Source organism: Zalophus californianus, chromosome 14, assembly GCF_009762305.2.
Source record: "Zalophus californianus isolate mZalCal1 chromosome 14, mZalCal1.pri.v2, whole genome shotgun sequence".
In the NCBI taxonomy this organism is placed as follows: Eukaryota; Metazoa; Chordata; class Mammalia; order Carnivora; family Otariidae; genus Zalophus; species Zalophus californianus.
The window spans coordinates 41,106,681-41,341,729 of NC_045608.1; the positions used below are offsets into that span (position 1 = coordinate 41,106,681).

The 235,049-nt window shown below is 39.2% G+C and overlaps 4 protein-coding genes and 2 pseudogenes across 10 annotated transcripts; 2 read left to right on the forward strand and 4 right to left on the reverse strand.

Annotated features, from left to right (window-relative positions):
• Positions 1 to 4,351: 4,351 nt before the first annotated feature.
• Positions 4,352 to 54,033, reverse strand: EMILIN2 (elastin microfibril interfacer 2). 2 transcript variants are annotated; one of them, XM_027577323.2, is made up of 8 exons: positions 53,542 to 54,033; positions 52,881 to 53,003; positions 26,777 to 26,952; positions 20,354 to 22,282; positions 10,300 to 10,713; positions 9,000 to 9,032; positions 8,358 to 8,486; positions 4,352 to 5,353 (listed from the first exon to the last, which is right to left on the reverse strand). In XM_027577323.2, exons 1-8 carry the CDS (start codon positions 53,673 to 53,675, stop codon positions 5,016 to 5,018), a joined length of 3,276 nt encoding a protein of 1,091 aa, XP_027433124.2. In that variant the 5' UTR covers positions 53,676 to 54,033; the 3' UTR covers positions 4,352 to 5,015. The 2 variants fall into 2 exon arrangements, with proteins under 2 accessions (XP_027433124.2, XP_027433125.1); XM_027577324.2 differs by lacking the exon at positions 53,542 to 54,033 and adding an exon at positions 53,228 to 53,358.
• A 13,490-nt stretch (positions 54,034 to 67,523) lies between these two features.
• On the forward strand, positions 67,524 to 68,115 carry LOC113912355 (annotated as a pseudogene).
• Positions 68,116 to 71,851: 3,736 nt separating this feature from the next.
• SMCHD1 (structural maintenance of chromosomes flexible hinge domain containing 1) lies at positions 71,852 to 211,671 on the reverse strand. 6 transcript variants are annotated; one of them, XM_027576125.2, is made up of 48 exons: positions 211,364 to 211,671; positions 203,566 to 203,641; positions 202,565 to 202,726; positions 197,828 to 197,910; positions 197,059 to 197,189; positions 177,419 to 177,533; positions 177,179 to 177,298; positions 172,753 to 172,919; positions 170,101 to 170,191; positions 169,191 to 169,401; positions 167,004 to 167,124; positions 166,737 to 166,920; positions 164,995 to 165,189; positions 163,337 to 163,450; positions 162,655 to 162,761; positions 161,677 to 161,759; positions 161,396 to 161,509; positions 157,589 to 157,666; positions 157,390 to 157,509; positions 154,114 to 154,258; positions 150,140 to 150,236; positions 148,432 to 148,504; positions 146,189 to 146,328; positions 145,443 to 145,577; positions 142,999 to 143,226; positions 138,210 to 138,358; positions 137,038 to 137,126; positions 136,117 to 136,235; positions 133,107 to 133,274; positions 129,817 to 129,942; positions 127,777 to 127,856; positions 127,399 to 127,556; positions 125,948 to 126,063; positions 124,787 to 124,851; positions 114,629 to 114,716; positions 113,594 to 113,725; positions 112,554 to 112,706; positions 107,176 to 107,302; positions 106,893 to 107,012; positions 105,634 to 105,719; positions 104,942 to 105,064; positions 100,572 to 100,774; positions 97,951 to 98,060; positions 97,624 to 97,694; positions 90,440 to 90,611; positions 82,297 to 82,455; positions 81,900 to 82,014; positions 71,852 to 73,318 (listed from the first exon to the last, which is right to left on the reverse strand). In XM_027576125.2, exons 1-48 carry the CDS (start codon positions 211,538 to 211,540, stop codon positions 73,294 to 73,296), a joined length of 6,021 nt encoding a protein of 2,006 aa, XP_027431926.1. In that variant the 5' UTR covers positions 211,541 to 211,671; the 3' UTR covers positions 71,852 to 73,293. The 6 variants fall into 6 exon arrangements, with proteins under 6 accessions (XP_027431926.1, XP_027431927.1, XP_027431928.1 ...); XM_027576126.2 differs by having other exon boundaries at positions 100,584 to 100,774; positions 211,364 to 211,670; XM_027576127.2 differs by lacking the exon at positions 71,852 to 73,318 and adding an exon at positions 76,324 to 77,045 and having other exon boundaries at positions 107,176 to 107,233.
• A 3,101-nt stretch (positions 211,672 to 214,772) lies between these two features.
• Positions 214,773 to 215,530, forward strand: LOC113913156 (annotated as a pseudogene).
• A 1,879-nt stretch (positions 215,531 to 217,409) lies between these two features.
• Positions 217,410 to 217,933, reverse strand: LOC113912766 (40S ribosomal protein S25-like). The gene has a single exon (XM_035723933.1). The coding sequence runs from the start codon at positions 217,844 to 217,846 to the stop codon at positions 217,469 to 217,471; it is 378 nt and encodes a 125-aa protein (XP_035579826.1). The 5' UTR covers positions 217,847 to 217,933; the 3' UTR covers positions 217,410 to 217,468.
• A 4,152-nt stretch (positions 217,934 to 222,085) lies between these two features.
• LOC113912357 (UPF0184 protein C9orf16-like) lies at positions 222,086 to 222,337 on the reverse strand. The gene has a single exon (XM_035723867.1). It carries the CDS (start codon positions 222,335 to 222,337, stop codon positions 222,086 to 222,088), a length of 252 nt encoding a protein of 83 aa, XP_035579760.1.
• Positions 222,338 to 235,049: the final 12,712 nt, after the last annotated feature.

A 235,049-nucleotide genomic window follows, 5' to 3' on the forward strand; every position in this document is an offset into this window, starting at 1 on the left:
GCCATTTCTCCGCGTGCTGTTGGGTGCGGAGACTGTGGTAGAGCCCCCCAAAGGCAGCTCTCAGTGGCAGAACATGGAGGTGCATGCTCCCAGAGGACCAACATGTGCTTCTTCCAGTGCAAACCTTCCCCCCTCTCAATAGTGCAAGGACTAATCGTGTGAAGAGTTTATTTATGTACAGTAGGTTAAGCAAACTAGGTTATGTTTCTGGGAGATTTTGCCCAGTTAGTGACTTACAATCCTGGTAGAGCAGCGGTGCAGCTGGTGGCCTCTGAGACGCCGCCCATGTGTCCTCTCCACGCTTGTTTTCCAGGAGGGACATGAGCTTTCTGCACTGAACCTGAGCTTATTAGGGCTTCTCTGCACACGTGCGGTACCGGAAATCTTCTCAACCTTCTGTAGTCCTCTTTAGGTTGTCTTTAAAGAGTTTTTTGATTAGACAGTTCCTTTTCCTTGATAAGCTCTTCTCTGTGGACACATGGGCCTCGTGAAGGTCCAACCCAGGAGCCCGGGTGTCCCAGCCCTGTGCCGACAGTGGCTGGCCCCTCTGTCCCAGTGTCCGTAAGCACTAGACTTTGTCATTCTGTTGCTGCAGATCCAGTGGGTACTACATTCGCTAATTAACGTGAATCTTTTTCCTTATTTGAAGGAGTCCCTCTTGCTGAAAGTGGATGATTATTCTCACTATAGTGTTATGAAAGTATTAAGTTTGTGCTGAAACCCATTGCCATTTGGTACAAATGACATTTGTTCTTTCTGTGAAAGAGTTACCCTCGAGTGTGTGTGTACACAGACCCTTCTAATGGTGAGCTAATGAAGAAGCGTTAGCCCCGTGTTGCTTTCGGTGATGGGCGAGGTCACGGGGTGATCGCAAGCAGATTGGGCTTTTTGAAGTCATTCTCTCGGATGTTCCACTGGTGAAATGGCCTTGGCCCCTTTCCCTCTCTCCAGTTCAATCTGACTTGAGTATTTGCCTTGCTCCCCACGTGCTGAAGCTTGTCTGGCTGTGGTGTCAGCATCTGCGTCCCTGGCAGGCGTGAGGAAGGGCACGTGTGGGCCCGGAGCATGCACACTTAGCCCCCGTGTGTGAGGACTGTGTTTGCTGTGCTTAAAACCATCTGCATAGTTTTCAACTGGAAAAAGAAAAAACTTACTGATGTGATGTACTAAAATGAAAGCTGCTAACGGTCACAGAATAGCTGAGGAACAACAACTAGCTAAATGCCCAGAAAGTGCCTGTGCCCTGTAGGAGTGCATGCGGCCCTTCGGGACGATGTTCTTGAAGGTGCAGGCAAGACCTTTAAAGATAAGTAGAAAGTAAATGCTTTCTCCTTTTGCTAGTTGGTGAAAACAAACTCTTCCAGGGAATTTTAGCATCATTTTATGTATCCTGTTTACTCTGGGAAGCCTTGTTTTCCTGTTTTAGAACATGCTGTGTTTAATGAAACCAGTTAAAAATTGAGTTTTTGTTTAAGTGCTCTTTCCAGGTGAAAACTACTTTTTTGGTTTGTTTTGAAGGTAAGAAAGGGAGGGGGAAACTTCGTTGTTTTAATTTAATAATTACATTTAGTCTGATGAAGTATTTGATTATTAGCAATGCCACTAATAAGTTTTAAGTTGTCAGAAATTAATTGTAAACATCAGTACAGTACTCTCAGTCATGGCAAAGACAGTTATCCTAAGATAAATGGCTCCTATTTTGGTGCAGTGTCTGATGTTCAAAACAAGATGTTACAACAATAAACAAACGTAAACTGAATGCATTTGACTCCTTCCTTCAGAGGACATTTAAACCATATTCTCTGTACTCTTGCCAGAAACTGATAATTTCCATAAATTAGCATTTTGATCTTTGCTGACACTTAAATTCATCTACAGAAAGGACTTCTTTTTGGTGCTTATTTTTATAAAACCTGACTCCAAAAGTGAGGCTACACCCACAGGAACCAACCTCTCTTGCTTTGTAGGTTCTGCCAGATAATGATTCATTCATACATATGTAATTCCGGGTGTGTTCTCACTGGCATCCTCTAGGCTGGGTTCCCCGCAGCCCATGAGGGGTCCCCCCGGGAGGCCTGCTCAGAGCCTTTGCCACCCCACCTTTCATTAAACCCTCCCTCCGGGTGAGTACCACTTAGCAGTTCTGATGTTTTCATCAGCCTAGGAGAGTCAAAGTGGTGTTGGATCAAAAATCACACCCCACATACTATTTGAGTATCTTATCCCCTCAGATTGCTGGGCTCTACCAGATGCAGCATGTGCTGGACATGAATCCCAAAGCCCTCCTTGAGAGCCTGCCTTCAAGTATGGGAAAGCGTGTCATGTCCTCCTGCTTCGCCTTGACGTGAGCACAGGGTGAGGGGACCGGGGGTCTTCGGGGGGTATGTAGGGAATAGAAAGGACACACTTAGACGTTGACTGGAAGGAGCTGGCTTCCAGCGCTTGGGGGTGGAGCAGTAAGGGCTCATCCCTGCAGCTCATAAGAGTGGAGTCTGCCTTTTTCCTTTCCTTGACAGGACAGTGTAGGGGAAGAAGGAAACGTGTTCAGGAACTGGGTTCATGTGTATGTGAAGGCATGTTGTAGATCTTCAAGTGTGGATTGGGTCTGTCCCTCTGATCACAAACACTCCTTTCAAACCAGTCGTGAGAAACCACAGGAAAGATGATAGGGCCACCGAGGAAAGCTCTATTAATGCGCTACCATGGAAATAATTGCCAATGCGGTGTGCATTGATTTGCATTCTTTAGTGCTGGTATTGTTTTGTTGTTCATCATTTAAATGAGGCCTTTTGCTAATGTTACATGTGGGGGAGAAAAAAAATGTCCCAGGCCTGTCTGTGCATTAGTGCCCTGACCTTTTTCTCAGCAACAGCGTCTTTGAGAAGTCGTGTCCTGGGCGGGGTCCATACGCCTGACTCACAGGCACATAGCTTAAGGCCTGGAAGGGACTGCTCCAGAGCTCCTGGAGTCCTGAGCTCAGCTGACCTTGCATTTTCTCTCTGTACCAAAGGATGGCCTTTCCCTTTTGAAAGATGCCATCTTCTGAAGGAGCCCTGATCTAGCTTTCATTCTGTCTTATCTTGAAGTAAACGCAGGACTGCTGTAATTAGACTTAGTTTACCTTGCCGATCTTGGATACACAGAGCTGAAATTCACCTTTTTCAGTAAAGGAGGGTGCACTGAGAGAGGAGGACCAAGCTTTACTCAGTGCTCTAGAGAACCATCCAGAGAGCAGAAAGAATAGTCACTGTCTCCCTTCTGTCTGGCCCCTGCTTTTCTGGCTGTTGAGCATTTGTCCCCTTTGGCACTGAGTAAGGTCTTTATAGGGGGTGTGAGGGCGAAAGTAGGTACATGTGCCAACTGGGTTTTCCTGAAAATGTTCCACTGCATTGGGGTTTTTCCCATAAGTCATTTCTAGGACAGACAGACTCTTAACAGCCACCTTTAGCCAGTTCCCCAGCTGTTGAAACGGGAAGAGAATGCCTCCCCCCCCCCCCCAACTCCTGGACAGAGAGATCCAGATTTTAAAGTCCTAAAACCACAGACTGGCGGTTCTTGGTCACTTCTCCCTACCTGGGTCAAGGGAATGAGAAAGAAGGCTCCTGTCTGAAGTGTCCAGTGGCCACTCTGTTACCTCATTTGCGAGCCGTCCTGGAAAATCAGCATTTTTTTTATAGCATAAGAGTATCCAGTGGCTTGATTTCAGGCCCAGGAAACTTGCTTCTCTGATCCGCATCTTTCCCTGGGGCTCTAGGGGGACTTGCCTCCCCAGGGGCACTTGCTTGGCCAACAGATTTTACCAACCTGATGAGCAGGGACCATCTGAAGCTAAGGGTCTTGTGTCGTAGAGGTTTCTTTGGCTGCTGATAAAGGAGCAACATGCCTGGGCTTCCCTGGAACAGAACGTGCTCTCCATGGGAAGATTCCTGCTTTTCTCCGATGATCTCAGCTTTCAGTGTGATCAGTTTTATGTTGGGCCTGTTGTTGCCTGGGAACCTGAGAGTCCTTAAAGCCGCATCTGCTGTGAGCTGTGCAGCGAGCAAGCTCATTAGCTCGGGCAGCTGCTGATGAGATGAGAATTTTAAGCATCCCCTGGAGGAGCCCCTCTTTAGCTGTGGGGATCATAGGGGGGCCTTGACCTCCAAGCACATCTGGTTTTTTATAAGCAAAAAAAGAAACCCAAGTGTGTAGCTTGCATAGTGAGGGGTAACAATTAATTAATGGTTGAGATTGATTTATACAAGCTTGCTTTCTACAGCCATTTAAAAAAAGTCAATTACCTTTCTGCAGTTTGTTTTTAGCAACACCTCTCAATCTAGAAGGCACCAGACTTCAGTAACTTGAAGTGGTTTTACATCTTTATTGACACTCCCTGTCTTTGCACTTCACATGTACACGTCATTCAAGGAGCCCCACAGGCCGCACAGTCTCCCGGCCCGCCTGTACCGCTGGGCCAGGGCCCGGAGCACGAGGCAGAGCCAGCCCAGGCCAGCCTGCACCTTGCCCCCAGGTCTCTGTGGTGGCACGTGCGGCTTCAGCCCTTGAGTTTTTAACCTTCTCCTGCAGGCGCTGTGAATAAAGAAAGACTGTGGCCACCGGCACCACCTGGCCTGCCCTCATCCCCTCCGCCTTGTACCCCAGCAGCTCTCCCTCCTCCAGCAGCAGGTCGTGCTCCGCAGTGGGCACCCAATCGGCCCCATGCAGGCCCCTGGAGCAGAGCTCCTGCCGATGCGGCACCAGCACCGGAGGCCGCAGGGGAGGGAGGATGCTGCTCCTCAGGTAGCTGGGCGCAGCGACAGCAGGCCGTGGCCCTGTCAGGCACGTGTCCTCGCCACCTGCTGGGGAACACTCAGGTGTGTGGCCTCAGCAGCCACGGCAGGCCTGAATCTCAGGGGAGGGGTTGGGATGTTCACAGAAAACTAGATCAGTGCTCCAGTTACATACATCAGAAACTGCATATATTAAAGCTTCCCAGTTCTTACGACTATCTTTCCCAGTACCTTTCCCCAGCCACCCTAGAGGTGAGAAAGGAAAGGATATAAGAAAACCCCACTAAATGTGGAGTACATTTCATCAAAGTCCGTGTGAGCCAACCGGCCCCCAGTCACCACGATGTTGACACCATCTCCTGCCTTCAAGTGCACGACGAGGTGGAACGCCCCCGGGCCCCCACAAGTGTGCAGAGCCCCCTGGGGCCGGTGGTACTCCAGGAACTCCCTCTTGTAGCCGGCCGTATGCAGCTGGGCCACACTGGCATTGGAGACCGACAGGACAGCTTCCACGTACGTGTCCCTCTCAGGAGTGAGGGTGGCCGTGATCAGGTAGCGCCCATCATACGGAGCCGTGAAGATGCCTGGGAGGAGGAAGGCAGACACTCGTGTCCCGGGACACCATCCCAGCACCTTTGGGACAGGTTGTCCGTTAACCCAGATTTGGGAGACTAACGATCTGTTTTTCCAGGACTGTCCCAGGAGACAAACTGGGAGAGTTGGTCACCCGACCCATAGAAGGCAGGCTGATCTGAAGGGAGGTAGCCCCTTTCTGTACTTGAACCTGCCCTATGCCCACCCAGTGACAGACCCCCTTAGCTGGTACTGCCCTTTGCAACAAACCCAATCCTCACGGTGAGACCCTGTCTTCTGCTTGTAACCTCCAGAAGAGGACAAATACTGCCAAACCCCCAGCATGTGGTACGATCACCGTTAACTCACCTCCACCCAGAGCAGCCTTCAGGAGAACTTGCCCCCTGCGGTTGTGCAGGGAGAGAACTAGCCAGCCTTGCTGGAAGAGAGCTCAGTCCCTCTAACATTCCTGGCAGCATGGCATACCTGCCTTCACCGTGCTGTGTGTGCAGCACAGGCATCAAGACTCAGGGCCGGGGCCCAGCCCGGGGCCTGCTCCTACCTCCCCTAAGGTTTAGTGGGGTGGCACCAGCTGCCCAGATTCTGGTTGCCATTTGGGAGTTTTCTCCAGCATGGAAAGCACCCCAAGACCCACTGAGAATAAGCCTCACAATGTGTGTGCTGGGCACAGAATCTACGAAATGTATGAGTTGCTTCCTGAGGAGATGGGGCCAAAAAGAAGCCACAAAGCTTGTGGGAGAGACCACAGCCAGCCCTCATGCGGAAGAGCCAGGCTCCTTGTCTTGGACCAGTATACAGGTGGCATCCATTTATGGCCAGAAATAAGCTGGCATTCATTGAACCAATGACCCACAGGTTCTGGGCCTGGGGAAGCAGTGCTCGGAGGTAAGAGGCATGAGAAAGAAGAGATGGATTTGTAGATGGACCATTTGCAAAGCGACAACTGGCCCCAAAGACAGACGAGGTCGGAGACCCCACCAAACGCTTGCAGCAGCCACTTCCCCTGGGCTGTGGGGAGGGGGCTAGACATGGACGCTGACCACAGGCCAAGAGCCACAGAATGGAGGGCCCAGGAGCTGAGAAGGAATCTCGGGGGCTGGGTCTTCATCTGCCCTGAAAAATAGAAAATGCCAGGCCACCCTGCTCTCTTCCCCAGCTTGTAACGGTGAGTAATCTGAAGCTCCACAGTCTTCCTGAGGGGCACCTGGACCCTGAAAACAGACCTGGTCCCAGCATTCCAGGCCCATGGCCTCTTTCCTCGCTTAGAGACTGCCTGTGCTGAGTCCACATTCAGGGTCTCCCAGAATTTCCTTTACTGAGGACCTGCTCAATGAGAGAATACAGTTCTGGGCTGGGCATCCTGGAATGTGCCAGAAATGTGCCACCATCCCTGCTTGCAAAGACCACCTGACCTGTCAGGGTGGACAAGCTACCCCACCATCAAAGACAGCATGGAGTGAGGGCCCAGGAGGAGGCTGTATTTGTGTAGAAAAAAAGGTCTCTGAAAGCAAAGGCCCTTCTTGCACCCCGGCCTGCCTCTGTGCCTCAAGAGCAGGTTAAAAAGAATTATTCACAAAAAAGAGCAGGTTAAAACTGCAGAGTCCTGGGGCGCCTGGGTGGCTCAGTTGGTTAAAGGTCTGCCTTTGGCTCAGGTCATGATCTCGGGGTCCTGGGATCGAGCCTCATGTTGGGCTCCCTGTTCAGCAGGGAATCTGCTTCTCCCTCTGTGCCTCCCCTCATACTCGCTCGCTTGCTCAAAATCTTAAAAAAAAAAAAAAAGTCCTGCGCTTGACTTCAACGGGCCTGGAGGATACCTGAGTTCCGTTTTTTTTCAAGTTCTGCAGGTAATTTTTATGCTCACTAAAACTTAAGAACCACTGTAGGATTTATTAGACGGCCACGCAGGGCAGACATGAGGGTGAGGGCTAAAAACTCTGCTGAGAAGGAATCCCGTTTCATCTGCCTCCTCATAACCTCCCTCAACTCCCACTTGCCATCACACCCATGTAGCTCCTCGGCAAGGACCCGTGTGGGCACCTCAGCACGCTGGCGCTTGATGGGCCCAGAGACCGGCTTCTCAGAGTCTGTGGGCTACTCGGGAAAGGCCGCCCAGCTGCGTGGGCCCTCAGCACCTGCAGCGGGGCTCTGCCCTGACCTGCCCTGGGCCCACCTGGAGCTGTACTTCCCTCCATGCTGCCCATGGGCTTGGCGGGGAAGGGGGGCCCTGACCTGCCTCCCCTTCATATAGGGGACAAGATGCCCGTGTCTGGCCTCTCAGGAAGGCTCTGACTCCAATCTCTGGGGACAAAGATGGACAGAAGCCCAGGCTCAGGTGTGATGGAAAGGAGGAAGCCTACACCACAGGAACCTGAGGTGACCTTGGTCCTCACTCTTGTCAGGGGCTGGGGAACAACACACATGCCCCAGGCAGAACCCAGGCCCACAACTGAAGTGATTCTGTTCCAGAGCGGGAGACCCCACAAGCAGGGTCTGGCCCCTTCTGGAAGGAATGCTGTCCCCTTCCTTGGCTCTGTTCATCAACAAGCTTCTGAAGGAGACAGGGCAGGGGGTTGGTCTCCCGTCTGTCCTGTCTCGGTGTGAGGACAACAGGACACTGAAAAAGGCCTCTCGCTGGCATGGAGCGACAGTGGGGAGGGGCCAGGGCACAGTAACTGTGGCGGGCAGAGCTCCACGGCCTCCACAAACAAGTGGGACGGCGCTTCCCGTGGCAAGTGCCGAGGGCTGGTATGCTGATCTCATGACTAGAAAATGTCACTGCACACCCACCCACCCTGCAGCCTGTGAGCTGGAAACCTCCATCCAACCCCACAAAGCGGGGAAGAGTACCAGGGGCCAGGTGGTCCCCTCACACGCCCGCAGCTGCCCAGGCACCTCCTCCAGCGTGGCGCCCCCACCCCACCCACACGCCCTGGGGAAGCAGACGGGACGGGGCCCCACTGGCGTTGGGAGACAGTGCACAGTCTCCGAGCTTACCAGTGTTGGGGTTGTACACATCTCCATCGTTCACCAGCACTTTGTTAAAGAGGACGACGCCCCCATCGCTGGGGAAAGGCTTCTGAGTGAGACCCGCAGAGAAAGACACCAGAGAAGGCACTGGAACCCCTGGAGCCAAGAGGGCATGGAACATTCGCAGGGGTTAGAGGTCAGGGTCTGGAGCACTGAGGCCCGTGTGCCAGGACAGGCAGCCTCGCCCGTACTCTTCTGCCTTAAGGTGGTAAAGCACCGTGGGACGCGCAGGGGGACGGCACTGGCGGGGGGCGGACACGCGAGGCCGCATGCCCGTGTGACACCGTGGCCACCCTGAGCCCCCGACACCCACACACGCGCAGAGTGGGGAACTGGGAGGCTGGGTGCGGCACCAGGCAGAGACCCGGCCAGTGAGCCTCTCGGCCGACTCCATCGCTTGTTGATTTATGAGGGCAAGTCCTTGTCTCAGGCATGACTCTGACCCTCTCGAGGAGCAAATCTTGGGGGGGGGGGGGGCGTCAATCCAGTCAGCAGCGGTTTCCCCCTCAGTTGGTGGACCCCGGCTTCCACCCACACTAACAGCCCAGAGGGAGCAGGCAGGACACGCCGGGGAGGGGCAGAGGCGGCCTGGTCCCCCAGCACACGTACCTGGGGAGGTTACCGGAGGGGAGTTGGGGTATCCTGAAAAAAAAAATGGGGTCGAACGTCAAACAGGAGCCCCTCTTTTTCTCCCTGCTCCTCACGCTACTTCTTTAAATAGACAAAACAAGCACCCCCCCTTCCCCTGCCCCCAACAAGCTGCCTTCCCAGAAGGAGAGGCACAGTTGTGCCCCCACTGTGCCTGCTTCCTCCCTGGCCCACTTCTCCCGACCAGAGAAGAGCCCTGAGGGCAAGCTGGCTGGTGGAGGAAGAGAAAGAGGAGGCTGGACTGTGCTGCATGAATGCATGAATGGGTGGCGGGGGTGGAAGCGCTGATGGACAAAGGGCCAAACGGCAGGAGATGCGGTATAGACAGCCGTAATGCATGGCGTGACCAGGAGAGGAAGTGTCCTTTCTGGAGAGGCACAGTCGCCTGGGGGAGAGCTGTGATGGCTGCAGCTTGGGGTGGCTGAGCAGGAACCAAGCACCCGTGCCTCCTTGTGTTCCCGGCACGGACCCCGCCTGCCTGGCAGCCATGGCACTTCAGGGCCCCCGGGTGCGCCAGCCCCTCCCAGCTGGGGTCAGCCTGCTCCGGTGTGCACTGTCCTACGCAGCACCATCCGCTTACCTGTCCTCGCCCCGAGCCTCCGTTCCCTCATGTGTTAAACGGGACTACCCTGGACTGCACAGTGCCGTCAGGACAGCTACAGCAGCCCCAGCACCTGATTCAGTCCCTGGCACGCAGCAGGGGTCACACACCTGCTCGCTCCCTTTTTCTTCTCCCTCCTGCCTTGCCCTGCACAGCTCGCAAGTAGTCCTTCCTGGCCAAGCACTGAACGGGGGTTTTCTCCATCACCCTCAGAGCTGCCCCCAAAGCTCCCACTATTACCCCCACTTTGCCTGTGAAGGAGCTGAGCCTTCCAGGGGTTATGAAGCCGTCCCAGGCCCCAAAGCCTGTGTTCACATGGCTGAGATTTGAGCCAGAACCTTCTGGCCCACCCACTCTGAGGGGCGGCATTCTCTGCTGTTGCGGAGGCTCCCAGTCCACACTGGTCTCCTAGGTACACTTTCCTACTGGAAGTGGGACGAGATGTTTACTGCACTAACCCTGGGGGTGCCCCAGCCTCTGGGGGTTCGATTAGCATGAACTCATCCCTCAGCACCTCTGAAGAGCTCTTTTTTGGAACTTGCACCTGGAAAGACCCTGCAGCAGACCCCCTAAGGCTCAGGCTGACCCTCCATATATTCTCACAATGCCCCCCCCCCCCGCCCCCACCGACTCAGATGTGCCCAGCCGCAAGGGCCTTACCTGGTGCTCCCGCGAAGCCTTCAGCGCTGGGGATGGGCCCCTGCCCCGTCTGGCCGTCCACTCCTTGGGGCAGGCCCCTCCCCGACACGCCCATCCTCCCCGGAGGCCCGGCCTCTCCAGTCTCCATAATGACCCCGGTGGAGCCAGGCAAGTAGGGCATCCCTGTCCAGCCCGGCCATGTTGGCGGGGGCAGCGGGTGTGGGGGTCTCTTGGGCAGGACAGGCCGCTGGCCTGTGTGTGGCCGTCTTCTGGGGTCCTCAGGTAGTGGGGGAGCGCTCGGTGTCGGCAGAGGGGTCGGCTCGGGATGAGAGGCCTCCGTGGGGGCCTCCTCCAGAGCCGGGTGGGAGGGCCTTCCAGGCACCTGCGGGGTCTTTCCTCGGGGCGGGGGCGGCGGCGCTTCTGAGGGCTCCTCGGCTGATCATTTGGAAAGTGGAGAGAAAAACGCAGGGTTAAGAACCTCAGACTCGACTGCTCAGCCCCAGGCCCCTCGGTGAGACCTGATGGGCTCGGCTCCCGGGGAAGGTATGTGCTTGTGCATCAGCAGCGTCCTGGGCACGGGCCCCGGCGAGCCCAGCGCAGCCACTAGAGCGTGGGCACAGCATGCCTCACAGCTTCAGGAGGTGGGCCACGGGGTAGGCTGCCCTCAGGTCACCCAGGAGCTGGTGAGGTCACTGGGGACCCCTGCACAGCAGCCAGGGGGAGGTGGGAGGATTTTCAGCCTTTCTACACAATGGCTGCCTCCCCAGAACAGCACCATTCTTGGCCTCAGCACTAAAACTTCGGATTTCACCACATGATGATACCACAGGTCTATCAGGAATTACTGAACAGGACCTGCTGCCCCCAGCCACCTTATGTTCTCTCAAACCGGCAAGTCTGAGGGTCACTGGATGGTTCCGCAAGCCGAAGCCCTGCCGAACGCAGATGCCGCAGTGACCCCAGCAGGCGTCAGGGAGCTTAAGGCCCCTCTGCAGCAGGCACAGGCCCCAAAGGAGCAGAAACACCCCACGCCTCTTGCCACAGCCTTAAGCTCACCAGCTAAGGGGAAGTCCACGGGAAGAAACTTCTGATTCACATTTCCCTGCCCTTAGGGGATGGCGCTGTGACACACCAGGAAGCAGCGAGCCCTTCCTTCTATGAATACATTCCTGGAACAAGGCAGGCTTCCAGGAAGGCTTCCAAGGGTCCACAAGGCATCTAAAAATAACCAGGAATGGCAGATACCAGCCTCCAACCCCACCCACCTCTGCAGTCTGTATGGTACCTGCAGTGCCCAAGTCCCGAAGCTATACAGTGATGTCCCGGCAAAATCAGTGATTGCATTTTGACCCCCTGTCTCGTTTTCAAACTCACTAAGGTAACTATGGCGATCAAACATGTGCTCCCCTTCCACCAAAGAGCCACGTAGCTCACCCACCTCCAGCCCCAAAGGGACCGACCAGTGCTCCATGAGAGAATTAAGCCCTATGGAGAATGATTCACCACTTTCTCAGTCATCCCAAGGATAATACAGAACTAATACTTAGATACAGAGAAGAGAATTCTCATCATTCAATGGAACAGCAATCAGGCCTCAATTCTCTTTCAGAATCCTGATTGAGAAGGGTTGGGTTAGACAAACTGAGGCAGAGGGACTGCAGACATGGGGACATCAGCCACAATGGAGGACAGGAGTGAGAGAACAGTCTGGAAACACAAAGTCTGCCCACTGAATTAGGAAGCTCCCAACCCCCTTTCCTACTTAGCTCCCAGGACACTTATTATAGCTTAGGTTGGAGAAAGGGAGAATCTTCAAACTGTCCCCATAATGAAGCCCGCCAGCATGAAATCTTGCCCAATGCCTCACCTTTACACATGAACCATGGTCAAGATCACATGTCTGCAAGGAAAGCCTCCAATAAGAAAGAAGGCTCTTTTAAGGGTTTTACATGTTTGTTCTCTTACATTGTGTGTTTCTTCAGAGTTCTTTTCATTCGTTAGATGACTTGTTTTAGTCTTTCAATTTGTTTATAGTGTTCCTGTCATGCTGGATAATGAGCCTTTGAGGACACATTTTAATAATCTTTTATCCTCAGCATTTGGCACAGGGCCTGGCACCTGACATTGAGACATTTAAGTGTTTGGTGAATGAATGAAGGCTAGAAGGTACTATGGGACACACTCTAATTCCTGCCAGCCATTGCATTAGGTACCTGAATTTTGCCCAAAAGTCATTGTCACCAAGGGCAATTCTGGTCCTCAGAGACAGTGACAGCTCTTTTATATCCATCACTCCAACACCCAGGCTTGCCATACTGCACAGAAGGCAAAGAATGCACAAGTATACCCCTTGGAACAAATATCCTCCACTAATTTCCTTGGGGGAGCACACCCAGGCCTGCTGTGGGCAACTGACTGCTCCGAGGCATCTCAGCCAGGACAGTAAGGAGAAAGCTGCCCTGGGTCCAGTCATTTCCCCAACAACACCCCCCACCCCCGTGCCCTGGCTCATGCCGGCTCTCCAGCATCACGGTTATCACGTGTTTCCAATGCATATACATTTATTACAAAGTTGTAACAAAGACTGGACAGCATTTTGCTCATTCTGGAGAGATCACTCCTGGCAGTGGATGTCTTTCTGAGCTCAACATGTGTTTCTAATTCAGAGTGACCACTTGAACTGAGTTGTCCTGAAGAGCCCGGTGTTGCTGCCCCGGGCATCTAACCCAACTGTGGCGTAGGAAGGGCCGCTGCAGGCCCCATGTGCGCCGCCACGGGCCAGGGAACCGCCCCAGGCTCCAGTCCTGATCTGCCCTCGTGACCCCAGGTCAACCCCAGCCGGCTGGCAGCACCCCACCTTCTGTGGACGGGCCTGGTACCCGACTACCAAAGGCCACTCCCGCTCCTCTAGAATTCTGACTTCATGAAAGAGAAGTCCTATGGAAGCAAATCCCTAGGAACCCGTGAGCTGATGTGCTAAGAACCGGTGTCCTGCAGCCGCTTTGCGCCCCGGCTGGGAGGACAGGAGTCCAGGCTGTGTCTGCGTCCTGCGGCCACCAGAGAACCCCGAAGGGAGGCCGGCTGCATGGTGGGGGGAGACTGCAGGAAGGAGGGCCCTTAGGTGGTGTCTGTTACAGAAGCAGAGGCCGTGGGGGATGGACGCTGGCCTCCGGTGCCAGAGTCGGGGCCCCGGCTGCGGGAAGGCCATGGACCCCTCCTGCCTCATCTGCCCAGTCTGTTAGCGGGCCAGCCCTGCGGCCCCCTCCTGCCAACCAGACCAAACCAGGTGCCCATGGGAGCGGGGCACTGTGCAGGGCGCCCAGCAGAGGGGGCAGCAGGCCTGCCGGGAAGCCCGCAACCCCGCAAGCACCTTACAGCTGGCCATCGGGCCTCCAAACGCCCACAGGACGCCCACCAAGTCTTCGCCGCTAACCGCCACCGTGGGCCGCAGGAAGGGGCTGCTCAGGCTCCCTGCAGCAGCTCAGCTGGCGGACGAGGTCCAAAGGGACCCCCCCACAGTGGAGCACCGCAGGCCTGCTGGAGGCTGCCGGGGCGGCGAGACCCCCACAGAACACCTGACCTGGTCTCCTGCGGACACTGGAAGGGAGACCAGGTCTCCTGGGCAATGGTTCTACTCTGAGCTCACGGTGACCTAGATGCGGCTGGCGGCTCTGGCTGGAAGGACGAGAAGCCCTCAGTGCCGCCCAGGAGTGCAGTGTCGCCTCCTGCAGAGGGCGACACAGTGAGTCCCGACGCGACCACACGGGAAGCCCTGGAATCGGGCTCCAGGGCGAAAACGGGTCCACATGTCCGACCAGCACAACCTAGAGAACAACTGAGAGGCACACACAGCCATACTCGCGGTGGCAGCACATTTGAAATGGGAAGGAATTTGCAATCACAGAATCCCGGGGTTGGGGGGGAGTCTTACCTAGCTGAGCCTCAACATCACCTGGGAATTTTTTTTTTTCTTTTTTGGTAGAACTTCACAAGCTGCTTCTAAAATCCCTATGGAAATGCACAGGATCTACACTCCCTGGTCTTAAGACTTACTATAAAGCTGCAGAAATCAAGATGTAAATAAAGCATGTCCTATCAACAACTACAGGAGTCTGCAAGTGGACTGGTTCACACCAAGTCCCCTTTTATTGCCCGCCCAGTGTCAAAGTCGGCCTTTTCATTCTCTCTCCTCTCCCTTCCTCCCTGTTTCTCCCCTTCCTTTGGGCACAGTTCACCCTGGGTGGTGATATCCTGCTGCCTTTGAAGTAGCCTTCCTTCTGCTTCTGGGACCAGAGCTAGGGGTTTTTGTTTTAATTACAAATTTGATTACAAATTCCTAGGTCTCATTTCATCCCTATTGAGCAGGAATCTCCTGATGGAGCCCAGGAGTTCTTACTTTTCTAAAGCTCCCTGAGGATTCTTGCATGCAGCTATGGGGGAGAGCTCAGGCCTGAGAACACCACACAGCAGCTACTTACGTCCACCAAAGGGCATTACCAGCACCGGGCGCCCACAGGGCAAAAGGGTGCGTATTGCTGGAGTCAGGCTGGTCCGAGTGTATGCAGTCTGTTTTAGCCTTTATATATTTATAAAACGCTGACTTGGTCCATCATGCTATCTTGGACCTAAACTGGCTCCTGATTCAGCCAATTTCACATTGAGGGCCCAGGCCAGCATTGTGACATCAGGCCACTCTTTCCCTGGCCAGGTTTTATGGTTAAATCTTTGGAAAATCCATGCTTTTTCATTCTTGTGGCACAGACTGCATTAAGCCACTTGATAACGATGGGATTCCTAAATCTCTAACACTCCCAAATTCAAGTGCTAGGAGAAACAGCCCTCTGACGTGAGCAGAAGAAACAGATGGGGGGATTCGAAAAAGGAAGTGATGCTGCTGTCACCAGGGTCGGTTGAAACAACATCCTGGTATCTAGGTGGGCATGTCTCTTCTTGGAACTGTGACGTAGGGTAAGAGAGCTTCCCTGCTGCACAGAAGTCTTCCTCCGCCTGCCATCCCCACCCAGCGGGAGCCCCAGGTTTCTCAATCCCAGGAACTCCCCTCTCTCCCACCGTAAGAGGCACAGCCAAAACACCGGCGTCCAACCAGGCCTCAGCGTCTAGGTCACACCGGGAGGCTGGGATGCCCCGGCTGTCAAAGGGGGCAGCCAGCCATGGCCTCGCTGACAATGCTTGAGTTACAGGCCAGGGCAGTCCTTGGGACCCAGGCAGGAAAAGATGCCTTTTACCCACACCACAGAGCAACTCCTGCCCCACAAGATGCTGACCAAGTGAAAGGCAGAGGGTCCCAGCCAGAAGCGCAGGGCCCCACGCGTCTCCAACAGTGTGAGTGAGCGTGTGCGGGCAGCGGGCCAAACCCCTCCGGCCAAATCGGACAGAAGGACAAAGGACTTAGCAGCCTAACTTAGTCCCAAGTTCTGAGCCTCTCATCAACAGAAGTATTTGAACGTGAATCTTGAACGCTAGGGAGGGGAGATTTCTGGGCTTTTTACACTTCCCACCTGACCCCCAATTTAAAAAAGAAAAAGAAAGGGAAAGAGAGAAGACCCCCACTGGGTTTCCGGAGCCTTCCACGGAGCAGCCAGGAGCCGGACATGCAGGGCTCTCGTCCCATGTCTGCTTTGTGGACAGGCTCTTCTGGCTCCCCTGAGGCTGGATGCCTGGGGGTTTGTAGGAAGAGAAAGGGAGAAAAGTTCAGCCAGGAGCAGAGTAAACATCTATTATAGGGGACAGAGGGTTAAAATAATAGGTAATACTGATTGAGTGATTACCAGGGACCAGGCACTGTTTAATACTCCACTCCTTATGAGTATTAATCCTCTTTAAACCAACTTTTTGAGGTAAGTGTCATTATTTCCAATTAGTAGATGCAGAAAGTGAGGTAACTAGGTAGATAAATGACTTGCCCAAAGCCCCAGAGAAAGCATGAAGATAGCTGGATTGCAAACCTGGGAAATAATAAACACTGGCTGGCTCAAAATCCTCTGATAGTTTCTCATCATACTTAAAACTCAAATCTTTTACCATAGCCTATAAAATCCTACATGATCTGGTTCCTACCCCCTCTCTGACCTTAGTGCTTAGGACTTACCCCCTTTGTTCATATACTTGATAAAACTAGCATTCTAAGTTTTTCAAACAGGGCAAACCCATTACTGCCCCAGGGCCTTTGCACGTGCTGTTCTGTCTGCGGGGGACACTTCCCACAGATCCCTGCAGGGCTCCGCAAAGATGTCCTCTCCACTGAGCAACCCTCCCTGCCCACTCACCTAAAACATATTGCTGTCTCCTCTTCTCCATGAATTTACTCTGTTGTTTTTCCTTGCAGACTGATCACTGGCTGAAATCAGATCATTGTTTGCTTGGCTGTGCATTGTCTGTCTTCCCTACGAGAGTGTAACATTCGTGAGGACAGGCACTGCAGCGCCAGGACGCGGCTAAGATTGTGTCAGTTGAATAAATGAATATGGGAATGACTGGGTGGGATGGAGGGGGCCAGGAGAGAGGCATCACACCCACTTTACTGAGCTTAAGGTGAGATACTGGTTCTTCACTTTTTGGAAGTTAGGCACCTCTTCTGCCTCCTAGATGAAAGCCATGGACCTTTGGTCCAAAAAAACCAGCCAACATTTGCAAATAATTTCAAGAGTCCCTTTTAAACCCCAGGGAAGAACATCTGCACTAATGGGAGGGAGACAAAATAGACTTGGAGCTATATGATGCCCCTAGCCCCCACACTGCCTGCCTTCTGGAAAATTCAGGCCCCCTTAGGGATGCTTCTGAAGAAAAGAACGGCATGGGAGAACAGGGCAGTGCCCTGGGTGGAAAGGCCGGACTTTGCCTCCGCAGGCAGTCCAGCCACCTGGTTACTGGTCCAAACCTACATCAGGCACCCTCATCCCTGGGCCTTTGCTCCCTGAGGGAGACATGATGACTACCATTAAGGTTCCTTCCCTCCCAACGCATACAAACCACGTCCCCCTTCAGGAGCTGACTTGCTTTGACTAACAGAATGTGGCAGACAGGCTGCCATGCCCGGAAGGGGCCCGGCAGCTTCCACTTTCCTTTAGGAGCCAGTCACCATGTAGTGAGTCTGACTTCCCCTGAGACCGCCATGCTGTGAGGCAGCCCAAGTTAGCCACATGGAGAGAGAGACAGAGAATGGCGACAGGGCGGACCCCCGACCTCCCAGCGCAGCCAGGCCAGCTGCCAGCTGATTACAGCTGAGTGACTGACCCAGGCTGATGCCAAATGGAGAACCACCCCCGAGCCAAGCCAAGGCAAGCCCCCCTCGAGTTCCTGATGCCCAGAATAATGGAAAACAATGCATCTTTGTTGCTTTAAGCCCCCAAGATTTGGGGTAGGTTGTTACACAGCAATAACTAACTGACCCATTCATAGCAACTCCTCAGCAGGTATGCCTTCCCCTCCTCCTTTTCTGGACCCTACCCATCCCTTCGTTATCAGTTCCAGTAACACCCCCTGCCAGCAGCTTCTCTTATCACTCCACCTCACTCTTCACCCCTCCAACCTCTAAGCTCTCAACCTACTCAACCCTGAAGGCTTGACTCAGGGGCTCTCTCCTCTGAGGAGCCCCCCCGACTTCCACAGTGGCCACAGGTGCCTCTCCACACAGCCAGTGTGCCTATGCACACCCCGTTCCCATGACCATCCCTTGGTCAGCTTGCTGGCCCTCAGACTGTCACTGTCATGTGCGTCATCATCCACATATTCCACACACATAGCTCATTAACTACCCCATAATAGAGGCTCAGTGAGACTTTATGAACTGAAAGGATAAACCCTACACCACCGGCTGGGCCTTACCTGCTATCACATTCATTCTCTCTGCAGACCTATGTGGCTTTCCCACTCTGACTGAAAATGCCTTGAGGGTCAGGATCTTGCTACTCATTCTCTCCATGTCTCTCACAGAGCCCTGCACACAGCAGGTGTTCAATAAACGTTCTGTTGACTTTTAACTGGCCGACGTGTGACTTTCACTGTGACCTTAACTCCAGATTTGCCCCTGGACCTCTGCTACTCAGGCTCCAGACCTCCCGGACTGGGGTGCTATATACAAGACAAGGAGAGAGCCCTGCTTGTTAATTTTTGGTTCTTTTCAATCAGTGGAATTCTCGAGAGTCCACACATTCTACATTCACAGCAATGAATTCATTCCAGAAGGATAATCTTTTAGAAGCTACATTCTCTTTAAAGACGTCCACCTCTGACTCCTCCTTCAACAGACAAGTGTGAAGGAGTTAACACAGCTTCCCACACCGCCTGGGAGTTGCAAATCAACTGGAAATATCTGGTTTAATCTGTTATTATAAAGCACCGTCCAGACAGCCCTGTCACCCCAAGGACAATCGTTCTATGAACACACACAGTGTTGTGACCTTTACTCAACATTCCAGAGATAGAGGAGCTGTGTGGGCCTGGGAAGAGGGAAGGGTTATAAATAGCGTAGTGTCGTGGGCCCAGCACTGGGGTGGAGTCCAGCTTCCTGGTCCTAGCTGGCCTGGGTACCTCCTTATCTACAAACGTCTTATCTCTGGGAACATCCAAAACATTTTCCCACCTGACTACCTCAGACCCTCCAGCTTCCTGGGGACCTACCAGGGACTCGCCATGGCTCATCTGCCTCTCATGCTCCAGCCCTCCCCTCCTTGGGTTTTATGTCTCAGCTTGGACATAAAATCCTAGAGGCTTCACTCCATCCAGGCTATAAAAATCTCAGCTCAGCGTGTGAGGGCCTTTGTCACCTGGAGCTGAGCAAGGTGAAAAAGGTGATAAAGGCCCAAAAAGCAAGAGAGGAGGAAACAGGGAGAGGGCGAATCAGGAAGTGGGGTCCTTCCAGGCCTACAGTTGGCTCTCAACAAGTCCTTTTGGACCCAGTAAATCTGTGTTCAACTCTGGGACACACAAAGGAGATGTGCTCTGGACTGGAAGACAATTCTTGGATGCAGCCCACCCAGGGTTCCCATCCCGGCTCCGCCACTTTCTGGCTGTATGCCCTTGGATACACTTCCCCTTGGGAAAGTAGTGTGCCTTCCCCATGAGGCGATTGGGGGGCTCTAAGACATGTCCCCTGAGGGAACCAACCCCGTGCTGGTACACAGAAAGTGCTCAATAAATGTGAACTCATTTTCCCTCCCTGCCTCCAATTAGAAAAGGCTGTCTCATTATTGAGACTACCTAAATGAAAGAATCCAGGTATAAGAGAAGCTCTGTCCTTCAGGGAGGATGGGCTGAACCCTCAAGTAAGAAAAGAAACGAACTTTGTTGAATATATTACTTCATGTTTTTAAGGAACCATTCATTCATTCATTCATTCAACAAATATTTGCTGAGCATCTAATGTGCAGCAAGCATTGTCCCACGCACAGCTGATGTGCTTCCTTGTTCTAAGCACTACACGGCCTTCAACAGTTACTGCCCCTAAAATGCTTTTCGTCCAGGGTCTTGTCTCTGTCTCTGGAAAGGAAGAGGGCAGTATTCCACTTGCCATCATCTAGGCCTTAGAGTTCAGGGAATAGGAGGTAGCCCGAAGCTGATGAGGACAGATTATAATGACACCCGCAAACAAAAAGCGAGGTTGGTAGACAAGTGAGCCAATAAGCATACAGGAGACTCCCTAAAAGATGGGACAACAATATCCACTCCTCCAAGCTGTCATGCCAGAAACCTGACCCCAACTCTAAGCTCACCAACATGACGGTCTACACAGATCAACATTCTGCCATCTTCCCTGTGGTGAAGGAGTATTCCTTTTTCATTTTCAATCTGTTGTCCTGGTACTTCTGTAAAATGCACAGACAGTGTGCTTGAATGCTACAGTGAAGTCCAACCGTTTTCAATAGAAGTTTCTAAATACTCTCAATGTGGGTATTTATCTCACTGCCAGTGAGCACCAGTGATTCACAAACTGGCACCAATCTATGAACCACACTTTGGGGAGGACTGATGTAGTTAATCCCATGGGCCATCCAAAATATAGCATGATAAACGTTGCAAACAAATGCAAGAAATGGAATTGTAAAGGTCAACTTACTTGCTGATGGCTGAAATTTGATCAGATCTTGCAAGTCGGTAGAAATCTGGAATACGTGGCTATAGAACTGCTGGACTGAATTCTTCAGGCCAGATATGTCTCTGGAATGTGACCGGAGTGTCCCATTCATCTGCCTGACACAACTCCAGAGGCTGTTGACATGCTTGTTGAGCCCATCCTTGATCCTCTGAAGACTTCCTGAGATGGAGTCCAGCTTGCTGCAGGTTTTCTCCATTTGAGATACCCTGCTCTCAACCACAGAGACATCCCTCCGGACCCCGTGCGTGTTTTCCCTACAAGTGTTCAGCTCAGAGAGGACCCGGTTCTGCAGGTGCTGCCACCTCTCCTCCAGCTGGCTGCAGCAATGAGCCTTGGGGTCCCAGGGAGATGGGAGGGGCTCCACTGTCCTTCCTTGCTCGCCCCCCTTAGGAAACCCACCCAATGCAGCACTTTTACCTTCTCTACAGCTGCTCAGCTCATTCTGCAGATGATTCACATCGTCCTCTGTGTGGTTTAGTTGAGAATAAAGAAAATTAAAATCCTGTTGAAGTTTCTGGATGCTACGTTCAGTTTCTTGAAACTTCCTATGCATCGTGTCATTCAGAGATTTCAAAAGGTTCAAACTATCACCCGTTATGTGGTCTTCTCCATTTGACAAAGTATCTTCTATGCCATGAGGCTCTCTCTGAAAGTTCTGCCGGCAAATATCCTCAACAACTTGAACTTTGTTCTTCAGGTGACTTAACTCTATCATGACCTGTTTGTTCCCAGCCCCTGACACACCCGGTAAGGCTGAGGCTGGGGGGCTGAGTTCTGCCTCAGTGCTGTTGGCCACCTCCAGGAGAACACTCCCCAGGCGCTCTTCCAAAGACTGTATTTTCTGATCAAGAAGTTGCTTCAGGTCATCTACCTCACCATTAATGGTCCCCCGAAGGGTTTCTTCAATGTAAAAGCAATGTTCTTCCGCGTTCTTCTCTGTCACATTGATCCTTGCATCTAGTTCATTCCATCTGGCATCAAAGTCCACATCTGGCTCTGGAACTACAAGGCGGTCAAATTCATTGTCCAGTCGTGCATTCAGCATTCTGGTGGCTTCAGCAACTCTTTCAATTTTCTGGTCTAACATCTTGATCTGTTGCCCAAAGTCACCATTCTTTTCACCACCACAGCAATTTGACTGAGCTGAAGGATCTTGTACCCGGGCTCGAAGATCATTTATTTCTTTTTTCAGGTTTGTTTCCTTCTCTCCTATAAGCTCAATCACTCCTAGGTAGCTGCTCCCATAGTCATCACACTGCTGTTGGAGACCAATCAGCTTGTACTCACATGAGTTCTTCAGATCGGCCAGCTTTCTGTCCATTCCCTCCATGAGCTCCTCTCTCAGGGCATCAATCTTACTATCGACATAGGCTTGGTAGAGCTCATTGGTCGTCATGGTCACTGTAGGGCCCTGGGCAGCCTCCTGGAGCTGTTTGAGCTGTCCTTCATACCCCTTTACCTTCCCATCCAGCTCTTCCAGCTTGTCACTCTTGTTCTTCAGAGCATCCTTGACCTCAGCCAATTCAGACTTGATGTCCTTCATGCCAGATCCCTTATTGTTGAGGACATCAGGAAGCTGGATGGTCTCTGTGTCTCCACCAACGGCACTGTCAGGCACCGGCTGGGGGTGCAGATTACTGAGCCACGATGCCAGCATTTTGCTAGCATCGTCCTGAATGGCATGCTTGAGGTTTTCATTCACTCCAGCAATGGAAGACTGGAGATCAAGAACTGTTCTTGTGAGTCGGAGAACCTTCTCTTCAAGCACCTGGATTTTCTGTTCCTGAAGTTCCTGTGGCTCCTGTTTGGGATCTACCGTTTGGCTTGGTTCCGCTGCACGAGTTGGTGACAAAGTCTTCTTGGGCTCTGAGACTTGGCTTGGTTCATTATCTGTTACAAAGGAAGAGTTGGATATGACTTAACACGTTCTACCATTTCCCATTTTCTGCAAAGCCAATAAACAGGGTACTTGAGGAATACACTTAAGCCTTCACTTATAGATCCCCTCTAACCACAGGCAATCGTGGTAGAGCGAAAAAGACAGTGGGCTTTGAGTTAAAGAGACCTCCCCTTGCAGTCTGGCTCTGCTGTTTACTGTCTGCCCTTGAGCAAGTTAATTAACTTCTGTGAACTATAATCCCCTCATCTCTGAAGCAGAGGTACTATCTTCCCTCCTAGGGTTAAGAGAATATGTACATGGCACATAATAGACGGTCAGTGGTTTCTTGCACCCTAAAGGGAAATATTCTTAATCTACTCTGTCATATGGACACATTGTTCCCACATTAGTGAGCAGCAGCTACACCCCAATGATTGGCTCTGTTCTATAAAACCACAAGAAGCCACTTTAGCAAGATCCACCCATTAGCTGTTGGGTGGTATGATATCATACAAGCAGTAAGTTATCCCCCAAGCAACTCCTAAATGTTCTTTTACTTTTATTAGCATCGCTAGGCTAAAGGAGTCTCATAGACATTGTTTACCACCATTATGCAGTTCGGGAAACTAAAAGCAAAAGAGAAATACAGCAGTGATTCTGTTGGCATCTCCTAACAATAAAGCCACATGGTCATATAGACTAAGATTCACTAAATCAAAGAATATAAACATTGAATTTTTGATAATCTGAGAAATATACCTCCAAGGAAATAGTCTAAAAGAAAGAAAAAAAGTTATAAGGATGATTGTGATGAGTCATAAAAATGAAAATAAAGTGACAGATAGATTGTTGAACTCGACAAAAAGAAAATTACTGAAACCTGAGGCAATAGGAGATTAGAAGCAAACCATGCCCCCTGAACACACAGTAGGATACAAGGAATACTAGAAAGAGCTAACAGGGGCACCTGGGTGGCTCAGTCAGTTAAACCTCTGACTCTTGATTTCAGCCCAGGTCATGATCTCAGGGTCCTGGGATTGAGACCCACGTTGGGCTCCCTGCTCCGTGAAGAGTCTGCTTATCTCCCTCTCCCCTTGCCCCTCCCACTGCTCGCTCGCTCTCTCTCTGAAAGGAATAAATCTTAAAAAAAAAAAAAAAAAAAGGAGGGGCTAACATTGACAAGCCTACACAGATGATATGGAGACTATCTTGACAGGTGGAAAAAGTCAAACACAATATAGATGAAAATGAAGTAAAATGCATTAAGGTACACTGAACAAACACTAGAAGTAAATGTAGAACGTTGCAGATATTTGAGTTTACTGTTGTTTTTTCCTCCCTTAAACTTTTGTACACAATCATAACCACAGCTATTATTCATTAAAATCAACTTAGTGTTAAAACCAAGACTGGAATTCAGATGGCCAAACTCCCAAGCAGAGAACTATAAAGAATACTTTATTTTCCACACTGAAAAATTTGTTCTACCTCAAGCCACTAGGAGAAAAAAACAAACTGTTGAATCACATACAGATGAAATGCCATTCTGAGCAAAGGAAATAAAAGGAAAGGGCAGGAGACGGGGGGAGAATCAGAATGTAAGGAAATGCTTCTTTTCCATACTCCTGGTGACTATGGAAACTGCTACAACTTTTTGGAAGGATAATTTGGCAGTATGTATCAAAATCTCAGAATCCTTTTGCCCCTGACATTACACTTCTAGTAAATAATCAAGGATGAATCTAAAATATTAAGAGGAAAAAATGTTTATTCAAATAGTATCTATAATACTGAAAAACTGCAAACGACCTAAGTGACCAGTAGTAGGGGATTGTGTTCAAATAATCACACTCTCAAAAGCCATTAAATGATATTGTAAATTATTTAATGAGCTGTTGTTCATTATAGATTAAGTTAAAAAATAAGTTCTAAAAATAGCATGTCCTTGGGGCACCTGGGTAGCTCAGTCGGTTAAGCTTCTGACTTCCTCTCAGGTCACTATTTCAGGGTCCTGGGAAAGAGCCCCATGAACCCCACGTCAAGCTCTGTGCTCAGCGGGGAGTCCGCTTCTCCCTCTCCCCCCTCCCCCTCCCTCTGCTTGTGCTCACTCTCGAGTGCGCACACGCACTCTCTCTCTCAAGTAAATAAAATCTTTAAAAAAATAGTGTGTTCTTTATAATGACAGTGGATTAAGGATAAGCATTTCCTTTTCATTCCCTTTTGAAATCCCACTAAAACGACAAAACAAAACAAAAAACAGAACAACCATGTCACGTATAAAAAATTAGGAATCAGAATGGTTTTGGACATTTTAACAACTGTATTGAAAGCTAGAAGAAAATTGAGTGATGCTTTCAAAATTCTGAAGGAAAATTATTTCAAATCTAGAATTCTAAAGGTAGAATTAAAATATTTTCAGATTATAAAATAATAGAAAGTGTACCTCCCATACAATCTTCTCATAAAACTACTGGAGGATGTGCTTTACCAAAACAAGGGAGTAAGTTGAGAACAAGCAGGGGGTACAGGAAAGAGGGGATCAATGGGAGAGAGACAAGTGAAGATCACAGGCTGGCAGCTGTGAACAAGGAAAAGAAGCTGACCAGGTGGGGCAGGTGAGAAAGCTCTAGGAGGATGCTTCAGGAAGATGACACTGATGTGTCTGAACATAATGAAATGACATCTAGATAATCACCCAGAGGAGAGTTTGGGTTGAAATAAGGACAAAGACATAAAAAACAAAACAAAGGAAAATATAAGACAAATACAAACTCTAAAGAAACCATAAAGCTGTATAGGAAAGGCAACAGATTCATAGTATACTACATGGCTCAGCTGTAAACATTATCTATACAGTTACTACAATGTAAACAATATGTATTAAATAAATTAAAAACCTGGTATAAACTGTACAGAAAGGATGAGGGTATGGGAGCCATGTGCTGGAAAGCAGACGAAAAGGAGTCAAACCCTCACCTTCCATAATGAGAGGTCAATAGATATGGAGGTGAGTTCCAACAGACAATCTAAACAGTTTAAAGGAATTACCTCCGAGAAGGGAAAACAGGGGAGAAGGAGGGTCACTGTTCTCCTAATAGTCCTTTTAAGCTATTCGACTCAGTAAACTACATACAGGCTTAAGCTTTTATAAAGTAAAAATGAAACAAAAGTAAACTATTATGATCCAACAGACCCCTTTGTGTGTCCCCATCATATTATCTATGATGACTTATTGTAATTACTTGTCTGATGTTTGCCTTCTCTGAGTTCAGGGACTGTCTGCCCTATTTTTCACTTTTCCCAAGTATCTAGGATAGAGCCTGCCAGATATAGAAGCTCAATAAATATTTGTGGGATGAATAAATGAATTTTTCTTTAACAAAATGTATGTGCAGACATAGGAAAGAGAGTAATGTGTGATAACAAAATGTTAGCAGTAGTTATCATATGGCAGTGAGATTATGTGTAACTAAGTATTTCCCTATAACTTTATAAACACTCTTTAATTGATATGCATTACTTTTTTCATAAAAATTATTTTAAAATTTTACAGACAATATTGGGAAACACTACAAGTTTCAAAATTGACAATACTTCATGGGAAAATACAATAATTTATTTTATTTTATTTATTTATTTCAGAGAGAGAGAGAATGAGAGATAGAAAGCACAAGAGGGTAGAGGGTCAGAGGGAGAAGCAGACTCCCTGCCGAGCAGGGAGCCCGATGTGGGACTCGATCCCAGGACTCCAGGATCATGACCTGAGCCGAAGGCAGTCGCTTAACCAACTGAGCCACCCAGGTGCCCGAAAATAAAATCATTTAAAGACAACCATCAAATTAATGAGAAAACCTAGGTTACGTTTATTCTCACTCAACCTAAGAAAGAGGAAAGATAAAAGGACAATTTTTATCCATAGAAGTCAGTCACTTAATGTTAAACTTAAAAGCAAAGGTGAAAATTATCACTGCTTTCTGAGTTATTCACTGAATTTGTGCTACTTCAAAAAAATTTAGAAACAAATTTAAGAACAACTTCACTGGATGCCTCTCTGTCTTAGCTTTGCAAATATCTCACCCCAAACAGAATGACAATGATTCTAATTTACCTATTTAAAAAAACAACAATTTAGTTCCTTCAAATTCAGATTTATGGGAGCTTGTAGATGAAAAGCAGGAACAAACAAATCATCACTACATCTGAATCTCTTTTCAAATGTTCTGCACACTACACCAGTCTGAAACCATCCCCTACACTGATTGCTAAGTCCTTGGCTTTCACAAGTTGGCCCTAACAAAGCAATTTACTTGCAAAAGAAAAGATCTGTACTCTAATTGCTGCTGCTTTTGCAAATAACTTTGCATGCCACATGTGTCTACTGCAGGCATATATGCGTGTTACTTGAACCTTGGAGAGATCGCCGTTGAAAATCATAAATCCTACTGTCTGCAGGAGCACTGGAAAGATCAGAGGTGGTCACCCACAGCAAAGTACAAAGAAGTTACCTGTGGCTTTCTTCATGCTATTTCGAGGCCGGGCGGGCGTGGGGCGGGGAGTCTTCACAGGGTCCCTGGGACCTTCCTGGCAGTCTCCCCCTCTAAAGCCGGGGCAGCACCTCCATTCCAACTGTGTCACTGTCTTGTACTTGGTGACGTATCTGGGTCTGAAGTTCACACGATACCTGCCAAAGAAAAGCGTGGCATCTCTCTTCACTGGTGGCTGCAGTCGCCAGAGCCCCTGGCCCTCCCTGACTTGGACCCGAATGAACAGGATCCAAGCCCCTGTCTACTTTCTCCAAGCTGACCCAGAGGGGACGACTGGTCTCTTCAGTCCAGCCCTGACCCCCTGGGGTTCACCCCAAATCAGACTGGCCTCCTTCCATCTCTTAGACCCTCCCACACCCAGCTCCCCTCCCACGGACGGTCGTGAGATCAAACCCCCTGTTGCGCTCCACGCTGGGCATGGAGCCTGCTTAAGATTCTCTCCCTCTTCCTCTGCCCCTCCCTGTCCTCTCTCTAAAAAAAAAAAAAAAAAAAAAGTACATGTTCCCCCCATACATGCGCATATCACACTGAGACTCGTGATAAGCTATAAAGTCCTCCAGACCCAGGGCTGGGCCTGGAGCAGAGAGTGGCAATCCAGCAGCCCCTGGACACTCAGAGGGATGGATGCAGGAATCCAACACCCCCGGGTGCCCCTGCTCACAGCACAGAGGCAAGCTGCTCCTTAACTTATCCGAACTTCTACTTCCAGCTTGGAATCATGGCTCTCTAGAACATCTTCCCTCTCTCTTCATTGTGAACACCAGCACTAGCAGCTGCCCTTCTCTTTGAGGGCCAATTTCCAGAAAGGAATCAGCTCTCTATCACTTCCCTAGCACTGCTGTGTGCTGCTCAGGGGAGAGTTGGGGGGCCCATGGGGCCTGGGGCCAGCCAGGTGACTCCATCGCAGGCACCCACCTTGTAGTGGGTGGAGTTCAAAGTCACATTCCTGAGAAAATTGCAAATTACTAAATGTAACGGGTTTTTGGCCCCTGAGGGTCAAAACCATGACCCCTAAAACCTCATGTATAAGGAACTCTCCCACCAACAGGACCCCAGGTGACCCTCTGGGCCCTGGGGACAGTACTGTCCCAAGCATTACTGTCCCAACACCTATCGCTGTCCCAGTTCCACTGACCCTTCTAGGGCAGTGGTTCGCAACACTGGCCAGGCATCAGAATCACCAGCAACTGTAAAGAACTGCCAACCCAATGCCCCTGTCTCACTCTCAGAGGTTCTGATTTAATTGGTCTGCAGTGGGACCTGGATGCACAGATTTTGAGAAGCTCCAGAGAGAGATTTTTTTCAAGGAAAACAGAAGAGAAAGCCCAATGAATGAAACAGAAAAGAAGGGTGGGGCAAGACCTCCCTTCTAGGCTCTTAGTTCCCTGGTATTGCCACCACACCCCCCATTAAGACCCAACTATTTAGTTTCCCCTTTTCACAAATGGGAAAACAGAGGCTCACTCAGGTCAAGTGACCTGTCCAAGTTCCAACGGTCAATAAGGGCCAGGGCTGGGATTTAAACCCAAGTGTTCTCTCCTGCACCCCAGACGGCCCTCCCAGCACACAGAAGCAGTGACTCCAGAGATTGCCTTAAATTTGAAGCAACCGCACCCACCCAGAGATGTTCCACAAGCCCTACAAGTTTGGGTCAGCGGGTAGCTGCCATCCCCATTCAGCAAACACTTGTCCGAGCATCTGACCGGGGCCAGGTGCACACCAGCCCCCAGACCCCGAGCACCCCACCTACCAAAAGAATTCCCTGTGTGGTCCTAGAAGCGATAAAAAAGAAAGAAAGAAAGAAGATTCCACTTCATTGTTTTGCATGCTCAAGTATAGCATAATGCTGCAAAAATGTGTAATCTCAGAAAACCTTGGTTCCTCTGAGCATTTAAGACTGAATGTGAAAATGTGTTTGCGCTTGGGTGTTGTACGTGAGCCAGCAGATGACAGCCCACAGCAAACCCTTCTGGATGTTGGCTGAGTGGGACCAGGAGAGCAAAACCTGAGGCTGGAGTCCGACTCCCTCCCCACCCGGAGGCCCTGGCTCCAACTGCTGAGCTGAGTGTAAGAAAGTGTTCGCTCTTTCAACACACCTCATTATTTTCTTTAAAGGCAGTTAGCAGTTTGGAGCCAGCTCATAACTTAGGAAAGTTCCCTGGAGTTCCTGTCTTCCTCTCCAGCCCCACACACATCCCCCACCTCCACCCTCCACCCTAATCGGCTGCCTGTAGGCTTTTAGGCTGGCGGCGCCGAGTTCAGGTGGGCAGCATTTCTGACAGAATGGTGAGTCCAGCATGTGGAAGAGGCCTCCCTGGCTAGCGGTGACAGCTGGAAGCCATCAGGCGGCCACCTCCAGCCGTGGGAAAGCTCACATTCCGGCTGCTCCGTGCACCAGGACAGGGGTCCCAGAGGCGACTACGGGTCCTCAGGCCTCGATGGCGGGGTGGGGCGGGGGGAGAGGTAGGGTTGTGCATGCGGCCCCCCCAGCTTTCCCGGGATTTTCCCTGCAGAAATGGGGCTCCCGCCTCCACGAGAGCCAGCCAAGAGGTTTTCCAGAGGATGGGAGGAACGCAGCAGGATTCCTGGGCCCTCCTTCCAACCCTCGGTGCTCTGCAGGACAATATCCTGGCCAGGGAGCTTTAAAAAAAAAAATGCCCAGGTCTTTATGTTCAAAATTCTAATTTAGCTGGCCTGGGGCCAGGGATGCCCAGGCATCTGTACCTTTCAAAAACTCCCCCAGTAATTGTCAAGTGCAGCCAGAGTTGAGACGTGCAGCCCAAAACTCAGGGCACCCATCAGCCTTCCTTCCTCATAGGAGCCGGGAGCCTCTGAGGCAACCAAGGGCTAGACAGCCAGGCAGGGGGAGTGAACTGACCCAAAGCAGCCCAAGTGTTACCCTAAGAACCCCTGGGTTGTAAGCGCACAGGAGGCGCCCCATGGACACTTACTGAATCAGCTAACTGCACCCCGCTGGGGGTGGCCAAGCAGAAGGACCAACAGCCCAAGGGACAGAGTCAAGGCGGTGCTGGGCTGGAGCTGGAAGGCTGACTCGGCTGCAGCCTTGGCTTCCATCCCAGTCTTGGGTAGAGACTGTAACAAAATCCTGTCCCTCAAGGGAGCCCTGTCCACAGCTGCCTCCACAGCTGCCTCGGGCACTCCCGGGGGTCCCTGGGGGCTGCAGCAGCACACTGCCCCACCGCCCCAGCCCACCCCAATCTCTGCCAGTGCTCTTCGTCCCATCCTCTCAACTCTCCTCCCCTTCCTCGCCCTCTAAAACCCTTTTGGGGTGGGGGGTGGTGAAACAAGGGTTCACCATTTTTATGAGTTCAACCACCATTCAAGACATCAGGTCAACCCAGAAGATTCTACTGAGAAGGAAGGCGGCAAGGAGGACTAGAAAAGTTGAATCAGAGTTCAGGGACCATAGGACTTGAAATGTCCCTATTAAAACAAAATGTGACAAAATGACTGCCTCCATCTGACATCACCCCCTTCCCCCACAGAAAGACTCCTTCCCACTGACAGGAGGTGAGGCTTCTTTCATAACATGCCTCTATTCACACTTGTTCAGTGTCCTCATTTTTAAACACAGCGTCTGTCCTAGTGCAGGTGCTCAACAAACAATGAACATCAGTCAATAATTGATTAATCAAACAGTAATTTAATGATACTAAGTCTACTTTTGATGAGGTTTGGGGGAATCCAATGTCCATATTAAAAGCCCCAAGTGCTCCTCAGTTCTAACCCCAGCAGATGTGAATTCCAGAGCCTCCCCAGAACCAAATCAAGCTCCAGAGTCCTTGGGTCACCAGAAGGTGACCTCGAGTTGTGTTGTCCAAGAAGATAGCCATTAATCAGGTGGGGCTTTTTAAATCTAAACTAATTACAAGTAAACAAAATTGAACATTCAGTTCCTCAGTCACCCTGACCACGTTTCAGGAGCCACCTGCAGATTAGTGTGAGCATGTCTGTCATCACAGGTGTCTCCTGGACAGGGACTCACGAGGCCACCGTGGGAGGAGCAACTGATACACCTCTGTTCATCTCCTCATTCCTACCCCACCCCCCCCTGTCTTCTTTCTCCTCCCACATCCCTCCCGCGATGCCAGTAGAAGGCTTTTCAGAAATAACCACACATCACTGGCCGAGGATCATTTCTACAAGGTAAGGACCTACAAGGTAAGGATCATTTCCCTGAATTTTGTGTTCACCTGTAACTTCTTTTTTGAATACATGCCACTAAAAGTGCACAAATCTAAACCCCTGTGCCCCTGCTGGGACAACTGCTTGACCAGGATTTCTCCCAAAAAGAGACTTTCTAGTAAATTCCTCTCTTTCTCCAAGCATTGGCTTGTCCCCAAAACCCCAGAACTAACTCTTCTTGCTTCATTCTTGTGTGTGGTCCCATACAGTATCCACTGGAATTGACTGTTAGGATGGAGAAGGAAGCCAGAAAGAAGAGGTGCCTCCCTCTCTCTGGTAGGAAGCGCCCTGGGCCTGAAGAGATAACCACCGATCTGGGACAACACCAGCACGTGCATACAAGCAAGAAGGCATTTCAGCGGGCGTCAGGACACACATCCAGGCAGATGCAGTTGGCCCACGTTCAGGAAATACTCCGAATTTTCCACCTCCAGGCACGGAATTCACTTTTCATTTTTCACTGCGGTAAATATGTATAACATATGTGTGGAATACACATAACATCAAACAAACAAGTGGGACTCCATTAGACTGAAAACTTCTGCACAGCACAGTTTCATCAATACAATGAAAGGATGAAATCACAACCGGTCCAGGGCAGACTCCTAGAGCAAAATCAGGATGGGGATGGGTGGAAAATGGGTCCAGGGGCAAGCAGAGAATGGCCAGTGCATGCTGCTGGAGAGAGAGAGAAGGAAAATCACACTCTCTTAGAAGCAAAGGGAAAGAAGTATTCCCAGTGCTGCTGAGACGGTCGAGGAACAGAAGCACTGAGAGATATTGTTTTTGAGACAAGGAGATGCTCAGTGACCTGAGCCAGTGCTGCTCAGATCAACAGAGAGAGAGGACACTGGGTTGGAATAAAGAATGAAATTAGCAAGAGGAGGTACAGTGCAGCCCCTGAAACTTCTCCCATGAAGTTTGCTTGTGATGGGAAATGAGAAATAGGGTGCTAACCAGGAGATAACAGGGGGCTGAAGAAGCATATTTCCCCCCCCCCCCCCAAGTTCAGAAAATCCTAACCAGGGAAGAGTGTTGAGAGGAAGGATAAAGCTGAGAGGGTGGTGTGGAGCCGTGGAGAAGCATTCCTGGTCCTCATCCAGGGGAGACTGCTCTGATGAATTAGCGCTGTCTGCCACGGAACAGGGTGGGTGGCGAGTGGAGCGGGATGCAAAGGGGTAACTGATTCAAACCTGGCCCCTAAAGAAAGGAAATTACCATCTTAACCATTTTTACAAGTACCGTTCAGTGGCTTTAGGTCCAATCACACTATCGTATAACCATCACCCCCAGAACTCTTTTCATCTTCCCAAACTGTAGCTCTGTACCCGTTACACACTAACTCCCTACTCCCCGCCCTCCCAACCCCTGCAACCGCCATTCCACTTCCATCCCTGTGAATCTGACCTCTCTAGGGACTTAACAGAAGTGGAATCATACAGCATCTGTCCTTTCATGACTGGCTTATTTCCCTTAGCATAATGTCCTTGTAGGAGAGAAAAACACTTTTCCTCTACCCTCTTAGGTTTGTTCCGGGTCCTGTGAATTAAATTGACAAAAGACAGGAGAAAAGATATCCAAACTGTTAATATTTTTTACATGCCTGGAGGCTTTACAGAAAAAAAGTGAAAACAAGCAGTTAGACTCAGGGGCCTATCCACCATTTTAACACAGGGTGATAAATTGTGAAGTGACTAGACCAAGGAAAAGGGGTTTAGGCTTCTAGGGGCAATAAATTATGGGAATGTTGCTAGGAAGTATATGGGGGGAACTGAGGGAAGGTAAGGGCTGTTTTAGTAAGGTTTGCTTATGCAGACTCATCTATCTAAAGTGATACGGTCATTCTCCTCATCCTGGTACAGGGGAGACAGGAACTTATAAACCTGGTTTTAGAAAGAGGGAAGACAGAGAGCTCTTCTTGTCTCTGTGTTTCCTCAACTGCCTTCAGGTCAAAATAATCAATATGCCAACGTGGCACGTTTTGGGATGGCCTGTTCTGAACTCCTTCACCCTCAAGTTTCGCCCATGTTGTAGCACAGGTCAAAGTTTCCCTGCTTTTTACACAGTAATTCACTTTTACAAAGTTTAGTCTCATGTGCTAATTTAGAGATTGATAAGACAGTAAACTAATTTTTCTAGAAACTACTTGTGACAAATGGGTTTCTTCTGGCTTCCACTGTTATTGTTTTTCTATCAGTCAGGGAGTAAATAGATGTGCTTTTTATGAAAGTAGCAACAGAAAATCAGTCAGGCAATGGAGGCTACAAAGTTTGAAACTGAAAGTGATTCCAGAACTACGTTGAAGAGAAAGAGACACTTTGCCATTTGATTTGAATCCACTCTCTCTTACTGACAATCAAACCTTGGCCATTGGAAACCATATGCATCTACAATGACAATCTCTGCAATCTGAGGAGGTGACTCTATCAAGCCAAGGTCCCTTCCAAGGCTAACTTTCCACAGGATGAAAAAGTCTCCCACATAGGACAAAGTGAAGGAACCAAAGGGCCTTCTTCCAGGTTAAAGCACATCAGACACACAAACCAAAATTCTCATCTTATCTTTTTCTGCTCAAGGACACAATTTTAATTAGATCTCTGCATGGAGACATTAATGGAAGGAAAGAAAGAGAAAATATTTTCCTTGGCTTTTAGGAAAATCCAACAAAGTGTTAAAAGCCAGAATGCTTGGGCAAATATATTTCTGAAATACAAAATGCATCTAATGAAACCAAAAGATGGATGAGCCCTGATTGAAATCAGAATATAAGATAGCTTTGTTCACTTTAAAAAAAAAATGGCACATCCTAAGACCAAAGCAAGGTGTTCAAAATGAAAACGTATACACAGGAGACTCTCCGCTTCCCCGGATGAAGGGGTTGTATTTGCCAGAGACCTTGCAATCCTAAACTGCTTATTTTTTGTTTCCTCTTGAATTAATTTCCTTATGTACTTAGAGCAGCAAGTTAGATTTTAAAACCTAGACTCCTCTTCACCCCTCAGTGGTTTGCTCCGACCACACAGCATAAGGAGTTTTCCCGCTCCATCCTGTACAATGATCCCCCCTTCACCCTGGGGACACAGTGACTCTGCCGTCCTGAAGGAAGGTGACTTGGGAGCACCGTCGCAGCTCGGTGGAGGCTGGGTCCCGACTCAGCCACAGTAGACGATGCCCACGAGAGCAGTGGGCACCTTCCTTCAGAGAAAGCGTGCGTTGCTAGAAAGGACCAGGGCTCCAAGTGCAGGGCGTGTCCAGCACCGTGAAATACAGCTTATGCATGCGCTCCTAGGAGTCCACATTCTTAGTTTTCACTTCCTGACTTTGGGAAATCCATTACAAAAGTCAAGCCACAGTGAGGAGGAGGGCCGGCCAGTGCAGGCTCACGGAGATGGCTTTCTGGAAGGCTCAGTAATCCACAATTAATGAAGGCCTGCATTCTCCCGCAGGATTCCTTCCGGGATGGTCACTGCGGCTGCAGGATGATGATTCCCCCCCACCCCACCCCCCGACACACACACAAATTCTATACCGTTCCATTCCTCACACTGACATCATGCTTCCTCGTTCCCGGAGCCAGAATCACAGGATGCTCCTCCCGCTCACTCCCCAGTGCCCTCATCCCCTGGGTTCCCACAGAGCGAGCCATGAGAACATCTGCCGGCCTCAGCCCTTCCCAGGATGCTCACCACACATATGACTTTCCATGGTTTGGGGATCCAAACCTTTCTTTCCAGAACTACCCGATAACTCTATTTTCATTATTTCCTCTTTTTTTTTTTTAAGAGGAGAAATCATTTCCTCAAATTCTCCTACGAAAGTCACAGTCATTTCAAAATCCTTTTTCCTGTGTTTCCTTTGACTTGGTTTGCACCATCCATTCCTCCCCTATAGGGATCTCCGTCCTTTGGATGAAGACCATGGATGCTGGCAAGCTTTAGACTACACCCGCGACTTGGTGAGGTCCCTGAGATGCTTAGAAAACACCCAGAGAGTAGGAATTTCTCAGCAGATACAAAACAACACCTCTTTCCTTTGGGTCAATTAATTCTCAGTAAAAGTAATAATCTGGGCATACTGCAAATACAGGAACACTTCCATTTCTTTTCTAATTTATGACCACACTGGGGAGAAAAAGGACCACAATGTTATAGTCTAGTCTCACATTGTCCAGGATAACCCAATATTCCTTTAGATTTTCTTCTTAATGCACATTTAACATAGTGAGGTGGAGAGATTTTTATTCACCTGCACTCCACTCAGAAAGAACGTGGTTTTTCTTTGGAAGGTGCTGCCACAACCCACCCCAGCTCTGGTGTGAAGGTGTGGATGAACAGGGGGTGGGGGTGCTTAGCCAGATGTTAAGAAGGAATTGTCTTATTTGCTCTCAGATGGGTATGGTGACAGAGCAGGAGGCCACCAGAGGTGAAAGAAGTGAGGAGGAGCTACTCTCCAAAATGCCTTAGGGTGGCCAGAGGATGTTTAAGGTTGATGCCCTATGGCATAGGGTCATAGCCACAGTCTTCAGTAAAGTCCTCAGTACTCATGCAGGCTTGTCGGGTTGGATTTTCTCAGGGCACTGGAGGGTATGGTGTTCCCTACATTGGCCAGCTCCCTGTGGTTCTGAGAGAGCCACACAGAACCCAGGTACAAGGGGCTGTTGGACAGTATGCCTTGGACACTATCCCAGTTTGGAGGGAAACCTCTGGGCATCTACAATTCTTGCAAATTGAGAAGGGAGACAAATATATAGACTTTGAGGTGAAGGGGGCCCAACTAACATCAGTTAACTAGTTTTAAAGATAGTAGCTTGCTTCCATTTCCTTGAAATCATGCTTATTTTTTAAGAAAAATTACATAGATTGCATTATTGTGTTGTTCAATTTAACTAAAACAATTAAATATGTGGTTTAAGTAGTAGTTCTTGTCCTCCCAATAAGGAGGTGCCTAAGCTGGCCCACCACCCAAAGGTTTCTCTGAAACTGGCTTCAATTTTTAGGAATAAAATATATAAGCCAGCACGATATTTTCAAAGCCACAAAATTAATCTTTGAAATACTTCCCTATATTTTTATAATTTAGCTTTCTCAAAATGCAGTTCTGTCTTTGGTCACTGTAACTTCCCAGCACCACCAAACCATTCTTTATACTTGTGTTAAAAAAGAGATAACGGGGCACGTGGATGGCTCAGTCGGTTACATGGCTAATTCTTGGTTTTGGCTCAGGTCATGATCTCAGGGTGGTGATATCGAGCCCTGCCCGGGGCTCTGTGCTCAGCGTGGAGTCTGCTTGAGATTCTCTCTTCCTCTGCCCCTCCTGCTTATCCTTTCTCTCTCAAATAAATAATCTTTTAAAAAAAAAAAGAGGGGTGCCAGGGTGGCTCAGTCATTAAGCATCTGCCTTTGGCTCAGGTCATGATCCCAGGGTCCTGGGATCGAGCCCCATGGCGGGGTCCCTGCTCAGTGGGGAGCCTGCTTCTTCCTCTCCCACTTCCCCTGCTTGTGTTCCCTCTCTGTCACTCTCTGTCAAATAAATAAATAAAACCTTAAAAAAAAAAAGAGAGTAAACAGTCTCCAAATGGAGTCTCTTGTGCTAAGCCCCATGTCAGCAAACCAAGACTCAATATCTAACCCAACTGCAGTTTCAGCCTCTCTTAGGAATGTAAGAGAGGCTGAAACCAGTTAATCTGGAATTACCTGGTCAGCAGGCATGACGTAATCCACCAGCAGACCCCTTCCGACCCCATTCAAAGGCAACTTTGTCTGCAACAATCCACTCTTTGCTAGAAACTTCCTTTTCCCACCATTTTCTGCCTATAAAAGCTGTTCATTTTGAACAGCTCTTTGGAGCTCCTTCTCTCTCTCTCTCTACTAAATGGGATGCTGCCTAATTCGTGAATTGCTGAATAACGACACTACAGTCTTTAAAATTTACTCAGTTGAATTTTGATTTACAATTGTGTAACATGAACTCTTACAGAACGAAAACTGTATCAGGGATCAGAGAGATAGTCAAAGTACACTTACATCTTGGCAAAAACTTTTAAAGGTTACATTGAGACTGCCAGTTCAAGAAGCTAAATTATATCATTACTTTGATTTAACTGGAATCCACCACATCTCAATTCCTCATTTTAGCTGCAAGCCACTGCATTCTCATTCAGTATTAACAACCACTTTCAAGACTATATGTGTGTCACAATCTCCATTTTAAAAACACAAACCAGGGGCGCCTGGGTGGCTCAGACGGTTAAGCGTCTGCCTTCAGCTCAGGTCGTGATCCCGGGGTCCTGGAATCGAGCCCCACATAGGGCTCCCTGCTGAGCAGGGAGCCTTCTTCTCACTCTTCCTCTGCCTGCCGCTCCCCCTGCTTGTGCTCTCTCCCTGTCTAATAAAAAAATAAAAAATCTTTAAAAATAAATAAATAAAAATAAAAACACAAACCGAAGACAGTTGTTCAAACTGATTGTCTCCATGACTAAAAACTGAAAACTGAACTCAACAGATATGATTCTTAACAATGGGAGGAAAGACAAGCTAAAATCACATGCCCTCCCCCAAATAAAGCCTAGTGTAAACTGTAGACTTTCGGGTGATTATCATTGTGTCAATGTAGGTTCATCGACTGTAACAAATGTACCATTCTGGTGGGGGATGGTGAGAACGGGGGAGGCTGTGCATGTGTGGAGGAAGTGGGAATTTGAGAAATCTATGCACCTCCCCTTCAATTTTGCTGTGAACATTAACTGTTCTAAAAAAAAATAGTCTTAATAGAAAAATTAAAAACCCACATGCTCTCTTTCACCCATGCGTTCAGCAAACATCTTCTGAAGACGTCCCAGGTGGTACCCAGCCACACCACCTTATGGCTTTCCTTGCATCTCCAGGATCCTATAATACTGAGCAATCATATTTCTGTGGAGACAGTATGGAGAACAACATCCAATTCTATTATCCATGACAACATTGGCTGTTCCAGTCCCAACTCAGCCAAAGACCAGTTGTGTCAGACAGGACCTGAAAACTTCTCTAATCCTCAGTTACCTCAAATATAAATTGGCATTTATAAGTACATAGTAATGCAGGCCTACCTCAAGAAGCAAGAAGTCTCAAATATACAACCTAACCTTACATCTAAAGGAGCTAGAAAAAGAAAAGCAAATAAAGCCTAAAGCCAGCAGAAGAAGGGAAATAATAAAGATCCGAGCAGATATAAATGATATAGGAAAAAAAAATCCACAAAAAAACAGAACAGATCAATGAAACTAGGAGCTGGTTCTTTGAAAGAGTAAGATTGATAAATCTAGCCAGACTTATCAAAAAGAAAAGAGAAAGGAGAGGTGCCTGGGTGGCTCAGTCAGTTGGGCGTCTGCCTTCAGCTCAGGTCATGATCCCAGGGTCCTGGGATCGAGTCCCACGTCAGGCTCTCTGCTCAGCAGGGAGCCTGCTTCTCCATCTCCCTCTGTCTGCCACTCTCTCTGTCAAATAAATAAATAAAATCTTTAAAAAGAGAAGAGAAAGTACTCAAATAAATAAAATCACAAATGAAAGAGGAAAGATCATAACCAACACCACAGAAATGCAAACAATTATGAGAGTATTATGACAAATTATATGCCAACAAATTGCACAATCTGGAAGAAATAGATAAATTCTTAGAAACATATAAACTACCAAAACTGAAACAGGAAGAAATAGAAAATTTGAACAGACCTATAACCAGCAAAGAAATTGAATCAGTAATCAAAAATCTCCCAACAAACAAAAGTTCAGGGCTGGATAGCTTCCCAGGGGAATTTTTTTTTTTTTAAAGATTTTATTTATTTATTTGAAAGAGAGAGAACGAGAGATAGAGAGCATGAGAGGGAAGAGGGTCAGAGGGAGAAGCAGACTCCCTGCCAAGCAGGGAGCCCGATGTGGGACTCGATCCCGGGACTCCAGGATCATGACCTGAGCCGAAGGCAGTCGCTTAATCAACTGAGCCACCCAGGCGCCCCTTCCCAGGGGAATTCTACCAGACATTTAAAGAAGAGTTAATACCTATTCTTCTCAAACTATTCCAAAAAATAGAAATGGAAGGAAAACTTCCAAAGTCATTCCATGAGGCCAGCATTACCTTGATTCCAAAACCAGAGAAAGACCCCAAAAAAGGAGAATTACAGGCCAAGATACCTGATGAACATGGATGCAAAAATTTGAATCCAACAGTACATTAAAAGGATTATTCACCACAACCAAGTGGGATTTATTGCTGGGCTGCAAGGGTGGTTTGGTATTTGCAAATCAATGTGATACACCACATTAATAAAAGAAAGGAAAAGAATCATATGATCCTCTCAATAGATGCAGAAGAAGCCTTGGTAAAGTACAGCATCCATTCTTGATAAAAACCCTCAACAAAATAGGGATAGAGGGAACATACCTCAACATCATAAAGGCCATACACAAAAGACCCACAGCTAATATCATCCTCAATGGGGAAAAACTGAGAGCTTTTCCTCCAAGGTTAGGAATAAGACAGGGATGTCCACTCTCACCACTTTTATTTAACATGGTACTAAAAGCTGTAGCCACAGCAATCAGACAACAAAAAGAAATAAAAGGCATCCAAATTGGCAAGGAAGAAGTCAAACTTTTACTATTTACAGATGACATGGTACGCTATGCAGAAAACCTGAAAGACTACACCAAAAAATTTCTAGAACTGATACATAAATTGAGCAAAGTCGCAGAATGATCAACATACAGAAATGTCTTGCATTTCTTTTCTTTTTTTAAGATTTATTTATTTATTTTAGAGAGAGAGTTCACACACACAAGTTGGGGGAGGAGCAGAGGGAGAGAATCTTCAAGTACACTCCCCACTGATCACAGAGCCCGACATGGGGCTCAATCTCAAAACCCAGGAGATCCTGACCTGAGCCGAAACCAAGAATCAGATGTTTAACCGACTGAGCTACCCAGATGCCCCATGTCTTGCATTTCCATACACCAGTAATGAAGCAGCAGAAAGAAAACTCAAGGAATTGATCCCATTCACAACTGCACCAAAAACCATTAGATACCTAGGAATATACTTAACCAAAGGGGTAAAAGACCTGTACTCCAAAAACTATAGAACACTTATGAAAGAAATTGAAGATAACACAAAGAAATGGAACAACATTCCATGCTCATGGATTGGAAGAATATTGTTAAAATGTCCATACAACCCAAAGTAATCTATACATTTAAAGCAATCCCTATCAAAATACCACCAGCATTTTTCACAGAGCTAGAACAAACAATCCTAAAATTTGTATGGAATCACAAAAGACCCTGAATAGTCAAAACAATCTTGAAAAAGAAAAGCAAAGCTGGAGGCATCACAATTCCAGATTTTAAGCTGTATTACAAAGCTATAATCATCAAGATAGTATATTGCTGGCACAAAAATTGACACATAGATCAATGGAACAGAATAGAAACCCCAGAAATGGACCCACAACTTGATGGTCAACTAATCTTCAACAAAGCAGGAAAGCATATCCAATGGAAAAAAGTCTCTTCAACAAATGTGTCGGGAAAATGGGACAGCAACATACAAAAGAAAGAAACTGGATCACTTTCTTACACCATACACAAAAATAAACTCCAAATGGATTAAAGACCTAAATGTGAGACAGGAAATTCTAGAAGAGAACACAGGCAGTAACATCTTTGACATCAGCCATAGCACCTTTTTTATAGATATGTCTCCTGAAGCAAGGGAAATGAAAGCAAAAATGAACTAATCATTGTTCAGTGAATGAAATAATCAACAGTGAAGGAAATAATCAACAAAGCTAAAAGGCAACCCACTGAATGGGAGAATATTTGCAAAGGACCTAAAGGGTTAGTATCCAAAATCTATAAAGAACTTACCAAACTCAACACCCAAAAAACAAATAATCCAGTTAAGAAATAGGAAGAAGACATGAATAGACATTTTTCCAAAGAAGACTTCCAGATGGCCAACAGACACATGAAAAGATGCTCAAAATCAAAACTACAATGAGATACCACCTCACACCTGTCAGTCTAAAATTAACAACACAGGACACAACAGATGTTGGCAAGGATATGGAGAAAGGGGAACCCTCTTACACTACTGGTGGGAACGCAAGCTGGTAAGACTGCTCTGAAAAACAGTATGGAGGTTCCTCGAAAGTTAAATATAGAGCTACCCTATGACCCAGCAATTGCACTACTAAGTATTTACTGAGAGGATACAAAAATACTGATTTGAAGGGGCACATGCACCCCAATGTTTATAGCAGCACTATCAACAATAGCCAAACTATGGAAGGAGCCCAGATGTCCATGGACAGATGAATGGATAAAGAAGATATGGTATATATATACAATGGAATATTACTCAGCCATCAAAAGAATGAAATCTTGCTATTAGCAACAACATGGATGAAACTAGAGTATATTATACTAAGTGAAATAAGCCAGTCAGAGACAAATACCATATGATTTCACTCATATGTGGAATTTAAGGAACAAAACAGAGGAAGATAGGGGAAGGGAAAAAAAAGAGAGAGAGGGAGGCAAACCATAAGAGACTCTTAACTATTGAGAACAAACTGAGGGTTGATGGAGGGAGGTGGGTGGGGGTTGGGCTAGATGGGTGATGGGTATTAAGTAGGGCGCTTGTTGTGATGAGCACTGGGTGTTGTATGTAAGTGATGAATCAATAAATTCTATCCCTGAAACCAATACTACACTATATGTGAACTAACTAGAATCTAAATGAAAATTTAAATAAACAAATTGGCATTTTAATATTTGCCCCCCCCCTTTTACCTCTCAGGTATTGGAAAAATAAAATTTCTGTGAAAACTGTGAAACTATAAAGCTTTATATAAATGATATGCATGCACTCCGTGTGTCGTGTGCATGCAGGCATACAAAAATTTACCGTAACGCACAAGTTTGCAATAAGGCTAAAACTATGGGTTCCTTCCATAATAATGGTCTCGATTGCCCATGTGAAGAACTATAGTTGGTTCCTGACCAAAGGTGAGGAATAATGAGGTGATTGTCCCGTGGATAAAGGCAATCCTGCCATAACCTTCAAATGACAGTCCTTGAACTGATGTGTCTTCCTTCACACACGTGGTCCTTTATATCAATACCCTTGACAACACACTACACAGATCACCCCATGACAGTTCTTCATGCATCCTCAATCTGCGCAGAGGAGAGGCCACCTGGCCATTCGACTGGGCTGCTGCTTCCCATCCTCTTCATGGCCAGGTCTGCTTCCCCCACCACAGGTTCTGCATGGACTGCAGTCAGTCTCCCCACAGGGCCCCTCCCACCAGCCCTCACCCCCACCCCACGCTCCCCCTCTCAGATCTGTTTTGCAAAATTGCCTGATCAGCATTAGCAAGGTTCCGATGGTGTCCCAAATCAAAAGCCTTCCCTGATTCCCCTTTGCCTAAATGATAAAGCTCAACCTCCCAAAACTGGTTGTTATGGGTTGAATTGTGTCCCCCCAGAAAGATATGTTGGAGTCCTCACCCCTACCCAGTACCTCAGAATGTGACCTGATTTAAAGATAGGGTCTTTATGGAGGTAATCAAGTTAAAATGAGGCCATTGGGATGGGCCCTAATCCAATGGGACACAGAGACACACAGAGGGAAAGGATGAGATAGACACAGAGGAAGGTGGCCATCTACATGCAGGGAGAGCAGCCCGGAGCAGAGCCTTCCCTCAGCCCTCAGGAGGATGCAGCCCTGCAAACACAGTACTTCCCCACAGATGCCCCTTCGCTTCCCACCTCCAGGCCCTAGCCCACGTTCTCTTGTTTTTTGCTGGTGTCCTCTCGAAACTGCACATACTCAACGGGAACCATCTTTCAAAGCCCTGCTAAGACATCACCACCACCTGCAAACAGGTTCTCAGAGTCCTCCTGGCCGAAGTAATTCCTTCCATCTCGGAACATCCTTGGCTACTTGTACTTCTGTACTGCAACCCTCATTTCTACCTTTCATATTGTAATTATTTCTGTCTATGTCTCATTCACTGACTGGATGTGAACTTCTTGAGGGCAAGAGAGGGGTCGGGTTCCTTGCTCTGTCCCCACGGGGCCTAGTCCTGGGCCAGACGGAGGCCTTCCTCAAAAATATTTGTTTAATGAAACGGAGTAACCAACATTTTCCAAATGAACCTCCTTTAACCCTTACTGAGCTTTCTGCCAACTTAAATGGCTTAAGCTAATTATGTAGCCTCAATCCAACATTTTCTAGGGCTCTAAACATGAAATGTGTTTTTCTTACTCCATCCACTATGGTTTTATCTAGTGCCCTACATCTGTTATACATCTGTTAGCATCTAATTTGTCTTCAGAAAAATCAGAGAAGTAACCTTACTATCAATACAAATGATTTTCCACACCATTTTGCCACAAGTCCTCAGCTATAAAACAACTATATACAAATAGTGGTCCACACATACAAAGGACTACTACTCAACAATACAAAGTCATGAACTATTGATACATAGTATGACATGGATGTACATCCAAATGATTATGCTGGATGAAAAAAGGCTAACATAAGAGTATATACTATATGAGTACTTACACATAAAACTCTAGAAAATGCAAACATCTATGGTGATAGAAAGTAGATCAGCAGCTGCCTGAGGAGTATGTGGGGAGAAACCAGATGAAAGGATTGCCAAGGGGTGTGAGGAAAGTTTTGGGGGTGATGGATATGTTCAATATCTTGACGGTGATGTTGGCTTCATGGGTCCATACACATCAAAGCACTTAATTATACAACTTTAAATACGTATGGTTTATTTATGTAGATTATACCTCAATAAAGCTGTTTTAGATAATATATATTACACACACACATGCGCGCATTTCTGCATTAGGGTGTTTAAAATCTCTTCAGGGCCATGAAATCGAGCACCAGATAGTCTTATCTTGTCGTGTCTTGACAATGCAATAATAGAACTCAGTTAAATAGAAACCCAAACCACATCATTAGAGTTTTTTAAAATGAGGATTTAACTAAAGTTTTGGGTTTTCTTTTTAAAATGTATCAGATTACTCTTTACACAACCATTTGCTGTATCTGTTGGGATTTTAGACCTAATATTTGTTTTTGTACTTTTCAAGGTATGGATCATTGACTAAGGAAGACAGTCAAAACAGAATTTTTTCTGTCTTCAAATTGCCATTGTGTAAAAACAAATAAAATTGCCATTTTGTGCAAAATAACACACAAAACATCAAAGACATAAATTAGCATTTTGAAAATATGACAAGGGGCACCTGGGTGGCTCAATCAGTAAAGTGCCTACCTTCGGCTCAGGTCATGATCCAAGGGTCTTGGGATTAAGCCCCACATAGAGCTCCCTGCTCAATGAGGAGTCTGCTTCTCTTTCTCCCTCTGCCCCTTCTCCCGCTCATGGTTTCTCTCTCACTCACTCTCTCTCAAATAAAATCTTTAAAAAAAAAAAGAAAGAAAGAAAATATGACAGAGTGCCTACTCGTTGGGATTATTTTCCCAGTGACAATTCTGACAAAGAGTGTTTAGAAGCTGCTGTGCTATTTAGTTCAGGAAACAAGCCATAGATGGTGTTTCTGCCTTCCCTCCTGCACCATCAGTGAGCAAGGAATCTGTGTTCTTTTTGCTGTTTTTGCAATCATGCAACAGAATGACTCCCAAATATCTTGTGAGTTGCCAAAAGATGATGCAGCGTATTGGGATGGGAAAAGGGTGCCTCGTTGATCATGACTGAGCCAGACCCCCTGACCTGGCACTGTGGTCCTGGAAAGCTGCTGTCCCGGCCGAAAGCAGCTGAGGAATCTCCAACGCACTCCCCCTGATGCATGAACCAGGCCCGAACCCTGTCAGGATGGCCGGCCAGACCCGAGATTCTGGAATGTTCAAAATATTCAGAAAGGCTCAACTCTGCCTCCCTGCCCAAGGCCCCATTCCCCCGGCACGGGAGAGCTCTTGGCGTTGACACCAACACAAGCCAGAGAAACGCTTTTAATGGTGAAAAGATCTCCCGCAAATGGCTGGATTGTGAAACTCACCCCGCCCTGGGTTCTGTTGCAATCACAACCACAGCTTTGGGGCTCTGTTTTCAGAGAGGGAGACAAACCATAAGAGACTTAACCAAAGGAAACAAACTGAGGGTTGCTGAGGGGAGGCGGTAACCGGGTGCTGGACATTACGGGGGGCACATGATGTGATGAGCACCGGGTGTTATACGCAACTGGTAAATTACTGAACTCTACCTCTGAAACTAATGATATACTATATATTGGCTAATTGCATTTAAATAAAAAATTCAAGATACATGGAAAACCTCAGCAGAAAAACAAGTAGCATTTCTATAGTTCAGAAAAAAAAAATCTACGTCCCTGTCCCATGATCCTTCAATAGCATCCCTGTTGAGTAGCTGTAGAGAAACAACTTGAAGCAAAAAGGAAATCTCTAGAACCTTGTTTTATAATGGACTGTGAGCAAAGCTCTGGAAAAGATAACTGAATAAAGCCCATTCAGCAGACCCCATACAATCACAAATGTCTATGAAGCCAGAGAATGTGAGGAAAAAATTGAGAGGTCTCATAGTGAATTCCCTTTCATCGAAATGGCCAGTGTGAGAAGGCTTCACCTAAGCCATTGGTCTCTTAAGCAAATGCCTAGTAAAATACACTGTCCTGAAAGGCTGACGCTGCAGAGAATAATGTTTAGGCGTATTCCCTAATCTAATATTTTCTTAGTGGAAAGTGGTGGGGAGGGGTGGGGGGAAAGAACAGCTGGGTCCTAACACACCCAGAAAAGTTTGCTTCTACAGCATTTTCAAACGAGGGATTTGGTTGGTTTGAACCACCCCTCCTTTTGTCCAGCCACACATCACCACTTTAAAACAGGAAAGATAGAAGAAAACTTCTTGGTGAGTTTCATTTTAATCATTTCATTATTTTCCTCCAATGGGAACTACTGTCACGTTGACAGCTATGATGTTCCTTTCTCAAGCTGTCCAGGAAAACTTTTCTTCGGGAGAAGTCAGGCTCGCATCATTTAATCAAGTGGTTTTTTGTTATTTTTAAGTCCAGAAAACAGCAGTATCAAGGACAGAAGCAGTTAATTCTGAGTTGTTAAAAAAAAAAAAAAACCAAGTCAGTGTTTGTTTGGACCAACAAGAAGTCAGAACATTTGGGTGACAGTCTGTACGTCGTCTGAACACTGGTACAGTCTGTCAGCTTTAGGTTTTAAAAACCAGTATGTAAAACACTGGGTAACTGTGCTGTGCAGTACTTACTGTATTATTCCCACTTGGTACACGTTAGTAACATCCTGCTGTTATCAACCGGAGGAAGAGGACTTTCTTCCTCAAGGCAAAGGTTTAGAGCCAGCTGTGGCTGGCTGAAAGGTGGCCGGAGGATGGGCAGAGTTCACTGCCACCCACGCAACCTGGAACGACCGCGGGCTCTCTACTCAGCTCCCACGGGCACGCACACACCCGCAGAACCAGCAGCCAGTGCCCACCACCCCTGGAACATTTCCTTTAAATCGACCATAATCATTGACTTGCATTCCCCAAAGAAACCATTGCTGGCTCTGCTTCCAAAACAATCTCTAAGTTAACTTCATGTTTGGAAGCGGATTTTATTCATTTCATTTACTTAATTATTATCTTCGTGTATGGAGTTTATTTCATTTTTTAGCACTTCCATCTTTTTCTAACATGTCCAAAAGCATTAACTTCAAATTCAAAGCCTTCAACCATAAGCCCACCTTTGAGGCAACAACACTCCAAATGATGAGAATAAGGAATGTTCATGAGGCATTCCTGCTAAGTGTACCCGACACTTAGTGCACTTTTCTTTTTACCAAGTTGAGTTATTTTTTAATTTATTTTATTTAAATTCAATTAATTAACATATAATGTATTATTGGTTTCCTAGGTGGAGGTCAGTGATTCATCAGTTGCATATAACACCCAGTGCTCATTCCATCACGTGCCCTCCTTAATGTCCATCACCCAGTTACACCATCCCCTGTGATAGCGCACTTTTAAAAGTTCTCTCAGCTATGGTACCTCACCAGTAATGCAGAGATGAGGAAAATGTGCCTCAGAGAGGCTGAGGGACTTACCTGAAGTCACACAGCTCGGTGGCGGAGGTAGACCTCAGGCCAGAAGCCAAGATTTCTATTTCCTCTTCCAGAACACATTGGCCACATCAGTCTGCCCAGAGGTACTACCTCAGGGGACGCTGGCTCCCATTTACCTCCCCTTTCCTGGCTACCTCAGAATTTTAGTTCATTTACCAAGTGCCAACAGAGAAGAATAGATCAGTGGAGAAAGACCAAATAGTGGGACCAAAAGGAGGCTTAACGAAAAGCAATTGTTTTTCCTGAGACCATAAGCTCTATTTGAATCCCATTAGTTTTTCTCCAAGATAAGAAAGGTGGAAAATGTAGCCCATAACCATAAACTTCTTCTAAGAACCCCCACCCCCGTCTCTGTCCGTAATCTGGCTGAGCCTGTGATGAGAAAAACATAATGACTGTGGAAGGGCTCTACAAACCTAGCATCTGATCTACCAGGAGCCTAAGAAGAGGGGAAAAAACAAAATACAAAGAAGCTTGAAAGGAAGATCAGAAGACGCTAGGGCAGCAACACAGATGTAGCCCCAAACACCTGATAAGGAAGGCCAACGAAGGAGGGAGGAAAGTGCATGCGGCTCTCCGGGTCTGGGTACCGCCACTCAAGGCCCTGGTTCTCCCCTTCTGCAGACGCTAGCTGATTTAAATTACCCTCAAAGCCAAGGAGCAAAGCTGTTAACAGCCAACTGATTGCAAGATGTGTAAAAGCTGAAGGAAAAAGAATTCCCCCAAAGCTATACCCACAAGAGGCACGTTTTCCAGTTGAATGGAATTCTGTTCCTGGAGACGGAGAAACTGTAGAATTTACTCTAGAAGATGTAAGTCCTCATTATTTTCGCTGCCTTAAGTGTTCTTTGTTTAAAAGGAAAAAGAAAAAAAGCTTCCCCTGGCTGAGATTGCTCTCTAACAAGCAACTTTTCCTCCAACTGAATGACCATCATCTGTTCCCCCTTGGAATAGGAGAATTAGAAGAGTTCTGGAATTCAGCACTTAGAGCTCACACCTGCTACAAATTCACAAATTCTTCCGTTTCATCACAGCACCACAGGCCCCCCTCGTCGGTCCCACCCAGTTCCTCCCCCAACTGAGGAGATTCTTTCAAAGAGCTCACAGGAAAAATTCCACCCAGACGCAACACACCCAAGAGGGGGCAGGAGCAGGGTTGGGTAGATGCTGATAAACCCAAGTCAGTTTGTGGGCGCAGAGTAGGAAACCCCGCCCTACGGAGCCTCGGCCCCGGAGCCCAGCAAAGCGAATACCGGAAATAAGCCTGCCTTCCATCTGGGAACCCCCGGACGTCCTCACCTACAGAGCAGCTGCTCCGCACACAGGACGCCCCCAAATGCCTCAAATACTAACAGCAGTCAGCTGGACCGCTGCAGCGGAGTGGGAGGTCGTGGACTCTCCGGAGTCACTGCCACGAAGCGTGAATGATGCCTCAAAGGAAGCCATGCCTAGTCCAAGAAGGAGAAGGTAGCGCTGTCTCCTGCTGGCAGTCCACCCAAACACCACCAATCCGTGTAGCGGGGGACCTAGCAAACCTCAGGCCATCGCCGCTCCCTGCCATCTCACCAGAGGTGCCAATGTCCCAGCATGCGCTGTGGTAGGAATCACGCTCACACACCCTCGAGAGTGGGTCCAGACGGCAAGGGACCATGCGGTGTGGAGGGGAAGTCTAAGACCAGGAAATGTGACTGGATTTGGATCCAGGTCGGCTCCTTCCTAACGACATGACCTTCTGTAGAATGGGGCTGATGGCCCTCATGGAGTTGCTCTAAAGACGTGAGGTGATGAAGTGGCCCCTCCCATTACAGTAATGTGCTCCCGGGGGAGGTACTCTCACCCAAGTCAGGCCGTGAGTACTTGATTAAAATAAGACATCAAAAGGACAAGACACAAATGCTGCTGAGGATGTGGAGAAAAGAGAACCCTCCTGCACTGGTGGTGGGAATGCAAGCTGGTGCAGCCACTCTGGAAAACAGGATGGAGGTTCCTCAAAAAATTAAAAATAGAACTACCATATGATCCAGCAATTTCACTTCTTGGTATATATGCAAAGGAAACAAAAACCCTATGTTAGACAGATCTCTGCACCCCATGTTCACAGCAGCATTATCTACAATAGTCAAGACATGGAAATAACCTAAGTGCTGACTGAAGAATGGATAAAGAAGTTGTGGTATATACATACAATGGAATGCTATTCTGCCATTAAAAAGAAAGAAAAATCCTACCATGTGACATGGATGCTAAGTGAAGTCAGAAAAAGACAAGTTTTATAGGCATACATACATAGTATGTAGGTATATATTCTCACTTATACATGGAATCTAAGAAAAAAACCAAACTCAGAAAAAGAAACCAGATTTGTGGTTAACAGAGGCAAGGGTGGGGTAAGAGGGAACTGGATGAAGGCAGTCAAAGGTGCAAACTTCCAGTTGTAACATAAGGTCCTGAGGATGTAATGTACACCATGATGAGTGCAGTTAACACTGTTGTATGGTAGATTTGAAATCTGTTAAGAAAGTAGATCCTAAGAGTTGCATTGCAAGGAAAAGACTTTTCCTCTTTTTTTTTGTTTCTATGAGATGGTGGATGTTAACTTACTATGGCAATCATTTCACAACATATGTAAGTCCTTATGCTGTACCACCTTAAATTTATGCAGTGCTGTATGTCAATTAAATCTCAATAAAACTGGGGGAAATTTTTTAAAAACAAACTGTATAGCATAGTGGACAGTATGAAAAATGATACAGTCCAATGCATCATAGCAAATCCACAATAAAGATTTATGTGCACACGCATACACACAGTTCTCAATCACTTTTACATGGGAATTGCCTTCCATGAAATAAGAAAGAAGGTGTAATTGTTCTTAATAGTTGAGTACTGTGCAATGCACCAAAGACACACACTAAAACGTTAACAAATGCATTCTCCATCGCTATGGGGCCAAAGGCCCAGTAGCCCTGGGTTTGCGGGCAGCTCAGCCACTTACCGTCACGTGACCGTAGATAAGTTAGGGAACATCTAGCCTCTCTTTCCTCATTGGCAAAATGGGGACCATGGTTTTCATCTTGAAGGGTTGTTGCAAGAATTAAATAACCTCATATATGGAATAAAAAGCCCTAAAGCAGCACTTGACACACTAAAATCTCTTTACAGTTTCAGAAAAGTAATGACTCAAAATGCCCACATATACAAAAACCCTCTCTGCTCCTAGTTTCACATAATGATGCCCAAATTCACAATCTGGAATCGAAGGTTCTTCATATATGCAAGTGGAGCAAGGTCTATCCCTTTTGGAAATGCACATGGTCCCTAAGATGAAGTTTCCTCCTCTAACGTTTGCTTTGCTCTCTCCCCTTCCTGGTTCCTCTTCCTCCTTTCCCTCCACCATCCCTCGGAAGGCCTTGCTGGCACACACCTGCCACTCCCAGGCATTCAGCTGGACACAGCTGCCAAACTGCATTCTAGCTCCAGCATCTCGGCCAACCTCCAGCCCTGCACTTCTACCACCAGAGAAGGATCCCTCAGTAACTGCAGGATGAGTTTCCAAAGGACTTTCACTTCCACACGGCTCAGGTTCTAGGGATCAAATCATGAAGACCTCACCTGACAACGAGCCCATGAATTGAGAGAAGTGACTGGGGCTTCTGGATTCATCAGAAACACCTGGGAAATCCCGTGTTAAACAGCCATTCATTCTCTTTAAGTATAAAGAGGCTTTGACTTCCATCATCCACCAATCATCAAAATTTAGGAATCATTTAGTAGTTGAAAAATAAGATAAAGCTTTCCTTTCCTAGCTCTAAAGAAACAGAAAGAAAAAAGTCAAGACTGAATTAACTACCTAATTTCAAAATTTCCAGCTTGATCAGCTAAAACAGTCTGTCTTATTTTTTAAATTTCACACAATGCAGTATCTAAAATGTAAAAACACACTTGAATTGTTTAGGTGACTATTATTGAAGAAAAACACCCAGGTCACTTATTTTGTTCTATTTAAGAAAACAACAGAAACATCTGTCATTTCTTATAGCAATTTTTGTCCTTCCCACTGGGTGGCAAAAATATGCTCCAACTGCCTTTCATTAACCTGCTGATCTGGAGGTGATTTGCTCCTCACTGACGACAAAGGATCTGTTCCACTGAGTTTTGGTCAAATACAACAATTAAATCATCATTTAATTTTGCAAGCACTAAAAGAATTTCAGAAAATTTAAAAGAAACATCTTTTAAATGAAAAGCAAGACCTCCCCAAATGAAAAATTCATTTATCTGAGTTGCCACAAGTCTTCAGGTTATAGCAAACCACAAAATGCAGTTCTTGAGTGAAACAAATGATATATTCCTGACTAATAATTCTAAGTTTAAGCACATCCATTCAAATCGTGTTGAATACTTAGTTCGTGTCTCTGCCACCCTGTAAAAATCTTACTCGGTTCTCTTTTCACTGACTGCCGGCCATGGACTGTGAGGTCTACAGATTACCACACAGAGATAACAGGCACTATGACAGTATGCATCCCCTCTGACAAATCCAACGTAGGGAGCCAGAAATCCATGTCTGCCTGTTTCTCTGTTTATTCGAAAATGGGGGGGGGGGTCTCTTCTAGGTGGTGGTGGTGGTGGTTGCTGTTGGCCTAACAGGAATTATCCCTTCCCTGTTTGCAGTTCCCACAAGAGCCCAAGTGGAATGATCCAGAGACCACTTCCACCCCACAAAGCCTGAAGGCTCATCTACTGCCTTCTGGAATAAGGTTTCCTGGAGTACAGTTTCAGTCTGTCCCTTTGCTTTGCCAAAGACAGATCCGCCTACTGGCTATTCTTTGCTGTAATGACAACAGTGCCCTAAGACAAACAATGCATTCTTAGAGGAAAACAATTAATTTCAACCATCCCATGTGTTCCCCAACAGCCATTGATTCACATCCCTCATCCTCTGATAACTGACTTACACAAAAACACAAAGGCTTGCCAGAAGAGAACTGAATGTGTGTGATGTACTTAACGGAATTTGTATTCTATTGCATTGCTTCCTCTTTTTCTTTTAAGATGATGAAATCTTTATAAGCAAAAAGATGATTAATTCTCTTCAAAAAGTTGACCATTTTCTCCTGACAATCTCTTAGCTGAATCCCCAAATCTAACATTATAAAAAAAAAAAGACTCACTTTAAGCAAGTTACTGCTGGGACTTCAGTTTAGGGAGCTACAACACTGGAAGAGGTCCGTTTTATGGGGACATTTGGACAAAACTCGCCTGTTTTAGGACACGGGCTACAACAAACCTCTCAGCTAATCCTACATTTCAATGTTTTTAGCAGTATACATTTTGGAATCTTCTGTGTGCCCCAGCACACACAATATGGATCTAATTAGGTCCAGCTGCCTTATGTTAGTAATAAAATCGAAAGAAAAAAAGAGGTGGGGGTGGGGGCTTCGTTCACCCCTCCAGTGCCCGGGTGATCACAAGCTCGCAAGTCGTGCGCATCGTCCATGCTCACTCAGGGCAACCCACGCTCCTAAAACACGCCAGCGCGCCTGGGACTGCGCTCAGTGCTCAGACTTTTCAGCTGCTGAGTTTTCTCACCCTGGAAGAGATTTACGCTGGAGCCCAGCGCTCCGACGCCACCCACCGCCCAGGCCCCAGCGCACCCCGCCCGCTGCTGGGCTCAAGGACTTACACCAGCGCGGACGGACAGGGCATCTGGTTCCAGGCACAGTTGTACTGAGCCTGAATAAAACTCTCACTTCCCTCCAGCACAGAGCAGCTCACATTCTTGTTCACGATGTAGGCGCACCAGTTCCTGGGGTGAAGGAGAGAGAGCGAGAAGCCACAGTGTAAATCCCGAGAACAATGAGGCTGGGGGAGAGCGAGGCGAGCCAACAGAGCAGCGGACCTAGCGAGGGTCAGGGAGCCCGCCGTCTCTGCGGAGACGGGAGCCCCACAAAGCAGCCATCCGGAGGGTACGCGGCTGCGCCTTCGGGGAACCGGCATCTTTAGCCGACAAAAGACGCAAAAGAAAAGTACCTACGGTCCCAGGGGCTTCAGTAATTCCTGGGAGTATTTTCTTGATCGTCCTGCTCTGCGGGACACTCCCTACGCCCCACAGCCCCGGAGGCAGCATTGCTCGAAGGGCTGGCGAGATAACCCGGAACGCCTCGCGCCGGCCGGAGAGCGCGCGGCCCCCCGGGAGGAGGCGCCGCCCGGGCAGCCCAAGGGGGACCCCCCGGCTGCTGCTCATCGTCTTTGGCAGGGCAGCTGAGGACCCGGCAGCGGGTCGGGGAGGGAGGCGGGGGACCAGGGCTCCGTGCCGGGAACGAGGAGAGGGACCGCGCACTTACTTGTTCCTGGCTCCCGGTCGCGAGGGGTGCATGGGCTGCGGGCCGGCGTGGCACAGCCCCGCGCCGCCCAGAGTCAGCAGCGCCAGCGCCCAGCGCCAGGACGCGCGGGGCCGGAGCCGTGTCGGCTGCCACATTCTGCGCGCGACGGGCGCGCCCCTCCTGCCGGATCCGGAGCGCTGAGGATCGAGCCTGGCGCCGCAGGGCTGCGGGCGGACGGGGCGCGGCCGGAGAAGGCAGGAGAGGCTCAGGCGCTTCGCGACGCCCCCACCCGCACTCCGCGGCCGCCCCCTCCGGCTTCTCGCTCCCACTTCTCCTTTTCCACCCCGTGAGCCCGCGCTTCTCCTCGGTCCCTCAATGACGCACAGGTTCCCCCGGGTGCCGCCCTCTTTATTTCACTTCCCTCTCCGAAACGTGACTCTCCCTCCACCACGACCCCCTGTCTCCGGTGCCCTTGCCTCTCGGCAGGGGGTTTGGGGTGAAAGGGCTAAAGAGTTTAGGAGAAGGGTCTAAGTTACAGAATTTCCAATTACTCATTCCTTTGGTCTCTTCCCAGAAGCGGAGCAACTCCGCCTCCCACCTTCCAGCAGGCGCGCCCCGGCCCCTTGGGGATGTGGCCGCAGTCGGCGAGTCTGGCAGTCCTCACGTCGTGCCTGTTGGTGCCTGGGTGCCGGCTCCCCGGAGGGCGTGAGGGACATCTTTATCAGTCCCTCGGAGGGACCCGACTCGGGTTTCCTCCTCTGGCAGGACGTCGCCATTCCCCCACATTAGGACTTCAGAGTTAGCGGGAAATGAACGCGGGTCCTCTTCTCTGAACTCTGCCTAATGCATCCATTTCAGTTGCCAAGTGAACGTGCAGGGCAGCGGGGGGGACAGCCCCACACTTCACAACAGCTACCGAAGCACAGCATCAGATTCTAATAAATGCTACACTACATTTTGAAAGATAATCTCACAGCCTCTGGTTCTGATGTCCTACTCTGAACTTTTTCTGTCAACATTAAAGGCCACAATGGTTGCATTTGCTCCTAACAGTTCAAACACTGCTAGGCGTTTGTCTTTTCACTCGCTTGTGTATTTTCTGCCTATTTCTTGAGTTACACTAATCTCTACCAGTTTCTTTTGGGGATCAAACAACTCCAACTTCCACCGAAGAATGTTACATAAAATCCCTACCAAAATGCTGTATGCTGGGGGGTGTATTTGAATCAACCTGCTTTTTTAATGAACACTAAAGTGAGGTTATTTGCAGACTGCATAAACTACAGTATCTGTGAGTGAACAGGTTTCTGTTGGCTGTGGATTGTTATATGGACAGTAAACATTTGCTATGTTCCCTAAATGAAGCCATTGGTCCATTTTATTTCTAATATGATTTGATGTTGTTGGACCTTTTGATTTGCAAATGGAAGAAAGGATATTCCTTAAGTAGAAACTTCACAGGAGCCAAGCAGAAAATTACACCATGTAAGGAAATAGTCTGTCCATGAACTTTCTTAATGGAAGATCATGCACATAATGCGCTGAAGTCATCCCAGCCTTAAGAAGAGCCACCTGGCTAAAAAGTGGTCTTGTGTAACCCAATCTTGTTTTTGTGACTTCCTATCATCCCCATCCTAACACCATTTTTGTTCAAGAAGTGTCATAGGGAAGAAACAAAGCACAGAAATGAAGGAAACACAAATGATGCATGTCTACACCCAGCAGCTAACCACAATGTCTCTTCAGTACAGGTAACTCTCAAACTTGAGAGTGAGTTGAACTGCTGAGGTCAAATCTGCCTTTTCCATTGAATTAAAGTTATACTAGGAAACTATTCTAGTCCAAGAGTTTGAGGACCAATGACCACACTATATTTAATCAGTTATAAATGGCACTTATCAGTAGATAAATTTTATTCTGAGCATCTGTTATAAGCTAAGCATTGTGTAAAAATACTCTGGATTCACAAGTGAGCCAAAACTGACCTGGGCTCTGTGTTCATAGAGCTTCCAGGCATTCCTGTGCAGTTAAAGGTGGAAAATTTCTGATGTACAGTCAATGAAGTGAGACAATATTTGTTTCACGTGTGTTTCTCGAGACCCATGCCCATGTGTACCTGGTGTGGGGCTGCTCTGGGAAGATGGGAGAAGACTTTTGGCTCTCAGAAAGACTTGAGGCCAAGATCCCAAGGGACCCTCTTCCCTTTCTCTTCTCTAGCTACAGGAAGGGACACATCAAACTTGGGAACCAGAAAGCCCTCTCCAGAAAGCAGAGGGAAGAATCCTGAGGATAGAGAGTTTAAGCACATTAGGAAACAGACTCATTAGGCAGGTCATGTGGCCCCAGCCATAAGGAATAATGTGGGAGTTGTTGGCAAAATGCTATTAAGCGTGAATTCTTTATAAGCTGCCAACTACTCTAAACAACCACTTGAAAACGGTCAGTTTCTTATCACAATCTGAAGGCATTTCTTCTGCTTTTAAAATCAAAGTGCCCCATAGTAACTCCCACTCTCAACTGCGTGACCAACTTAGCTAAAGCAAAAACGCAAAGTTTGACCTACTTCCTAAAACCCATTCCCTCACTGTTGGTCATGATAACAATGCCCATCAGGCTCTGTACTTGGGGGCACATCTGAAACAGTGAGCCTGCTGGGCCCCCAGGACCCCCAAATTCCCCTTCAGTTACCTGGTGGAGGAGAGTGGGTGACTATTACAGAGGCAGCAGGTGGGTACTTTTCCCCAGTCCTCACATTCAGGCATCAGCACATGACGCTTGATCAAGATGAACTGATTTGCATCTAGGATGTATGTGGTCAAGAGTCATAAGACTAGCCTGGGTGTCCCATCCTTCTCATTTCTTGTCTTTGCTTTCTAGAACTCAAAAAAACTTCCCCCCTGATGTCTAGGTGTACTTTTAGGTGTCTTTACTGCTTCTCTGTGCTGCTTATCTAATGATGGGGGAAAAAAGTCCTTGAAGACTGGATATATGGAATAAATTTTGATTTCAAAGCATTCCTAACATAATACACCCTACAAAAATGTCTTACACATTCATAAGTTAATGATAAGATGCCCTTCATTAAAAAGAAATGCAGCTTGGTAGGGAAAGAGAAATATCTGAGAAAAATTAACTGCACCATCTAGCTTGGTCTGTTTTGGAATGCTATGGTTTGGTTGATACAATTTCGTTCAGCTACATTTGATATAGGCATCACATTGGGCACCTTCAGAATGAATTCAGTGAGTCCCTAGACTTCAAAATTTACAAACAGCTACTTTCCTGTCTTGTCAAAGATTTTGCTCAAATAGACCAAACAGAACAAAGAACAATTGCTTTCTTCAATTTTTTCTTAATATACTTATTTGTGACTATCCCATTTGCTGTACATAGCTAAAGATTCAAAATCTCAGTATCTTCTGAACCCAAGACTGATCTTATTTATTAATTGATGGATTCAATGACATTATTAAGATTATGGCCATTATTTTAATCCTCTTTATTGAGAGATACCAGGAACAAATCCCTCTCTATTGATCAGTGGTGTGTGACTTAATATATTTAATTTTTAATTTTTTATTGTTATGTTAATCACCATATATTACATAATTTGTTTTGGTGTAGTGTTCCATGATTCATTGTTTGTTCATAACACCCAGTGCTCCATGCAGAATGTGCCCTCTTTAATACCCATCACCAGGCTAACCCATCCCCCTACCCGCCTCCCCTCTAGAAACCTCAGTTTGTTTTTTTTTTAATTTTTTTATTGTTATGTTAATCACCATATATTACATCATTAGTTTTTGGTGCAGTGTTCCATGATTCATTGTTTGTTCATAACACCCAGTGCTCCATGCAGAACGTGCCCTTCTCAATACCCATCACCAGGCTAACCCATCCCCCTACCCCTCTCCCCTCTAGAACCCTCAGTTTGTTTTTCAGAGTCCATCATCTCTCATGGTTCGTCTCCCCCTCTGACTTACTCCCCTTCATTCTTCCTCTCCTGCTATCTTCTTTTCTTTTTTCTTAAAATATGTTGTGTTATTTGTTTCAGAAGTACAGATCTGTGATTCAACAGTCTTCCAGTAAGTGGTCACTTCTCTGTTCAGATAGTTGTTGCTACTCTCCTCTTCGATCTCCTGTTGAGTTCGTAGGTGTTCAGAATGGTTTGGTCCCTATTCAGCTGAATTCCTGAGACCAGACGAAATCTAGGTCTCCTACTCCTCTGCCATCTTGCTCCGCCCCCCAATATATTTTAAACTATCACATGAGAACTTCAAAACTGTGACAAGTTAAAATCATGCCTGAAATCACACACGACAATGAATAGTGGTTAAGAGCTCATGCAATGGAGTTAATGTACTATTCAAAATGGGGTACCCTCCCCTCTTAGCAGAACGATCTCAGACAAGTTGGTAGGCCTCTCTATCCTCTATTTTCTGCTCTGAAAATGGGAATGCCTTGTGTGGCTCTTGGGAGGATTAGTTGGGTTACCACATGTAAACCACCTGGCACAGTGCCTGGCATTATTGACAAGTGCCTGGCAAGTGGAGGATAAATATTCACAATTGTTACTGTTACCATGTCAGCACTGCAACAAATCTGCAGTCAGGTTCAGGAGCTTTGTCATTCTTTTTTTGTGCCAACTGATGTGGGCATCTGACCACCTACTATAGTTCTTCTTTCTAAGTAAGAAATATACAAAGAAATGGCTGTCATGAAAGCACATGCATGACTCATTCAGAATGACTAAATGTGATAGTCAGGAATGGAATACTGGGCTCTTGACTTCCAGCCCAGTTTTCTTTTTTATTGCCCCCCAGGAGGAAACATATAGCTCAGTTTATTGTTCAGGAGATTTCATCCTCTAGAAAGAAATTTATTTTAGGACAATTCAATGAGATCTTTGGAAGGATCAATAACTCTACAAAAATAAACTCAGATCATCAGGCAACTCAACTGTGAACATCTTTCTCAAAAAGATGAAATTAGTTTCTAATTCCATATTGCTTAATTTTTTTCAGATGTTTTTTAGTTCTAAGAATGCTTCCTATAGCCAAATAATATGTTTGAGAATTCTTTGCTGTTACACTTATGGTGTGGTTTTGAACACATTTTTTTCTTCATAAGAAATAACTGACAAAAATAGGCTCTTAGAATTCAATTTGTTTCCAAGAGAGCTATAATAGCTTAGGCAGTAGTGTCTTCGTATATGAGCCACATCAAACTATGTTGTAGTTCGTCATTTATTTATGGAATAAGAGTTGATTATTCTGGAATCAACAAAATGTTTTAAATAGGCAGAATATGTTTGATGATTATAAAATACATCATTAAATTTTAGCACAATCTTGGTCTATGCTCATTCAAATAGTATTCATGAGCAAATTCATTCTTTCTAGTATTTTAGGTTATACAGTTCTAAACAATGTTGTAAGTATTTAAGTAGGGCCAATTCTCATTATTTGATGTAGTGTGGTGTATAAAGTTGCCGCCAACACCGAATTAGCAAATACTGGACAATTGCTCCTAGGGATGTACAGGGTTAGGTTCCTACAAGCCTCTGGTCACAATGTTTTTTGTCAACTAGTCAATAGATAATCTTGTTTTATGTGTTGTTTCTATTTAAAGATACCTTATTCAATACATATTATTATTATTTTTTTCCTAACCAAAAAATATTTTAATGTAGGTAGCAACATGTGAACATTACATTTAGGTGGTAAAATTCAGGTTACAATAATATGATAAATATCAAATGATATCCCACTGGCCTAATGGAAAACATAACAGTTGTGACAGTCACGCTTAACACCTTGGTTAAATACAGAGAGAAACGGGCAGGGGTGGCACAGACATATGTGAAGATTTAACAATCTTTAGCCCTCCTGAGAAAAGACAGAGGGGAAATCTGTGGCAAATACCTGTGTAATATGGTGGCCTCAGGCCACTAGTGATCATTCTGTTCATGCACTTAAAGTAACCGCAGCTGGTTTCTGAGCACTGAAAACGAGATTCAAAGCAAGTCTCTGCTCAACAAGCTAATGATACTACAAATCCCTTACATTCAAAAATAGTTTAAATTTGGAAAGTTTTAGGTAAAGTAAAGCATACTTGTTTCCATGATTACTTTTAGAAATAACTGAGACTACACTACTATATTATACACAGTCAGGCACACTGCTGTGCACAGGCAATTCCAGTTACCATATTTTATGTTTGTTGGTCAGCAACAGCACAAATTTTATGCTCCAAAAGAAATATATCAATCTGGCAAAATGGTTACATCCAATTTTCTTTTAAAGACAGATTAACTAAATTTAAGGAAGAATTGCCTTTTTCAAATTACTCATACAAACTTACTATAGAATAATTACATATTTTGCCCCATATCAACCTGCAAAAGGTTTCCCAACATAGATGCATTTGTTCAATTTTCAAAAATAAAGGTTTTCTACCTGAAAGCATTTACATTCCTAGCTCTTTAAAGTAAACATTAAAACACAAAGTACAAAAAATGATCTCCCCCCTTCTGGAGAGCCCACTTAGTTACATAAACTATTTTCTTTCTTCAATACATATTATTGATTCTGTAACACTGAACTCATGGCCAACATCACTGTAACTCATGCCTGAACAGAGCTTAACTAAGTTAACACGTATTTTCTCCCATAAGGCACATGACAGCCATGTTGTGCTTAGGAACACTAGCTAGCCCTTCAGCACTATGCTTGGGGGTCATTTTAAACAGCAAAATCACCAACAAAGAGCATAAAATGCAAAAAAAAAAAAAAGTGGCACTAAATTTACCATGAAAAGGACACTTATTTGCAGTATGAGAGGGAAAAAAGAGAAGGCAGAGCACTGTCTTGCTGGATCTCAGCAGGGAATGCGCATGTCAGGCAAGGAAGTGTTTGCTTCTCTGCGCAAGTCACAGATGACCATGAAAATGCTACAAGTATGGCTTTTGGATTTAAAAATAAATTTAGCAAGTAGGCCAGTTTACAAATACAGAATCTATGAATAACGAGGATGAATGTATTTCAACTCAAGTCCAGGAACAGTAAGAAAATGTTACATTTGGGAGGAAAAGGGAAAGTTCTTAGAATTTTGTGGCCATCAAAAGATTTGTTTGGTCAGTAAGCATATTGAGGAACTTGTGCATATTCAACACTGTACCGGGCAATGTGGGAGCCAGAGAAAAACAGATTTGGTTCTTTCTCATCTTAATTGACTGAAATGATTTAACATAGCATTACATTCAGTACATAGACTATAACATAGTAAAAACTACACAGCTAGGTGATGAAGAAGCAGAGCCTGCTTCTCCCTCTCCCACTCCCCCTGCTTGTGTTCCTTCTCTCGCTGTGTCTCTTTCTGTCAGATAAATAAATAAAATCTTTAAAAAAAAATGAATGTGATTGCTAGCGAGGAAGGGGCAATTAATGAGACCTTGTACCTGGTATGTTTCTAATGTGGTCAGCTGGTAGAGTAGCCAGACTAAGGTATGTGGTCTTAGATGTAGCCAGGGGGTAGGTGAGGCAGAGAGGCCAGGTAGGACTGAGGAGTACTCAACAGGAAGGAGAGAAGTAGAGGCTGGTGGAAAACAAAACAAAATGACTCTGGTTGTCTTTTTCCCTTATCTAACAATAGGTAGAATAACCAGATGTCCTGATTTGCCCCAGGTCAGTCCCAGGTTACTCCTGTTGTGGATCAGTTAACACTATTAATTACTTTTAGTGTCTCCTTTCATCTTCAAGAGTGCCTGGGTTTGGACAATAAATTATATGGTTACTCTAAGAGGCCTAAAATGAACTGAAAGCCACGCTATGTTTGTTTAGCCTTTATAAAGGCTAAAACATTAGTAAATGTCAATGTAAATAATAAAATCCGAAAATGAGAAAGAACTGGTCTTCTGTAAGTCAAAACTACGGATCAAGTTCTTCGGTGATTACCTCATGCACATTTTGGTAACTTTTTGAAGTTTGTATTATTAAAAAAAAAAAGTTGATTAAGCACCAAAGACTTGGATCTTTGGTTGGTTGATGAAGGTGGATATTTGCATGAGCTTTCCTTGGCTCTGTCTTCTTGCACTTAATCACTTAAACTCATCCTTAGGAGCTAAGTAAGAACACAGCACTGTGGTGCTGCATTCTATTTAAATGCTCTGGCTTGGTTCTAGCGCATTTAAATAGTGCAGAGCAGGGAAGGGTCTGTTCAAATGCCACTCTCTTTCTAGGCCCCATTGACATCTTTGAACATTCATTGGTTAAAAAACCTAAAACAACATAAATAGTAAGCCATGGGCAGATGAAAGTTACTAATATCTTTTGACTAATGGAAAATACAGGTGAGACAAGAGTTTCATATTCAGAGAAGGTTGAGGGGTCAAGCAGGGAAGTGTCTTAGTTTTCTAGTGCACCCTTACATGTTTTCCCCTAGCTTTTAAAAATACAAAAGCCAAAATATTTTATTCCCTGACTATTCTGAGGATATGCTTTCCAAAGGGCTGTTTGAGGGCAAAGTGGTGCCAGGATTCCTGGGAGAAATAGGAAGAATATTAGAAAAAAAAACTATCAGAACTCAGTTCCAATGTGTTTCAACCCAAAAAGAATCTTCCCTTTTAGTACTAGGGATTCCAGTTTCATGAAGGATTTTAAAAAATAAATATTTGTATGGGGGCACCTGTTGGCTCAGTCGGTTAAGTGTCTGCCTTCAGCTCAGGTCATGATCCCAGGGTCCTGGGATCGAGTCCTGCATCGGGCTCCCTGCTCGGTGGGGACCTGCTTCTCCCTCTCCCACTGCCCCTCCCCCTGCTTGTGCTCATGCTCTGTCAAATAAATAAATAAAATTCTTAAAAATAAATAAATATTTGTAGATTATGGTTTTCTCCTGTGAATTTTATCAAAGTATAGCATTCTTTATTTTTTTTAAAGATTTATTATTTATTTATTTATTTGACAGAGAGAGTGACAGAGCACAAGCAGGGGAAGCATTAGAGGGATCATGACCTGAGCTGAAGGCAGACACTTAACCGACTGAGCCACCCAGGTGCCCCAAAGTATAGCATTCTTATAAAAAGGTGCCTAAGTCATAGTGACTCAATGAATTTTCATGAAGTGAACAGAGCTATGTAACCAGCACCCAGATCATGAAGCAAAACATGAGCAGCACCCCAGGGCCCCTCATGGCTCCTTCCAATCATTAATCCTTCCCAAAAGTCACACTGATTTTGACTTCCAGCATCATCAATTAGTTTTGAATAGATGTTTGTTGAAAAATCTTTCTAATTCATCTTATATTTTATCCCTATAGTTGGCACAGTGTCTGACACATAGCACTTTATTTTATAACATTTGTTGTATAAGTGAAAGAAAGCAGACGATGTCTGACTTTCATGAGTTGAACGAATTAACATACGTTTTATACATAGGGAGGAAAGTGGCATTAAATTTGGGAGAGAACTGGGATCTGGGGATGCTAACTTGAAAACAAGTTGAAAACTCAAACTTAGAACAGAAGCATACACTTCAGTTTTATCTCTGAACAAATGTAAATAAATAAATCTAAACCTCTGTAAAGTTTTCCTTGGGCCTTAACCAACTCTGATCACATCATATCCACCGTAGCTGGTGAGGCCAACCTCCGGAGACCTTGTTTCTCTTTCTCACTTGTAAATGGACCCATGTGAGACAGGCCCTCCCTCCTGACTCCTGACCAGTGCAGCCAAGAAATGACTATTTTCAGTCCTTCTCCACCCCGCTCTGAGGCCCAGTCAGTCGGAGAACAAAATAAGAGTCACCCTCTCCCTGGGCCACAGCATGTGATCTCCAGCCAGATTGCTTCTTGCTCTGATGAATGAGGTAATAGGGGCCAAATAAGGTTTCAAACGTATGTCACCTCAGAATTACAATTTTCCTTAACTGTACTTTGAAAAAGCTGGAATCAAGAACCCAACATTGCCAAATCCCTGCTTAGCCAAAAAGATCTGTCAACTGTAGAAATAACAAATAAGAGGAAAATCCATCTCAGGCTTTGAACTGCCTCCTGTTCCTAAATGATGCCCAGGGAAATACGAATAAATTTTGTTCTCTGAAGGATGGATTCATTATGAATAATCTAATAATCTCTTTAGGTTGGAGTTTTAAACACTTCTTTAGGGTACTTCAAAAATCTTAAGGGAGCAAGTCTGGATGACAAAAACAACTTTTTTTTTTTTTTAAGAGGATGGTTTCCCTAAATTTCCCGCCTCCCTCTTGCCCAGAAATGTATTTTATCAGAGATGAGGCTTCAAAGAGCATAGTGAAAGCCCAAACTGGAGAAACACACAAATCTGTTTCATCCACATTAAAACTAAGAATGTTAAATCCAGAAGCAAATCTAATTTGCCTGGGGAGAGCTGAGAAGGGAAAGTGGTTCTTTCTCCTTTTTACCTTTTCCAATTATGCTGATTGGAGGTCCTTCAACAAATACAATTGTTGCATAAACTGTTCCCTCTCTGTGGAATTTTCTCCATGTCTGGAGAACTTAAACTCCACCTGAAATACCCTGGAGTCTTCACCTGTTCTTGAAGCTCTCCTGGGTTCCTCCAGGTCTTCTCACATGTTGGCAACATGTAACTGATAAAGAATGGATACAGGAACTTAACAAATCAAGAACAACAAATTAACAAGAAAAAGACAATCCAACAGAAAAATGGACAAAAGACTAGAATCTGCACTTCACAAAAGACAAAACTCAAGTGGCCAATAAAAAAATATGCTCAATCTCATTAATATCATGGAAGTGCAAATAAATACCGAATATTTAAGATGGGTATTAAGGAGGGCACGTGTTGTAATGAGCACTGGGTGTTATATGCAAATGATGAATCATGGAACACTACATCAAAAACTAATGATGTAATGTATGGTGACTAAAATAATAAAAAAATATATCTAAGATGTAGATACCATTACTTACTACAAGATTGACAAAAATTTTTAAATCTGACAACAATCACTATTTAGGGTGAATGCAGACAGAAACTCTCATATACTGCTGCTGGGAGAATAGACTGGAACAGCTGCTTTGGAAAACAATTCTGTATTACTTTTTACATTTGAACAGTCCACATACCCTCAAACCTGTCAATCACACCCCTAGATATAGAACATAGACAAGATCTTGTACACGTACACTGGGAGACTTATATTAAAATGTTCTAAGGAATATTGTTTCTAACAGTCAGAAACAGGATGCAACTCAAATGTTCATTAAAGTAAAATGAATAAATTTGGTACATATACAATATGGTATGATAGAATACCATACAGCAATGAACATGGATGAACTACTGATAGGCACATCAGTGTGGATGAATTTCACAAACATGTTAAGTGAAATAAGCAAGTTAGAGAAGACTATTCCATTAAAGTATGATTTTTAAAATTTTTTAATTTTTTTAATTGACATAAAATGTATAATTTGCTTCAGGGGTATAGGTCTGTGATTCATCAGTCTTACACAACACCCACTGCTCACCACAACACATACCCTCCCCAATGTCCATTACTTAGCCACCCCATCCCCCCACCCCCCCTCCCCTCCAGTAACCCTCACTTTTTTCCTGAGATTAAGAGTCTCTTATGGTTTATCTCCCTCTCTGGTTTCATCTTGTTTCATTTTTTCCTCTTTTCCCCTATGATCCTCTGCCTTGTTTCTTAAATTTGGCATATCAGTGAGATCATATGACAATTGTCTTTCTCTAATTGGCTTATTTTGCTTAGCATAATACCCTCTAGTTCTTTGCAAATGGCAAGATTTCATTTTTTGATGGCCCTGTAATATTCCAGTGTGTGTGTGTGTGTGTGTGTATATATATATATATATATACACACCACATGTGTGTATATATATATATATATACACACCACATCTTCTTTATCCATTCATCTGTTGATGAACATTTGGGGTCTTTCCATAGTTTGGCTATTGTGGACATTGCTGTTATAAACATTGGGGTGCAGGTGCCCCATCGGATCACTACATTTGTATCTTTGGGGTAAATACCCAGTAGTGTAATTGCTGGGTCATAGGGTAGCTCTATTTTCAACTTTTTGAAGAACCTCCATCCTGTTTTCCAGAGTGGCTGCACAAGCTTGCATTCCCACCAACAGTGTAGGAGGGTTCTTTCTCCACATCCTCGCCAACATCTGTTGTTTCCTGACTTGTTAATTTTAGCCATTCTGACTGGTGTGAGGGGGTATCTCATTGTGGTTTTGATTTGTATTTCCCGGATGCCGAGTGATGTTGAGCAATTTTTCATGTGTCTGTTGGCCATCTGGATGTCTTTGCAGAAATGTCTGTTCATGTCTTCTGCCCATTTCTTGATTGAATTATTTGTTCTTTGGGTGTTGAGTTTGATAAGTTCTTTATAGATTTTTGATACTAGCCCTTTATCTGATATGTTATTTGCAAATACCTTTTCCCATTCTGTCAGTTGTGTTTTGGTTTTGTCGACTGTTTCCTTGCTGTGCAAAAGCTTTTTATCTTGATGAAGTCCCAAAAGTTCATTTTTGCCCTTGCTTCCCTTGCCTTTGGTGATGTATCTAGGAAGAAGTTGCTGTGGCTGAGGTCAAAGAGGTTGCTGCTTGTGTTCTCCTCTGGGATTTTGATGGATTCCTGTCTCACATTTAGGTCTTTCATCCATTTTGAGTCTGTTTTTGTGTGTGGTGTAAGGAAATGGGCCAGTTTCATTCTTCTGCCTGTGGCTGTCCAATTTTCCCAATACCATTTGTTGAAGAGACTGTTTTCCATTGGATATGCTTTCCACCTAGTTGACCATAAGAGTTGAGGGTCCTTTTCTGGGTTCTCTATTCTGTTCCATTGATCCATGTGTCTGTTTTTGTGCCAGTACCATACCGTCTTGATGATTACAGTTTTGTAATAGAGCTTGAAGTCTGGAATTGTGATGCCACCAGCTTTGGTTTTCTTTTTCAACATTCCTTTGGCTAATTGGGGTCTTTCCTGGTTCCATACAAATTTTAGTATTATTTGTTCCAGCTCTGTGAAAAAGTAAGTGGTATTTTGATAGGGATTGCTTTGAATGTATAGATTGCTCTGCGTAGCACAGACGTTTTAACAATATTTGTTCTTCCAACCCATGAGTATGGAATGTTTTTCCATTTGTGTCTTCCTCAATTTCTTTCATGAGTGTTCTATAGTTTTCAGAGTACAGAACCTTTTCATCTTTGGTAAGGTTTATTTCTAAGTATCCTATGGTTTTAGGTGCAATTGTAAATGGAATCAACTCCTTTAATTTCTCTTTCTTCTGTCTCATTTTTGTATATAGAAATGCGACTGATTTCTGTGCGTTGATTTTATATCCTGCCACTTTGCTGAATTCCTCTGGAGGTGGAGTCTTTTGGGTTTTCCACATAGAGTATCATGTCATATGTGAAGAGTAAGAGTTTCACTTCTTTGCAGATTCGAATGCCTTTTCTTTTTGTTGTCTGATTGCTGAGGCTCAGACTTCTAGTACTATGTTGAACAACAGTGGTGAGAGTGGACATCCTGTCGTGTTCCTGACCTTAGGGTAAAAGCTCTCAGTTTTTCCCCATTGAGAATGATATTTGCTGTGGGATTTTCGTATATGGCTTTTATGATACTGAGGTATGTTCTTTCTATCCCTACACTGTGAAGAGTTTTAATCAAGAAAGGATGCTGTAGGGGTGCCTGGGTGGCTCAGTTGGTTAAGCATCCTTCTCCCTCTCCTCCTTGCACATGCTATCTGTCTTGCTCAAATAAATAAAATCTTAAAAAAAAAAAAAGGATGCTGTACTATGTCAAATGCTTTTTCTGCATCTATTGAGAGGATATGATTCTTGTCCTTTCTTTTATTAATGTAGTGTATCACATTGATTTGCGGATGTTGAACCATCCTTGCAGCCCAAGAATAAATCCTACTTGGTCACGGTGAATAACCCTTTTAATGGCTCCTATTGTCTGGATGCTATTGTCTGCTAAACATTCCTGAAAACCAGCTAGTACAACCTGTTGTTCTCCAGCAAAAGGGAAGCAAAGGCAGGAAGAAGCTCCACCTGTTTGAATACCTTCATGAATCTGTATAATCCTGAGATGGCATTTTATATTTCAGTGGGTAGATAAAACCAAAGGCGTCTTTCTGTTTGTATCAAAAAACAAAGGAAAGGGGACACCTGGCTGGATCAGTCAGAAGAGCATGCGACGCTTCATCTCAGGGTCATGAGTTTGAGCTTTATATTGGGGGTAGAGATTACTTAAAAAACAAAACCAAAACAAAGAAAAACTTGCCCAACTTTGGTGGAAAAGACAACCAGAAGACCATGACTTACCAGATGATGGCTAGAGCACTGAGACATTATGGAAGAACTGGGGAAATCACCAAAATTTGGAGATAGCTAACTTAACAATTCAGTGAGGCCATTATCCAAAGATTCCATCTTCTTTCTTAGAAAAAGAGATCTTATACTCACAGTATGTTCAACCTGAGCAAGGATATCTCAGCATAAGTGGAATGCAAATCATAGTTGGACATATGCTGATTGCCATGAGCTAAGCCAACCTGATTGCTAAATATTCTACATTTTACGATTTCCTGGCATCAGAAATCCCTACAAATTTCAAGATTTTTCTCTTTAGGCAAATACTAAAAAGGAAAAGAGAATTAACTTATTTCTGTCTTTTATTAAATAGCATATGACCTACAAAAAAGTGTTGGTAATACTCTTTTAAATGTTCAGCAGAATTCTGTGGTAAAGCCACTTGGGCCTTGGCTTTTGTGAGTTTTTTATTACTGATCCAATCTTGTCACTTGTATAGGTCTATTCAGTTGTCTATTTTTTGAGTCCGTTCCAGTAGCTTGTATCTTTCTAGGAATTTATTTCATCTATCTCATTTGTTCACATATAATTGTTCATTGTATTCCTTTATAATCCTTTTTATTTATGTAAAGTTAGTAGTAATGTCACTCTTTAATTTCTGATTCTACTATAAAGTTGACCCTTGACCAATACAAATTTGAGCTGCATGGGTCCACTTATATGCAAATTTTTTTTCAGTATAGTACAGTACCATAAACATATTTTCTCTTCCTTATGACCTTAACATTCTCTTTCTAGCTTACCTTATGGTAAGAATACAGTATGTAATTCATAACACACAAAATGTGTCAACTGTTATCAGTAAGGTTTCTGGTCAACAATAGGTGATTACGTTTTTGGAGAGTCAAAGTTTTATGATTTTTGAAAGTGTGTGTGGTGGGGGGGGCAGGGTTTGGTGCTCCTAATCCCCATGTTGTTCAAGAGTCAACTGTAGTCTCCATTCAGTATATTCTTTTTTTCTTGGTCAAAACTACAATTCTTGGTCAAAATTTTATCAACTTTGTTGATCTTTTCAAAAAAACTTCTGGTTTCATTACCTTTTTTTCTCGTATTTCTAGTCTTTATTTCATTCTATTCACTTCCGCCCTAACCTCTATTTTCTTCCTGCTTAAATTTAGTTTTCTCTTTAAGGTAAAAGATTAGGTTATTGAGATCTTTTTTCTGTATCATTTACAGCTCCAAGTTACCCTCTAAGCACTGCTTTAGCTGCAACCCATAAATTCTGATGTTATGTGTTTTCACTCATCTCAAAATATTTCATAATTAAAAAAATTTTTTTGATCCATTGGTTACCTAGGAGTAGTCTTGTTTAATTTCCATATATTGTGAGTTTCCCAGTTTTCCGTTATGTTTCAAATTTTTTTTTTTTTTAGATTTTATTTGACAGAGAAAGACACAGTGAGAGAGGGAACACAAGCAGGGGGAGTGGGAGAGGGAGAAGCAGGCTTCCCGCCAAGCAGGGACCCCGATGTGGGGCTCGAGCCCAGGACCCTGGGATCATGACCTGAGCTGAAGGCAGATACTTAACGACTGAGCCACCCAGGCAACCGTTTCAAATTTGACTGCATTGTGATCAGAGAACATATTTTTTGTCCTTTTAAATTTTTAAAGGTTTTATGCTCTAGTCTATGGTCATCATGAGAAATATTCTTGTGTGCTTGAGAATACATATTGTTATTGGCTGCTATGTTCTAGATGTCTGTTAAGTCTAGTTGGTTTATAGTGTCCACGTCTTCTATTGTGTTTGGTATAGTTGTTTTAACCATAATTGAAAACAGGGCATATGGTCTCCAACTATTATTGCTGAATTGTCTTTCTTCATTTCTGTCAGTTTGTGCTTCATGTATTTTGGTACTCTGTCATTAGAAGCATGTATATTTATAATTGTTATATCTTCCTAATGGATTCACCCTTTTATCATTATAAAATGTCCCTTTTTAATAACATGTTTTAATTTTGTCTATTAGCATCACTCCAAATTTGCTGTGATTGCTGTTTGCATGATGTATCCTTTTCCATCTTTTTAATGTTTTTAATCTTATGTATCATCTGTAAATAACATGTAAATGTTTTATTCAGCATGTTACTCATTAATTGGTAGCTATTATCTTCTGCCATAAGTTAGACACACTGGTTTGCAAAATAGCAGATGTAAGTATTTGCTAAATTAATGAATTTATAAATGTTGCAATAAAAATCATTCTGTATTTCAAACAACTAAGGCCAACTTTTTGGTTTTACATTTTGAATCATCTCAGAATTCTTATTTATAAATATGCAATTCACATTCCATTCTAAATTCTATATTATCTAATAATCTAAATTCTACTATATAAAACATTAGGCAGTTAGCACCTGAATATTTAATACAAACGTAGCCAAAGCTCAATATATTACTTTTAAACAGATCTGATTGGTTTATGATTCTTTTGACTTTTCATTAGTATTTGACAAAAGGATCCACGATTGACTTGTCAGTTCTTCAAAGAAGTAATTCACTCTGCAAAACTACTGAAGAGAGGAAATACGTAACAAGTTTAACAAATCAAAACATACTTCTGGTCTATAAAAGCACGGAAATAAATTTTTTTACTAAATTTGCTGTTTATCACTAAATATATCACAGAACTCATATCTAAATGATATAAGAATACAAAGATTCCCCTGGCTTTTAAATATTGTCCTTAATTTCTAGCACAAAAGTAATGGTCTCATTCTATATTGGTATTATTCCCGCTATTTTAAAGTATAAAACTGAATTCCAATTATATTTAAGTACACCAACGGACTATCAAGTAGTCAAGGTATATAATTCTTCTTAAAATAAAACTTACCAAAATAAACACAGAAAAATGAGATCCAATGTTCTATTTCTCTCAAGAATTAAAAAATAGAGTTAAGAGTAACTGTGGGGGACAGGGACGCCTGGGTGGCTCAGTCAGTTAAGCGTCTGCTTTCGGCTCAGGTCATGATCCCAGGGTCCTGGGATCAAGTCCTGCAGTGGGTTCCTTGCTCAGCAGGGAGACTGCATCTCCCTCTGCCTGCCACTGCCCCTGCTTTTGCCTGCTCTCTCTCTCCGACAAATAAAATCTTTTTTTTTTTTTTTTAAGATTTTACTTATTTATTTGACAGAGAGACACAGTGAGAGAGGGAACACAAGCAGGGGGAGTGGGAGAGGGAGAAGCAGGCTTCCCGCTGCGCAGGGAGCCCGATGTGGGGCTCGATCCCAGGACCCTGGGACCATGACCTGGGCCGAAGGCAGACGCTTAATGACTGAGCCACCCAGGCGCCCCCCAAATAAATAAAACCTTAAAAAAAAAAAAACTGTGGGGGAGAAACACAGGTGAGAAAAGTAAATGTATGCAAATGCTATTTGCAAGGATTTAAATACAGTACTTTATGGAGATATAATTACTAATATTTTCTATTCCACATTTGTTTATTGGAGCATGGCCTAAAGAATCAGAATACTGGGAATCTATTTGATACTATCAGACATTATTTTATCTTGAATTTAGGCTTCCTAACATAAAATATATTAAGAATGTCTGTCTATACTATGAATTGTTTGTTGCTGGGATAGGTGATTCTGTAACACCAATTTGATCACTCTCCAAAAGGGAATTAATTTCAAACAGTAAAATATCTTCACACTCAGGTTACTGATGAATCTGTAAATGAAATAATTGCTTGTACAAAGCCAGATTTGGAGAAACATCACTTTATATTTAATATAATATTTTAAGGCCAAATGTCCTACAATGAATTTTAATGTTGCTACTGATCTATTCCTAAATTTAAACCTGTATGTGATAATGAAAAGTAGCAACCTCTTTTTGAAGTCAAAAGAAATACTAGGTGTTCAACAGACTTCAAAAAAATATCTTAAATTAACATGTATAATTTTACAAATAAAATTACATAGTCATGAAGAGGAAGAGATGATCCCATGAAAATATTTAGCTGATATAACTGAAGATATTCTGACAGTATAAAAAAGACACAAATGCAAACTTTTTACTAACAAGTATTATTTGAAAATTACATACTAAAAAACAATCTCACCCATTTCATAGTGCTTGCAAATAAGTCATACAGTCAAAAGTATACACAATTTGGAAGATGGAACTCTTTTTTAGCACTATCATTTAACTAGTAAGAACTAGTATCATTTAAAAGGAATCCAATCTTTCCTTTAGCTAAATTTTTGCCAATTTGTTTCCTTCTTCAACAAAACAGTTAAATGACTTCCAATTATAAAGATAGATCAATATTGTAATAGTTTTTACCAAGGTAATCTTTTATAGAGCTTTCAACGTTAAAAAAGGAAAACACATTCAATAGGGAAGAAACAATCCTCTTTATTAACCTCACTGTATATTCAGAAAGGATTAAAAAACACACACATTTCCTGGGACACAAAACTGTACCAAAAGCATTTCCTTACAAAATAACTTCACAAACCAATAGTCCTGGACTTACACAAAGACATATATATTGACATACATTAGCTTGAATTAATACACAATTCGAACGTTTTTGCAGCAACTTTCTAGCAGACTATTATTACATTAATGTGGGAGTGTACGACTTCTTTAACTCTTTAAAAATAGTAATAAAAATTACAAAATAATGAAAATGTAGAATTAAGGCTGAGACTATATCATCTAGTATTAAAGTCAAACAATACTTATAAAAATCGGTGCTGCTTTTTTTATATATATATACACACACAGGATAAGTCTTTAGAAATTTAAAATGCTACTGCTGTCACAAGTTCACTCATCAATTTAACATTTTCTCATGTATCTTAACATTTGAATTCCCAGATACCTGTGCTTTTTCTGTTTTTATTCTGAATTCTTCATTAAGGGTTTCCTCACATATTTACAATTAAATATCTAACCTCTAGAACTTTCCTTAGACACAACAGACAAAACAGTTTTGTTAAATAAATTCACATAGAAGTAATAAAAAGGTTTGTTTTCAAGAAATATTTCTAGCATATCCATGATAATCATACTGAAAAATAGTACATATGCTTTTCCTCAGGATTAATAAATGCCATGTGCCAGTTTTACAGTCACTGCCATATTTGCACATTTTCCTCTGACACATTTGCAAGATAATGACAACCAAAGGGCATGATGACTGGAATAATTCCAGTAAATCCACAATGTCCAGTGAGATTCATAAAATTGAATAGCTGTTTCCAGTCCCATCTGGATTGACATGGAAATGCATGCCCAGATAGTTGTATCGTCCCCAGAAATATCAGTCTGGTAAGTCACCCTCTCGGTCTTCTGAAACAGAGCTGCAGAAGGCAGGGCATTCTTCATGAGACCAATGGCCCCCTCTTCTCAGTAACTGTTCACACATCTGATTTGGTTATAATCCTGGTCAATGTGGAAAAAATAAATTTTTGTGTACCACAGTTTTCCTAAACTCCCTCAGCAGACCTAGTTGGTTAAATATCCAATGGAACTATGTTCCATTAATTATGATAATTCTTGGTATAAACATGTAACTAAAGCCCTTACTTGCCACATGTATGCCAAAAGAGAGAGAGAGAGAGAGAGAGAGAGAGAAATCCTCAAAATAAAAGCGGTACTTAACATATAAAGATTAAGCGATTTGTACCACAGTTCTTTGGAATGGTGTACTCAGATCCCCAAACTGAAGATTTTCATTTTTCTTTTCCCCTCTCCTTAAATGAAATTACTATTTTAAAAATAAACAAGAATTATAATGCTTATCTCAGAAAAGTCACAAAACAAGGACAAGCAAAAGGAAAAACATTTAAAAATACCCATAATTCCATTCATATAGAGATGAACACAGTGAACATGAGATCATGACCTGAGCTGAAATCAAGAGTCGGATGCTTAACGGACTGAGCCACCCAGGCACCCCAAGATACTTTTGTTTCAGATGCTCTACAGTTTTTGAGATTGTGCAAGAATTATTAGTTCAAGATCTTTGGAGAACTGGCAGAGATTAGGATTGAGAATTACCAATTAAAAAGTAATTTATGGGGTGCCTGCATGGCTAAGTCAGTTAAGCGACTACCTTCGGCTCAGGTCATGATCAGGAGGGAGCCTGCTTTTCCCTCTCCCTCTGCCCCTGCCCCCTGCTTGTGCTTGCTCTAACTCAAATAAATAAATAAAATCTTAAAAAAAAAAAAAACACCTGTAATTTAAATTTTAGCGGCACCTCGGTGGTTCAGTTGGTTAAGTCACTGACTCTTGGTTTCTGCTCAGGTTATGATCTCAGGGTTGTGAGATTGAGCCCCACCTCTGGCTCAGCAGGGGGTGTGCTTGAGAGTCTCTCCCTCTGCCCCTCCCCTGCTTGCACTCTCTCTAAAATAAAGAAAAATAAATCTTAAAAAGATATTTTTAAATGGAAATTTAAACTGATTTTAAATCTCCCAAAGATAAACAGGATGCGAGGGGGAGAAAGCCATGCAATAGAATATACCTAATTTTCAATCTAAAACTTCTCTTTTTAAACATTTATTTGAGAGAGAGAGAGAGAGAATGAGTGGAGAGAGAGGCAAAGGGAGAGAATCCTCAAGCAGACTCCTCGCTGAGTGTGGAGCCCAATGCGGGGTTTGATCCCGCAACCCATAAGATCATGACTTGAGAAACCAAAAGTTGGCTGCTTAACCAACTGAGCCACGCAGGCACCCCCAACCTAAAACTTCTAAGACTGCCATCAAAAAGCTAAACAAAAATGGCTAACTTTTTGTGTTTATTTTCTGTGTGTCAAATCTGGGTAGGCAATATGGTTCTGTTTTGCTCTCTGGAAACATTTATGCTCCTCCCCCTTTCCTTGATATTCTAAAATTTTACTATGAAATATGTTTTGGTACATCTTTTGTCAGTCATTGTGCTGGGCCTTCAGTGGGCCCTTTTATTTATCCCTAGGAAGTTCTCGTCAACGTATTTTTCTTCTCCATTTTCTACTTTCTAGGATTCGTAACAGAATTGGTTCTCTAGGTCTCCTTCTTCGTTTTCACGTATTTTTTCTATTTTTCTGGGAAGTCTGACTTTAGTCTTTGAAATTTTTATTTCAGCCACAGTATCTGTAATCTGTTATCTTATCCTGGCTGTATGTTTCTCCTAATAATATACTGAGTTTTGTGATTATAATTCCTGAAAACCTAATTAGTAATTTAAAATTTTTTAAAAGTTCAGTTGAATCATCTCCAGGGTTGGTTTTACTATTTATCTTGGACTTTCTCTCAAATGTTGCAAACTCCCCTCGTATGCATGATGATTCTTAGTTGTACAATTATATTTAAGAAAAAGAATTATGCTTCTGGCCTGGATTTCCTCTTTTACAAAAACCAGAACTACTTTCCCATCAAGTCCCTCTGAGTAGAAATTTTAGGTGGGACAGGGCAGAGCAGGGTCCATGGGCCAGCAGGCTCTGCTTTACAGTACACAGCCGGAGAGCCGACTCTCAGGCTGCTTGCTCCCTGAGTGCCAGCATGAGATAAGCCTCGAGGGCGCCATCAACTACACCTGAAGCCAATATGCCAAGTTAATTAATTACCATCGTTATCTAACTTTGTGGTGGCATCTTTAATGCTTGGGAACAAGGAAATAAAGCTTTCAGAGTTTTGGGTTGAAAATTTGGCATATTCTAGGCTGTGGTTTCCTCTCCTTTTCCATTTTGCTCCCATCCTCTCCTATGTTCCTGAGTCCAGAGCCTCTCTGGGTCCCATCAGGCAGACTGTTTCCCATTGTCTCTAGACTATTTCCCAGTCCTTCCTCCTTTGGTATACTCTAGTCTTGTTTCTATCACATTATCCCCAGAAAACTTCAATCAAATGCGAAGGCAGGGGGCACCTATGTGGCTCAGTCAGTTAAAAGTCCAACTCTTGGATTTTGGCTCAGGTCATGATCTCAGGGTTGTGAGATCGAGCCCAAAGTTAGGCTCCACGCACAGGGTGGAGTCTGCTTGGGATTCTCTCCCTTTCTCCTCTCATGTGTTCTAATAAATAAATGAAATCTTAAAAAAAAAAAAAGGTGAAGGCAGAATGAAGGCATTGTCAGATACACAAGGGCTCCAAGTTTCTTTGTACACACTTTTTCTAAGAAAGTTACAGGAGAGAAACTTAAGGAATCCAAGAAATAGTGGATTCAACCCAAGAGTAGCCAAAGAAGATCCATGAGACCTATGCATAGTTACTGGTCACCATAGTAGGAGGAAGACTATGTGATCAAGGAAAACAGTGAAATGGGGTGCGAGCGTCAACTCTTGATTTTGGCTTAGGTCATGATCTCAGGGTTTTAAGATTAAGCCCACTGTGCTCAGTGCAGAGTCTGCTTGAGAGATTCTTTCTCTCCCTCTCTTTCCCCCTCTACCCCTCCTCCCACTCATGCTTGCTCTCTCAAATAAATAAATTCTTTAAAAAAGAAAAAAAGGTAAACAGTGAAAGAAAAAAAAGGAAATTAGAAAGTGCAGAAAAATTAACAACATCCAAGAAATAGTCTAAATAGGGACTGGGTTAAAATTTAACCTGTTTTAAACAACTGATACAGTACACAAAACTTATTTGATCCTGACATTTGGAATACTAATTGGTGGCCTAGAACCTTATAGAGAAGTCAATGTAATCCTAGCACACAACTTTGCCTAGTACTAAATATTTACATAGCCAAAATAATATATGTGTGGTTTATAGCTTCCTACCTTTGAAAAAAGCATGGAGGACTTGCTTGTGGTTGTAGGATAAGCTATAACGAAATAATATGATAGAGGGCAAGTTCTAAAACATTTTCAAACAATTCAGTCCAAAAGTCATTAGGTGCATCAGGCAATATGGACGTCCACACCAAGGGGTTGAGTGAACCGTACTGTCTTAAAGCTGATACGACGGGCAGAGTTATGTAAAAAAGAGGGAGGCAACAATAGAATAACTGAAACTAAACAGTTAAAGCAAAGGTTGCTTCTGGGGAATGGGATGGGTGAGGATGCACTGGATATAAGATTTCATCATCACAAGCTTTCATACCTGTGCTCTCCAATTTGGGTTAACCGTTAGCCATGTGTAGCTCCAGAGTACTTGCCATGTAACTAGTTCTTAGAGATTTGCTGTCTTCTGAATTTCTAAGACTTTGTATGAAAAAAGAATTTAAAGTATCTCAAGAAATGTTTTACAGTGTTTACATGTTGCAATGATAATATTTTATGTACTAGGTTCAAAAAATCAATTATTAAATCTCAGGGTTTTTTTTTCTTTTTAATCTAGCTCCCAGAAAACTTTATTTTTTATTTTTTAAAGATTTTATTTATTTGTGAGAGAGAGAGAGCACAAGCAGGGGGAGCGGCAGGCAGAGCAGGTAGAGGGAGAAGCAGGCTCCCTGCTCAGCAAGGAGCCTGATGCGGGACTCAATCCCAGGACCCTGGGATCATGACCTAAGCTGAAGGCAGAAGCTTAACTAAGCCATCCAGGCGTCCCCTCCCAGAAAACTTTAAATTACACATGTGGCTCACATTACAGTACAATACTAAATCTTATAAACTACTTGATTTATTTACATGTATGACTTCAATGAAAAGATACTACCACTACTAACAACAAAACGATAAACTAAAAAGTCAACTCTAGCCCATACCATCTCTGAATTGCTACAAGATCTTAATTAACAAGATTCAAATCAGTGACATGTGTAGTTGTACTGTAGTAATGGCAAGGTCTGGGGCTAATTCAGTGCGGAGGCTATAGCGCAGCTTCAAGAATATGTAACTTTAGTCTGGAACTGCTTGGCAGGAATTTCCTCCCTGGTCTCTTAGAAAACCGGAAATATGGGGTGCCTGGTACTTAATATTGTACCTAAGTCGGAAAAGCATGTGACGCTTGATCTTGGGGTCATGAGTTTGAGCAAGTAAATAAATAAACTGCAAAAAAAATTACAGTAAACCCACATGAAAATAAAAGGAATAATATAATGAATTCCTATTTCAAGCTGCAGTAATTTTATATTTTGCCCAATCTTGTTTTGATATCCTGTCACTTTTCTACCTCTCTAGCAGTATTTCAGAGTATACCCCAGACATCATGTTATTTAACCAATACCTCAGTACACATTTCTAAGGATGTATTTATTTTAATGTAAATACTATGATGTTGTTATACACAAAATAATTCCTTTATATGTAAAATTTCTGAGTTTTTTCAAAGTTGTCATCTTAAAAGATTCAAATGTGAATCCAGACAAGGACTTCACGTTGCATTTGATTCTTATACCTTTCAATCACTTTTATTCTATATCAAACAGTTCATTCTTCTTATCCTTCTTTTATGGCACCAATTTATTAATAAAATCAGTCATTTGCCCTGTACTATGTCCCATTCTTGACATTCTGGATTTGGCTGATATTTCCTGGTGGTATCATTTCCCCTATAAACTTCCCTTTATTTCCTGTACACTTGTAGTTAAATCAAACTGTTCGAGATTTAACCTCTTATGTCTTACAGTATCTATTCTTTGCAATGAATTAACGTCCTCCCAAGCATCGAGGAGGTTACCATTTACATACCATAGGGAAAATAGTTTTCTGGAGTGCTTACTTCTTCCACAGAACCTCAGCTGGGAAACACCTAGAAGCTTCATTGGATTCAGGTTACTTCCTACTCAATCACATAATAGCAAATGTCCTGCTTTTAGTGTTGCTAAGATCAATCAGTGGATTCAGGTATATCAATCTGATCTTTCCATTATTTAGTTTCCCCAACAACTTTTTACCTAATCATTTGAGTATCTATTGATTATTATTGCCTAGACCTATTAATTTTATTAGGGGTGGCAAAATCATGTTGCAATTTTATGCCTTTGTTCTTTATATGAATTTTTTTAAAGATTTTATTTATGTGACAGTGAGCACAAGTAGGGGGGGTTACAGGCAGAGAGGGAGAGGGAGAAGCAGACTCCCTGCTGAGCAAGGAGCCTGCTTGTCCCTCTGCCTGCCACTTCTCCCTGCTTGTGCACTCTCTGACAAATGAATAAATAAAATCTTAATTAAAAAAAAAGAACTTTCTTCAAGGAAGAATATGATAAAAACAGCGAGAGGGAGGCAAACCATAAGAGAGTCTTAACCACAGGGAACAGGGGTGCCTGAGTGGCTCTGTCAGTTAAGCGGCTGCCTTTGGCTCAGGTCATGATCCCAGGGTCCTGGGGTTGAGTCCCACATTGGCTCCTTGCTCAGAAGGAGTCTGCTTCTCCCTCTCCCTCTGTGCTCGCTCTTGTAAATAAGTAAAATCTTAAAAACTAAACAAAACTACAGGGAACAACACGAGGTTGCTGGAGGGGAGGTAGGTGGGGGCATGGGGTAACTGGGTGATTGGCATTAAAGAGGGCACTTGATGTAATAAGTACTGGGTGTTATATGCAACTGATGAATCACTAAATACTACCTTATGCTTCGCCACATGCACAAAAAAAGAACTTTCTTCAATTATCTGGTTACCCTGAAAAACAGTTCATTTAAGTAAGAACACATCTTAAAAAAAAAACAAAAACAAAAAGAAAGGGGGTGCTTGGCTGGTGCAGTTACGGGCCTGACTCCTGGTTTCAGGTCAGGTCATGATCTCAGGGTGTTGAGACTGAGCCCTCCATCAGGCTCCCCGCTAGTGCGGAGTCTACTTAAGACTGTTTCTCTCCTTCTTCCTACCGCCCCCCCTTACCCCGATGTACTCTCTCTAAAATAATACATCTTAAAAAACAAACAAAAAAAAGAACATGTCTTTACTATATGGATATATCAATTTTTATAATGAGTTGGTGCTCTAGCAATTGCCAATGATCATCAGTGAGGATTCTTTTGCATCACTTTGAACTCATGATTTGTAAAAATTACGTGTTTAAATCCATTGCAAATATTCTTTCTGATGCTGTACTGCCCCAACACACTTTCAGTGGTCAGCTTAATAATTTCTATATATTGTGTACTCATAATAAATACACATCATTCATATACCCACGTGTGGAAACACCTCTTTCATGTTGATGACTACCGTATTCTTATAATCTCATTATCATTTCAGTAGCTCTCTTCCTTAATTTACTTTAAAGGCAGCTATTCCAAGACACTCACACCCTCCACTTGCACACAATATAAGGTACTCAAGAGAGATCAATGAGATAAAGAATCTTACCTCACAATTTTGTGCAACACAGATTTCTCTTTTGGGAGTGCAGATAATCTGGCTTCTGCCTACCTCTCCAAACACTCTTGCTTCTCCCCCCTCCCATGCCTCAGCCACACAAGCATCTTTTCTGTTCCTCAAACATGCCATACTTGCATCTTTCTCAGAACTTTCATATCTATTTTTTTCCCTCTGACTGAAACCAATCCCTACTTGGCTGGTAGCTACTCATCCTTCAGTTCTCTCCTAAAATGAATCTTTCCTGACAACCAATATAGTTTCCCCACCATTTTATATCATTTCATCCTTTTTTCTTTCATAGAACTTAACATTATTTTGTACATAGGAAAATGCTTACTTTTTCAAATTGTCCTTCTGCACAGGACTGTAGAGATCCATGGGGGAGCAAGAACCATGCTACTTTTACTTACCCAGCAATGTATAACCCAAAATGAGCATTCAAGTAATTATTGAATAAATATAGAATATGTAGATGGATAGGGCATGGAATACCAATTCCAAACACCACAGTCTCAAAGAAACTCCCCTAAGGTCAATAGGAGACACTTTCAGGCAGAGTTCATATTTAAACCTTTTGAAATAACGTACAAGAAACCCCAGTACCATGGTATCTTCTTATAGGATGGCCTTACCTACATCTAATCTAAAAAGGACAGTTTTTTTTTTTAAAGATTTTATTTGAGAGAGAGAGAGAGAGAGAGAGAGAGAGAGAGAGAGCGCGCGCGCATGAGAGGGGGGACGGTCAGAGGGAGAAGCAGACTCCCCGCTGAACGGGGAGCCTGATGCAAGGTTTGATCCCAGGAATCCTGGGACTCCAGGATCGTGACCTGAGCCGAAGGCAGATGCTTAACTGATTGAGCACCCAGGCACCCCAAAAGGACAGTTTTCTTACCACTGAGTTAGGCTGCAGATAACTTTGCTGGGATTTTAGTGTGCTATGTAAATGATATCTGATTTTCCAAACCAACTATTATAAGCGATTTTTAAATAAATAACATACAAATGGCTTTGTATATTCTAATTTAGCAAGCTGCTGATCTTATGAAGCAGAATGTAGTGTATTTGCAAGGTAAGCCAAACAACAGAAAAGCAATTTCAATCTTAACAGTGATTTTAAACAAAACATAAATGATAAACATTTCCAAATAATTAGAAAAAATGATTTAGAAAACTGGAATATCCTAGGAGAATATGTCTTTTTTTTTTTTTTTTTTTTTAAGATTTTATTTGACAGAGCGAGAGAGCACAAGTAGGGGGAACAGTAGAGGGAGAGGGAGAAGCAGGCTCCCTGCTTGGCAGGGAGCCCAATGGGGGGCTCGATCCCAAGACCCTAGGATCATGACCTGAGCCAAAGGCAGATGCGTAACCATCTGAGCCACCCAGGTGCCCCTAGGAGAATATGTCTTATCTTCATTATTCATCACTTAGTTTTTTCAAACAAAATAAAATAAAACAAAACCCCTAATTCTGGCTGAAGGGGGAAATCAGAAATAAATTCATGCTGGCTTTTATTTTTATTTTTTTAAGAAGTTTATTATTTTTTTTTTTTTAGAGAAAGAGAGAGTGTGAATGGGGAGGGGCCAAGAAGAGAGAGAATCCCAAACAGGCTCCACATTCAGCGCAGAGCCTGACGTGGGGCTCAGTCCCACAAACCTGAGATCACAACCTGAGCAGAAATCAAGAGTGAGACGCTCAACTGACTGAGCCACCCGAACACCCCCATGCTGGTTTTTAAGTATGTTGACTCAAGAGCTTTGATAAACTACCCAGTGATAACTCTCAGGTCACAATAAACTCACCTATTTTGTCTTGAAGCTTCCCTTCTCATTCTTTTAGGAGGAACTGGACAATCTGTCATTTCAACCTTTGCTGGATGGCGCAATGAGTCATTACACTTACGTGTGGGAGTCATACCTATAAAGAGAGAAAATGTAGAAAATGAACTTTTAGAAGACTGGGATTATAAGAAAAGCAAATCTATCTTAATTTATAGAAAACGAATTAATAATACTGAGAATGCTTCCTACTATTCCTGCTAAGAGAAGACTTTACAACAACTTATCAGGTGACTTGGAGGACAAGAGTGTCGACTTAAGTCATGGATCATTCACCTTCTTTCTTCTTGGAGTTGAACTCTAATCATAAATACCTGTCTTCATGCAGAGAAAGTAGAAGTAACAAAAAGAAGGCACAAACCTAGTTTTTGCTCAATTAGTTTCAGATTTTTCTCCTGTTCATCAAGTTCTTGTTTTTTCTTCTTCATATCAGGAGTGTGAAGGTACTCTAACTGACGGTTAAGGTCCTCGATCACACTGTTCAACTTGTTCACAGCAGTACGATACTGTTGAAGAAGATCTTCAAAGAAACCAAAAATGTCTGATTAAAACCACTGATACGTATCAAGTCAGTGTTTGAGGAAAGAAGAATTAGCAACACTAGGTATTATATTATAGTAACATGTGGGATCTACTTCTAAAGCCACAAGACTTTGTTCAGTGTAAACAGACAAAATAAAAATGCAGTTTAGACCCCAGCACAAAACCGGTGCTTGCTAAATTTTAATTTTCTTCAACTGCTTGACTTCAATAAATTTCTGTTTTCTATGTAAAAGTGCTCTGTGAATTGGATCACTCTCTCAATGTTTACATTCTGATATTCATTATTCAATTTAATTCCATACAGATAAGTTGAGGGGGGTGGCAAATCCATTAAATATAGTACTGCTAGAGGCGCCTGGTTCAGTTCAGTTGGAGCATGCGACTCTTGATCTCGGGGTCATGTTGTGGAGGAGGCTGCACAAGGCCCCCGCAAGGAAGAAGGACCCATCTGCATCGTGGTCAGGGTCCTGGCAGAGGGTTGGCCCCAGCCTTGGGTGCAGATGGGCTGGAGCATGGCCCCCTTGCTGATGGCAGACTGCCCTGGGATGGGAGCGTATGGGGCCTGAGCACCTCCTGTGTCCCTTCACATTTTCTGCTCCCAAGAAGCCTGGAGAGCGGGGATCACTAGCCCCATTTTACACATGGGGGTAAGAGGAGGTTTAGAGCCATGAAGCCAGTTGCTCCAGGCCACACCGTGCTTGCCCAAACAGGATTTGAACCCTGTCTGTCCAGACTGAGCCTGGCTCCTGCCCTCCTAGCAAGCCCTTCCAGAGCTCCTGTTCGGATCAGCTCCGGCTCCTAGTTGACCACTGCTCACTTCGGGTGTCGTCTAACACCCACGGTCTGTGCACAGATCACTGACAGCATTCACAACCCCCTTCATCTCTATATTAGCTGTGGCAGGGTGGGACCTCAGTTGGTCTCCCTGTGGCTCAGTATACCCATCGGCAAAACAACTGTACTAAGACCTGCATCCTGGACGTGCACACGGAATGGAAGCAGAGGGGCAAGGACCCCAGCCCTGGGCCTGAGACCCAGGAGGTGCTCCCTCAATGCCAACTGCTGTCATGAGGATTGTTGATGGGGTGCTCTGGCATCACCAAGATGCATCCCCTCATGTCCTATCAGCTGGGTCAGAGCTTCCCGTCAACCACACTCGAGCCCCCCCAGGCTGCTTCAGCAATAGCTGTTTGCTTACCCCCCAGATTCCTCCCTGGGAGCTCTTGAACTACTTCATTGGGAAGAAAAAAAAATTAAAAACAAAAGCCCTGATGAACACAGGATCCCCTTCATAGCGGGTCATAAAGGCACGCTGAGCCCCGGACCATGGGTCACAGGGCCGGTTTTGCTGGAACTGTCACCCATGAGGGCCTGGCAGGGCCCCTCTGTGCTCCCTCCTCTTGTTGGGAGGAACTGGGGCCTGATTAATAGCTTAACTGCACTTAATTCCCTGTGGAATCATTAAACACAGTCTGTTTCATTAAACAGATCCAGGACAAAAAAAAAAAAAAAGCTGCTACTGTCTATCTCGTGCATAAAATATGAACCTACTGTTAGTGCTACATTTAATGGGAAATATTTAACATTCCATCTTTCTGCTTATAAATAACAGGACCACTGTCTATTAAAAGTGCTTGAATATACTAATTTCTTGAGTATTTAAAGGTGGAAGAACCTAACTTATTAAGAAATAGGACATCAGACTCATCACTATAGAGAATAAACTGATGGTTACCAGAGGGGAAGGGAGTGGGCGGATGGGTTAAATAGTGATGGGGATTAAGGAAGGCACTTGGAATGAGCACTGGTGTTGTCTGTAAGTGTTGGATTACTGTACACCCAAAACTAGTATTACACTGTATGTTAACTGGAATTTAAATAAAAACTTGAAAAAAAATAGGATATCAAGCCCTAATGGCCTGAAGTTCTGTGTGTTATCTTCTGAAGAAGTACAGCATCATTGATATATGGGTCTGGACATAATTTTGTAACTCATTCACATACAAAATAAGTATTGTTTTGCAGTATTTTACTGTGTAAAGAATGCACTTCCCTATGTAAAGAATAAACTATGTAAAGTAACAAAACATTACATTACTATGAAATTAGAAGTACCACATCAGACTAGAAAACTATTATTTTTTCTAGATACCTTTAAAAGTTCTCAAAAAGTCATAAAGAATTAAGGATCATAAGGACCTTGTCATCGCTCAGTTATATACAGAATTTGTATTTAAATACATGAATATATTCATGAGCATACACAGATGTACATGAGTATTTGCTCGCTCATCAGAATGCTAGTTCTTTTCCAAACTGTTCTTGACCATTAAAAAGTGTAGATTTCATCTTATACTTCATGTTATATCTAATATACTCAGACTCTTAATTTCTTCCATAGTTTTATATGTAAACTAGTGTGTACGTTGAATATTTGGTGTTTGTATGTCCTTTCCCATGCATATTGATCATCTTTGTGTGTGACCAGAGTGTCAAAGGGCCAGATAGCAAAATTTGAGGCCTTTGTGAGCCAAGAGACAAAATTGAGGGTATGAGGGTATTTATACATTTAGAATGTAACCATTTAAAACTCTATAAAGCATTCTTGTCCACTGACTAATTTGCTGACCCCTGATTTAGAGTACAGTCATTGCATTTAATATTTAGTGTCTAATAAATCAAACAGACAAAAAAAATAGTCTCAAACCTGAATACTATAATACATTTTTAGACCTAGTAATTTACAGAAAGTTAAGCTTTTTGAAAATTAAGTATTTTATCAAGGGTGCGTTTTTGAAAGCTTTAAGGTAATGGTCATATCTGTTGGAAGTAGTGATTTCTAGCAGTACTATATTTTTAAATTTTTTAAGTAATCTCTGTGCCCAACATGGGGCTCAAACTCACAACCCTGAGATCAAGACTTGCATCCACCAACTGAGCCAGCCAGGCACCCTTTAGCAGCTTAACTTAATATGCCCTATTAACCCCCAATTTTTTGTACATGAAATGTAACTTCTATTTACCATGGTGTCTATAAAAGTCTTTCCTAACTCATTTAGTAGAATCTTGCCAAAGAGGAAAAAAATTTCAAAATTAATTCACAATTAATTTTGTTTGTGAATGATTTTGGATCATTTCAGACATTTATATGTTGTCTGAAAATTTCAATTACCTGGGCAAAAAACATGAAGCTTTACTGTGAAAACAGAAAATACTTTAAAAAATTAATTCATACAAAGGAAAGAAAGCTCAAAATACAATGCATTAATTTCTCTATGATACATATTAAAGAAAGAGAGTATTTCAATGTATCCTGACAAATGACCATGTAAGCAAAGCTACTAAAAATAATATAAGGGAATTGAAAGTGTATCTGAAGGGCTGGTTTTAGGCAGTATTTAAAGTTTGCTTAGAGGGCAGGAGCAGCTTTTTTACTACTAGAAGATTCAAGCAGTTAGATGGGTATGCAGACTTTACTAAATATTTAGGTCTCTTCAAACTTTTATGTTCTACATGATTCTAAGAACTTTATTAGGCAAAAACCTGATAAGCACTTATGACTAGGAGGAGGAAAAAAGGGAAAATATACTAGAACCCCTGATTTATTCCAAAATAATCCACCTGGGGAGAAGAGGCTAGAGGCAAGTTGTGAGACAAGAGGATTATGAATGAAGTAGCAGTGGTTAGATGATAGGTCCATGGGAGTTCATTGTTACTGCTTTATTTCCATAATAGAGCAAAACAAAATATCATTGCCCTGAAAACTACAGCACTTAACTAATCTTGGTCACCACTTCTAAAGACACTAAGAATGGTTTTTACTTAATATACAACAACAAAATAAATCGATAGTAATAACTGAGAGGTTAAGTAGAATGAATTAAGCATGGTATAATAATCTCTAAGCTGGCCACACATATAATACATATTTGGAATACATGGATATAATAAAAGTGTTAAAGAGTTTCATGATATCACAGTAATAAGCTATATATTAACTAATTATCGGTTATTTTAAAAGGATTTTCCTTTCTTCAGTTGCTATTAACAACTTTCTTTCATATCTTGGCTTCTACAATGTTCAGAGTTAATACTTTTTGTTAAGAAGTATTTCTACCTATACTATCTCTATAAAAAACTTGGAATAATATAGAAAAGGAAGATTGGGGGAAAAATCAGTAGGTCTATCATCTTCTTGTTTTTCATTCCACAAAGTTTGCAGGTTTAATTTTTAACATATATGATATTTGCATTTATATGTTCTAACTACTTTCAACATTGTAATAGGCATTTCCCAGATTCTAAATTCAATTAAAGCATTTAACATTTTTTTTTTTAAGATTTTATTTATTTGACAGAGAGAGACACAGAGAGAGAGGGAACACAAGCAGGGGGAGTGGGAGAGGGAGAAGCAGGCTTCCCGCGGAGCAGGGAGCCTGATGAGGGGCTCAATCCCAGGACCCTGGGATCATGACCTGAGCCGAAGGCAGATGCTTAACGACTGAGCCACCCAGGCGCCCCTCTTCATTTCATTTTATATTTTGTTTAGGAGATTCCTTGTAAAGAACATAAAGGAGTGTCATAGACACAACCTTTACATAGGAGATTCCTGTTTTATAGTTTACTGATCATGTGGCACTGTGCATGTCATTTAAATTCCCATAGTTTCTCGTTACAAATCACGTCATCTAATTTTTTTATACTTTCTGACATACATTAAGCACCCAACAAATGACAAATGACAAAATTTTTATATGTCCTAGGAGATCTTTTAAATATAAGTCTTTGCTTTCTAGTGAAAAAATTTCATATATTTACATGTTATTCAAGATCTTTTTAATCACCTTATTTTATAACACGTACATACTCATTTTTTCATCTTATGCTCTGATTTTTTGCTGGTATCCCATATCAAATACTGTAATGCAAAACACTGTAGGAATAATTACTTAGAAGACACTATGCTTTTAATTGTGTTAGTAGTAGACAATTTTTGTGGTGATAGTCTAGTTTAAAATTGCTTTTTCTCTGCAACCAATCCCATGATATACAAGAAAGGTTTCTCAAAGCTCTCTTCTATCTGATCTTTACTATGGTCAGCTGACTAAGGAGGGAATTTCCCTCTCCTAGGAGTTGTAGAGTCTGAGCATGTTAAAAAATGCAAACTGAAGTCTTGGTGCAAGGAATTCAAGGTTGCTGAATGTCACAGAATCATCCTTGGTTTTGTCTTGGCTGTTTCCAGTCTTTGAATCTGTGATTTCTTCCAATTTCCTGCCAGTACATTCCTGTTTTGCTTAAAGTGGTCAGGGCTGGTTGCTACTGCTTACAACCAAAAGTATTTTATACATTTCAATAATCTTGAATGATCTCATTTAATTTTTTAAATTGTTTAATATTTGAGGTTTGCCTTTTTTTTTTTTTTTTAAAGATTTTTATTTACTTGACAGAGAGAGACACAGCGAGAGGGGGAACATAAGCAGGGGAAGTGGGAGAGGGAGAAGCAGGCTTCCCGCTGAGCAGGGAGCCCAATGCGGGGCTCGATCCCAGGACCCTGGATCATGACCTAAGCCAAAGGGAGACCTTAATGATTGAGCCACCCAGGTGCCCCAATATTTGAGGTTTTTAAAAAAGATCTGAGAGAAAGAAAGAAACTGTGCATGCACTGGGGGAGGGTCAGAGGGAAAGAATCCCAAGCGGACTCCCTGCTGAGTACAGAGCCTAACCTAGGGGTTCAATCTCAGGACCCTAAGATCATGACCTGAGCAGATATCAAGAGTTGGATGCTCCACCGACTGAGCCACCCAGGTGCCCCTAATAAATGAGTTCTTAATGCTGAATCATTAGTCTGCAAGTATAGAGTATATTTTTGAAGATGTTTACCAGGAAGGATATGTAACTGTTTTATTTTTGAAATCCTTGCATTATTTCTTAACTTTACATATTTGATAACCCAACAAGGGCACAAAAATCTTTTATTAAATGTTTTCTTCCCAAAGGTCTATAGATATTACTTCACACTGTTATACTAACATTCAGATGCCCAGGGAAATTGCAAATTGTCAGTATGATAGCTGTGCATTTTTAAAGTTCCACAGGTAATTCCTTTTGGCTTGGGAACCACTGCCATAAACTCAGTGTTAGACTGATATGGGCTGAGGGTTTTTATGTTGATTCACTAGCCCTAAATGAATTGTTTTTTCTGATTTTTTATAATCAGTTTGTTTAGATGTTCACTTATTGTCTACAGAGATTTTTGTATGCATTCACTGCCATCATAAGCAGAAGTATGAGCCTTTATATCATATACAGTTTTAATTTTCTGTATATTATGATGTTCTGACATCTTAAAACCTTTCTGGCTGGGTAAAGGCTGCCCCTTATGGGACTAGCCAATCAGACAGCATGCAAACTAACCAATCCAGAGCTAAACGTCTTCTATCTGGCTTGTGCACCCCAAGAAGCAGTATTCCTTTGCCTTAAACACCATCCTTTGCCTAGAGCCCATACCTATAAGCCCAAAGCCCAATGAAATTATTCAAACTAGTCAATCCTAAGCTGTTTGCCTGTCATGCCTTGCCTTTCCTATGGAAACCTCAATAAAGCCTATGGCCTAAGCACTCTCCTTGCTCTTATCTTCTGCCTCCTCACCACATCTGTGTTTTTTTCCATGTGGCCCTGAGTGGTATGGTATGCCTCCTATCTCTAAGACCTGTAAGTATACTACACTTTGTTTTTCTGAGCCTCTCTCTTGGGTCTCCTCTTATAGCTGCACCTGACTGACCATATCATAAAAGAACACAAAACAACCTTCTTCCCACATCTTTCCCAACTATTACTTTAAATACTGCTGGTGGCTGAAGTAATAATCCCAAGCTGAGCACAATCCAAGTTCCTTAAACAGCAGAATAAAGAAATATAAACTACAGTATATTTATACGATGGAGTATTATCCTGCCATGAAAACGAACAACTATATACACAGTGTTGCATGAACAAAGTCAGATACACAAAAAGTATGCATTGCATGATTCCATTTACATAAGGTATGAAAACAGACATGCTGTTTTAAGTCAAGGAAGTTGTTATGCTTTCAAGAGGGGACTGGGCAGGGACTGGAAGAGTGCATGAGAGACTTTCTGCAGGGTCAATCATGTTCTATTCCTTAATACAGGGGCAGTGCTCATTTTGTGAAAATCTACCAAGCTGTTTATGAACCGTACTCTTTGTGTATATTATACTTTAATAAAAGTTAAGAAAATATGATATACAGATACAAGAGAATATTATTCAGCCTAAAAAGAAAGGAAATTGACATATGCCATTGAATATAGTGAAATAAGCCAGTCACAAAAGGACAAATAGTGGATAATTCTACTTTTAAGAGGTGCTTAAAGTAGTCAATTTTTTTTTTAAGTTAACAATGACAACAAACTACTTTCTTGCTACAAAAGTAGATACCCAAGTGTATTAGAACTATATAAGAGCAAACAGACTCTAAGTTATAGCCTGTAGGGGACCTACTGTAACGTATATGCACTTCAGAGCACAGATGGAGAGGCCATCATACTGGCTGCCTAGAAACAAGGGGACAGGCCTGCAGAAGGGAAAATGGGCGAGGGAGGTCACGTCATGCACTCTAAAATTAAAGTTCTTAGTTGTAATCTAGATAGTTACAATTTTAACATAAAAAGAATATGATGATGTGATGAAATACTAATCTACTCAATAGGGACAGTTTTTTTCTTTATTTCAAGATAAGAAGAATGAAAAAGAAGGAAAACCTACCTTCTATGTAATTCAAAACTACCTGATATAAGAAAGTTGAAAGTACTGGACAAAAACATTGTATTCATATTTTTACTGGTTAATTTTTCATGTTAGAGTATCAATACACAAGCTCCAGACAAAGGACTGAAATCAAATGAGAAATTGTTATTTAATTAATTAGTTATTCAACCTACCTATTTGTTCCCCTAAGACCAGGCACTGTTTTGGTATTGGAGCTCCAAATACCATTCCCCGAAGTTTATCCATTGGAGGAGCTTTATTCTGAAGGCCCCCAAACTTTCCGTTACTTCGAATGCGATCTCCATCTCTGGTGAGCAGTGTAGGACAGTGTGTAATTTTAACAACCTATTGTAAGCAAATGAATATTGATTAGTGAGCCTATAAAATGTATCTCAGTTGTTCTAAGAAAGGGGAAATCACTTAAGGGTTCTGAGATTAGAAATGACACGATCATGCTAGTATTTTCACAAAATAAGCTAGTGAAATATAAGATGAACTGGGGTAAAAACCCAGAGGCAGCGAGATGAATTAGATTACTTAAGTGTCAGCCTAAACTGGAATAGTGACGATGCAAAAGGAAACAGTCAAACTGATGGCTTAGTTGATAAAAGGAAGGAAGAGAGAAGCCGGAGAGCTCCGTGCTCTGAAAACCATGGCAGTATCAACGCAGCATCACTATCTCAGTTTCCTTCTATTAGATACAAGTTTTCCAGATGACCAAAGGAAAGCAAAAAGAGAATACGAGGCTGAAGAATACAGATGGAAAAGCACAGGGCTGAATCTTTAGAGGATAATACTATAATTTCAACTATGGGAAGAAAAAGAGCTAGTAATGTCAGATTTGGGAGGACTAGAATTACGTAGTAAAGCCTAAGTCATGGAATGGGAAGTAGGAAGGGTTAGTGAAGAATTAGACGCTTCAGAAAAGTTAGAGAATAAAAGCAAGACATTGGATTTAGTATTTCATGATCTTTAAGAATGGTCTTTCAAAAAAAGTCTAGGAAATAGACAAAAATAAAATGTAAAATGAGAGAACTGGAATTCAAGTAAGATATTTTCACTACTCAAAATGTTAACACACACCACACTGAAAGTTGGGAGAGCTAGGGAGAAAGGTCTTCTTGTACTAATCTATTCTAGGACAGCACATCTCAAAGGAAATGTAGTAAGTATTAAAAAGCTTAACGTTTTGCATGGCCCAGCAATTCACTTCTAAGAATTTATTCTGAAGAAAAATCACAGATGTGAACAATGTGCACTAAAACATTGTTTTAATAAAAGCTATGAATGTTGCAGGTCTCAACAAGTTACATAAATTAGGATACATCCACACAATGAAATAGAACACATACATTAAAAAATGATTGAAGAACATAATTTAATATGTAAAAATATCTAATTGATCTAATATTGGGGTTAGTCTGAATTATAAAAAATATTAAATTTGATTTTTAAAAATGAAAAAGTAACAGTACTAAATGAAAAAATGTAATAAAACCATGACTAGTATTTATTCTTTTATTCTTTTAATACAATTTCAGAGGTACTTTTACAAATGGTTTCCTATTGAAGTGGATACTTTTTAAAAAAATGTAAATGCAGGGGGTCCTGGCTGGCTCAGTCAGTAAAGCCTGGGACTCCTGATCTTGCAGTTCTAAGTTTGAGCCCCATGTTGGGTATAGAGATTACTTAAAAATAAAAAAAAAAATCTTAAAAAGAAAATTTAAATGCAGTAAGATGCCCATTTGAAGAAAATCTGTAGTGAACTCTTTGGTGAAATCAATCTTTTTGTTTTACAATAATTTTGTTTTACTACAATCACATCTTTACTTTTTTAGTTTGGATTTACATGTTTTCTAAAAGTGAACATTAAAAATACAAAGCGGAGTCATGTACTATCCATTTATCAGGACTCAGGCAATGTTTTTAAGGATTTAATACCATCTTAAATAACATACATACTCAAATTAATTTACAGACTTGTCCATTCTCTTGTTAACAGACTGACAATATGAGTCACATGCCTCCAATAAAAAGGAGAGTTTGGCTCCCTTCTACAACAATTCGGCAAATATTACTTTAATGGACAGTTTCAATTCTCAAAGTATCCTTCAATCTTATGGTTCTCACCCTCTAAGCGCACTCAATTAGGACAAAAAAGGTAATGACAGCTTTTGCAAATTCGGTGAGTGAGCAACAGTTCTACAGTTCTAGCAATACCTATTCAAAACTGCTGTGGGAACTAGAAGGGAGTAAAATAAACTGAGGAGTTGACAGGTTGAAGCAGTATAAACATGAAGTATTTAGGAAGAGAAAACACTAACAAACACTACCAAAAACAATGTTACAAGGGGATACCATAAAAGCCTTTTCTCAGAAAAGCTTTAGAAGAGTACTTAACTGGTGGAATTACAAAACTTGATTCAAAACTTAGGAAGCAAAGCAATCAGTATTTGCAACACTAACTATGAGGAACAAATACTGTACCAGCCTTTTGTCACATATACTCTATTACATTCTTATTTATTTTTAAAAAAGATTTATTCATTTATTTTAGAGAGAGAGAGAGAGAGTGAAAGTGAGTGAGGGCGGGGAGGAACCAAGGGAGAGAATCCTCAAGCAGACTCCATGCTCTGTGGAGCCCAATGTGGGGCTCGATCCCATGAGCCCTGAGATCGTGACCTGAGCTGAAATCAAGAGTTGGCAACTTAACTGACTAAGCCATCCAGGTGCTCCTACATTTCTTTTTTCAAGCTATGGATTGGTGTCTTTTCATCAATTCTAAAAAGTTTTCGCCCATTAGATTCTTCAGATACTGCCTTATGATCCTTTTCTCCCTCCACTCTGGCACTCTGATTAGACTTTTATTTTCTATTTGAGATTTTCACATTCTGTCTCAGGACTCTTAACCTCCTCCTTCTCTTACTTTCCCTCTCTCTGGGCTGCAGTCTGGACAATTTTTCTGATCTACCTTCCAATTCACAAATTCTCTCTTAAGCTGTTTAACCTTCCCAGAGAGCATCTTATTTTTTTAATGTATATTTTCTAGTTTTAGAAGCTCTATTTATCAAGTAAACTTGCTCTTTTTTTAAAAGATTTTATTTATTCATTCATGAGAGACAGAGAGAGAGAGAGAGAAGCAGAGTGAGAAGCAGGCTCCCCGCTGAGCAGGGAGCCCGATGCGGGACTCGATCCCAGGAGGCTGGGATCATGACCTGAGCTGAAGGCAGACGCTTAGCCATCTGAGCCACCCAGGCGCCCAAACTTGCTCTTTTCTAATTTTCAACACTTTTCTTGAATTACATAAACATACTTAAAAATATTTGCTCTTATGTTCAATATGGAAATTATTTTAGGTCTAAGAGATAAAGGTGAATTCTTCCAGAGATAATGTGTGTCCTTAGATAATCAGGTATCTAAGGACACTACCAATCTAGCACCATGTGAAACCAAATGTTTACCTTGAAATTTTTCAGACCACCCAAGTAATATGAATGCAGGTTGCAAACAAAAGCCAATTTATTGATACTGATGAATGCTCTAGGAAAAGAGTTTGATTTTTTTTTTTCCTTTTCCACCTAGTGCCAACATTCAAGAGAGGTAATTTTCTTGCAGTCTCCAGAGGCACTTGGGAGTTGAAATGGAAATGGTAGGTTTTTCATTCAACTTACACTAAAGTTTAGCCCTTTGGGGGATCCACTTTATTGGGAAAGGGATCTTTTATCCGATTCCCCACTCTGGTTAAAGCCCTGGGTTTTGTCTCCTACCTTCTGAGCCCTCAAAGGAATGGAAACTGATGATCAATTTCAATTAGTTTGACAACTGTTCTCTAAGCAAAACCTGGCTTTTGTGTTCTACTTACCTGAGTTCTACCATCACTTAGAAACCTTACCCTTTTGCCAGTTCAAATATTAAGATACATATCATAATGATATATAGCCAGAAATAGCCTTTTAGTTCATCTCTGCATGAATTTCCTCTGCGTTGTCTAGTCCATCTCTGTATAACCCTCAGAGCCTAGTACTGTGCCTGGTAGTGTGCTGGAGCTAGCATTTCCTGGGTCATGAGAGCCAACTCTCCTGAACACCTCATTCAATGGCTGCACATAGGCACTGGAAATCAGCCATGATGAGGACTTACACCATGGGCAAAAGCTACAAATCAAGGTCCCATCACCCCACTCACCAGAGAGCCAGTTGTTCAACATGTAACAGCATCCACTGTGTCTCAATCAAGTGTCCAAATATTGACCGAACTAAGTAGAATCTTCTAGTTATTATCCAATTTGTTAATTCTATCCTCAATAGTAAGTTTTTCATTTTCTCCTAATAGATTCCATGTTGTCACGACATTTAATGGGTATGGTTTCTACTCCATAATTCAGGATATATAAATATGCCAATCACTACCAGAATACAATAGCTTCTCCATTGACAACTCTTTTCTGGTATAGTATATTATAGCCATTATAGGTTCCCACGGAAACATTCATGAACATGCCAAATACTATTCCTCAATTAGTTGTATAATTTTCAATATCTCACTAATTAAGCTCTCCTAAATCAGGGCACATTTATTTCTTCTTAAGTGGCTCCAAAGAAAAACTTCTCTGACAGTTCTAGTTCTACCATAAGTTGGTGTGATTTAGTACAGATCCATTATTTGTTTTGAGCTTAAAGTTTCTCATTTAGAAAGTGAGAATATATTATTTCTAAGGTATCCATGAGTCTAGAATACACTATTTATAGATACTGGCTCATATTTTAAACTGGCCTCTGTCTTCTCTTACATAACCGCAAACATTCTTACTCATTTTCAGTTACAGTAATTTGCAAGCCTAAAATGTTTTTCATACATGTTTATCACCTGGTAATTCTAAGCTCCTAACACTATACTTACTAAATGTAATACTTCTTGTGTATTAAAGAATTCAAGACCCCTGGATCTCAGATACAAAGAGAAATTTCCTTTACTGAAATTTTACCATATTCCAAGCTCTTTGCTTAATGCTTTATATGTATTATTTTATTCAATCTCTAGAACAGCCCTTTGAAAGGCCCTCCTTCAGAGATTTTTTTTATAATACAGAAGTGATAACCCTTAGTATATCCAACAGTATACAACATATTCTTCCAGTTTGTTTAAAGTACATAAACTCATATATTTTTAAATTAAAAATTTTATAGGTGACACACAGTGTTACATTCGTTTCTGGTATACAACATAGTGATTCCACATCTCTATAGGTTATGCTATACTCACCACAAGTGTAGCTACTATCTGTCACCATACATCGCTATCGTAGTATAATTGACTATATTTCCTATGCTGTGTCTTTTATTCCCATGATTTATTCATTCCACAACTGCAAGTGTGTATCTCCCACTCTTCTTCACCCATTTTGCCCATCCCCTCCCCACCATAAGCTTATATTTTTTTAAAAGGCATCATCTTATACATAATTTTTCAACTTTTCAACAAAATATATTTTGTACACCTTCCTTGTTAGGACACGGAAATTTATTATACTCTTTTTAACAGAAACATATACTCTACTGTATAAACTACTATAATGGAGTTGTCCAATCCTAAGTGATGGACATTTAAGACTGTTTCCAAAGTTTCCCATTATAAATTCTTTTAATACTCTGATATTCTTACAATATATCTTCACATACTTATGGCAGTGTGTCTGTCACATAAATTATTTCAATACATGGTGATGGTATAGAGATGGCTGCAATTTCTTTGCTCCTTCTCCCATGGGGAAGAGAGAGTCTATTCCCACCTTTCCACGTACTCCTCGGATCTGGGGTGGCCAGACTGACCTATGAAATGTACTTCCCGCGGCTGGAACTTGAGAGACCTGCAGCTTCTGTCTTAACTGCTTGGAACACCCCTTCTTAAAACCCAGATGCCATTTGAAAAAGCCTGAGCAGTTACAAGTAGAGACTCACATGGAGAGATCCAAGTCTGCCAGCTTACAGCTCCAACTTAGTGCCTAGCCAGCAGCCATTATCAACTGTCAGTATGAATGGGAGATAAAGAGTAGGAACTGATTTCAAGGAAATTAATAATAATAAAGGAAATAAGAAAATAAAAATAATTTTGAGGAAATATTTCTAATCCAGGATGTGTGGGGTGATTTTCATCTCCAGCCTGTTCAGTGACCAACGTTCTTGAAAATGAAATGGAGAGCCTCAGAACTAAGATAAAACCCACTGCCCAGCCAGTAAAATGATCCTAAGAGTCAAAATGAAGTCAAGGATATCTCTTTGTTAAGACCTCAGATTTAAGGCACTGCTTCCTAGATTCTCTTAGGCATTATACCACAGCACCCTGGGAAGAGGATGTGTGTGAGAACAGTAACCTCAGAAGACAGTGCCAGATGAGCCTCTGGCCAGACCCAGCTGAATTCCCAAAAAGTAACCAGCACCAACTGCCAGCTGTGTGAGTTAGGCACTTTGGAGCTCCCACCATCCCAAGTGTAACCAGTCAACACTGCAACTAGCTAACATTACTTGGAGACACCCACAGAGACCTGAGAACTAGTATGTTGTTATTGTTTAATGCCAGTAACTTTTGCAGTGTTTGCCAGGTAGCAATAGATAACTGAAACATTTATATTGCAAACTGCCCTTCAAAGGTGTTATGGGTTGAATTTTGTCCCTCAAAATTCCTATGTTGAAGTCCTAACCTCTCAGTTCCTCCGAATGTGACCTTACTTAAAGACAGGGTCTTTACAGAAGTAATCAAGTTAAAATGAGGTCATAAAGTTAGGCCCTAATCTAACGAGTGGTATCTTTATAAGAAGGGGACACAAACAGGCCTAGATGTAAACAGACACAGGGAGAAGATGACCATCCACAAACCAAGGAGAGAGGCCTGGGATAAATCCTTGCCTCACAGCCCTCACAAAGACTCAACCCTGCCCACACCTTGAATTTGGCTTTCAAGCCTCTGGAACTGGGAGGCCATCGATTTCTATTGTTTAAGCTGTCTCTGGTACTTTGTCACAGCAGCCCTAACAACTAATAAATAAGAATTATACCAAATTACATTTCCACATTATCTGAGAATACTCTTTTTCCAATACCATCGTCAAGAGTAGATACTGGCCTTGAGTTTTAGACAATTTCAAATCCCAAAAACATGTCTCATTTGAATTTGTTTCTTGGCCCATTCATTCACATATTGTGCCCAATTTAGGATTTAAATTGGTTTTGACAAGGTTAGTCATCTGAACATTATCATAAAATTACTTCTACATAGGGCTTTTAAACTTTAAAAATATGTTAAACTTTAAAAATACACATTAAAATTAGAGCTACAAATTAAAAAAATTTCAAATACATACCTCTTTTCTATAATGATTGGCAGCATCCAAATTATCCAAAATAATGGTGTCTCCTAACAGCATACCAAATACTAAAAAACCCAATAAATTTTAAAAATTATGACATCATCTTTGGTCATATTAAAATATTAACACATTACAAAATTTTCTTAGAATGGTAACATTAGAATTTTATTTCAACACTTTTCTCTAACAAGAAAAAAAGATTAAAATATCAATAAAACTATAACTTATAAAATAAGAACATAAATTTCCATAACCAGTAATTTGTATATCTGGATGGTAAGTGTAGCATCTGTATTAAAAAGCCACCATAATTTCCTTTACCTGTTTCACAATGTTCTACATTATCTGGAAATGTTAACAAATCTCGGGCAAAGACTGGATCTCCAATGGGTTTAAAATACAATCTTCCATTTCGGTAATGAGGTAGAGGTCTGAATGAAAAGAAATTTAAAAAATATATTAAAACAAATATGTATTTTTAATTAAAAATGTATATATTGCTTATCATTATTGTGATCATTTAAATCAATTCCCCATCCATAAGTGACACTCCTAAATTTCCTTAGAACTGAGAATATTTACTATATAAGAATACCTACTTGGTTTTATCTGTTCTACTAAAATCAATATAAACTAACTTCTGTTGAGTTTGACAAGGGAAAAAGAAAAGCAGCCTCTAAAGCTGGCCCTAAATGGGGATGCCAATAAAATGACTATCTCATGTGGAGAGTGACCCTAGCATGGACAGGGGAAGAGGCAAGGCCCAAGACAGAGATCCATGTGAGGAAGGTAGATCAGGTACTCTGGCTCCATGTCCCTTCCCACAGGGTACAGAATGACAACTGAAGCCAGAGAAAACAATGGGATTCAAGAGGTGGAGGCTGACTAGTGTGTCAGGACCTCTCCCTTCCACGTGGCAGAGCTTTTCGCACATCTTGAAAGCAGGAGTGCTGGAGGGTAGGGGTGGCTCTAGGAGCTAGGTAACTCAATCCCAATAAGAGCCACAATACCAGGAACAGAGAGGATAACTAGTTTCCAGTGCAAACATTAGCACTAAATACCAAATCCATACTTTCCCTAAATCAAAGATCTTTAACTTGGTTTTAATGGATTCTGCTGATAAAAGCAGCCCTCCTAAAGGGAAAAATTATTCACACCAAAAGTATTACCCTTAATGAACACAGGAATTATGATCTGACTGGTTTTCCCATGTTGTTTTAAAATTGGTACTGGGCAGTAGCAGAGTGGGAGATTTTAGAAGCAGATTCGAGTTCAAATTCTGGTTGTTTCTTCAAACTATTTTTAGATTACAAAATGAAATACATGTTAGTTTAATAACACAGTAGACTCTTTTAGAGTTCTTATTCTCCTTAAGTCCCTATTCCTACTCAACTGTAAAGCTCTATTTAGGAATCTGAGAAAATTATCAGTACTGTTCTACATTTTATCTTTTTTGTTTTGTTACCATTTCCTTTCAGTCTTTTAAGGTCAAAATCAGACTACACATAAAATATTTCTAAATTTAGATAAAAAAACGCCTAATTGGTTTGCATGGTTATTCCCTAAAGAACATTTTAAAAAGTAAATGAAGAAATAAAGAAACCAGATTTGTATTAAAATAATAAAACATTCTAACTAGATAGTCTCTTATATTTCAACTTTGCTACTGGCAGTTACAATAGAGACTTTCTCTACCTAAATGATGACTGCTTATCTTCACAGGACATAAACAGGACAAAACACATGCATCTATACACTTACTCCAAATAAAAGAGTTTCATATTTCGTGATATTGACATCCTTCCTATTGTAAAAGCCAAAAATTTGCTTTGGGTTTGCCTGTGTAACTTATATACAAATAACATTTACTTGGCAAATTAAACATGGCCAGCATATATGAGTAAATACACTGCAATACACACCTTAATGAAGTATACACATCTGTAATGAAAATAAAAATAATCTAGATAATTTGAGTCACTGCTCAGTTTGTTTTAGGCATCTTTTATAGAAACCATTTTAAAATTAAGCACTTCGTTAATAGAAGACATACAAATTTCATGTGTCTGTCTTGACACATGAAAAAATGCTCAACATCACTAGTCATCAGGGAAATACAAACCAAAACCACAATGAGATACCACCTTACAACAGTTAGAATGGCAAAAATTAACAAAACAGGGAACAACAAATGTCGGCGGGGATGCGGAGAAAGGGGAAGCCTCCTACACTGTTGGTGGGAATGCCAACTGGTACAGCCACTCTGGAAAACAGTATGGAGGTTCCTCAAGATGTTTAAAATAGAATTACCCTATGACCCAGCAATTGTACTACTGGGTATTTATCCCAAAGATACAGATGTAGTGAAAAGAAGGGCCATATGCACCCCAATGTTCATAGGAGCAATGTCCACAATAGCCAAACCATGGAAGGGCCTACATGCCCTTCAACAGATGAATGGATAAAGAAGATGTGGTACATATATACAATGGAATATTATTCAGCCATCAGAAAGGATGAATACCCACCATTTTCATCGACATGGATGGAACTGGAGGGAATTATGCCAAATGAAATAAGTCAAGCAGATAAAAACAATTATCATACGGTTTCACTCAAATGTGGAACATAAGCAATAGAATGGAAGAGAGGGAAAACAGAATGGGAAGAAATCAGAGAGGGAGACAAACCATGAGACTCTGGACTCCGGGAAACAAACTGAGGGTTACAGAAGGGAGGGGGGTAGGCAGACGGAGTAACCAGGTGATGGGTATTAAGAAGGGCATGCACTGTGATGAGCACTGGGTGTTATATGCAACTAATGAATTACTGAACATTACCTCAAAAACTAACGACGTACTATATAGTGGCTAACTGAATGTAATAAAAAATAATTTTTTTCAAAAAGAAAAAGATATTTCAGAAAAAATCATTACTCCTACTTTTTTTCTAACCTTTTCCAATCTGGAAGAGTCTTCTTATAAATAGAATCCAGGGGCAACACCTGCTGACGACCTTGGGTTTCATCATAGATACGACGTGCAGCATCAGTGGTCAGGGTGACAACACAGTCCATGTCACTTGCCAGATGCCAAGAAATAACCATGGCAGCTCTATCATCTTCAATTTGTGCCAGGTGTGCAATCTATAAGCCATTTTTAAAAATCAAGTAAAAAACTTTTAAATGTATAAAAATTTGCTATTAAGTATTTTAAAAGCCCACATCTAAACAGCAAAACCTTTTCTGAAATACTTACATGAATTAACAAGAAATTCTCAAGCTACAAAAACTTACTGGTTTGAATATTAAATATCTATTCTGCTATCAAATTTTGGAAAAACTCATCTACAAATTAAACTCCTATAAATTTTGGAAATGAGCAGGTAAAAATACTTAGAATGTTATCAGCTAATTGATGATGTACATTTTTCACAGTTGATAGCTCTACTATTGAGATATGTCTTAATTGATAAAGTAATCATAAAATACATTTATATAATATACACATACAATAGATGGAAGATTAAGATTCAATTAAAAATAGTTATATATCATACCTTTCTAAGTAGATATCTTACTCCAATATTATAGTATTTCTTTCAAAAACAAATCTAAACATCACAAATAATCATTTCTTCTGCTTGTAAGAACACACTGGAACTTAGGGTAAGTAGCCCCTCTCCTATTTACAAATATTTTAGTCATAAGCATTCTTGCTCAAAGTCTAACAAGATTGAAATTTTGAGGCCAATTTCAAAACCTCATTCACTACACTGGTATAGTCACATCTATCCTTTATTCTTTTTTTTCCCCTCATCTTTTTTTTCCCCTCATCAAACTTTTGTTTTAATGGGTCTCAAAATTCTGTGACAGACTGTTGGTCAAGTTGTTTCCATTAAAAAGTACTGATTTTAAAAACTAGTAACTTAAAACTGCCACACACACACACACGGTCCACAAAACATTCTCCTTTCCTCCTGACACACACACACACACACACACACACACACACACACACACACGGTCCACAAAACATTCTCCTTTCCTCCTGACACACACACACACACACACACACACACGGTCCACAAAACATTCTCCTTTCCTCCTGACACACACACACACACACACACACACACACACACACACACACACACACACACACACACACACACACACACACACACACACACACACACACACACACACACACACACACACACACACACACACACACACACACACACACACACACACACACACACACACACACACACGGTCCACAAAACATTCTCCTTTCCTCCTGAACTGTCTATCCTTTATTCTTAACTGACCAGGCTGCAAAAACCTGCCCTAGTGATGAAAATGTCACTGTTGGAAACATCACAATGTCTACTCTTGTATTCCAATGCTCTGTTAGTGGAATAAAGATAAGAAGAGAGACAAGCAAAGAAACTAGTACATGTAAACAAAGATGAAAAAAATGTTCCAGCAAACAGAGGAAGTATTAGAAGAGGCAAATCAAAGTGAGTGATCTCACTCTACGTGTGACCACAAGTGCTAGGACAGGGGTCCCTTTTGTGGTTGTTCACAAGTACTCTAATCTTATAAATGGGGTAATTTTTTAAAAAAATATTTATTTATTTTGAGAGAGCAAGCGAGTGAGCATGGGGGGAATTTATTTATTTTGAGAGAGCGAGCAAGTGAGCATGGGGGGAGGGGGTAGAAGGAGAGAGAGAATCCCAAGCAGACTTCCCACTGAGCCCGACATGGGCTCTATCTCACAACCCCCAGATCAAGATCTGAGCTGAAATCAAGAGTCGGATGCTTAACCAACTGAGCCATCCAGGCAGCCCACGGGGTAATTATATCTAAGTAAAGCTATGAGTGGAAGGCTCAACATTACACTTTCTCCTTAAACTTTCAGGTGATACAAAGTATATACACAATATTTTCTTTTCCTAAAGGAGACATGAGCTCAATATTTTTACTTGTGTACCATATACAATGTTCTGTTCATTCAAGCTTTAACTACTTTTTCAGCTTTTTTGAGCCTACCCTAGCCATTTTTCATGGATGTTATGAATTTTTCTTCAGGGATAGGAGATGAATGGCACTTAAACGAAAGAACTACAGATGGAATATCAAGGTATTTGGAATTAAGGAGGGCAAGACTAAAACATCCAAGTTAACTGAGGTATTCACAATTATAAAAATAAACACAAAACACATTATAAAGTCTAGATGAAAATCTCTTGTCCCCTACATTCCACAATTATTTATTCTAGTTTTAGAATAAATACCAGGAAGAATTTTTTTAAAGAAGAATCATGAAGATTAAGCATGATTTGAAGGGAGTGGAAAACTTTCTCTTGATGGTTAGGAGAGGGCTCATACTCTGAGAGGACAGAGGAGAGCCTACATAAAATGAGACTTCAAAGGTTTCCCCCAGAATTTTAAGATATGAGAAATATTAAAATGAAAGATTTTAAAATATGTTTCTGCTAAAATTTATTTTATGCTTTGGTAAAATCTTACCTATTAAGAATTTTGTATCAAATAACCATTGAATGTGGAATGTCAGTCCCTAAAAGCAGGCTAACTATAGATATCTATATGCTTAAATCATAGGACTGCTTCTTCTATAAAGATAGCTTCTTTCTGTAAATTCTTTAAATTGGTTCTGAGGAATAACAATTTTAAAAATTATAAATCAGAATCTTGTTTTCCAACTTATAAATTTACATCTTAATTTTTCAATTTTCATATTCGGGGTTTAAATAATAATGCAACATGGTTTCACTATTAAACATAGTTACACACTTTTGGAGAAACCATTACCCTCTATTTTCACTGTGTAGTTGGCTTGTGATGTTAAGGAACCACTTATAAAGAAATTACAATGGACTTTGGAGTCAGGGAAACCTTGGTTTACGTCTAAGTTCTGCCCCTTACTAAGTATATATTGACAAGTTCTCTGAATTTCAATATCCTCATGCAAAAACTAGAAACACTATAAAAAACTCATATAGTGGTTGTAAAAGTAGTATGTACATAGGCATAAAGAAAAGTGATTTAACAATCAGATTTCATAATCAGACTGCCTGGGCTTGAGTCTGTGCTTTGCCATTTACCTGCTTGTTACATAACCTTGAACAAGTTTTTTTAAATCTTTCTGTACCTCAGTTTCAGTTTCCTCAATTTTAAAACAGAGGTAAAAGCAGAGAGGGGAGATGCAGATTAAATGGAAAAGTTTAACAAGTAAAACACACATACATATAATACCACAAATCTTAATACCAACAAAAACTGAAGGTGCTGAGGACACCTATAAGAAACACTTTCTGGGGTGGCTCAGTTGGTTAAGCGTCTGCCTTCGGCTCAGGTCATGATCCCAGGACCCTGGGATCGAGCCCTGCCGTGGGCTCCCTGATCAGCGGGGAGCCTGCTTCTCCCTCTCCCTCTGCCCCTCCCTCTGCTCATGCTTGCTTTCTCGATGTCAAGTAGGTAAATAAAATCTTTAAAAAAAAAAAAAAAATAGAGGGGCGCCCGGGTGGCTCAGCCAATTAAGCGTCTGCCTTCAGTTCAGGTCATGATCCCTGGATCCTGGGATCAAGCCCCGCATCAGGCTCCCTGCTCTGCGGGAAGCCTGCTTCTCCCTCTCCCACTCCACCTGCTTGTGTTCCCTCTCTAGCTGTCTCTCTGTCAAATAAATAAAATCTTTAAAAAATATAAAAGAAACACTTTCTATAAAATAGAATGTTCAAGACTGAATAATCGTAAGATAAAAATGAAAATACAATTCATTTGACAAAAGGGAAAACCAAAGAGGCAAAGAATTAAAGAAAGAATGGCACTCTTTTGGCAGTAAATATGAAGTTTTTTGTTTATTGTTGTTTTTTTCTTAAGTTCTAGGAGCTTAAGTCCCAGAATTCACTTTCTAACAATATTAGACTCAATAAAATTCTAATCTTTTTCTTTTGTTGTCTCACTGAAGTCTGAGTCACATGGAAAGGTCTTGGCTACCTATTAAGTCATATAACATGAAAGCATCTGTAAGTAGATAACAAGCCTTGGACTGAAACATGCTAATTTCTGGGAGAGCCCTCAACAGTAAATAAGAATTATGGAATTATGCATTTCAGTTTTAAATTCTGCCAAATCCCTATTATGGTAACAAGAACAAATAATTTATGGGAAAAAATGAAAAAGTACAAAGAAACTGACACTATTATTATAATGTCACTTTAAAACACATTTTAGACAAAACAACATAATAAAATGTACTGCCACTTAATAGGCTTAAACACAAACCTTTCCCAAAACATCTCCACTGCCTTTAGTATAGTTTGGAAGAGTACATGATCTTCTAGGTTTTTTCCTTAGTTCTTCCTGTTCTGATAACTTTCTTTTCAAAAGTGCTTCAATGTGTGGCATCTGTAATTTGTAAAGAAAAATTAACTACAAAGCCAATTACTCCTGTACTAGACAGCCATAATGATAGAGAAAAATCAACAATTTGGACAACTCAAGAACATAAAGTTATTAAACAGGCATTACGTTATAGTAATGTAAAGCTTTCACCTCACTGACTTTATCTTGATAGTTAGGAAATAACAACCCACAATAGGACTTCTCTTTGCAACTGAGCTATACACATAAAAAAAAACATAAGTTTAAAAAAACTACTGTCACTTTCTCTCATTTTCTTTGCCACCACATATACTGGTTATAACTTATGAAGCCCCTTCAGTACAGTTCTCAAATTGACGTATTATAAATTTCACTTATATTGGGGTTATTACATTAGAAACACAAACTGTAATTTCTTTGAAAAAAGTATTCTATCATTTTGTTAGCCCCTTCTAATGTCTAGTAAGTGGCTAGACTATAATCCACATGTCTTGGAACCCCCCAAGAGTGCCCATAACAATGTAAATAAAAAAAGATAAAAAAATTATAGAATTTAATTAAAAAAATTTTTCACATATACAAGGAAACTGTACCTGTTGTGTTGTAGGAATGTCAATATTATGTGTTTTTAGTTCATTTTGCAACTGGGCCTCTTTTAATTTTGCTTCTTCGACTTGGCCTAAAATTAAAAACAAAAACAAACAAACCTGCATCAATCTGTAATAATCCCCAAAATATAGTTTTTGAAAAATATTTTCAATCTCTTGTTTTTTATCTCTTGTAATGAGTAATGCTAAAGTGAAAAAATCTAGGTGACTATTTTAGAAATTCAAAATGAAACTAAAAGTCTAAAATTAAGATTTGGATCTAAGACACAAAAATGAGAAACAAAATTTGGTTTTAAAGGTGGTATTAAGGTTGGTTTTAAAAAAACTGAAATTTGGTTGTAAGGCGGTTAAGGAAGATATCATATATATTAATACTGCAAACTCTAAGTAATCTTGTTTAATCCTAATCCACATGACTATACATTACATAATTGCAAAAGTTGTGACAAGAACCAAATAAGACTTTATAAAAAGAATCTTTAGTGCTACTACTGATGTATTAGCTCATCATCCTACTTAGCTTCCATTATCCTCTAAGAATCACTGACCTTGGATAAACAAAAGTGAGTACTATGAGGCAGGCAGTACATTTGCCGGTTAATGGATCAAAATTTTAACTATATAATTAGCACAAAGACAAAAACCATAGCAAAAAAATCTGACAAATAGAAAAATATAAACCACAACTGAGCAAATGCCTTATTTTAATGGTCTACAAAATTTATTAAAAATCGCAGCAAACATTGTGCAATGACTTAAAAATAAGTTACATATTTCTATACAATGTGTGCTGCCCTGTGCACCTCCATAGTGTGACATACTGCAGATGTTTTACGTAAAATACACATAGTCCCATGACTCAAACTAAAAATTAAATTACATGTTACTTCCCCAGTAATACTGTCTCTTTCAATATCTTCTGCCAGAACCTGGAGCTAGATATAAACATTATTATCATGTCAAAAGCCTTAAATTTCCACAGACTGATTTCTAATAAAAAAAAAATCAAATTTTTATTGGTAAGCAGAATATAAATTTATTTAAAGTGCTGGAATACATAAGAAGGTCAAATAACAAAGAATATAAGCAATCATTACCTTACTTCCTTACACATTACTGCAGTGTTCTGCAGTTTATTTGTAGTCCAAGAAAGACAATTCTTATGTCTCATGGTCTCAACCTTCTGCCTTACCATTCCCCAAAGCCTAATTTTTTTTTTTACCTTTGAATACAAAATGACTTACACTTCATTTCATCAAGAAGCTGATTACTGGCTTCAAATAAACTTCTATACATTATAATATTCTTAGATAACTGGTCCTTTTCTTTTGTAAGTGCTGCCATTTGTTGCTGCTTCTTAACATCTAAGAAAAAACATTCAGATAATTCAAGCAATTCTAAAATTGTGACTTTTCTAAAACATGTCATAACATGACTAGGTAACTAATAAATACCATGTTAATGGAAAGCAAAATAAAAAAAAAAACACTAACATAAGAAAAATCCTCTATTTTCCTAAAAACTTACCATTGTAAAACATAAATGGTAGGATATATGGTTCTAACGTTCTTGACAGAGCTGGTAGCTGAGGGTCAAATATAATAAAATATTCAGTACTATCCCTTCCAGGACTATTTTCTGCCAGCACTAGATTCTGTAAAAAGAAAAGAGCAGTTAGGAAAAACAAGATTTAAAATAGTATTTGTCAATGTATAAATGTTATATACCTCATTCTGTGTTTCCAAGTAAGTGGTAAATTTTAAAGGCAACAGGCATTGACTGATCCTTAAGATTCATTAACATTCATTAAAACATCAGCACCACCCTTCTGGTACTGGTCTGAAAGCCAAATGATCTTATCAATGAATAGATTACACAAAAATTACAAGTTATAGGCAATTACCAAAAAAAAAAAAAGTACTTATTCTTTTGGAGAAGTATCAATGACCACTTACTATCTTGACCTGCAAAGTCTTTTTGATGCCAATCTTAAGAAGCTGAGGTAGTGTGAAACAGCTGATGGCATAAAAGTTATAAAAAACAATCACAAAGACATGCCCAAAGCCCAATGCTGAGTTTAAGTTACAGCTGTTACCATGGAAGTAGACCCACTAGTCCCAGGTGACCAAACAAGAGGTCCTAAAAAGCTCGCAAGATTTTTTTAAATTGTATTTTCTTCATTAATGAACATACAAAACACTTTTACTAAAGTTTGGCTTAAGATCATAGCATGTAACAAGTAAATAATGCAAATATATTTACATCCTAAATTACTTTTTTTTTTTTTTACATTCTTTACAGGAAACAATAGATACTAGCTGTTTTATTTTTTAGACTAGTACAATTCACAGATAAAGAATTTTTAAAAATCAGGCGCCTGGGTGGCTCAGTAGGTTAAGCGACTGCCTTCGGCTCAGGTCATGATCCTGGAGTCCCGGGATCGAGTCCCACATCGGGCTCCCTGCTCAGCGAGGAACATGCTTCTCCCTCTAACCCTCCCCCCTCTCATGTACTCTCTCTCTCATTCTCACTCTCTCAAAATAAATAAATATTTTTTTAAAAAGAATTTTTAAAAATCTAAATCCATAAAACACTGTAGAACAATTCATGAAATGAAATTATAAATTACAGGCAACAAATTATTTTCTTTCCAAGAAATACAGACTATAAGCCCACCATTAAACCAAACTACAATCACACTTAGTTTCTGAAAGCTATTTTCAATGTATTTACATGAATATAAACACATAAAAATAAAACACTGTTCACAATTTTAAAACATACACTTTATAGTTCAGCAGTTTGCTTTCAGAAATCAATCCAATTTGTTGATCAATGCGAGTGAATGTCTAGATACCAATTTGTAAAATTTATGCACAGTATTAAGTATACGGTACTATATTCTTTCCTTGCTTAAAATTGCTTAAAATTTTTAAACTACTATTTATAATATAGCAAAGAAAATATTTCAGTATTTCTCTGGGTATTCTCTACAATAATGAGAAATAGGACTCATTAAAAAGTTTATTTTAATAGGTAATATCAAATTTCCCTTCAAAAAGCCTGTCGATTTATCTTCTCATCATTAGTGTGTAAGAATATCTAGTTTCCCCGATGCTGGCCAACACTTCATTATCAAGTTTTTTAATTCCATAATGGATTAAAAGAACCAGTCATTGTTTAAATTAGCATTTCCCTGATTGCTACTGAGGTCATACTTGTTTATTGGTCCTTTATACTTTCTCTTCCATTAACTGCCTGCTCATATTTTTTTATTTTATGTTTTACTTTAAAAATTATTTTTTTTACATTTATTTTTCTACTAGATTGTCTTTTTTCTTACTGATTTGTGGATAGTTCTTTAGGAGATTTAAAAAGTATGTTTAATGTACTTAACCCAATACATTTTATTGGTGTGTGTGCATAACAATATTTCTACACAATTTAATTAAGCATTTTTTTATTGTATGGTCAGATAATTACTCTCTCTATATATCCACCACTGAGGGTTAATAATTATCAATATATTGCCATTATTCTTTTAATTCTGTTTAAGATATGATTATAAGAACCTTTTCCTCTATGTCTTGTTTAAGAAGGCCTTTCCTATTTTGAAATTTTTCTGATGTATAGCTTATCAAGGAGAAACATAAAAGAAATGAAGAGAACTGAAGAAGTCCATAACTAGATCTAAGCACAAATGGGAATTTGGAATATAATGAACAAATACATAGCAGAATAAAACTGAGACACCTCTTTCAGAAACGTCCAGATCTAAGTGAGCAAATAATATAGAGAATCTGAAAATAGTCAACAAACTTGAACAATAAGCTTAGATTATGACTTCAAGAAAACAGTACATTCTTTTCAAGCAAACATGGAACATTTACAAATAACTGGTTATGTTCTGAGCCAATATTTCCTAAATGTTCATATTGATGAGAATTACCTGCTCGTTAAATTAGAGTCCAGAGCCCTACCCTAGACTTACTAAATCAATGTACAAGTCAGAAGCCAAGGAGGACTCGGCAGTTTTCTGCTTATTCAGTGTGGTATTAGGAACCTCTAGTGGAAATTCTATGTATAACACGAACATGCAGGTGCAAGGAAACAGCTTAAGCCACCATCTTAACCTCACAAATATGTATAGCTGGGATAGCAATTTCAAATGCCTACAAGGGGCTGGGGGTGGGGGAGTATCAAAGAAACAGGACAAAGGTAGGGTGGGCTAGATGTATTCTTCCAACACAAACTTACTTTGCACGTTCAACATGTCTTCCCCCTGTCTTTCAACATGTGGCTTTCATTACCTAATTTTTGTTAGGGTACAAGAAAATTTCACTTTACTCTCTACTGTAATAAAAATGAAAGAACAAGTGTGAATACAAGTAACAAATGACACTTGCCCTCAATGTCAAGAGATGAAAAGAAGTGACATGAATACAAATGACTGGAAAATCCTTCTACCCTAAGAGAATCATGGCCCAGTACTGCCAGGTCTTTAGAATTCTCCAAATAAATCAGAAATGCAGATTGTTATGTAAAAACTCTAGAACTTTAAATATTGGAAACTAAGTGAGATAAAAATGCTGTGGGATGGAGGGATGGGGTAACCGGGTGATGGACACTGGGGAGAGAATGTGTTGTAATGAGCACTGGGCATAAGACTGATGAATCACAGACCTGTACCCCTGAAAAAAATAATACATTAATTAATTGAATTTAAATTAAAAAAAAAAAAGAAAATGCTGTAAGGGTGCCTGGGTGGCTCACTCAGTAGGGCGTCTGACTCTTGGGTTTCAGCTCAGGTTATGATTTCCAGGTCCTGGGATCGAGCACCTTGTGGGGCTCTATACTAAGAGGGGAGTCTGAGGATTCTCTCTCTCCCTCTCCCCCTTGCCTCTGCCCCTCCCCATGCTCTCTCTCTCTCTCTCTCTCTAGAATAAAGAAATCTTTAAAAAGGCAGGGGGCACCTGGGTGGCTCAGTTGGTTAAGCATCTGCCTTCGGCTCACGTCATGATCCCAGGGTCCTGTGATCAAGCCCCATGTCTGGCTCTGTGCTCAGTGGGGAGCCTGCTTCTCCCTCTCCCTCTGCCTGCTGCTCCCCCTGCTTGTGCTCGCTCTCTCGCTCTACCAAATAAATAAATAAAATCTTAAAAAAAAATGATAGAAATGCTGTAACAGTCTGTCACTGACAGACCAACCAATACATCTACTGTAAGCCAGGTGCAAGCTGCCAGGCTCCCCAAGTGTAAGCCTAATGTTATTAAAACAATGCAGTATTAGCACTGGTTTAGATATAAAGATGAACAATAACAACAATAAAAAAATACAAGAAAGGTGACATTTCAAATTTTTGGGTATAGGAAGAATTATTCAATAAATGATATCAAGAAATTAAGTTAATGAATTTGAAAAAAATGCAAAAATAAAATACAGACAAATGAAAGATTAAAGGCATAAGAATACTAGGGCAAGTACTGTGAATATAATCCTTCCTCCACTCCAGTATAAACAAAGCTAAAATCTAAAAGACAACTCAGGAAAATGTACTTATATACAAAAAAGCATGAATATCTCTAATATAAAATTAAGAAAATGATGAATATTCCAGAAGAAAAAGCATCAAGGAACAATCCTAAAAAGATCGAGAATGAGAAAAATGTTCAACTTTACTAGTAACAAAGTATTTTCTGAAATACAGGCAACTTGGGTTAGAATTCCAAAAACCACTCATGTTTAGGGTTGGTAATATTATGATAGACACACACACATTTCTGATGGGAATATAAACTGGACAGCAATTGGCAAGAGCTAACTACCAGAAGGCTTAAAATGAACATACCCTGCCACCAATTCTACGTCTAGTAATTTCTTAAGGAAACAATCAGACATATGCAAAAGGATACACACAGAAGAAACCTGATCAAAAGCACTGTTGATAACAAGCTTTGGAAAGAAACTAAATTTCCACTTAGGATTGATCAAATAAATTATGATCATCAACACAATGATGTAGGTTATACATACTGATGAAGATATCAAAGTGTACTAAATAAAATTTTTATAAAAGCAGAGTTCTACTATATTTTTATTATTTTTTTAAAAGATTTTATTTATTTATTTGAGAGAGAGAGAATGAGAGAGAGAGAAAGCACATGAGGGGGGAAAGGGTCAGAGGAAGAAGCAGACTCCCTGCTGAGCAGGGAGCCCGATGCGGGACTCAATCCAGGGACTCCAGGATCATGACCTGAGCCGAAGGCAGTCGCTTAACCAACTGAGCCACCCAGGCGCCCGAGTTCTACTATATTAATGAAATTTTATACACCACCCATGTATATAAACCATACACATAGAGGGTATCTGTGCAGTATTTGTGTATATAGAGAAAAGTCTGGGGGATAAGTAACTAAATTGCTAATCATCATCATCTCTGAACGGTGATAAACTATTGTTTTTTAAGTGTTTGTACTGTGTATTTTTTATATAAGTAAAAATATTTCCATTTTGGAAAAAAAAGAGTAACAAAGATAAGCTGCTTTGTTACATTTTTCTATTTATGTATACATTTTACCTGGGCTATGTTATATTCTGTTTCTATCCACAGAATGGTAACTTTTAAATATATGAATACATGAATATATTATCACTGAAGCTAAAAATCATTACAGAGTGAACAGTCATCCACAAGGAAAAAGTAGTTCTTGCTCAGAGTAATAATAATTCCGGGGGTTTAATCTGTAATAGCTTACAGCAAAATCACAAAATGTTTCCACTCACTTTCTAATTTAATGTTATACTTAGAACATTTTCATAGTTATACATACAAAAGAACAGGTATTATAACACTGTGGTTTATACTATTAAATACAGTAATACTATCTACCAGAAGACATAAAAATTACCGTAATTTCAGCTGAACCTTTCAGAAAGGGAAATTCGAGTGTTCTCACTTTCCCAATAAAGAGTGGTGTATCCGTATCTTCCTCATTAGAACCTTTAATGGTAGCTACAACAGTGCCAACCAAATCAACTCCAGTATGATTGTTGTAGTCATCCTTCAAGTAAACAATAAAAAAACTAATTAGAAGAACTGGTAAGAAGAATAAGCCCAGAAAAGGACATGATCGTATCAGAAAATATGAGGTAAGCCCTAAATATTAAATTATCCTGATCCTTCTTACTCCCAAGCACAGAATTCAGTTCTCAGATTAAGAGCTCCACAGGCAGGAAATAATTCCAGAAACTATAAAAGAACCAGAGACTTCCATCTAATACCATGGCTTATAACTTTCTATATCAATAGGACTCCCATTTTAAAATTTCACCTTGTTATGTACTTTTAGCATCTATTGATCTGGGGGAGGAGAAGAATGAGTCACTTGTCTAAAACAGAAAATAAAAAAACAAAAAACAGAAAACTGAAAGAAGTATCCCACAGGAAAATTTTCCATAAAGGTGAAGTCTCACTACTGTGTTTACATGTTTTTGTTAATATTCTTGGCAGCTTTATTGCTGCTTACTCTCCCAGTAATCAGAAGCTTTGAGGAGCTCACTATGATCAATCATCAGAGCAGTCCTCTTAAAAATAATTACTTCCTTCTTTCTCATAAGTGAAATGGACACTGAAGAATCAATTTACTTCACACAAATTCATAATACATACTGGATACAGGGCATTAAAAAAAGGTATGTAATAAGAAAGGCAAATTTCTGCATTTTTTAGTCAGTTCTACTTGGTATACCTGGATATACTGTATGTATACATTCTCTATTTGTATTAAAGTACAAAGGTGTTTATGAGTATTTCATTCATCCACACAAATTTTCCCTATAACCTTAAACTGAATAATTAAGATCTGACTCTATAAGTAACTATTTTGCACACTAAAACTAGAAATAATTTTTGTTACTCTTTACAATTTTGGAAGTAAATAAACATTACCGTAATAGTAAGATGTAAATCTTTGACCAAGGTCCTACTGGCAACTGAGCGAACATTTGAAACAGCTGGTGTAGCTGGCTGAATTTTAGGAACCAACTTCACAGGTTGATTAGGTAGAACATCAACTATAACCTTACAAAACAAAAACAGCTTTGTGATTAACAATATATTGATAGTTCAGTATTTAAGAGTAAGACAAAAAATAATGCTAGCATATACTAAATAAAATGCAATCTTACTTTCTAAAATAGATTTCCATTAATCCCCTAAAACTAATCAACTTACTTTTTAAAATAAAAAAACAAAGGTTTATCAGAGATAAATTTTTGGAATGTTAACAACCATCTAAGAACAAATTTAAGGGCTTTAAAAATACAGGTAATTTCTGGGGCACCTGGGTGGCTCAGTCAGTTAAGCATCTGCCTTTGGCTCAGGTCATGATCCCAGGGTCCTGGGATCGAGCCCCACATCGGGCTCCCTGCTCAGCCTGCCTTCGGCTCAGGTCATGATCCCAGGATCCTGGGATCGAGCCCCACATCAGTCTCCCTGCTCAGCGGGAAGCCTGCTTTTCCCTCTCCTGCTCCCCCTACTTGTGTTCCCCTTCTTGCTGTCTCTCTGTCAAATAAATAAAATCTTAAAAATACAGGTAATTTTTAAAAATTTAGTACACTAATCTATCGAATGGCGATGATGTTTATCAAAACTACCTTAAACTTCATTATCCAGAATTCTAGTACACAAAATGTTATTAACTGAAAAATTTTCGTGTATGGTTGATAGGAGCAACCTTACCATGATATACACTAAAATGCTTACTGGATTCTTCGAAATAAAGAGAAATGGAAAAGTAACTTCTGCATTGGGTCATATTAATCAACGTATTTTAAAAATATTCTAATATTCCCGAAAATTACATTATTTATATTTTTATTATCAATTGCATCCAAAAATCCACTTTTAAACAAAACCATTTCATTCCTATACTAAGCAAGAAAATGTAACGCTAACTTTGGTATATAAAAAGAATAAGCAAACCTGTTCACTGTTAAGAATATTTGCTTTATCCATCATAAACCCAAACTGGATACAATATGTTCCCACTTTGTTAGGAATTGCTTTATCCCTATGTTAAAAAGAAAGAGATAAGATTACTGACAACTTTTAAATAAAGGAGGAAGGAATTCAAATCATCAACATTTCTGTTCTTTCCACAAAAAGTAAACAAATAAATAATTACTATTACTACATTTGCCTTCATTCAACAAATATTTCCTGTAATACCAGGCTTTAATCTAACCAGGTCCCAAGGGAGAAACAACTTAGCTTTGAATCATCCCAATATGAATTTGGACTGAAATGAAAACAGACTGCTATTGGCCCAGATAAGAGAAACAAATGTAAACCTGACCTGAAGAATATACCTTAGACTTCAAATTATTTCCAAATTCATAAATAAAAAGTATGGTAAACAACAAGAAACAGGTACATAAAGAGACAACAGAACTAAAATGAAAACCAACAGAAACAAGAGCCCATTGAAACAGACCAGGAGGGACTTGAGAGAGTCTGGTTACTGCTTCTTAGGATAAAAACAAGATTGAGAATTCCAACAGAACTGGACCTTAAAAAAGAAAACAACACTAAAAATACCAAACAGAACTTGATAATTGGAAGATGGATTTAAAAGCAAATTGGGTACACTGAATAGATATTAGTTAATGAAGGAAGTTTAGAAGAAAATTTCTAGAATGAAGACAAAAAAGAATGGCAAACAGAGAAAAAGAGGATGAGAGACAGAATATTTTAAGGACTAGTGTGCCAGAAAAAGAAGAGCGAAAGAATAAGCAGAAGCCATATTTGATGAAATAATGGTTGATAATTTTTCAAACCCAAAGACCATAAAATCAAAGCCTATGAAAACCAAGAAGAAAAAATAAAAAGAAATCCATGAACAGGCACGTCACAGTAAAACTGTTGAAAACAAAACTCAAAACAACCAAAGAAGAGTGGAAATAATGACTTCTCATGGTAACAATAAGGCTGGGGTGCCTCAGTGGTACAGTTGGTTAAGGGTCCAACTAACGGTTTTGGCTCAGGTTGTGATCTCAGGGTCTTAAGATCAAGCCCCGCATCTGCTTAAGACTCTTTCTCCCTCTCCCTCTACCCCTTCCTGGACCAACGCACGAGCACTCCCTCTGTCCCCGCCCCCCCCCCAAAAAAACCCCACAAAGCTGGCAGCTAACTTCTCAACATAAATGATAGGATAGTGAAGGTTGGCTTAAAAGTACTGCATGAAAGAAACTGCCAATATAAAATATCATTTTTGGGCGCCTGGGTGGCTCAGTTGGTTAAGCGACTGCCTTCGGCTCAGGTCATGATCCTGGAGTCCCAGGATCGAGTCCCGCATCAGGCTCCCTGCTCAGCAGGGAGTCTGCTTCTCCCTCTGACCCTCCCCCCTCTCATGTGCTCTCTCTCTCGCTCTCTCTCAAATAAAAATAAAAAAATAAAGTATCATTTTCAAGAAAAATACTCTTCTAGTATGAAGGTGGAATAAATATATTTTCAGGTAAAAATTAGATAATTCATCACCAGATGTACACTAGAGGAAATACTAAAGGAACTTCCTCAGATGGAAAATGATACCAGATGGAAAACCTGAGTTGAAGATTAACAGAAAGAATGAGTTAGTAAACCTAAATGGAACACTAATTATATGAAATAATGTATTAATAGGTTTAACATACACAACAAAGGTATCTAAGTTGCAGGAGAGAAAGTGATGTTTAAGTTGTCCTAAGATTCATGCACTGACCAAAGGGAGAGTAAAAAAATGCAGAGTGTCGGGAGCCTGGGTGGCTCAGTTGGTTAAGCAACTGCCTTCGGCTCGGGTCATGATCCTGGAGTCCTGGGATCGAGTCCGGCATCGGGCTCCCTGCTCAGCAGGGAGTCTGCTCCTCCCTCTGACTCCCCCCTCTCGTGCTCTATCTATCTCATTCTCTCTCTCAAAATAAATAAATAAAATCTTTAAAGAAAAAAAATGCAGTGTCATCACACATTGGTATAGTATGTCAACTACGCATGTAATCTCTCAAAAAACCACGTAGAGAGTAAGATTGTATTAACTACCAAGTTAATGAGTAAAACATAACCAAAAACAATAAATTCAAAAGAAAAAGGAACAAAGAATAGTAGGATCAAATAAAAAACTGGAAGAGTAAAAAACAAGTGCTTTGGTAATTATTTGTATGATCTAAATTTTTCAACTAAAAGATTATTTAAAAAACAATTATAGGGACACCTGGGTGGCTCAGTCGGTTGAGCATCTGCCTTTGGCTCGGGTCGTGATCCCAGGACCCTGGGATCAAGTCCTGGGTCAGGCTCCCTGCTCAGCAGGGAGTCTGCTTCTCCCTCTGCATGCAGCTTCCCCTGCTTGTGAGCCTCATGCTCTCTGACAAATAAATAAAACCTTTAAAAAAAGGCCACTATATGCAGCCATCAAAAAGAATGAAATCTTGCCATTTGCAACAACGTGAATGGAACTGGAGGGTATTATGCTGAGCAAAATAAGTCAATCAGAGAAAGACATGTATCATATGACCTCACTGATATGAGGAATTCTTAATATCAGGAAACAAACTGAGGGTTGCTGGAGTGGTGGGGGGGTGGGAGGGATGGAGGGCCTGGGTGATAGACATTGGGGAGGGTATGTGCTATGGTGAGCGCTGTGAAGTGTGCAAGACTGTTGAATTACAGATCTGTACCTCTGAAGCAAATAATACATATGTTAAAAAAAAAAAAAGATGATAGCAGGAGGGGAAGAATGAAGCGGGGGGAAGTGGAGGGGGAGACGAACCATGAGAAACTATGGACTCTGAAAAATGAACTGAGGGTTCCAGAGGGGAGCAGGGTGGGGGGATGGGTTAGCCTGGTGATGGGTATTAAAGAGGGCACGTTCTGCATGGAGCACTGGGTGTTATATGCAAACAATGAATCATGGAACACTACATCAAAAACTAATGATGTAATGTATGGTGATTAACATAATAAAAAAAGAAAAAGAAAAAAAGCCACTATAATGCCATCTGTAAATGATCACTTAAAATATAAATATACAGAAGTAATGAAAAAAAGGTAACTTATACAGGGGCGCCTGGGTGGCTCAGTCACTTAAGCGTCTGCCTTCAGCTCAGGTCACGATCCCGGGGTCCTGGGATCGAGCCCTGCATCAGGCTCCCTGCTGGGCCAGGAGCCTGCTTCTCCCTCTCCCTCTGCCCCCCACCCCCACTTGTGATCTCGCTCTCTGTGTCAAATAAATAAATAAAAAAAATCTAAAAAAAAAAAAAAGATACTTATACAAATACTAACTCTCATGATCCCTAAGGTGGCTTCTGCATCTCACTCATACAGAAAGTTGGTATACTGTTATCAAAGTAGATTTCCAAGCAAAAAACATTACTGGAGAAAAAGGTGAATACTTCATAATGATAGCCAATTCAATTTGTCAGAAAAATATAATAATTTAAAAAGGTGAATACTTCATAATGATAGCCAATTCAATTTGTCAGAAAAATATAATAATTTAAGTCTTATGTAAATAAAATATAGCCTTAAAGTAACACTAACATAACTAAGAGGAAAATAAATCCACACCAAATATGGGAGATTTACTACACGCTTTAAAAACAAAATAGAGAAAAATATATTTAAAATATATAGAAAAAAATTTAAATATAGAAAAATGAAACAATTATCAAATTTTGAATTAATGAACACTGTACTTTACATGCAGTTTATATAATTTTCAAGTATACATAAAATATTTACAAAAATTGACCATATGCACATACTGTTTTCCACAAAGGGAAAAACAATTATCCATTAGTTTCAAGGGAATGAAATTATACAAGGCAGGCTCTCTGACCACAGCGTAATTAATCTAGAAATCAGTAAGAGAAAAAGAATAAGAAAATCCCACAATTTAGAAATTAAACAATATACTTCTGAAAAATAGCCATAGGTAGAAGATAAAATTACAATGGAAATTATAAAATACTCTGATCCAAATAATAATGAAAATACAATGGAAAAATACTTGGGAAATTTATAGCTCAACATACATATATATGTATACACAAACATATGCATTTATGTATGTATGTATATGTTTATATACACATATAGTATACACAGGCTGAAAATAAATGTATTAAGCAACAATCTCAAGAAGTTTTAAAAAGACAGAAGTTGGTTCTTTGAAAAGACCTACAAAGTTTAAATCTCCTGGTAAGATTAATCAAGTAACAAAAAGTACAAATAGGGTGCCTGGGTGGCTCAGTCCGTTAAGTGACTGCCTTCAGCTCAAGTCATGAACCTGGAGTCCCAGGATTGAGTCCCACATCAGGCTCCCCACTCAGCAGGGAGTCTGCTTCTCCCTCTGACCCTCCCCCCTCCCGTGCTCTCTCTCTCTCTCTCTCAAATAAATAAATCTTTAAAAAAAGTACAAATAATGTTAACAATGAGAGATCACTCTAGATTCTACAAAATAAATTGTGAACAACTTTTAAAATTTAGGTAAGACTGACAAATTGAAAATTTTAAGTTACTAAAACTGACCAAAGATGACACAGGAAATACAAATACTCATATAACTATTGAATTTGAAGGAACTGAATCAGTAAGTACAACCTTCCTCCCCTAAACTCCAGGCACAGATGGCTTCACTGATGAAATCCATCAAACATTTAAGGAAGAAATTATGACAAACTCTCACACAAAATCCAGAAAATAAACCAAGACTTCGGGACCACTTCTCCTAGTTATTGTAGTAAGGAATATATGACTTGATACCAAACCTAAAAAGAATATATAAGAAAGTGCAGGCAACCCTGACCCATTAATGTAGATGGAAAAATTCCAAACAATTAGCAAAACCAATCCACCAATACATAAAATAGGTTATGCATCATGATAAAACTGGGTTTACTCCAGTAATGCAAGACTGACTGAACATCCAGAAAATTAATGTTCTGTAGAACTCAGCACATTAAAATAGGAAAAAATATCACATATTACCTCAATAGATGATTAAATCTACTGTCAATTCATAACAAATAGAAATTCTCTTACAAGTAACAGTCTGATAAAGGTACCTACCAATGAAATTAGGGATTGGGAATGAAATTAGGATCATCACTCTCATCATGTCTATTTTACATTTTACTATAAGTCCAAGCCAATGTAGTATGGCAAGAAAGAGAAAATGTACAATGACTAGAAAGTAATCAACCTATCATTATTCACAGACATGAATGTGATATATTTGAAATCCCAAAGAATCTATAAATAAAATTGGAAATTAAGGAGGTTAGGAGAGATGCTGGCTACGTACGATGTTAATATACACAAATCAACTAGATTTCTGTAACCAACGACAAATGTAAAATAAAAAACTTTAAAGGATGTTGTTTACAACAGCATCCAAAATATTATCTAGGCATTATGCTAAGTGAAATAAGTGAGACAAATACAAAAATACTCATTATTTCACTTATGTGTAGAATCTAAAAAACTCAAATTCACAGATACAAAGAAAAGAGTGATCCTTGCCAGAGGTAGGGACTGGGAGATGGACAAGGTGGGGAAAATGAGGAAAGAAAGTCAAGAGGTACAAAGTTTCAGTTAAAAGACAAATCCTGGGGAAGTAATGTGCAGCATGGTGACTATAGTTAATAATACTGTAGTGTTTATTTGAAAGTTACTAAGAGAGTAAATCTTAAAAGTTTCCACTACAAGAAAAAAAAATGTAGCTATGTAGGGTGATGGATGGTAACCAAACTACTACAAAAGGAAGCAGGTAATGATTGGGAGGGACACAAGGTGGGGCTTCCCCTTACTGGCAATATTTTATTTTTTGACTTCCATAATGGTTGCACAGAAATTTGCTGTGGAAGAAGTCACAAAACTGTGTTATCTTTTTAACTTTATGAATTTTCTGTTTTTAAAAGGTTAAAAAATTGAGATTATACGCAGAACACCAAACACAGTGACTGACACACATTAGGAACGCAAATATTTTCATGCATTCAAATATATCCAATGTATGGAAATGTATTTTATTATATTACATGTATAACTGACAGTGTACATGATTTTTAAAAATCTTTCCTTCTGACTTACCATTTTTAAAATTTTATTTTTTTAATTGAAATACAGTTGACATACAATATTATATTCATTTCAGGGGTACAACATAGTAACTCAACATTCATATACATTAGGAAGTAACCACCGCCACAATAAATCTTGCTACTTTCAGTCACCATAAAAAGTTGTTACATAGTAACTATATGCCCTAAAGTGTAGATTGTATCTTCTTCATGTTTTATTTATAACTTCAAGTTTGCACCTTTTAATCCCCTTCCCCTATTTTGCCCATCCCCCTACACAGCTTTTTTTAAATTTTATTTATTTATCGAGAGTGAGAGAGGGAGAGAGAAAGAGCAAGTGGATGGAGGGGAATAAGGTGAGGGAGATGGGAGAGAGAATTTCAAGCAGACTCCCCATTGAGCATGAAGCTGGATGTAGGGCTCAGTATCACAACCCTGAGAACATGACCTGAGCCGAAATCAAAACCAACTGAGCCACCCAGGCACCCTAACATTTCTTTTTATTGAGATGAAATTCACATAAAATAAAATTAACCATTTTAAGTGTCTAATTCATTGGCATTTGGTAAATTCACATGGTGTGCAACTGCTTTTTTATAGTTTTAAAATGTATGCCTATTTTTAAAAGATTTCCTGTTCCTTCTGATACCCTGGAATGCTAAAGTAAGATTCCATTAAAACAAATATTTGAAATACAATAGCACAATTATCATACATTTTAATAGATTTATACACTAAAAGATAATTTAATAGACTGAAAAGAAGGCAGTATATGCTTTCTTGGATGTCTAAATCAGTGCCATGCAATAACATGAGTATACCTTAAAGACCTAAGGTAATGTTATCATAGTGTAAAATAAGGACAGTGATGGTATATTTTGTTACTTGTCTGTCATAACATAATAAAACTCAGAGTATTTAGAAACACATAGCTATCTGACATTGCCTTAACAAAAAGTGCACACTGAATTTTTTTTTTTAATGAAAAGAGCATCTGTTAATGAAAGATTAAAGAGGTTTTAAAAAATTAGTCCTTTGGTACAGTTATTCTGAATATATTAATATAACAATATTATATTAATATAATCATGTTGACCCTACTGAGGATGACTAAAGAATTTTAAAAAGAGACCTTTGAAAGGATTTTGGGAAGACCAGGGGGCAGGACGCACCAGGTATCTGTCTCCCTGTATGGATAATAACTGAACTGGCAGAATCTGTCTGATGTAATTATTCTGGAACTCTGAAAGTTACTAAAAACTTGGATAGTAAGTTGCACTTAATTCTGATCAATTTCAGCGCTTAGCACAGTAGTAGCTACTCATTCCCCACCTCCCAGACACATGGCAGGCAGATGTATGTCCCTGGAGCAGTGTTCACTATAGGAACCAGGTAGAGGGTGAGGGACCCTCCAAATACTGGGGATCCAAGCTCTGATTGCTGCTTCTGTCACAGAGGAGCAAACACAAAATGCAGATAGCCATTGTTCCTGCACCAGTCCCCACTGTTGCAAGCCCCTCATCCTCCAGCTGAAGTAACTGGGGACTAATAGGGCCAGCATTCTTTCCTTCCCCTCTTCCTTTCTAGGAAGACTAAACCAGACTTTAGGGGTTCCTGGGTGGCTCAGTCCATTAAGCGTCTGCCTTCGGCTCAGGTCATGATCCCGGGGTCCTGGGATCAAGCCCCGCATCGGGCTCCCTGCTTGGCAGGAAGCCTGCTTCTCCCTTTCCCACTCCCCTCTGCTTGTGCTCCCTCTCTTGCTGTTGTCTCTGCCAAATAAATAAATAAAATCTTAAAAAAAAAAAAAAACCCAGACATTAAAGGACATTACTAAACAACCACATACATAGGGCAAACTAGAGGGCGCCTGGGTAGCTCAGTTGGTTAAGCGACTGCCTTCGGCTCAGGTCATGATCCTGGAGTCCCGGGATTGAGTCCCGCATCGGGCTCCCTGCTCAGCGGGGAGTCTGCTTCTCCCTCTGACCCTCTTCCCTCTCGTGCTCTCTCTCATTCTCTCTCTCTCAAATAAATAAATGAAATCTTTGAAAAGAAAAAACTAGAAAGTGACCAGGCATGCCTAGAGAAAGAGTCAGAAAAGACATGAGAAGACCTTAAGTTTACACCTAAGGCTGATCCATGACAAACAGCCTATAACAAAAAAAATAATAAATAAAATTAAATCTAGCAAACCCTGGGTAAGGCAGAGAATCTGAATTCCAGAGCTACAACATTATTAGATTTCAATGTCTAGTTTTTAACAAAAAAACCACAAGACAAACAGGAAGTATTGGCCATTCAAAGTAAAAAAAATAAGTCAACCAAAATTGTTCTTGAAAAACACCTGATGGCAAATATACTAGAAAGGACTTAAAAAAACACCTGTCTTAGGGGTGCCTGGATGGCTCAGTGGGTTAAGCTTCTGACTCTTGATTTCAGCTCAGGTCATGATCTCAGTGTTTTGAGCGTGGAGCCTGCTTAAGATTCTCTCTCTCCCTCTCCTTCTGCTCCTAACCCTCAACTCAAGCACTCTCTCTCTCTCTCAAAACAATAACAAAACAACAATAAATACCTATCTTAAAGATGCTCAAGAACTGAGGGAAGATGTGGAGAAAATAAAAGTGACGTAGAGAAAAAATGGAAATATCAATAAAGAAACAGAAAACTTAAAAAGAAACCAAAAACAAATTCTGGAGCTGAAAAATACAATAATTTAAGTGAAAATTTCAGTACCGGTATTCAAAGGCAGATTTGAGCAGGAAGAAGAAAGAATTCGTGAACCTGAAGATAATGGATATTATACTCTGAGGAACAGAAAGGAAAAAGGACTGAATAAAAGTCAATAGAACCTCAGGGACCTTTGGGACACCAGCAAGTGTCCCCTCTCACCAGGGGAGGAGAGTATATCTGAAGAATGACTGAAAATTTCCCAAGTTTCATGAAAGACATGACTATAAATATTGAAGATGCTCAACGGATTCCAAGTAAAATAAATTCAAAGACACACACACCAACACACCTTATTATCAAACTTTCAAAAGCCAAAGACAAAGAGAGATTATGGAGAGCATTGAGAGAGAAGTTAATCATGACAAACAAGGGGTTCTCCGGAAGCTGATCAGATTTCTCGTCAGAAAGTCTGGAGACCAGAAGGCAATGGACCATGTAGTCAAAATGCTTTAAAAATATATATATATACCCTCAGCCAAGAATCCTATAGCCAGCAAAACTGTCCTTCAAAAGTGAGAGGGAAACTAAGACATTCTCAGAAAAACAAAAGCTAAGGGAACTCATTACCACTAGACCTGGCCTGTAAGAAATGTTCAAGGAAAATACTACAAAATAAAATGAAATAACAGACAATAACCTGAAACCACATGGAGAAACAAAGATCTCAATAAAGGTTAATACACAAGTGATCATAAATGATAGTATTATTGTAACAATGTTTATAACTGCACTTTTTGTTTTCTACAGGATTTAAGAGACTAATACATTTGAAGAAACAAAACTTAGTCTAAAAGTTAAAAGGACATTTCTCATTTAAAAATAAATGAAAGAAAAATTGGACATAGTTTATTCAAAGCCAATTTTCATATTTCAAAGTAGAGGTCGAGAATGCAGAAGCAACAATTCAAGTAAATTCAAATCAAAGTAACATAGTTAAAAACCATAAAAAAACTAGTTCAATCTGTTTTACTTCATAACAATTAAATTTTGAACTACAGAAATCTCCTATATAATAACATAATTATAAAGCGCTCTGACAACATAATGTAATTATTTTCAGATGGCTTTCCTAGTTTTGAAAGCTAATATAACTATCAAAACAGTCTTTCCCCAAACCATTTTATAAAGCTTACAAATAAAATACACATTTTCTCAAAATACTTCCTAAGAAAAATTAAGAGATACGAATATTTTTTCAGTCATAAATTACTTTCCCCAAGTTGAGGAGACAAACACCATCAAGGCTGAAATCACTTTGTAACAAATTATGCATAAAAATATCAAATGATTTGGGAAATACCTGAAGTAGAAGCAGCCATCTTCCTTGTCATTATCTTTTATTTTATTACAACTAAATGTTTCTGCCTAGAAAGGGAAGTAGGGGAGAAGGTGGGGAGGGAGAAATCACATTTAACATAGTATATTCAGGATAAAACCTTATATTACCTTCACCAAATGCAAATACAGATCACATCTGGATTTACAAATACATACACATACAGTTATATGTCTATACCTTTACAATACATTTTAAGATTCGATAGTGTGATTAGTCATAAAGACATACCATTATTAAAGGGCACACAATAGATCTCAATGGTGGTGACATAGTTTTAAGGTAATAGCAGCCTGATGAGACAGTATAAATTTAGGAAGCTAGTTTCCTAAACACGTAATTAAAATGAATCATAAATCCTGAAAGGCACTGTTAAATTAAGACACTCTGATATGTTTTAGTTTCCAATTTGAGATTTATTTTAGATCTACACTGTCCAGCATGGTAGTGAATAGCTCCATGTGGCTACTGGGCACTTGAAATATATCTGGTTAAAAAGAGATGTGGTACAAGCATAAAATACAGAGGAAATTTCAAAGAATTGGTAACATAAAATCTCAAAAATGAGATTTTACTTTCTTTTATGTGTTTATTTAATTTTAAATACTGAATACATGCTGAAATGGTAATGTGATGTTAAGTTAAAACTACATTAATTTTACTTTTTACATTTTTACTGTAGCTACTAGAAAAATATAAATGTCATGTGTGACTTGTATTATATTTCTATTGGACTGTGCTGCTTTAGACCCTCAAAATGTTCTCACCACTCTACACTCACTTCTCTATCCTGTAAGTATATCAATCATATCTCTTTACTATCTCATTTTCTATATTATCTCTTAGTGGTATTCTACGGCTTTTTGCCCTGTGCCACTGTCCTTTAGATGATTTTAAAGTGTAAAATATCTTAAAAGTTTAAGAAATATCACAATATCGGCTACTCTTTTTCAAAGGCATCAACACTTAATTTTGAGATATATTCTATTTTTAAAATCTCAAGTGATGAAGTGGGCTACTGTCTAGTTCTCCAGCATATACACCATTTTTACATTAAGTTACATTTAATTTTAAGTTAAATGTAAGAGCTACTTTTAAACTTCTACAATGCTTTCCAGAACTCACATTTGCTGGTGGTCGGTTCCCACTGTTAGACAGCTGCCACATTTTCATGGAAATACGTGCTGGATTAATATTTTTAATGATACTGTCATCTTCAGAAATAACAGTAATCATAAAATCTGTCATGGTGAATAAAAAATTATTTTCTGGTTTACTTAATAGATTTGGTTAAATAATTCTAGGTCTTAAAATGTACATCTTGTTTAAATATTAATAATGAGATTCTGAAGAAAACAAAACCATTCGGTAATCAGCATTCCCCAATAATCTGTCTATAAAAATGTACTAATCATGACAGACAACTCTCTTTAGTGCTAAATCTCCTCCACAAATCTAACACATATATCTTTGCTATTATTAGTCCCTTGTCTTATTTTCACAGTCTGCAATGCTAAAAGTTCTACTAGGCAAGACCAAAAGGTTAGACTGTGGATACTCAGCAACCTAGAGTTAAGGCAACTGGTCATAAATCCTTATGCTTTATGTATTCCGAGAATACAGTATTTATTTTCTCTTATAATTTTCAATAGCATACAACAGCTAAATTATTATTATATATAGTATTTCCCTTATGTTTATCATTCATTTGGCATCCATATGATGGATATAATTTTTTAATCACGGGAAATAGGTCTTATCTCCCAAAACAGATTTAAAATTATGAGTATAAAGGTTATGTATATATGTAACTTACTAAAAATGATTTTCTAATCTAAATTTTTTGGTCTGCTTGTTTCTAGTATATGTGCTGCCGAAGCGAGCACTTGGTCTGCTTGTTTCTATTGCTTATAACTACATATTGGAATGCATCCATTTAGGAAAACAGAGGTCTTCAAGAAAATTACCTGTAATAAATACCATTTCCTACTGACTTGGCACCTGCCGCGTTCCACTGAAATTATTTGCTTACTTAAGTGTCTCCTGCATTAGACAGAACTCACTGGAAATTGTCATATACATTATTGGAACGAAGAGCCCAATATAGTGCCTGGACATAGCAGGTATTTAGGAAACTTTTTTTGTTCTGAAATATCTTTAATCATAAATTCTGATGTGATGTACTTTCATCCCAATTAAGTTTAAACAATCCTGGTTCTATTTGTTTGAAGATGACATTACAACCTATTTAGTAGAGCCCACATAGTTCTTGCCATTTAGCAGTTCATGTTTCTTTTGCAGAACTTCACAATCCAGTGAATGAACAATCACAAACTCAATCACAACAGGCTCTCAGTTTATGAAGAAACTTTCAGTTCATTCTTGACCATTAAGGGAATGTAGGGACAGAGACGAAAGAAGACAAAGCTAAGCCAAATGTACTTTCCTTGCCATTTAAAAGACTACTGCAGGTTTGGTTTTTTATCATGCTAAACATCTAGGATAAATAATTTACTCCATTAATGAAAAAAGAAAATTATCATTACAAATTTATTTGAAATTTGTGACTTACTCACCAGTGAAAATACCCCCTGCTAAAAAGGAAGCATCTTTGTCATATTTAACATTGAGACGAATTGGTTTTTCAGGGTCTGGGAGAATCATTAACTTAATTATAGGTCCTTCTATGATATTCTTGTTATAGATGGCTCTAACCTGCATCATATGTTCTCCTCTAACAAGGGGGGAAAAAAGAGACAAAGGGTTCAAATTACATTGTTATAACTTAAAAATTCTCAGTTTATACAAAGCTTAGCTCATTTAAAAAACCTCTCTACTGTTTAGTTATACCTTCTAACACTAAATAGAAGGCTAATTATTACTCTTAACTTCAGCAAGGAATAAGAAAAATCAATCTCTATAATACTAATAACTATCAAATTTTTGGTTCTTACCTAGGGGCATAAACACTGAACACTCCCAAATTAGCCCTGCCCCTTTCATCTGTTTTATGCTGTTGGTTTGAAGGAGTGAGCTAAAAACAAAACAAAAGAGTTAATTAGAAAATACTAGAGATCAAATTCTTTTCCTCTATTACAATGTTCTTTTCTTCCATTACTATTTTAAAAATATTTGCACACACTTCCAAAATCTTTAATTTCCTAACCTGAACTAGTAGAAATGTGATATGTAATTACATAACCCAAAGGACAATCATCACTCATCTTCATCAATTAAACTATAATTTATTGTATTTCAGTTATTAAGTTGCAGAATTCAAAATTCAGTTTCAATAACACTGATATTTCAAGTGAAGTTTGGTTATACAAACACTGAAGGTATATTCTAAAACTGGGGATTGTGGGGAATGGCACAGGTGAAATAAACATAAATATACATTTAAGTCAAGGCATCGTAATACCACGTCCATTATTATTTCATCTTTCTCTTTAAGTTTACTCAGATGTGCTCCTTATATCTCTGTTGCAGTATGACCCTCTTAGAGATAACTAAGCTCACTTTCAAATGACTAAGAATCAGTGGTACGAACACTGGTTAGAAGAATCTCTCAGCCTTCTACAAATGCTTCTCTAGAAACTAGATTATTATTATTTGTGGTAGAAAATAATCAGTTTAATTCTTCTAGAAGCAAACAATAAGAACAAAGTGAATTTGTAAACTGTTGTAGCAGAGTATCAGACTCTTTCCTAAGCCCTAGTTCCCATTTCTGCTTAATAGAGCCTAAAAATTAGGTAATTACAGTTCTTGCAAACAAAGCAATAGTTAGGCAAAAATGAGGAGTAATCAAAATGACAGAATAAATTCCTGTATTTGTACCTGTCCCATTTACCCTCTGATCCACTGTCTCTCAACCCATCTTTTTCAAAGTATTTCTTCCATCTGGGTCATAAATTGTTACTAAGCCAGAGAAGCAAGGCTTCTATTTCAGGTTGTATAGCAAGCAATATCATAGTCTTTTTTTTAATAGGCTTTAAGACCTTTGACCCTGATTACTTTACTATGAAAACAAGACCATGTGGATCACAAGCCATTCTTGGCACTTTAATCTCCCATATGACATTTAAGATCAACTTGTCAGGTCCTGGAAATCCCTGTTAGAATTCTTACTGAACTAAGAGATTAATTTTAAGAGAACTGTGTATTTACATAATATCAACTATTTTCATCCACTAAAATTATAAAATGTTTGCAGAGAGATATTTAAGCCTAGCTGAATATAACCCTAGGAATTCTGTGTTACCTGTTAACAACCTAACTGGGACAAATTAATTTCCTTCAACAGGAGGAACTGTGTCAAAATACAACTTTGCAGTGGGCAGCTTCCCCCATTTCCCCTCACAGGAAGGTCCTCCAACTCTGTACAAGGCACCCAAAGTCCCCACTAGAACCTGAACAGCTGGCTATCCCAGTGCTGCTGTAAACAGGTAGTACCTAATCTTGAACTTCTTGGTATCAAGCACTGTTTGCCCCCAAATGTGATAAGGCCATATTCATGCTTTCCCCATACCCTAGAATACAACTCAGTATAAGTCTAGTGGCTATGCCCAGGCCCTGTTAGCTCTCCATAAGGTATGTAGAGGACAGGTACTCACAGGACTCTTTTTGATTACCCTTAGCTTGTAAGTTTCCCAAATAATACCTGTTCCTTAACCCATACTGTAGGTCATTATATTTGCCTTTACTCACCTTCTCGGTGTTATCTATTCATCCTAATCTGAAATCCAAATATTATTAGTATTGTATAATAACCATTCAATCATAATTGTAGATTGTTGACCCTAACTGTTACACTGCTTGCAATGTACAAACTTTACTTCCTCAAAATAATTATGAAAAATCTTTGATTTAAACTAAGCAATAATAAAGGTTACATAAGACTATATTTTTAAAAATATGACTTCTAACATTACCATGACAATGAAACTCAAAATTTTAAGTAGATGAAAATTATGTAAAGGATATTTAAAACTTACCTTTAAATTGTTAGCTTTCATGAGACTTATCTTAACCTGTGATACAGGTGCTGGATTATCCCACTGATCACAAAGTTGAACAATGAGAGGATTCTGTAGTTCTCTTCCATTAATCACTGGAATGGACTAAAATAGATAAAAATATTTTAAGAAGCACTAAAACAAACATGCCTAACAATGTAATTACTACCTGTATATTTACTAAATGATTACTTAATTTATCTCTGGTTCTAGTAAAAAATGGTTTTAAGATTTATTTATTAGAGCGAGTGAGAGAGAGCACAAGCAGGGGGAGTGGCAGGCAGAGGGAGAAGCAGGCTCCCCGCTGAGCAGGGAGTCCGATGTGGGACTCGATCCCAGGACCCTGGGATCATGACCTGAGACGAAGGCAGACGCTTAACCGCCTGAGCCACCCAGGCATCCCAAAAATGGCTTCTTTCATCAATTAAAATAAACTTTTGAAAGTCAATTATATTGTTACAAGTGATCTTCTTATAGAAATTATTAACAATATAATAAAGGGGGGAAAAACATTTGACATTACTAGCTTCTAACACATTCCTAAAAGTTATATATCAGAATGACTTCGATGGAAGTAAAAGTTTATCTGAGGTTCTCAGATGTAGTATTGGCTGTTTATAGTTTAGCTCCTCTGTGAATTGTCAGCACTCTGCCACTCTCCATGAAGCAGTAATGCACAGCTTTCTAGTGCTTCTTAAACTGGACTAGTCGCAGACAATCTACACTGTCTAGTTGGTTTAAAACACCTCTTGCTTTTTCCCTCCTTTATGTAAGGCTTGTGTGATTCTGGGAATTTGCCTGCTGACCTATTAATACTGAACATAACAAAGGAAACACATTGTCTAGCAAGAAACCTGATAAAGTTCCAATCTGTCAGATTTTAAAAGTTAAAAAAAAAAGAAAAGAAGATGGGAAAGAATGGACGAGCAATAAAGTAAAGCTGATTTATCATCTCTCTCCTATCAATAATGTTCCCTCTGCTTCCTCCAACCCTCACTTTACTGGAGGTAGCTGGTTATCAACAATAATGTTAAGAGGTTGCTAAGAGTGGGAAAAAAATTAATGTGTTTCAGATAGGACTTAATTTTTTTAAAAAGATATCCTTGAGACTAGTTTGGTTAAAATGCTTGGCCATCACAAAGTTTACAGGGCTACAGTTGCCTATATTGCATCTGCCAAAGTTTATTAAAAGCCTAAATCTAAAAACTCGATGGCCGTTTCCAAATGCAAACTTTACTGTTTGTACTTTTGTTTACTGCACTGCACTTTATTTTTAATCACATTGTCTACCCATCAAAAAGTAACTACTTTTAAAGAATATTCTTTAATAAATAACCTGTAGCCCAAGCTCTTATAAGATTATCTGGGAAAAAGTGGAAAGAGTATCCAAAATCAAATGTTTATAAATACAAATCTGCCCTCTGCCAGGGCATTACATTAGTACTTGCATGTAATTTAATGTTTCAGGATTTCAGTTTCTTCATTTATAAAATAAGAATGATAATAATACACCATGTTAAGATTAAATGAAAATAAATGTGTATGTTAATGTAACATTTACGTATTTTTTTCTATTTATCAGTTAGGTGTTAAATCAGTTCCCCTTTTCCACTTCAGATCCTGTTAGGGGGAAGGTCGGTCAAGAATTAATTAAGAGGGGCACCTGGGTGGCTCAGTCATTAAGCGTCTGCCTTCGGCTCAGGTCATGATCCCAGGGCCCTGGGATCGAGCCCCGCATCAGGCTCCCTGCTCAGCAGGAAGCCTGCTTCTCCCTCCCCCACTCCCCCTGCTTGTGTTTCTTCTCTCGCTGTGTCTTTCTGTCAGATAAATAAAATCTTTAAAAAAAAAATTAATTAGGAAATTTTAGGAATATTAGATATTCAATTATTACTTTTACAGGCTTATCTACATATAATGATATCTCTAACAATGAGAAATCAGTTTGTTTTAACAACTTCTGGATTTCTATGCTATCTACAAATTAATCTTCTAAGAAATTTGAGTTAAGCTATCATTATTTTTTACATTCCCCAACACAAAGTCATATTAAAAGATGAACATGCCAACATTTTTTCCACCTCAAAAGTAAACAATTATTTCATAACATAATAAACCAACAAATCCTTTACTGACATCACTGGGCACAAAGAATATATTAACTTATGTTGTATAAACGCTCCCAGATAAAAATAAATGCACTGGCTTTTTGGTAAAATTTCTCAGTCAAGACAGTATTACAGAAAAAATTTTTTAAAGCTCACTGTCATCACTTGTTTATCTTATTTTAAACTCACAAATCAAAAAGGGCAATTTCAAACTAAGGCACAGGTAACATAAACTTCTCTTAGAGGTTCTGCTCCTTTAACATTATAATTTCATCCATTACCATGGTGATATAAGCTCATTCTCCTTTAGAAAATAATGTAAGCTATCATATCAAGAGGTAAAGCTCCGTTAGACCAAAACTGAATACCAAAATCTAAATGTTTTAAAATCAGAATTCTAAACATTTAGTAAAAACTCAACATACTTGACAGACATCTGCAAAATCAGTATTTAAGATTTAACTACCTGCATAGGTATATATGCATATAATTACTTGATATCTAATATGCTTTTTCAAACTCCAGAGAAAACATTTAAGACAGTAAGACAGAACAATGAAACAAAATTGGGAAAAAATAGTAACCGTTGAAACCTGGGGTTCATTATGCTATTTTCACTTTTACACAAGTTTGAAAATTTCTATAATAAATTTTTTAAAATTGTTTAAAAGATTTTATTTGAAAGAAAGAGAAAGAGCGCATAAGCAGGAGGAGTGGCTGAGGGAGAGGGAGAAGCAGGCTCCCCACTGAGCAGGGAGCCAGACATGGGGCTTGATCCCAGGACCCTGGGATGATGATCTGAGCTGAAGGCAGATGCTTGACGGACTGAGCCACCCAGGTGCCCCTGTAATAAAACTTTTAAGGTGTCAATCATTCCAGTAAAATTAACATACAGTGTTGTATTAATTTCAGGTATACAACATAGTGATTCAACAGTTCTGTACATTACATAGTGCTCATCATGATGTAATTACACTATTTTTTAACAAATGAGGACACAAGTAATGAATTAATGAATTATTAAGAATATTACTTTGTCCTTTTATTACTATTGCTATTTGTTATTACTTCAACAATAAAACATATCTTTTCTGATCCACCGATAATCTCAAAGTAATAAGACATATGATAGTAAATTCTTTCAAACAAAGCATAGTTACTTACCTCCTTTAATTCTGGCCAGTCTATAAGAAGAAGTTTTGCTGGTGGTCCAGAAATTAGCTGCACTCGAATAAAGTCAGAAAATTCACGCCAAGTAAAACAAAGATCCTTATTTCCAGGAGGGCCTGGAATAAACTTGATGCCTTTTACACTTATACTTTGTGTATTTTCCTAGTGAAGAAAAGTACATCAAGAAAAAATAGGATATTATGCTTAATTTTCAAAAAGAAAAAAAAATGTCATTTACCCATGTGCATATAGATATGTTTCTGCATAGAACAATGACAAATAACTTGCACACATACTAATATGGGTACACTATGAAATTCATTTCCTTTAGAGAAACTGAATTTCTTTTTTGCGAGGGAGAGCTCTAAAAAGGTTCTGGCTATGTCCTTTTACCTTATTTTTTCCTAATTTCCCTCTTATTTACATAGTCTCCTTTTTATTACCCAAACAGCAAAGCAAGTGCTTGCCCTATACCCTTTGCACTTGTTCTTTCCTGATGTTTGCAAAATTCTTTACCAATCTACATGGCCTTTCTTTAGGTCTCTCATATAGGATACCATGATCAAAGGGGTCTTCTCTGACCACCCTATATAATGGCACTGTTTCCATTACCCATTTTTTTCCTTATCACTCATTTCTTACCACTCTTCCCATTATAAGGTGATAAGAAGGTACGGGCTTTGATTTGTTACTGCTCAATCTCTGGTTCACATCTTATTAATGGGAATCTAGCCTGTAATTTCCACAATGTGATCTAATGATAAAAACTAATTCCATACTGGCAGAAGCACTTATACCATTCACATTTTAACAATTACCCTTAACAATTTTGTCATCTTAAATTTCTGAGTACAAATCGATTCCATCAGATTTTAAAAATCAGAGTTAAAATTTCATGCTTTACATTCTCTAACAACTGTTTGCAGAATATTTTCTGTACAAAGACATTGCAAAAATAATTTAAAATTAATTTCTACCCAAATCCCAATGAGCAAAGAATTTTTCAATTTTTGGAAAACAAATTAAATATTCATTGGTAAAACATACTGAAAACTGAAAATATGCAAAATCTAACCTAGAATTCCACATTTATTAGTGAAACACCAATAGCCCTTTTGAAGACACGATTTCTTCTTTAAGTCATCTTGGAAGTTATCTCAGTTTTACTTCCAATCTTGAAAATGAAATTTGTATATGCATTTACAAATTGTAGATGAGTCCAAACAGAATCAAATATAAAATTCTGAAAGGCACTCTCTAAGGTCTAATGCTGAAATTATCAAAGGAATGTACTTCAGAATAGCAGGAAATTTATGTAAATGCAGAAATAATTTGAAGAGATGACATATTAAAACTACTTTTTATCCACCCCCCCCACCAAACCACTATTTTTTAAAAAATAGTTTTAAAATAGAAGGCTCCATTTTCTTTCTGTAGAGACTGGGGAAAGTGTTTGAAAGTGAGTCAAGATAGCATACATCTCTTGTAAAATGACAATAGGAAGAAAGTAAGTCACCTTGGCTGAAGAATGAGCTATGGGAGGAGAAAGGTGTGAGATTATGCTTCGGTAAAATACTTTAGGATATTTTAGGCCATACTGAGGAAATGGAAGTCTAAATTTATAGTATAAAATGCTGATAGATCTGATAGGTGGCATTAAATGAGAATGGAAAATTGACAATGTATTTGGTCAGGTGAAACAGAGCAAAAAAAATATGATGAGAGTGGCTTGCCTGAGAATGACAGAAAAGGACGTGGGGTCGGGAATTGACTATGTACAACTCTTCCAAGGAGATATACTACAGAAAGAAGAGAAATAGAGCAATAGATGGACGGGGAATTAGGGCCAAAGGACACTCTGGTTGGTATGGGAGGGGGAAGTGGTAATTTGTTTTTTAAGATGAAAGATATGACAGCATGTTAACATGCTGATAGGAACCTAACAGATGGGGAAAACTGAAACTGTAGGAAGGCAGGTTACAATTTAGGAGAAATTATTGAATGAGTATGGGTGTCTATGCATAAAGTAGAGATTGTTCATGCATAACAGCAGAAACATGGTTATCTTCTGATTTCGGATATACATAGGGTGAAAATAAATAATGGAAGAACCTGAAAGTCAAACACTAAACGTTATCTCTGTAAAGTAAACAAAACATCATGAAAAGTTATTTAGCACTCCTAAGATATACTGAGTTGTGTTGAACATATTAGTGAGAATAGAAACTATAGTAAGAAAGGGCAACAAAGAGTCTATTCTTGTGATTACTTTGTCAAGTTAAAAACTATAATGGAGGCTCTAAAGGTAATAAGAGTTTTAAAAAAGCATTAAGTGCTCTAAATGGATTCAACTTTACTTGGCCTTAGAATTCCTCCTCTTTCATCTACTCTGGCCTGGAAGGTTCCTTGAGGGTCAAACATTCAGTCCAAACTGAAATCAGTCCAAACTGATTTTGAAGTTATGTCAGCCTAGGCAAAGACAGTGAAAATTTCCCCAAAATTTGTCTTTGATCTCTCCAAGCAGAATACATCATGTTTGCTTGCTTCTTTTAAACTGAAATAATTCCACTGCGGTTCTTATTTTTCAAGATAATCTCAATTAACTGCACAGCTGCAAACCTGCCCAATTAGTTTTTTTCCCCAGCATCCTATTTAATGCAGGATGTAAGCATCACAAAATTTTACTAATTATGAAAAACTACTTCTATATACATATTAAAATATTTATGGATAAAATGATATAATGTATGGAATTTGCTTCAAAATGATATGGTAAAGGTGAAAGTGACGATTATTGAGGCTGAGTGATGGGAACATGGCAATTATTTATGCTATTCTATTTTTTGTGTATGTTCAAAGTTTGTCATTACAAAACCTTTATAATGCCTTTTATGATTTTGCATTGTAAACACAAAAATCAAACTTTTAGTTATTTTTGTTTTTCCCAAATTTTGTTAATTGTAAAACAATGGTATAAGCCAACTGCTATGAAAAGAAGCCATACCTGAAAGGTAGTTTTCAAATGAGAGCTATCAAGTCCAATCCCAGCAATTCCCAAGGCAGATAAAGAACTTGGTGAAAATGCCTGAATCTGATTTCCATACTGATCTGTAACTATTACAACTATATAAAAAAGGACAGCTTAAAATTAAACTGTTATCTTTTAATAAAAGATATAAACATCTATAAATACATTTATACACTTAAAATTATGCTTAGAAAACCACTAACTTTGTTCTCTTATGTATTATTTTGTAAAAAGTAATCATACTTGCTTCTTTTATAATCAGCACCAAAAAAAAATCAATAATCTACTTAAGTACATTTATATATTTATATTTAACATGATGTTGATGTTAATCAGATTTTCTACCATCAAAATTTGAAGAAAATAATTTAGTATTATGTAATAGTCTAGATATAAGAAAAATAATCCATTGATTTTTGATATGAATCCATTGATACATTTACTTTACTCTTAATATTAACTATTATTACTTCTAACAGAAGCCAGTATTTTCCCATGAAACTATTTTTGCCAAACTGATTTTTTTTTTTTTTTAAGATTTTATTTATTTGACAGAGAGAGTGAGAGAGCACAAGCCGGGGGAACAGTAGAAGGAGAGGGAGAAGCAGGCTCCCTGCCAAGCAGGGAGCCTAATGTGGGGCTCAATCCCAGGACCCTGAGATCATGACCTGAACTGAAGGCAGACGCTTAACCATCTGAGCCACCCAGGCGCCCCTGTCAAACTGATTTTTAAAGTTATGTCAGCCTAGGCAGAAAATATAGCCATCTTTCCAACAGTGGTTTTTAAAACAATAAATGTATATAAAACCAAAGCTTCCTTTCAGATCACATATGCCAAAACACAAATGTAAGCACATGTTATAGAAGTATTTTAAAGAAAAAACAGACCATACTAACCTATTTCTCCTTGGAGCTCTTGGCCCATCTGTACTGTTTTTCCTCCTTTTAACTCACATTTTAGATGTTTAGGTTCATCAGGAAGTGGTCTGAAATGAGTTAACAAGTTAAAAGGCTCTAGTTATACCACTGATTGTAGAGAAAAATATGCTAAAGAGTAACATATATATATTTAACACTCGTTTTCTAAAACTTAAATACAATACTCCTCCAAATACCTTAATTCATAGAACATCACACTATTAACCCAAATGGAAACCAAGAAAGACAGCTTGCAAAGAAGTGTTATATCATAGCATCTATGCTAGATTAAAGGGAATTAGGACAAGAGAACTGAGAAAGAAAAGGCGGGTAAGAATAACTCATCAAGAGATCTGGCTGTGGGTGGAGAGTAGTATATCTAAAAATTTTATCTCAGGGGCGCCCAGATGGCTCAGCTGGTTGAGCGACAAACTCCTGACTTCGGCGAGGGTCATGATCTCGGGATTGTGAGGTCAAACCCCACATTGGGCTCTGCGCTGGGTGTGCAGCCTGCTTGGGATTCTCTCTCTCCCTCTCTCTGCCCCTCCCCCTGACTTGCGTGCATGCTCTCTCTCTCAAAAAAAAAAATTATCTCAAATATGGAGCCTGGAAATACTATAAAAATGGATGGAAGAATTCAAGTGAATGAAGTTACTGGGACAGGTGAGCAAGGAACTGACAGGCCAGGATGAAAGATTTTTTTATATATATATATTCATATAAGTCTTTCCCTTTTCTTTCAGTAATACATATTAGGTCTGTTTGGACGCAGGTGTAAAAATCAACACTAGGCAATGAAAGAATTATTCCCTGTAAACACATTGATCACACTCTATCTTTTATGTTTTTCATGTCTGTCATTTTACAGGCGTTTTCACTGCTGCCTGCACTAGGAGGGCTTTCCTTTAATGACAGTTCTAGTTCTCACAGATACCAGAGAGCCAATTAAGCACAAGATATATAAAAGAATAAAATACTTAGGAATGAACTTAACCAAAGAGGTGAAAGACCGATGAACCTACCATATTTCATAGAAATTGCAATTATTTTCTACATTAAAAACAACTTTCACTAGTGGGCCTTGGAGAAAAGCCTTTTTGTTATCATATGCCGAATTCTGAAATACCTCAAAATATAATATGCTCACAAACCTTACTGTAAATGCACTTTCCAAAGACACATGATCATCTTGGAATGAAACCTGGCAATAACGCATATCTTTCACAGACGTTGGTACTTGTACATCAGGAAGCAGACCCTGTAGCAAGTGTTCTTTGTTAATCTCAGGAGTCCAATTAACCTAAAAGAAAAATTATATTATCTAAGAAAAATATAAAGCTTAGTCTAATGTCCTCCTACTGCCACTTATCTTACTGAAGAATCAAAGTTATAAACTCATCTTCCCCACCTCCAAGGAAAAAGTCCCTTTATGAACACAAATGGTGGTGGTTTATATATAAGTAAGATTAAGAAGTTTCTTCCTTTCTAAAGATGTCACTGAAAAACCAGAATAAACAAATTCAGTGAAGTGGCAAGATATACCCAGAAATTGGTAGTAATAACAAAGTATAAAAGAGAAATTTAAAAAGCACCATTTACAACTGCACCAAAAAGATTAAAACACAAATAAACTTAATGAAAGAGATGAAAGACCTAAACTCCAGAAACCATAAAACACTAATGAAAGAAATTAAAGATGACACAAACGGAAAGATATTTCATGCCCATGAAGTGGAAGAATTCATATCGGTAAAATGTCAATAATACCCAAAGAAATTTACAGATTCAATGCATTCCCTACTAAAATACCAACAGCATTTTCCACAAAACTACAACAAATAACACTAAAATTTGTAATGGTACCACAGAAGACCTGGAGTAGCCAAAGCAACCCTGGGAAGGAACAATAAGGCTGGAGGTATCACAATACCAGATTTTAAGACATACTACAAAGCTGAAGTAATCAAAACAGTATGGTACTGGCACAAAAATAAACACATAGATCAATGGAACAGAATAAAGATCCCAGGAATAAACGCAATCTATGACAAAGGAGGTAAGAATATACAGTGGGAAAAGATAATCTTTTCAATAAATGGTGCTGGGAAAACTGGACAGCTACATGTAAAAGAATGAACCTGGATTTTTTTTTTTTGAAACTGGACCATTCTCTAACATCATACACAAAAATAAACTCAAATTGGATTAAAGACCTACATGTGAGACCTGAAACAATAAAAATCCTAGAAGAGAACACAGGCAGTAATTTCTCTGAAATTGGCCAATGCAACATATTTCTAGATTTGTCTTCTAAGACCTGGGAAACAAAAGCAAAAATAAACATTGGGACTACATCAAAATAAAAAGATATTGCACAGCAAAGGAAATCATCAACAAAGCAAAAAGACAACCTGAGTAAGAAAAGATATTTGCAAATGACATATCCAATAAAGGGTTGGTATCCAAAATACATAAAGAATGCATAAAAACACCAAAAAAAAACCCCAGTCTGATTAAAAAATGGGCACAAGACCTGAATATATATCTCTCCAAAGACACAGATGGCCAAGAGACACATGAAAAGATGTTCAACATCATTCATCAAGGAAATGCAAATCAAAACCACAATGAGGTATCACTCTACACTTGTCAGAATGACTAAAATAAAAAACACAAGTTATAACAAGTGTTGCCAAGCATGTGGAGAAAAAGGAATCCTTGTGCAGTTGGTGGGAATGTACACTGGTGCAGCCACTGCAAAAAATGGTATGACGGTTCCTCAAAAGATTAAACACAGAACTACCATATGATCCCATAATTCCATTGAGTTATTTACAGAAAGAAAATGAAACACTAATTTGAAAAAACATACACACCCTAGGTTTACCGCAACATTATTTACTATAGCCAGGATATGGAAGCAACCTAAGTGTCCGTCAACAGACAAATGACAAGGAAAATGTGGTGTATATATACAATAGAATATTACACAGCTATATAAAAGGATGAGATTGTGCCATCTGAGACATGGATGGACCTGGAGAGTATTATACTAAGTGAAATAAGTCAGACTGAGAAAGAAATATACCGTATGATTCCACTCATAAGTAGAATCCAAAAAAACAAAACAAAAAAATCATCCAACCAAATGAATAAACAAAAAGCAGAATCAGGGGTGCCTGGGTGGCTTAGTCAGTTAAGCGTCCAACTCTTGATTTCAGCTCAGGTTGTGATCTCAGGGTCATGAGACTGAGCCTCACATCCCACTGCATGAGCATGGAACCTGCTTAAGATTCTCTCTCTATATATACCCCCCACCCCACTGCTCATGTGTGCACTCTAAAAAAATTAAAAAAATAAAATACCATACAGATAAAATCATATGATCAATTCTGGGAGGTGACATTCAAATTGCTTGCTAAAAGAAATTTATTAATATGGGCTTTGAATAAGATGTAGGTTAATGCCTATTCAGCAAGATGAGAAAACAAGTTATATTTACTTAACTACCATTCTGGCCACCTTTTGGTCTTAATTCATTCTTGGATGCTTTTAGCTCTATTTTTTCATCTCCTGCATTCCATATATTGTTACTTTGAGCTGAGTATCGTACTCTAGCCTACTTTTAAATTTCCAACCCTTTCTATGTAAGAATTTTTAGTTCAACTTTTTTAGCCTTCCATAGTTGTGATTCTTAAATCATTGATATTCTAATATTTGACCCTAGTTTATGCTGTTCTAATCTTAGTTACCTTTTTATCTTTTAAACCATGTTTTATTCTTTACATATATATATGTGTGTTTATGCTTTTTTAATAATGGAAGCAGAATTTACACTTTTCAAAAAGGCTTTTCTTCCCTCACTTTAGCTGTGTTATCCCTTCAATGGATTCCCAGCTCCGTTAGGGTTCACTTTCTTCCATATTGGAGAATTCTCTGAAGACCACAAAAATCACATTAATGATTATACATTTAAAAAAAGAGTAGTCTTTAATATTTTATGCCAATAAAGAGGTGCATGTTTAAAAATCTTTGTAACCCAACAAATATATAACTACTAAATTTGAGGCAAAATATGTCAAATGCTGGTCACATGCTTAGAGAATGGCAAAAAGAAGTTATATACAGGTGGAGGCTCTCCACTCAAGTTTCTTCTTAACCTTGATAAGAAGCTAGAATGTGGGAACCTAACTATGAGAAAGCAAGGAACCAGTTCAGAAGCCGGGTTCCTAGTACCACTTTTAAACCACTCAACTTCACATCTGCTGATATAGATAAAAATGGCTTGCCTCCCCTTCTAAGAAGGATCAGGGTTAGGTCTCTATCAATCGTCCAGTCCCTCCTTAGAAAGGGAAAAACTAAACAGGCTGGGGCAAGGAATATTTCAAGTAAGAGTTAAAAATAAGATCAGCTAAACCCTGTTGAACAAAATTCTTTTAAAGTATCAGATCCTATATCTGGAAACTCCAGATGGCTATAGCATAAAATAGTACAAAGAAATAATTTCTACCTCCTGTCCCACATAGCAACTCTACAAATTTAGTTAATTGGGACCCCCTTATATAAGGGTCTGCAAATGTTGGCTTTCCAAAAAAGGGGGGATGTTTTATCTCTGACTTAAAGAACAGTGAATTTTTTAAACATTATTTTCTCACATAAGATTTGAGTTTTTTCTCTATGGCCGTCAAGGAAAAAAGTACAGTTAGTTCTGCTATACTGCTTGGTTTGAAAATGCAAATTTGTTCCAATGCTATTAAAATATTGGGGAACAGTTTGAGTACGAAGAAATTTTACATTTGCTAATGCACAATATCATCTCTGAAAACAGTATGTGAACATGGAAAACTGTACCCAGCTAAACCAATCCATGGCAATACACAAACAACACAACTCAAACCTACCAGCCACCTGGGATGATTATGTATATTGAGCCACACATGGCCACATTTAGTGGAGTTTCCACAACTTCACAGTAACTCACAAGCTGCAAACTTTCCTGTACTCACTTCCACAAAGTAAACTGACATATTGTAGTGTTTACAGACTTCTTAATCATTTAATATGTGTTATTGTTACTATTTTTGGTTCTACTTTATTAGTTTCCTATCTTTAATAAGTGACTGATAAAGTTGGAGTACTGTGCCTCTAATTCCCATTTTCCCCATGAGCCCTGTGATTCTTATTGCACCTTTTTATCTGGCACAGTGATTTTAAGAAATGCATGTTTCATTATAGCAGAACTGACTGACCTTGAAAACAGTAAAAACAGAATGCCAACTATTCCTTTAATCAATTATAAGAAGAGTACTAGAGAGGTCTACCTTAGGTGATAAGTATGTATTTTGATTTGGTTTTCCTAAGAAATGTTAAGTTTCAATATATAGATTCACCCTAACAAGGTACTAATGATGAATTTAAATTACAGCAGATTGATGAGGACCGTATGAAGCTACTGAGAATCTACAAAACTGTTTTCTAAGATCATGCTTTTAGACAATGGTATGCCAATTTCAAATGGTCAAATTAGGGACCTGTAGTTAAAACAGTAATGTTTCACCATTTGCCTTTAACAGACCTTTTGTTTAGTGCCTTCAGAACAGTTACAAATACATTGCTTTGCTAAGATGATCTTGACTGTGACTGCAGAAATACAGTTGGCAGTTGGTCAGCAAGTGCACAACTGAAAGAGAATTCCAATCTTTGGCATTTTGTTGTGTCAAAATCATTTTTCTAAGTATGAATTTGTCGCATATGAATCATTCACATTTCAAACTAGAGCATGAAACGAATTCTTATTTAGCCTGGAATTTTAAATAACAATATTATTTTTCTGTGATAAGCTTCTTCTTAGAAGCTATCCTATAATACTTCTTATTCAGAGTCTTACAATCAATCATAAAATGAACAAAATTCTTCAGATAACTAATCTGAGATACTTACTTTAATTTTATCTGCTAAAGTTGATGTTATATGAATTTCTCTTTCTCCTTCATCATACATTTGAAAAATAAGATTATGCATAATATCGCCTGCTATCCAATTAACCTCATCCTGATGTTTGATCTGGATTGCCTTTTGTCCTTCCACACTGAATATCTGTAATCTTGCAACATGGCTACTAGGGAGCAACTTAATAGTCTTCTCCACGGGTGCCACATCTTTACAACTCTAGGGAAAGAGAAAAACACAAAAATACATTGAATGGCATCTGCACTTTTTGAAAATTATTTTTGGGCTTTAATGGTGAGTCTTCTACATTGCTTAAGGATTTACTTCCAATACTATGGAAGATCATCTTATACACACTGTTAATGTTCATAGGTTTTGGCATTAAGAAGACACTGTGCTATTAATACTATCAAGTTGTAAGCATAAGCCACATTTTTTCTTTTTTAAGATTTTATTTATTTATTTTGACAGAGAGAGACAGCAAGAACGGGAACACAAGCAGGGGGAGTGGGAGAGGGAGAAGCAGGCTTCCCACAGAGCAGGGAGTCTGACCTGGGGCTCAATCCCAGGACCCTAGGATCATGACCTAAGCTGAAGGCAGACGCTTAACAACTGAGCCACCCAGGCGCCCCCATAAGCCACATCCTTAAAGCCAAAAACTAGCATATTTTGATTTAAAATGATTCTCTTCCTCTTCTTTGGAATCACATGACAGATTCAGTAAATAGCATCTATTAATAAGAATAAAGATGTAAGAAATTAAGAACTTCCCATAAAATCAGAGACAAATAGTTGACATAAAATATACTATTTACACTGAAACTATACATTAGGGTAAGTGAATAAGGCTGTTTATAGCTAAATGAGGACTGTAGATGTCCTGAAAGATGAGCTGGCACATTCATAATTTATTATGGGCACATCAATGTCCCACGTATCAGTAAGGATGAGCTGTATTACGCTAAATTGATTTTAAAGGCACAAAAAATTAAAACATTACATTATTTCATAATCTAGGTTATAGTGCATTCCACAGGATACAGAAAATTCAAAATAAGCCCAAGCCTAAAATACCTTTACATCTACTTAGCCCATTTCTCCTTCGTTATCCAGTTCCAAACATCCTATTTAAGCCCATCTACATGACTAATGATTTTCATAAAATTCCTACCTCACCAAATATTAGGTAAATAACCCACCCTTATTGGTAAATAACCATATTGCATTTACCTGATTCAAACTCCAGTTGCTGCCTTCGGATTAACATTTTCTAACTGCGTATTTTAAGGTATACTTTGATCTTTGTCCTAATTGATCTAGATTCTCGGTCTTCCGCCTGTCACTGCTCTATAGAATTTACGTAATTCCTGATGCTCACTACTCTTTGCTTCCAAACCCAGATTCCTCCGTAACTCTAAGTCTTTCCTTCCTGAATCTTCCTGATCTTTTGCAAGAGAGTATGCTCAAAAACAAGTTGCCCACATTACTGAATTTTAAAAATGCCTAACAAAAAAAAGTGCGTAAGAGGGATTTGAAGGTTATCAATATCACCAGCTTGATAAGAAGTGGAATGAAGTCAAGAGTCATCTCATTCTAGTGAAAAAAAATAAAAGCTGTCTTTCACCCTTTTGAAGCTCCACGTATGTTAACTGATGTATAATTAGTAGGAAAGCATCAGTTAACCAACTGGTTAGGTTAGGTTATTCATCATCTACCATATCAGTAATGGAGAAATTACATTTAAATATTTTCCTTAAGTATCTGTTGTCCCATTTTGCAATCTTAGCAGAGCAACTGCTCACAACAACTGCTTGCCCTCCTCCAGGCTGGCTTCACCTTCCACCATGATGTATTTATCCAGTAACAAGTATCCTACTAGTACATTATCACAGAAATCTCTTTATATGAAAATACTAATCACATACTTATTTTTTAAATTATACATATAAATTGTTTATATGTCCTTCAGTGGTGGTTTACCAGACTTTCTAAGAACGGTATAAACTGTAAGAAACAAAAAAATAAAACTGACATATAAATGCCATATTTTAAAAAAGATTTTATGTATTTATTTTAGAGAGTGAGACAGCATGAGTGGGAGGGGCAGAGAGAGAGAATCTCAAGCAGACTACACACTGAGCACGGAGCCTGAGGCGGTGCTTGATCCCAGGATCCCACAATCATGATCTGAGCCAAAACTAAGAGTTGGACGTTTAACCAACTGAGCCACCCAGGTGCCCCTATAAAAGGGTTAATTAAGAAAATTACCAATACAAAATGTTACTATACCATTTCATGTTGCCTTTTTTTCAGTTTAGCTAAAAGAAACACAGATACCTCATTTTTAAAAGTCAAATGTTACATAAAATACTATAAAGCTGTTATGAAAGATTTGTATGAAAACAATATAAAATCAATGAATGACAACAACTTACAGGTATTTCAATTTTTGCTTTAAGAGTCTGGTCTTTTCTAATGTTCTGTACTTGAATTGCAGATCCTGTTAAAATACTGGTTCCAGAACTGCTACAATCTACAACGTAGACTGGAAGATTTGGAGCACCTAAAAACTTTTGAAAACATACAAAATAATTTAAGATTCCAATCAAATGTAACAAATTATTCAATAATTGTTATTTAAATTTTCAAATAATCCACTACAGCTACCATTTCTGGCTATAAACTGGAAAAAGTAAAATAGAATTCACCAATATTCTAGACAATTTCTGAATGAAGAGTAATTTTTTATAATTCTAAAAGTTATGTCTTCTGAAACACCAACTTCCTCAACCACTATTTTTTTTTTTAACTTTGTGTATTTGGGTTTTCCTTTCCTTTTTGTGCTTTTACTTACCTTCATTTGTCTACGCATCCTTAACCCTAAAAGACATTTCTATCATTCTATTCATAAATACTTCATCTAAATTGAGGAAAATGGATCAAGAAAGGGGGGGGAATGTTCTGTCTATAAGTTTCTTTATGAAACTTGGTATAGGGGATGCCTTTATTGGCCAAAAAGTATAGGCAATGAGAAACCCACAAGTTTCTCCATAGACTAATCATTAAAGATCTAAATATGATGTAAGTTTCACTATAAAGTAGCTAAAAGAGATAGTTATGTCCATTTACTACCAGACAACTCAAAATAAAATCTACGTATTTTTATCTTACAATAACTTACCTTACAATGAACAATCAATTTTGGTTGTGTTGTTATATTGTCTGATTCATCCAAAACTTCTACCTGAAATGGGAAAGCTGTTCCATTTTCTATAACTAAAATTTCAGAATCAGGTTTCACTTTCAATCGATGAGGGGGACCTACCAGAGAATTATATAATGAAATACAAATTCAAGTTTCTAAGACAAATATTGAAACAGCAAGGAAAAAAAGCTTTTAACATTTCAAGTTTTAGTATCTTAATGCTAAGGAAAAAAATAAGCAATACCCATGATTAACCATTTCTATCTCTAAAATGCACAGATTCTATAAATGACCAGATTTTTCTCAAATGTATAAAATGTTTGATGTCTAGACTTAGTTTTACCCAACAAGCTATGACATTATTGTAACGAATGCTAGAAATCACCTCAAGGTGTAAAACCTTAAAAGAGATCCTGGAAAAAAGTATTCAAGAAGAAAAGTTTTTTAAAAATACTTTTTTATTCACTTTAACTTTACACAATGACTGATTTCTCAAAAACATGTTAAGAGAAAACACACATTTTAGGTAAGTGTTCAAAGGATCAGTGCATGTAATAACCAAATAATTTACTTGTTTGATTGCCCACTACTTTGATGTTATAAGCAACCTACACAAGTTTCCTCTAAGAAAACATACAAAATAATTACAGAGTTCACACTTCTGTAGCAATATGACTTGATGTGCTCTATAAACACTGATATTTTTAAATACAATTTATGTTAAATGCTAGTAACAAAAATTCACAAAAAGAAGGTACTGAAAACACTTATAGTAACATTAGTTATTACTTACTTTTTACTATATGCCAAGCAACATGTCAAGTTTTAAGCACTATCTTTATAATCTTCACAATGTTCTTAATGAAGAGGGTAATATTATCATCCTCATTTTGTAAATGAGGAAACTGGAATTCAGAGAGATTAAGTATCTTGTCCAGGTCATATGACTAGTAAGTGGCAGGCTCAGGTTAATGTCCTGAGTAATCTGAAACCTCTTGATGATTATCATTATACCATGCTACCTCCTACTTTACAATTTTCATTCTCAAATTCAAAACAATGTCAAACTACCTGGTTATTAAGAATTTCACTACCCAAATCTATACCTTTTAGCTAACCTCTAAAATAAAAGCATTGTGTTTATTAGTATGTAACAATTTTTAAGTTTCTTCTGTGTGTATTTAAGTATGTATGTAAGTAATCTCTACACTCAACGTGGGGCTCAAACTCATGACCCCGAGATCAAGAACCACGTGCTCTTCTAACTGAGCCAGCCAGTACCTCAACAATTTTATTCTTATACTTCTACCAATGTGCTTATTTTGACATCTTTATCAATTTATGCTTGAGGGAAATCAAACAACTTGAATTTGTGAAAGAACATAGCTACTATGTTTCTTTTCATTTAAAAAACAGTACAAAAGGTCATATGTGGGCAAAGGTAAGATTATAGTGTTATTAATAACAGAGCTAAAACTGACATACCAAGAACTGTTGTGTTTTACAAGCACATGCAGTTCTCACTTTGCACAGTACTGTGTTAACGAGAACTCATGCATATTGGAACTGTGTCGTCCTCCATTCAGTTACCACAAAATCTTGCAAAGTGAGGGTTACCTATATTAATTCATTCAATCCTCACAACAACTGTGAGAAAGTAGGTATTATTTCATTTTACACATGAGGAAACTGAGGTACAGGACAAGTTTACCTAGCTCTTAAGTGTCAGCTTAAATTCAAACCCAGAAGAGATAATATCAGAATGTATTCTTTGAACCTATATGACAGACTGCCTCTCAAATTAGCCAGCATTTCCTACCCTGTGTTACTTTAACGTAACTTCATTACAAAGTTGGTAAGTCATTATCAAGTTAACATAAATGCATGAGAAACTTGTCTTAAGATATGAAACATTTACAGTTATACAGGAAAAGTTAAAGACAGGTCCAGTTCTAATACAAGCCTGATTAGTGTATCTCTTAAGAGTTGTTCCCTAATATATTCTCAACATTCACACTTTTCTCCCGATTATTTTTAGAACTCCACTAATGTCTTCCTATACATTTTCCTGTTTTTTTCAATTAGTCATTTCTGTCAGTGCTTTATTTCACATTCAAACATATTTTCAAGACTTACACTCCAAGCCAAAAAACACTTATATTTTATAATAAGAATATTATTTTAAAAGTAAATATTAGGGATATTTCTTAAAATATTACCTGGTAGTAATCTAATTTTTAAAATCTGTGTGTCTTCTTTTAAACCCGGCAGAATAACCTTCAGATTAAAATTCTGTTGAAAAAATTATTTTAATTAAATCCAAGTCCTAATAGCTCAGTCATTTAACATCTCAATTCTGATTTATTTTTGCTTTTAATTTCCATAACATTACAGAAATCTATTCAGCAAATTTATATTGAGAACGATGATCATTTATGTAAGAGATATAAATGAAAAAATGGACTCATATTGCTTCTTTACAGATAAAAGCCTCTTCAAATTCAAAAGGAATAACCTTCGAATAATCAGAATCAAGATGGGCATTATAAAAAATATGGAAAATAGTGAAATATAAAATGCTAAAAATCTAGAAATCTCTAAATGCAATGTGGTATTCTGGATTTGATCCTGGAATAGAAAACTAATTAGTAAAAAACGCTGGTGAAATGTAAATAAAGTCCACAGTTTTGTTAATAGTATTGTACCAATGTTAATTTCTTAGTTTAGATAAATACTTGATAGTTACAGAAGATATTAATAAAGGAAGCTGGGTACAGAGTATATGCAAACTCTCTATACCATCTATCTTTCTAACTCTTCTGTAAATATAAAGTTATTTCAAAAAAGTTTTTTAAAAAAATCTAGAAATCATTTGTTTTTTAGTAAGCTTATCTTAATAAAGTCAAATTTCCCTGAATTTCAAGTTCTTCTTCCAGGAAACTCTGAATTCAGAAAGATGTACAGAACTTTTAATTTGATTTCATTATACAATGCAGTGCAGCATAAATTCATATGCTGTATTTTTAATTAAATGCCATTTTGATGGAAAAATTTTGAATATATCTTGTAGGTTAATGGTGCAGTGAAGAAAAGTTATATATTACTTGTTATTAGCCACAGAATTCCCTTTAGTCATGTAAATCTACTAGCTACTTTATATACCTGATAGAAAAATTACCTTATTAGAATTTATATTTTTACCTTCCCTAACTTTATCCCTTGCAAAACATTTTCCTTTATCCAAATACCAAACCCAGTATGTTCATAAATGAGCTAAAGTTTCTCATATTTTTGTGTTCTAAAATTAATATTCAAAATTTTTAAAAGTTGGAGAGAAAAAAGAAACCTAGTACTGGATAACTGTTGATAAAATAACTCTGAATGTGAAAAGAATGGAATGAAGATGGAGACACTTAAAAAATATTTAATTCATAAATGTTACACAATAGCTAACATGCTAGTTTCCCTTAGAGATGTAAATGGTTAAGTTTAGTGACATGATCCTAATTCTTAGGAACCCCATACTGTCATCCTATTACAAAAATATGTCATCCAATTTTATTTTATTTATTTTTATTATGTTATGTTAATCACCATACATCATTAGTTTTTGATGTAGTGTTCCATGATACATTGTTTGCATATCTGCATTTTACCCATTCAGTTATAAGCCAGATGACCAAAAATTACCAGATTTCTGAAGAGATTTAAAAAAAAAAAACTCAACAAACAAAAAGCAACTGACGTGGAGAAACAAAAACTTCCTGTGCATGTAAACTTTAAAAAAACAAACAAACAGTGCTCCATTCAGTACGTGCCCTCTTTAATACCCATCACCAGGCTAACCCATCCCATTTTAAATTCTCCATTTCATTTTTACCATACAGGAAATAAGCATGTATTAAAACATTTATGTACAATGCTTACCTTGCCCTGACAAGAGTTTACAGGGCCCTTAGCTGTAACACCTCGAATCACACAATTCGGTCCTCTGGTTATTTCTTCATAATGTAAAGATAAACCACTGGAAAAAACAAATTATTTTTTAACTTCCCCTCCATTACCTATAAATAAGTTGCAAATGTGTAACCTTCTCATATGCCATTCTCATGTTTAATTCACTTTTCTAATAAGATAGTATTTTAAAAAATAGAATAAATAATAGGAGAAAATTCCCAAGAACTTCTTTTACAAAGACAAATGATCTGTAAGTGATAGCACTGGACCAAACACTGTAAATGATAAATTATAAAATATAAAGCTTCATTTATTAAATAAGATACAAGGCAGGAAATAATCAAATGCTAGACCATGCATACAGGTCAAGAAAAAGAAATATCCAAATAGGCCAGGTTTAGGGAAATCTTCAGACTTCGCCAAGTATTTTTTTTTTTTTTTTTTTTCAAATCTTTCATCCAGTGAGATGTTAGAGAGTTTCTGGCACTTATTAAACTAAATAGCAATTTTAGTCCAAATAATCAAGTACAGTCTTATGATGTAACCTCGTTAAAATATACACTAAGATTCCCTAATCTATTACCATGATCAATTTCATTCCTAAATAGCCTGTGACCACATGTAGGTCATTACAGTGTAAACATTTTACTCTTGTCAAGGGGTAAGATGAGGGAGTAAAAGTAAAAGACACACCATGGGGGAGAAAAAGCCAGATTTTTCTGAAGAATGGATTTTAAATATTTACAGGTTATTATATGAATAAATTATAAAAATTAAATGACATGCTTTGTTTGAAAAAAGCTGGAAAGTAATGTGTAAGATAAAATAGACTCCCTGAGGAAAATGGACATTAAACAAACATGTGCTTTTACTATCTCTTACATCTCTAATTTGAGAACAAAGGGATTTCTTTTATTTACTATTAAAAGCTAAGGAAAGGAAAAAGAGACAAGGATAACAAACTTATCTGCTAGAAAACAAGATGAAGTAGTCCCCCAAGAAAACTGAACCCCAAGCAGGAATGGAAAAAGCTGGAAATCAATCTATGGCCCAGAATTCCTATGTACCTCTCTGGAACTGGTGGTACTACATGCCTCTAGAAGTAGGGGCAAATAGAAAGGTGGAAAATAAGAATGATTAAAATCTGGATCCCCAGATCTCCCCTCTTGGCCTCTGGCAGCTGACTGCAAGATTAATCTCTGAAAAGGCTAAAGCAGAGAATATCCAAACCAGGGACTAGCAGGTAAATTGAAAGACAGGGTAAAATACTAAAAAGAACAGAAGGGGTAATCTTGAATGAATGCATATGGATGCTGAGACCTTCCCATCCCTATTCCCACTTCAACCTTGTTCCTGAACTGACTAGGAACCTGGACTGTCAAACTATCCTTCTCCACGCAAGAAAATAATGTTCAAATAAATATTTGAGAAAACTGCCTAGCCCAAGAAAAAAGACCCTCCAATAAAGCATTACAGACATATCATCCTACAGTGGAGTTCACAGTCAAAAGCTTCTCCCACATTCTCAGTTTCCTTATCTGCATTTTACCCATTCAGTTATAAGCCAGATGACCAAAAATTACCAGATTTCTGAAGAGATTAAAAAAAAAAAAAAACCCCAACAAACAAAAAGCAACTGACATGGAGAAACAAAAACTTCCTGTGCATGTAAACTTTAAAAAAACAAAAAAACCCTACCACTTATCAGTGACAAAATGTATTATATTCATAAAATAAGAACAAGATCTACAAAAAAAAAGTTCAGGAAACCAAGAAAAACTCTTGGGATATTAAAAATGGAGCAGCAAGGAGGGACGCCTGGGTGGCTCAGTTGGTTAAGCAACTGACTTTGGCTCAGGTCATGATCCCAGAGTCCAGGGATCGAGTCCCGCATTGGGCTCCTTGCTCAGTGCGGAGTCTGCTTCTCTCTCTGCCTGCCGCTCCCCCCAGCTTGTGCTTTCTCTGACAAATAAATAAAATCCTAAAAAAATATAGAGCAGCAAGGAAAAACTCAATGAAAAGGTTGTAAAGTTGAAAAATATGTCAGAAAGAAAAGTAGAAACACAAAAACAGAAAAATTAGGAAAATCAGAGAAGCAGTCCAGAAGGTTCAGTACCAAAAAATAAGGACCTCAGAAAGAGCAGTGATGAGGGAGATGTCTCCAAAAATATGAAACTGATAGATTATCTATGCACTTAAAACATGAGAAGAGACCAATTTGGCAGAGAGTTTAATCTGTCATAAACTTAGCAAAGAAAAAAGTATAGTAGCAACAAAGTTGTACAATAAAGTAAATGACTAGTATTTACATAAATGCAATAAAGCAAGGACTAAATATTGACCAAGCCACAATAAAAACTTTATTGAGGAACAGGAAGGAAGCTTATTTGTAACAGAAGTGGTATTAAGAGAATACGCCATTGTCTATAGCCATTAAGTCAAGAGAGAATGCCTAAAACTGAAGAATGAAGAAATAGCAATATAAAATTTAGATATATGGCAGTAGTTACCAGTAGATTCAAGTAAGAAAGTCGAAAGGGGTTCTCTGAGAAGTGGACTGTGGGTAGGGCAGAGACGGCAGAGGGAGGAGAAACTGTTCTTTTATAATAAGCCTTACCAAACTACCTGACTCTTTAAAGCTACATGATTTTTTTTAATTCACATAACACTGAAAAAACAAAAAGAACAAAGAAACCCACTAAGGAAATGGTCTTTGTTGAAGATAAATTCACAGTCATGCCACTAGGATTTTTTTTTTAAGTTTAAAACCCAAAATATAATTATGTACGTGTGATATATTTCTCATGTAAGAATATCCTATCAAGGATAGTATGATGGAGTTATAATCAATAATAGGTATCAAATAATGCACTAATATTTTTCCATTTGTGACCAGAAGGGATACTTCCAGTGTTTTATTTTTAAACAAATAAAATTACTGTTTAATATTCAAATGAATGCAACAGGACAAAAGAATCACTTTTTGCAACTCATTTTAAAAATTTTTGTAACTATATACTGTTTTCCAAGAACTTAACCATGCTATAAATCTAATCACTAAACTATCTCACTAATCTGTGAGCTTCTAGAAGACAAATACTATGTCCTGAATCACTTCTATAGGTCTAGCTAGCGAGTGCCTGGAATATAGCACATGCTCAGATGATTAAGAGTGAACAATTACAATTATTAGATCTTCTTGTTGGATAGACCCTTTAAAAAAGAAAAAAAAAGAGTGAATGATTACAACACGAGGGGAAAAAGTACATAGAGCCAACAGAAGAAAACATACATAAAAAGTGGGCTCAAAAAGATCAACTTGGCAGCTAATGCAAAAAAGAAACACTTAGCATTCATGCTCTTGAGAATGAACAAAAATTTCTCCCAAGGCACCTTAAAAAGATAACAGGAAATAGTGAACACCCTCAATCATATCAGTGGACACACTGTTAAGTTTCTGAGAGTTATTTCTTAACATAAGCCAATCACAATACTCTAAAGAACTATTAAATAAAGGTAAATTCTATGGAAAGAACCAAATTTCTATGGAAACCATAAACTTTATTGTTATGGTTTTAAAAACAAATCAAAATAAATTGTATTACCAGTTTTAAAACCTATTAGAGTGAGCAATACCACTAAGTTTAAGTAGCCATAACTTCATATCATACTTGCAAAAAAAAAAAAAAAATGAAGACAGAGCTATCAGTCTCACCTAAATAACTTTCACAGCAAATTCAGTCAAAATAAACTTTAGTGAACACTTTATATATGACACTGTAGTCACAAAGCATAGCTTAGGGCTTAATAAATCCCCCAGATATTATAAAACACACTAAAAGCTTTAAAGGACAAATGTGAAGTTAAACACGTAAATAATTTAAGCTAAAGAAGATAATGCTTAGTAAATATGAAGTCACATATAGGTTGATGTTTCAAATTACCTTGCTTCAAAAACTGGCTGAATATCATTTCCTAGTTGACTGGTATGACCAAATTCATCCTGAAACTCCAGAGGGATATTGAATGGGACTCCAACACGAAAAGGAGGATCCATAAGACCAAATGAAAACTTCTCTGGTTTACCCTCTTAAAAAAAAAAAAAAGTAAACATGAGAAACAAATTCATTATAGGTCAGAAACAGCCATATTTTATATACAGGAAACTAAGCTATGATAAAGATGGCATTTTAAATCTGTGGAAAAACTCATATAAATTGTATCTCAAAGCCACTTGGGAAAAGTTAGATCTTTATCTCACTATAAAGTAAAATTCTAGAGGAAGAAAAAAAGGTTTTTAAACTATGAAATTATTAGAATATAAGAGTAAGTTTATAACATTATCATAGGAAAAACTAAGGCAAAACATATCACCCCCCAACACCTTATCTGTGGTTAACTGTAGTCCAGAGGCAGATAATCCTACTTCTGATATACTGTCAGAAGGTCAACAGTAGCCTAAAACTATGTTACAATTCCTAGGTCACTGACCTCACTTCATCTCACCAGATAGGCATTTTATCACCTCACGTCATCACAAGAAGAGTAAGTATAGTAGTAAAATAAGATATTTTAAGAAAGAAAAAGACCACATTCACATAATTTCTATTACAGTATATTGTTATAATTGTTCTATTTTATTATTGTTAATCTCTTACTGTCCCTAATTTATAAATTAAATTTCATTATAGTATGCATATACAGAAAAAAATTAGTATATATAAGATTTGATACTATCTGCAGTTTCAAGAGAACCCCTGGGAGTGGTCTTGCAACATGTCCCCTGCACACAAGGGGGACTACTGTACTCAACAGCTATAAAAGAATATATTTGATAAAGTTTAAAATCTTATTAGTTAAAATACACAAAGTTAAAAGAGATGTTCCATAGGAGAAAATATGTACAATACTGCAACAAGGGATTAAAATCCAGAATACATAAAAACCTTCTATAAACCAGTTCTTCTTAAAGTGTGTTCTCTAGTCAGTTTCAGCCATCCTCTGAGAAATTATTAAAAGTGTGTATTCTAGGGCTCACTCAAACCCAGAAACTCTGGGAGTAATATCCCACAGACTAGTGTCTTAGAAAGCTCTCCAGATGATTAAGATAGAAAGTCAAACTTGAGAACCACAGCTTTAAACTGTTAAAATTGGCACAGCAAATAGGTTTTCACCGATGACATAGCCCAAGAAAAGTGAGAAGAGGTGCAAAATCTAATAAATAATTTTAACCACCAACTAGGATAAATACAGACGCTGGCCAGGAATGAGCATAAGGAAATTAGAACTCTCATGGTCTGTTGGTGAAGGTACCTTGGCACAACTTTTTGGAAGAACAAATATATTTAAATGTTAAGGCATATCAATGTCAGCTTGGCAATTCTACTTTTTACCCACCCTAGAGAATTTCTAGCACATGTACACAAAGCATAAATTTTTCCATATAGAAACATGGTTTGTAGTAGCCAAAAAATTGGAAACAACCTAAATGTTCATCAATAGAAAATTGGTTCAGCTATAGCATGTCCATACTATGGAATGTGTTCTGCAGCTATTAAAAGAATGTGGTAGAAGCGCCTGGGTGGATCAGTTCATTAAGTGTCCAACTTACGATCTCAGCTCAGGTCTTGATCTCAGGGTCGTGAGATCCAGCCCCGCGCTGGGCTCCACACTCAGTGCAGAGTCTGCCTAAGATTCTGCCTCTTCCTCTGCCCCTCCCCATTTGTGTGCTCTCCCTCTATAAAATAAATCTTTAAAAAAGAAAGAAAGAAAAGAGTTCCCTAGATCCCCATCCCTCAATACACAGAACCAGTCAACTGCCTTCCTTAGCCCCAGCAATATATAAAAGGCTTATTCTCTGAGGAAGGTAAAAAAGTAGGGCTAAGAAGTGAGGACAAAGCACTACTAAAAGTGTCACGGTTTGCTGAAAATACCAAGTGAAAGATTATATAGATGTGAGACCCCCCAACAGCCTTCCTCAGCTTGCTCCCCAAATGCTGGCAGTTAGATGTACAAGACTAGAAGACTCTACTTTAGGGAATCTAGACAGCCCAAGAGAGAAAATCTAAAAATTCCCATAATCACTCCAAATGAAATAAAGGCTTTCAAATGTCCTATGATTAAATGTAAGCAAATCACCAGTTATGTAAGAGAGCACCTACTATATGAAAGGGCAAACATAAAAAAAACCAACATGAGGAAACAGATTATGAAAAAGTTTAAATACTTCAAAAAAGACCACCACTATTCCTAATACCCTCAGAGAATTATTAAAGATACTAAATTCATGAAGCAGGCAGAGAATGCTTTGAAAAGAGAACAGCCAGAGAATAAAAAATGACAGGAGAAAGGAAAAATTCAATAGAAAGTGTAGTAGCATGTCATGTTAAAAGAATCTCCCATAACATAGGAAAATAAGAGACGGAAAGTAGAAAAAAGAATATTAGTACACCAGTCAAGATGTCCACTGTCTTAATATGAGATGATGTAGAAAACAGAGGAAATCAAAGTGATTCAAGAAAACTTCCTAGAATTTAAAATTTCAGAAAGTAGAAGAAAAAGAGATTCTCCAAACAGCTGGGCATCAGGTAAAAGGGAAGAATGGGGTGGAGGTGGTGAGCAGAATAGCTCACACATGCAAAGGTCAGGAATCAGAATAGCTTTAGATGTTACCAGCAACAAGAGAAGTAAATGATGATCCCTTCAAAAATTTTAAAGAAATATGATTATGACTTTGCAATGACATGGACGGAGCTAGGGATTATTATGCTAATAAGCAAAATAAGTCAGAGAAAGACAAATACCATATGATTTCACTCATGTGGAATCAAAGAAACAAAACAAACGAGCAAAGGAGAAAAAAGAGACAAAAGGCAAACCAAGAAAGAGACTCTTAACTATAGAGAACAAACTGATGGTTACCAGGGGAGAGGGGGCAAGAGGGTGGATTAAGTGGGGATTAAGGAGTGAACTTGTGATGAGCACCAGGTGATGTACAGAAGTGTTGAATCACTGTATTGTACACCTGAATATTACACTGCATATTAAAACTGTAATTTAAATAAAAACTTAAAGAAATATGATTATGAAGAATCATAAAGCCTTAATTTTAAGATCATGATCACAATTGGCCAAACATCTTCTTTTGAATTACCTATCTATATTCTCCAATTAAAATGCCACCTTTAGTATAATATGTAGGTATATAGTGTTTCACTTACCTTTAACAGAAAATTTAATTGCCTTTGATGGTAGTGGTCTTCCTGCATAAGTGTCTGCATTACTTTCATTCAATACAACTTGTAATTTCAATGTATAATTCCCCAACTTCTGAATATTTTCTGGACAAATTAAGAAGAAATTAAAAATCAAGTCAACATAATACTGATATAATTTTTAACATTCAGAATAATAACTCACCCATTTTTTTAAACCAGTAAGGCCATTTTCCTCCATGTTGACTAATATGTGAAATGATTTCTTTATTTCCATTTGAAGCTTAATAAAAGAAAAAAGAAATATTTATACCTTGAGAAACTGAATACACAACATGAATATGAAATGTCACACTGGCATCAAATATCTTTGTCATACATTTTTAGAAATTGTTTTCAAACTTCATCAAAGGATCTAAAGCTATCCTATGCAAGTGAACGGCATAATGAAAATTATTCAGCTCATTAAAATTCCTTTATTTCAATTCTTAAAAATGTATCTATGAATAAGATTAATTGGTACAAAAGATTAGAGATGATTTTGATATTAAAAATAATTTTCCTTAAGAGTTTTCAAGACTAAAATGCCACAGTTTATTTATATAGAATTGCTAAGATCTAATGGCCTACTGTTATGAGAAAGGAGTAAACACATCCACACACACATATATATTTATATATATATATAATATGCTACCTTTTTCATAAGGAAGGGTAAGAAATGATATATTTGTTCCTACTCGGCATTTTAGCAGGAAACACAGGAAAGAAGGGCCAAAAACTAATAAAATTACTACCTAAACAGGGAGGAAGTAAACAGAGTAGAGGGATGACATAACTTCTCTGAAGGTTTATTTCTGACTTTGAAATTATGTAAATGACTTAAAAATTGAAAAAAATAGAATTAAAATACAGCAATTCATAAACAAAACCAAAACATACATCAAGTAGGTGACATGACAACATTAAAAAAGGATTATTTCAAGTAACTTTTTTTGAAGATTTATTTATTTTAGAGAGAGGGAGAGAGAATCCAGACTCCACACTGAGTGGGAAGCTGAACATGGGGCCCAATCCCATGACCCCGAGATCACCACCTGAGCTGAAACCAAGAGTCGAATGTTTAACCAGCTGTGTCACCCAGGCGCCCCTCAAATGACTTTATTTTTTATTATCTGTCAATAAATAAATTCAGCACAGACGATACAAAATCATGTTCATGGATTGTTAAAATGACAATAACATCCAAATGATCTACAGATGCAATATAATCCCTATCAAAAAAACCCCCAATACCATTTTTTGCAGAAATAGGAAACCCATGCTAAATGTATTTGGAATCTTAAGGGACCCAAACAGCCAAAACAATCCTGAATAAGAAAAACAAAGTTAGAGAATTCACATTTCCTTTCAAAGTTTACTACAGAGTTACAGTAATACAAACAGCGTGCTACTGGCATAAGAAGAGACTTACAGAGAGCCCAGAAACAAACCCTTGAATGTATGGTCAAATGATTTTTGACAAGAATGCCTAGACCATTCAATGGAGAAAGAACAGTGTTTCTGATTATTTGTGCCATGAAAACTGGATATCCACATGCAAAAAAATTTAATCTATATAAATTAAACTCAAAATGGATCAAAGAACTAAATGTAAGAGCTAAAATGATAAAACTAATCTTAGACCAAAAAAAAGCTTCCTGACACTGGATTTGGCAATGACTTCTTAGATAGAATACCAAAGGCAACAATGCAAAAACAGAAAAACCGGTGGGCGCCTGGGTGGCTCAGTTGGTTGAGTGTCCGACTCTTGGTTTCAGCTGAGGTGGTGATCTCAGGGTCATGAGATCCAACCCCATGTCAGGCTCCACAGAGTTTGCTTGGGATTCTTTCCCTCTTCCCCTCCCCCCTGCACATGCTCTCTAAAAAAATCTTAAAAAAAAAAAATTGGACTACATCAGAATTACATTTTCTGCATTAAAAACCACCACCAACAGGGTGAGAAGGCAGTCCACAGAATGAAAAGAAAGTATTTGCAAATTATATAGTATCTGATAAGGATTATCCAAATATAAAGAACTCCTACAACTCAATAAAAAAATCCAATTAAAAAATGAGGAAAGGATCTGAATAGACATTTCTCCAAAAAAGATACAAAGATATCTATAAGCACACAAAAAGATGCTCAATTTCACTCATCATTAGGGGAATGCAAATCAAAACCACAAAATATCACTTCACACCAATTAGGATGCCTTTTACCAAAAAAACCCAGAAAACTTGTTAGCAAGGATGTGGTGATACTGGAACACTTGTGCATTGCTGGTGGGGGTGTAAAAGAGTGCAGCCACTGTGAAAAACAGTATCGCAGTGCCTCAAAAAGTTACACATTAGAATTACCATATAACCTAGCAATTCCACATCTGTGTATGTATCCAAAGGAACTGAAATAAGGGCCTCAAACAGATATTTGCATACCAATATTCACAGTGGCATCATTCACAATACCTCAACATGAAAGCAACCCAAGTGTCCATCAATGGATAAATGGATAAACAAAATATGGTACATACATACACTAGAATATGATTTCATATATTTTACTGAGATACCTAAGAGAATCACAGTCACAGAGACAAAGTAGAATAATGATTACCAGGAGATTGTGGGGACAGAGTGATGGACAGGTTATTACTACTGTTTTAGTCTGTGATGATAAAAAAGTTCTAGAGATGGACAGTGGTTAATGGTTGCACAACAGTATAAATGTATTTAATGCCAATGAACTGTATATCTTACAATGGTTAAAATCATAAATTTATGTTTTATATATTTTAACATAATAAATTTTTCATTGAAAAAATAATATGGGGTGGGGGAGGCAGGAGAGTCAGAGTCAGAGAGAGACTAGAGAATGCTACATGACTGACTTTGAAGATGGAGGAATGGGCCACAAGCCAAGAATATGGATTCTAGAATGTGGAAAAGGGAAGGCTGCCCTAAAGCCTCCAGAAGGAATGCAATCCTACTGACACCTTTTAAGATTTTATTTCATTTGACAGAGAGCGAGAGAGCACAAGCAGGGGGAGCAGCAGAGGGAGAGGGGAGCCCAAGTGCAAGGCTCGAACTCAGCACCCTGGGATCACGACCTGAACCAAAGGCAGACACCTAACCAAATGAGCAACCCAGGCAACCTTCAATACTGCTGGCACTTTGATTTTAGTCAATGAAACCCATCCGGAATGTATGATCTACAGAACTCTAATAAATGTATGTTGTTTTAAGCCACACAAACACACACAAATTTGGAGAAGTATGATGTAGGGTGTCACAGAAGCCAAAAATGCAAGTATTTCAGTTAAATAAGTTAGTCAAACTCTTCAATGCTGAGACACCTAACAACAAATTTATAAGTATAAATGATCACTGACTAGTTTTTAAATGTTGGAAATAAACATATACTGAAAATATTTGCCTTTAAAATACATGGATGAGACACACAAGTACATAATGATAGAACAGATAATTAAACATAAGAAGTAAAAATTCCTTTAGGCAGTCAAAACAAAAACAATGGACAAGAAACAAGATGATTCAAAGTAGGGAAATACAAGATGAGCAATAATACCCAGTTCTCCTATACCAGGCCTATAATCTAAACCAAGTATTTCTAGCACACAGGTTCAGAGCCATAGTTTTTTGATTTACAATAGATTTTATGGATTATCTAATCTGAATTCCTATCTAGTACAAATTCGTACACATATATACACCATATCTTATTTTAGTCCACAGTTACCAACTTGGGAAAATTCAGAAGGAAAAAAAAAAACCCTCACAAAAATATCAATTTAAAAATTAGCCATAACACATTTGAATTTCTGAACTTAAATCTACTATCTGACTTTTACATCAATAATTATATGAAGATATTAAAACCTGTATTACACATTTAAGAACAATATTAAAGATACAAATTAAAAAAAAAATCCAAATTAGTTTGTACACTTACAATGTAATATAACTTTGAGCTCAACCAGGAGTTTCTTTGACCCTCCATGACTTGTTCCAGGAAGCTTTTGCATTGCTTCTCCTTTTTTATTCAGTATTTCAATTCTTAATGCACCTATCAGTCCAAAATTTAAAATAAGAATGTCTTAGTTAACACCCAAAAAAAGGGATGAGCCTGCTAGGTCTTAACATTGCATTTTAATTTGTCTCTTACATATTAAATACATGAAGCACACGAAAAGCATCTTTCAGTATTAAGGAAAAACAAAAACAAAAACATACCAATGGGGGTTCCAGCAGGCCTAATTTCATTTGGCAATAATTCGTCTCCTTCAGGCCAAGTTACTGACAATCTATCAGGGAGCCTATTATGAAACCAGCATATTAATGTTTCATGAACTATATTAATTATGGTCTTAGATAAACAGAAGTCACTGGAAACTTTAATATTTATTTCTGATATATTTTGAAAAGTTAAAGCTAAAATTCTATATGATTAATAATCTAAAAATTTTTCCTCCCTAACCATTACTGTGGCTAATGAAACAGTAATACAAAATCTCTTGGTATTAAGAGCCAGGAATTGTCCATTTTTTTGTGGTTTTTCAGCTCTTTTATGATACAAGTTACCTTTGGAAGAGAAGATAAACTTTTAAGAATAGAAGAATTATTAGTGAGATTCACTAATAAAAATGACTGCATCATACAAGAGGTACAAACAGGGGTGCCTGAGAGTCTGCCTTCAGCTCAGGTCGTGATCCCAGGGTCCTGGAATCGAGTCCCCCATCAGGCTCCTTGCTCAGCAGGGAGTCTGCTTCTCCCTCTGCTTGCAGCTCCCCCTCCCTCCCTCCCTGTCAAATAAAATCTTAAAAAAATAAAAAATAAAACAAGAGCTACAAAGAGTTTTGTTTATCTACTTTATTTCTCTTGTACTAATCTTTACCTCTCAACAGTTACTACAATTTTCTTCTAGGTGTAGGTCAAACCAAGTTGTTTTCTACCATACCAGATTCATAGTGCCTATAACAGTAACACTTCAGATATAGAAAAAGGAGGAAATTTTATATAAAACAAATACAGGATTCTGTTTTTACAACCAGAGCTCTCATTTTTTTAACAGCAAGAAGTTCATCACAATATATAAATCTAAGATTACAAATGTCCTATTATGTGTTCATAACAACATACTCAAGAATAGTTGAAAGCACAATTCATTTTTTAGTTTATTATTCTTATTCTGCATTTTGAAATGTGAATTACCTTGCCATTTCATCTTCTACATATTTTTTCACAGCTTTTTCAGCAACTGTCCTATCAAGCTTTGCAATTGGCACAGTTTTTATTTCATCATACAGCGCCTGAGGTTCCTGAATAAAAAATTTGTATCAACATTTCAAAAAAAACTATTCAAATTCAGCTGCATGAAAACTTGTTTCTTTGGAAGAAACATGTTTTACCCTAACTCAGTATATAAAAGATAATACCTATTATTACATTATACCACAGTGTTTATTTCTATTTGTCATGTAACCTCCTTAGGCATAATTAAGTATCATTAAAATATTAACAAGAACATGGTAGAAGGACAAAGCCCACTTTAATTTTGGAGTTATTCATTCTTGAGAAAGAATTCTGGCTCCCAATTTTTACTCCAATGTGGACGAAATGTTTTACAAATTTACAAATGCTTGACAAAATTACTTTGACAATGAGAAATAACATACACATGTTTGTTAAATACTGGGCATACAGATATTAAGCTCTACAGATTATTTAAAAGACCAAATAAGAAACATAAAAATTCATGCTAACAATACTTTATCCAACAGAAAAAAACAAACGCTAGCAAAATATAAAATACTGTACCTTTATTTCAGCATTAAACAAAGTAAGCAGTACCAAGAGATTGTCAATAAGAATTTTTTATTACTTGCTATCTTACCATTGCAATCTGAACCTCTCCTCCTGTGGCATATACTTCTCCATCATGATCACCATAAAGAAAAAATTTTACTATGCTTCCATAAAAGAGAGGAAGTGTCTTGATTGTCTTGACCTAATATTTAGTTTTTAGAAAAAAGGATTTTAGTATTTACTAAAACAGGATTAATATTAATAACTATTTCACAGAACTATTTCATCCAAGGGAAAAACTCAGTATCAGAAAAATTACTAAAAGCATTCTAATAAAGAAAATAAAATAAATATATTTATTTATATTTACTTATATAAGTTTTCCACTTACTCTTAAAAAATCTTTGTAAAGACACAGTGGCTTCTTCATACAAAAATGTCATAGTTACACATGTTGTCTAAAGGTCCATAAATCCTTCAAAATCAATTATGAAAGCCAACATACCTCAAACCCTTTTCTCCCCATAAAATCTTGCTTTCAGACTCCTGAACAGTAATTACAAACTCTGACAAGTTATTTCTTTCAAATTAACTGGCTTAAAGCTTGCCTATGGTATTTCCCCTACTTGGCTTTAAAAATCTACGGATAATTTTCATTAGTCCAATTCAGAAACTCCTGGCAAGGACCACCAGAGTTTAAACACAATCTGCATTTTCAGCTCGTTTCTAAACGATTTCCTTCTACACACAACAGATTGCAGGGCAATCCGACTTTACTACTGGCTGTCTCACTGCACTTACCTGTATCGTTGTCTGTGGTCAGATTATGGTCTCTGAGAAAGCACCTTACTCAACAACCATACAGAACTTGACCAAAGTGATCACTTCCTCTTCCTTGTAACTCTTCGCTTGACTTCAGGGATACCATATTCTCCTAGTTTCCTTGTATCTCATCAGCTTATCCCTTTTATTTTCCTTTGCTGGCTCATCCTTTTCATTCTAACCCCTCTGTATGTTGGAAAAGCCAGGCTCTAGCTACACACACTACCTCTCCAGTGATCACATCCAATTCCAAAGCTTTAAATATATGATGACTTGAATTTACAGAGTAAATGGATGCTCTTCGACCTCTGTCATATCTGTACAAACACCCAAGCCTCTACCTCTTTCAAGGTCCGTACAAATGCCACTTCTTGCCCAAAGAATTTCATGATTTGCTCTTCTCCAAGGCCCATCCAAAATCAGAAAATCCTCTCTTCTCCTTCCAAACTGCCAAAGTTTCCTCTCTTTCCACAGCACTTATTCCATTCTCATTTACTATTACTTATGTGTAGGTTATGTCTGATTTTAGACTATAATACCCCTAAGGACAAAATACCTCTCTTAGATCTCTTCATTCTCCATAATACAGTCAACAAGCAGACTTACAAGCAGCACGTACTCAATAAAAATTTAAGTAAAAAAAACTCATTACTTCATATTACATGAAAAAATTAAGAATCTGCATTTGAGTAAAATTTAGTGCAAGAAAAAAATAAAAACCTTGCTAACTGAGACTTTGGAGGAACAAACAGGTTTTTAAAAACTGCCATGTTAACTTATGTAATTAAAATCAGTTTGACCTTTTCATTCTTTCCTGGCTCCTGAGGAGCCAAATACATGCATTATTTTGTTGTTAAATTCTAATACATCTAATTTAGTTTCAAATTCTATTAAAAATTGAATCTAGAGATAAGTTAAACCTACCAGCTGTCCTGCTTTGTATATTTTCCCATCCCATTCTATTGCTGAGTATGTTGCCCAGGGGCCCTGCTTTTTAGAAGGAAGATCAGGACGTGTAATTACTCCTTTAAAAGATGTAAATTTTATTTGTTTGTCATACTTTTCATGACAGTCCTTCAGCCATAAGGCAAATTCTCTGTCTATTTTCATTCGCTGCTCCTGTAAAAAAAAAAAAAAAAATTAAATGTTCTATGAAATATAGCTACTAGTAAACAAATATAACCAGAGACACTGTCATTTATTCCTTTTTTCCTTCCACATACCCCACCCTCAGAAAACCTAAAAAAAAATTAAAACATGTTCCTGGAGCTTTTTCCCGTATAATTTTAGATTTCTAACAGAAGCATTGCTAAGAAAGAAAATCTTTGCTATCATCTTTGGAACCAAGGTCTTAATGGTTACTACGAGTAACAAAGCTTTCCTTCCCTTGTATAAATCCTAGAGTACACCAAAAATGATGAACACTGGCTGCCTACGAGAAAGAGAACTAGCTGACTATGGGAAAGGGGTAAGCAGAAGGCTCCTCGCTGTGAACCATACACATTCTCAACAAGGTGATAAAAATCCATTTATCAAGCCCGGATATACATATATATAATAAATATATATACAGTATATCTATAGTATGAAAATATCATTGGGGGGAATGACTAGAGGGAAAAAAGTCTAAAAAGCTCCTTATGAGGATGATAATGAAAAAGAAGTTGAGAGGGGCGCCTGGGTGGCTCAGTCGTTAAATGTCTGCCTTTGGCTCAGGTCATGTCCCAGAGTCCTGGGATTGAGTCCCACATCGGGTTCCCTGCTCCACGGGAAGCCTGCTTCTCCCTCTCCCACTCCCCCTACTTGTGTTCCCTCTCTCGCGGTGTCTCTGTCAAATAAATAAAATCTTAAAAGAAAGAAAGGAAGGAAGGAAGAAAGGAAGGAAGGAAGGAAGGAAGAAATTGAGAAACACTGCTATACAAAATACATTTCACATTTTTCCTTTTAGTTACGTATTACCTATTCAAGAAAGTTAAGACATGAAATAAAAATTAAGTGTTTTATACTAAAACATAAGAAAATGTGTCACTGCTTATTGTTCTTTGCCCTGTTGGGAGATACACAGAGAGATTTATACTCAAGCATAAGCTGTTTAATGCCTGTCTTTAAGAGAATTAGTAAGGAAGAAAATCTCCACACTATATGCTTTCATGGAAGATAATGCATAAAGTTAAATAAATTCATTTCTTCCTATATACCTTACTCCATTAATACACCATTTCCAAATGAAAATGGGACAAAATTAAAAATGATTTTACCTTAAATTTTTCTAACTTGCAAGTGGAAAATCAGTATCTTAATCATTAAAAAAAATTAAGCCTACCAAATTTTTATACTGCACTTCAACATATAGCCCTTGTAGTATATAATATTATTCTCATATGCTCTCATCAAATCGACATGCTTCTGTAGCTTCTACTCACTGTCAAGGTCTTGATTTTAAGATCTAAATAAAGATCTGTAAATTTTATTCAAACACAGTCTAATCATTTTAGAAATTTTTGAGCAATGTCAACACATAAATGCTCATGAAGAAAATTTATATATATATTCTTTTGATTTAATAAAAAGCACGTTAATTATCAGTACAAATTCATATTTGTGACTTTCATTGTACATAAAATAGAACATACGCAAATATTCAAGAGTGATATTTAAAATCATACCTGTCCATTTAAAATCCTTGTAAAAAGGGTGTTCTTATCTTTCAATTTTAGCTCAAGATCCATGAAAGTCAGTTTATTTGTGCTGACCTGGAATTTGTCATTAGTGAATAATGCACCAGATATTCTATTGTAACATTCAATTGGTGCAAGCCCTCTCTTCTTTGGAGGAGTACACCAGTCAAAGCTTGAACAGAACAAAATATTAATATAATTAGTAAAAGATTCGATTTACAAAACAATGTAATTTCAGCAAAAATCAAAACTTACTCTTCAACAGATGTATATGGTATTAGCCGTCCATTCCAAAAACATTCAAAAATAGGCCTTTTCCCTCTTGCTGCTTTCTCAAGTATGAAACAATCATCATCATCATCTTCATCTTTTAATTCTAAAGCAAAGGCATGAGTGGAGCAAACTGTTTACTGCTATAAAATTTATGCAATTTTTACCACTGAGTAACCAACTTCTTTAAGTGAAATATTAAAGTTGCTTCAGAGAAACTGTAACAAAAGCTCATAAGATCTCTCACACTGCTTTCTATAAAACTTAGTGACAGCTTTACTCTTAGGTTGCCCTCAGACAGGCAGATTTCCAAAGTGGTTCCACATTACCATTGCGTGTTACTGATTTACATCAATGTATAGTTACTTATATACTTATCAATCTGTGTTAGGGGTACTACACTAGCTACAGAGCCTGAAATCTTTAAAATCTATAGAGTAAGAGGGTCACACATACAGAGATTATGCCCTATAGCAGAATCCCTCTTCCCTACAAATATAGAAGCTTGAATCCTGTACCTCAAATACAAGTTTCACAATTCTGTCAGAAACAATATGTTCACATAAAAATCACCTGGGAAATCTACAGTGTCTAGTAGCAACAACTTTGCCTAGTTTGAACAAATCAATAATACTAAATTTAGTTTTACTTCAAATACTAACATTTCAAAGATCAGATTCAGGTGACACACATTACAAAGCATCAAACACATAATTAGCACAATTGCCTATAACATTTTTATGCTTCCTACCAATACATTTTCATATACCCAAACAAATTAGGATCAAACATTATGATCCTGAAACATAACACCTTAGTTATTTCGGCATTGAGGCACCCACCCAAAATAAACCCTTCTTTTCCTGCAAAAAACACAAAGAAGTTCCTTTCTATCAAACCAAATCACTTTGCTTTTAGGAAACCCTCTGGATCACTGAACTTATTGGTTCATATTTTAAGATATCATTTGAAGAACTTTATCTTTTTGTCTACACATACAAAAATTACAAATGTCAAATTAAAAAGGGGTCAGCAAAATCATGGGAGGTAGAACCACTGAGTAATAACATGTATGAGCACTTAATAATGCTGGACACTATTCTAAGCATTTGCACCAGTTTCTTATCTAACATTCACAATACCTCTACAAGGAAAGAGATTGCCTCCCATTTCACAGAGAAATGGAGACAAGGAGTAGTTTGTCAAAGTTTACACAACAGAAAGTGGTAAAGATGGGATTTAAATTAGGAAATCTGATTCCAGAACCCACAAGACTAAAAATATACTAAGGAAGTATTCTGAATGGAAAAGTTTAATATCGTTAATCTATGAATTCAATGCAATTTCAGTAATTCCACTAGGATTTTTTAAAGCGAATGTACAAAGTGATTCCAAAATTTATCCAGAAGAGCAAAAGATTAAGAATTTTCTCAAAAAAGAATAGTAAGTTTCCTACCCTACAGATATCAATACATGGTATAAAGCTACAGGAGTATCATTACTCATGTATATAAACATAAAATATATCAATACCTTAAAGAATCCAGATCTACGTATTTATGGGAACTTAATTATTATTATGAAAGTAATATTTCAAACCATTTAAAAAAGAGTAACATTCAGTAACTGGTGCCAGGAAACCAAATACTCACATGCAAAATATTAAGTCAAAGCCCCACCTCATTGTACACACAAAAAAGGAGATTATAAATGCATTAAAGATTTAAACATAAAATGGTTAAAAAATAAAACTAGAGGATCTTTTTATAATCTGAAGTGTATGAAGGCTTTCCCACAGCAAGACAAAATCAGAAAGCATAAAGAAAAAACCAGTATGACTATATAAAGTTTAAAGCTTCTTGATAAATACCTACAAAGATAATGGGAAGACAATATGGGGAATGTTTAAGGATTAATATGCAGTACATAGCTAAAAGTTCAGTAAGAAATCCATGAGAAAAGAATATGTAATGTTCTTTAAAGCCAATGCTTTATTCATCTGGAAGTGAATACACACAAAAATCAAGAATTATAAAAATTATAAATACCTAAGATATGCATAAGGAAAAAAGTTTTATTTTATCTAGCCTTACCAGCCCAACTAATAATAATGGTTAAACAATCCTAAATCACAACTTCACATTTTGTAGCTAAGATAACAGATTAACATACTTGATGGAAAGCATGGATCATCAGGGTAAGTTTCTCTATCATATAAGAAAGGGTGATATCGAATAATCCCTTCCACTACACCATCTCCTTCAACATGAGCCTTGAACTCAAAACTATCAGCTGCTGTGTTTATATACAACGTCTGCATGTCATCTTCTATTTCCCTTAGGTTGACAATCTTAGGTGCCTTCCCCTTTTCAAACATAGAAATCTAAAATAAAAACAAAACAAAAATAATTAAATTCTATGGTGAATTTACTTTTGTTCTCAATTATGATCCAAGAGAATAGGCAAAAACATACATATATATGATTAACAAGTAATCATATAGCTTAATTATATAAGTATTTATATATGGCTTAAATAACCATTAAGTAGCATCTCAAGGAATATAATATACTACTAAAAATACAGAATGTAAGCAAAGAAAGAGCAAAGCAGAGCTGATGAACAGATAAACCAGGAGTACATTTAAGGTTTTGTGCTTAGAGGTAGGAAGTGGGACAATGATAATATGAAATTCTTCCCAATGTGTGGGCAAGGATATTGAGAACCCAATATTCAAATGTTCTATGCTTCTAAATCTTACTTCATCATCATAAGACTTCTATGAACAAAGAGAAACATTTATATTCCTTTTTCTCCCTGCTTTGAGACATGATGTTCAGCTACTCATATCTCTGTAGAAGACAGGGAAAAAGAGAAATCAAATACTATAGTAAATAAAGGTTCAAAAACCAAATACATCGAGTAATGGTCTCTTTACTTAAATATCAAATTGCCAAAGTACTTTGGAAAAACACAGGGAGAGAGGGGTTGTCTAATTATTGATTTTTCTTATCCAGAGTCACTTGGAACTGGAACAAATACTTCATAATCTGTATTATTCTAAGAAAGAATTTTATCTTACTTCAATATCAATGTTGTTGAAAGGTCCAACTTCTTTTGATGTACGTTTTTCATTTCCTTTTGGGCCATGAATATAGTAATGATAAATATGCCTAAAAATACAGAAAAATACTTTATACTTTTAATTCAATTTAATTCATAAAATCACAGTTCATAAAATAATCTACAAAAAAATTTTTATAACTACTATTTGGTAGGTGCTAAGCATTATACTAAGCATTTTTTGGGGGGGCATGCAGGGGTAAGAGGGGAGAGGGAGAGAGAATCTTAAGCAGGCATGGAGCCTGATGTGGGGCTTGATCTCATAACCCTGAGATCATGACCTGAGCGGAAATCAAGAGTCAGATGCTTAACCAACTGAGCCATCCAGGCGCCACTATACTAAGCATTCTTAAATACAGTATCCCATTTAATGGTAAAAACAATTCTAAGATGAAGGTATTACTACACCTCATTTTATAGATACAGAAACTGGGATGCAAGGGGGTTATATACTTTAAGGTTACAGAACTAGAGTTTGAGAGGTGGACCACAACCCAGGCCTCTCCAACGTAAAAAGCCCACAGTTTACACCTCCCAAAAGTATAGTTTATCAAAAAAATGAAAACCAGAAGGCAAGAGACTATAATTCTACTTGTCAGGAATGTTCAAGAAAGGACTTAAATATCAGGGAGTACATAAGATTAGGTATCTTTAAATTTATCTCCTCAATGTGAGAGTATCATTCCGTAACTCTCATCCCTCCTCTCCTACAGCATCGAGACAATCTCATCCCCAAATTCCCAAAGCCAAACTAATAAATTCAACATTATCCCTTCAAAAATCACCAATTCAGAACTCTTACCACTTTAGTTTTAAAAGATATTTTGGTGAGATTATTCATGGCTAAAACATACGTCTATCATTACTCTTCAAACAGGAATTTGCAATGTTCCTTTGTATGAATTTTAATTTTAAAAAATTATCCTTGCTACCCTTTAGAATGAGATAAAAGAAAATCACTGAAAATCTTCAGATCTTTCTTCATGCACCTCAAAAGTGTTATCATAATCAACAGTAAGGTTACAATAAATATTCAGAAAGTGTTATATAACAATTAACAGATAGGTTTCAAAGAATGGTTAAAGTAATATGTCATTCTTTGTTAGAGCACGATAATATTCTAATTATGTGCTATGTACACTGAGTTCCTTTGGTTAAAAGAAATAATTACAAAATAGCTAATGAAATATGGATTTAGAGAATAAAAATTCCCAAGTCCTATTTAAAATTCTTGGGTTACAGTCAATAAACATCAATATTCTACAAGAGAAAAGGTACTTCTAAAATAATTTTCCGGGCACCTGGGTGGCTCAGTTGGTTAAACATCTGTCTTTAGCTCAGGTCATGATTCCAGGGTCCTGGGATCAAGTCCCACATCAGGCTCCTTGCTCAGTGGGGAGTTGGCTTCTCCCTCCATCCCTCCCCCTGCTCATGCTTTCTCTCACACATGCTCTCAAATAAATAAAATCTTAAAAAAAAATTAATTAAAATAAAATTTTAGTTTTTTAGACAAAAATTTGAACTGTTAGTATACACTTATGTATAAAATAAAGAATCTCAAATTAAGTGCAACAGCCTTTTGGGTAAATGTGAAAAAAATACTTTTTTAAATGTGAATTTTGGGGGCACCTGGCTCAGTTGGTGGAGCGTGCAAATCCTGATCCCAGGTTTTGAGTTGGAGGCCCATGTTGGGTGTAGAGATTACTTAAAAATAAAATCTTACGGGTGCCTGGGTGGCTCAGTCCGTTGGGCGGTTGCCTTCGGCTCGGGTCATGATTTCAGGCTCCTGGGATCGGGCCCCATGTCGGGCTCCCTGCTCAGCAGGGAGTCTCCTTATCCCTCTCCCTCTCTCTCAAATAAACAATTAAAATCTTAACAAAATAAAATCTAATTAAAAAAAGTGAATTTCGTGCAGATGTACCCATTTTTGCAAGACTCAGTAATGTGGACTAACGCAAATTACTGAAGTGATCCAGTAAATGGTATTTACTATATAATTACGGAAAAAAACCAAGAACCATTAAATATTCTGATGATTTGTTCTAGTGGAATATGTTATACTCTAAAAGTTTTCCTGGAATAAATACACAAAGATATACTGAAAATATATTAATATGTCATATAGGCACATTTGCATATTATTTTAATAGACTTCATGCACTCATTAACATTTACTGAGCATCTACTATTTAACAGGAAACACTAGAGATATAGCAGTGCAGAAAAAAAAGACATTCCAATGGAGGAAGGCAGAAAAAAACTGAAAATACATGGTATGCAAGATTATGATAGGTGCTATAGAGAAGATGCACAAAAGGGGAATATGAAAGTGATGGTGCTAAATTTGATAAATTCTGAAGTTTATTTTAAATTTTATCACAGGTCTTAGAAGCCTGCCCCTCAAATAATGATCAATATGCTACAGGTGATCAATAAATATTTACAGAATAGAGAACTGTTTTAATGTTAACCTTAGAGTACTGGTTACTGCACTGAAGGGAAGGAAATGAGACAGAAGCAAAGCACACAGCCAAGAGGTTTCAATGTAGCTCTAATATTTTGTCTTAAAAAGAATACATAGCAACATGCCCTGAATCAAGTAATTACTTACGCTAACTGTCTTGTCCAAAGAAGGAAATAATTTTTCAAATACTGTATGTGTTCTGGTTGTACTCCTGTGATAACCACAGCAGTAAAGCTATCTTTTTCCTTCTCCTCTAAGATAAGATGATGTAGAAATCTTTCATCATCATTTGTAATGTGAACAGAATCAGATGGCTAGGAGAGTGAATATAAATACAACAGATTAGATACACTTAATTGTAATATACAAATAACATTTACATTAACTTTTAATATGATTCGCTTAGTTTCATAAACAGGCTTCAAAAAACTTTTGAAGGAAAATAGCCCAAGACAAATCAGATGAGTATGTACATGCTGTGAGAACAGGATAGCTTTAATATAGATTGCTAAACTGGCATATATACAGGAGTACCCTGTGCCACAATGCTGATTAAATCAATTTTTGGATCATAAAAGGTAAGAATGTATATATATATATATATAAAATATATATATACACACACACACACTGAGTTTTAAAATGCTGAAAAAAAACTAAAGACACTTACCCTAGGGTAGAAATGAGTCCTTGCTTGGGATACCTACCACTTAACTTGGCCAGGATGAATAAATGCCCAGCCCTCCATGTTCAAGAAAAGTGGGATGTAGCCTGAACCCAGGTGGCTTAACCCAAAGGCACTGTGTTTAAAAGGGAATAAAATAATCCGGGACCCTAGTCCACTTTCAGAGATTATCTATAGCTTGTTTAGAAGGGAAGTGGGGAGGGGGAAAGAGTAAAGAGTGTTTAAGGATAAGCATTACAAACGTCTCGATTTTTATTCTAAGTCTTTATGTGTTAAAATTACATGCATATATATACTATGTATGTTGCCATATACATAAAAGCTTTTAAGGATACACACCAAACTATTACATCTAGGAAACTGGTTGATTTTTTAAAATAAGCATACATTACCACTTCTTAAAAATAAAAACAAATCCTCCAAAACCATTCCAATGCATCCCTATACACTAATATTACAGCTACAAGTAATATTTTATACACTTTGGGAGCTTGTGGATTAGTTTACTAGTGATGTAGGTTCATTACCAAATATTAATCGAGCACCTTCTAAGTTATATGACTCAACACAGGTACAAGGGAAGATGGAGTTAAATAAGACCAGTGCCTTCCCTCCCTACAAATTCTATCTCCTAGATGAGAAACAAATGATTACAAAACAATGTGCCATTATAAAGAGATGAACCAAGAGCTACAGAGTTAAAAAGAGGGTGACATTTACCTAGCACATGACTAGAACATTCCAGCCCAATGATAACATGAAGGATTTGAGAGTATAAGGCAAACAAGGTAGTTTAAAGTATATGATAAATACATCATGAAAGAAGAGTCTGGAAAGGCTGAATCGAGCAGTGAAAATGGATGGAAGAAAGCGCAGGTGAAAAACCATGTTAAAAGAACTGAAAGGTGAATGATTAACAAGGATTACGATTACTAACTACTTGGCCAGGGGGCGCTGTTAATTGCGAAGAGTAGTTGGGGGGGGAAGTGGGAAAGAGGAAAGAAAACGTTTGTAGATAATATTTTATTCTGGATGCACCAAAAGTGAGATATTCATGGAACATCTGGGGAAAGGTATCTAACTGAAATGGGAAATGAGTGTGCCAGATATGATCAGCTGGTATTCAGCACCCCATCCCACCTTTTATTGTCCGTTCCTGGACTGCAGAGAATGGAAAACCAAAAGTCTACTCTCCAGACTCCCTTACATTTTAGGTGGTGGATGCAAATTAGGTTTCACCAATTAGATGTAGTAGCCAAAAATTGAGAAGGGGAAAATGAGACGAAGGCCATTTCCTGAGATTTCTTGAACGTTTTCTGTTACGCAAGGTACTGAACGACTGGATACCCAGGTTCCGACCGGCTTCAAGTGTTAGCACTGATACAGCACCGGTTATAGCCAAAAGATCTGTGTTTTGGTGTTGGAGGAACTGCGCCAGCAAGACTTTTCCAACTCCTGGATCACAGATAAGGCAGGTTTCTAAATTCCTGATCCAGTGGTGGTCCTCCAGCAGGTTTCTAAATTCCTGATCCAGTGGTGGTCCTCCAGCTACATGATTATAGCAGATGTTGCAGCATCCCTTGAAGGCCAATTCAGAGCGTCCCATAGTATCCTTCTAGGAGGCTGAGCAAAGAGTTCATTCCTAGCCCTTCAAATGATCATGCAAGCATCTAATTCCCTTTATTAAATCCTTTTGTTTGAAGTGTCTAGAATGATTTGTTTCCTCAGTGGAGTCCAGCCTGATTCAGTGTCTCAATCTTAAAAGTCTTGACAAGAAATACAGATTTGAGAACTGTTGGTGTTAAGTGGCATATATATTGCCCCCTAGAAAAAGCAAGACTCCTGGTGGTAAATTAAGAGCCACCAACTCTAATACACAAGACTGTGTATAAGAGTTAGAGAAACCAAAAAGTAGCCTGGAAAACACTGGTCAGAGAAAAAAAAAAAAAAAAGGACCAGGGACCTATTAGTATCCATGAGATGCTTGTTGGCACAAATTAAGCACAAATCACAGGAAAAAATGGCAGAAATGATGACCCAAGAGATAACAGTTCTATCCAAGTTTTACCATACCTATACAGTCTTGAAAAACATTTAAATTCTCAATTCCTATTTTTCACCTGTTTTGACATGGCAAATATTTCCACAAATATACCATATAGGGCTTTGGGATGGTAACATAAGATGGAATACTATTATGTAAATATAATAAGATGCGTAAATTGTCTAATAAATGCGACAAATTTAAAAAGGGAAAAAGTGAGATGAGCAAAATGAAGAAATTTCCTGGACAAAAGAGAATGTTACATTATATAGAAGGAAGTGGTTTATAAATACAAAAAAAAAAATTCAGCCCATTTAATAAAGAAAAGGTATTACTTTCACCTGTCAAATTGCCAGCATTTTGCTGCTTTCCCCTCCACTCCACTTTTTAAAAATAAGGAAGTTATCAGATAGGCACTTCCATATACTGTTTTGGGGAGTGTATTTGACTTGGGTTTAACCTTCTAGAAAAGCAATTTGTAATCCACACCGTGAACATTTAAAAAGTTCAAATTCATTGTCACACTTTTAAAATTCTATAATCTGTACGAAGAAAAAACTGATTTGGACAAAATGTTATGCAAAGACATTCATGGCTATGTCTTTATTTATAATTATAATAAAATCCTTTAAGTTAAATGCTCAACAGAATAAATTACAATAAATTCAAACTGATTAAAAGTGCATGTGTACAAAAATATTTTATAAAATGGAGAAATACCCAAAATGTTAAAAAAAAAAATGTGGGCTCAAAAGTGTAAATATATATACATATTTTTTTGGTTGTAAATATATTTTTAAAAAGTAAGTATATGAAGGAGATTAAGACTACACTTTCCCCCCCAACTCAAGATGCCAATAAGGTTTTATTTTAACTTCAGTGTTACAGTGTTACATTAGTTTCAGGTAAGTGTACACTTACCTAGATGAGCAACTGGTACTATACCGAAGTGTTGAATCACTATATTGTACACCTGAAACTAATATATAACACTGTATGTTAACACTGGAATTAAAACAAAAAACAAAACCCTGAAAGCATATAATAAAAAAGTTAGACTAGAAATTAACTAGAAATTTCTTCCCAGAATTTGAGACAATTTTTATTTAAGTTTCCTATACATTTTTTACAACTTACTTTAGAATCAGAAAAGAATTTAAGAAGCTCAAAATCACTTTAAAATAAAGATTTTAGGGGCACCTGGCTGGCTCAGTGGGTACAGCACATGACAATCTCAGTGTTGTGAGTTCAAGCCCTACATTGGGCATGGAGCCTACTTAAAAATAATTTTTAAAAAAACATTTAAAAACATTCTAAAATGTTTCAAGTGGAGAAAAGTTGAATAATACAATAAATACTATATACTCACCACCACGACGCAAATTTGCTAACATTCTGCTCACTAAAATTAGAATCTGAATGTAAATTTGTAACAGAAATAAATCACTCATTTATTTCTCTGGAGCTCTGATTTCCTAAAAGCTTATTATCCTATAACTGTTTTCTACTCTAACTTGAAACTGTTAGACCAAAAAAGGTTTAAAAATTCAATCTCAGTGTAAGGAAAAAAGTTTACAATCTTATGAGCAATTTCCAGGAAGCTAGCTTTATGAGACAAGTTGTTGCCTGAAGACTTCCAGCCTGAAAAAGCATGTAAATAGTCATTTTTTGCTATTCGTATGACAAAAGGAAAAAGATGAAAATTAACACAATTTGAAAATGCCATACCTTCAACTTTTAAAGCAATAGTGTAAGTATCTTGGATAGAAATTGAAAAAAAATTTGTCTCTATCATATGTCCAACAGTAACAACTTTATAATTAATGAGTTAAAATGTATCATACCTTTCTGTTTCTAATATATCCACTATATATTGCCTCTTTATTTTTCTCCTTCTTCTCAAAATCTTCTTTAGAAAGCACAAGTTCATGAACATCTTGGGAATCTGCAGGTTTACTTATCATCTGTTAAATATTAAAAAGAGTACTTTAAAAATTCCTAGAAGTTAAACTGGTTAACACATTTAGAATCAACCTCAAAATATTTTTAATCAACTTTCATTTATAAGAAACCTTTTTACTTACTCTGGCTGATTGTCCAACAAAGAAAACAGCCTGCTTGCCCCCAACACCAAAATAGGAAATATCACTATTTAAACTGCGTGGCACTGGTACTGGACGAACATATCCTGAATGATCACTAAAATAAAACATTAATGCAGTGATTTTAAACAGGCTACTTAAGTACCAAGGGAAATTGCTATAGAACTTTTATTAAGTGTTAATAAAATGATCCCAAGCTAGACAACACCCCTAATTCAAGGTAAAGGAATCAGGGCCCAAAGTCAAGATATCATCTAATCCAGCAGTTCTCAAAATATATTCCCCAGACCAGCTGTTATCAGCATCACCAAAAAACTCAAGAAACACACATTCTTGGGTCCACCCTACTAAATCTTAAACTCTCTCAGCAAACTAAGACTAAATAAATGCCTGTATCCTTATCTATCCTACTACCCCCCTGCATCTGTCCCTTCAAAATTCTTTACTGCTTCAAAACTTATAAAACATTGCTCACTATGACTTACACAATAAAAACATTCTCTGAAGAATACAGGAATTATAGCAAAGACATTCTTACTTCCATGTATCATGACAAAAGAACCTCTTATGGAACCATTAACAACACTCTGGAGAGTAGGCATCCCTAGTCTCTCAAAACACAGGCTAGATGTCCAGGGACACCATTTCCCAATAGCAGATATAAACAGAATTGGGGATGAGGCCAGAGCCCCTATTACACTAAATAGAAAAGGTAAACACTAGATGTGGCATAACTGGAAAGAATTAGAAAACACACAGATACATTCAATGAACTTTCCCATAAGAAATAAAGAAAAGGAACGGAAAATATCAAAGTGGGTATAAAAGACATGAGGGACTAAAAGAAAACATCTCACACAAGTGTGGTACTGGAAAGAAGAGAGGAGAAAATGGAAAAAGCTACAAATATTGGTTGACAGAGCTGGGGAGTGCAAGAAATAGGGAGAGGTTGTAAAAGAACGCAAACGCAGCTATAAGATGAGTAAGGTCTGAAGATCTAGTCACTAACACTCTACTGTATAACTAAAATCTGCTAAGAGAATAAAACTTAAAAATGCTCTCACCAAAAACAAACAAACAACAAAAAAGGTAAATATGTAAGGTAATGAATGTGTCAATTAACTAGAGGAAGGAATCCTGTTTAAAATCAGAATACAGTTCCATATTTAATATATTTCAATGTAAAATGTACAAGAACAAAAGATCAAGACAGTAAATGGCATGGATATTATTGCTGTGATGTACTAATATTGTATGTGAAGTAAATAATATTACTTGGGATAGACTATGACAAAGTTATGTATTTTGAATCCTAAAATTATCAGTAGAACAAGAGTAACAACTAATAAGCCAACAAAGGAAAGAAACAGAATTACACACACACAAAATACTCAATTTGAAATAAGAGAAAAAAAAAAACCAGGAACAAGCATAGCAATAATTGCAGTGAATATAACTGGTCTAAATACCCCAATTAAAAGGTAGAGATTGTGAAATTTTAAGACATAACTATATGCTGCCTAATATAAAGTGACAATAGGTTAAAAAGTTGGAAAAAGCATCTTAACACTAATGTAAAGAAAGCTGGAGTAGCTATATTAACATCAAAGTAGATAAAAGATTGTCACCAGGATATGAAGAACAATAAAATAAATACATGGGTAAATTAAATAGACCACACTTCTCTTGAGTTTTTAAAATTAGACTGCTGAAATCAAAATAACACTATTTGATATGGTTCTCAATGTATGTAGAGGTAATACTTAAGAAAACTAAATTATAGGGCACCTGGGTGGCTCAGTCGGTTAAGCATCTGCCTTTGGCTCAGGTCATGATCCCAGGGTCCTGGGATCAAGCCCCATATCAAGTTTCTTGCTCAGCCAGGAGTCTGCTTCTCCCTCTCCCTCTGCCCTGTCCGCCCACTCTCCCCGCTCCAACCTCCCTCATGCTAATAAATGAATAAAATCTTAAAAAAAAAAAAGAAAAAACTAAATTATAAAGGGGAGAGAGTTAAGGAACTGAAATAATTTGGTAATATTTCACTTTCAATTCACTTTACATGGTAAAATATCTTCACTAGTAGAATGTAATGTTTTGTCCATATACAAATTCCTTAGAGTGATCGCTAAAAAAACAAAAAAACAAAAAATATACTCAAAATCACCTTATAAAGAAAATAGTAGAATATGGAAGAGTAAAATATGTTCAAGTAATCCATACAAAGGTTAGAAAAGAAAAATGAAAAAGGGAATAGAAGTTATAACATGACACACTTAAGTCCCAATATATCAATAATTACACTAAATGTAATGCAAATACACTAAGTAAAATTGGGAGAGTGACCCATAAAAAAAGTGACTCAACTATATATTGTTTACAAGAAACTCATTTCAAATATAATGATACAAGTAGGTTAAAAGAAAATGGATGAGGGGTGCCTGGATGGCTCAGTTGTTGAGCTTCTGCCTTCAGCTTGGGTCGTGATCCCAGGGTCCTGTGATCGAGCCCTGCATGCGGCTCCCTGCTCCACAGGAAGCCGGCATCTCCCTCCCCCACTCCCCCTGCTTGTGTTCCCTCTCCTGCTGTCTGTCAAATAAATAAAATCTTAAAAAAAAAAAAATGGATGAGAAAAGACATACCAGGCAAACATGAATGAAAAGAATAGCTGACAAATATCACAAAAAATACACTTCAGAGCAAGAAAATTACCAGGGACAGAAGAGTATTATTCCGTAACGATAAAAGGATGCACTTATGAAGAATGCATAAAAATTCTCTGTATACACAAAATAACACAAGTTCAAATTATAAAAAACAAAAATTCAGAGAACTGAAAAAAGAAATAAACCTGCAAATAAGTGGGGAACTTCAATATCCCTATCTTAGTCACCATCACACCGAAAACCAGCAAGGATATAAAAGAACTAAATAATATCATCAACCAATGGAATCAAACTGACATTTACAGAACACTCCTCCCAACAACAGAATACAGATTCTTTTCAAGAACACATAGAAAACTCCCCAAAACAGATCTTATTCTGGAGCACAAAACAAATCTTGACAAATTTAAAAGAGTACATACAGAGTATGTTCTCTGACAATAAAATCAAACTAGACATCAACATAAAGAGGAAAATATGTTAAGAACACTTAGAAACTGAATAACACATTCCTAAAACAATCTATGGATCAAAGAACAAATTGCAAAATAAATAAAAAATACACCAAACTGTAGAAATATGAATATACAGCATTATCAAAACTTGGGATGTAGTAAAAGCAGTTCTTAAAAGAGTATTTATAGGGGCACCTGGGGGGCTCAGTTGGTTAAATGTCTAATTCTTGATTTGGGCTTCAGTCATATCTAAGGGTTGTGAAATCGAGCCCTGCGTCAGGCTCCACAAATGGGGCATGGAGCTTGCTTAAGATTCTCTCTCTTTCCCTCCCTCTCCCTCTGCTCCACCCCTACCTCCCTCTCCAAAAAAATAAGAAAGAAAAAGAAAATTTATAGCACAAAATATTCATCTTATATTACTGATCTGAGACTTGTCTAAGATTCTACACCTCAAGGTGCTACCAAAAAAAAAAAAAAAGGCAAAATAAACCTAAAGCAAGGACATAAAGAGCAGAAATCAAAGAATTTGAAACCAGAAAAAAATTATCAAAGCAAACATTGTTTCTTCGAAAACATTACCAACAACTATATGCCAATAAACTTGAAAATTTAATGAAATGGACTAAACACTCCAAGTATAATTTACCAAAACTAAGTCAATAAGTAATAGCCTATTCTTATAACTCTATTAACAAAATCAAAGTAATAGTTAAAAATTCCTTCTGCAGGGGCACCTGGGTGGCTCAGTCGTTAAGGGTCTCCCTTTGGCTCAGGTCATGATCCCAGGGTACTGGGATCGAGCCCCGCATCAGGCTCTCTGCTCTGCAGGAAGCCTGCTTCTCCCTCTCCCACTCCCCCTGCCTGTGTTCCTTCTCTCGCTATGTCTCTCTCTCTCAAATAAATAAGTATCTTAAAAAAAAAAAAATTCCTTCGGCAAGAAGCTTAACAGACCCAAATGGCTTCCAAAGTGAGTTTTAAAACTCAAACTTAAAAAAAAAACAAAAAACATAAAACCCAAACTTTCATAAGTGATGGATGTATGAATAAACAAATATAATCTCTCTACAAAACAATTTGCTGGGGCACCTGGGTGGCTCAGTCAGTTAAGCATCTGACTTAGGCTCAGGTCATGATTCTGAAGTCCCAGGATCAAGCCCCACATTGGGCTCCCTGCTCAGCGGGGAGTCTGCTTCTCCCTCTCCCTCTGTTCCTACCCCACCCCATCTTGTGCACTCTCTCTTGCTCACCCACTCTCTCTCTCTCAAATAAATGAATAAAATTTAAAATAACAACAATAGGAGCGCCTGGGTGGCTCAGATGGTTAAGCGTCTGCCTTCGTCTCAGGTCATGATCCCAGGGTCCTGGGATCGAGCCCCGCATCTGGCTCCCTGCTCAGCGGGGAGCCTGCTTCTCCCCCTCCCTCTGCTTCTCCCCCTCCCTCTGCTTCTCCCCCTGTTCATGTTCTCTATTGCTGTGTCTCAAATGAATAAAAAAAATTTTTAAAAACAACAATTTGCCATTACCTTGTATATTAGAACTTTGATCTTTACAACCCACAAGTTCCCTTCTAGGTACCTAAGAACTTATGTAGATTTGGACTAGCAAACATACATAACACCATATAACAGCATACACACACATGCACACACAATTATACAACTTGTAAGACAGTACTACTCAGAATGCTAAATGTGGTAGGGGAAGCCAAATGCCCACTGAATGGAGAATGGATATAGTATGATTTCTTTTAAATATACACAAAAGAATATTTTACGCTTATGAAAAAAAAAACTACAGACCCACACAAAGTTGAAATCTTAGTAACCTAATATTAAGTGAAAATACAAGTCCCTTGTAGAACGACAAATAGTATGATTATCTTTTGCAGCATCAAAAAATAAGCAAAATTAGATTTTTTAAAAATAGGGAAGTAGGGAAGCCTGGGTGGTTCAGTCAGTTGAGTGTCTGCTTTTGGTTCAGGTCATTAATCCCACAGTACTGGGATAGAGTCCAGCATCAGGATTCTTGCTCAGCGAAGAGCCTGCTTCTCCCTCTGCCACTCCCCCTGCTTGTGTGTTCTCTGACAAATAAATAAAATCTTTAAAAAAAAAAAAAAAGGAAATAAAAACAATTCAAGATAGTGATTAGCTTTGATGGGGGGAAAAAACAAAAAGGGAGGAGCACACAGATGTAGGTTACAGAAAATATGCTACTTACTGGTTTGGGTGGTAACTTCTGGTTACTCAGCTTACTAAATTTTTCAATAAATACACCTTAAAAAACACAATGCCTGAATTGATGAACTGTTATAAACCAAAAATTGTAATTAATCAAATTCTATGAACCTAATGTCTATTAAGAAAAATAAGAAGTAAATGGGTTCAGGGCACCTGGGTGGAGCACACAACTCTTATTCTTGAGGTTGTGTGTTCAAGCTCCAAATTGGGTGTAGAGATAACTTAAAAATAAATTAAAAAAAAAAAGTAAATGGGTTCTAAGATACTATGCAATACTTCTAGGAAATAGGCTCAAAATACCCAACCCCAAATACTATCTTAAAACATCTATGGGAAGTATACGAAAGTTTGGAGAGAGAGGAGCTCAGAGATAAAACAACACACACATACTTAAATTGATTCAAAACTAAGAAATTCTGTTCAATGATAAGGAATGGAGAAAGTCACCAGTAAGTAAGTCTCCCTTTCAAACCAAACCATCCATACAAACCTAACCTAGGCAAAAACCCTATCATGGCAAATAAGGCTGAGAATACAAATTTCCAGTAGGTTTCAGACTTCTGTAATTAAGTCCAGAAAATTTCCTGTACTCACACTCAAGGGTTTATAAATACCCCTTCATGAAGGTAAGGAAAAGAGGAAGATAATCTAAGACCTCAAGATAAATCTTGCATTGTAGAAGCAATCCTCTTGGAGAATTTAGAAAGTCACCTGCCTCAGGAATAAATTCACATCACAGTCCAAAAGAATTTCAAAAAACATCACAATCATACACTTGATACAATGTAAAATGACACTGTATCTTTTTGAAATGAGTATTCCATTAGAAGAGAGAAACAAAATCTGAAAAGAAACAAATCACAAAAGGTGTTGAAAGTAAGAAAAAGGAACAGGAGGTGTAATCAAATTAGTAAAAGAAACTGAAAACAATGTAAGTGGTTGCCAGGAAACAGGGTAGAGTGACTACATATGTATATTTATATCTGTCTCAAATCTACCAAAGGGAATAACCTCACAATAAAAGCTTTACCTCCAACAAACTGACAAATGGCCACAGATCCCTATTAGAGCTTCTGGAATAAATCTGTGTGACACAACAAAAATAACCAAATTAAAGTAGGAAGTCTAAATCTTACATACTCATTCTCTGAATTCAAATAACACAAATATCAAGGTAAACGAAAGCTCATCTTAATTTGCAGAAATATACTGAAGACACAGGAGCTTTTTCTTTAGGAAAATTTGGAGAAAATCCTGTTGAGGGTCCAATTCTACAACCTAAAAAATGGCACGGGAAGTGGGCCATGTGGCATGGTACTTTTACTTTCAAAAAAATTGGCTCCCTAAGTTGAGAAACTTTTAATCGCTAAGCAAGTTGAAAGTGCAGAAAGTAGCACTAATCCAACACACATGTGAATTATAACCACCCAGCAGACCCATCATACTTCTTCTACAAAATAATTAAATGAATACACAGTATTACAATTATGTTCTAGGCATCTAATTTAACTTCTAAGGCAATGATTATAACAGAGCCTAAGTGATGATGAGCACATTTTCTAGATTCATGTAATGTTCTACATGTTAAGAGAGGGTATGGATTACACAGATGAATGTGTATGTCAAAAATCAGTTAAGAGAGTGAGCACTTCCATAACGGTAGAGTAAGGACTTATGAACACCCGTTCACTGATAAAACCAATGACACCATCTGAAAACATTGTCAAAATCAACATTTTCAGAATTCTAAGTGTTAACCAAAGGCTTGGAACAATCCAAGGAGTATTTATTCAAGATACCAGCTGAATCTCAGTAAGAACAGTGAGCTCTGTGATGTTTTAATATGCCCTATCCCATTTTCTTCTCACCAGCTCCACAGAAGCCTTAAAAACTGACAGCCCTGCAATCATGGTGAAAACCAGCCACCCAGGCAGGAGTCACTGGAGTGAATCTGGAGTTCCCTCAAAGCCCCTTCCCCATACAACTGTCATTATTAGATTTCTCTGACCAATCCCGAGGAACCTCCACTTGCAGGCTTTGTCTTTACTTGACCTAACTCAGAACTTGCTCCCTGTGAACCACTTTTTCTGGTGGGTCATTTGTCAAAAACAATCAGTGGCAATTGTTTATGATCACAGCTGACTAAGGCAATGAAAACAATCAAGAGAAAATAAGAATCTGTCCAAAAACTTACTAGGAAAACCTGGAGAATGAGTCGTCCATAGTGGTTTTTAAAAGCTCCAGCATTGGCTTAAGGGGAGGAAAGATGGCAGATGAGCAGGAGACCTCGTTTCATTTGGTCCCTTGAATTTAGCTAGATAACTATCAAATCATTCTGAACACCTATGACTTCAACCTCAGATATAAGAAAAGAATTGCTGGAACTCTACAAATAGAAAAGCAACCACTTTTTGCAAGGTAGTTAGTACAGAGAAGTGAATCTGAGGGGATACAGCTAAAGATAAATGGAAGGGGGAGGGAGCCTCCATAAGCCAGCTACCAGAAAATGATTTGCCCCAGAGCACAAAATTGGAACCTTTAGAAATCTGCTCCAGTGAGAGACATCCCTGCCTGAAAGGTGCTCAGGTCGTGAAGTGGGGCAAAATTCTAGGTGGGACAGTGTGGTCTCAGAATCCCCAGGGTCACAGAAAGAATGGGGGTGCCTGAGCCAGCAGTTTCCCAGCACTGGAGGAGGGAAACTGGTTTCATTCAGTAAGGCTGGAAGGGGGCTTTCAGCTTGGTTTGCCATAAACCGTGCACTGCGGCATGACCCAGCAATAGCTCTCCGTGCGGAGGCCCTGCAGAGGGCAGAACCACGGCGACCCTCCTCCTTTCCCTGGGGAGGATTGATGAGGGTAGGCACTGCAGGAGTGTGCAGACTTGGGCACACACGAAAGGGAAGACCGCTTATCCCTGAGGGTTTACTGAAAAGGGGGGACCAGAATCCTTCAGCTCTGGAGCTGGAGGTAGAGCAAGGCCATTTTTATTTTCATCCTCTCAAGAAGCGCAGAAAGCCCTCAGGAAACAAAAACCACATAGAGCAACCAGAAGCAGCTTACACTGAGCCCAGCCCCATGGCAAGGGGCAGTACAACTCCACCCAAAGACACCTGAGAATCAGCCAACAGGCCCCTCCCCCAGAACTGGAACAACAGGTGAACACCAAGTTTACGAAGCATACAGGCCTGCAAAACTCCAGCGCTAGGGGATAATAGTATATAAATTTGACGTTTTTTTCCTCATGATTCATTTATCTTTCAGTATAAAATTATTTTTTCCTATTCAACTAGTTTCTCATTTTATCAACTATTTTTAAGTCTTTTTTTAACTTTCATTTTTCATATTTACATTTTATAGATATATTCTTCATTTTTTGGCTTCCTTTCACTGTATTCAATTTTATTTTTGTATACATATAAGTTTTTCTTTCTTTACAATTTTGGGATTTAGTGTCTTCTAACAAACAGACCAAATACACCCAGGACCAAGTGGATCACCCTGTTTTGTCCACCTGGGAGATTATATTCTCTTTTCCCCACCCCCTTTTCTTTCTTTTCCTTTTCTTTTTGGTTTCTGACCTCTTCGGATTTGTCTTGTATGTATTTTGCTTGGGTCGTGGTTGACATTTTTGATTTTGTTCTCTTGTCCATCTATTCTTCTTTGGGCAAAATGACTAAAAAGAGGAGTTTCTATAAAGAAAGAACCAGAGGTAATACTCTCTGCCACAGATCTAATGGATATGAATATAAGTAAAATGTCACAGCTGGAATTCAGGAAAACAATTATGAAGTTACCAGCTGGGCTTGAAAAAAAGCATAAAGACACCAGAGAATCTTAGTGCAGAAATAAAATCTAATCAGGCTGAAATTAAAAATGCTTTAACTGAGATGCAGTTTGAACTGGATGCTCTAACAGCTAGGGTAAATCAGGCAGAAGAGAGAGTAAGTGACACAGAAGACAAGTTGATGGAAAGGAAGGAAGCTGAGGAAAAGAGAAAAATGACAAAAAACCATGAGGGGAGGCTTCAAGAAATCAACGATACCATAAAGCAAAACAATATTGGGGTCCCTGAGAAAGAAGAAAAGGGGGGACAGAAGGTATATTAGAGGAAATCACAGGTAGGAACTTCCCTAATCTGGGGAAGGAAACAGGCATTCAAGTCCAAAGGTAGAGAGGACCCCTCTCAAAAATCAATAAAAACAGATCAACACCCCGACATATAATAGTGAAGCTTGCAAATTTCAAAGATAAAGAGAAAATCCTGAAAGCAGCTTGGGACAAGAGGTCCTTAACCTACAAGAGTAAAAACATAAGGCTGGCAGCAGACCTATCCAGAGACCTGGAAAGCCAGAAAGGGCTGGCATGATACATTCAGGGTACTAAATGAGAAAAACATGCAGCCAAGAATACTTTATCGACCCAGGCTGTCATTCAGAATGGAAGAAGAGATAAAGAGCTTCCAGGACAAACAGAAATTAAAAGATTTTGTGACCACTAAACCAGCCCTGCAAGAAATATTAAGGGGGATCCTGTAAGTGAAGAGAGAGCCCAAAAGTAACATAGACCAGAAAGAAACAGTCTACAGAAATAGGGACTTTACAGGTAATACAATGGCACTAAATTCTTATCTTTCAATAATTACTCTGAATGTAAATGGGATAAATGCTCCAATCAAGAGAGTATCAGACTGGATAAAAAAGCAAGACCCATCCATATGCTATCTACAAGAGACTCATTTTAGACCCAAAGACACCTCCAGATTGACAGTGAGGGGATGGAGAACCATATATCATGATAATGGACATCAAAAGAAAGCTGGGTAGCAATCTTCATATCAGACAAATTAGATTTTAAACCAAAGACTGTAGTAAGGGATGAAGAGGGACACTATATCATACTTAAAGGGTCCATCCAACAAGAAGATCTAACAAATATAAATTTTTATGCTCCTAACTGGGAGCAACCAATATATAAACCAATTAATAACCAAATTAAAGAAACACATTGGGGCACCTAGGTGGCTCAATCATTAAGCATCTGCCTTCAGCTCAGGTCATGATCCCAGGGTCTTGGGATCAAGCTCCACATTGGGCTCCTCGCTCAGCAGGAAGCCTACTTCTCCCTCTCCCACTCCCTCTGCTTGTGTTCTCTCTACGCTGTCTCTCTCTCTGTGTCAAAAAAATAAATAAAATCTTTAAAAAAGAAGAAAAAGAAACACTGATAATAATACAATGATTAGTAGGGGACTCTCAACACCCTATTCACAGTAATGGACAGATCATCTAAGCAGATCAATAAGGAAACAAGGGCTCTCAATGACACACTGGACCAGATGGACTTCACAGATACATACAGAACATTGCATCCTAAAGTAATAGAATACACATTCTTTGTGAGTGCACAGGGAATAATCTCCAGAATGAATAACATACTGGGCCCCAAATCAGGTCTCAACCAATACCAAAAGACTGGGATTATTCCCTGCATATTTTCAGACCACAATGCTTTGAAACTTGAACTCAATCACAACATATAAACTACCAAAACTGACACAGGAAGAAATAGAAAATCTGAACAGACCCATAACCAGAAAGGAAATTAGAGCAGTAATCAAAAATCTCCCCCAAAACACGAAAGAGTCCAGGGCCAGATGGCTTCCCAAGGGAATTCTACCAAACATTTAAAAGAACTAATACTTATTCTTCTGAAGCTGTTTCAAAAAATGGAAATGGAAGGAAAACTTCCAAACTCATTCTATGAGGCCAGCATTACCATGATCCCAAAACCAGACAAAGGTCCCATCAAAAAGGAGGATTACAGACCAATATCCCTGATGAACATGGGTGCCAAAATTCTCAACAAGATACTAGCCAATAGGATCCAACAGTACATTAAAAGGATTATTCACCACGATCAAGGGGGATTTATTCCTGGGCTGCAAGGGTGGTTCAATATTCGCAAATCAATCAGCGTCATAGATCACATTAATAAAAGAACAGGAACCATATGATCCTCTTAATTGATCCAGAAAAACCATTTGACAAAATACAGCATCCTTTCTTGTTTAAAACTCTCCACAGTGTAGGGACAGAGGGAACATACCTCAATATCATAAAAGCCATCTACAAAAAGCCCACAATGAATTATCATTGTCAATGGGGAAAAACTGGGCCTTCGCCCTAAGGTCAGAAACACAACAGGGATGCCCACTCTCACCACTGTTGTTCAACATAGTACTAGAAGTCCTAGCCTCAGCAATCAGACAACAAAAAGAAGTAAATGGCATTCAAATTGGCAAAGAAGTCGTCAAACACTCTCTCCTCACAGATGACACACTTGATGCGGAAAAAACCCCAGAAGACTCCACCCTAAAATTGCTAGAACTCATACAGGAATTCAGCAATGTGGCAGTATATAAAATCAATGCACAGGAATCAGTTACATTTCTATATACTAACAAAGAGACAGAAGAAAGAGAAATTAAGGTATTGATCCCATTTACAACTGCACCAAAACCCATAAAATACCTAGGAATAAACCTAACTAAAGAGGTAAAGGATCTGTACTCTGAAAACTACAGAACACACAGGGGCACCTGGGTGACTCAGTCGGTTAAGTGTCTGCCTTCCACTCAGGTCATGATCTCCGGGTCCTGGGATCTAGCCCACCCATCAGGCTCCCTGCTCAGTGGGGAGCCTGCTTCTCCCTCTCCCCTCCTTGTGCTCTCTCTCTCCCCCTCTTTCTCTCTCTCGCTCTATCTCAAATAAATCTTTAAAAACAAAAATCAAAAAAATTAAAAAAAAACTACAGAACACTTATGAAAGAAACTGCAGAAGACACAAAGAAATGGAAAAACATTCCATGCTCACAGATTGGAAGAACAAATACTGTTAAGATGTCTATGCTACCCAAATCAATCTATATATTCAATACAATCCCTATCAAAATACCATTGCGCTCTGTAGCGCAATGGATAGCACATTGGACATCCAAAATACCATCAGCATTTGTCACAGAGCTGGAACAAATAATCCTAAAATTTGCATGGAATCAGAAAAGGCCCCAAAGAGCCAAAGAATGTTGAAAAAGAAAACCAAAGCTGGTGGCATCACAATGCCACTTCAAGCTCTATTACAAAGCTGTAATCATCAAGACAGTATGGGACTGGCAAAAAACCAGACACATAGATCAATGGAATAGAATAGAGAACCCAGAAATGGACCCTCAACTCTATGGTCAACCAATCTTTGACAAAGCAGGAAAGACTATCCAATGGAAAAACAACAGTCTCTCTTCAATAAATGATGCTGGGAAAATTGGACAGCAACATGCAGAAAAATGAAACTGGACCATTTTCTTATAACATAAGATAAACTCAAAATGGATGAAAGACCTAAATGTGAGACAGGAATTAATCAAAATCCTAGAGAAGAACACAGGCAGCAAGCTCTTTGACCTAGGCCACAGCAACTTCTTGCTAGACATGTGTCCAAAGGCAAGGGAAACAAAAGCAAAAATGAACTTTTGGGACCTCATCAAGATAAAAAGCTTCTGCACAGCAAAGGAAACAGTCAACAAAACTAAAAGGCAAACTACAGAATGGGAAAAGATATTTGCAAATGACCTATCAGATAAAGGGTTAGTATCCAAGACCTAGAAAGAACTTACCTAACTCAATACCCAAAAGACAAATAATCCATTCAAGAAATGGGCAGAAGACATGAACAGACATTTCTCCAAAGGAGACACAGAAATGGCCAAGAGACACATGAAAAATGCTCCACTTCACTTGGCATCAGGGAAATACAAATAAAAACAACAATGAGAGGGATGCCTGGGTGGGTCAGCCAGTTAAGCATCTGCCTTCAGCTCAGGTCATGATCCCAGGGTCCTGTGATCAAGTCCTGCATTGGGCTCCTTGCTCAGCAGGGAGACTGCTTCTCCCTCTGCCATGCTTGTGCTCACTCGCTCTAACAAATAAATAAAATCTTAAAAAAAAAAAACAAAAACCCACAATGAGATACCACCTCACACCAGTCAGAATGGCTAACATCAGGAAACAATACATGTTGACAAGGATGCAGAGAAAGGGGAATCCTCCTACACAGTTGGTGGGAACGCAGCCACTCTGGAAAACAGTATGGAGGTTCCTCAAGAAGTTAAAAATAGAGCTACCCTACAACCCAGCAATTGCACTACTAGATATTTACCCCAAAGATACAAATGTAGTGATCCAAAGGGGCACCTGTACCCCAATGTTGACAGCAGCTATGTCCACAATAGCCAAACTGTGGAAAGAGCCGAGATGTCCACTGACAGATAAGTGAATAAAGAAAATGTGGTACATATATACAATGGAATATTACTCAGCCATTAGAAAGGATGACTACTTACCATTTACATGGAGGTGGATGGAATTGGAGGGTATTATGCTGAGCGAAATAAGTCAATCAGAGAAAGACAATTCTCATATGGTTTCACTCGTATGTGGAATGTAAGAAACAGTGCAGAGAATCATAGGGGAAGGGAAGGAAAACTGAAAGGGAAGTCATCAGAGAGGGAGAAAAACCATGAGAGACTTAACTATAGGAAACTGAGAGTTGTTGGAGTGGAGGGGGTGGGAGGGAGGGGGTAACTGAGTGATGGGCATTAAGGAGGGCACGTGATGTGATGATCACTGGCATTATATGCAACTGATAAATTACTGAACACTACATGTGAAACTAATGATGTACTATATGTTGGCTAATTGAACTTAAAAAAAATAAAAATAAAAGCTGCACATATTCATGAGAATAGAAAAGGTCACACTCATATGCAGGACTATATACATGCTCAAGAAAGCATTTGAAGGCCCTAATATCTCATTCTGGCTGACTTTGAGGTTCTGTGCAAGCAAGAAATAAAGACTAAGGCAGAGACGTAAACTTCCTGCCAGAACCTTAAAAACATACTCCAATATGCAAACAGATATGCATCCCTTGACAAAAGCTGGGAAGACTTAATGGTTCCAGACATTTAGGGAAACGTCCAATCATTACCTGACCACCAAGCTACACAGAGATTTCAGTGCAACACAAAGAATACAGATGCTACAGGAGTGCCTGGATGGCTCAGTTGGTTAAGCGTCTGCCTTCAGCTCAGGTCATGATCCCAGGGGCCCGAGATCGAGCCCCACATCGAGCTCCCAGTCTGCTTCTCCCTCTCTCTGCCCCTCCCCCACTCGTGCATGCTTTCTCTAATAAATAAAAAATCTTAAAAAAAATAAAGATGTTACAAAATTAGTTTAGAGGGGTAAGTACACAAACAACAACAAAAAACAGAAGCAACAAACAAGCCCTGGGGAGAGGGATGAATCTAATTCCCAGAGCTGCCACACTATATAAACTGTCTTATTCTCAACAACAAAAAAAACGAGCCATGACAAAAATATTAAAGTACAGCCCACACACAGGAAAAATAGCAGTAAGTATAAATTGTCTCAGAGAAAGCCCAGACACTGGACTTACTAGACAAAAATTTAAATCAGGTATTTTATAATGTGTTCAATGAACAGAAATCATGAAGTAAATAATGAAGTATGAGAACAGTGTTTCATTAAATAGAGCACAAGAGAGAGAATTAAAAAAAAAAAAAAAAGAACCAAATGAAAGTTCTGCAATTTAAAGAAACAATAACTGAAAGGAAAAATTCAGTTAAGTGGCTCATGAGTAGATCTGATTTGGCAGAAGAAACAATCAGTGAACTTAAAAAGCAGGTCAACTGAAAGTACTCAGTCTGAGGAACAAAAAGAAAAAAGAATGAAGAAAAATGAACAGAACCTCAGAGACCTATAGGACACCATCAAGCATATCAGTATATGGATAATAGGAGCCATATAAGGAGAGAAGATAAAGATTATCTGAAGAAATAATAGCCAAAAACTTCCCCAAATATGATGAAAAACATTAATCTACAAATCCAAAAAGTCCATCCACCACTAAGTAGAATGAACTCAAAAAGATCCAAACCTAGACACATCAGTATCAAACTGTTAAAAGCCAGACAAAAAGAATCTTGAAGGCAGACAGAAAGAAGAGATTAGTCACACACAAGCGATACTCAGAAAGATTAACAGCTGATTCTTCCTCAGAAACCATGGAACCAGAGGCAGTAGGCTAACCTATTCAAAGTGTTAAAAAAGAAAAAAACCTATCAACCTTAAAAAATGAAGGAGATAAGGTTAAGACATTCCCAGATAAACAAAAACTGAAGGAATCTGTTGTTAGTAGATCTGCCCAAAATAGTTACTAAAGACCGTCATTTTACAATTCTTCTGATTTAAAACTGCATAAAGCAGTAATTATAAAACTATGTTGATGCAGTTACAATGTATAAAGATGTTATTTATATAAAAATAATAAAATGAAGGAGTGGGGGGGGGGAATGAAACCATACAGGGGCAAAGTTTTTGTATATTACTTAAACTGGCATTAATCCAAACTGGATGGTAAGAGGTTAATTTTTAATCCCTAGAAAAACAACTAAAAATTAGGCTAACAACTATTTAAAGTATATTAGTGATCAGTGGGGAAGAGGGTGAGGGGACACAGAAGTAACTACAGTGGGTAAAGGTTTCTATTGGAGTGATGAAAATGTTCTGCAATCAGTGGTGATGGCTGCACAACCTTATGACTATATTCAAAGCTACTGACCTGTACATTTTATATGGTGAATTTTATGGTATATGAATGTCCATAAAAAAATAAATTCAAAGAAGATTAGCTTATGACAGATGTGAGCATTTCACTGTAGGTAAATTTTACCTCAAAACAACAACAACAAAGATAATGGTATCAATGCTTTAAGCATTAGGAGAAAGTTTACAGATACCTGTACTTTCTTTTGAATTAAAAAAAAAACAAAAACCTGAACTGAAGATTAGTAGAATAGATATTTGGGAAAGCAACGGTCAATGGTAGAAAGCAGGTATGAGTATCTGGGTTTTCATTGTAGAACTTCAACTTTCCTATAAGTTCAAAATGTTCATAAAATGTTGAGGAAAAGAATAGTGTTGAGGAAACACTCAGATCCAGGTTGTGAACCTTTCTGCAACTAGCGTGATCTCCACAAAAAAACAGTATCATTAAAGACACAAATGCGACAAATTATTGTAGACTAAAGGAATCCAGAGAGACATGACAAATGGGGAAAAACCTGAATGCAGACATTATATATTTTGAATCAATGATAAATTTCTTGGGTGTGACAGTAGTATTATGGTTATGAGAATGTCCTTGTGAAGGAGATACATGCTACAGTATTTGGTAGTGAAATGTCATGAAGAATTTAACTAACTTTCAAATGATTAGGAAGAGAATGTGTACATGCATACAGATAGAAGATAACAAATGTGACAAAATGTTAACAAATAAATCTAGGTGAAGGATGCATGCTTGCTAATATATTGCTCTTTCAACTTGTTTGCTTTAACTTTTTCAAAATAAAAAGGGTAGGAGAAAGGGTAGTAGCAAGGTGAGAGTTATAAAGAATACTGGCAAGTCAAAACTCTCACTTCATCTCCTCTATTCTCCCCTTCATATACCACACTTGTCTCCTTCCACTGTCCCAAAGAAAACAAGCTGATCATAATTTCAGTGTCTGTCTTTGCTGGTGTTCCTTCTACTTGGGAGTACTCTTACCCCAGATCTTCGATTGGCTGTTTTCTTCTAAACATTCAAGCCTCAACTTAAATGCAATCTCAGAGGCCCTCATCTACCTTAAGAGCTGCCCATCAGGCTCTAACATATTACCTGATATTTTCTTAACAGCAATAATCTATAACTGGAACACTTACAAATTTTTTTGTGTTTACTTGTTTTTCTCTCTACAACATAAGAGATGGGCCAAGAGAGTCAGCTGTTTTCTACTTTTAGGCTGTCCTCCTTTTCTTCCACAGCCTGTATCCTATGACATCCACCCTTGTATCCAGTAAAAACTTAACTGGAAACAATAAAGCAACTGATAATTTTTTCTATAGGAGAAGCTAGGGGAGTAAGGGGGAACATCTGAAGTTAACAGAAATCAAGAGTGGGTAGGTCAAGGGACTGATACTAGACTCAAAGATGGTATGAGTATAAAATAGCTACAACAGCTGATGGTTTTAGTGATGTAATACCTAAAAACCTAGGACAAAAGCCAGCAACAGGTACCTTTTTATCAAAAATTAAAATCTCCCTAATATTTAAGTTTAAAAGTTTATGTTGTGCTAAGACCTAGAGAAAAATCAGAGTCCATGTTCCATGAATACAGTTAAGATTTACTCTAACACTATAGATTCTACTTCCTTCTCTTCCATTTAAATAAATTTTTTCTAATCTTTTTGGCAATCTACCACCTAATAGTTCTACTGCATGCTAAATTCTATCCCTAGGCTATAAAAGACAAGTGTTCTTTGCCTTCTCTGTGGATATTTTATACATCCTTGAAGTGGCATGTACTCAAGAATATAATGAAAAAGAATGGTTGTAGAAAAGTCTGAGGCTGAGAATAAGAAAGTAGCAACTAAAATGATAGCGTATATAGCTTATATTTACTGATTGCTTACTATAGGCCAGGCTCTTTCCTAAGGATTTTACACAATGGTCTAACTCATTTGGTTCTCACAAAACCTTATGAGGTATTATCCATATTTTACAGATATGTAAACTGAAACTCAGAGAAGTTAAATACCTTGACGAATGTCATACAACTAATTAAGGCTAGATTCAAACCAGGCCAAATGATTTCAGAGCCCTTCTTCATCATATTGCCTCTCACCATGACACAGTCTTTACAAATTTGATAAAAATTCTGTGGGTGCTGAAATTTCAGAAAGAAAGCAAATGTGCTAACTATATTAGTTTTTAACATTGTTAAAATTCTTAAATTTGGATGAATCTCCCTGATGTAATGAAGAGCAAACCAGGACATGAACAAGTATTACTTAATAAGAATACCAACAGATTCTTCCCAAGTATGTTACCTGAAGTACACGACATAGCTAAAAAGAGCAAAAGACTTGTGGGTCATAGCTCTTAGAATTCAGTTAATATCCCAAAGACTTAAACCTTTATATCCCTAACAATTTCTACTATATTTTGTTTCCCCTACAGCATTCTCATTCAGAGTATTTCTACAAGCATATTCTGATACAAAACTCCTGACTAGACTCTACTCCCTAACAGCTATGAATATTTTATAAAGCAGAGCCCAGATGGCCGTCTGGGCGTCTCAGTCAGTTGAGCGCCTAACTCTTGATTTTGGCTCAGGTCATAGTCTCAGGGTTATGGGATTGAGGCCTGTGTCACACTCTGCACTCAGTATGGAGTCGTCTTGTCCCACTCCCTCTGCTCCTCCCCTCCACTCTCTAAATAAAATCTTTTATTTTTTTAAAAGATTTTTATTTATTTGAGAGAGAGAGCACAAGCAAGGGGAGGGGCAAAAGGAGAGGGAGAAGTAGACTCCCTGCTGAGCAGGGAGCCCGAAGCAAGGCTCGATCCCAGGACCCCGAGATCATGACCTAAGCCGAAGGCAGATGCTTAACTGACTGAGCCATCCATGTGCCCCTCAAACAAATAAAATCTTTAAAAAAAAAAAAAAGAAAAAAGAAAAAGCAGAGCCCTGAAAGCAGAGCAACAATGAGCTCAACAGAACAAATGTGGTTCATTAGATGCTTTGCAAGAGGTATCAGGTGACTGCTAAAGCTTAGTTTAAAACCATTCTCCTGGGGCACCTGGGTGGCTCAGTCAGTTAAGCGTCTGCCTTTGGCTCAGGTCATGATCCCCGGGGCCTGGGATCGAGCCCCACATCAGGGGCTTCCTGCTCAGTGGAGAGCCTGCTTCTCCCTCTGCCCCTCACCCCACTCATGCTCTCTCCCCCTCTCAAATAAATAAAATCTTTAAAATAAATAAAACCATCCTACTGCTTTAGAGGCCACACAGCTCTCATCAAACTTTAGTAAGGAAAGGGGGAAAGTTCCAAAGTATTTAAGACATCATAATAACTCCTACATATCTTAGAAAATGCAAAAAGAATTCTGCAGTGGAAGAGCATAATATTATGTAGTTTTCACTATTTCTAAGTATTGATAATAAAAAGTTATACAAAAATTCTAAGTATATATGCTAACATACACACTGATAATGTCAAAAGCTCCAATGCACCATGTATAACTAAAGAACTATTAGAGTTCTTATCCTTATTAAAATTCCCAGCTACCCATCAAAAAAATGAATAAGATTTTCTAACCTTTCAAAGTCACCTTGCCTTGTAAATTTTGACAACCTATACACGGCCCAGTTGTTAAGCTGTTTAGAGGTCATTCCTCTTCCATTATCTATCACTGCAACAGCAGGTTTTCCTTGTGTTTCATCAAAAAGCTATGAAATAAGTTCAAAAAGGAAAAGTCAAATCAATATAAAAATATAAAAAGTTAAATATTAAAGAATTTAAATGGGCTCACTCATACACTGCTGGTAGAAGTGTAAATGTATTACAACTTATTAAAAGGTAAGGTCAGCTGTATAAATCAAAGACCTTAGAATTCTTCATGTCCTTTAATCCAGAAATTCCATTTCTCAGAATTTAGCTTAAGGAACTAACTAGAGACATGTAAAGACCTATAAGGATGTTCATGCCAGCATTATTTACAATGGCAAAAATATAAAAAAAAATCTAAATCTTCAGTAATAAACTATATAATTTATAATATAACCAATAAGTAAAATAGTAGGAATGGAACATTATATTGCAGAATATTTGTGATACGGCAAATGGCTACAATGTACTGTCAAGGGAAAGTAGAAGATCACAAAAAAACAAAATGTACACTATGATCACACATACAGGTATACATATATGCATAGAAAAAAGGGCACATAAAAATTTTAACAATGAAGAGACATCAGATAATTATTTCTACTTTTAGTTTATCTTTATTTTCTAATTTTTCTACAAAGAACTTGTAGTATTTTTATAAAAGGAAAAGTTAAATTTCTTTATAGCATTATTTTCTTACCAATTTGATCTGTATTCTTCTAATACCAGTGTTTCTAGACGTAGCAGACAATGAATTGTCAATTAATTCTGCAAGAGCAAATGCTGGAAGAGAATGAGAAGACATTACTGCTTAACTTTTCCCTCCCAAATACTTCATTTAAAAGTTCAAAGTAGAAGAAACTCTGAAGTACCTTAAGCCATCACTTTTATTTTCCAAAGAGCTAGAATTAAAATATTATCCTGATCCTAATGATATAATAAATAAAGGCATCATCACCAATCACCACCAGCATTAAAAAGCAGTTATCAACCAGTACTTGTAAGGCACTATACGGCATGAATCAGCCAGCCATGATTCCTGGCTTCAAGGAGTTTATAATCTAAAGACAGACATACAGACATAGGAGACAAACAGAAGACCATAACCATAAAATCAAATACTAGTTCATGGTATGTAATACATCATGCACAAGTCAAAAGTTAACACATTTAGAGATGGGGTGGGGGTTGCAAATATAAAGCAACTATAAAAGGGTCTATTAAGAACTAACATTTAGATATAGAAATCTTATGATTAACAGCAATTTATCAAATAGCAGAACGTGTCTAACTGACACAGAACTGCTAATTATTTCCTACTACACAACCAACTTGATATTCAACTTATCACTGGCTCGAATAATAATACTTATTAACGAATATTCTTTCTTCAAGATCACTACTCAAACTATTTCCCGCTTTTATTTCCTTAATTAAAAAAGGGGAACACACCAAATTTATGTCTCTTATTACCACTGAAGTGCAACCCAACTAACACTGTAATTAATCCACAGAGTAGCACACCAGCAAGCATTCCACACTCTGAACACTTACAGGATGGCAATGTTTATAAACTAGAAAGAAATTACCACAAATCCGATATAAGGATCTGGCCAATGGTATGAAGTCTAGAAAATAGAGAAGGAACACTGTAGGAAATGGGAGGCAAAAAAGAGGTAAGAGAAATCTGGAGGGAAGAAATGATTAGAATTTAGTATCTGCTCAGATATAGAATTACAAAAAATAAAGAAATCAACCCAAGATCGTTTTGAGTCTTTGACCAAATAGGATAGTCCTATTTCTCATAAAGGGAAAATTTAGAAGGGAAGAATGAAAACAGTTCTCGATGCGATGCCCTACCACTCTGTCAAAGTTCAATGAGTAGAGGTGTTCCATAGGGAGCGAGAACAGATACCAGGCTTCAGAGGATAAAAAAAGCCAGAGGTAACGATTTCTGCTTCACTGATAGAATAGTTAAGATTTGGATAACCTCATTAAGAGAAAAGTATAAAAAAAAAAAGAGTAGCATGACTTGAAGAGCTATCCACCATTTGGTTAAGAATAACCAAAAGCAGCACTAATGGCAAATGAAACAAAAGCAGGGAAAGACCTAGGAATGTACTGTAAAATCATAGTAATCAAAGCAAGAGCTTAAACAGGGAGATTTTCTGCTTGATCATGCAATGACAGCAGGACTGAAAACTAGCACAACCAATCTGGAAGGTAATCAATATATATCAAAAGTCTGAAAAATGAATGTACTTATTGACTCCGTGATTACACATTTAGAAATCTGTCCCCAGAGAAAGAATTAAAGATTCATTCAATATGCAAATATTTAAACACTATTTTCAGGCATTATTCCAGGAACAGAACAAAACAGATAAGAGTCCTATTCTTGTGGAGTTAACATTCCAGTTAGAAAGATGGAAAAATGATGAGAAAGATGGAAAATGAAATATAATTAACAATTCCTTAGCATGTTAGACAGTGGTATATGTGATGGAGAAAAGAAAGCAGAAAAAAAGAGATCAAATAATAGTAAAGTCACAGAGGGAACCCAGCTGCAATCTTAAACAGGGTGATCAAGGTTAATCTTTGTTGAGAAGGTAATAAACAAGACTTGAAAGAGGGGAGGGAATGAGACAGGGGCTATCCGGGCAAAGAGGCAGAGGGCCCTAAGCTGAGTATACAGCTGGTACTGGAGTGAAAAAGCAGAAAGGAAGAGTTGCAGAAACAAAGGCAGAGCGCAAGCAAAGCAGAGCTACAAAGGCCATATAGATAATTATAGACTTTGGCTTTTATTCTCAGTGAAACGGGGAGCCATCAGTGTTTTCATAGGAAGATGGAACATCTGACTTCTCAAACCTTATGTGGACAGGCATGAAAAGAGAGATGAATTAAGAGTCCACTATATAATCTAGGTGATTCCTCAAGATCAGGTTTTGTAAACAGACAGGGTAAGAAATGGTCATTTCTATATAAATACTGAAGACAGTGCCAATCGGATTTTCTTACAAACTGAAAGGTATGAGACAAAAAAGAATCAATTTGATTTTTGGCCTAAGCAACTGAAAGAACAGAGCAATAATCAATTTGAATGGGAAAATTATGTGTAGTTAGGATTCAGTGAACAGCTTACAGTTCCCATCTTAAGATATGCGAGTGGAGATACCACATGGCAGTTGGACAGACAACACTGGAATTCAGGAAGTAAGTCTGGCATTATTTTCAATATTTGACTAAAAATTACCACTTCTGCGGCACCTGGATGACTCAGTTAAGCACCTGATTCTTGATTTTGGCTGATGTCATGATCTCAGGGTCATGAGATAAGCCTCGTGTCTGGCTCCATGGTCAGCATGGAGTCTGCTTGAGATTCTCTCTCGCTCTCTTTCCCTCTGCCCCTTCCCCCACTCACACACTCTAAGTGGATAAATAAATTCTTAAAAAAAAAAAAAAGTTACCATCTCTACGACCTCCATTGAAGAGTCACTGCCATAACAATGGTATTTAGAACCATGACACTGGACAAGATCACTGAGGAAGTAAGAGAACATAAGGGACCAAGGACTAAGCTGTGAGGCACTTCAATATTAAGAAGGTTGAGAAGGGAGGTCAATTATATCTCAATTAAAAAAAAAAAGAAAAAGATGGGAGGAGAAGAGCAGAAAGGCGGCAGCCAGTGAGGTAGAAACAAAACTGGAGTATGGTTTCTCAAAAGCCAAGTGAAAATTATTTTATCAAGGAAGAAAAGTGATAAATTGTGTCAATACCTTGAGTAAAAGAGAACTGAAAGCTGATTACTGGATTTAGCCACCGGTGACCCTCAAAGAGTAAGTACAAGAGAGTGAATAAGAGAGAATGGGAAAAGGAGCACCACTGCTGTTAGTAAATACAGTCAACTCTTTGGAGGAGTTTTGCTGTAAACAGAAGCAAAAAGCTGGTGAAAGAAGAGTATGATGTTTTTAAGATGGGAGAAATAAGATAGGAGCTTTCTTGTGTATAAGGAACAATATCAGAGGTAATAAGTAGACTGGTTAGGAGTTCAAGCTCCTAATTCCTCTGCTAGGGTTCAAATCCTGGCCCCAACACTTAACTACCAGGGTAGCCTTTGTCAAGCCACCTAAAATCTCTTAGCCTCAAGTTTCTTCTGCAAAGTAGGGTCATTAGTAACATTATTTACCACATAGGATCAAGGATTAAATAATGTTCATAAAGAACTTGGCATGGTGCCTGGCACAGCAGCTGATACTAATACTACTAAGTCTTATGGTGAGGATGCATACGATTTAGACAAAAGAATATTCAGTCATGTGTAACAATAAAAAAAGACTGAAAACAACCTAAATGTCTAAAAGAACACTGTTCAAAGAAATTTGTTATATAAATACTACATAAACACTATAAAAACAAATATACATGGATATATGTACTAAAGATGCTCATTTCAAACAAAAAAGGTTAAAGAAGTATGCTCCATATAAAACCAATAAAAAAGAAAAAATATATAAAAAGGTCTGAAATGATAAACACCAAAGTATAAGTGGTGGTTCTATCTAGGTGGTAGAGATATGATGTTCTTTCTGCTTATCCACGTCTTCTAATTTCCTACCAACTATAATGCATACACCGTAAGAAAAAATATTTTTAATAAGAAAGTTTATAATGAACATCTAAGTAGTATTCAACACTTTGGCAGGATCCAGACAGAAAAGACTCTCTAGGGGCGCCTGGGTGGCTCAGTAGGTTAAGCAGCTACCTTCAGCTCAGGTCATGATCCCAGGGTCCTGGGATCGAGCCCCACATCAGGCTCCTTGTTCGGTGGAGAGCCTGCTTCTCCCTCTCCCTCTGCCTGCCTGCCGTTCCCCCTGCTTGTGCTCCCTCCCTCTCTCTCTCTGTGTCAAATAAATAAAATCTTCAAAAAAGAAAAACTCTCTCTAAATCAACTGATTTGTAAAGATCACTAGCAAACAGTCCAAAGGTAGGATAAAAACTTGTGACAAGTAAAGGTGGAAAGAAATAAGAAAGAAATGGAGACCAGAACACAAACTACTTACTTGTGTAGTTCAGTTATACAAATTTGCAAGGTAAGAAAAATATTTTCTCAATTGGGAGACATCTACAGGAGGCCAGGAAGAATAGATCAGAGTACACAGGAGATGGAAAGATAGGTAGGTACATTTCTTATGAGTTAAAATGCAATGAATTATAATAGATTAGTTTTAAAGGAGAGGCATCTTTACTCTGAAGATGACTTAGCTAGAAAAAGAAACATATTGTGATGAAGAGGCTGAAGTAAGGAAGTTCACAATGTCTGGTCATAATCTTCTAATTAAAGTAGAAAGAATTTTTAAACAGTGAAGGAATGTAACATGTGGTCAAGGGATAAAAGAGAGTAATGGTTTGTTGAAATTAGTATAAATGTAATACTTACGCAAAGGATTTTGTCCTTCACTTGCATAATATTCATACATGCCACTTTTAACCAGTGTGTCATAGTGAGGTAGGAAGTCAATTCGTTCTTTTGTAGCTGTTAGTAGTAACTGATTGACTGACTGTAGCAGGTATAGAGTGACTCCATCTTTAACAGTGTCATCTGTAATTAAGAAATAGTATCTTAAGCACTACACTAGCATCAGAAACACAATGGATTTATAATTTTAAATATGCAAATTGTATTTATAAGGTATCTTTAAAGATGATACAGGCAAACCCTCAAACAATGGATCTATCTATAAATTCAGCTGTGTAGGCCCAAATACTTCCACTCATCTGAAACACTCAATTCTTAAACAAGTTAAACTATCACAGGAAATCAGATGATGAACTGCATTAGAGTGGCATTAACATGAACGGAGAAGTAGGATTAAACTCAAAACGAATCATGCATGAAAACCTGGCATGTCCTGGAATCTAATTAGATAAAAAAATATAATGGAAGAATCCAAGTTCCTGAGAATTAACTTCTCGAGGTCCAAGTAAAAAAAGTGTGCCCAGGTGTTGCACAACATCTCATCTTCTGCAGCCATAACCGATAACTACATTTCTATAATCTTGTTTTAAAAATACGACCTCGGGGCACCTGGGTGGCTCACTCTGTTAAGCATCTGACTTGATTTCAGCTCAGGTCATGATCCCAGGGTGGTGAGATCGAGCCCTAAGTCAGGCTCTATGAACTCTGCTGGAAGTCTGCTGGAGATTCTCTCCTCCCCCAACTTGAACTTGTGTGCTCTTTAAAATAAATAAATAAATCTTAAAAAAAGAAAAAAAACATGATCTCTGCACAAACTGTGCACATGTATTTCCCCCTCCATCCCAAGAAAGTAACCAAAATTATCAATAGTTTTAGATACTTATCTGTATAAGGAAATAGTTATTGCCCTATGATGTACTAGAACATATTAAATATAAAGGCATCAATTAAACACTGCTTACCAAAATTATCACAGGTTATTTCCTTCCTACTTGTTGTTGTAATAACAAATTTCTCTTCAGGTGAAATGCCAAGTGTCTATCCAAAATAATAGGAATAAAATCAATTATTACACAAAGGAAATAAATATGCCATTCAAGTTTATAAGAATGAAAATATTGATAGTATATCATAATTTTAAAACAATTACTACATTTACCTAAAAAATCTAAGTCTAGATACTTTAAAATTTTTTCTTTGCATAATTAAGCACAGCTCTATTAATTACCTATTTGCTTAACAAGGTTGTTTTTTCTGCTACTCGCATATAAGCCACCTAGGAACATGATGATTAGGTGGAACATTTTCTAAAGGGTTTTAATACGAACAGGACCTCCTAGGCAAAAGGCATGCTATTTCTTGTCAATACATAAGTAAACTTATTTGGAGCAAATCATTAACACTTCTGTTCATATAGATTAAATATTTAAATACGTAAAAACAAAAGTACTAGAAAAAAATAGAAGTTAATATTTTATAACACTAAGATAAGGACAGCCATGCTATGCAGGATTTTCTATATTAAAGACTTTATTATGATCCCTTCAAACAGAATAACTTTTTAAAAATTAAGGCAAAGTATAAATTATGAAAGGGAATTGCAACAGGAGACAGCATCCTTAAGAAACAAAAAGTCTTCATAAAACAAGATGAAGATCAACAAAGAGAAAGAGCAAAAAGTGATGATCAAAAGGAAAAAATACAAATGAATGTCCAATGAACACACAAAAACCTGAAATTTTACAACTAATCAAAAAATGAGAATTAGAAAAGAGTTAACATTTTCATTAAAATTTTATAGATCTTTAAAATTAAAAGACATACACTCTTTCTAAAATTAAACAACAATGTACAGGTAAGTGAGAAGACCAACTTCTGCTTCAGGTAACGATGGACTAACCTTAGACCAGCCTTACCACCAAAGACAACTAAAGAAATCTAGACTAATGATACCTGAATCTTCAATAGCTATACTAAACCCTATTGGTTCCCACTGAAACTAATTAAGGCACCAACTCCTAACTCTGAAGCCTATTGAAGAGAAAGAATAAAGCATTTATCCTGTTTTGTACCAACTATAGTTATAGGTAACCAAATGGTTCTACTCTGATGAGGCAAAGCTGTTCTTTTGAGAACTCTAGCTAATAAATGTAAGAGGAATGGCAATCAGAGTATCACCATCAATAGATAAACCATCAGCTCAAACTTTTATTAAGAAGGAATCCAGCTGAAACTACCAGAATCCCACTAATATGACCTTAGCATTGCTAAGGGTGGGAGAAATACCCCTTTATTACATAGGTAATTATTGATATGACAGAACATAAAATACCAGCACCACCTATGAAGTATTCTTTGCCTCCATACCTCAAAGAAGTTGAACCTAAATTTTGTTTATAAACCTTTAAAAATAACTTGTTTACAGGTTATATGGAGCTAGAACAAGTTACACCATAAAGGAGCACAGACAAATCCAGAATGTGCAATATTAAAGAAAAACCTAGGGGCGCCTGGGTGGCTCAGTCGTTAAGCGTCTGCCTTCTGCTCAGGTCATGATCCCAGGGTCCTGGGACCGAGCACCGCATCAGGCTCCCTGTTCAGCAGGAAGTCTGCTTCTCCCTCTCCCATTCCCCCTGCTTGTGTTCCCTCTCTCACTGTCTGTCATATAAATAAATAAAATCTTAAAAAAAAAAACAACCTACTTGATTTCTTCAACAAGCCAATGTCAGGAAAAATAAAAGAGATTGGGAAAGAGGGTTTTGCTTAAATGCTCTCAATTTTAAAAGAATTAAGACGCGTAAAAATTCAAATTCACATTTGAGGACCCAGTTGGAATCCTGATTTAAATACATTAAAAAGACATTTTGAGACAGATATCTGAATACGGACTAAGCTATTAGATAATATTTTAAGATGTTAATTTTGATGGTATGATCACAGAAATGCATGTGAAATATATAGGAGCAAAGTGAAATCAAGAACCAAAAAGACAAAAATGATGCTTGTGTGGTAAATATTTTGTAACTATTGAATCTGGATGATGAGTTAATGTGGGCTCATTATACTGTTATCTCTTTATAGATGTTTGAAGTATTTTATAAGAAAAATTTGTAATGTAAAATATAATATAATAGATCAGTGGAAGAGAACAGTGGACCCTGAAACAGACCCACATATATATACATAGAGATCTTGGCAAATAAGGGGTGACGTTATATATTGACGGGGAAAGAATAATTTCAATGAATGACATTGAAATACCTAGTAAACTGCATAAAAATAGGTAAAATAAGATCCCATCTCAACATACACAAAAAGAAATTCCAAGAGAATTAAAGACGCTGCATATTAACCCAAAATTTTAGAGGAAAACACAGCGGAATAATTTTGAGAAAAGGATTTCTGAAAATATATAAAAAGTGCAAGCCACAAAGGAAAAAACTAGAAAATATGAAAAGATGCTCACATTCACTAGTTATTAGAGAAATTAAAATAACTTATCATTCCCATGAGACTGGCAAAAATTTTAAGCCCTGATAATACAAAGTATAGACCTCCATATAGGGAAACTGGACCTTACCCACTGCTGGGAAGACTGAAAATCAGTAAAACTATATTGAAGAGCAATCTGGTATACTTTACTAAAACTAAAGATAATTATCTCCCGGGGCGCCTGGGTGGCTCAGTCATTAAGCGTCTGCCTTAGGCTCAGGTCATGATCCCAGGGTCCTGGGATAGAGCCCTGCATCAGGCTCCGTGCTCAGCGGGAAGCCTGCTTCTCCCTCTCCCACTCCCCCTGCTTGTATTCCCTCTTTTGCTGTGTCTGTCAAATAAATCTTAAAAAAAAAAAAAAAAAGATAATCATCTCCCATGTAATTCCATCCTACAGAAATGAAACTATGGATATAATCTGATGGGGAATAAAACTGTACTTATTTAACAAATAAAAACTTTTTACAGAACTTTATTAAGGTTTTGTGCATTGAGTATTTTTTTAGCTAGTACTACCTTATTTCTACAGTGTCCCAATTGTTAGATCATGTGCTTATGTATCCTGTAAAACAAAATTTGTTCTTACAGTTACTGAAAAAACTATGTGCCAAGTTGAATTTTTAAGATCTACATATATCTGGGGCGCCCGGGTGGCTCAGTCGTTGAAGCGTCTGCCTTCGGCTCAGGTCATGATCCCAGGGTCCTGGGATCAAGCCCCCCATTGGGCTCCCTGCTCCATGGGAAGCCTGCTTCTCCCTCTCCCACTCCCCCGGCTTGCGTTCCCTGTGTCTCTGTCAAATAAATAAAATCTTAAAAAAAAAAAACTACATATATCTGAAAAGTATTTATATCTAATTATTCCATACACTCTTCTCCATTAATCAATTATTATGCAAGATACTAAGCTATCTTTTTTCTTTACCTATAATTCTATATAATTATTTCTTGAATTCATAATTTTTCCAAATATTTAAAAGCTTTGATATTTGACAAATATAAATATTTTTAATTATTCATTATGCTTTTGTTCAATATGGCATACCCTTTTCTCTCCATATTTTTAGTCTAAATTCTATCTTATCAGACATAAACTAAAGTCTTTCATGTGTTTGTATTAACCCGGCCTTGACTAGATATACCTCCTCTGCCTTTCCCTATATGAAAGCAGGATAACATTCTGTCTGGGAAATAGTCTTGCTCAGATTTTTTTCATTTTTATAAGAACATTTTGGTCCCATCTTTTTCCGAATTAATTGGTAATGAAGACGGAAGTGCCCTTAACGGGTAATAAAAATTACCTGCCCTCCACCTCTTTAGGTCAGCTTCAAACTACCTACTGCCCAACTTCTCTCAAAAGCCAATTTTAAGAAATATCTATAAAAGGCTAAATTGTAGTCCATAAAATCTTCAAATACTTTAAAGTTCATCCATGGATTAAGTCAGAAACTATATACTTCAATGCACTGCTCTGAAACTCTGCAAACTAGCCTTTAATGATTTGTCCTTTGACATTATATCCAATGGTTTTGTCCCTGAATCACTCACAGACCAGGAACACCCATATTGCACTTGAGTGAGAAATCTCTAAAAAAAAAAATTTGAGTGGTTAAAGCAGCTTGCATTACCCGAAATAATACATATACCCTACCTTGCGTTAAGGGAAATAAGCAGCAGACTTTCCTATCTTTAGGTATGTTGTCCATTTTACCAGGATTTGTAAGGAATCTAAGGAGAAATTTTTCTCAAGTCAAAGCTTTGCTTCATTAGCACTTGGAATGTTTTTATTTTACAGACACTGTAGTTTTTCTATAAATTATCTGTCCTTTTGTTTTGACCTCTAAGAAACTCAAAGCTGATTTCATGGCTCAGCAATGGTGTAAGATATTTGTAAGATATTATCAAAGTTTATTAACTCTCCTCAGGTTACTATTTTATTCCATCCTATATCTACTTTTATGTTTCTTTTTCTTGAATTTTTTTTAAGATTTTATTTTTAAGTAATCTCTGCAACCAACATGGAGCTCGAACCCACAACCCCAAGATCAAGAGTCACATGCTCTACAAATTGAGCCAGCCAGGCACCCCTTATCTTCTGGAATTTTTAATATATGTACCCTACGTACAAGTTTTTTTAAAGGAAGAGAGTGATTCATGTAACTAAACAGCTATAAACCAACTATTAGGTAGGCTCCTGCCCTCAAGGACCACACAGAATTTTTTTTTTTTTTTTTTTTTAAAGTACAATAGCATAAGTGCCATGGCAGGGTCACAAGGTATAGTGAAACCATACAAAGGAAAAAATATGGAGATGGAGGGGAAGGTTTGCATACTTCCCTTAATGTCTGGATATATCTTAAGAACTAGCCAAATGAATCATCCTCTAATCTTTGATTCTGCAAGGCCACAAGCGTTCAGGTGAGTCAATAGCTGCTTATCACAGTTCTAAGGGATTCTTCCAGATCTGTTCTTTCCTCTTTTTTTTTTTTAAACTCTTTCTTCTTCCTTCCTCTTGATTGCTCCCTTTTTCCACAAGGTGAGCTTTCCCCAAATAACAGTTTAGGATCCATAATATTTTCTAGCACTACTGACACTTATTGGTTTAAGTTCTAATGAAAAACTTCAATTTAGTGCACTATTTTACCCCCCCCCCACACACACACACAAAGAAGATGAAGGCTTTAATAAACAGTGTGGACATTGTAGAGGTTTTAATAAAAATAACAAGCTTCAGAATCAATCAGACCTAGATTCTGATCCCAGTTTCACTGTTTATCTGTATAACCTTGGACTTAATTCAGTAATTTAATTCAGTTGTTCATATAGGTAATGGAAACAAGGTTATAGGATTAGGTTATATAATCTAATGATACTTTAAAAAGTAAATCCTCTGAAAAAAGTTAGCCTTCCATTTTTTTTTCTTACTAGTTCTTCCCTCTCACTTCTAATCAAATTTAACCTCTGTCTCTTCCAGCAAGAAGTGGGAAGAAGGAAGAATGAACTAGTCAAAAGAAATATTTTCCTTGGTTTTCAAATTAATATATTGAAGGAATGGGGCACCTGGGTGGCTCAGTCAGTTAAGCGTCTGCCTTCAGCTCAGGTTGTGTTCTGGGGGTCCTGGGATAGAGGCCACCTCAAGCTCCCTGCTCAGTGGGAGTCTGCTTCTCCCTCTCCCTCTCCCCCAGGCTCATGCGCACACTCTTGCTCTCTCAAATAAAATCTTTAAAAAATATATATTCAAAGAATGGAATAAATATATATGTTCCCTATTACAACTTAATTTGAGGCAAAGTGGTATAACAGAAAGAATATGGGTTTTGGGTTTGAAACCTAATTTGAGACTGTACTATCTGTTTGACTTGAGTCACCCATTTCCAAAAGTGCGTTTCCACTTCTGTAATAATACTTCCCCTATCTAACAGTTAGTGAGACTTCTCACAGAGAGAATTTATTTCTAGATGGAGGGTAAATGAGTACAACCTTTTTGAAAACCAACCTGAAAATACCTATCAAGACCTTTAAAAATAATCCTGACCTTGGAGAAATTTCACTTCCAAGAGCTTAAACTAAAGAAAAATAAAAGACATAAAAGACTACTATTCAGAGATGTTTATCATGGCATTACTTAAAATTGAAAGTAATGTAAATGTCGACAAAAAGAAGGGATTTGGTTATGTAAACAGTGGTACTAAACAAACCATTTCAAACTTTGATTATGAAGACTTGCATTAAAATAGAAAAATACTAACAATATTAAGTGAAAAAATAGCTATTAAAAAAATTGGGGTAAGAATACAAAGAAATACCCCAAGTGCTACCAGCAGTTATAAATTTTACAGTGAAGAAAAGATTTACTTTTTTCCCCTCCAGCTCCATATTTTCTTTATTTTGCTGATCTTTTTAACAATAAAAATAATAAACATAAAGGGTTTCCCTTTTTTTGGGTATGGTTTTGAATGGAAAACATTCATCAAAAAAAGATGAGCACTCATTCATTCAGTTTTCATATATACATGGGAATCTGCTATATCCAGGCATAGAATGAATTCACTCTTTATATATAATTTTTCGTTTCATTCATTCATTGTAATTTCGACATTTACCATGTGCCAGGCACAGTTCTAGACAGTGGGAATACGTTGTGAACAAACCCAAGGTCCTTGCTCCCAAGTCCCTTTTATTCTATGGGTCTTGATTTCAATTATTTCGGCAACTACAGAGTTATGTGTCTAGAACAGTACTAAATCATCAGTCTAATCAATTTAAAACAAACAATGCTTCACACAAAGTTCTCTTTACTTGGAAGCTAAGTGTTCTTTGTAGCCTAAAAAGAACTTCATGTGGTTAACGCTGCACAGGACTGTATCCCTTCTTTAAAGCTCAGGCACCATCTCCACCTCCCACCTATAAAATTCTTCACAGTTTAAAGTAGCTTTTCCTACGTAGTTATTAATTTTTAAAGCAAACTAATACAGTGGAGATACATGTAGCACAAATACATATATATATTCACACATATATATCTCTCACACATATATATCTCTCACACATATATATCTCTCACACATATATATGCACACACTCAGGCATACACACCCTTCTTTGGTGTTCCACAGCTACCCACAGGCACCTTTCGAGTTAGTTCTAAAACTTTCAAGGGCTAGGGTTCAGAAAACCAGAAGGGCAGCTTCCACCTGCGAAGCTAACTGGGACAAGTGTTTTCACTACGGAAGGACCCCGCCAGGGCGGGCCCATAAACCTTGACAGGACGGCCCGGGAAATTATGGTATCATTTAATGAACCTGAGGTCAATCGACTCCAGGAATTTCAGAACTCCTAACAGAGCCATCGGGTTCTAACTGCGCTCGTATTTTTTTTTAAAAAGTTCCACACGAAGAGACACAAGTGGCTTTCCCTACTGGAAGATGAGTTTAGAGTACTAAGGCCTTAGAGTACTAAGGTCGCCACAGGCCAATTAAGCCCGAGGTATGAAACCCTGGCCAGCGAGAACCACCCCCACCCCGACCCCGTAAAAGGGCAGGGGGAGGCCCACGGAGATGCTGGCTCTGTACTCCCAGGCCGAGGCTGGGACCGGCCCAAAGCTTCCAGCCGCCGGGCCACAGGCATGGCGGGCACCCGAGAGAGAGAAGCCAAGGCCGCAGAACTAGGGCCAGGTGACAGGTTTATTGCCCCTGGTGAGCAACTTGAGTGTCTCGTCACCCTCCTAACCCAAACTCTACCCGCGCATCCCTCCTTTGCCCCTTCGCGTACCTGACACACAGAGGCGCGGAACCTTGCGTAGTCCGAGCGCTCCTCGACCTGCAACACCCGGTCCCCGAGCTCGGACTCCTTCTCGCGCCGGTCAAACAAGTACACCGTCCTGCAGCCGTCGCCTCCGCCGTCCTCTCCGGTCCCCACCGAGGGCCCGCCGCCGCCCGCCGCTGCCATATTGGGGGAAAGGAGAAAAAACAGCAGCGCCGGCGTCTACCGCGGCCGCGCTCAGGGCCGAGGTGCAGACTCCGCGCGGCGTTCTTCAGCTCCAGCCCCCGGGGCGGTGCGAGGCCTCTAGCCCGGCGCGCTGCAGCTCCTCCCTCAGCGGCGGAGGCGGCGGCCAAGCAGCGGCAGGCGCGAGGATCACCCGGGAACCGATTCAAACGAGCTCCTGCTCGTGCACACGTCACTTCCGCGGCCCGTCGCTCCCGGGGAGAAGGGGGCGCGCAGCGCGCTCTTCGTAGGGCCGGGACCCGCGCCCGCCGCCTCCCACGCAAACCTCGCAGCTGGACCCCGGACCAGGGCGGCCGCCCGGGGCTGTGGCGCAGAAGGAAGAAGGGCCGACCGCCGCGCAGAGGAGGCGGGGCGAATCCGGCAGGCCGCGCGAGCGGGGCGGGGCTTCAGCGCCCACCGCCCAGGGCCCGCCTCTTTCGCCTTCGAGAAGTTGCGAGGGAAGCGCGGTTCCTTGCGGGCGCCTGCGCTCTTGAGGGGAGACCCAAAGCCTAGGAGGGAGAGCTAGTGCCAAGACCGGGGGTCTTCGGAGTGGTTGTTTTGTGCCGGCCGTTAGGGCCCTGGTACCTTCTAGCTTCAACGTGACGCCCGACCGAATCTGCCTGGCCTCGATCTCCTGGCGCCGTGGTGGTGCTGCCCCGGCCAGGGATGCTGCCCCGCGCCCGGGTCGCGGGAATGCGGCGGCGGGAAGCGTCAGGCCGGCGGGCCTCGCTGGGTTGGATTTCCTTCGTAGCGAGCACGTGTGTCCCTACGCGGAGAAAATAGACGCCCGGACACCCTGGGCCGCCTCTTCCACCTCATTTGCTAGTGGTTTTATGTGGGCTCCAATGTGGGCCACTGAGACAAAGCTTGACCCTGAGAACGTCCGAACCGAGATGCTGTGACGTCACTGTGGCTCCCTCGGGGGGCCTCCGAGGGTCCTGAAGTGGCTCCGTGTCTAAACCTTCTCACTGCAGTGACCTTACCTCCACAGCTGTTGTCATGTTGCTAAAAATTGTGAATTAGAACACCTACGCCAAAGGATTAAGTTAGGTGATTTTAGCAAAATACTTAACATACAGTACTCGTTGAGTAAAAGCCTTTATTGCGTTTCATTAAATATCCTTACCATGGGCGCGTAGTGCCCTGTCATTGTTGGGAGGACTCGTTTAGTCATTTACTTTCCATTTCTTTTTAAGATTTTATTTATTTGACACACAGAGACACCAGGAGAGAGGGAACACAAGCAGGGGGAGTGGGAGAGGGAGAAGCAGGCGTCCGGTGGAGCCGGGAGCCTGATGCGGGGCTGGATCCCAGAACCCTGGGATCATGACCTGAGCCTAAGGCAGACACTTAAGGGCTGAGCCACCTAGGCGCCCCCACTTCTTAAAAATATCTAGTGAATATTTTGTACTTGAGAGTGACATGTAAATTCGCTAAGCCCAAGGTAGCAGACGGAGGGATTTTTCGATTCTCCAATGGGTATTTAGTATATTTTCTGTTTTACTAGGTTTGAAAAGACCTTCATGGTTAGTTATATAGATAGATTCTTACCATTGGTGTATGTTAGAAACTTAGATTTGCTTGTCCATATAAAGATGTTCCAGAATCCTGGGGGAGGGGAGTGGCTAGACATGTATGATATTCAAGGTAGAACACAGTAGGAACAAGAGTGTGAAGGCATGTATGTTTGCAGAACGTAATTAGGGCTGGAAGTGGGGAAACTGGAGCTGTGGATGGTGAAGGAAAAAATTGGCAAGACGCAAGTTGTGGCCAAATGCTATTCATGTTCCTGAAGGGAGAAGTAGGGAAAGACAGACCAAAGTAACCTCCAGTTCTTATGGGATTGCTTTGATGTCTCTCAAGTTCATGTGACCTTCTCCTTCGATCCCATTATGTAATAGTCTTTGATTTAAATGGCTCAAGAAAAAAATTGGGTAAAATGAATTGCCTAACTATTTCATCAAATTCAGATTAGGTCCAGTTCATCATCAGGGCAATTTCTTATTTCTCTGTACAGTAATTCCAAATTGCACATATAGGTGGATACAAACAAACTTTTCATATCTTTAGAAGAGATTTCAAGATAATTGCCAAGAGGAGAGAGGGAAAACTGCCAGAGAAGTTTACTACAATATTATGGGCAACCATTGGTGGAAGCATTAATAGTATCTTCTTAGAGGTCAAGTCTGAATCAGTCTTATGTCTGAGTATGGTGATCTGAACAGCCTCAGAACCATTTTCCATTCACTTGTTCTCAGAGCGAAACTCTTCAGATAGCTTTATCAAGAAAGAAAGATTAGGGACGCCTGGGTGACTCAGTCAGTTGGGCATATGCCTTCGGCTCGGGTCATTATCCCAGTGTCCTAGGATCAGCCCTGCATCCAGCTCCCTGCTCAGCAGGGGGGCCTGCTTCTCCCTCTCCCTCTGCCTTCTGCTCTGCCTACTTGTGCTTAATCTCTCTCTCTGTCAAATAAATAAAATCTTTAAAAAACAAAAAAAAGATGAGTTTTTTCTTTATTCAATTTGAAAAAAGTTTAATGGGGCGCCTGGGTGGCTCAGTTGTTAAGCATCTGCCTTCTGCTCAGGTCATGATCCCAGGGTCCTGGGATGGAGCCCCACGTCAGGCTCCCTGCTCAGCGGGAGGCCTGCTTCACCCTCTCCCACTCCCCCTGCTTGTGTTCCTGCTCTCTCTCTCTCTCTCTCTCTGTCAAATAAACAATGAAAATCTTTTTTAAAAAGTAAGGGCGCCTAGGTGGCTCAGTTGGTTGGGCGACTGCCTTCGGCTCAGGTCATGATCCTGGAGTCCCGGGATCGAGTCCCGTGTCGGGCTCTCCGCTCAGCGGGGAGTCTGCTTCTCCCTCTGACCTGCCTCCCTCTCCTGCTCTCCCTCTCTCTCATATAAATAAAATCTTTTAAAAAATAAAAAAAGTTTGAAATAACCCAGTAGCACAACTAGTTCTCTTCAACTAGCTCGATTTTTATTTTCATTAGCCGTCTTAAAATATAGAGTATAAGTGCCCCTGTATCAGTTATCTATTGCTGTGTAACAACCTACCCTAAAAACTAAGTGGCCTCTTGCACAGCTCTCCATGGCCCTCCTCCTGGGATGTGGGCCACATAATGTGAAATGCCACAAACCCAGACTAGACCTGCTGGAGGCAGTGAGGAATATAATTCTTCACCTCCACAATTAAAAATGGCCTCCAATAAAGCTACATTGCAAAAATATGGGAAAGAAACAGATGGAAAGAGTAAGAGTTGAAGAGCCTGAAGTTGAAGAGCCTGAAGATTTGGTGGTGGAAAAAGCACTGTACCAATGTGTAGAGAACGGGAAGGTGAAGTACTTCCTTAAATGGAAGAGATTTACAAACTCTGACAATACTTGAAAACCTGAAGAAAATTTAGATCATCCAGAGTTAATCGAACTATTTCTTAATTCTGAAAAAGTTGTTAAAGAAAAAGATAGGACAAAAAGAAAGTATTTATCTGACAGTGAATCTGATGACAGCAAATCAAAGAAGAAAAGAGATGCTGCTGACAAACCAAGACACTTTGCCAGTGGTCTTTGTCCTGAACATATAGTGTCACAGACAGCAGCGGAGAGTTCATCTTTCTCATGAAACAGAGAGATGCAGATGAGACAGACTTGGTGCTGGCAAAAGAGGCAAACATGAAGTGTCCTCAAATTGTAATTGCCTTTTTTTTAAAGATTTTATTTATTTATTTGACAGAGAGAGACACAGCGAGAGAGGGAACACAAGCAGGGGGAGTGGGAGAGGGAGAAGCAGGCTTCCCGCCCAGCAGGGAGCCCGATGCAGGGCTCGATCCCAGGACCCCGGGACCATGACCTGAGCGGAAGGCAGATGCTTAACGACTGAGCCACCCAGGCGCCCCGTAATTGCTTTTTATAAAGAGAGAGAAACTTTGCATTCTTGTCCGGAAGATGCTCAATAATCATTCATATTCATATATATATGTATGGGTCTTGGTTCTATGACTCATTCGTGTGAATAACTATATTCTAATGAAAATCAGATTTAATCTGTTTATTTTGAATAGTATCAAAGGAATTGCTGGGTTGTTTTTGTTTCTTGCATCAATAGCATTGGTTACTTTGGACAAATAAAAGCTTACTGTAGTTGCTTCATTTATCAAAAAAGAACATATGATACCATGGTAGATTATTCTCTCTCTCTCATTAAAGAGCAGTTTTTCTAAATGTTAGAAAAAATTTCCATAGTCATAACTCAATCAGAACTTATGTTTAACCAATAATGACTAAGGACCATTCTGGGTTTTTGTTTGTTTATTTATACAAGTGTAAATGGTTGTTGTTGGGTTTTTCCTTTTTTACATTCACCAAAACAAAAATGTCATTTCACAATCATGGGTAAGTCCATATTGTTTCTGGGATGCCATCTTTCTGAGAAAAGCAAGAAATAGATTGCCTCAAGGGAAATGGAAAATTTTCCTGAAGCCATAAAACTTCAAGCAAGTAGATGATTCTACAAATAATTGGACAATTTAAATAAAAACTATTTTAATTGGAGAATTTAAAGTAGACTTATCACAATTCCTATCTATATCTATAATTATATTAGTACAACAGTTTATTTGCAAAACTCCCTGAAGGAAAAATTTTACCACTCCCAATAACCTTCCCACTCAGAGGAGAAGACTAAACAAATGATGTGTTTTAATAAGCCAAACAAGGCTTGGTTAAATGGGCATTCAAAGTTCCCCCTAGAGAACCATTCCTTTACGAAAGATTGAAATCCTTGTGCTATACTGACTAAAAGACCAGGATTTGTGGAAACCAATCTGATGATTAGAAATGTTGCTGTTTCGGACCTGCTAGCATAAATGAGCAAACAAACTTTTGTAATTTCAACTATTGATTTGTGTGTTTTTTCTTTACCCAACCCATTCCTTACCTGCAGCCTCAGTCTTTTCAATGTTTGTGTTACTGGTTCAGCAGAAGTCTGGAGAAATGGTAACTTTATAGTAATCAGAATGTTATCCAACTGTGTATTGATTGCTTACTTCATTGTAAATATTGTTGAGCAGTGGTCAGTAGATAGTTTTCATTTTAAAAAATTTAGTGGCTTCAAACAGAAGCCGTGTGTTTGCTCATGATTCTGAAATTTGGGCTGAGCTTCGCTGGGCAGTTCTGCTGGCCTCACTTGAGATCACATACACTGCAGCAGTCCCCTGGCAGCTTGCGTGGGGCTGAATGGTCCATGACGGTCTCATTCACATAGCTGGCAGCTGAGCCTATTTAGAAGTGAAGCTCTGTTCTCCCCTGTTAGGCATCTCTAATAGGATAGCTTAGTTTTCTTACTTGGCTGTCCCAGAATCTCAAAAGAAAAGGTTCTAATGTGCAAGTGCCTACCAAAGCTCTGCTTGCATTACGTTTGCTGATGTCATTGGTCAAAGCTAGTCACATAGCCGAACTCCTGAGTGGCCCCTCACAATAGAGGGAAGCTTGTGGAAATCCCTGCTGATTTGGTGGTTGGTGCTGTTATCTGTGTACTGTGATGAGACCAGTTTGGTAATATATTATAGATCAAGGATAGTTGCCAGAAAGAAGGGGGGGGGGTGGAAATACCGGCTTGTTAGGATTTGTGGATGAAGATAAATTCTCCTCAAATAAAAATACCTAGAAAATAAAGAGCAAGGGGGATGTGGGGATGGGGTAACTGGGTGATGGACATTAAGAAGGGCACATGATGTATTGAGCACTGGATATTATATAAGACGGATGTATCACTGAACTCTACCTCTGAAACTAATAATACACTATATGTTAATTGAATTTAAATTTTATTTTTTATTTTTTTTTTGATTTAATAAAGTTTTATTTTCCAAAATGTACAGTTGGTGGGATCTTGTTCATGCATCTTCACCAGCAGCTGGGGCATCTCCACCCTTGGTGTTTCTGGTGTAAATTACTTGAGCTCTGTGCTTTGAAACCAGTTTAATAAGTCCTTTACTAAGGAGCTCCTGAAGGGCTGCCCTGGCCAGGGAACCTCGAATCTTCAGTCTCTCAGAGACAACAGCTGGAGTTATAAGCTTATAGTTGGGAACTTCCTTACAGAGTTTGTCATATGTCGCTTTGTCAAACAAGACCAGATTATTGAGCTTGTCCCGAACTTTGCCTTTGGACCACTTCTTCTTTTTCGCCTTGCCCCCAGATTTGTTCACTGGGTCTTTGTCTTTCTTGGACGATTTTCCGGCATCTTTCTTCTTCTTGTCATCCTTGGGCGGCATAGCGAAGCCGGGAGAGCAGCGTCCACCCCTGCAGCCTCGCTAAGATGTCGGACAAAAAGGAAGCACGGCTCCCCGACCGGCCCAGAAACCTCCACCCCTGAATTTAAATTTTAAAAAAAAGAAGGAAAATAAAGAGCAAGGAAAGTGAGTTTTTGATACTCCTATCTTCCAAAAAATTTTTTAGAGAGCGAGAGCACTCATGAGTGCAGGGGGGTGGTGGGAGGTGCAGAGGGAGAGGGAGAGAATCTTAAGCAGTCTCCACACCCAGCTTGGAGCCTGATAGGGGCTCGATCTCATCACCCTGAGATCATGACCTGAGCCAAAATCAAGAGTTGGACGCTTAACCAACTGAGTCACCTAGGCACCCCTAGGTGACTTAAAAATAAACATTTTTTTTAAGTACATTTCTTTCAGGAAAGGTAAGGACAATGTTAGTGATCTGAGTTCAGACTTTCCTAGCTAAAAACACTGTAATAATACAGTTTATGATTCTAAGCCCCAATCTACCAGATGGGTAGAGAACATCTTGGGTTTCCTTCTGTTACCAGTTTTAACAAGTTCTAAGTTCTGAGTAGTGGAGAGAGAAGCTCATCCTTGTCAACATGGCCTCTTTAGATCTGGTGGCTTCCTGTTGCTTTTGTGCCACCTGGGACATGGGAATCACTTACAAGGCTTCTCTTGATCCCATCTGCTCAGATGCACTATATAGCTACTTAGGGGAGTTGGGAGTACCATCTCTTCTTACCAGCCCAGAGGGAATCTCTTTTTTAATTTTAATCCATCTTTCTTCAAAGTACTTTATCAATGCCTATAAGTCTTTCATTCATTTTTATCCCCTCTCCAAAACACTTTGCTTTCTTCTAAGAGCTTAGTTTTTGGGGCACCTGTCAGTCAGTTAAGCGTCTGCCTTGGGCTCAGGTCATAATCCCAGGGTCCTCGAATCGAGCCCCGCATCGGGCTCCCTGCTCAGCGGGAAGCCTGCTTCTCCCTCTCCCTCTCCGCCTGCTTGTGTTCCCTCTCTTGCTGTGTCTCTCTCTGTCAAATAAATAAATGAAATCTTAAAAAAAAAAAAAAAGAGCTTAGGTTTTTAGGGGGGAAAAAGTTCCCAGGAGGAAAGTGTCTTTTCTGCTCTGTACCTTGTTTCAATGATCTATCGCTGTATATCCAATTACCTTAAAACCTATTGGCTTAAAACAATAATCTTTTCCTTTATTTGTTCATGATTTGGCAATTTTGGCAGGGCTTGGTGGAACCAGATTTCTCTGTTCCTGGTGCTATCAGCTTGGGCAGTTCTTAGAGGAGTCACTTGCAGGATGCCTTACTCATGTAGCTGGTAAGTTGGTGCTGGCTGTTGGCTGAGAGCTCCGCTGGGGTTGTTGGCCAGCACCCTCAGATCTCTTCTTCAACCCTTCCTTTTGGCTTGGTTGGGATTCTCACAACGGTGGGCTCAGGGTAGTCAGACTAGTGGCTGACTCCCCCTAGAGCACGAACGTGGAAGCTTGCAGAACTTCGTAAGGTTTAGGACTGCAACAGCGTTACTTCTGCCATACTCTATTGGTTAAAGCAGGTCAGAGGGCCATCCTAAATTAAAGGGAAGGGACTATACCACAGGCAAGAATATGGGAGAAATGGAGCTTTGGCGCCACCAAAGTAATAGTCTGTGACAAAGTTCTCCTGGGGCAAGAAAGCACACAGCCTGCTATTTTTTGAACGGGGGTAGGGAGTTGGTGGAGTTGGTTAAGGGAAAATCAAAGAAGGAAAAAACATGTTAAAATATGTTAATATCTCAGAATATATCTCTAGCCATATCAGTCTTTGCCAACTTTCTCCTGACACATTAGCTTTAATTTCCACGTCACATAAAGAACTAACCTTGAATGAGACACCTTAAAGTTTTTAAATTTACTGTTTGATTGTGTTTTGGTAGTAAAACACTGATTATTTTTTCCTTCAAGACATCCATGTTGTTGACCAGGACCACAGGGTGGGCTCTGCTGGTGTGAGGAGGACACCATGGCTAGAGAGGTTTTAAGACTGGAAGAATGTATCCAGCAGAAAAAGATATGTCTCTGAAGAAGCAAAGAAAGGCCCCAGGCATTGCACTGCAGTGTTTTAGAAACCCAGGATTCATGTCTGAAGCTGAATGAACCTTCTCAGACCCTGCCCAGAGGAGAAGAGTATCAGGATAAGTTAGCAGCTGAAGAAAGAACCAGTAGTGAAGAAGAAAGGTACAAGAAGACAAGCAGCCTTGGGAGGGCTCCAGTGAATGAGGACTCAGATTTGGAAAGACTCATTCATTCATTCATTCATTCAGTCCTCAAGGATTTATCACTGCTCCTTCCATCATGTTTAGGGAGGAAACAGACATGTTTTGCATATCCTCAGTACAGTTATGGGCTTTACATAACTATCTTATTTAATCGTCACACCAACCTTTACCTTAATCATTTTATAGATTAAGAACCTGAAATTCAAAAGATGTTAGTAAATATGCCCAAAACTCATACCCGGACTGGTGCAAAAGCTCTGCTACTTGTTCTTTACCTGGGGGAGATGGGGGAGCTATGTCACCAGTAGGAAATTCCCCATCTCTATCAGCAGTATCAGTCAGCTTTTGTTGCTGTAACAAACATTCCAAAACTATCAATGATTTTTTGGGAGGATAACACTTTTTTTATTGATGTATAATTAACATACAGTGTTATATTAGTTTCAGGTGTACAATATAATAATTCTACAGTTCTATACATTTCTCAGTGCTCCTCAGGATAAGTGTACTCTTCATCCCCTTCACCTGTTTCTTCCATCTCCACACCCATCTGTTGCAACAGGCAGTTTGTTCTCTGTATTTGAGTTTGGTTTTTCTTTGTCTCTTTTTTCTTTGTTTATTTGTTTTGTTTTTTTATATTCCACATATGAGTGAAATCATATGGTATTTGTCTTTCTCAGTCTGACTCATTTCACTTAGCATTAAATTCTCTAGGTCCATCCATGTTGTTCCAAATGGCAAGATTTCATTTTTTTTTTATGGCTGAATAATATGCCATTATGTGTGTGTGTGTACGTACATGCATACATACCACATCTTTATTCATCTATCAATGGACACTTAGGTTACAGAACTCGGGAAAATGTTTACTTACCAGATTACAGGTTTATCATAAAAGAATATAATTCAGGAAGAGTTGGATGGAAGAGAGGCCTAGTGCAGGGACATGGAGCTTCCATGCTCTCTCTGGGCTCTCCACTATTCCAGAACTTCTGTGTGTTCACCAACCCAGAAGCTCTCCAAACCCTATCCCTTTGGGGTTTTGTGGGGGCTTCATTATATAGGCATGATTGATTAAATCATTGGCCAATGGTGACCGATTCAACCTCTAGCTCCTCTCCCTTCCTAGGAGGTGGGCTGGTGAAGTGGGTGGGACTGAAAGGTCCTCCCCTCCTGGTTGTTTCCACTGGCAATGAACTCCCATCCTTAAGGGCTTTCTAAAAATCTAAAAATCCAACCCCCCTGAAAAATTTAAAAAAAATATGAAATAAAAATAAAATAAAATAAAAAATAAAAAAAATAAAAATCTAAAAATCTCATTAACTCACATGTAGTTGAAAGGGGATTGTTAAGAATAACAAGACACCTTTATCACTCTTATCACTTAAGAAATTCCAAGGATTTTAAAGCTATGTGTCAGGAACAGCAAGACCAAATATTCATTTCATATTATAAGTCACAGTTATCACATACACATTTATATATTCTTCCGCAACTATTATTTTTGCTCAAATGTTTGTGAGATTCATTCATGTTGATGCATGTAGCTGTAGTTCATTCTTTTTTTTACTGCTATATGGTATTTCTTGATATAAATATACCCCTATATTATTCTATCAATGGACATTTAATTATTTATTTATTATTAGTAGTAGTATTAATTTTTGGTGTTGGAGACCCATTTAATGTGGACACTCAAGGCCTGGGCAGAGTGGGGAGTGCCCAGGAATTGGGCAGGCAGGCAAGGTGGGTGGGTTGCGTGCCCAGACCTGACCCCTGAGGGGATGCCAGGTGGTGGGGGCTGACCCAGGCACACGAAGGGGAGTACCAGAAGGGGGGCCCAGGCAGGCAAACCAACCAAGATACCTGTAGGTCAGCCCTTGAGAAGGTATCTAAGCCAGGTGATGCGTGCCCAGGCCAGAGCCTAGCCCTGAGAGGCAGGTTTCTGTCTGCTTGGGGGCTCCCACAGCCTAGCGGCTAGCATCGCTCGAAGCTTCACCCAGCTGCTGCTGACACTCAAGACCTGTCTGCCAGCTGGATTCAAGCAGCTCCTGGAGGAGGGTATGTAGGTGGTCATTCTTCTCCTCTAGGTAGTCCAGACAGGAGCTGATCTGGTCCAACATGGAGCCAATGGTAGTATACTCTGCTTCCCTGGAGCTGTCATCATCGCCTTCCATTCCCACCTCCACAGGCATGCCCAGGTCCCCAATGGGGCCCGACATTGCGACCTCCAGAGCCGCTGGGGCCACACAAGATAGAATTCGGTGACCGTCGTACCACCAGCTGGTGCCGGGCAGAAGATGGGTTCAATGGACATTTTTAAAAAAGATTTTATTTATTTATTGAGAGAGAGAGAGAGTGAGAGAGCACAAGCAAGGGGAGCAGCAGAGGGAGCAGAAGAAGCAGGCTCCCCACTGAGCAGGGAGCCCTGGGGGCAGGGGGAGTCTCAATCTTAGGACCCCCAGGATCATGACCTGAGCAGAAGGCAGATGCTTAACTGACTGAGCCACCCAGGCGCCCCTCAATGGATATTTTAATTATTTCCAGGATTTGGGTTTCTTATTTGTTTTTGCTTTTCAAAGAAATCAGGCTTCTGTGAATATTTGTGTGTTATATTCCGGTGTTCTTATGCAATGGATATATTTTGTAGGATATATATCAAGTGTCATGGAGTCCGTGTACTTATAAATTTAACAGATAATGCCTTTTTTTTTTCAGTACTATAGAAGAGTTCCTGCCATTTCATTTCCTTGTCATGTCAAACCCTCCTTAGGAGGGTTTTTTACTTTAAAAATTTTTTGTCAATCTGGTGAATGTGAAATAGTGTATCATTGTGGTTGTAATCTGCGTTCCCCTCCTTATAAATGAGGCTGAACATCTTTCCATATGTGTATTCCCTAATTGTGTTTCCTCTTCTGTGAAATGCCTCTTCATGTGGTGCACCCATTTTTCTATGGGTTTGAGTTTTCCCATTGATTTTTAGGAGTACTTTATATATAGTGGCTACTAAACCTTGGTTGGTTATATGTCTTATTAACATCTTTCCTCTGTTTGTGGCTTGTATTTTCCCTTCTTTGGGAGGTCTTTTAATGAACAGTAGTACCTGATCTTAATATGATTGAATTTATTAATCATTTTCATTATGGTTAGTGCTTTCTGGTCTCCTTTTAAAAATTCCTCTACTTCCAATGCTTTCTCAAATTTTATGCTTAAAGATTAAATATTTTCCATTAAAAGTTTTTTTCTTTAATTTGTATGGAGTTGATTTGTATCATACTGACAAAGGAACCAATGTCATTCTTTTTTAATGAATAATTGAGCATCATTTATTTAACAGTCAGCCTATCTTTTCCCTGCTATGTCCTATGTAACTGAATGCATGCTTCTGTTCCCAGGTTTTCTAGCGTGTTGTATTGGTTATTTTTTTTCTGAATGCATGCTTCTGTTCCCAGGTTTTCTAGCGTGTTGTATTGGTTATTTTTTTTTTCTGAATGCATGCTTCTGTTCCCAGGTTTTCTAGCATGTTGTATTGGTTATTTTTTTTCCCATTCGGGTAATATTGCACTGCCTTAATAATCTAGCTTTATTGTGTTTTGATATACTATAGAGCAAACTACCTCAACTTATTCTTCTTCAGGGGTGTCATGTAGTTGGTTTTTAAGTATCACTGCAAGAGTGATGATTTCTTCTTCTTTTTGCTTAGTGTTTTCTCACATAAGAGACACTTGAGGAACGCCTGGGTGGCTCAGCCTGTTAAGCATCTGTTTTCCACTCAGGTCATGATCCCAGGATCCTGGGTCAAGTCCTGCATCGGGCTCCCTGCTCAGCGGGGAGTCTGCTTCTCCCTCTCCCTCTGCCTGCCGCTCCCCCTCCTTGTGCACCTACTTGCTCTCTCTCAAATAAATAAATAAAATCTCTCTTTTTTTAAAGAGACACTTGAAATTGTAGACAACTGCCATTTCTACAGTAGCAAAACCCATAGTTTATTAAGTACAGTATAAGCTTTTAAAATTGACTGGTATTACTTACTTTAAAATTTAATGAGTACAGTATAAGCTTTTTAAAGTTACTTTAAAATTTAATGAGTACAGTATAAGCTTTTACAATTGACTGGTATTACTTACTGCAAAAGACTTAGTTGTGCTTGGAAAGCTGTTATCTGCCTCCACATCAAGCTCATTATGTGATTCCCCCAAATCCTTTTTCATATTGTTCTTAACTACCCTGTGCATTCTGATTCAGTTAGAACATAAATAGACAAGGCTACTTAACAACACAGAAGGAAAAAATTTTCTAATCACTCACTGCCTTATACACATTTTTTTCCTTCCTGGATTTTCATGATTTTTACCTAACTGAACTAAATGGAAAAACTTGATTCTATTTGCATATAAACACGCATGTGGCAAACTTTTTAAGAGGAATAAAATTGGAAACTTTCTCCCTCAAATGCTAAAAGTACAATTGACCCTCTGGACTAGAATGATGTATCACTTTATCCTGTGATTTTTCCGTCCTCTCATACCCCAAATTGAGAAACACACTTATCAGCAGTCAGAAGCAAGAGAAAAATCATATATTTGTGAGTGGCATAATAAGATCTATCCTAAAAACATGACTCTGACAACAGTGTGAAGGAAAGATGACATTTTGTGTGGACACTGTTTCGTACATTTTGTACAGTAAGTAGGGTACCTTATAGTACCTTATTTAGAAGATGAATAAAGTGATAATTAAAGATCTATTATCATTCATTCATTCATCAAATATTTATTGTGTGTCAACTAGATGTTGAGGATACAAATCAATTTCCTGTCTTCCTGGTGCTCATATTCAATAGGGGGAGGCAGAAACAATTTAACAATGAAATATATAGAATGTCAGATGGTGATTAATGTGCTATAGAGAGAAATTTAAAAGGATGGAAGTCCTGGGGGCCAGAGGGTCACAATTTTATATAATGGTCAGAGAACATTTTCTGATAAGGTGATATTTGAGAAGAAAGCTGAAGGAAATAGAGGAGCAAGTTGTAAAGATCAATGAGACAAATGTTCCTGGCAGAGGGAAAAACAAGTGCAAAGATCCTGAGTTTCGAACACGGCTGGCATTGTGATAGAGTAATAGAGGGTGAGAATAATAATAATAGAGAGATGAATGGGGGAGAGAAAGACTAATGGAAAGGGCCTTGTGGGTCCCAATGATAATTTTGGCATTCACCCTGAACAAAAGGGAAAGTACTGGAGAACTTTGAACAAAGGAATGATATGGTCTGGCATATTTTTTTAAGTCAAAGGTTTTAAAGATTTTTATTTATTTGAGAGAGAGAGAGCATGAGTGGGGGTAGAGAGGCAGAGGGAGAAGCAAACTCCCCCCTCAGCAGGGAGACTGGCCTGGGGCTCGATCCCAGGACCCGGAGATCATGACCTGAGCTGAAGGCAGACGCTCAACCATCTGAGCCACCCAGGTGCCCCTTGACATATTTTTTAAGAGAACTCTGACTGCTATGTTGAAGATAGACTGTAAGAGGCTGAATGACTGGAGGCTGAGTCAGTAATCCAGGCAAGAGATAATAAGGGCTTGATCTAGGCTGGTAGTGGTGGAGCGGAGGTGCAGTGGTCAGATTCTGATATATTCTGAAGGTGAAGCTGACAGATTTGCCAGTGGATTGGATGTGGAGTATGGGGGAAAAGAGAGGAGTCAAGGCAATCTCTAAAATTTGTGGCTCCCTGGGAAGGATAGTGCATACTTGTGTATTTTTGGCTCCTCAGCCTCTCAATCTCCTCCTATGTTTGGAGGATTCCCATCATATAAATGTAGGTGCCAGACAGAGCACATCTCTGACTGAAAGTGTGACTGTAGATTCCAGAAACTCCTTGTTCTAGTCTCCCAGGCCTCTGCGATGCACTCATGTGACCAATCAGACATTAATGGGGCAGCGACCACAGCACCCACCTAGTGGAGGCAACAGACGCACCCTTAGCCCAGGGTAGAGTGTGTCCACTGTGCAAGGAACAGCTAGCAGTGGGGTCCTCATGGAAGCAGTTCTTGAGTCTCCTTATGCTTTTGGCTATGTAGCTCTCAAGTCGGGTGTGCCAACCTCCCAAGAAATCCACAAGCTACATAGATTCCTAGTCAAAAATATTGTATATGCTTTTACAAGAGCCAGAGATCATTTTTTTTCCTTGTAGCTAAAAACCACGATTGATACGTTGCAGATTGATATTCTTACCATGAATGTTGTCATAATAATAACTGCCATTATTGAATAACTGAGGCACTTATTTCAATTGATTCTGTTGGATAGATATTATTTCTATACTGAGACATAAAGGAAAATCACTTGCCCAAGGTCATATGGCTAGTAATTGACAAAGCTGGGACTCAAATCCAAATTTATTTGACTCTGAAGCCTAAACACTTATACACTATGGATAAGTTCATTTGGGATTCATATGATATTGTGAACTGAACCATTTTTTCCATTAATTCTGTTCCCTATGTTACCTCTACATATATTCACACCAAGTATCAAGTTTTCTTGAAATCCTCTAAAACTGTGCTAAAGTGCTACGGTATGTCATTGTTTTGAAAACTTATACACTGATAAGAATCATAAATCTCATTCAAAATAAGTTCTAATATTTGTCAGTATTGTTTAAAGTTTAGGCAAAATTGGTTGTTTTTCCTGAAAGTTTCAGTTTTAATAAACCTTGTTTTGATCAACTAGAAGTTGGAGGCAAAGTGCTGTATTGGCAAACACATCAAGCTTTTTTTCAGATCACATCTGAAGACATTAGACATTAGAGTTCCATTAAGACATTAGAGTTCCACAGCAGACATTTAGGCACCATGGCAGATTCAAAAGTACGCACTTATTGTGCTCTTTTCAGTACATTAGATAAAACATCTGTATTCACCTAAAATACAAGGGTTTGAATATTTGAAATTCACAGCTTCAGAAAAATGTTGCTTACCCATAAGAGGTGTGGCTAACCGAGAAGAAATGAAACTAATGATCAGAAAAGAAACTGTGGTTTGTGAGCCTCTGAGAAGTCTCAGAGGAGAAGCATATGTTTATTTGTACAGCATTAAAGAGTCGGCATGGTGGTGAGGACAAGAGAAGTGAGCTATGAGCTAGCCTCCATCTAGCTATGCAACTGAGGACAATTCAACAAGTACTGGGTGTAAGGTTAATGAGTCAGATTAATAAAACAGGCACAGAAAAATAAATAACTGGGATGCCTTATTAGAAGTATTCATTTATTTGTTAATCCATTCGGCACTTGCTGCCAATCCTAAACCTATTGTGTGCCAAGCACTAGGGATTCAAAGATGAATAAAAAGGCATCCCCCATCCCAAACGCAGGGTATAAGGATCAGACTCACGGTGGTGCTGACATTCCATTCCCTCCCTCCAATAGACTCCTTTCCCTTTTCTGTGCCCACCCCCAACAGCTCTGTCCTCTACCAACCACCTCCCCACACCCTTAGTTTAAATAACAAGGCTCAGGCGCCTGTGTGGCTCAGTTGGTTAAGCGACTGCCTTCAGCTCAGGTCATGATCCTGGAGTCCTGGGATCGAGTCCTGCATCGGGCTCCCTGCTCAGCGGGGAGTCTGCTTCTCCCTCTGACCCTCTTCCCTCTCATGCTCTCTATCTCTCATTCTCTCTCTCTCAGATAAATAAAATCTTAAAAAATAATAATTATAAAATAAATAAATAAATAACAAGGCACACTTTAGATTTTATTCCCCCCAAGTAAGACTTTTGTGCCCTGGACTGCTTATCCCCTCGACACGCTCCAGGACAGAATGATCTTTAGAAACCTCAAACTCTGAAAATGTGATTGTGTCTCCCACTCCGTAAGTGAAATAAAAGTACAAACAATACAAAATTATAAAATGAGTAAAACTATATATAGTTAATCTGCTCTTCTAGATAATCTAAACCTTGGAAAATCTAATGCAATTTGTCATCTTTTCTCCAGGAGAGGAGGAGAACATATCTGAGCACATATCAACCTTTGCATACACATTATTGGGGTTTGTCAATTTTCTGAAGTCCCACATGGTCCCCAGATGATTCTAAAATATTATTTATGCCTGAACTAAGAAAAAGGGTTAGTTCCTAAAGACCCTCGATTCAACTTAAAGGTTTTGTACTGTGTCAGGACGACAATAGGAGTAAGGAACTATTGAAGGTTTTTAATGTAGGATAAGGTACACTTAGATTTGTACTTTAGAAAGTTCTCTCTGACTGTAGTATGAAGAATGCATCACAAGTGCTTAAACTAATAACTTGTTGGAGGCTGTTATGGGAACCCAAGTGAGAGATTATTAATGGCTAAAGGGTGCTGATTTCTTCCTGGGGTGATAAAAATATCTAAGGTTAGACTGTGGTTGCACAACTCTGTGACTATACATACAACTATTGAACTGTACACATTAAATGGGTGAATTTTATGTGTCTGTGAATTATATCTCAGTAAAGATGGTTTCAAATAGATTAAAATATAAAAACTCCCATACCTAAATAAATAAATGAATAAATAAATAAAGAGGTCTTGGTTGTATTATGGACTAGTATGAAAGACTTTTCGGATGTAAGAGAAGGGAGTCAGAGAGAGGTAGGAGTCATGAATGACTATTAGGTTTTGGGTTTAGGCCACTGGCTGGATAATGATGCTTTTATTGAGATGGGGAGAAATAGAAATGATCTTAGTACAATGGAAGGGATTCTGGAGGGCCCAATAGAAAGGGCTGGAAGGGCGCACCAAAGGAATACTGAGGAGACTGTCACATTTAGGAAAGGAAGGACAAACTTTACTCATCATCAGTGCAAAAGTGTCACACTTTCTGAGGAAGCTGGAAAGACTTGCTCACCAAATTCAAAACACACTTAAAGGGAAAGAAAGGTAAAATTATCAAGGGTGCCAACTTCACATTAGCCTGTTCATAGTGGGGGGAAAAAAAAACCCAACTTTTTTTTTTTTTTTAGAGAATCCAGGTTTGCAGGAAATTTCCCAGGGTTTATTATTCTGGAGACCAGAACAAGTCAGGATGACTGTACTATTTTCAGTGTATCTAACAACACTAAATGGTTTAATTTTGCTTCTAACTATAGTGTATGATATGCTTAATCATTCTGGAAGCAGTATGGAGTGTGAGTTTTGCTTTTATAGATTAGTAATGACTTAACTCATGCAGAGGGAAGGGAAGGAGGCAGGAAGGATGGGACTGACAGTGTGTAAGCATATGGTAGGTTGGGCTTGGCAGGTAAGTGAGACAGCGAGAAAGAATTAAAGGAGGAAGTATTCACTGTTTCTGAGGCTGCTATCAGTCCTGTGTGAGCACTTGGGTACCTCAGAGGCCCCGTGAGGCCACACAACAGCCAGATCATTAGCTTCCAACCTTTGATTCTGGCTCCAAATAAAATGTTGGTGAATCACTGGAGTACTTGGAGAAGATAGAACCGAACACCCAAGGGAGATCCTATTCAAATGGTTGCAGAAAGATATTGCCTGACTCAAAGAAAACCACCTTTGTAAGGATTTAACAACAGCCCAACTTGGAAGTTTCAGGCTTCATCTGGTGGCAAATCGAAGATAAGGTATTTACAAGCTTCTCTAGAAAGAAAGAGTCAAAGTCTACAGGAAATTACCATCTCCAGCAACAACAAACTAAAGTCTTCTCAATTGGCAATAGACGGTGAATTTACACACAAGCTCTATAAAAAAGCTAGATAGTGAAGCTCCAATCTTCCACATGGGAATCTCTTTATGTTTTCACCACCAGTTCCCTCTTTAAAATTCTATCACTGTCATGAACACAGATCTTCTCCTTAATTGCGGGCAGCACAGCTGAGATCCTGCTGCGGTGATCAGACTTTAGTATGCATAAGAAAAAAGAAACCTGTACAGGGTGTTTAAGATACAGATTCCTAGGTTCCATGCCTAGGAATGGAACCTAGAAAGATATTTTAAATGAGTCAAGTATAGGCATACCTTATCTCATCATGCTTCACTTTATTGCATTTCACAGATACTATATTTTTTGTTTGGCTTTTTTTGTCTGTTTTGTTTTGTTTTGTTTTGTTTTAACAAATTGAAGGTTTGTGGCCTCCCTACATAGAACAAGTCTGTTGATGCCATTTTTCCAACAGCATTTGTTCACTTTGTGTCTCTGTGTCACATTTAGGTAATTCTTGCAGTATTTCAAACTTTTTCATTATTATCATATTCATTATGGTGATCTGTGATGAGTGATCTTTGATGTTACTATTGTAATTACTTTGGGGCACCATGAACTGTGCACATGTAAAATCACAAACTTAGTGACAAATGCTGTGTGTGTGTGTGTGTGTGTGTGTGTGTGTGTGTCCTGACTGCTACACCCACGAGCGTTCCCTGTCTCCTTCCCTTTCCTTGGGCCTTCTTATTCCCCAAGACAGAGCAATATTAAAATTAGGCCAATTTATTACCCTACAATGGCTTCTGAGTGTTCAAGGGAAAGGAACAGTCTCGCATCTCTCCCTTGAAATCATAGGCTAGAAACAAGCTTAGTGAGGAAGGCATGTTGAAAGATGAGAGAGACCAAAAGCTAAGGCCTCTTGCACCATTTAGCCATGTTATGAGTGCAAAGCAAAAAGTTCTTGAAGGAATTTAAAAGCACTAACCCAGTGAACACGTGAGTGATAAGAAAGCTAAATAGTCTTATTGCTGAGATGGAGAAAATTTGAGTGGTCTGGCTAGAGGATCAAACCACCCACATCATTCCCTTAAGCCAAAGTCTAATCCAGAGAAAGGCCCTGACTCTCTTCAATTCCGTGAAGGCTGAGAGAGGTGAGGAAGCTTCAGGAGAAAAGTCTGAAGCTAGCAGAGGGTGGATCATGAAGTTTAAGGAAGAAATAGTCTCCATAATATCAAAGTGCAAGGTGAAGTAGCAAGTACTGTTGGAGAAGCTGCAGCCAGTGATCCAGAAGCTCTAGCTAAGGTCATTACTGAAGGTGGCTACACTGAACAACAGATTTTCAGTGTAGACAATACACTTCTAGTGGAAGAAGATGCCATCTAGGACTTTCACAGTTAGAGAGGAGAAGTCAATGCCTGGTTTCAAAGCTCCAAATGACAGGCTGACTCTCTTGTTAGGGGCTACTGCAGTGGTGACTTTAAGTTGAAGTCAATGCTCATTTACCATTCTGAAAATTCTCGGGGTCTTAAGAATCATGCTAAATTAGGGCACCTGGTGGCTCAGTTGGTTAAGTGTCTGACTTTTTTTTTAAGATTTTATTTATTATTTATTTGACAGAGAGAGACACAGAGAGAGAGGGATCACAAGCAGGGGTAGTGGGAGAGGGAGAAGCAGGCTTCCCGCCCAGCAGGGAGCCCGATGCGGGGCTCAATCCCAGGACCATGACCTGAGCCAAAGGCAGACGCTTAACGACTGAGCCACCCAGGCGCCCAAGCGTCTGACTTTTGATTTCAGCTTGGGTAATGATCTCAGGGTGCTGGAATCAAGCCCTGTGTCAGGCTCTGCGCTCAGCAAGGAGACTGCTTGAGAATTTTCTCCCTCTCCCTTTGCCTCTCCCCCTGCTCATGCTCTCTCTCTTTCTCTAAAATAAATAAATAAATCTTAAAAAAAAAGAATTGTGCTAAATTTACTATGTGTTTGCTCTATAAGTAGAGCAACAAAGCCTAGATGACAGCACATCTGTTTACAACACAGCTTACTGAATCTTTTAAACCCATTGTTGAGACCCACTGCTCAGAAAAAGATTCCTTTCAAAATAGTACTTACTAATAATGCACCTGGTGACCCAAGAGCTCTGATGGAGATGTACAGTTAGATGTATGTTGTTTTCATGCCTGCTCACACAAAATCCATTTGGCAGCTCATGGATCAAGGAGTAATTTTGATTCAAGTCTTATTATTGAAGAAATACATTTTGTAGGGCTATAGCTTCCACAACAGTGATTCCTCTGATGGATCTGGGCACAAAGTCAATGGAAAGTCTTCTGGAAAAGAGTCACTCTTCTAGATGCCATTAAGAACATTTGTGATTCATGGGAAGAGGTCAAAATATCAACATTACCTGGAGTGTGGAAGAAGTTGATTCCAACTCTAAGGGATGACTTTGAGGGCTTCCAGACTTCAGTGGAGGAAGCCACTGCAGTTGTGGTGGGAATAACAAGAGAACCAGAATTAGAAGTGGAGCCTGAAGATGTGATCAAACTGCTGCAAGCTCATGATAAAGCTTCAGTGGATGAGGGGTTGCTTCTCATGGACGAACAAAGAAAGTGGTTCCTTCAGGTGGAAACTACTCCTGGTGACGATGCTGTGAACATTGTTGAAATGACAACAGAGGACTTAGAACATTCCATAAGCTGAGTTGGTAGAGCAGCGACAGGGTTTGAGAGGATTGACTCCAATTTAGAAAGAAGTTCTATTGTGGGTGAAATGCTATCAAACAGCATTCATGCTACAGAGAAATCATTCATAAAAGGAAGAGTTAGTTAATGTGGCAAACTTCATTGTTGTCTTATTTTAAGAAATTGCCTTAGCTACCTCAACCTTCAGTAACCACCACCCTAATGAGTCAATAGCCATAAACACAGAGGCAAGACCCTCCACCTGCAAAAAGAATATGACTCACTGAAAGCTCAGGTAATGATTAGCTTTAATTTTTAGCAATAAAGTATTTTTAAATTAAGACATGTACCTTGTTTCTAGATATAATGCTATTGTACACTTAATCAACTACAGTATAGTGTAAACATAACTTTTATAGGCACTGGGAAACCAAAACATTCATTTGACCTGCTTTAATGCAATAGTCACTTTATTGTGGTGACTGGAACAGAATCCACAATATCTCTGAGGTGTGCCCCTACTGTATGGGACTAGGAATTTTTATTTTTAACAACTTCCAGGTGATTCTAGTGGAGGTAGTCCAAATACCACATTTCGAGAAAGACTGGACCAAAGGGGACAAAAGGGTGATGAATATAGAAAAGAATATGTAGTCTGATTTACAAAATAACTGTTGAATCATTTGCAGCTTATATCCCCTGCCTTCAGATGGGCAGAGGTGGTCTTCCCCTAACAATCAGTAGTCTCTCAAACATGCTACCTTATTTCCAATATAGTTCCCAAACAAAATGCAGAGAGAAAGAAGTTTCCCCATGGACTAAGTTTCCATTTCCTATCTAGGTTTCACTTTCTTTAAGATTTTATTTATTTATTTGACAGAGAGAGACACAGCGAGAGAGGGAACAGAAGCAGGGGGAGTGGGAGAGGAGGAAGCAGGCTCCCCGCTGAGCAGGGAGCCCAATGGAGGGCTTGATCCCAGGACCCTGGGATCATGACCGCAGCCGAAGGCAGACACTTAATGCTTAACGCTTAACGACTGAGCCACCCAGGTGCCCCTCTAGGTTTCACTTTCTTGAAAGAGAAGCTTTTCCCTGAAAACTGGATACTACTCATCTTCCCTTATAAAGTAGCTGGACTGTCATAAAGGTGGGAGTCAGCATCCCTACCAGAGATACACAAGTAGCTCATTTACTTTTACATAACCACATAAATTATGAAAAACAAGGACAACTTGTATTTTTCACGTTCCTCATCTTTATAAAACATCTTTATTTTTTAGTTCTAAATGGTCTCATCAGTAATTTAGTTCATATTGACCTCAACCAAGCTTAGGCCTATTCCTCTTCACAGACCCTCCTTCAGCATGAGGTGAACATCCCTCCTATAATTAATTGCCTCCCTGCTGTCTAATGGGATTTAGCTCCTAATGCTTCTGGAATGTGATCTAGAAAAGAAATACTCTCCAAAGGAAACAATAAATTTGCAAAGATAAAATTGCCTAAGTCAGGCTGGATACATTGCACAAGGAGAAACAAGCATCCCCATTCCGCATCACACATGGATGAAATGTGGACTTTTTAAAGAAAGTTAGTTGGAACAAAATATGTGCAAACACTCTCAATGTTCATGTTTTTGTTCTTCAGCTTTAGAGTAGATGTTTCCTGCTTCTACAGCTGTTGGGTGTGTCCCTCCTCCTGTTCCTGTGATCTAAACCTAAAAAAAGGCTTCTCAAAAAAGAAGAAAGAAGTTGAGTAGAGTTACAAGTACACACACACACACACACACACACACGCGCGCGCGCGCACACACACACAGTGTGTATTAATATTTTACAGGGTCCCATGAACATTTCAGATTTTTAGATTCACAGTAAACCAACCCTTCCCGTTTTAGAGAATATTTTTGCCTAACATTACAAAACTAAATCTGTCCCACCCTGTTGCTTTTTCAGAACTAAGGAAGTTTATAGTAAATAGTGTATTGTCTCCAACTTAGCTTGCCTGAGAAAAAAACTGCTTACAACTCAAAGCCAAATTCCTCAAGGTGTTTTCTAGTGCAAAGCCAACCACAACAGGAAGGGGAAGTACGTGGTATCTTACACTTAATATGATTTTGTTATTCTCTCCCCAAGTGCCAAAATCTCCTCACAGAGTAAAGTATCCATGGAAGTGCAGGGAACAGCTTCTGGGTGTCTGAGGTGAGGCTGCCTTCGAACTACTGCTGAGCAGCCTCCTGCCTTTACACAAGCCATATTTCCCACTGGTCTGCTTTCATGGAATTTTTCCTTGACTGCTCCTCTAGAGCTACAACCCTCCTGAGGCTTTTCCATGGGCTTCCACTCAGCCAAATTACTTTCTCCAACCAGGACCTTTAATCTAATTTGAGCCTGAGAAAGTGTGGTCCAACTCTGAAAGAAGTCAGACTGTGATAAACAATGTTCTCAATGGGATTTAGGCCAACAGAACAATGTTTCTAACAAAACACACTGAAGACTCTACTGCAGTTGCAAGCATGGCTAACAACCCATCCCTTCTTAGAGTCGACCAGCACACACACAAACCCTATTCT

Coding starts and splice junctions, on each gene's coding strand:
- EMILIN2 (XM_027577323.2), bottom strand. CDS start 53,675: ATGTGGCAGCCGACACGGCTCCGGCCCCGCGCGTCCTGGCGCTGGGCG. Junction 26,953..52,880: donor CCCTGTCCGTCCGCGCTGGT/GTAAGTCCTTGA, acceptor TTTCTTTGGCAG/GTATCGTGTGAACTTCAGAC. Junction 5,354..8,357: donor TGTGTACAACCCCAACACTG/GTAAGCTCGGAG, acceptor TCCTCCTCCCAG/GCATCTTCACGGCTCCGTAT.
- SMCHD1 (XM_027576122.2), bottom strand. CDS start 211,540: ATGGCAGCGGCGGGCGGCGGCGGGCCCTCGGTGGGGACCGGAGAGGAC. Junction 145,578..146,188: donor AATTGATTGTTCATTGTAAG/GTAAGTTATTGT, acceptor TGTTTTCAAAAG/TTTTTAGGTGCTCCAAATCT. Junction 90,612..97,623: donor CCAATCATTATAGAAAAGAG/GTATGTATTTGA, acceptor TGCTTACAATAG/GTTGTTAAAATTACACACTG.
- LOC113912766 (XM_035723933.1), bottom strand. CDS start 217,846: ATGCCGCCCAAGGATGACAAGAAGAAGAAAGATGCCGGAAAATCGTCC.
- LOC113912357 (XM_035723867.1), bottom strand. CDS start 222,337: ATGTCGGGCCCCATTGGGGACCTGGGCATGCCTGTGGAGGTGGGAATG.